At 41.1% G+C, this 257,969-nt stretch overlaps 11 protein-coding genes across 21 annotated transcripts; 5 read left to right on the forward strand and 6 right to left on the reverse strand.

The window, feature by feature from the left end:
- Nucleotides 1-1,239: 1,239 nt before the first annotated feature.
- Nucleotides 1,240-18,356, forward strand: snrkb (SNF related kinase b). Its single transcript, XM_086028044.1, has 5 exons — nucleotides 1,240-1,404; nucleotides 3,078-3,395; nucleotides 4,545-4,939; nucleotides 12,783-12,924; nucleotides 16,186-18,356. Exons 2-5 carry the CDS (start codon nucleotides 3,175-3,177, stop codon nucleotides 17,174-17,176), a joined length of 1,749 nt encoding a protein of 582 aa, XP_085884170.1. The 5' UTR covers nucleotides 1,240-1,404; nucleotides 3,078-3,174; the 3' UTR covers nucleotides 17,177-18,356.
- Nucleotides 18,357-18,400: 44 nt separating this feature from the next.
- ano10b (anoctamin 10b) lies at nucleotides 18,401-36,151 on the reverse strand. Of its 2 annotated transcripts, none has more exons than XM_086028043.1 (16): nucleotides 36,010-36,151; nucleotides 35,839-35,916; nucleotides 33,126-33,373; nucleotides 31,487-31,660; nucleotides 30,576-30,713; nucleotides 28,501-28,617; nucleotides 26,181-26,297; nucleotides 24,581-24,919; nucleotides 24,249-24,431; nucleotides 24,053-24,108; nucleotides 23,886-23,960; nucleotides 23,618-23,782; nucleotides 23,127-23,318; nucleotides 22,924-22,992; nucleotides 21,954-22,070; nucleotides 18,401-20,662 (listed from the first exon to the last, which is right to left on the reverse strand). In XM_086028043.1, exons 3-16 carry the CDS (start codon nucleotides 33,364-33,366, stop codon nucleotides 20,639-20,641), a joined length of 2,007 nt encoding a protein of 668 aa, XP_085884169.1. In that variant the 5' UTR covers nucleotides 33,367-33,373; nucleotides 35,839-35,916; nucleotides 36,010-36,151; the 3' UTR covers nucleotides 18,401-20,638. The 2 variants fall into 2 exon arrangements, with proteins under 2 accessions (XP_085884169.1, XP_085884168.1); XM_086028042.1 differs by having other exon boundaries at nucleotides 22,924-23,061.
- A 3,604-nt stretch (nucleotides 36,152-39,755) lies between these two features.
- Nucleotides 39,756-81,549, reverse strand: fa2h (fatty acid 2-hydroxylase). Of its 2 annotated transcripts, XR_015086502.1 has the most exons (8): nucleotides 81,107-81,549; nucleotides 54,953-55,072; nucleotides 48,983-49,125; nucleotides 48,269-48,369; nucleotides 46,993-47,165; nucleotides 45,687-45,939; nucleotides 42,145-44,062; nucleotides 39,756-40,526 (listed from the first exon to the last, which is right to left on the reverse strand). XR_015086502.1 is itself a non-coding variant. In XM_086028595.1 (7 exons), exons 1-7 carry the CDS (start codon nucleotides 81,392-81,394, stop codon nucleotides 43,995-43,997), a joined length of 1,146 nt encoding a protein of 381 aa, XP_085884721.1. In that variant the 5' UTR covers nucleotides 81,395-81,549; the 3' UTR covers nucleotides 39,756-43,994. The 2 variants fall into 2 exon arrangements, 1 of the variants encoding a protein (XP_085884721.1); XM_086028595.1 differs by having other exon boundaries at nucleotides 39,756-44,062.
- A 9,206-nt stretch (nucleotides 81,550-90,755) lies between these two features.
- On the forward strand, nucleotides 90,756-95,797 carry LOC147148313 (uncharacterized). 3 transcript variants are annotated; one of them, XM_086028749.1, is made up of 3 exons: nucleotides 90,756-90,860; nucleotides 92,417-92,650; nucleotides 95,300-95,797. In XM_086028749.1, the coding sequence occupies exons 1-3, from the start codon at nucleotides 90,843-90,845 to the stop codon at nucleotides 95,426-95,428; spliced, it is 381 nt and encodes a 126-aa protein (XP_085884875.1). In that variant the 5' UTR covers nucleotides 90,756-90,842; the 3' UTR covers nucleotides 95,429-95,797. The 3 variants fall into 3 exon arrangements, with proteins under 3 accessions (XP_085884875.1, XP_085884876.1, XP_085884877.1); XM_086028750.1 differs by having other exon boundaries at nucleotides 92,417-92,634; XM_086028751.1 differs by having other exon boundaries at nucleotides 92,417-92,605.
- Nucleotides 95,798-105,270: 9,473 nt separating this feature from the next.
- csnk2a2b (casein kinase 2, alpha prime polypeptide b) lies at nucleotides 105,271-124,567 on the reverse strand. The gene is made up of 11 exons (XM_086028818.1): nucleotides 123,548-124,567; nucleotides 122,645-122,756; nucleotides 121,305-121,406; nucleotides 118,292-118,342; nucleotides 118,154-118,213; nucleotides 117,966-118,049; nucleotides 107,765-107,875; nucleotides 106,566-106,667; nucleotides 106,393-106,493; nucleotides 105,515-105,663; nucleotides 105,271-105,351 (listed from the first exon to the last, which is right to left on the reverse strand). The coding sequence occupies exons 1-11, from the start codon at nucleotides 123,649-123,651 to the stop codon at nucleotides 105,278-105,280; spliced, it is 1,050 nt and encodes a 349-aa protein (XP_085884944.1). The 5' UTR covers nucleotides 123,652-124,567; the 3' UTR covers nucleotides 105,271-105,277.
- Nucleotides 124,568-132,938: 8,371 nt separating this feature from the next.
- On the reverse strand, nucleotides 132,939-138,730 carry znf319b (zinc finger protein 319b). 3 transcript variants are annotated; one of them, XM_086029475.1, is made up of 3 exons: nucleotides 138,339-138,730; nucleotides 137,152-137,250; nucleotides 132,939-137,039 (listed from the first exon to the last, which is right to left on the reverse strand). In XM_086029475.1, exons 1-3 carry the CDS (start codon nucleotides 138,353-138,355, stop codon nucleotides 135,173-135,175), a joined length of 1,983 nt encoding a protein of 660 aa, XP_085885601.1. In that variant the 5' UTR covers nucleotides 138,356-138,730; the 3' UTR covers nucleotides 132,939-135,172. The 3 variants fall into 3 exon arrangements, with proteins under 3 accessions (XP_085885601.1, XP_085885603.1, XP_085885602.1); XM_086029477.1 differs by having other exon boundaries at nucleotides 138,294-138,730; XM_086029476.1 differs by having other exon boundaries at nucleotides 137,121-137,250; nucleotides 138,294-138,728.
- A 1,646-nt stretch (nucleotides 138,731-140,376) lies between these two features.
- Nucleotides 140,377-145,508, forward strand: usb1 (U6 snRNA biogenesis 1). The gene is made up of 7 exons (XM_086029031.1): nucleotides 140,377-140,743; nucleotides 140,949-141,088; nucleotides 141,770-141,953; nucleotides 143,997-144,050; nucleotides 144,207-144,312; nucleotides 144,393-144,473; nucleotides 144,560-145,508. The coding sequence occupies exons 1-7, from the start codon at nucleotides 140,568-140,570 to the stop codon at nucleotides 144,665-144,667; spliced, it is 849 nt and encodes a 282-aa protein (XP_085885157.1). The 5' UTR covers nucleotides 140,377-140,567; the 3' UTR covers nucleotides 144,668-145,508.
- A 582-nt stretch (nucleotides 145,509-146,090) lies between these two features.
- On the forward strand, nucleotides 146,091-161,543 carry bbs2 (Bardet-Biedl syndrome 2). 2 transcript variants are annotated; one of them, XM_086029029.1, is made up of 18 exons: nucleotides 146,091-146,195; nucleotides 146,716-146,849; nucleotides 147,102-147,329; nucleotides 147,598-147,723; nucleotides 147,939-148,001; nucleotides 148,136-148,213; nucleotides 149,958-150,062; nucleotides 150,227-150,313; nucleotides 150,396-150,531; nucleotides 151,886-152,025; nucleotides 153,628-153,748; nucleotides 154,456-154,627; nucleotides 155,931-156,060; nucleotides 156,630-156,749; nucleotides 157,233-157,370; nucleotides 157,475-157,587; nucleotides 158,529-158,677; nucleotides 159,790-161,543. In XM_086029029.1, exons 2-18 carry the CDS (start codon nucleotides 146,733-146,735, stop codon nucleotides 159,894-159,896), a joined length of 2,130 nt encoding a protein of 709 aa, XP_085885155.1. In that variant the 5' UTR covers nucleotides 146,091-146,195; nucleotides 146,716-146,732; the 3' UTR covers nucleotides 159,897-161,543. The 2 variants fall into 2 exon arrangements, with proteins under 2 accessions (XP_085885155.1, XP_085885156.1); XM_086029030.1 differs by having other exon boundaries at nucleotides 146,192-146,330.
- Nucleotides 161,544-165,064: 3,521 nt separating this feature from the next.
- b3gnt9 (UDP-GlcNAc:betaGal beta-1,3-N-acetylglucosaminyltransferase 9) lies at nucleotides 165,065-176,175 on the forward strand. Of its 3 annotated transcripts, none has more exons than XM_086028719.1 (8): nucleotides 165,065-165,198; nucleotides 169,528-169,799; nucleotides 169,891-170,010; nucleotides 170,309-170,650; nucleotides 174,213-174,439; nucleotides 174,523-174,778; nucleotides 175,649-175,810; nucleotides 175,891-176,175. In XM_086028719.1, exons 2-8 carry the CDS (start codon nucleotides 169,701-169,703, stop codon nucleotides 175,948-175,950), a joined length of 1,266 nt encoding a protein of 421 aa, XP_085884845.1. In that variant the 5' UTR covers nucleotides 165,065-165,198; nucleotides 169,528-169,700; the 3' UTR covers nucleotides 175,951-176,175. The 3 variants fall into 3 exon arrangements, with proteins under 3 accessions (XP_085884845.1, XP_085884842.1, XP_085884843.1); XM_086028717.1 differs by adding an exon at nucleotides 167,868-167,948 and having other exon boundaries at nucleotides 165,133-165,198; nucleotides 175,649-176,175; XM_086028716.1 differs by having other exon boundaries at nucleotides 175,649-176,175.
- A 2,310-nt stretch (nucleotides 176,176-178,485) lies between these two features.
- Nucleotides 178,486-197,054, reverse strand: phaf1 (phagosome assembly factor 1). The gene is made up of 16 exons (XM_086028720.1): nucleotides 196,134-197,054; nucleotides 195,715-195,797; nucleotides 193,731-193,814; nucleotides 193,052-193,095; nucleotides 191,747-191,826; nucleotides 191,519-191,613; nucleotides 187,818-187,882; nucleotides 187,625-187,737; nucleotides 187,224-187,357; nucleotides 187,020-187,103; nucleotides 185,739-185,821; nucleotides 185,557-185,600; nucleotides 185,426-185,475; nucleotides 184,950-185,008; nucleotides 184,717-184,789; nucleotides 178,486-182,105 (listed from the first exon to the last, which is right to left on the reverse strand). Exons 1-16 carry the CDS (start codon nucleotides 196,195-196,197, stop codon nucleotides 182,007-182,009), a joined length of 1,254 nt encoding a protein of 417 aa, XP_085884846.1. The 5' UTR covers nucleotides 196,198-197,054; the 3' UTR covers nucleotides 178,486-182,006.
- A 2,151-nt stretch (nucleotides 197,055-199,205) lies between these two features.
- On the reverse strand, nucleotides 199,206-229,206 carry cbfb (core-binding factor subunit beta). 2 transcript variants are annotated; one of them, XM_086029299.1, is made up of 7 exons: nucleotides 228,735-229,206; nucleotides 228,217-228,303; nucleotides 224,201-224,317; nucleotides 206,419-206,535; nucleotides 206,154-206,249; nucleotides 204,924-204,985; nucleotides 199,206-200,756 (listed from the first exon to the last, which is right to left on the reverse strand). In XM_086029299.1, the coding sequence occupies exons 1-6, from the start codon at nucleotides 228,810-228,812 to the stop codon at nucleotides 204,956-204,958; spliced, it is 525 nt and encodes a 174-aa protein (XP_085885425.1). In that variant the 5' UTR covers nucleotides 228,813-229,206; the 3' UTR covers nucleotides 199,206-200,756; nucleotides 204,924-204,955. The 2 variants fall into 2 exon arrangements, with proteins under 2 accessions (XP_085885425.1, XP_085885424.1); XM_086029298.1 differs by having other exon boundaries at nucleotides 199,206-200,761; nucleotides 228,735-229,201.
- Between the last annotated feature and the right edge of the window lie 28,763 nt (nucleotides 229,207-257,969).

A 257,969-nucleotide genomic window follows, 5' to 3' on the forward strand; every position in this document is an offset into this window, starting at 1 on the left:
CTGGGCACTTGACCCTTTTTTGCCGGTCTGTCCTCTGTTCGCAACCTGGGTACGCTTCCGTCCTCGTCCCTCTGTCCTTATTCATAAAAATTATCATCCGACCCCGTCCGTCCTCGTCCTTAAAGCGGTTGTGTCCTTACGTCTGTCCCCAACCACCCAAAAAAAAGCGTCGGTGCGTGACGCCGCGGGAGGGATGCTAACGGCAGAGGTTTGCTTAAAACTCATTAGCTGGCTAATTTACTATTCAAATCCGCTGACCTTATGGGTACCCACTTCTGGGTTAACGGTTTGACGAACCACTTGCCAGCACACGTATGTGTTTAAGACGACGAAGTGAGCGAGTCGAGAGTTGTAATGTAACTGCTTTATTTAACAGCGGTCATTGTTTATATGTCAATGCAGTGGATGTGAGAGAGGTCAGTCTCTGAACGTATGGCCAGAGACTCCTGGTCCAGGGAACGCTTCCATTAGTCAGCCCCTTAGGGTTGTTGATTGGCTTGTTGGTTTCCCCTCCATCAGTTTTGGTGCTGCTACATGTGTTCACAACAAATCTGTTGAAGGCGGCGTGATTCAATTTAAGTCAATGTAGTTAGGCGGCGCGAAATGATGCGTTTGGAGTGGTTGGAGTGAAGCACATAAAATCCGCCCATTAGTCGCGGATAAAACAGATCAACTTTTTTTCCCTCTTCGCCTCACGGCAGCCAGTCAGCATCGGTTAGTGCTACGTCACACACAGCATCCTGTGCACTTGGCGGATCGTTGAAAAAGCCCCTGCGCAGCTGGCTAACTAGTGGCGCGTTTGAAGTGTTCGGCGGCAATTTTTGTCGTTCGCTCATTTTTTAGGTTGAGATGAACTTTGGTCGTGAGAGCCGATTAGTGGGCCGGACTAAAATCCACGTCCTAGTCTGTCCCTTTTTTAAAACTTGTTTGCCCCCTGTCCTCCGTCCCAAAAATGGGAGTCCGTCCGGGACGGACCGTTCCACCCCCAGCACGGACTGCCCAGCTCTCCGTAATAGCGTTTAATTGGGAACTTGTTTGCTGGCCAAAAGTGTCACTTATACCAGTGGGGGGTACAGCTGTTCTATTAGTGTACGGATTTTTTACTGCGGACAAAGAGAGTATTACATCAAATAAGTGCTCAAAAGGTTATAGATTTTTTTCTGTCTCCCTTTCACTCTCTCTCTCTCTCTCTCTCTCTCTCTCTCACTCTCTCTCTCTCTCTCTCACTCTCTCTCTCGCGGCCTCACATTGGCTCTCCATTCCAGTGAGGAGGGGAGTGTGGGTGCCTGCCGAGGCAACATGGAGCTGAGGGAATGAAGCGGAGGAACCCTCGTCGACGACGGTGTTCATTTTTAAGTTCGGCGGTGACAGCAAGTCGGACCAACGCAGATGTTAGCGCCCACGGTAAGTTTGACGGCGTCGTTCAAGAAATTCCGCCGTGGCGTTCTTTGCTAGTGCCGCGTTCGTTGGTCAGGCGGAAGGGGAGCCACTGAGCCAGCCAGCAGGATGGCGGATGTGACAAGTCGGGACTGCAGTTGTGGGCCGGCCAAGTAAACGAACAGCTGGCCGCGGCACCACAGTTGGCAGCTCCCTCGGCGACACCGCGACCAGACACAATTAATACTGCGCCGATTAACGCGACGAGGCCTCCATTTAGCCTGTTGGCAGCTCTGACCACATGTAAACAAGAGTGAGGCAGCCGGGTTGTGATGCGCTAGTGATGAGGAGGATGGAGAGCGACGATGAGAGGTTTGCGTGTGAAAGAAAATAGCGCTTAACAGAAGAATGACGGATGGTGATGTCAGATGGACTCGTTACCCTTGGGAAGATCAGATGATGACATCATCCGCGTAAACGCCACATTCGGACGTTCTTGGTCAAACTAACATGGGAGCGCGCGCGCGCGCACGCACACACACACACACGCACACACTCAGGCAGGCATACATTAAGGTTTCCTCTTTCAATATTGATCAGGAGTGCCATTTGTGCAGGGTGAGTGTAATTTGAGAAAGCCCAACATTGTTCCTTCGCTCCACATGAGACAATGGAAAATGTTGGACTATAGTCTATAGCAAGACATGTTTACTACAAGGACTGAACGATTTTGAAAACTAATCAAATTGCTATACCCCCCGCCTACCAATTTTCACATTATGATTTAATATGTGATCATTTTTTCTAAAGGTCCTCTCCCCATGCATTTTTGAACAAACAAGCAATACATTAATTTATGTTAGAATAAGCAATAGCAGATTTATTATCCATAAATGTTTGGGTGAAATGCATATAGTATTTACCTATCTCAGTTAGAGTAAATACTACGATCTTACTAAACATTTTGACTTGTATTCTTTTAAGCGTTCATCACGACAACTTCACAAAATTCTACCAAACAAGTGTGGCATAACTCAAATTACACCAATAATGCAAACAAGTCTGTGGCTTTATCACTTCAACTTTACGTATGTTTCATGTAAACATGTGAATTGCATTTCACTAAACTTAGCTAGCTATACTGCACATTCAATATATATGAAGATTGTACTGCACTGCGATGTCGATTTGAAATTGATTAGTTGTTCAACCCTATTTACTTTTCACTATTGTACTTCATGCCAACTCTTTAAATTGTGTTCAGTGAACATTATTTTTCGCATCTGTTTTATTTTGGGATAAGTGTCAGCCTGTCAGTAATCTATTTTTTTGATATATTGACAAAAATGTTGTGGCAAACCACAAAACTACAATTAGCCTGTCTTAATGTCTGGTATGCATTGTCTCTAAATAATGTACTGTATACACTGAACCACACAGACAGCACATAGCTCTACATCAGGGGTCAGCAACTCCAGTCCTCGGGGGCCCCTATCATGTTTTCGATGTTTCCCTCCAACACACCTGATTCAAATCATCAGGATCACTATCAGGCTTCTGCAGTGCTTGCTGATGATCTGATAATTTGAACCAGGTGTGTAGAGAAGGGAAACATCTTAAACATGCAGGATAGGGGCTATTGAGAATCGGAGTTGGTGAAAGTAAATGTTTTTCTTTTTTTTTCTCTCTCTCTCTGTTAGGCCACCCCCTGGCAGTAAGGAGGAGTTTTACCAAGCAGGCACCTCATCCTACAAACTCCACGCTTCTGCATCCATTTAAACCCATTTTAATGTCATCATGGAGTGTGGCGAGAACGTCCCGGCCCAAGATGAACATCTCAAATCAGACCGCTTGAATCTCAGCGGACTGTACCATGTGGGTCGGACCTTGGGAAGGGGCCACTATGCAGTGGTCAAACTGGCTCGTCATGTCAACACTGGGCAGCTGGTTGCTATCAAGATGATTGACAAGACCAAACTTGATGTCATGGCGACAAGTCACCTCTTACAGGAAGTCAGGTATAGAGGCCTTCTGCTATCTTTATATAAACGGTGGATCTCTGTTTACACGCTAGCAGCTCCCACCGGAAATTCCATCGAGCGGATCGACAAAGGAGTTAGGTACAAAGGTTAGGTGCGAGGAGGTACAAATGTTTTGGGGTAATGAGACGATCACTCGTCGATGTCGTCATTTCATGGTGACGTCCCCTAAAGATGACATCATGTCATTTAAGCGCGTCACAAATGCACCGTCTGCGTGTCAGAAGTTTTACTATCACCACAAATGTCCACTTTCTGATTTAAGTGGGATTAGATTCTATTCAAATATCAACACTGTTGATATTGCAAAGACAAGCCCAATTGGTCTGTTCCCAGGTGCATCTCAGTCGCCCCCTCCGCCCCCAGTGTGTGCAGTGCATATTTAAAAAGGACTACTAAATATGTAAAAAAAATGCAGATGCATTACCTTGAATGTGAAAAACTGAAGAACATTCAAAAAGAGTTTTAAATTTTCTTGATTTTGAGAAATAGCAGCCTACTACAGTGCAAAACTTAGAAACATGTAGTTGGTTCAGTGTCGTAACCATGAGCCAGTATAATCAAGTCTTTGTAGTATCAAGTAATGCCCTAAATAGAACAGATACTCAGCAAAATATGTGTGTATTCACACTAAAATAATCAAGAAACGACAACAAACATGGATTATAGCTATTTAATTTGAAGTCCTACGTTGTTGATGGTCCAGCTGGTACATGCCCATTTTCTTACGTCACCATCGAGGAGTTACGGGAATCCCGCAGAGGGTACAATTGAAGCTAGCCTGTGGAAGCACCTCGATACTTGGTTCTCGCACCTCGATGTGCGTTGAAGACTATGGAGAAGCTCTAATACGGTGGCGTGAGAATAACTTTCTGGTAGGGCTGTGTTTAAAAAATCGATGAATCCATTTGAATCGATTTTCCTTGTCATAGACCGATGTTTTGAGGATCTAGTAACGATGCAATGAACTCATTCACTGCCATTGACGATTGTACTTGTCTTTTCACAGTCCAGCCATTCACTCCCAGGAGTTTATTTATATATTTTCAAACGTTAGGGCAAAAGAAGGTCTGAAAATGTCTGGCAGTGAATGAGATGAGCCCGATGTGATATTTCTATTCTTTTCAGATGTATGAGGCGGGTGCAACATCCCAACGTGGTCCGCCTGTATGAGGTCATTGACACGCCCACCACCCTTTACCTGGTCATGGAGCTGGCCGAGGGGGGCGACCTGTACGACTACATCCTTCGCCACGAGACAGGCGTTGCTGAGGGCACTGCCAAACGCCATTTTGCCCAGATTGTGCGCGCCGTGGCGTACTGCCACGAGCTGCACGTGGTGCACCGAGACCTGAAGCCAGAGAATGTGGTGTTCTTTCCACAGCAGGGGGCAGTGAAACTGACGGACTTTGGCTTCAGCAACTTATTCAAGCCTGGGACCATGTTGGCCACCAGCTGCGGGTCCCTGGCATATTCTGCACCTGAGATTCTGCTGGGAGAAGAGTATGATGCTCCAGCTGTGGGTAAGACTGGTTTGAGAAGACTTTTATTATGTTTTACTGTGTTACACACGATTGTGTGCTGCTTTTAGCTCAGTGTGATGAACGCAGAAAATACAGCGGTGCCTTGAGATGAGAGTGACGCAATTTACGAGTTTTTAGAGATACAAGCTGTCCTTCCGCCAGTTTTTGCTTTGACTTGCAAGCGCAGGCTTGAGACACGACGACCGTATGGTGGTAGTGACTCAACTCACTTCACAATTAGCAGCACCGTGGCCTCTACAATGAGTGAACATTGTTCAAAAAAGAGTCTTATTGCCACTCTGAGTTGAGTTTTGTCAAACTAAACATGAAACTGATAATTACACCTTGTGCATTTAAAGCCTTTCAGTCTGCTAGCTTAATGCTAATGCTGAATATCACCAGCTTGAACACAAACGGTGCAGCAATGCATGTAGACAGACAATCAGTGATATTTTCTTTAACCTGTTCATTGAATGTCTAATATTAGTGCTGCACTGATGAGCTGAGAGAAGTTTACACTTCTGAATGAACAGTATGTCGGTCTTCGACTGAATCACAGAATCGCCCCGCACAATGGTGCGATTGGAACTGTCTAAGTGTGCTATAGTTCTTTTGTATTTTGAGAGCTATTATTCATTTTCACTGTATTTTTTACAAAGAATTAAAAGATCACTGAGATTGCCTGCTGAGCTTTGAGTAGAATTTTGGCACTACTGTTTGAATGTGGTATGATATTTGCTCCAGGAAATTAGATAATGATGCGTTGGTCGAGAACCAGGATGGCTTTCAGTTTCTTTTTTTGTTCATGTTCACATGAGCTTGTCACACCTCCTCTCTGTCACTGCGTCTGTGCGAGTGTTTTTAAGAGCTCTCTTGACCCTCCGTCTGTGCGTTCCTTCTCAATGCCTAATGTCCTAATCGGCAGTCCTCGTACTATTTGTCCTTTCACATTCATCTGCTTGTGTGGTTTGTGTGTAACATGTATGTTGTGAGTGTGTGTGCGTGGGTGTGTGCGTGTGTCTGTCTGCAAAGGATTAGCGTGTGTATCTGGGTCAGTCTAAGCAAGCCAGCCAACTGGGCACCTTCTGCAGTGGAGCCAAACACTGCAGTAAGTCGAAGTGTGTGCCTGCTCTGTATTTTTCATTGGCGCGAACACTTTGTGATATTGTTCGCACTTTTTGGAGACAGGAAATGGATGGCCTTGCTATTGTTTGGTGTCATGTCCTCTGAAGCGATTTAAGCAGGGTTTGGGTTCATGGATGAATGCGCATTACAACATATACGTTGACTCCGAGATATGTACTATCGTAGAACATGCAAGAAATATGTTTGCTTCAGATAAGGCGGTACTGTTTACTGCCAAGATGGACTACACTCATTTGCAGATCAAGCTTGTTGCAGTTAAAAAAATGCTGAAACCACAATTGAAAAAAACGTGTTTTTTAAGGAACTAAAATAAAAACGATATATTTCTTTAAAATATATATAATATATATTTTTATATTAATATAAAAATGTAAAAAATAAAAAATGAAAAGAAAACTAACTGAAACTACATTTTACCTTCGTTATTATCTGTCAGTTAATTTTACTCAGCTTTTGAGGTTTGTTATTTGGGTTTGACTGTACAGCCATAAAAAAGTAAAACTAATAAAAACCATAAACCTAAACAAAGCATTTAAAAACGAAGTCACGAAAAAACGATGGTGACTGAAGTACATGACATTCTATAGCTTACACTGCGCATCTCACAACTAATGTTTTATTGACGCGATTTAAGTTGACCGTTTTGGGCAAGCGACGCTATTCAAAATGTCACGGTAAATTTAAGGGGTGGACTTTGTGAACATGATGGAATTTTGGACCTTAATGAGCATATTTGTGGATATTTTAGATTTAACCTGCCAGCTAATCAAAGAAGGGGTTCCAATAGCAGCAGACAAAATGAAAGGATCGATTGTTGCCGTGAACGTCCGTGCGACGACAACGATGATGGCGATAAATGTTGGCCTTCGTGGATTGAAGCTGATATTCCGGGCAGGTGTATTATATTCCTTGAAACCTGTAGCAACCGTTAATATTCCAAAAGTTGCGCGTCATTGAGTTTGTTTTAGTTCAGTAGTTCGTTTAGTTTATTTCAGTAATCGAACATCCAAAGGAGTGATTTTCGCAAGCAGATGCTACTTGCAGTGAACGTACATCTATCTGTACGTTCAATTGCTAAGTCCTCGGGGCGAGCCACAATGGTGAATATGTCAACACCTTTTTCAAAATTAATACCTTAATGCTAATCCCAAGATACGCTAAAAAGAAAGTTGTATCGGTGATATCCTCTGAGGTGGACTGTTGAAGCTGTCCTCAAGCACATATGAAAAGGACTTCTGTTTAATTCAGAGCATATCGTTCACTGTCGAATTAAATCCTGTCATGTGCTTTGTGTTGAAATATCTTGTGCGCTTGTGCTAGCGGAGGGTTGAGTGGGTAGCATGGCTGTCCCACAGCAAAACGGGTCCGATTTTGTTCATTGATTGACATGTGATCAGTCCAATGTGTACCCTACCTTGGACTTTGAGCATATAATCACTATAGAAAGCAAGCGATGGTGATGAGGAAAAGACACAACTTAGTGAACAGGGTCTTCTGTCATTGACAAAGATAAACACTGCTGCAAGTTACATAATATTGGCCCATGACTGTGTGTACTGTCCACAGTAAGTGTAGCCTAAAAAGGATGTGCTGCACTTGATGCCTTTGTGTTTTTGTTCATTTGCATTTTTGTGTTGTCATTGTTATGAGATTGAGGCCGTTAGTAATATGAGCACTAAATCTGCCAGCAAAAGCAAAGTGATACATATGCCGCTTTTCCATTACCCCAAACGGCTCCACACCGACCACCACTTGACTATACACCACACGGCCTCCGTTGCTTTTCCTTTACAACAGGTGCGCGGTGAAATAGGGGCGGGATCAACTGAACAGTGCAAGCTTCCGCTGCACTATTTATACTCGCGGCGTGTCATAATAACATCGCAGTCTTGGACACTTTTTGGAAGAGATTCAAAATACCAATTGCCGTTGCATGATGTGGCGACGTCGCCACAGTACAGCTCATCAAATGCTCAGAAGCTCTCACATAAAAATTCCAGACCGCGAGACAGCAAGCCACAAAAGTACAAGGGCCCTATTTTCGTTCCAGGCGCAGTCGGCGGTAGAATTGGGTGCAACGGGGCGTTTGCGCCTCTGTGCGCCATTGTGCAATGGAAGTTAGTGTTTTCCCGGCCAATCCTTGCCGAATCCCTAATTTGCATCAAAATCAGGGCGTTACGGAGCGCACGCCCAAGTACGCCGCGCTTGACTTGCGGAAGTAGAAATTAGACTCTCTGGAGTTTGTGCATGACAAACTGCCTTGCCCCTTCCAATCATGCGTCCGTGTGTTTTAGAACCACCTGCGAGACGGTTCTGAACAGCAGTGGTTCCATCCGATCCGAAAGTCTAAGGCTAGGTTCACACTGCAGGTCTCAATGCTCAATTTTTGGAAAAAGTCTGATTTTTTTTTTGTGTAAGCGTTCATATTACATTATAAATGCGACCTCAGTCTTGTCTCCTGTATGAACACATGCGTCGTCAAAGGTGGGCATTCGTCAGTGCTTTAGTCCGTCTGTGAGTTCTAGTCAGTACAGCCCAAAAGCAATCAAAACGCAATTTACTAATCGCAAAAGCTGCGAGACATGCAAAATGTTTATTGCTCATCGTTTCACGTCATTGAATCAAAGAGGTGCCGCTGCCATCGCTTGTAATGCTTGCTGCAGGTTTTTGAAATGTTACATCATTTAAGCAGGTATAATTTGCCTAAACTTTAGCATGTGTGACGTTACAGACTGGAGTTGACAAAGTTTTATTTTTTTATATCGGCTATATTGTATTTATCGAAGTAGAGAAGCTCAGCGTTTAGGAAGCCTGTGCACTTGTTTACATACCATGTTTCATGCAACATGAACATGTTGAAGTGGAAAAGCCACAGATTTGTTTGCTTGAGTCTTAAAATCTGCACTTTAGGTTGTTTGGTTTCTTACTGATTTACAGCATAATACTTTATACATAAAATGTTTACGACACACTTTTGCGGCAGAATTATGTTGTCATGGTGAATACCCTACAAGACTACCAGTACATTTCAAAGTATTTAGTAAGTTTAAACATGTAATTCTCGTAGAGAAACCAAAAATTCCCCGGCACTATTTTCGTCCTTATTTGCTTTCGGTTGTCTAGTGGCCAAGGGGACCAGTACCCATCAGTTGTTTGCTTTAGCTTCATCTGGCCGGTCTGACATAACTCGTTTTGCTGCTCTCGGGCATGTGGTAACGTGGAATCACACATGGGAAACCGCCGTAAACGATGCTTTTTAAAACAGGGCAGATAAGAAATCTTCGGTCTGTTTTTAGACCAAGCAATGTGCTGCGCCACTGTTTGTATTAACAAGGTCCGACCCAACACTGCTTTGGGAAAGCAGTTGCCCTAGCTAACTTCTAGCTATAAAGCGTCATCAAGTGTCATCAAGTTAACTCGAGGTCAGAGATGGGAAATTCAGGTCCAGAAAGTAAAAACTCTGCCACAGTTAGGCTTGAGCCACAGGTGCATCTAATCAGCTGAGCTCGTTTACCTGCTGGGCTGTAGCAGGGTTTTTACTTTCTGGACCTGGATTTCCCATCCCTGCTCAAGGTGCAGAATTTGCAACTTGGTGTGGAAGCTCTGCCTCAGACAGATGTGCTTGAAAGTTGAAAGACAGAGGCTTTTATTTGGCACCGTCTATCACTGCCAACTTGAAGTATGCGTCGTATTACGCAACTCATATTGCTTTTCCCTGCTGCAGTGACACACCAGCAGTTATTAGCGAGTACTGTCAACTGTATATTCAATTGTGAATGGCCAATATTCATTAGTTACGCTACACTAAATCCATGGCATAAAATACTGCAAAAGTAGTGTATTATGCGGTAAACGTGATTTGTAGATAATTAAACCAATGGACACTGAAAGCCAGTCCAATATGAGTCTGGATCGCTAGCTGTAATATTGAAAATAAGTATCCTATCAATGTATTCGTATTCTTGAGTGGTCAGTGGGCCACAAATGGCGGCTTTAGTATGTATGTGTGATATTTCCTAGTGAGCTGTGAAAAGGACAGTACTCAGTGGCTTCTCTACCCTGTTGCGTAAGTGTTCTCTAAACAGAGACGAGCGTGACTGTGTACATTGTGCGCCGATGACTGAGCATGCTTGTTTGGACTGTAATGGGAGACAATGGCTGTATGGCTTTTACGCATGGGAGTGTTGTGGATGCGGGTGTGTGGACACTGAAAGAATCACAGTGTCAAACTGCCGCCGTCAAAGCTCCAAACTGACATTTTACTAGGAGCGCAGTGGCCCCTAACATGAAATTTTAGGGGTGCAAGTTGAAGATTTAAGGGCACACACTGCAAATTGACTTGTAAAGTGAATGCCCTGATTACAAATCGCACCTGGTTAAAAACAGCTGCATTAGGCCATAAAAACACATTTGTACATACTGTACATACTGGCCACTTCCTATTAATAGCCACGGGTCTCCATGTCATAACATGGGGTATTTGCAAAAACTGAGGTCTCACGGATGGATTTAAAAAAAAAAGTTTCATTTACCTTGACACCGGTAGAGGATTCCCCCATCACCCGTTCACAAACAATGCTGAATGCAGCGAGTAGCGTCCCAGAACCTCTCAGTCTCTGTTGTTGTCACATGAGGCCAATTCGCTGACGAGCTACATCAGGCAGCAGTGCACATAAGTCTTTGGCAGTGCAGCCTTTGGGAAGCCGTTTGTTACGTGTTGGGGAGACGCTGGCATGTTGGGAGTCGACAGTCAAACAAACAACAGAGACGGGGGTCGCACTGCAGATGTGGCTGTATTTATGGCACTCGTTCCCAATGCTCATTAAACTCAAAATGCTTATTTTCATCCTATGTATCATATATTCGCTCCGACACAGCTCCGTACTGCTACGCACACACAACACTTCTGTAATTGTCTCTCACAGCCCGTGTGAGCACTACAACTGCAAATAGCTGATGAATATTCCGTGTCATGGCAGACGCAGACAGTTTCTTTGGTCTACTCTGACGTTTTCTGTAATTTCATTAGTCAGATGTGACGAGACTATAGGTAAATCTATTGACGGCTCAAAGCTTGTCAGTAAAAAAATCATAAATACGATGCGTCACATTTAGAGCCGCGGGATTCAAATCTTGGGGAAAAAGGAGCGGCTTATAGTCTGGAAAATACGGAACTAGCGCCAGCTACTGCCGAGGAGGACTTAATGTCAGATTTATTGATTTTTTTGCCTCAAGTATCAGTGGCTGGTATTGGCAGCGTCCGCGAGAACCCGATACCTTAAAATAAGATCCGAGTTTTTATGATGTATTGCTCGACGTTCTTGTCAGCCATCATGAATTGGATAGCGCTTGAAATCATTCTGCTCTTCGTTCTTGAAGACACCTGAAGACCTAAAGTGTGTTTATAAAACAACCCAATTGTTGATTCCTTTTTTTTCATCTACACTAGAATGTATTGTAACGATTAATCGAATAATTGATTTGAACCGAGACGAATCGATCTTGGACATCTCGGCACTCACAAGCCCTATTCAGCAACACTAAACAAAAGACAACGCACTAACATAGAATATACTAATTTAGAGTCCTAAAAATGATGTCATTGTTATTTTTTCCATTCCAGATGAATACCACATTTTGAAGGCAAATCGAATCGTATCGGGGCTTCAGTGAATCGTTACGTCCCGACTAGAATACATCGTGTTGTTTGTGTTGCAGTGCATGTTCCTTGATGGCTCATTGTGTAGACTAGAAGACAGAAAAGGTTGTGAGAGACACCCATATAGAGCGTCATCATTTGCATCCCTTTTGCAAATTTCCAAATTCTGAAATGAAACATTTTATTTCTCATATGCCCCAAAGGAGAAAATCATTCCCTGTTCTTGTCTGATCTGTAGCATCAAATCCAACCATGATTTTATAAGCCTTTCAGAAGCTGAGCCTTTGCTCAGGAAATGACACGCTCGACTACTTCCCTGCATTTTACGGTTCAAATATAGTAACCTTGAAAGGGCAATGTCATGACAGCTCACATTAGATCACTGCTTTTTAAAGAAATTCTGCCCTTTTTTTTCCTTCCATCACCTACATATAGTCTATCAGGCTTGACGTGTGCAATGAGCTCTTATTTGCAGAAAGGACAGAAACAAAGCGCAAAAGAAAGATCATTCTCAAAATAGCGCGTGACGACGGGCACACTCCTCTATGTGTGTGTGCGCGCGTGTGTGTGTGTGTTTGTAAGTCAGTCCCAGTGTTCTTGTCCGCCTGTTGATTTGTGTGTGCAACAAGGAAGTGGAAGGGAAGGAAAGGGAGGGAGACCACAGGAGGAAATATATAGACTGTCCACACCAGGAAGCACGGGCGTCTGGCTGTGTGCGTGTGCGTGCATGTGCGCATATTTGTCTGTGAATGCGTGTCAAAAGTCAAAAGCACCAAAAAGCTTAAACACGGACGTCACATTCACCTTCCTCATTTTTCCGACTACATTCATAGGAGTAAGCTGCGTATGTCTTGACTTTGCTTTTAAATATCTTCTCAACACACATAGAAAATATGTATTTTTTTAAAATTGTGTGAAGCACATTGAGTTGCCTTGTGTATGAAATGCGCCATATAAATAAAGCTGCCTCGCCTTTCCTTTCCTTGCCTTGCCTCGTGCGTGACAGCCCGCTCATTGATTGGGTTTTGTGTGTTGCAGATATCTGGTCTCTTGGCGTGATCTTGTACATGTTAGTGTGTGGGGTTCCTCCCTTCCAGGAGGCCAACGACAGCGAGACTCTGGTCATGATTCTGGATTGTCGTTACTCCATCCCCGACCGCGTCTCGGGCCACTGCAGGCAGTAAGTACGCGTACACGACAGTCGCGTACGTCGGTCGCATGTCATCTTTCGGCACCGCCAAAGGAAAATGACCCCGTGCCGCGCGACACCATCACGTCCTCATCTTTGCACTCCACGTAGTCAATGTGGAACAGAAAGCTTGCCGAGGTTTTACTGAATAGATGCGAGTCACCCTGTGTTAAATAGCTAGTGACCGTAAAAGCATCTCATTAGTTTCAGCGAATAATTTTAATGCTCTGACTGGGCTGCACACAGACATGCTTCATTAAACTCTCAGCAATCGCGTGCCTTGAATAGGCAGCAACACCAGTTTGACTTTTCCAATGACACATTACAATTATTACAGTAGTTAGCAGTCGTAGTTGTTGACTGACAAATGTATTTGTTGATAACCTCTTCACGTACGTGGCCTCAGTTAACAACGCTGTGTTTTTTTCCCAAATCATTTTTCCTGTAATAGTCATTAGACCAATGCGTAGAAGGTGATGTCACTTTCTAGTTACCGGTAACTACGTGCATTTGTGAACAGAAAGAATTGTATTGGTGGCTGAATGTTGAGACGCATTCATTTCTGATTGCAAATCATGAGAAAAACATAAGAACCTAGTTAGATTATTCAGTTCACGATATCCAAATGTCACGATACGATGATTATCCCGATATTGTGGAGATGTTGGCGATACATAAAAAGCTCACGATACTAAAAGACTATAATTGCTCACGATATTGTCAAAAAAAAAAAAAAAAAAGCTGTGGTCCTAATTCTACATAGAATTCAAATAGTAGAGTTAACATCAACCTCAATGTATATAAATGACCTGCAATGACCGAAGACCTAATATTGAGGCACTTACTTGCTAATGCACGCACACAATGTGAATCGGGTCAATTTTTGGAGGAACTCAAATGTGTTATGTTGCCCTTCATCTGGCGATTAGTGTGGGTCTTAAACATAGGTCGCATCAAATTAAACCGCACGAATAAACTCATCACCAGAGGGTGCTGGAACTGCACAAATGGAAAACAATTTGGGCTTGTAAACAGATTTTCTGCTATTACAATCACGACACGACGACGACGATATTGTGGCAGTTTTAATATGGCGATATCACGATATTGCCGATATTGTGACATCCCTAGTTTCTTCGTATACCTTGTAGGAGACCTCCTACAAGGACATGGACATTTCTATACTGTAAGTTTGCGTCAACATTTTTAAACATAAAAGACGTGTGCTCAACAAAGTGAAGGCTGTGAGAAGAATTTATACGCTGCTAAAATGGCTCCAATAACATTTTATCATTTGTGGTGTTTTCGGGGTGAAAAATGAAAATGTCCCTTACAGTACATTATAGTCATTATACAGCACTGATGTAAGCTTCTTTTCATTTATTTTCCAGTTGAGCAAGCAGAAATGTTGTGAGCCCAGTGGCTGCATGTTTGACCACAAACACACATCTGATCCAACACAATCCGCGCTCACATGGTCACATGACGGAGGGTCTGAGTAGAACAGAACAACCTTCGGGATATTCGGAACAGATCTCATGAGCTTGCGTGGGGCTGCCGACAAATGTGGATGACTTTCATTTGCGTTCACGGCTCATGGACACAATGTTCTATAGATGGAATGCATTTTTAAATTAGATTTACTGTAAAAAAAAAAAAAAAAAGTATTTTTTACAGCTAAATGTATTAGTTTGGTTCAAATTCTTTTCATGATTGTGCAATGACAAGGGCAGCCCCCCAAACTTTTTGGGCATACCCTCACTCATGTTGATAATTCCTCCAAAACTAGCATGTAACACAACTGACCATCATAAGAAAGTCATTTGATTTTGTTGCCTTAATTTGAATTGAATTTGAAGGCACAGTCTTCTTTTGTCTTTTTAATTCAAATTAAATATAAAAATACACAATGTTGCCATGAAAATAAGCAAGTAAAATGTATGAATTAAAAAGAGGTTTAACATGAAAAATATACAAATTCCAAATAAATAACGGACATATATATTTTTTTTAATATAATAAATGTTTTTTTTATTGATTTATTTTTATTGTATACACCTTATGTAACGCTCACCAAACAACATTTAGTACAAAAAACAGGAGCTCCTTTGAATAAGACCCCTTTAGACAGGAATTGAAACTTTAAATATCAGGGACCAAACACTTAAGAATATTCTTACAAGCATATATAGCATTTTATTGACGGGCTTATGAAATGACTACAAATATTTGCTTATCATCTTGGAAATGAATTATGAAATGTTCCCATGTACCACATGCAATGTGCTCATGTGTCCTGGTTGGGAAACACTGGAGCACGGAACGGAACTGGTTTTAATGGAAACCACAATTTCCATTCCAATGTATGCTTTAAAAAGAAGAAAAGCAGATGTTTGGCAGGAAAAAAAAAAGATAAATTAATCGGCATATCAATTTAAATTTACATATATAGTAAATAGAATAACTTTTTAAACTCCCTTAACGCTTACAACAACAAAGACGAATTGCAGGCAGAACAGCTGACTGTTTTACAGTGTCCTTAGCATTGAACTTGACAAAAGAAGACTTTTCAAGTACAAAAACATGCAAAAAGCATTAACAGAAGAGTTTATCTTACGCTTTAGGCTATACATGTATGCAATATATAAGCAACAATATGAGTGAGGTTTCTGGCAAAACTATTTGATGCAGGACGCCTTTTAACATGAAATCAAATTTCTTCCACTTCATTATTTCCTTTGTCATAGAGTGCCAACTTTAAAATAAAAACTAGAGACGCCTATCTCGGATGTCAAAATAGTTCACCTTTTTACATGTGCTATGTACACAGACAGAGTGACGGAAACGGGAGCCGATTTTTTTTTCTTCCCGTCAAGAAATGTGTGCGTCAACGGCAGGTTTTCAAATATACTTTGAATTCTTTATATGTGCGTATATGTAGATAAATGCACAAATAAATATGTATCGGTGTACCTTGCATAACTGCATGAGCCCATAGTGTACATTTTTGGTCCTGATACTGTGCATGCGCCTTGCGCCTATTGAATTCAAAGGAACTCTGAGCTCTATCCAGATGACAGACAGCACAAGGACATCTTTCCGCGTCACTCAAACACTGACCAGCATTTTCATGACGAAACAAGAATATATCGCCGATGAATCGATAAGGGCCCCGTAAAAAAGCACTTTCGATGAAGGCCGCAGCCGATTGACTTTTTTCACTGCGTTGTCTGATTGCGTCTTCTTTGTCAGTCTGATCTCCAGGATGCTCCAGAAGGATCCTTCGGTCCGAGCGTCGCTGCAGGAGATTGAGGCTCACCGCTGGTTGCAGGGGCTGGACAATGTGCTGCTCAGCCCGGAGGCCCCTCCCCATTGGCTCTCGGGGGCCCTCTCCTCTACCTCGCCGCTCTCCCGAATGGTCGAGTCCGGCGACCTGCTCGCCGCCAAGCCGCAGTCCTTACCGGCGCCGCGGCAGGTCAACCTTAGCTACTCGCTTCACCCGCCGCCGCCCGAGGAACCTCGCGTCGCCAAGAACCTCCCGGCTCTGCTGCAGATCTGCGAGGAAGAGGAGGAGGAAGAAGAAGAGGAGAGCAACCTTGCCAAAGAGTGTGAAGGGTTGTTGTCTTTGTCTGTGACTGGAGCACAGAAGGACACTGAGGTCGCGCCGGGAGGTGCGGGCGATCAAGAGGAAAGGGAGGAAGAGCGCGTGGAGGAGAAAGTGGAGGAAGAGGAGCATGGAGCGGACATGGAGATAGAGCACACGCAAAGCGCGTGCGTGATTTCCTACCAACCGCTCGGTCACCTCGACAATGTGGTGAGCCACGCACCGGAGCCCCCCGCCTCATGTGAGGCTGAGGCCGCTTTGAGGGTGCCGTGCTGCCAGGGGTGGAGCGACAAAGCCCCCCACCAAGAGACGGAACCAAACAACAACTTCAACAAAGCCGCCACGGCCGCAACACCCAAGAAACAAAAGACAAGCCGCGGAGGCAAGAAGGAGCAGAGGACGGACACGGGCGCCAGGGACGACGGGTCCCAAAGGCGCGATGCGACGGCGTCCTGGGACGAAGCCGCCAGCGCCGCCGCCGCCCGGGTGGAGCCCGCGGGCAAACGCCACAGCCTGAAGCTGCGTGAGCGCCTCTTCCAGCTGCCCCTGTGTGAGAAGGCGCTGGCCTTCAACATCCCCACAAACAACAAAGCCAAGATTCTCCCGCTGGCTCAGTACAACTGTTGCCATGTGCTCTAAATGACACGCACACACGCACACTCGCACGCACGCGCGCACGCGCGCACTCCCTGCTGTCTGACTGAGCGTGGCTACAGGAGACACACTTGAACAGCAGAGCAAACGTTAAGCTCCAGTTTTGTCAACAGCGGCGGCGACTTGAGTGCAGGACATGAGCAGCCGGTCTGCGGCTTTGCGAGTGCAGCAAGCACACTGAAGCCACGCCGAGGAAGACGCCAAGACCGCCGTCCTCGCGAGCTGCCTACAATGAAGGCTTCACAGGAAAAAAAAAAAAAAAAAAAAAAAAGCACTTGTATCCTCTTCCCATTGCACAACCCGCTTCTCTGGTTACAAACCTCTTCGTATAAGCTGAGAGACTGTTACAATATGTTACCATATATGCTATACGCTGTAATATGCCTCAAACTGAGATGATTGTATCATTCTCCGTCCTCTTATCGTTCCATCCGTTGATCACTCGCCCCACTGGCTTTTCGTTGTCACGACTTCGATGCGACCGCCACTTCGGAGTGGCCGGGATGCGCGCGTTTGCCGCTCATCGTCATGGGAACCATGTGACCTGCCGTGCATGCTGTTACTGTTCTTTCTCACCACATACCTCCATATTGTGTCTTGGCGTTCGCAGGACACTGCAGCTGTTGTCTCGTTCCCTTGATTGCACACAGTACAGTACTTGATAGCTTGCTACTGTACAACTAGGAATATGAAATATGTCTTACATATTGGTAGAGGAGTCACTCCATGTATATTTGGTGTATTTTCACATCCACTCATGTCTTATTTGAGGCGAAGATGATAAATGTAGATACATTTTGTACAGCGACAAGGGCCAAAGCTGTAGAATATAAGCTACTGTACAGTACATATATCGTTTCCCTGTAGCCTGCAGAGCAGCTGATTTGTGTTCATTTCTACAGTTCAATGCCTAAATTGGGTATCCAACCTGAGTTCATACCGATAGAAAAAGTCCGCAATCTGATTATCGCTCATTTCTCAGCTGCACTATAAGCGTAAAATTTGTACCAAGAACAGATGAAATATAGAAGCGTTTATTCGTGTACAGTTGCAGCTTGCCCCGACCGGTGTGTTCTGTCTACTGCTTTGAATTAGAGGACCTAGTCTCTCTGGAGCCATGTACGTATTTTTCTGTATTTATTTATTAAAATGGATTAAATCAACATATCCGGTGTGCTCAGTGTCGTTTGTGAGGAAGAAAAAGCAGCCTTCTTAATTTGCGTCTTTATTGTGATACAGCCTGTGGACACACACTGCGGTCAGACAGCCTGGCCAAATTGCTCATCGTCATCTCAAATTAACACATGCAGATTAGGAACACATCATGGAGTCGATGCCTACCGGTGGCTGGATGTGGAATAACTTCTTTCTAGTGGCGTAAACTGAGCGAGGCGCCATAAGCAATGTTGTTCCATCGGCCAGTATTGAAGAGTGAACAGCACAATGTCGCACTGGTAATACTCAGTTAAGCAGTCATTAGAGGCACAGTACCGAATAATAAATGAATTTTACTGCACATTTTACAAAAAAAGATCACAATAAAATAAAATAGCGCATATAATAGAGCACAAGTGGTCTTTTGGTTTTCCCTCATTGCTCTCAACGCTTAACGTTCATCCCCAGAATGTTCTTTTGTTTGTTGTTTTTATACGTGACACCGCAAACTATTGGCAACATCATGATCAACTTTTGGTTAAGGATGAGCGGATCATTGCCAGAATATATTCCGATCCAGAATTTTCCAGTTTAAGTAGCGATCCTCAAGCTAAAGTATTAATATTTTCAATTAATTCATATAGGTAATATATTTAGTAGTCTATCATTTGAAATGTTGTATTGTCATCCAATCAGAATTTTCGCAAATTGCCAAAGACAAAGAGCTTTGCAGAAGCAGACTGCTGATTCAGGTCCCGCCCACCACAACTTTGTCAACGCATTTGATTGGATGATGAACGATCAAGGTGAAGATCCACGTCGTAGGCACTGCTTGGAGTGCACGCCACTGTTGACAAGTTGTCATGGAAGCTGGAACAAAATACTTACTTGAATGAATCGGTTTGAATTCAACATCACTGGTATCGCCCATCCCTACGTTTGGTAATATTTGTGGGCACCTGAGCATTTTAGCAGTCCCTATTTTTTGTCTCCTTAGGGAGAGCTCAACATCAGTACCAAAACACAGAAAACACATTCTGTTGTTGTTGTTATAACCAAAGCAAACAATGAGAAGTAATTTCTAGTACTGTCCTAAATAGAAATTGAGGTTACAATAAATAGAGCAGATTAGTAAGTAACTGCTTACTGTTCACTTTGATACTTATTTACCATATTGTCAATGACTGTAGTAGTTTATCTATTAGTCACTTTGAACAAGAACGGAACCAAAATCTTGTCAAGAATACTGTCCAGTGTCAGCATGTTAATAAATATTTTTGCCTCTCCCTGACTTTTAACCACCTCCCGCAAACCCTTGTACTGTAAATCTCTTCTTAAAGGCAGCTCCTGTACAACAAACAATATATACATTCAGTTTGCACGTAGTGTTACAAAATGACATATAACGAACATTCTAAATGTTTAAATTGCACTTTTTTTTTCAGCGTACATTTGATAGGAAAGCGCATCTCAGAGCGTGTACTGTACGTTGTGGAAGCACCATGTGTCTTAATAGCAAGCTTGGTGGGATTAAAACTGCCACTTGGAACTTTGGAGACAAAAGCTACTGCTGTAACCAACACGGCGTGGAAAATTACCAGACTTGCCTTTCTTTCATCTAGCCTCAGGCACGCGAATATTGGTTTTGAGTCATTTTTAACTCTCACTCTCTCTCTCTCCCTCTCTCTGTGTAATTAATAAAAAGTACTGTATCATTAAAAATTACAAACACATAACAAAAGATTTAAATTTGTGAATTTTCTTTCCTAGATCAACAAATTGTACCTATTCTGTTGAATGCCCATATTGCATTTTATCAATTGAGCATGTCCTCTTTCTGTGCCTGCAATACAATGCAAGCTAAAAGGTCAGTTATAAAGGCTCAATAGTATATTAATGAACTTTTAGAATTGGCCCTTTTAGCCTTTATTTTTCATTTCAGTCTCTTCAATTTATTACTGCCAGCCACATTTAAACTCTGAAGTTTCAGATTAAAAAAAAAATATATATATATATATATATATATATATATATATATATATATATATATATATATATTATTCACATTGAATAGCTTTTTCTTCATCTAAGAATGGGGTAAGACATTTTACTGTTGTCATTTTGAATTAGAATTTCTTTTTTAATGGAATAAAATTAACAGCATGTGACTTGTCTCCAAAGTATAAAATGGCACCTTTAAAAGTACGTATGACGAGTATACGGGCACAACATCGCACTATTAAAGCTCAGGGATTGTCTGGTTGATCCATTGCCTCACATTTTGAAACAGATTCAGGACCCCTCAGAAGGCAGGTTCTGGAAGAGAAAGCAAGAAGACATTTTACAAGCTAAACCTCAAAAAGCTAAACATTCGAGACCATTAACAAGATGGATTTTGTCATTATAAAGCACCATGATAACATTTAAAATAACACAAATAAGAAGTGGTTGAAATGAAGACGTTCAGCTTGAATTTAGGAGGTTTCACGAAAAATATGGCATAAAAATATGGATTTTATTTTCCGTGTCTCAGTCACATCATCAACAAATTTCATGGCATAACACTAGCAACAGCTAATTTTCCCACTTGGCTGTCCTGTAAGGCAGCGAGTGGCCCCACATCTGGTCTTCGGAGAGCTTCTTTGAACAGTAAAAAGCCAAATGATGAGACAGAAGAAGACCCCCATGTAACTACATCCACGAAGGCATTGCTTGATTAGAGATCTTGGCATACCTGCCCTTTCATGAGTCTTCTTGATTTGAATGATGTAGGTGTTTTTTTTTCTTTTCTTCATCAAGTAGGCCTACCAAACTGTCGATTTGACCACACTTGGGGTTTTAAGTCTAACTCGTTATTGATTTATGTTGGGGCCTTCATAGTAACAACAACCTCCTTCACTCGCACTGAGATGTTCTTGGGTTTCATATCGCTAGCTCGAATCACACAGCTGCCAAATATGAAGTTCAGATCTTCCTTAGACAACCTTACTTATGCCATTCTTAATATTCAATTTAAAAAAAACACACAACGAAACCCATTTTTAAAAAAAATTAATAATAATTTACTAACTATCTAACAGTATATATTTTTTCATGAATCTCACTGGGTGGGCAGTCTGTCAATCCCACCCATGGCTCCGCCCCTGCTTAAGTTAGAAGCACAACCACAATAGGGTACACAATGTACCTGTGAGTAAAATACAAGAAATGGTGTCTTGCATGTTAATGCGAATGCATGAATAATGCTTCCATTGTCAGCGCTTTAAGTGTCTTGCAGAAAAGCACCACATAAAATCGACGCATTATTATTATTAAATAGTAGATCATAACACAGTTATCCTACTGTCATGTACTGTAATCCCAAATACAGTGGTGTACTATCAAAATAAATAAAAGTAGACGCCTTGTAAACTTACCACCACCCACTGTTATCCTATGGTTAAATACTGTAATTCAAACTACAGTACTATATAGTGTTAAAAGAAATGACAGTACTGCTGCCAGTATTTGACTGTTGACAGTGTGATCGTTGATATGAAGTCCAGACTTTTGCTACCTGCATCATTTGTCTTGCAGCAACAAGGGAATGGAGCGCAATTGTGCTGACCTGCTGTCGTAAAGCCTGCATGGACGTGTACTGCATGTGGGCTCTCTTTTTCCTGATCCAGTCCGGTTCATCTGGGATCAGGGCCGCCACAATCACCTTGACTATGATGAGAACATGCTGCGAAAACATTCCAAAACATCCGTTGAACATGCACTCGAAAAAAAAAAAGCAATCGTGGCATAGTTTATTTGGAAGTTGATTCATCGATTTGATACACAATTTTAAAAATGTATTTGTGTATGTTCCTTAAAGTGGAAGTCAACGCAAACATTTTCTTTTTTCAAGAATATATTCCCAGCAGGCCCACTAGTTGAAACAGGGCATTCTGATAAATATTGCATTTGTGGAATAAGTGTTAATCCACTCGTTTTTAGCCATCTCCGGGGGCGGCCATTTTGTCTTCTGCGACCGAAAATGACATCACAACTGCTCACAGCGACCAATCACGGCTGACCTGTTTTCTGAATCTGAGCCGTGATTGGTCGCTGTGAGCGGTTGTGATGTCATTTTCAGTCGACAGAAGAAAAAATGGCCGCCCCCGGAGATGGCTAAAAACGAGTGGATTAACACTTATTCCACAAACGCATTTATCAGAATGCCCTGTTTCAACTAGTGGGATTGCATAGAACATATTCTTGAAAAGAAAATGTGAAGTTGACTTCACCTTTAAGTATTTTAAACACAATAGATTTATAAAAGCTGAATAGATAAATCGACCATTATTTATTCTAAATATACTGGGTTTATTCGTTCAATTCTTAAGTGTTTCATGTGTATTTGACTGGCAAAATATACAACACATGAATTTCATTGGCCATTTATGTTAAGTTTTAAGTAATTGAAATGGATGGCAATTTTACATGCAATTGAAATGCAATTAACGAAGTATCATCCTAAATCTTAGCCCTAAAAATGTTTGTGAGTGTGCGCAGGTAAGCCATGCGTCTGTGTGTATGAGGAGCCCTTATACCTCGGCCAAAATGGCCACCAGCGCAATGTCGGTGCTGCTCATCTGGCCTTCCTGATGCATCCTTTGCAACTGTGGCGACAGTGTCAGCAGCCAGCAGTTAGACACCACCGACACGAAACTCAGGATCTCAAATGCAATCTGGAGGACGAGACAATGACACCGGTTGTCTAGTCACAATTGCGCATGTTGCCCTATCAGCTGACCTGCCATACGCCCATGTTGGCCACGGGGGCGGAGAAGGGCTTGCGGAAGAGTTTGCAGATCTTGTAGGCGTCGGAGCGGATCTCCGTTACGTTGTTGATGAGTAGCAGCACGGCGGTCAGAGGGTACACGCACGAGAAAAGACTCAGATAGCCAAACTGCACCAGCAGTTCAATGTACTCCGCAAACAGGCCCTGGCGGAAAACAGGAAGTTGTCAAAGACTCCTCGCCCTCTTTCCTGCGCATGAGTCCACCTTATGCCTTCGCAGCCACAAGACAAATTCTCCAAACCTGACGGATAACTTCACTGACCAATCAAGTATGTTAGTTATCACATCATTTTTTTTTTTTTTTACTCGGTTCAATTTCACACACTCAACCATTTGTCAAAAGTGAAATGTTCATTGTACATTATTGCCCCCTTTCCGTAGTTTGTGCCGCACCATTGTCAAAATGCCACCAAGATCATTTCTTATTTAAAAAGTGCACTTACAGGGAACACGGGCAGGGTGATTTGATTCCTAAATTTGTCCTCCTCGGGGTCATCTTCACTCTCCGTCCTGTGGGGGGCGCTAACGAAGCGGTCCACGAGGAAGGGGACCACCACTTCGGTCACCTGGTTCACCAACTGGGTGACGATCAGCAAAGACGCCAGGCGCTACGCATCGACAGAAACGATTCCTTTTTGTTCCAATTTTTCAGGAAGGCTTTCCATTTGTTGCGCACATGTGGCTGGGAGTAATGCGGAGATCAGCTGTCACCTTACGAAGCAACGGCACATCCTGCTTGACGAATGCAATGTGGAAGAGGACTGCAAAGTAGTTGAAGAATGTGAACTGATGACAGAGGAAAAAAAAAAAAAAAACAGCTGAGTCATGAGACACTTGGATGATGTAATAAAAGTCCACGAGAAAGGGTGGAAACTCACCACCAACACTTTGGCTGTCAGGTGGTTCTGGAAGGCAGACTCTTCTCTGTGGTTCTCTGAAAGGAAAACATGTTTTTTCGGTTCAATAAGCCAGCGGCGATTGAACAATTTGCCATCGACTTATCCTTTGAATAATGGTCATAGAGGGCGAGAATAAGTTGTGAAATGCAGTTCCAAAGTCCTGTTGCTCACTCACCAAATTCAGTCAGAGACTGGGCCACTGTTTTGTAAACAGTAGCCAGCGCATTTGTGTAGACAATGTGAAGCACGGAGGGTGCGTAGAGCAACGTCTGAGACACCATTGAGCCCCATTCCTCGTGGAGCCACATCACTTGGTTCTCCCCCCAGTAGAAACACAGCATACCGAGGACCACCATCCCTGCACGAACTTCAGTCATTAACGTTTGCTACACATTCTCTTCTGAATTGTGCTCGGATCTGTAAGGCGCTGACAAACGTGAAAGAATAACTCATTGAGGAAGCGTTTGGAAAACGTTCAACCCGCTCAGGCGTCAAGTCGAGTCATACCCAGAAACGCTCCGACCGCCGGGATGGAGACCAGGGCCATCCGCAGATCCCTCTGCCATTCAGGAAACAGTGGCTCCATGCGACCGGTGACGGGGTTCATCCCCAGATGGCCGTGGAAGCCGGGCCGAGGCTCGGCAAAGCGCTCGGCGAGGTGAAGGGTCCCCCAGCGGTAGGACGTGGACGAGCTGCGACGCTTCCACAGCTCCATGAACACGGTGGACCAGAGCATGCTGAACACCGCCTGGATCATGTGACCACTTATGGCCAGCCCGCCGTCGTCCTCGTGGACCTCGGCCTGTGAGCCGGCCACTGCCTCGACCGCTTCTTTCTGAACCTCCCCTGGGAACGACGCGAAACACTTCCAAAGTCAGAAACACACTTAGACCAGATCCAGGAAAAGTATGATGCATACTTTGTAAAGTAAAAAAGTCTCTAGAGCGGCCACTCACATGATTTCAAAGTCAAATTTAAAATGTGTGGGGCTTTTAACTTCGAAAGTTGTGATTTTTGAGGCATATTCTTCCATGCGTTTAAGTCAGAGAAGGCACGCTACAGCGCACTTTTTGGGGGGGGGGTCCTCCGATCAACTTTAGTGTGTCACTTACTCACCTTCATGAAACGTACGCACTCTCGCAAATCTAGCAGTAAGCGTGTTCTCCAAGAGACTTCAGCAGCTTTCCTTTTGCGCGTAGTAAGGACTAGTGCCTCTTGAAGGTTACGCATCATATTGCATTTATGATTCTATAACGATTCAATTACCTGCTTCCGTGCTCCGCCGATGACGGCCGCGTGACCGAGCGGCTGCTGGCTTATGCTGACGGCTTGTCTGAAAGCGCAGCTCACAAAAAATTTCTAATGGTGGGAATTTGTGAGTTACGTTTTGAGTCATTTGTTATTTTAAAAAAAATCGTTAAAATGTGGTCTCTGGAATTCACGTCTCAAGACAACTTCGCAAGCCAGGACCTGCAGGCATCGGTCACCACCAACATAGCCGAGAGGCGATTACTACTGGTTCCGGCCAGGACCAGGAATTTTTAGTCAAGTGCCCGCCTCTGTTAATTAAACGGCATGGAAAAATATTCGACCCCGCTCTCAGCATGTTTCAGTGCAGTTCTACATCACTGCAAACGACATCCACGATAAAAAGCATCTTGAATGAATACATCTCTTACAGTGTCAATCAAAACTGAAGCTTTTAATGATTCATATTTTCTGAAAATATTATCATTTTACGCCGCTTCAAATCAGCAGGTGATAAAAGTGTCTGTTGATAAAGTGCTTGCATTAAAGTTGCCTTTGTGCAATTGCTCATGTTGTGGTGTTGTCTATAAATGACAACAAATGTCATTTATAAATGTAAGAATAATGTTGTTTGGCGTTCATCATTTTAAAAACAAGACTACAAAATTGCGATTGAAATGAAATCGTTTTGAGAAAATGCAGCATTTATTTACAATTGTGTCTCCTTCATTTTAAAGTCACTTTAACATTTATTTAATGTTTGTAACAGTATGCCTTTATTTGAAAACAGCATAAACACTATTGTGAGTCCATCCCAACACTTTGAAGAATGACAAACAAAAATGTTGCACATACTTACTGGAGAAGTACGTGATGGAAAGGCCCAGAATAGCCGGTGGCAACAGAGACCAGGTGTAGAAATCAAGGAAGCTGAAGTAGAATCCCACTGTGCTTCCAAAATACGCATTGACCGAATCTGATGGTGAAGTATAGAGAAAAAAAGATATGGAATAAATATGGACACAGGCATAGCAGAAATTATTGGAACAGCAATTTCAATCCCGGTGTTTTTGTTGTATACTGAAGACATTTGGGTTTCCGATTAAAAGATGAATACATCTTTTATTATGGTATTTACATCTAGATGTGTTAAGCAACTCGGGACGGAGCACCTTTTGGATGAAGCCACCAACTTTTCAAGTGAGCAAAAAGTACTGGAATGGACATTATTCAATTAACTTAAAGTGAATAACATTTAATATTTACCCTTTACTGCGGCCTCTTTTAGTTCTTTAGTCTGTTTTGACTTTCAGTCTCCTCTTCAGGCTCTCGGGGCAAAGTGCGAGCTGGGGGCCACATCCAAGACCACTGACCATGAAGTCAAAGTACAATGCGGTGCTATTATTTTGAAAGTTCTGCATTTTATACGTGCACACGTGTGGAACCTAGAATAAGCGAAGTAACAAGCAAGAGCTATGGCTTGTGTCTGAAGTGTTGCTGCCAACTTAGCGAGTAGTTAGGTGAGTTTTGCTAGCGACTTTTCCACCTCCTCTAGCAATGTTTTTTTCCCAAAAAAGAGATTAGCTAAAACTAATGCTAGCAAATTTCTCATTTCCTGCATGGAGGAGGGAAAAGTGTCAAGAAGATTTGGCTTGATAATACTGTACAAGTATAAGTCTACAGTATCATATACTGTATGTATCACTGTATCATTATACATCACTGTTAACAATAAACTTTGAGCTTGATTACATAGTTGGGAGTCCTGACAAGAATGACTAATACGAGTTGGCGGTTGGGGCACAAAATGATTGTTATCATTTTTACAGCATGACCGCTTACAATTGAAAATTAGAATAATTTCCTAATTTACAGCAATGCATACTTTGTCTACACGCATAGCAATTTATTGAAACAAGACAATATGCTTTTTCTAAACACAAAATAATATAAACAAAATAATACATACAAAGTTGAGGTTACCATGTTGGCGTTTTATGTGTCCCCTTTGCAAAATGAATTTCCTGCTCTTTCGAGTTGAGGTCTGGTGATTGACTTGGCCAGTCTAAGACCTTCCACCTTGCCCCTTTTTGATTTGTTGGCATTGTGTTTTGGCTCATTGTCCAGTTGCATGATGAATGCACACAATGCTTCTCCCCATTACCGGTAGTAAGAATGCGTTTTTTTTGTTTCTTGCCAGACAAAATGGTTTTGTCGACTTCGGAGTTCATTCTGCTACGGCCACCGTGAGTTATATCATCAAAAAAATGAGTGAGCCCATTTCACGAGGATCCACGCGAGCCCAAGCCATGTTACCTCCGCCGTGCTTCACAGATGATCTTGAGTGTTTTGGATTACAAGCACATCTTTCTTTCGCCATACTTTGGCCATTTCATCACTTTGGTAGACATTCATCAATCCAGAAAGCTCTGTTCCAAAACGTTTGTGGCTTATCTCTGTTCTTTTTTACAAAATCCAATCTGGCCTTCCGATTCTTTTTGCTTATGAGTGCTTTGCATCTTGCGGTATGGCGTGTACTGTATATTTCTTCTTTCGGATACTTTTGAAGGGGAATGTATGAAATCAATCAAGCCATTTCAAACACAAATTCGGTCTATATCGGTCTTGTTAAGTTGTGTTGACGCTCATCGGTCACAATATTAAGTCTTCATATAAAATATAATGAGGACCAATGCTGCAGGGCTGCGCTGCAACTGTTTTTGACATTCCGTCGCTGTCATTCAATTTTATTATTTGAACACACAGATCAAAGTATGATGCAGTGCAGTCTTACATCGCTGCAATGTGAAACCAAACCACAATTATATACATCTGACAACATCAATCAAAGCAGAATTTTTTTTGTTTTTTTTCTAAAAGCTGAATTTTGGTACATCGGATTTTCTGCCACTTATCCAGACTTGGGGTGGCAGTGATTGGCTGAGCAGAGTGGGGCCAACTACCTCAAATCATTCCTCTTGAAAAGAAGAAGGCGCAATAACTTCTACACAACGTGGAAGAAAACTTTCAGCCACTTATATCGCTACCTTACGATCATTGCAAGGATGCACGTGGGACTAAAAAGATCTTCTGTTAAACATTGGTGCAAAATACCACCAAAAACGGGTCATGTTGCTATAGATTGCACGCATGTGTGTCAGTCGTGCGCATGCACCTACCCAGCGGTTGTGACAGCTGGTTCCCAGCGTACCAGGATTTACTGAGCTCTTTCAGTTTGGCCTTGTTATGAAGAGGGAAGGTGTCCACAATCACGCCAGCGGAGGTCATCTTCTGCACTGCAAAATCACTCAGGATTAGACATTTCATCAAAACAGCACTTGGAGTGAAGGTCCTGAACCATGCAGTAACCAAGCCACTACCATGACATCCAGTATACAGTAACATACAGTTACACACTGACAGAGAAGCTGAGGGAAGCATTTTCATGATTGAGCGAGAGAAGCGAAGAAGAGCTGAGATCAGCAACTCGCACACATGCGTTGTACAGCTGGATATTGGCTGGAATTTAATCGGAAAAAAACAATAACATACCTGTCGTTACAGTTTTAAAAAAAAAAAAATGTATGGCTTTTTTTTGCAGTTGGGGATCACATGGTTTTATCAAATACGATAAAGTTGTTAAAAAAAAAAAAAAAAGGTCATTGGTATTCCAGCCAATCCCAGCACATTCAAAATCATAAAAATATAGAGTTAAATGACAATTACAGCAATTGTGTTGATGTTCTGGTACAGCTCTTGTAAGGGGCATCATGGTGTGCTGGTTGGCTTACTTTGTTAATGGTAAGTACAGGCAAAAGGAAAAGGAAAGTAGGCAATTATATAATAAAGTATATGTCTTTTAAGTTGGATATATATATTTTAAAGCTTTATACAAATTACCAATACAAATATGAGGTGCAGGTATTATTTTTGTCCACTTGGGATCGCCATCATTACATTTTTCTGTGACTTTGAAAATGTGTTGCTTTAATATGTTGGGCCTGGCCTGTTGAGTGTCGGAGTCGTCGAATGAATTGTCTGCGTAGGCTCCGGAGAGTTCATTGGCTAACCAGTAGCCAGTCTGCGCGTTGCTGTGCGAGTGACCGGCGTAGAGTGTGGCCATCAGCAGCTCGTCAATACATGTTCTCGTTATACGCCATTGTTTTCTTTTCGTTTGTTCAGTAAAGTGATTGAAAGTGCAGTAGTGCACCGGCGGCTGTGTCTATCCTTGCCCACCTGTGAAGGGATTCGGTTTAACTAGTGGTGGTATATGCTATATTAACTCTTTCAATGTCAGCCTTAAAAAAAAAAAAAAAAAAAAAAAAGAGTAAGAGACTAGAGAGAATCTACTGAGTGGCAGCCAATTTAGAGCATTCTGACTGATCTTTCAAGGCTCTCCCAATATTCTGTATGGACCGGTAAACACAGAAATGACCAAATGAAAGATAAGACCCTCTTCTTTCCTCACAAAAATGTTTTCTACCTTATTCCATTTTTTTAATCAGTAGTAGAACATGGCTTGGTTTCACCCAAATCATCTATGTGTATTTTGGACAAAAAAAAAAAAAAAAATGCTTAAAACAGCTTTTTGTGAAAAGATGTGTTTTAAGCACAACAGACTTTTATGGTAATCATTTTCCCTTTAGTGACGCCTCAAATATCTGAATAATCCCTAAAATAGCAACAACAACAATGAAGATGTACTTTTGATGGCAATATATTGTATTTACAAATATTCACCAGTGTAACAATTTTACATTTGACAAACTATTTGCACGCTAGTATTCAGTAATAGCGTGTGTGTGCGCGTGGGGGTGCGTGTGTGTGTGTGTGTTGAATGCATATTACATCATTACTTCTACTTCAAAATAATAATCTCCATTTTTTTCTCCCTTTTGTGACACTATATGTAGTATATTTAACGTGGCAATCACTTTGATCAATCACAAGCTACTTGTAGCAAATTTCCAGGGGCCCGACATGTTCACAAGCATCAAGCACTTTGGTGATCTCATCCAAAAGAGAAAAGCTACGCTACCATCTGCTGGCCATTGTTACTACTAGGGGGGAAACAAGGTTGGCAGGATTCTCACTTTTACCTCTGAAGTCAGAACTGAAAAATTTAAAAATACAACAAGAATCAATGTACGGCGAGGGATGGCGGAACATGAAGCAGTTGATGTGTTTGAAAAAAGTCAAACAAATGCTGTTTATTGTCGACCGTGATTTCTATTCTATCTCCTGTCGGACTCACAGATGTTGTCTCGGTGCTGTAGGGTGAGCTCGTCAGCCAGACCGGGTATCCTCACATCCCTCCGCGCACGCAGACAATCCAGCTCGTACTTGACGATGTATTGTCTTTCAGCCAGCGTCAGGAAGAGCTCCATGTTGTCTGTCAAACAGGGTTGGAAAAAGGCCTTCTTAGACAAAACGCAGAAAAACCTCCAACGGTGACGTATCCCATAACGCTGAAAAAAACATGTCCAGAAATACTTGAACACCAAATGAAAACAAGCCAACCAAAAAAAAACTGAAGCACACCTGTCAGCCATTTGACATTGAATTAAAAGACTCCAGATGCTTCAAAGTGGAATTAAAGATTAAGAATAAATTGGTTTACTTCAGATTCATTTACATTTGTGTGTCTTAACAAATTCAACAAAACAAATTGAATTTTGTGTTTGCCTTTTAAATTTTCTTTCTGACAACCATAATGTACCACAGACGTTTGCAACTCATTAAATATAATCAACCCGTTCATGCAAAGTGGTCACGACAGTGGACAGCTATTTAAAAGTTGCTTTGAATAACGTTTAATAACATTGAATCATAATTAATGCATGAAAGGGTTACAAATATTTTTTTTAATTTAGATTAATTTATATAGGCGAAAGCAACTTTTAAATAGCTGTCCACTGTAGTGACCACTATGCATGAAAGGGTTAAAGCAATTACCCAAGTGAAATGCGTTTCTGTTGTATTTTTACATCATTTATTTTTTGTACTTTATTTTTACTAAAATTCAGTTGTTCCAGGTTGAAACAGTTTTTCCAATCATAGCAATTACTCACAATATTAATTATTTTCTTACTGTTATCAATTATTCTATGACTAGGCGTCACTTTTTATCTCTTCATTCCTCTATGCGTCATTCTTCTGTTTTACCCGAGTGTCTAAAGTTGTCTCTGTCGTCGTAGGAGAAGGTCTCCATTTCCCCGCTGTTATAGGTCTTACACAGACCCAACTCCTCGGCGGCTTGCAGCAATGTGCACCGCGGAGCGGAGACCATGATGATGTCACCAGTGGCATCTTCACCTGGGTGGGCCAGCAATGCTGCACCTGAGAGAGTGGAGGTGAGTTAGACACATTCATTTTGAAATCGACGCCCAAAAGGGGAAAGAACAAGAACAAGAGGAAACATGATTGGCTTTTTCTCTAACATGGAGCTAACGTTGCGCCTCTGAAAACAAAATCCAGCTTCTCTTATGAGAAATGTGGATTTAATTTAACATGTTGATGTGACATCCAACTGAGTATCTGTTTGTTTGCTTTGTTCATCCACACACAACGGATTTGCAGAGCTAGGCATAACGCCTATTTTTTCCGGCTCTGTAATCGTTTATCGTCTTTGGCACAGCTGGGCATCGCCTAACCGTCACAAAGTTCCCGTCTGCATATTTAGCCGACACGCGTGGTCCCAGTTGGTCCGAGTCAGCCAAACGGCGTCGAGAAGGGACTTAACCTGTACCACGTCACCGCACTGCTGCCACGCAGCCAAGTAAAGATAAAATAAAACAATGTTGTATACCTTTTGGTCCCACAGACGCAATGACATGTGCCCCATATTGTTTTTATTTCACCGATCACTATGCTGTGTGTGTGATTGTTGTTTTTATTTGATATTTTTGCTTTATTTGGCGGCGTGTCTGCTTGACGTGTGACGTGTACATAAAGTTATCGACGCCGATTGGCTGTCGCCGACGAGGGACGGACTGGGACCACGTGGGTTGGCTAAATATGTACACGGGAACTTCGTGACGGTTATGTGATGCCCAGCTCTGGTCTTTGGCCGCGGTGCGGCTTCCATTTCCCATTGGCCGCGGTGAGGCTTTTTAACAGCTTCTGGGTCCTAAAAGGAGAGGTATTTCGTCCGGCCGTGGTGAGGATTCCATGGCACGGTGAGTGTGAGGTAACGATCAATCACGGCTCACCTGTTTTCTAAAGCTGAACCATTATTGGTCGTTATCTAAGCAACTGTGATATCATTCATATTCACACACATCATATACACACACATAATTTATTGCGATTATTCGTATTTATATACTGTATGTATATATATATATATATATATATATATATATATATATGTGTGTGTGTTCCAGCTTCTTTGCTACATGTATATATATATATATATATACATATATATACATACAGTATATAAATGCGAATAATCGCAATAAATTATGGAAAATTTTGCGATTAATTAATCAAGTTTAAAAAATTTGATCACTCGACAGCACCCCTTCAAGATGCTGGCCACCTCTGCTAAAATCGGCCACATCCTTGGTTAACAGATGATTCAATTCTACCCCTGAAATGAAATTATTAATAGATATAATATTCCCAAATGAGTATTTGGTTCAGTTTTTTTGTGTTCTCTGAAAAATCTGAAACTGAAAAATGAAAAGGCCATTATTTCAGGAAGGCGACCCTATGTAGGTCATCAAGAGTTTCATATTATGGTGTAATTGAATGTATTTGTTTGTGTGTCCAAATTCATTGAGTGCATGGAGTACCTCACCTCCGTCTTTCTGAGGAGTTCCAATCAGTCTGATGAGCCACCTTTTGGTCTCAGGACGGACCTTTTCGCCAAGTTTCACCAGAACCAGGGGCTCAACCCGCTCTGACACACAACAAGGGCAGCTAACCTTTGTCCATCCCGGCCCCGTTGTCGCACTACCCGGGGCCTTGTCAATTGCCGACTTCTCGGGGTGCTCCTCTGGGATGCTTCCTCCACCTTCGTCAAATCCTGCCTTACTCATGATGCCACTGAGAACAACAATGTGCAGACACAAGCAACAGCAGTCTTGAAACATATGTTGATTTGACAGATTGCTTCTCTCACAAAATTGCCAGACGTACAAATCAAATTTTGAAAGAAGCAACGATTTTGGTATTTTCCTATTTATTTATTATCAGAGAAGAGAGCGTGAGAGAGAGAATGAGATTCTATTATTGTACATCTTAAAGTATTGAGTATTGTGCACTTCAGCCTCCTCGTTGATGTGGAATTAATGTCATACATGGAATTGTGGTACTTTAAGTTTTCAAGTTCAAGCTCTCAGTTTGTGCATTCTGTTGAAGAAAATGGCGGAGTGGGAGAAGCTGAAGCTTATGCCTAGATATCTGACTTTCGCCAACCACACACTGTGTTCTGGAATCGGAATCCAGACAAAGAGCCTGTGGTTCTCGTGGTTCTCTCGATTGCATCTTTCGGGCGAGACGGAAGAATTGAAAGTGGGAAAGAAAATTACTTTTGGACATTGTGTTGGTGTTTTTATCGTGACTTTAAGGCAGGCTGCACATTAAAAGAAACTGACTGTGGATATGACTTTCTGGTTGGTCATAGTCTTATGACTGACAAATAAATGTCTGTTGTTTTAACTACTTACTCGTGGTAGAAGGATTCAGGAACACTACGGCAGTCATTTGGTGATTTGTTGGTTGATGGTGGTTTGAAATAGTGCGACTACTATCACCCTTGTAACATTAGCATAAAAATAGTTGATTTTTATCAAGTCAAGCTTACAGAGAATTAGAATAAAATGTATTTTTATTTGTCATCATGAGAATGTAGATTGAATGAAAATAAGAATCTCCATTGTTTTTGAATAAAGTGAAAACGTAACAAAAGCGGGGTCTGAATTCCTTCCACCAATTCAAAATTCCAAATTATGCTTATTATATATTTCTCTGATTTTCATAAATGATCGAAAATGACAGTGAGCATAATATTCAAACCGTCAACCATGAGAGTATTGTAAAATGTTGTTGAACAAGCCTCGCAGTGATATATTTTTTTAAATAGCACACTTAAAATGCCAATTCCATCTGATTTTGTGTGACAGATGCACCAGCCAAGCGCAGGGCACATATAGACAAACAATATTTCACATTCACATCTGAGGACATTTACAGTCTTCAATTCACCTAAAATTCGTGTTTTTGGATTGGAAATCACTCAAACCCAGCAACTCACAGTAAGGCAAATGTGCTGACCAATCACCCAGTGTGCCGCCCTTCATTTTATATTTTAGCAGAGGAACTTGAATTTTGAACATGTGAGGTTTGGTGGAGTTACTGCTTGAATTTTTTTCAGGATATTAGAATAGCCTCTAAAGTTGCTGTTTGGATGTGAACTGCCTCCCACCCCAATAAATCTTTGCTATAAGGATGCTCCAAACGGTTCTCAATAGGGTTGCGGTCAGGGGAGGATGTGGGGCAGCACCATGAGCCCCAAGGTCCATGGTTGGCCAAGTAAAGCCCAAAACTTGTCAAAATAAAAATAAAACATCCAAATAACAAAATAAATATGAGTAAGAAAGATAAAGGAAACGCTCATAGGTAGGTTGGCACACAGAGTAATAGGGTGGCCATAATATGATCCCCCACTCTCATGATGATGCAGTGCAGTTCTACACCACTGCAAAGTACAACCAAAATAATACACGTGTCATTAAACATATTAATACCTGTGTAATTTACTGTAGTGCTTGTCCTCATGACAGGGGCCTACATTTAGCCTTTTTGGGCGGTGTACGTTATAGTCGCCCTGCCAGAACCGGTACTGGCCCTGAATATTCATGCTAACATATATGCTAACATAAGGGACATTGGCCATTTAGCTATTCATTGAAGGGAATAGCACGATTAACACTCAATTCATCGATCACAAATGTCATACATTAATGCATCGTCCCTGTACAGCCAAAGAAAACGAAACCATCACATCGTTGATACAATATTTTGTCTCAACTCCAGTGCTTATGGTTTATTGATGAGTTTATTTAGCTCCATGAAAAGGGCTACATTACAGAACATCTCAGTGTGATGCAGTGCAGATGTGAACAACTGCAGTCATGAACAGAAACCCAAATTTGGGTATTATCTCTCGCATTAACAACAGGGTCTTTGATATTGTATTGGAGCTCATTTGATTATACAAGTGGACCAAATTAACTGTCCTGTGAGTGTATTACATGATAATAACACAACACAACACAACTTTGGGATTTTATTGTGAGGCTGCATGTGCAGCACTATACAGTTATAGACAGGAAGTTGCTTTGTAGACGTATCAAACTAATGCAGCGACATAGTGACAGGCCCAAAAAGGAGCGTCACAAGCGATTGCGGTAGCCGTGCATTCAGCTTGAGCTATGATTATGTGGACAGCCAGGAGGAAGAGAAAGTGACGTGAAGTGACGAAGAGGAGGAATTGAGAAATACAACACCTGGCAGGGCCTGGGTGATGATGAGCGTCTGGTCTCCAGTCTTCCAGCAGGCCACCAGCAGGCCCACCACACCCCCTCCTATTTAGGAACATGAAGTAAGCTTCATCTAGTCAGCTTTGTTGAAAAACAAAAACAGCAGAAATAACACCCGATGACTCTGCACACACTTACTCAGCCCGCAGAGTCCTCGCAGCTTTCTTGGCTCTGTGTATGTGTGCGTTTGTATGTGTGTGTGAGAGCGCTTGTATGATAAGAATGCAGAGGAACTTCCCTAGACTGCAGGGTGTGGAGGCTTGTTTGGTTTATATTCAGGCTCCTCCCGCAAGGCCCACTCGCACGCCTTACTGCTGCTGCTGCTGCTGCTGCTGTTGCAACTCTGGGTCCTACTGCTCCACCGCTTTGAATGTGTGAGATTCTTCAGTCTCTCTCGCTCTATACAATATATAATATAAAGCCGTCTAGCAGGCAGTCCAAAATTGCGGTGTAGGTCTCTTGCGTACTCACATAAATTTACATTGTCACCCCCTTTTTTTTTTTAACAAGTTTAATTATTATGATGTCTGTATTAATAGTTATACCCAAATGCGCGGCATCTACTGCCAGTTAGCCAGTCTGTTCCTACAGCCTAAAATCATCGTAGATGTAAAATCAACATACAAAACTGGTTGAGAAGGATAAGCGGGATGGATGGGGTTGACTTTATACTGTAGGGTTAGGGTTGGATAGCAAATTGCATCACACATTCCACCACTTTTGAGGCATATAGTTGACGTGGAGTTGCGAGTGCGCATTGCGACATTTTGTTGCACCCGACACTTTTGATGATTGGCAAATTGCCATTGTAAGGCTGCTATGGCATTATTTTTCAAACCAACAGTAAATTATATCCTCAGTGTTATTTTCAACAACAAACTCGCATTGGCGAGCGCGGGAAACAAGAAATTAAAATATCAGTGTTTCCCAAACAGGGATATGCGTACCCCAAGGGATTTGTGAACACAATGCAAGGGGTACGTGGAATAATTGATTAGCCAGATCCATAACAAGTCAAAATTGCTGCGTGTCAACTCAAGCGCCCATTAATGCTCAGATTACAATGAAATGCTTTAGTAAGTCTGAATATTATTTTTGTTCAGTGTTTTCTCCCTGATATTTAAAGATTACATGCCTGTTCAAAGAGGATTAATTGAAAGGAGCTCCAGTTTTTTTGTGTGGTAAAGGAGTTATATATAACAAAGGTAACTTTATTTATTTAGAGTTGTTATTTTTTCCAATGTATATTATTTATTTTCAAGGCAGCACATTTATTTTTTAATTTGATTTAAAAAGAAGACAATGCCTAAGACTAGTTAAGTGCTGAAATCAAGGAAACAAAAGAGAATTATTTTCATTAAATAATCAGATGTGTTACATTCTACTTGAGAGTGTACTCATGGTATGACAAAAGGTTTCTGGGGAGTACAAAAGGCCAAAAAGGTTGGGAACCACTGCCCTAGGAAAGTTAGTCTCCATTTCAACCCAAAATGTGTCACTGTGGGCAATGACAAATGTCCAGTTCCAGTGTGAAATAATACGGATCAAACTGTGGTTACGAATTTCACTAAATGTGTTTCCTTCCTGTTTCCTGTTCGGCTTGTTGTGAGTTTGCCTTTGGCAGCAGCTTCTTCTTCTTCCACAAAATATAGCTAATTAGATCTGTCCTGTCTGTCCTGCGAAGTCAGGGATCAGCCACGATCGGCTCCAGCTCACCTACAAGCCTACTAAGATCAAAGATAGATGGACGATATACGGTTATGTAACATTTTCTCACTGGACTTTCGAAATATTGTTCTTAAACTTGGCACATAGCCTTAGAGGAGAACATACTGTGGGCCTACACCTCTATTTTCTACCTCAGCCTTTGGTGCATTTTGTACATTGGCCTTTAATTAACAGACTTAATCCACCTCTTCAAGATGTATCCTGCTGTTTTAATATTTCTACGGGTAACTATAGGCATGATGATATGTTACCCTAAGCACCATGGCAAACAAATTTCTTACGAAATATGAGTTATTTTGGTGACTATTTTTCTAATCCGGTTCACCAAAAGCCCGCCTCTCCCCATTGTGGCTGCCACGCCTCTTTCATGATGTCATCCTATAGCTGACAGATTTTTTTGCCTCTCGGGGCTAAAGGGGGCTTGACCGATACAGAGGGGTTGCTGAGAAAATCATTTAGGAATATATTTTAGAATGAGAGGCTTAACGGGGGCTTCACAGATTTGTGTCGGAGCGATAATAACCCCTGGTACAGTGATATCGGTCTTCTTGTGCGTCATTACGGAATTCAATTACAAACAGAAAGTTGAGCTTACCACAAAAAAAATCATACTGACGAGGATACTTTGTCCATTTTAGTTGTACTTTTATTTTATTGGTAACATCCATACATCCATTCTCCGAACTGCTTATCCTCACGACAGTCGCGGACGTGCTGGCGCCTGACCCAGCTGTCTTTGGGCGGTGAACATTCTAAATCACAGGTGTCAAACTCCGGTCCTCGAGGGCTGCTGCCTTGCCTGTTTTCCAGCTCTCCCTGCTACAGTACACCTGATTCAAATGATCAGGATCATTACTCAGGCTCCTGCAGAGCTTGCTGAAGAACCGATCGTTTCAATCAGGTGTATTGCAGCAGAGAGAGATGAAAAACAGACAGGATAGCGGCCTTTGAGGACCAGTTTGACACCTGTGGTCTAAATCAGTGTTTTTCAAACCGTGTGTGTGCCGCGAGATATTGTCAGGTGTGCCATGGGAAATTATCTCATTTGTGTGCCTGTGCGGTCTGACGCCCGGCAGCGTAATCATGTCTTTACTACATTTTAGTACTCTTCCATACCAGCAGGTGGCAGCAGCAGCAGCAGGTAGCCAATTGTCTTTGTTTAGAGACAAGCGAATTAGTGATCAAACAGGCCCATGTTTCACACTGAGTAAGTATCAATATGAAACATTATGAAATACTTTTTTCTTTGTGTTTATTTAATTCCTATTCAAGACGTTATAGTATAATTCATTCTTCAATGTTAAAAAAAAATGCTTATATAAACAATATAACACTTATTTTCTTAATTTTTTTTTTTTTTCTGCACAATTTTAGCTGCTGGTGTGCCACGGGATTTTTTCAATGAAATAAATGTGCCTTGACTCAAAAAAGTTTGAAAAACACTGCTCTAAATTGTCCCTCAGTGTAGCTGTGAGCATGAATGGTTGCTTTTCTATGTGTGCCCTTTGATTGGCTGGCAACCAGTTCGGGCTGTACCCTTATTTGTAAAATTGTTAGCGCTGACGTTAGCCATAATAGACTGTGAATCAGTTCTTGGTGTAAATTAGATACTGTGAATGGTACATACAATTCCAAAAAAAGTTTTCACGGGAAACTTTAGCCGCTGCATAGCTTCATTCTATTTCATTAATTCCTTGATTGATTTATTTATTTTACTTTTATTGTACATTGGACAACTTTAGAGGTGGCATCTCAGTTTGAAAGGAATCATAAGCTTCATATTGATAGAAACTATCCATCCATGCATTCTCTGTCGTGCTTATCCTCACCAGCCCATCCCAGCAAACCTCGGGCAAAAGGCAGTGTACACCCTGGATTGGTCACCAGCCTATCAGAGGGCATATATAGACAACCACTGACATTCAAATTCACTCCTACGGATATGTTAGGGTCTTTACTTACCTACTAAGTATGTTTATGGAAGGGCAGGATGAAACTGGAGTACCCACAGAAAACCCACGTAGGTACGCAGAGAACATGCAAACTACACACAGGAAGGCCGCAGCCCAGATCTGAGCCCACATCAGAACTTTTAAGGCAGATGTGCTAACCAGTGTGCCACTATAGACAATATAAAAAAAACTGAAATACTAACATCAGAAATGTAGACATTTATTTACAAATACATTTGCATGGAAATTTAAAATTGCAAAATAAAACGTATGAGATGTTAAACAAATAAGGGAAATATGCACAATTTTGTAAATATTTAGTACAGTATGCATTGCCAGAATCAAGCTGGCCATCTGTTGTTTTCATGTTGATCAAATAAATATAAAGCTTTGTGTATATACTTTATTCCAACAAGCATGATCTGCACAACCTCCATTGGTACACTCATCATCATCGCCACTGTCAAAATGGTTTACATGTTAACATCTTTGGGTTTGAAATTCATCAAGGCTTTCTTCATGCATTGTACATTCATGAATATGATCAAATTTGTATAACAGTACCAATACATGATATGAAGAAAATATAATGTCGCCATCAACTGTGCAATCACAGGTGGATGTTTCAGTGACACAGCCGCCTCATTATTACAGACTAGTTGCTGCAGTGAATAGGTTTTGAGTACAAAAGCTGTTAGTCCGCAATTATTGACATTTTTCAAAGCATGAATATAATGTGCAGGTTATTTTCCATCCTGTGCATATATTACGTAAAATGTGAGTCACTCTGCAAACTAGTGGAATTCCTTGAAGTATATTTTCTCCAAAGAAATCCAAATACAGTATCTGAAGTGTCAATGGTTTGTTCTGCATTGATTATCAACGGTGCCCAGAAAGGACGCTTGAGGCTCCGCCAGCTATCGCAACTTCCTGCTACCCAGTCAGATGGTGGATCCATCGTCATCCTCCTGGGAGCTGTGGAGTCATCGCAAGCAGTCGCTCAATGCACAGTTTGTTCTCAAATGACCAAATTCAACATGTAAAAAAGATGCAAACAGACAGCTTTGACCCCAAAGTCCCCACAGCCGGAAGACTGACAAGCTGACCTCATTCCTTCACGTCACTCTTGCTCTGGCACGTATGCTGACATCATCCATCGTTTTCTAAATTTGTGACAAACTGATGCTCTCTAAAGGATGATGTCAAGTTCTAAGAATTTGCTGTACAAAGCATCTTATAAAACTTTTTTTTTTTACATTGTTGTAGCATCATTATTGACAAAAGAAAATGGAGGGAAATTAACAGACTTACAAAAATACAGTGCATATCCATTGACGTTTCCAACATTTCGAGCCAACATTATCAATCAACTCTGTACTCAAGAGAATAATTTTACTTGCATTTCATCCAAACAGATGGACAAATCTTAACATTGGGAGAAAATCCCAGCTACACATACTTTGTTTGTATGCTGCCTTTCGCCGCCTGTATTCCACATTCACACACTTTCTGTCACTTCCTTACTCCCTTTCCCCGCTCTGAGGGACCCGCAGCATCATTTTAGGCAAACGTGTATTGAAAATGAGAAGAACAATGAGGGCACATGATTCTTTGTTGTAGTTGTGGTTATTTAGGATCAAACGAACTCCGCCTCATAGTAGTCAACAATAGGGCCCGCGCACGGCGCGTCATTGCTAACGTCGCTACTCTAGTAGCCTCCATGGTGGGAGAGCACTGGAAGCGACGTGACGACTGTTGTTACACGCAAGACGAACTCGCTGTGTTTCTCGGCTGATTTAGATGGCCAAAATATGTAAACACGGTGAACCGTTGCTGTGTTCGGGGGTGCAGCAATGCCACCCACGATCGCAAAGGAAGAAAATGTAACAACGCACAGAATTTTTATAGGTTTCCCACTTGGCGGAAGACCGAGGGAACCCTCGTTTCGAACATGTCAAAACGACGTCGGACTCGTCGGCTTGGTTACCGGCTGTAAGATGAAAACATTTCACCATAAACAACCTTCCGTCATGGGCGAGAGTATGCGCCGTACATTTTCATAGCGGTAAGTTTAAAATAAAGTTTAGAACTCTCTTGGTTTCTCTTTTTTAATCACATACGTGCATGCACTCGGTGAGTGAGGTCAAAGGAAAGAAGAAATGATCAACGATCACATACACTGTTAAAAAGGAAATACGTTCGTTTGTGCATCTTAAGTGGACGGTTCACAAGCAAACGCACAGCACATAGTCTAGTCTGAATGACGGTGTTGTTATTGTTCACCGTCTTCATCCTCGACATGTCCTGCACCTCCCTCTTATTAAATTGCACATGAGAGGCTAAAGATTTCTAACGTTTAAATTGCTCCGAAGTGTAGGCACACACAATACAGACAAGGTACGCGAAAATATCCGGCGCACACAAAGGAGGAAGTAAAGTAGGTCCGGTTTGTAGCTCCACTCAGTTTTGGGAATTCTGTAGGAATCCAAACCATTTCTAATGTCTATGTTTGAAAGATATTGGTCTCTGGCTTCACTGTCGAATTTAACATGCTTTTGAACCGACAAAAACACAGCCTTTAACTTACACTCACATGATGTCGCGATGACGCGGTGCAAGGGCCCTGTAGATGTGTGAGTAGTGATGGGGGAAGGGGGGGATTTGACCGGTTGTGTCGAACCCCAAAAATTTGGTCGAAATAAAAATCCATGCCTCGAAACTGCTTTTAATATTTTTTAAATCTTTAAGTCCATTTTTTTAATTTAAAAATTAAAAGAAAAAAATTAAATCCATATTTGAGGATTGCTGAATAAATATTTGCCCACTTTTGTGTTTCCCCAGACATTTGTAGCTGCGGATGCTCTCTTCTGGCAACATATGTTCATGGAGATTTAGATGCCAAGAGTTTGTGGTTTCTTTGGACTGAAAAGGGAGAAAAATATGGTTTTATGTATTACTGCAAAGAAGATTGGAGAATTAAACACGGCAATGTGACCTGCAAGACGAACAGCCGGCGGCTGCTTTGACAGCTGCTCGATGCTGCTAAAGGTAACAACAACACAGCTTTAAATTGGTGTTTTGACGTTTATTAACACTGAACAAACTTAATCTTCGTCACAGTACGCCGCATCACTACTTTACAGGGGCCAAGCATCTTCCACAGAATTGTCGTGGCCGCTCGGTGTGTTTTACAGCCACTCCAGGTAACTTAGCTTAGCATAGCTTCCTGCCTGTGTCTCATCACAGGGTGCTGAGTCTTGATGAGTGTGGGTGTAAAGTGATGTGATTATTGTGGGAAATGTGAACGAAAAATAAACAAAGCGCATACGAGCGCGACAGTCGCTGCTGCATCTTTTATTGTCCTGCATTTGATTTATTTATCCATCCATCCATTCATTTTCCAAACCGCTTCTCCTCACAAGGGTCGCGGGCGTGCTGGAGCCTATCCCAGCTGTCATTGGGCAGTAGGCGGGGGACACCCTGAATTGGTTGCCAGCCAATCGCAGGGCACACAGAGACAAACAAACATACACACTCACAAGCACACTTAGGGGCAATTTAGAGTGATCAATGAACCTACCAGTGAATGTTTTTTGGAATGTGGGAGGAAACCGGAGTACTCGGAGAAGCAGGCACGGGGAGAACATGCAAACTTCACACAGGAAGGCTGGGGCCAGAATCGAACCCACGACCACTGAACTGTGAGGCGGATGTGGTAACCAGTCGTGCCGTGCCGACTTTATTTTTTTTATGTTATTTATTTTTCCTCGCATCCACTGCGGGCCATCGGAGCAGAGCCACTTGACCCGGCGAGACAGTACAACAGCAGTCAATGGCTTATACGAAAATGCATAGGAAAATATTGTTTACTTTTAGTTGAATAGTGTTAGTTTACATCAATCTTGGCAAACTTGAGCGCTATTTCTTGATGCGTGCTCATCACTGTCAAATATTTTACCAAAGAAAAAAAAAAAAGTCAGTATGTGTGTGCGCGGGAGTGGCCCTGGGGGTTATTTTTTTGGGGGGGTTATTGATTACTCAAGTAATCGATGGAGCAATCAATTTTTTTGTGACAGCCCAATGTGTCAGAGTAATCCTGTGTTTGAATTGCGTTTCAATCACCTCCCAAATGCATCTCATGGCGCTCTAACTCACAAGTGATCAGACAGGTGATATCAATGTGGTTAAAAGAGCAGCAATGGCGGGTGATTTGGTTTGGGCGGAGCGATGCCATGTAATAGTGAGGTAAAGCACACACCAACACGCACACAAAGGAGGAATGCGGTGCTGACAGGAACGGGAATACAAGATGAAATATTGAGAGTGTGGAAGGATTAGCTGCATAGGCAAAACTGTATCCTCCATTTTGGCTGAACTGGGCTGTCTGGTTTGTTTAAGACATAACAGGAGGGTGCTTGATCAGTACTTTGGCCCCCTTGAGGATTAGAATTTCTCATCAGGGATGACTGTGTTGAAGGGGTGGTCCCAGAATGCCGTGCTGATTCCAAAACCTGGAGAGACAGACATTTGGATTAAAGTCCTCAAGGGTTTTACATCAAGTATCACTTGAAAAAATTTAAATAGCTCTGCAAGTAACACAATTATCCACAAAATTCAGCAGCATTCTAGGCTTATGTAGTCATCAAAAACATGAGACAGGTTTTATTCTTAAATTTCATTTATAATATTGTAAATCAGTGTAACATTATGTACTCATTGAACAATGACACTACACTTAAATGTAGATAAATAATAGAGCCCGAAAGCAATTAGAAACTGGCAAATCTGCTGATAAGATAGATCCCAACTTTCTTAAATTATCAGTTCAGTTTATTAGAGAACCCCAGGCATATCTTTTTAATTCCTCCCTATCAAATAATGGCATTCCTTCTGTGTGGAAAACTGCATACATTCTTCCATTATTAAAAGGAGGTGATATCCTCCATAATTATAGGCCAATAAGCAATCTGCAAAAGTCCTAGAAAATAGTTGCTGAACAGCTTGAAAACTTTCTTGAAGTTTGTGGCCTTTTATCAAGTTATCAATCTGTCTTTTGAAAGGGACATCGTACAATAACTGCTGCTAAGAAGGTAGTTATTGACATTGATGAGGCTATGGACTGTTAAAAAAAATATTGTACGGCACTTTTTATTTACTGTCAAAGGCCTTCGATACTCTCGATCATGGTCCCTTGCTCAGGGGACTCGATCACATTGATCTTTCTGATGCTGCTGTTGGCTGGTTAGCTGCAAATTCATTGTCAGGGGGAATGCAATGTGTACATTTTGCTGAGTTGCCTTTTTCCTTTCTTCATATTTATAAAGGGATGCCTCAGGGATCTGTTGTAGGACCACTGTTGTCTATATCAGTGATCTGTCAAAATGTGTCAAATGCCTGTTTTTATTTTTATGCAGATGACAGTCATTTATGTTCCAGTACAGCAATCGAACAAGTTTTTTTTTTTTTTTTTTTTTTTTAACTTTTTACAGTCTGCCTTTGAAGTTGTGCAGTCGCATTTAACTAAACTTAAACAAGTTTTAAATGCAGACAAATCCAAGTTAATGTTTTGTTCTCAAATGTTACCCTCAATTCTCCCTAAGATTGAAACTCCGGAAAGAGCAGCAATTCAAATAGCCACTACTTATAAGTAAGTACTGAGCTATTGTTATTGACCAAAATCTGTCTTTTAAGCCACATTTTGAGGGCCTTGTTTGAAAATTGAAGCTTAAATTGTGGTTCTTCTACAAGAACAAATCTTGTTTTTCTCTTATAACAAACAGACGTCTTAGTATTATTATTATTTTGTACCTATTTTGGATTATGGTTATCTGCTTTTTACGAATGCACCAGCACAACACCTGAAAAAATTGAATAATGTGTAACCATTGTTCTCTGTGCTTTATTACTGATTGTGGAAATTGTGTTGATCGTTATAATAAAAAATATTCAAAAGTAAACATCTTAAATATTAAATGCAAATGTAACTTAAATGTAAACTACAACTGAAGTGTATTTGGTCATTGATTCTTTTGGGTACCACTAAAGAGAGCCTGCATACCACATTTTAGAGAAGCAATGTGATAAGAGCATAAATTAAACTAAAAGCAGGCAGAAGTGGAGTTGTGTGTTGCTCACCTGCTCTCTGGTGCTCAAAGTGATGTTTGACGTGGTAGGCCTTCAAACTGTACATGTAAGAGCCTTTCTTGGGCGACCCATAGTGAAGGTAGTAGTGGATCATATCATACACGACATAGCCGCACAGTCCCCCGACAAACATGGACATGCCCACAATTTCCGGCAGCAGGTTATTGAGGATTGTGTAGAAAGTTCCAACCACCAAGGAAGCCAAACCGGGTGGAAAGACCAGCCGAGAGCCGTCGAATGGAGACTGCGGGGACAGGACAAGGATAATTAAAGATGCAGACGCAAGGTGAAAAAGTCGCTGGCCCTCTAACTTTGCCAGCTGGAAGCAACGCAGAGGCCACATTTAGAGGATATCGTTCACACTACTTTCAACTAACAGCTTTACTGTCACTGGCATGTACCCAAATGTGCAGTTGTGCAAACGTTGGACTTTTGAAAGTGACTATCGTCACTGTGTGTCAATGAACCAATAAACCAATGGAGACAAATTCAGCTTACTCTTACCCTTTTTACACTCTTGCTGAATATTTAACATTTGACATCCCAACCACAAATTCGGGTAAAACATTCATAATGGAGGATCGAAGACTAGTGATCTGATTATGAATTATAACAAACGTGACCATGCAGTTGCGGACACGCTGCATGGGTCTGACAACTAGAGTAGGAGCGCTTTTGCGTTTTACTTATTTTTAATTTTTTTGCGACACTAGTACCGGTACTTGGCGCAGCACCAGTTTGGTCATGTGACATTTGTCAGCAAGTGTCAAATTGGCTATCCGCTGAGATGGATAAAAATGGGTGCATTTTGCTGCTTAAAGTGGAAGTCAACGCAAACATTTTTTTTTCAAGAATATGTTCTATGCAAGCCCACTAGTTGAAACAGGGCATTGTGATTACGTTTGTGGAATAAGTGTTTAATCCACTCGTTTTTAGCCATCTCTTGGGACGGCTATTTTGTCTTCTGGCGACTGAAAATGACATCACAACTGTTCACAACGACCAATCACGGCTCAGATTCAGAAAACAGGTCAGCCGTGATTGGTCGTTGTGAGCAGTTGTGATGTCATTTTCAGTCGACAGAAGACAAAATTCTGCTTAATTTATATTCTACAAATACAAAATTAATCAGAATGCCGTGTTTCAACTAGTGGGCCTGCTGGGAACATATTCTTGAAAAAGAATATGTTCCACCAACATAACAGAATACCGGCTTTACACTAGTGGGAACACATAAGAACATTTTGCACTTGACTTCCCTCTAAAGTAGTGTTTTGATGCCTCAGATTGCTTGTACCTTGTGATGCTGTCCATGCAGGAGAAAGTGTAGTGTGATGAGGTAGTAGTTATGAGCTGGTGGTTTCATGTGAAAGACAAAGCGATGGATGCAGTATTCGATGAATGACCACAAGAACCAGCCCATCACAAAGAGCAGTGGGAAAGTGTACTTATGGACCATAAGAGAGAAGTCTGTGAACACACACGCACACACACACATAAAAACAATGAACTTGTACAGTATGAGATAAGCTAGTATGTCAGTGAATGTAAGGCTCAAAATAAGGTGTTTTGCAGCTTGCGAGGAAAAATTGGCATTTTGCGCCTTATCAAAACGCATTGAAAAGCAAAACTGAGAATCAAACGCCGAGGTAACCATCAAAAGAAAGTAGAAGAAGAACCACCATGACCATCCCAAACAGCTTCGCTGGGCTCACGTCACCTAGCGCGGGTAGTTGGTCATGTCAGGGAAGCTCTGTAGTACTCACACAGAAGCTAACTAGTAACAGCTTCAACTGGCTACTAGTGCGGCTAAACACGCAGAGTCGCTCCTAAGTCGGTTATCATCGCCTGCGTGGCAGCGAATAAGCAGCATTTATGACAAGTGTCCTAATCACAAAAGGATGACGAGAAAGGATGGCATGGTAAATAGTAAGCTAACCTAAAATTGACACGGCTAGCACTTTTAACGCCCCAGTGAAGTTCTTGTTTGATTGATGGCATTTTTCACAGGTGTCTGTCTGGCTGGAACCGTGGTAAAGTGGAGAACATCCAGCAGCAAAATAGCAGGAAAATTAATAAGTGTCTGGATTCTGGAGAGAAAAATCATACAGGCTAAATCGAATCATCTTTTGTTACGGTGTACGTCAGGATGAGTGGCCTTAAGGTTCAAAGTATATTAATACAGTATGAAATATTTATAATTCATCAGTAATTTTATTTGTTTGTTTTCTTAATAGACTTCTGAGTTTTGATTTTGACTTTTGAGGTCCGCGCAATAAACGTTATTAAAATTACATTAGAGCAGAGCTTTTTAAAAAAAAAAAAAAAAAAAACAATTTAGCTTTATGGTAGTTTGCTACCATACACAATGTGAATTTAAGAAATAATAATGTTAATAATAATTGATTCTATTAAAAAAAAAACAGTTATTTGTTCATTGTACTGTCATATTTATATTGTAAAAAAAAAAAAAAAAAAGCTCTGCAAAATCAGTAAGTTGTTCCTGAAATGAAGTAACTGATTCGCAAAACTGAAAAATCATTTCGAGCCTGTGTACCGTGTGTGTGCGTTACCTGAGGTGATGGGTATTCTGGTGGTACCCTTTGCCAGGGTGGTGTAGCAAGACCAACTAAGATAACACACAAGAGGAAGCCACACCACTGGCACCCAGTACCTGTAACGAGAAAGTGTGATGTTAAGGTATAATCTGAGTGATTTTCTTAATAAAAATAAAAATGAAAAAAAAAAATAAAAAGTTAAAGTTAATTAGTAGCTGTTGTTAACATATTCTCCAACGTGCAGGCTCATTTCAGAGAAATTGTCTTATTTGGGTGATAGATGTTTTGGTCCAACTATCCATTTTGTGTACCACTAAAACTCCTCAGGGTCATATGAGCCCGAGTCCTATCCTTGCTGACTCGGAGCAAAGGGTGTGGTATAGTTTACATTCTGGACTGGTCGCCGGTCAATTGCAGAGCACGGACAAACAAACAACCATTCATGCTCACATTTGCAGCTATGAGCAATTTAGAATCTTCACTTAACCTAACCTGCACATTTTTGTGTTGTTTTTTGTCTTTTCTCTTTTTATGGGAGGAAGCAGAAGACAACCCACGCAAGCATTGGTGAGAACAGATTCCAACCCAGAACATTCAACTGCAAAGCAAACATGCTAGTCTGATGCTCCACAATGTGGAGAATGGAAACCATATGGAGACCTGAACATCCAATTGTGACTAATTGTCATTACAAAAGAATTATGCAAAAGTAGGAGTTGCCAGTCTTACCAGGAAGTCTTTGTGCTGGCCTCAAGGAAAGGATTTCCAAACAGTCTGATGGGCCTGTCGACTGGCTGGTGAACCCAGGCATCATATTTCTCTCCTAAGTGGCCAACCTGCCACGCCAGGGGCTTCCTCCAGTCCACCAAATCCTGACCATGACAAGATGGAGTTATTTTACTTAGCCACCAGTAGGTGGCATCAGAGCATCAGCAATTGTTGCAGGACAATCCCCTGCGACTTTGTGTGTGAAGTAAGAAGTGCGTTTTCCAAACTTGTTTCATTGTACTGTAACTGATTTGCTGCTTTCGGAAGAGGATTAGGCCCGGGGGGGGCGGGGAGGGGGGTAATAATGTTGGTAAGATTCTCACTTTTATTTCAGAATTCTGACTTTATTCTCAGAATTCTGACTTTAAAGTCAGAATTCTCATTTTAAAGTCAGAATTGAATTCTGAGAATAAAGTCAGAATTTTTAGATAAAAAAAACTCAACTTGCCACCCTATTCCCCACGCCCCCAACATCCCGCCCCTCCCCCCACCACCACCCCAACTGGCTCGAATCCTTTTCCGGTAGCTGCTGGCAATAATTGACTATTTTTATTGAGCTCTTTACTCACTCCACAGTCACATATTGGACACAGCAGATAGTTAAGGCAACGTTCTGCCAAATCTCATCTGTGGTAGTTTTGAAACACCGACGTAAATGTTTCAGGTTACGTGATTGAGTGAGCTATGAACACGTGTACACAAAAACCATGACTGATTTCAAAATGACGTGAAAGGTGGTTTGCAGGTCAAAGGAAACATGGGTTATTGGTAACATGATGTCCATAGGGGGGAAAGACGATCAGCCAATGGCTGTTTGATTCAAATCGTCATAATATTACAGTTTGAATGAAAAAACACAATTTAGACAGAAAGACCAGACTCCTCTAGTTAATACCCCGTGGCAGCTAATACAGGTGCCCAGTCTTTTATCTTCTGTGGGCTGCTTTTACACAGTAAAAGTGCAGCAGAGCTAGTCATGTTGAATAACATTTATTTTTGAATAGACACATTTGATAGTCAGCAAAAAATAGTGCATTACTGTGCAGTGTTTGCCTGCAACAACACAGGTGGACTCAACACTGTTAACTGGCACCAATTTGGAATCAGGGTGAGAAGATTTGTCAAGGAAGAGACAGGGACTGAGGCTTTCACGAAACAGCAGAGCGGTTGCATTGCATGATTTTTTTCCCATAATGCCACGGGATATGCACAGGAGCAAGTCAATAACGTGTGGCGTTATGGGAAATGCAAATGCTGAAAAAAATGCACTTTTTTTAAACTTGTGCATGTACAAGTCAACACCCCATCGCATTATGGGAAATGTTTTAAGCATATAGCCAATGTTGGACGTATTCGTACTTGCAAATACATTTGAACAAGTTTGCCAGTTAAAAGTGTTTAGTCCACATTGGCAGTTCCACACTTCCGTACGGGGCAGTGAGGGATAGCGAGGTCTTTCTATCAAAGGTGATTCAGCTGTGGGAAGTTTATTTCATGCTACTGTAATGTTTGGTCAATTTCAGGATACCTTTGTTGTGACGTTGAACCTCCGGAAGTCATCGGGTAAAAAGTCATACGCTGTGACTTATCGCGTACAACACATGGACTATATATTACCCCAGTCAATGTGTAATTCAAATGGGCAACAACCTTTAGGGTAGATTTGATGTTTACCACAACAGCTGCTACCACGACCATTGAAGTGGAGCAGTGTGTGGATAAATGACTGCTTTGGCAATGTATAAACCATGTCTGACAATGTCCAGAGCGATCAACTAATTGATTTCCTTCTGCCGGGCTCCTTTTCTCTCTTGCATAAGAATGTCAAAATGATTCCGCTCATATTTAGAATTTTCCCTTCCATCTTGCACACAGAGCAACATTTGCTGCTGCGTGTCTCAATTTCCAGAGCTGGGTAGTCCGTCCCTGGGCTGGACCGGTTGGACCCTGTGGCCCGGACGGATGCCCAATTTTGGGGCGGAGGAGTGGGGGGTAACAAATTTAAAAAAATGGCTGGACTAATAAGCATGGCTGGAAGTGGATTTTAGTCCGGCCCACTAATCGGCCCTCATGCATGTGACGTGCATAATAGAACTGCTTTATCTGTTAACAAATTGCAGTAATTTCATTTAGAACATCGTATTCCTGAAAATTTGACCTTTAGTCCATGTGGTCTAGGTTTTATCGCCTTTTCAAAATGTGCACCAAAATGTCCACCTCATACACCCCTTAATGCAGTGTTCAAAATTGTCCATAAAACACACACATTTCTCCCTTGCTGCAGAATGTTCTCTGGTGGTGCTTTTCCCAGAAAACAAGCAAGCTCAAAAATCCCATATGGGGAAAAAAGAAGAAACCTTGAGAGGGGACCGCAAAAGGGGAGGACGATAGTTGCAATGGATGCAGAACCGTCAATATTTAACAATAATGTGGTGTGAGACAATGTTAAGTAGAACAGCATGAGAGTCCATTTAATATGATGAGGCAGAAAGAAGCATTGGGAGAAGAAATGGGTCCTCCTCAAAACCCCGCCCGCTTGGTCAACACGGAATTCTCCACAGCAACACCTCCGTGGAGGTGCTTTCATATAATGTTTGCTTTGCAGTGACGTGCTTCACCCAAAAGCTCAACTTTGGTCTCATATGCTCGCTGGACATTGTCAATGAACAATTTTGGCTTCTCCAGGTCAGTGTTGGCAAACTCTAGCCTGGCTTTTTTGTGTCTCAGGAGTGAGGTCATCTTGGGTCTCCTACCATGGCTTCCCTTTTCATTCAAATGGTGATGGATAGTGCGCACCGACACTCTTGTACCGGTGTCTGCAGGCTAGCTCGAATTCGTTTGGAAGCATCTCTAGGTTCTTCCCATTTCTTTCCCGTCATTCGCCAGCAAATTGGGAGTAGGCATTCCATCGATGGAATGCCCACCTCTTCTACTACTACTCTACCCGTGGTCTGCTTATTTGAACATTTTGAAATAAACAATAAGAGGCCATCCTGCAAAGCGTATCAAAGAATGGAAATAAAAGGATGGTGATGCAAGGCAAGCCAAATATTCATGCCTAATGACCTGACGAACTGGTTTTCTTTACGTCACATTCTAAATGTGAGTGTTTTATACGAGCGGAAGTGCTTTTGTAAGAGTACGGGTAGGATGTTTATTTCGTTTTCACTAGGTTAAGACTAGGTTACCTTGCTTCATTCAGCTCACTGTCATGCTAAACGAGCATGAGCTTGCTATGCTGTACCTGTATATTCCACATTGAATAGCATTTGGTTCTCAAGGCAAGAAATGTCCGCTCGGATAAGAATGTCTTACAGGATGCAGGCCAATGTCACTGTTTCAGATTTAATGGTTTTGGGGAGGGAAAAAAAACATAAGCAGGGAGTGTTGACCCCCCCGACCATTATAGCCACCACTGGTATATATTTATCCTGAATGACAGAAATGCCAGAAATGTCACATGCATTGGTTCATAAGAACAATGATAACTATGCTGGGTTTCTTGTCTAATATTGACAAGAGTACAAGACAAAAAGAAACTGCCTGGTTCAAATACATTCATCTCCTGAAAAGTTTACGGTTAAATGCAATGAAAGCACAGCAGATCTTCTTTTGAAAAGACATGTAACACTAACTATTAGTATTATGACACTGACAGCACAGTGGACCCCCTCGCTATTGGTATAATTGACACCCATTGAAACGCATTGGGCAAGCACTGGTCCGTGACCTGGTACCGGTCCGCGGGTCATAGAGAGACAGACCCAATATATATATATTTTTTTTTTCATGGAGCATGCTATACATCAGACCCCCAAATACACTCTCTTGAATACCTTCCAAAGGACAATGTAAAAAGTGCTCTGTGATTACATGATCAAGAATTGTGACATTGCTGTGACTAGCTGTGATCAGATGCAGCGATCAGTCCAGCTTTTCCTTCTCTACTTTGGTTTGCAAGTTGAAGACATACACGGAAAGTAAAACAAACAAGACGTAAACAATGATGGAGCGCACAGTTGAATACGCAGCTGTTGAACAGGCATGACTTGGCCTTATCATCCCGAGATGAAAGTATTTCGACAAGATCGTTCCTCACCGTTGCTTGTGCATAGGTATCTCCAAAGCGACCTTGAGTAAATTGAGCAGTTGTACACGGTAAGTCCTCAAAAACAGGCAACACGAATTATTTGAATTTACTAGAATTATTTCAACAAGTAGCACCCAAATTCAATGCAATGCAAGAGCAGTTTGCACAGGCTGTGTATGAGAAGCAGTTTAGCCGCTAAAAACTAGCTGTACATCTACCGGAGCAAAACAGCAATCAATTGTGCCATCTTTTTGGGATGCCGATTTTTTCTCTTTTTAATTCTACCTTTTAGTTTTGTGTGTTCAAAGTACTGTTGGATAAATTGTTGAAAATTGTTGTCAGTCAGCAGCATCACGTATACACCAGGCTGTCACACATCACACAAGAAACGGGTTACACCCACATCAAGGGTGATCAAAATGTACTGAAGAACAGTACACACTAACCTACATATTTGCATTCATGATCTTAACAGATGTAGTATTAAAAGAATATTTGTAACCGTCAGAGATGGGCACTTCACCCTTTTTTGTCGGTCCATCGTCCGCCCACGGCCTGGGCACCCATCCGTCTTCGTCGCTCCGTCCTTATTCATAAAAACCCCGTCCATCCTCGTCCTTTTAAAGCGCTTCCGTCCCTAGTCAGTTATAACGCAATAAGTTTTTAATTTTTATTGTGTTATTTTGCAATAATTATTTTATTGCAAATGCAAGGTTATTTTAGGAGGAAACGAAAGACTTTCACTTACGGGTCATATGGCAGTGCTGACAGAGATTTTTACGTTCAAGAGATGTCCCAGTCCCAGACGAGGGCATACTTTGCATGCAAAGTATGTAAATGTTAACAGTTAGTTAACAAAACAAAATAGCTATCAACCTTTTTCCTACGGCCAATAAATACCTTCTCCCTGATTACGCAGACAAAACAGGCCAGGCGTGTTTCTGTCAGTCAGTGAAATGGGGTCCTGTGGCAAAACCCATGTTATTACATGTGTTAAACGACTAGAGGCAGACTATGCCTGTGCAATGTTACTGCAGGGAACGCCCATGAAAAGTGTTGTGCAGGCAATTAAAGGCGGCTCCGTGGTATCGCAGAAGAGAAAAGTGGTCTTGCTCCAACACACCACGTCAGACGGTACTTGACGAATAGAGGGACGGACGAGAACCCAATTCCGTCCTTGCTTAGTCTGTCCTTTTTAAAAGACTTCTCATCCTCCGTACGCCCGTCCGCAAGATGGGCGTCCGTCAGGGACGGACGGACAGACCGTTCCGTTCCTGGGACAGAATGCCCATCTCTGGTAACGGTTCAGCATGCACAAAGAACTCTAAATCTCCTGCCAGCATGAAGAAGCTGGTACTCTGGGTAAAGAATGTGAGTTTGATCAGCCACATACTGTGAAAAGTGGACAACTGCATTGCCTTCCACTCTTTGGCAGAAAATACACGCATGACATTTTGGTTTGTAGGTGTGTCGTGACATGTTTTTTTAAAATGTCAAATAATATGTGCCCTGGTTGTATAAAGGTTGGGAAACACTAAGGTAGAGAGACACAGTCCCACAGACTCCAGAGTGTACAAAAAAGAAACGAGGACAGTTATGGAAAAAGGCAAGGTGAATGACCTGATGACCATTTACCCTTTGTCCACCTAAATGCACTCCGTCACGGGCCACTTTGTACCACTTCGTTGGAACGTCGGTTGGAAGTGAATATAGTTTGTGTTGCCACAGTAAGATATTAATGAGACTTTTGTGCTCATTTTTATGAGAGCTTTCCATCATGTCAGGAGTTATTCATTAATGGGACATAATGAGGATCTAAAAACAAAAAATAGTTTTCTTACGTTTTCGAGGTCCACAGAGCTGCAGAGATTGTATGGCGCGTGCTGGTCGTCATCTTTCTCTGTTGCTACAGCTGTTTTCTCTTCTGTCCGTTTACTGGAGTTAATCCTCTCCCTCAAATTCTGGAGAAAATAAAGGAATAGAACAAACTATGATTAACAGAAAGTAAATGGTAAATGGGTTGTCACTTGTATAGCGCTTTTTTTTACCTTTGGTACTCAAAGCGCTTCTTCACACTGTACCTCAACTACCTACTGATGACGCAGCATCAAGAGGGTGTTTTTGATTAAGTGTTGTCTGGATGTTCACATGACAGTCCAGCATTGACACTTGCAAATGCTAACACTGGTGCCCGCCCTCAGTTCAACCCACTAACTTTGATTGCCTGACAGACCGAGTTATTCTGCTGAAAAATGACATTCTGAAATAAAAAGGCCATTGTGGAAAGGACATTGTGAAATAAAAATTGACTTTGTAAAAAACGTTGAATATTTTATAAAATCTTGGAAAATAAATAAAAAGTCATCATTTTAAAACGTATGACATTGCTAGAATAAACTATTAAATATTTAATTATCATGAAATGACAATTACACTAAAGGATGACAAAACACATTGCATAATAATATTACCTTATTTTACATTTTGAATGGCCACATCATAAATCTGTCTGTTAATTATGAAAATGGTGTTTATTTCAAAAAGATTTTTATTTATTTAATTAAAACTTTTGAGCTTCCATATTTTTTACACAAATTTGCTTTAAAACATAAACTATTACCCCTGTGAAACCTTTATGTATTTGAGCTAACATGTTGGGGATTACATTTTTAAAAAGTTTATCTCAAGTTCGCATGGTCCACCAGGTGAAATTTAGGTCAAATCTAAAATCTCTGCTAAAACCTCTTTAAAAATATATTTTTTAACAAAATCTAGAATATTTTGGACAGAAGAAATGTGTATCAAGTTTAAATTAAGAAAAATGTTAACAATGATCTTCTGCTTTAATTCTGTTTAATTCTTTTTCATCACAGTGTGCTATTTTTTTAGTCAAAGTGAGAACCAGCCCATGGGTTACTCGTGTTGTCCTTTGGGCTAACTTGTACCAGCTGGCACATTTTTGTTTTTCTTTTCGGCATCTGTGTTTGCAGTAGAGGTGGGCGATAAATATCGCTATCGATATCATCGTCAATCTTGCCTACACGATGTGTAATTTTACATTATCGAGTATTAATACTGCCTCGAAGCGAGTCAGCCGACGGCCGCAAAGTTGTAGGAAATGTTGAAAAATCAGTGTGCATTGACAGCAGAGGAGGAGGAAGTGATAATCATTCGCCGAATCAGCGGGCAGGGCCCGGTCACGGGACTCTGTTCGCACTACAGTGGAGCTGTCTCCTCCTCATTTCATGGAGGAGTGTCTAGCGGGGATTTATAGCGAGGCGCGAGTCCACGTTGCTCGTAGTCTGTAAATGGTTTGGAGTTGACAAGACTGACGTCGGTGGGAAAAATATTGTTAAATGTGCCAAAACAGTCACCGTGAAGTACAATTCTGTTGCACCACGAGCCATATGGATTACAAGGAAAACTTGGAAAAAAAAGGTTAAAAACACACACCCAGAAAACAGTTGCCGAGTTGAACCAACAAATATAAACGCACGCACGCACCCACTCACGCACACACACACTCAGTACTTAAGCGACCAAGACAAACGTGACTTCCTGGATGATCGGTTAACATTCAGTTTACACGCTTTTATTCCGCATCATTCATAACTAGCCTGTATTCCGGAGGCATGTTGTTGCACAAACTACGGCGGTTTATTAGTGTGACGCCAGCATACACCCAAACATGAATAAAGTCACAAGTCTACACATCACAGCGATGAATGAGTGGGGAAATGCACTTTTCTGTAAATTGCAGTTTTGTTATTCAACTTTATTCTGAATACGTTGGCCAATGTATGAGAAATGGGTGTTGTCATGACGACGTCTTTTCTCTCGCTGGGTGACACTTCGTCACACGTCACATCTCAAATAAATGTTTTTCTCATTCTGATTGCTGTAGTAGATCGCAGTGGTACACCAGTACTTACCGCAGCTCAAAATGTCACATCATTATGGAATAACAGCACAGACATTTAAATGACATAAATATTCACAAAAAATCAATGTAAGTCTATACATAATTTTTTGTTTTTTATTGTTAAATATTGTCGTAGAATATCGTTATGTTTTGCAGAAGCTGTATTTAGTAATTTAAAAGATGTTGTCCACAAACGCTGTCTATCAACAATTGGTCTGTGAAGCAAGTGCAGATTTAAAATATTTTTTGTAGAATATCGTCAAATTATCGTTATCGAGTTTTTTGAAAAAATATCAAGATGTTTTTTTTTTTGCCCATATCGCCCACCCCTACCCAGATAGCAAAAGATGTTAAATCAATGTTGAATTAGGGTTAAGAAGGTTGATTTTTGGTTTTAGTTGAAGACTGATGTTTAATCAATGTTGGTTCAACAATATTTTGTCAGCATTGAAGTTTGTGATTCAAAGATGCTGTTGAATCTACATTGTATTTTGGTTGAATTAAAACATTTGAAAGGTCAATGTTTAATTAATGTTGAATCTCTGTTATCTACGTTTGCCCTTCTCTATATTTCTACTTCAGCAGAGGGAGGTGGGAAGGGGGCATATTCTGAGGGAGACAGGCCTTTTTCAACCGCAAAAAGTGTGTGTACTATATCTCTCTCACACTCTCACTCGCTCTCGCTCTTCATATATATATTTTTAACCACTTTTTTCTGACTGATTTTTTTTTGATGCCCTGAGAACACTGGTATCGGTCCTGATTCATCAAACGTTTTCATTTCTTAGCCATTTCCGCGCAGTATTTTGATCTCTTCTAATACATTTTTGAATATTAAACATGTTTTCTGTCATATGTTTTACATACATCTGGGAAAAGGGAAAAGCTAACATTTTGTAGTGGACTAAGCCAATGTATTTGTTGCAGTGGGGTGGCATGGCTCAGTGGTAGAGTGGTCGTTTCCCAACCCGGAGGTTGTGGGTTCAATCCCCGGCCATGGTGACCATGACGAAGTATCCTTGAGCAAGCTACAGAGCCCCCCAGGTGATCCTGATGCTGCGTCATCAGTAGGTAGATGAGGTAGAGTGTAAAGCGCTTTGAGAACCCAAGGTAGAAAAGTGCTATATAAGTGACAGCCCATTTACAGTATTTTCAATTCCTTATTTAGATGATGGTTGAATCAACATTGATGTTGTGTGATATATGGTTGAAAAGCAAACGTTGACCCAACCTTTTATCAACCTTGCGCTTTCTGTATAATTTCTACTTTAGGTTTCAACGCAGATTCAACACTTAAGCCGAACCATATTTCAACATTGATTCACCCATATTTTGCTATCTGGGTAGTTTGCAGTATCTCGTCTTTCTCCCTTCCCTCCTTCTGCTCCGTTATGTGGTGGGAAGGAGGAAAAAAAAAGCTAATTGGAGGCAATTAACTTCAAATAGGTGGCTCTTTCATCAACCCTGCAAGTAATCTAACTTTGACAGTATTAACCGTTATTGAAGCCTTGGCTTTTTAAAACCACTTACCTGTAGACTGTCAAACCGGTAATGGGCCCATGCCAAGTGAGCAATTGATATTGACATCATTGTTGACGAATTTCTATTACAGAAAACAGTCTTTTGCAGAGCTGCTAAACATTGCAGATAGTCTGTATTTTGTTAGGGATATCACTGAACTCTAAGTCATTCCATCTTCAAAGCGGAAGTCAACCCAAGCATATTTTTTTCAAGAATATGTTCCCAGCAGGCCCACTAGTTGAAACACAGCATTCTGATTAATTTTGCGTTTGTGGAATACAAGTTAAGCAGCAAAATGCACTTGTTTTTAGCCATCTCTGGGGGCGGCCATTTTGTTTTCTGTCGACTGAAAATGACATCACTACTGCTTACAACGACCAATCACAGCTGACCTGTTCTCTGAATCTGAGCCGTGATTGGTCGTTGTGAGCAGTTGTGATGTCATTTTCAGTCGACAGAAGACAAAATTAATCCATACTGTCTCAATCGAAGATGTAAAAATAAAGTGTCAGTGCAAGAGAAGCACTATTTTTAATTTTAAAAAATCGAGTGGTAATTACCATCGTTGTTACAAATACATCGATATCGTCATTTTCTACAAACATATATGACGTTAGACTGGTTCCACTGGTTCAGTCCACAAGCGATTCGTCTATATCACTGCAGCTATTAATTTCAGAGCTCCCGCGATCATCTGCGTGTCCGCCATTATAGTCAAAAAAAGTCGGGAGAACGTATACGGTACATCATTTTTTTTTATCTTAACCAATGAAATGCATCAGAATATACACGTGATGGTGTCGTGAGCCTGCGGAGGATGTTCCGGAATAATCATCGATTGCCAGAGCTCTGAAATAAGTAACGGCAGTGATCTACACTACGCGCTTGTGTACTTTAATTACCACTTGATTTTTTAAATTAAAAATGGTGCCTCTCTTGTACTGATACTTTATTTTGACATCTTTGATTGAAACAGTAAATAATAAATTCGTGCCTCTGTGAAGGCCACGTCTAAGCTCTCAAATTCCTTTGGAATGATGTTTCTATCCGCTACAGGGGCTGAGATATTAATTATTTTGTAGGTGTTAAATTTCTGGGAGAACATCAGGTTTAAGAGGGGAATTCCAAAGGCGTCCTTAGGTTTTGGGGAGCTGTTGAGCCACGCAAGTGCCACAAACGCATCAGAACTGAAACTCGGTTTTAAGTTATTTCCATAAACACTGCGCCACACGACATCGTGTTTTGTGAGCATGTATTTCTTAACGGCTACATTCCCTTCACATTCCTTCTAATTTGTTTTTGTAAAGTGAACTACTACAAAAAATTGCAAAAAAGCCTAGCTGGGTATTATTCCCTGCAGTGTGAACGAAGTTTCCTTTGTCATTGTGCTAATGGTCTAATGGACAACAAAAGACACAAAGGAAGCATTTACCGTCTGACTGAATGTCTTTTTAATTTAGAACTTTTTATATTCTGATTTATCCACTGACTTGACGGATTTATCTGCACAAACCCAAACTAGAGTGATTTGCTTACCATGAGCTTCCATTCATGTATGCATATCACATGATAAGCATGGGTTTCTGTGGCCTAACAATCTATACAAACAACATTCCTCCTGCAAAGTACACTCAGATTAGGTTTGGAGATAAAGCACAAACTAAGTCAATCTAACTGAAGCATCACAGCTTCTATTTGTTGAAAATTCGTCAATAATTTCACACTGGCCAATATCCTAAATTACAACATGATTTACTGCTGGCTCTACAAGTAAAGATTCATTATGTTCATCCTAATATATTCATTGTACTGTATATAGTCGGTATATTTTGAATTCCCAAGTTTCCGATGACATACATGGGTGTCTTTAGTCCTAACGTGAGGACGGCCCACCGAGGGGCCCTCCGTCAACTGTCCAAACCAAATGGCTGATGCACGTCGTCAGCTGAGTACATGTGTGAACATGTTATACATCTTTTAAAAGCTGAGTTTCTGGAGATTACTTAGAGCATTTTTCCTCTGTACTATGTACAGGCTAAAATGAGTGTTCCTCATACTTTTTATGTAGATGTATGTTGGTGTCTATATCCTTTTGTAAATACACATGTTACTGCGTATATTTATATAGGTTTGATCCTGAATGTTTGCCGTTAATGTTATACATTAAAGATGTCCCTGTGTGACCTATATCTTTGCTGCTGTAACACTGAAAATTTCCCCACTGTGGGATCAATAAAGGCTTCTTATCTTATCTTATCTTATTTGAATGGTGCCCAACATTTTACAATGCAATCATATCTGCAGACTGAGTGATAGTGTTAGACAATCGTAGATCTAAAAACAAAATGACGACTCACCATGATAACATCATAAATGGACACGGAAATGTCCAACTACATCAAAGATGGTCCCATTACGTCGACAAGGGTCCAGTCAAAGTATTCCGGTAAAATAGTGAGTCCATGCCAAGCTTTACATCCATAAAGCCACGTTATCTGTTACCAATTTCCATCAAATATCACTATTTTTGATGCATTTGTGATCGTAGCTTTACTTAGCATGAGCGCATTAGCTACTTACACATCTCAAACGAAAGGTCTAATCCTTGGCCTTTGATTGACACCTCACTTTAGCCAATCTACAAGGGTTTTCCCTTCAAAGAGACCTACAGAAGCCAATGAACGGCTGTGCGTAAAAAAGTCACTCCCATTATATATCCTTAAGTAGCTTTGGCTAATCACAGCGGAACTGACTGGTGACTGACGCATTGGATAGCCAACAAAATTCCCCAAACAACAATATGGGGTGTGTCATACAAATCCTCTTTGAATGAAAAAAAAACAACAAAAAAAAACACTGCGTAACGCCTTCTTTTTGTGCGTCGCTCTCCTGCGTTCAGTGCGTAAAAAGACTCTGCGTTATTGCGAAAGCCTACTTTGCTTTTGTTGTTTTTTGCGTAGAAACATGATAAAACAACAGCAAAAAAAGAACTACACCGTAGAAGACGCCAGGGGACTGTGTCTGCGTCGTGCAAGCGACGACTCTTTTGCACTCTTTTATTCAATACACAACCGTTTTTTTTTTATTCAAAACATTTGCCTTTTTTTCTGTTTTCAAACATCCATAGTTCAGTCACAGGAGCAATTACACACATTCTGATTGTTTGGGAGGAAAATTCAAAATGTTATCTTCAAAAAGAGACCAAAACTATGCTGATAATCTAAATGGTTCAAGAACAGCTACAAATTTACTTTGGGTGCACCTTTTTTCGACGTTTTCGGCAAAAGGTGCCCTCATGTTTCAAACAAGTTTTGTTTTCTGGGAACTGGGGATAAAACTCCAATCCCTGTTTAACGTGGGGATCTTGTCAGAGCCACTTCCAGTCAGACTTTTACTGAATTTCATTATGCTGTGAATCAGCGACAACAGGTGCTGTGAATCTCTTGAGAACCCATAGCAATATGTGTGTTGCAATGTGACAAGGGACTGCCTTCTTCAGGATATACAGTAGTATCCCGCTGCTAGTTTCACAGTTGTGTCAAGACAGAGCATGAATCGAACGCATGTTGCAAAATGACAACGAAAAATGAGTGGAGTAAGTAACAGAATAATCTTATTTGAGATTAAGCAAAATGTGCAAAAATCCCAGACGTGTTCGCTGGAAGGGCATCTATAGCATCCACTGCGGTGACAGCAATGCTCTCATACAGGGATGGGCAACACTCCAAGTGGCCCTCCATTTAATTTTGGAAAGAAAAAAGTGAACTGTTACTGAGTTCACCATTCCCTCAAGCCCTAAGGCTGATGTGCAGCAGAGAAGAAGAGCATGTATTTAAAAATGAGTACACTTGTGTCCTCCAAAAAATGGATACGTTCAACACTTAAAAGTAGGGGTGGAACGGTTCACAAAATCCACGGATCGGTTTGATTCGATTCAGTGAGGAACAACCGTCATATTAGGCTCCATCATAGCATTTGAGATATTTTTATTCAAGATACGCTGAAAGCCTGCAGATTCATTTGGGTGGAAAGAGATGTATAAATTACTGTAACATTTGTGAAGAATTATTTCTCACCATTGTAGAAAGCCAATGGAAAACTATCATTCATTATTTTGGTTTGTAAACCATGAACAAATGCTGCCATTATTCATGTATACCTCTAACCGAAATCCAGTTGTAATGTAAAATGAGCAATATTGAGACACACTCAATGTTCTCTTTCAATCCCATCTCATTCCTATAAAAGCTACAAAATAATGTGTCACATCAATTCATGAATGGCGGAACACACAAGTGTTGTTGCATGTGTGCTGCGACCAGCAGCGAGACATTGCTCCCATAACCCAAAATGCTCAAAACCAGCATATGTCACATATTACTACACACTTAGAAAAGAGTGAAGACAAGCAGTTGTTGTATGAATGTGTTTTACAACTAGGTGTGAGTTGGGATCAAGAGAATTACTTAAGTCTTACTTTTCAAAATGTCCCCAATGGCATTGCCTCGCCCATTTTCATGAGGTGTGATGATGTGTACCAGCAGCAAGCAAAAATCATTATTTCCATGACTCATCATCATATTAAAATGACGCTTCACAATAATATAAAAACACCAGTCTGTGTTTTTGAACTTGATATCGAATTTCATTATTGAATGACATTGGTCATATTTTCATTTTCGAACAGTCCCGCATTAAACTTTGTTCTCTCATTAATTAGCATTGGCTTTGCATGTTGTTAGGACCACTACACACAAGTATCATTGAACAATTTGACTGATTTCATTTTTCTGTTGCACTCATACTTGCCACACCAATAAGTAATTTATTAAAGGGGCACCTTCAAGGTGGTGGTGCAGTTGTGATTAGGGTTGTCACAGTACTAAAATTTCAAACTCGATATCGATACCCAGTAAAATACTCGATACTCAATACCATTTTCAATACCACGGTGATAAAAAAAAGACAAATACTTTAAAATGCATAAAAAAATATTTCTATTAACATGAACAAGACTGACTGGTTTGGCCCTCCTGCCGCCGCCACACTGGCCATACATACTTTGCAACAGTAAAACGTGGAACTGCAAGCGGGGTCGCAGTGAGGACTCTCCTGACTTAATAATTTACAAGATTAAGTGATCTTTATTGTTAGTACATTTTTTATTCTGGTGTAATTTCTTAGAATATCACCCGCATAGTTCACTTTTGTTTATTTTTTCTAAAGAATATACCGTTTACTTGTCATCTTTTCAAAATAAATTTTTTTTTAAAAAATCTGGTTTTTTTTGTACAGAAAATATACCGAACCGAAGTTTCCAAGAAACCGAACCAAACTGAAATGTGATTTAGCGTACCGTTACACCCCTAATATTTACCAATGTTGTCAATTTAGGGCCGCTGTGGCATAAGCCTTGATTAGTTGGTCTAATATGTATACTTTGTTATGTAAAATCAGTTGTGCAGATATTCATTTTGTGATTTTGGATCAGTACTTGGTACACTGTTTCCTTTTTCAGTACTCATTGATTGAATGAATCCATCAAAATTCTCTCCTCCTCTGCCCTCGGTGGCCCACTGCAGTGTCAGTGCTGTGATGGTACGAGGCCTCATCACCACCCTCTTCTCCAATAACTAGCTCCTTTGTTTTCTTTTATATTTCTACTCCTTCTCGGACACAGAAACCCAGTGTTGTTTCTGCCTCCACCCCGATAAGTCCTTCTCATTGACCTTGTTCTAGTCAGTAACATTATCATCCAAGATTATTCATTGCTTTTTTTCCCTTAACTTTTAAGCATAAATCTACTGTATGTTGCAAAGTAAACCAGTATGCAGTGTTCAGTTGTTAGTCACTTATTAACCAAACATTACACACACACGCACACGCACACGCGCACACAGGAATGCAGTAAAGGTTAACATAAAAATCTAAAGTAAAACCTTGGATAGGTAAGGACAAAGTAAGAAACATAATACAATGATTGCCATCATTCCTAATATGTCAATGGGCCATGTGTGGGGCTTCACTTGTTGCCTCACAACTGAAGTGTGCATAAGGACTGCTTGGATGCCAACCAACAATTACTTACTGAACTCCCTCCACCTGTTTGCCCAATGACTAATATTTGGCTCCAAAGCCGAACTGGACATGCATTGTCACCTGAATATGACGTAAAGTGACCTTTTAAAAATGTCTGATGAAATGAGAGTAAGTGCAGTGACTGTTCTGCCTTTTGTTAGAAATGAAAGAAAGTTGTTTCTTCCAAATGATCTGTTATCATATCATTTGAAATTTTAGGTCTCAAAAGTACTAATGAATCGGTTACGTGGTATAGGATTCTGTGAGTGCTCAAGAGTGGATTACTTGTACTGGGATATTCGTATCGTATCATATTCGTACAACATCATATAGCGCTCAGCATATATGAGTACACACCCCTTGAAAAATCTAAAGATTTATTCAATTTATCTCAATGAACATAAGAACAATTTCCCAAATTTTGACAAAATGTTTTTTATACAAAATATTTTTTTGTACAGTATGTGTATATTAGGGGTGTAACGGTACGCTAAATCACATTTAGGTTCGGTATATTTTCGGTATGAATAAAACTGATTTTTTTTTTTTGAATATGTTTATTTTGAAAAGATGACAAGTAAATGGTAAATTTTTTTAGAAAAAATAAATAAAAGCGAACCATTTGGGTCACATTCTAAGAAATTACACCAGAATAAGAAATACACTAACAATAAAGATCTCTTAGTTTTGTAAATTATTAAGACACTGAAATCTTTAGACACTCATCAGCAGTATTGGAGTTAAAGACAAGTTGTCATTACAGTACATGTATACACTTTTTGTGATAAAAAAAATACATACAATAACAGTTCCAATTATTGCTTACTATATTAAAACTCTTTTTATAGTGAAAAAAATACAGTAACTTTAAAAAGTCTTTATGAAATTGTATACACTTTTTAGGCATTGAAATCTTTGAATGTTCAACAGCATATTGTGACGAATTGGGTTATCTGTGTTGTGGTCGGATTTGTGTGTTGCTGAATTGTGATGTTTCCGAGGTTCATGAATGCATCGTACGGCAAGCGAGTGGAGCAGCGGAGAAAGAAGAGCGCGAACAGTTGTACTTGGATTAATAAAAACGTTATAATTAAACTACATCTGACGGCGTGTTCCTGGAAGACGCTACAATATGATAAATCTCGCTATTTAAGTTTGACGTTTTGGGCTAAAAAGACTGCTTGCTTCCTCGTCTAAGAAACATTCACAGTCGGATGATGCCGTGCATGTTAGACGTGCTACTTGCTGCCCATCTCATTAACCAATGTCGGCACACAGCCTTCGGACGTAACCACGCACCTTTCCCCATGGGGAAAGCCAGAATGTTCCCAAACAGGAGACCACGTGTACGCAGGGACCTTCGAGCTCTGGCTCTTTTCTGGCTCTCTCTTTTGTGACACCACTCTCGTCTCCCGCATGCAACAGTCAGCGTCCGTGCGTAAGCTCGAGCTAATAAGTGGACCGAACCGAACATGCCATACCAAAATGTATTAATACACCCACGTGTACCGTTACACCCCTAATATATATATACATATATATCTATATATAATATCAACAATCAGAACTAGACTTAATGTACAGGATTTATTATCATAAAAATTAGCCACTGTAGACAAACCCCAATGGCCACCTGAGATCCAACTGAAAAGAGGAGCACTCACTCTCTTTCTCACACACACAGACACACACCACCAAAGACAGCAGCCACGCACATACTAACAAAACAGCTCGACTCATTGGTCACATTATGAAATGCGCCGAGTACGATAACAAGTATAAAGATGCTGTATACAAAATAATGACTCAAACTTAACATATCATATCTTGAATATTCGGGGCCAGTACTGTTGGGGCCGACATGGATCAGTGGTAGAGTGGTCGTCTCCCAAATTAGAGGTTGTGGGTTTGATCCCAGGCCGTTGTGACTAGGGATGTGCGCGACTAGTCGTTTAACCGTTTAACCGTCTAAGATTTATTAATTAATTATTAATTATTTATTGTATTTTACTCGTCGGTTAAACGCGGCATTAAGTATCACGCATCTTGTTTCACACGCCTCTGCCTCTGTAAACATGCTGAGCACCAAGAGAGAGAATTGCTCCCCCCCCCCCCCACCCCCCCTAATAAATCCTATTTTTTTGTGTAAGCGTTCAAACTACATTAAAAATGTGACCTCTGTATTGTCTGCTGTATGAACACCTGCGTCGTCAAAGTGGTCCGCCTGCGCAGAAGAAGAGACGACGTCACACCCGACGTTGTGTTTGCGGAAGTAAATGTGGTCCAGCGTGTCGGGGCATTCAAGCGATTAGGTAGCAGGTAGAAATAAATACAGTATTTGGGGGAAATTATGAGGCGAGGCTTTATTATCTCATATCATGGAGACTTCACTAACGATGACGTCACGTCATAATCGTGCGTAAATAATCAATCTATCTGAACCGTGGCTGAATTACTACGATCGCCATAAATGTCCACTTTATGCTTCACGTTACAAGTGGGATTAAATTAAAGTAAAATATAAAGTCAATAGTGTTACTCAAAACAATTTTGCAGATTCGATCCCCCCTTCCCTCCGTCTGCGCGGAGCGCAATTTGGGCTCGTCAATGTCGTATACAGTACATGCGACCTGGCCGTTCAGACGGCGAACGCATTGGAAAAGATCGGATACGTATCCGATCTAGGACCACATATGAAACCGACCCAGGTCGCATTTGAAAAGATCGGAATTGAGCGGTTCAGAATGTCATAAAAAATGTGATACAGGTCGCATATGGGCAAAAAAATCCAAAAAAAATCACATTTGCCTGCGGTGTGAACCTAGCCTAACATGGTGCTTGCAAATGAGACCCTGCTGGAATGGGAGTCGGTACCATTACTCATTACATTATTCATAATAAATGCCATGTATTGCATTGGAAAATGTATCAGAAATGTATTTCTCTTTCAATTGTTCATCTTTATTCAGTCAGTTGTTTTTACATCAATAGAATTTTAATTAACAAAACTGTCCTGAATGTTTGGGCTAAAATAGCTAAAAATACACACAACATTTGCATTTTAAACTTTGAATTCAATATGTATTAAAATTCAAGTTTTCTTCCTTATAGATTAGTCGACTAGTCGCAAATAAAATTTCGGCAAATAAAGTCGGCGGGCAAATTAGTCAAAATTCCCATCCCTAGTTGTGACCTTGTCAAAGTATCCTTGAGCAAGATAGTGAACCCCCAGTTGCTCCCAATGCTGCTTTATCAGTAGGTAAATGAAGTACAGTGTGAAGCATGCTGCCTGCTCCAAATTCAGACAAATTCAATTCAACTGCAAATGCGGCTGTCGTTACCCACAACATAAGCAGAGTGTGACATTTGCTGATAATACTTATGCCGCGAGTCTGAACATTTATGTAACATTTTTAGTATTTCAGCTGTACAACTTGTACTTTTTGCACAATCAAATTTGAAATGAAAACATTGTAGCTTCTGCAAGTATTTATCAGTAATACAGTGAAAACTGAGGTTCAATTTGAATGTTTGCTTTGCAAATCAATTTACAGCCCTACCATGAATTGAATTGAATTTTGAATTTATAAAACTGTATTTGAATTATAATAGATAATATGAATGAAAGCATCTCACTCATTAATCTGCACACATGAAATTTACGGTATAATTTGATGGACATCAAATAGGGCAGTCATAGAGTAAATGTCATTGTTCAAATATCAGTCATCACTGATATTCTTTCAACGCCCAGCGCACACCTGTTTGCTTGCTTGATTTACTCCTCTGAGCGACTGACCAGATACCTTGTGCTACAGAATAAACAGTGAAAGCACAACATTTTAATACCTTACAATGCAGATATCGATTTGGATGGTTGCGCGGAGACGTTGGTGTTTGGATTAAGTCTGTTTTTTTTAAATGAACTGTGTCACAGTTACCCAAATGTAGGCGGACAAAGAGCATGTGGTTTAGTTTGCACGTGAGTGGAAGATAAAAGCGCTTATGTCACATACCTAAAAGAACCAATCGGACCTGAATGACCAGTATTCCAGATTCAAAGTCTGGCTGCGTGTGTTTGCATGTGAACACACACAAGAATCAGAGGCTGTCTGTAGCTAGCCAACTTGAGCACACAGTGTCAAGTTACCAGACACTAACAAGTGAGCCAGTAGCGTCAAGCGCATCATTTTACTGTCATTTCGCCCAACTGCTTTACACCAAATAAGTTGCTGATTTCATTAAGAAGGAAGATTGAACAAGACGGCAGAAGTTACAGAAAAATAAAATGATTCCAATTGTAAAACAATCTGCTTGTTAGATTTGTCAATTTAGAAAGTATGAATATTTTGAAGAATGGTATCAAATATAAGGTCATGTCTTGTGCCAACAACCCAGCAAAAATATGTGATGCAAGCTGCAGTCAAAAACAATGTTCAGCAGTGACGGGAAAAGGATCGAATCGTGGCATCTTTCTGTGAATAAATACATACAGAAACCTAAATGTTTTTTTCTGACTTCACCCAGCTTTCAGCCGCTCTCCTTTGATCAGGTGTTAACTGTGGCGAGGAGTAACGCCACCTGAGGCCTTCACCTGAGCGCTAAGTGTCATGTCGGCAGTCTCTATGGTAGCAAAGGAAAACAATGCCTTGGGTAATGTATCACCATGGAGCAAACTCAGAGCTGATTTTCAGACTTGCAAGAGACAATTCACACTGTTGGCAAAAATATGAATGTGATATATGAAGACATGATCCTTCTTTCCCTATCGGCGTAACCCAGACGAGGGGTAGCAACAGCCAATCATCCTCTTCCATCTCACCCTCTCTGCAACTTCTGCTGCAACTACTATCCAATGTGCAGTGATTTTGGTAAATACTGAAATGTGATCTACAATTCTAGTGGCAAATAATAAATTTATGTTGGGCTGATGATTGACACTAGTTGTAAATGCTTCAACTTAGGGCTGGGCCGGTAATTCGATATCGATATGTATCGCGATTGACACGATCGATACCAATAGAAAATGCCTTCGATAAAACGTTCAATAGAAAAAAGAAAAACAAACCCGATCGCAGCATGGTGCGTGATGTAGGCAGCGCGCTTCCGCCTCCAAACATGAAGAAGAAGCGGCCGTGCGCTACGCCCGCGTCCAGCGAGCGAGCGCCGTAACTTTGCTCAAATAAATGACCACTTGACTCAGTACAACTCTTACAATTAAATTATATTATGCATGAAAATCCTATTAAAAACCCGTGGATGGAGCCACGGTGTACAAGTAGAGGAGTTCTTGTCTTTGACATGCTAGCAGTAGTTAGCCTTATCCGACACCGGCAACGCACTCAAGGTAAAATCGAGCAAGTAAAATATGAATGGACTATGGCAGTAATGAGTCCGCTAAAAAGATAAAGTAGTCCTAAGACAATAGGTCAACGATGATATATGCACTGCAAGAGAGTATTCGTTCACAACATTGGATGAACATTGAATGAAAGTTACCGGTAACATATGTGTGTCAACAACTGCTTTGGGGTAGACCTCAGTGCAAATATGCATTTACAATGCACTGATGGAGGACAAACTGCACATTACACCACATAACGATGTACAAAAAACAGTTGACTGTTATTTAAAGGTAAGGTTTAAAACACAATCAATAATTATCAATATTGACTGAAATATTAAATATTTAGATTGTGACAGTTTTCAAACATTTCTCAGCCCCTCTAAGCACATTATCTTTAAAATGGAGTTTATTTAATCTTTATATCGACAGGTTTATTTCCCGTTTTCATAGTTACATTGACCTCTTATTAAACGTTAAGTATTATGATAAAATAAAATAACCTAAATGTATTTTTCTTCGGGTCATTATTTTCAATAGTTTAAAAAAAAGACAAAAAATTCAATATATATCGATATCGACCAATATGAAACACTTATATCGTGATCTACTTTTCAGTCATATCGCCCAGCCCTACCTCAACTCGGATATTACCGCACCCAGTAATTTCCCTTGTCAATGCTTTGTGGCGGAGGACAATTGCATCATTGACCAGAAATCTACGCAGATGGAAGTCTGCATTCCATTCCCTCACTTGCTTACCCGCCAACATTCCATCCACTTAATAAATTAACAACACCCACCATCACCAACCCAATGCTCGGCCCTGTGCTCGAATGGTGCAAATGTATTACATTATTTCATATGTTTGCTGAGCTTGTTGCCCGTTCGTGTGACATTTACATATGTAGCAAAAATAAATCTCTTTTGTGCTGTACTTAAATAATTTGGATCACATACTTGCGGAGCGCTCCATACTGTTGCATTTGTTCAGTCAACCACACAGTCAGCCATTTTTTATTCTGGTCGTTTCACAATGTCTGCACTGTCTTACTGCAGTGACTGCAGAAATGTTTTGAATGTCAAAGGGCACATAGTAATGACAGATTGAATTACGGTGAAAAGTTTACATTCATTCGTGAATTTTTTCTTTGTTTTCTGGTGTTTTTTAGCGCTGTTTGCGCTACGTTGATACAAACAGCCATAGGCAAGAAAAACATGGGTAGTTTTTCTCACTATTTGGGGACTTGGTCAGGCTGGGGAAATCCATATTTATGATTAAATCAACTTCTTCATTCCTGTGGTGAGTGACATGAATGTCAAGTGTTTCATTGACAGTTTAAAGGAACAGGCGGAAATGACATCCATTTGAGTCACAACGCCCGTGCGTCGCCATTCACAACGGGTTCTCCAAATGGCGGAGCAAACTCTGTCCGCTCATTCATGTAAACGGGTTCTTCCGAATGCTTCAGATATCGGAATTTGTACCTTAGCCCAAATATTGACTGCATGTAAACGCAGTCACTGAGCTTAGGTTTGAAAGCTTGACTTTCGACTCTTGAACATACTTCTTTCTTTCTTGTGGCCAACTAGCTCCAACTTAGTCTTGACCATTAAAAAAAGCCTTTGGCTTTTCCACGTGTGCAACAAATATCAGCCAGTTGAATATCTCAATTTCGAAGCTCGGACTTCTTACTTTATTGGCAAGCTCTCAGTCTATGGCAATGTAAAACTTGCCTCAAAGTGAAATGTGCCGCTGAAATTCCCAGTTCACGGCAGAGCCATGATGGTCCCTGGGTTGTTCTTAAACACGCTAAACTAAAAAACACAAAGGACTGCCTCAGTATTCTTCAAATGTGCCCACATTTAAAAAAACGTAGGTGTTACACAAACAATGGTTAAAATGAAACACTAAAAGCCCAAAAGTAAAATGACATTCACGCCCATGATGTTAATACAAACTTCTCGCCGCTCAATTTCCTAAATGATAAGCACACAATATACAGATAAGACAAAAATGAAGTTAATTACAGATGAACGAATGTGTGAAGGAATGTTGAGAATTGTATTTCAACATCATCTCCTCATGAACTACATGCTATGACTCACTTGATTCCTTCAATTCAAATTGACATACCACTAGTTTTTGCTTTTGGTGTGACTACAACCCAACACAAGGATCAGGGAAACAAGCACGTGTCGACCATGAAAAATGCATAGCAACGCAAAGACATAATGCGATATAAGTGTAATCTTCTTATACTGTATGAACGCATGGGGTGGGGGGAAGGCATGTTCCCCAGGGTCACACATGCCCCGACTGGCATCGCACCGTGCACCCCCAAAGAGACGCCCGCCTATATACTTGAAAAAGACTGACCTAAGCTATTGTGTGCATTTATGAAGTTTGATGCTATACGGTTAATTGTACTTGATGCAATAAATGTCTGAAGTTGTGAGTCCCGCCCACTGTGATAGTCTTTAGTAACAATGGCTGGAGATTATATGTGTAAATCTGAAGACATCATTTTGAACTGTTTGGAACTTCCTTCTTCCTTCCAAGCAGAGCAGAGTTTCTTAACATAGGAGCTTTCGGCAGTTGGCACTGACATAGAAATGAGCACTACTGAATTATTGAACAACTGAAGCAGATTTAGTTCATTAAGGCATTAAAATATCTGAAAATTTAAATCACTATTTTACTGTTACATTAAGAATTTCTAATGACTTCATGCTATTTTTTTTCTTAGCATGAGAGAAAACAAAAAGAGTCTTGCTTGATAGCAGTGTCTAAATGACAGCATTATTCAAAAAAGACGCATTAAATTCCCAATATTTCGCTGAATGACGTGATGTAATTCATCCATCAATACACAAGTTCAATATGGGCTGATCTCAGGGGTCACTGTGCTCCTTGAAACTGACAGATAGGGCAAAAAGTGTGCTGGACACTGTTGAAATAACACACTTGTTCAAATCATCTTTAAATTATACATTATTATCAATAATTAGTTATATTCATTTACGTGGAGAGGACACTGATCATGGTCATGATTTCTGGCATTAATGATCAAAAATGTCGTAAGAGGTAAGAAAGATAAATATCAATACACAACACTTTTTTTCTACAAATCATTCCAAGTGTTTTTCAAACAACCATGTCCCATCACAGGTGAGCTATTTTTAGAACAGGCCTGCTGGCTACTCATGTGGTCCTTGGGGGCTACCTGGTGACTGTGCAGACCTGTTAAGGACCCCTGCATGTAGCTATGAGCATTAGATCACTAGCAGTCACACCTTTAACTAGAACTGACAGAATCACTGCCATTTCATTAACATTTGGAAGCGAGGCAAACAAATTTAGTACATTTTCTCCCCCCACCCCTCGTTTCGTGGCGACTTCAAGTAGGGAGCCGTTTGTGACTATATGAAGAAGGGCCAAAGCCATCCCAACAGCTCAAAGTCATATTGTGTATTCAAAATTGGGTATTGCTCTTTGTTAATTGTACGAGGATAGCAAACATTTACTGAGTACAGAAAAGGAATCGCTCCGTTGATTTAAGGTAAGCCATATGTTCTTTTATTTAGCTCACCTGCGTAGTACAGTAATTGGACGGAAGCACACGTTCTGCGACTCAAGTTGTGTCTACATTGCGACATCACTTGTTTGTACGTTCAATTACTCATTTTAATACTCAATGATGGACAACATTTGGAATAATAACGGTTGCTATGGGCTTTGAGGAATACCTGAGAACAATGTCAGTACTCACCCAGAAAGATGACATTTTAATTCAACTTCGGCGACATACTTATGCCCACAACTATACAATCAACCTTTAATTTTGTCTTTACTCGGGGAATCCCTTTTTTGATTTGGTGATAAATTTTCAGCTAAATATTATTAGGGATGCACGATAACTATCGGGCCAATAGTGGTGGGGGGGGGGGGATTACGTCACATTCAGTGATTCATTGGTCTGATTAATTCATCGATCCACTGTGACGTGTTTGGCATTTTCATTGGTCAGGTGTGACGAGACTATGGTTTTTTTGAAGGCTTAAAGCAAGTCAGTAAAAATTCATAAATTAACCGCATCACATTAAAAGCCGTAGTGTTCAAAGTTTGGGAAAAAAGTAGCGGCTTATAGTCCGTAAATGATGGTATGTATTTATTGGAAATGTTCAAATTCCTCCTTTAAATCAAGTCGAGCATAATGCAACAGATTAGGATGACCTAACTCGGATTACAGTTTTTTTTCCAGTTTGCCAACCTTTCTGTGCTCTGTTTACAGGTTCGGTTGAGTCAATACAAACTCTTGTAGGGATGCAGTGAAAACAGCCCAACCGGGTTACACGCATAATGATTTTATAATTAGAGAGTCCCTACATGTGCGGCACAGTGTCGACTGGTTAATATGTCCGCCTCACAGTTCAGAGGTTGTGGGTTCGATTCCAACCCCGGCCTTCCTGTGTGGAGTTTGCATGTTCTCCCCGTGCCTGCGTGGGTTTTCTACGGGTACTCCGGTTTCCTCCCACATTCCAAAAACATGCATGGTAGGCTGATTGATCACTCTAAATTACCCCTAGGTGTGATTTTGAGTGCGGATGTTTGTCGTCTCTGTGTGACAAGCGATTGGCTGGCAACCAGTTCGTGGTGTGCCCCGCCAAAATACACTGCAGTTCCTAAACACTTCTCCTTGATATTATTGCTGTGCTGAATGAATGAAATGGGAGACTCCTTTATTTGTGTCTGACAATAGCGTGAGTTTCAGGTAACTTCCTAATCGGCTATTGTTCCTCTTTACGTCACAAGGAAGGCGAAGTTAGTATTGAGCACAGGATTTTGTGTTGTGTCAGCCCCAACTATTTTCTGAGCAGTTAGGGGAAGGGGGAAAAAAAACACTCAACGCATCCCGCATCAAAAGGCCTGATCATCGGTGTGCACCTCGATTTAGCTACAATTATATTTTATTATATAAATTATAACTGCCACAACATTGTGTATTATGCCATTGGGTAACAAAGGAACCATTTACATGAAAAGAAAAGATGAACAATCAAATGTTTAAACTTTACCAAACTAGTTTTATTTTCATTACAAACCAAGTCTTTCTGGTTCTGAATGTAAACGATCATTGTTTATCATTAACCAGTTCCACGTTGTTGTCAGTGTAAACAGCACCCTTTTTTGATTGTAAACCTGCCCTAGGGTACATGCATGCACACACCCATTGTGGAAGGTCCACTCTCAATTGTGGGAAACAAACAAGATTCAACTATGGCTCCAAAATAATTAGTGTGTTGAGATTCAACTTCGATCATGATTACAATAATAGAGACCGGTGCCTGCCCTTTCCCTTGCAGTTTTTATACTGACGTCTTCAGAGCATTTTTTGTAACTATTGGCTATTTTTACAAAACTTGTCACACAAATAAAAAAAAAAAAACGTGTCACCAAGGTGAAAAAAACATCGTAGTTCTCTTGCAAAAGAAAATAAATCTCCGACCCTTCGTAAAAATTGTATTTTGTATCAAACAGGTAAGACATCATATTATTAAGGACACAATGTGCCAACTACACACTGATGGGAAGAAAGAAAACCACATCTGACTTTTGTTTTTTCTGTGGACACGGTAGGCTATGTAAGGTTGACGTCATACTTTTGTCATAGTTCCGTAAGCACACAGGGATCCACATTCCAAGTGGTTTTATTCAACTCGATGACTTTAATTACTGTAAACATCAAAACAAATACAAAAATGTGTTTTTCCATGTCAAGACACACACACACACCAAAAAAAAAAAGATTTCACTGAGAGGTAGAAAATCAAACCTCCATGTCTTCTACTTCTGCCTCCTCTAATTCTAACTCTTCTCACTCTTTCTGATCCCTCCAATGTATGCTACACCAGCAGCCAGGGACTTAATCAAAATTTGGCCCGGGAATATTCGGCAAAGGCGGCAGCCATGAGGCAGCAAAACCTATTCGTCGAAGTGGGAGGTGGGGGGGGTAAGGGATGTTTGACCGGCCCGGAAATAGACCGGCCGTTTGGGAACCTCATTCTATTCTCAATGGCCACCGTGCCCATGCTGATGTCTTAACTTTGTCTTATTTCTAGTGCTCAGGTTGACTGCAAAATGAAATAGGTTTCTAAAACATCTCCGGGTGGGAGACCCTACCCACGCCAGGGACCGTTTTTCATGCTGCTTTCTGTCAGGAGGTTCCATAGTACCCCATGAAGGATGTGCAGATTCAGGGACAGTTTCTTGGACAGTTTCTTCCACTTGGCCATTAGACTGTAATCCCTCCTCTATGTACAGTACTGTAACAGCCACCAACCATCACCTCCCCACTCTCCTCGAGATACATGCTGGACAACAAGTTTATCATTAATGTTATAATGCTGCTAAAATGATGTTGACAGTGCTATACTATCAGTAAGTCACTAGGATCAAGTCATTCTGTTTCATTCAGTTGATAGTGTGAGCTACCGGAATTTTGTGTATAATATGTGCACTGACAATAAAGAAATTCTAAGTCAATCCTGTTTCCACTGATCCTCCTTGAGATGTTTCTGTTGCAGATGTGCAGAACGGATCATTCACAGAAACGGTTTTAGGAAGATAAAAGCTTTTCTTGTTTGTACAGGACATCTTATAATGTCATTTGAATAGCCTCAAAACGCAGAAGCATCCTGGACAAGACTCAAATTGTCATTCAGACCAGTACTGAAAGCCATTTATTCATCTACAAAGTTTAACAGGTTCAACTCAACAAAAAGTTTGTTGCATCTTTAAATCGGAAGCCAACCCAAACACATTTTTTCAAGAAAATGTTCTATGCAAGCCCACTAGTTGAAACAAGGCATTCTGATAAATATTGCATTTGGAATAAGAGTTAATCCACCCATTTTTAGCTATCTCTGGGGGCGGCCATTTTGTCACTTTTGTCGATTGAAAATGACATCACAACTGCTCAGAGCTAAGGTAATGACAAATCGCGGCTCAACTGTTTTCTGAAGCTAAGCCATGACTGGTCATTATCTGAGACCTGAGCATCTGTGATGTCATTTTCAGTCAACAGAAATGACAAAATGGCCGCCCCCTGAAATGGCTAAAAACGGGTGGATTTTGCTGCTAAACTCATATTCCACAAACACAATATTCATCAGAATGCCGTGTATCAACTAGTGGGCCTGATGGGAACATATTCTTGAAAAAAAAATGTCTATGTTGATTTCATCTTTAAAGCACGGCCCACAGGCCAAATGTGGCCCACCCACAGTCTGTAAACAAAAGTTGTAAATAAAACGGCACATACTTCAAACACTTCAGGCTTGAAGCTAATGGTATAATAGCACCTGCAATCTGATGCGATTTACAGCTGACACTGAGCAGCACGGAACGGGACTGCATCTGATAAGGAGCTGGCGTGGAAGGGGACTGCAGCCGACAAGCAGCCGGCGCGGGATGGAGACTGTACCTGGGCGCCATCGCTGGCCACCCCGTGGAGGCCCACGATAGATGAACAACCAGGTGCCCAAGTAACGGTGCGACGAGAAGGATTCATGGGAATACTTGAAATGTGAAGGGAAACAATCATGGCCAAATTCAGGTTCATCATAAAAATCGGAGTCAACAGAAACATGGGGTGGAAAACTAGGCGGGTGATGAAATTCACTGTGGAGCAACGACAAGGGGAAAACGGACATAGAGGAAGATGAAGGGTCATGAAGGGTTTGGGGGTGGTCGACAGGCTGAGTGGGGTAGACAGCAGGTAAATTAATATGGAACACACTTGAGATTAGCATGTTGTTGTGGCTCTCGACAACCGTAAGAGTTTCTTGGAAATATGATGAATCTTATCACAACAATGAAATACTTTCCTGACCCATAGCCGAAATGTATCCATAACCAAAGTGTTAATTAACCAATCAATTAAAAAAAAGACAATGGTGGTTGCAGGCAAGCTTGTTCCATGTGATGGATGTACTGTATCTGTAAGACTTCCTCTACAGTGTATCTTTCAACACTTAATCTAAATCGGCAAGAATCAAACGGGTGTGCAATAATCCTTCAAGCATTGACATCATCCTCCACAACTATTAAATGATATGGGTTCAATCTGCGTTCTAACTCTGAACTAGCTAATGAAAATAAAACTCCCTTGATTAAAGAAAAACAAAAAAAAAAAAAAACATTTACATTCATGAATGTTATGTGCTAAATGAATAGGAGGAGGTGCTTTGTCAATTGTAGAACACCTCAATTACGCAAAGCCAACCTTGGAATGTTTCAGTGACTCACTGTCATGACCAACGTTGTGCCATCAGATATACATCAGCTGATCAGCGCGGAGTTCGTCATGTTCAATGCGTCTTTGTCATCTTTAAAATCAAATTGTGAAAACCATAGACTTCCTCAGCCACATCATGCGTCTCTCAGCAAAAAGCATGAGCCACTTGGGCTAGACATTCTGCAGTTGGCCTGCAAGCCAAGGAACAGCTATACAGGTATACAAGTCAGTCGAAATTCCCATCCCTACTTTCCATCCATCCACTATGTGAGCACATCCTAACTCATTTCTGAACAGCCAAGTAACTGTCCATCCAGAATATATGAAATAAGAACAAAAACTATGAGGAAAAAAACTGGAATAAGAAATATACCGAGAGGAAATTTTCATAAAAATGTTCCCTAATGACTTCGACGATAATAACAATTTTAAAAGCAATTTCCAATTTCTCGTCACTTGTCGCCCACCCTGTTTATGCAAACTGCCTGGTGTCCTTTCTAGAACACAACCAGAGAAACAATGGATATTCTGTGAAGGGAAGGCCATACTGAGGAGCACACTATGGGTTTCTAGCTTTTTGTCCTCCTCCTCATTGGGACAAGATAAACCAGTTTTTTCCTCCACTTGGCTCTTTATCTCTTTCCCACATTGACACACACCCCTCTTGAATCATTTACATACACCGCTGCCCCCCACACATCTACGCGCCCATCCCCCAACCTACGGTATCACCTATGCGCCCCTCCCTGCTCCTCATTGATGTTATGGAACGTTTTGAACAAGATCCCTCCCTGTGCGTGTCCTTTCACCAACATCTCATCCCCTCCCCTACAATCAATAAAAGCATAAAAGCAGAGAAAAGTAGAACAGGTACACCATCTCTGATGCCACACAGAAATGCCCACTAAAGTCATGAGTGTAAAGTCAATGACAATAAAAAAAAAAAAAAAAAGCATAAAAAGGACTTTAAGGCTCAGCTATTTAAGAAGGTATTTGACTAATCTATAACAGCTTTTATCAAGCATTTCAAGTGTTATTGGGCCCTGTCATCCTGCTTGCCTCCTTTACAAGCTTGCTGTCCACAAATACTCCTGCATTGCATTTAGTGACTATTTCCCCTAAAAAGTAAATTCGTCTCAAACTGAGACAAATATTGCTGACGAAAGTATATTTTCTAACATGCAGCTTCTTGCTTATTCAAACTCACTAAGTCAGTGGACTCATGTGTGTGAAATCATTAAACACGTGTGCAATATTGATATTTGAGTGCAAGACCAAGAATTTGAATATTTATCTGTCGTTTCCCACGGAAACTCAATTTTTGTATTACTAGTACTAAAGTGTTATAGAACTAGTACTAGTACACTTTACTACTGTATTAATAATTTAACACTATTTTCAGAAATAATTCACTAACTTTGAAGTTGTCTTCCAAAAATGACTTTCTTTATGATTCTGATGGGTTAAAACTGTCATGTGGTTCGGGGTAACACAAGGTCCCTACAATTTAAGGCAAGTTAAATTCAAGCCTTTGGAAGACTTTTTAATTCCATTTGAAATTTAATTTAAGACCATCTTGCCAATAGTCCTAATGTCCCATGCTGTCCAAAGTTTATTGAGTGTGTAAACCACATGCATCTGCTCTTCAAGGTGCCAAATCGGGAATGTGCCATCTTACCACGAGAGTCATTGTGTATATTTTTTTTCAGAATGTTAATTTATTTTGAGATTTGTGACCTTTTTCAATAACAAAATCCTACTTTTGACATTTTAATTTGAGACAACTTGCAAATGAAAGCCTTGGGTTTATTTTAAGTTCATGAATTGAAAAGCTTTTTTGAATGTCTCATGCATCCGCAGGAACCCTATTAATGCTCTGTCATTGGCATGAAACTGGCAGCCTGTTACTGTACACTCACATGGACAGACTTGTAAGAGAATACAGTTGTTATTACACAAGAATGAGTGAACATTGTCTCAAGAAAGGGAACATTTGGCCTTGTATGTATGACTTTGCCCAAAAGGCCTCAGTATAGGTGATTACATTTTACTATTTGTCATCTAACATCCTGGTAGACCTTGTCACTATCGTCAAGGGGTAACATTTCTATTTGGTGAAAGTGGTGCATTTTGGAAATGGCTGGTCCAATTGGTATAAGGTAGTGATTCCTAACCAGTGTGCCATGCAGGGATGGTGCTACACCGGAGCAAGGGGTGGGCTGGAGTCCCATCAGAAAACAGTGTAGCCCCAGTTAGGACCCTAAAGTAGGTTATTTGACATTGTACAATATACTGTATTTCCATTTTTTTCTCAGCTCCCCTATTTATCAGTCAAAGCCCGTGAGAGAAAAACAATCCTGGAGCCTTTCCTAGTGCCATGGAAACTCATTTAGGTGTGTCGCTGGAAATTTCACAAAATTGGTCTGAAATTTTACTCTATCAATCTGCTGATGCAGCAACGTAATAGTGACATGCAGAATATTAAAATGCTCTTCCATCAGATAGCAATATAATTGCAGTGCATTGTCCCATTTCACCGTGGGATCCTTTTTTTTTACTAATGTCAAATATGCGCCCTGGGTCAATAAAGGTTGGGAAATACTGGTTTCGATTATACTCGATACCAGAACGTCCGTATGGAGCATGGAGGAAGCAGGTAAAAGGATGGGCAATTACGTTGCTAAACTGTAAGCGACTCGGGGGAACATGGCTGAAAATGTCCAATGCACCTGCCAGGCTTGAGTTAGGTAAAGTTACTGTGAAGTTGGTTTGTTTTTCTTACGCCAGGGATGTCAGACAGGCTCGCTCTAAGGAGACAGCTGCTGCTTACCTGAAGCTCGTCTGTGTTGTTGGCGCTGTCTCGGTCCAACTCTCCGATGTAGTATTGCTCCAACCACCGTCGGGCGTTTTCCGAGTGTCGATGCGGGGGTCCCTCCATCTCCGTGCCCACGTCTTTCCCCGACCTGCTAAGTATCAACGCTTCTCCTCCCGGGTGCATCCGCAAGAAGGCGGTCACGTCGTACACCCGCGACCCGAGGAGCACCCAACAGGAGTCCTTAGTACAGTGGCGGGTCACCTCCCTCTCCGTGACGAACCGGGGGGATGTGGAAGGAGACATGATGCCAGTGCGGATGCGGAATCCACCTGTACCGAGAAAAAAAAACTTCGGGGAGTATGGAGAGCACCAAAAAAAAGGAGAAGACCTCCAGGGCTGAGCGAAGGCCTGCTGTTTAGAGAGTTCAACTTGGCAGTTAACACCCAGACGTTCGAAGACTCAAAGTACACAGAGGGAGGACAAAGTTGAGAGGCGGGGTTTGGGAGGCGTTCAGCGGCTCAGAAAAATGTAGCTTCAATACTTAGCAGAACGGAAAATGCGCGCATTGTCTACTTATGTCCACTTCAAGATTCCAATAATGAGTAAATGTGCTCCATTTAACTTTTGGATTATTTTAATGTTGATTTCATGAAGCAGTCAAGGGAATACGTATGTCTTTACGTAATGCACATTTCATGAAAACATTTTAAAAACGGGTGATTCACGGTTGTTCTTGAATGCACCATGACATCTAACCGCACCTGTTGCTCAGGACGCAGCCAGTGAGCCACACAGCAGCTCTTCGGGTTTGACGGGATCCAAGCGCCGACTGTGGATTGATGGCGTCAGTCGACAGTCGATACTCATTGACTGTATTATAAGAGAACGAGACTTGAGCACAATGTTGTCACATGTTCAACAAATACCTGTACATTCAACTGACATAAAAACTGTCTTTTAACCAATATGCAGTATAGTAAGACAATGCTATTAGCCTAATATGGAGATGCAAATAAAAAATGTTGTACTAGTATGGATCATTGTATACTGTATTAATAAAAATCTACTAAAATTTAGATACATTTCGAAAGAATGAGATAAGCAATGGTTAAGTTGTGCAGCGTGCACCGTTAGCGTCCTTATCGATATAGAGCCAAACTATGCATTTGCGCAATTAATTATTCTATACATTTTTCGTAAACCATTTAAAGGAGCTCCTAAGGTGGCATAGAAGAAAAGAAAAAACGCCTTTGTGCAGTGTCACCCTTCAGGGGGCTCTGTAGAATTTATTGCTTGCACATCTGTCAGCTTCAACTTCAACCCAACAAGTAGATGCTGACTTCCTGTCTCTGTGGGAATTAATTTCCACCAGTACCCTGTAGAAGACTTAACAAAATTAATATACCGGTACATGGCTGTTTCCTACAAACCAACGTATATTCGTCCGGTAATTGATCCAACAGCGCCTCCCGGCGAATTTTGGTGAATATATTGTACGCAGTTAGTTAAGGGATATGAAGAAGATGAAGATGGTGAAAAAGTACGGATATTTTGATACCACTATTTTTCAGAGCGATAGGTACCAGCATGAGTAGAATACTTAACCCTTGCCTATACTCTACTCACTTATACCGATACCGAGTAACAGATACAGCTAAATCTTTTGATACTAAGGCAAGGTTCATAAGCATTAATATAAACCCTATTAACATTCATATACTTCTAGAAATTGAATCTAATTGGGATTATGAGAGGACTGACCTGAATGGATTTGAAAAGAGAAAAGCACTTTCTCAGCCGTGTGGAAATTAAGTTAACAAAAAAACAGAAACAGTTCAACAGTGTGTCATCATGTTATGTTCCACACCGCTTATCCTGTACACGGTCGCAGAGATGGGCTGGAGCCTATCCCAGCTGACTATGGGCGAAAGGCGGACTACACCCTGAACTGGTCGCCAGCCAGTCGCAGGGCACACACAGACACAGTCACAGAGTGGGAACCGATCCCACACTGCCCGCACACAACTCAGGCAAGTGTAAAACAGTTCACCAAGCAAAACCAACTGTCATCCATGGTATCGGCCGCCAATTGTATCGGCTACTATCGCGGGTTCAGACTATTTAAAAATAGGGGTGGTCCTTTATACCTGCTATGTGTACTCACCCATCCCTATGAACAAGTATTGAGCAGAGATGGTAATACTTTAGATTTGGTACTAACCCGAGGTTTAGCATTCTCAAATGGAATGGTATTACCGTATACTACTGTTATGTCTGACCATCACTTTATAAAATTTGAAGTGCGGGCTCATTACCATTGTCCTGACCACAATCAAAGCTTTAGCAGCCAAAATATTAGTTCTTCAACCACAGCTGCGCTGTCTGAGCTACTGCACCTGGCAACTGCTTTGTTTCCGAGCTATATCGGTTCAATTGACAATCTCACAAATTATTTTAATGCTGCTCTGTTAAATGCGCTTGACTTCGTAGCACCATTAACACCTAAAACTCGTCCTAAACGGCCTGCTCCGTGGTTTACTGAGGAAACCCGCTCACTTAAACAATCATGTAGGAAGCTAGAGCGCAAATGGCGTGCGACTAAACTTGAGGTCTTCTATCAGGCATGGTGTGATAGTTTACTAATATACAAAGAAGCAATCGCCTTAGCCAAAACTAATTACTTTTCCAGATTATCATCATCATCCTAAATATTTATTTGATACAGTGGCAATGCTAACGCAACAGCTGCCGACCTCCAATAGCTCCTCCCATTCAGCCCATGACTTCATGCAATTCTTTACGCAGAAGATTGAGCGCATTCGGGACGAGATTAAGGCCACCGCTCCCAAAACCCTGTTGAATTCCGCGAATACTGACGCTAACAGGGGTATTATGGCTGGTAATTGTCTGACAACCCTATCGCTCTTTAAAATAGTATCTCTTGAAAAGTTAGTTGGTTTGGCAAAACAGACAACTTGTGTGCTCGACCCGCTTCCTGGTAAACACATCAAAGATTTGTTTACAACCCTAAATATCATTAACTTATCACTCACCTCGGGCACTGTACCAGCAGCTTTTAAGAGTTATTCGACCTCTGCTTGAGCGGCCAAACCTTGATCCAGAGAACCTCAGTAATTATAGGCCGGTTTCAAATCTCCCGTTTATTGCGAAAATTCTCGAAAAGGTTGTAGCGCAACAGCTTAGTGACGATATGGCCGCTAATAATCGATTTGAAATTCTTCAGTCAGGATTTAAAGCCCATCACTCTACTGAGACGGCTCTTGTAAAAGTGACTAATGATCTTCTCTTAGCTATGGACTCTGACACCTCATCAATACTACTCTTACTTGACCTTAGTGCTGCTTTTGACACCGTCAATCACAACATACTATTAGAACGCCTCTCAGTAAGGACGCACCGTGTAATTCATGGCAATGCGACTTCTGAGTTTTGTTTTATGTGGAGTCCCGCAGGGATCCGTACTAGGAACCTTATTGTTTAGCATCTACATGCTTACGCTTGGTGATATTATACGTAAATATAACATTAGTTTTCATTGTTATGCTGACGATACCCAATTATATATGCCGCTCGAGATGACAAACCCGGGTAATTGCTGTAATTTAGAGGCGTGCCTTGCTGAGTTTAAACAATGGAGGTCTCTCAATTTTTTGCTTTTTAACTCCAATAAAGCAGAGATGTTGATTATTGGCCCTGCTCGTCATCTGCACTTATTTAAGAACACCACTCTGAGGCTCGATAAATGTATTATTAGCGAAAGTGTTTCAACAAAAAATCTTGGTGTTATATTCGACCCAACTCTGTCTTTTCAAATGCACATTAAGTACATTACTAGAACCGCATTTTTCCATCCCCGTAATATTGCTAAAAATTCTGTCGAATAGTGATGCAGAAATTTTAATCCACGCGTTTGATAGGTCTCGCCTCGATTATTGTAACGTTTTGCTCTCTGGTCTTCCCATGTCTAGTATTAAAAGTCTGCAGTTAGTCCAAAATGCCGCAGCAAGACTCTTGACAAGGACGAGAAAGTTCAATAATATTACTTCGATATTAGCCAATTTGCATTGGCTCCCAGTCCACTTAGCACCTTCCTATCTCGTCGACTTAGTGATACCATTTGTTCCGATCCGAAACCTTCGGTCACAAAATGCCGGCCTTTTAGCGATCCCGAGAGCCAAAAAGAAGTTCGCAGGCTCTAGAGCGTTTTCTATTCGGGCACCGATGCTTTGGAATGCCCTACCCACAGATATTAGAGGCACAACCTCAGTAGAAATATTTCAAACACGACTTAAGACTTATTTGTACGATTCTGCATTTAGTTGAACTGTTTGTTTTGGCCTCTTTACTGCCGCTTCTATTCTTTTTCTGCCCCCTTTTCCCAGGCTTGGGAATTAGGTGACGACCGAATTGGAGGTTGCTGTTTCGATCCAACAGCAACTGACCGCTACAAGATCGGAGGCTGACCGCATCCTCGCAGGCGCTGCTATGGAGATTTCTACATTGACCATCGGGGCCCTGCTCACTTCACCGATGTCATCTTCCTGCAGCACTTCATTTGATTAACTTCCACATCACTTTAACAAACACTGTATAGTACTATAATGTGTGTTCAATGTTGCCCACTCGGCATCCATTGCAGCGTGATTGTCCTGGAAGGGGGATTCCCCCATCTGCGGTCCCTTCTCAAGGTTGTTTTTTTTTTAGTTTTTCCTTGCCCTCCTGGGGGTTAAGATCAGGGGATGTCGTGTATATGATCTGGTGCATATGTGAAGCCCTTTGAGACTTTCCTGTGATTAAGGGCTATATAAATAAATTTGACTTCACTTGACATGACAGAGATGGGCATTAACACCTGTCGTTACCTGTCCGTCAGTGGTACCCGCGGACTCCTGTTTTGACAGGAAACACTGACTGAATAAGTACAGACAGAAGCAATTTTTGTATGTCCTCTGGACCGCCATGGTCCCAAAAATCAAAGACGAGCCCCCTCTGCAGACTAGGGGAAGTTTGGGGATTAGAAGCAGGAGTAGGAGCAGTAATAGTATCATAATTAATATATTTTGGTGTAAAGTGGTCCAAACTATTTCAAAATTAATAACATTGTGTACTGTTATCCTTCAAAACAGTTTTTTACTGACGGTCCTAAAACAGCGGTGATGAAATGTAATTTTGTGATGAAGGAAGCGCGTTAAAATAACAATGACGCAGTGACGAACCAATGGTCTGGGCCTGAAATAATGACAGACTGATGATGACGGATTTCCGGGTCCACCGACCCCGCATAAAATAAAGAAAACTTGCCACATGTGTCTTACTCGTGGAAGAAAGAGAGTTTTGATGAAATTCTGGTCTGGGGGGAAGCTGTGCACTATCAACCTTGCATATTGTATAGCAGGAAGGGCACTGCCAAGCCAACCTACCTTGGGATCTTGTAGGTCAAAGCTCTCCTCTATTCCACCAGCACCCCTTCCAATGGGGAAGCAGAGTCTAGGGCAAGGGTCAAAAACCTTTTTGAAACTGAGAGCTACATCTTGGATGATTAATGACAATGCCAAGATAGCAGTTTCATACGCACCTCTTAAGCAACAAATGTACTCAAATTATTTGCTGGTAAATAATCTCACCATTTTCTTCATGTGCGCTATGAATTGGTCATGCACTACAATGCTGACCTTCGACCTATGCAGTTCCTCAAGTGTGATTTAAAAAGAATAGCAACAAAAAATATTTGATACAGGTTAAAGTGAGTGGAGCTATTTTTTAGAACACTAACACACAATATAATATAATGTATAATATAAAATATACAATAGCATAGTAAACAAAAACAGTTAGCTATTTTTAGAAGAGCTCCACATGCTACTCGAGTGTTCCTTGGGGGCTACCTGGCGCCCGTGGAGACCATGCCGGTGACATCTGGTCTAGGGAGTCCGAGTTGGTCTCTTCTATCTCTTGGGTTGAGGTCACCCAGGTAATTAAAAAGCTCCGCTGTGTCAGGGCCCGCTGGGGGCGGATTAGAGCCACCTCTAGGCTGGGAATCAAGCCTGCATCATCATGCTTGTTGATGGCATTTTCTCTCAGGTATGTGAATGTGTAAAATGTTTGGTTGGATTGTGTTTGCTAGCCTGCTCGTAGACTCCAGCATGCTTTCCATTTCAGCGTCAAAGGTGAACTTCTATGTCATCATCCAAACAGAAAAGTCAAGCGATCATATTTCTTAGTTAGATAACAGGGAAATAGAGCATCTACCATAGCCTGACAGAATGTAACATCTTCCGCTGCCAAAATAACCACTCAATAGTTGGCCAGGCTGATTTAAAAAATATTTTCTGCTATTATTATGCTAGCCTAAGTGTAAGGCATTTCATTTCCTAAATTACCAAATTAATTCCTCACCTACCATAGTAACTATGTCTAAATTTCCACTGCGTATACATGTGAATCAATTTACCTGTTGTGTTGAAATGTATATTATGGCCGGCGTTACGTTTTCATTTGAAACAATCTTACCTTATTGGACCACTAGATAGAGCCAAATTTAATCTCATCTGTTGTACTGCCTTGTTAAAGCTTTGTTCCATCCATCCATCCATTATCTATACCGCTTCTCCTCACAAGGGTCGCGGGTAAAGCTTTGTTAGCATTCAAATTATTTTTACTGACAAAAATAACTGATTTTGAGGTAAGTTGTTTTAATGTTTTGATACTACAAATTAAGCCTCTGTCTTCTTTCGGTTTTTTTAGTTATATATACACGGGCCATTCTACTGAATTGGTTGAAATTGCTGTCCCACAATGAAAACCAAATTTTAAAAAACAATGACGTGTTCAGACCTTGGATATTTAGTAATCTTGTTATGATCTACTTTATCTCAAGACATTAATTTAGATACAATTAAACCGAATGTATAAAAAGTCATCTTTAAATGTTACTTCCTATTGGAAGGTGGCTGTTCCAATCTCTAACTCCTAAATTTCAATTTATGAAAATAAAATGTAGATGATTTTTGCCAATTTAAAAAATATTTTATTCTAATAGAGCGTTTTGGTTGCTTTTAAATGTATGGTGAAAGATTTACATTGATTTTGTAAAAAAATGTTCAAATTAGAAGTTTTTATGTACAAAAAAACCTGTCCCGACTTTTCATGTCACTACCGTAACACAAAGATTATCTGTCTGTAGGCAGGCCTTGGTTTTAGCCACATCCCCAGAAATTTCATCAGTAAGAGACATTGCCTTCCTGTTCATCAATGGCCACATGGCGAGTAATTATTTTACAGCATTATTAAGTATGTGCCCTCCAAAGTCTGAAAATCAGCATGCGGTTTTAAGGACCGTCACTACCAAATACTAAATTTCTGCAATAAAATGAGAAATTTTCATTTAAACCCATTAAGGCCTAAAGCGCCTTTCTCAACAGCTCCCTAAAACCTAAGGTCGCCTTTGGAATTACCCTTGAAAACCTGAAGTTCTCCCAGAAATGCAACGCTTACAAAACGATTAATATCTCAGCCCCTGTAGCAGGCAGAAACATAATTCCAAAAGAATTAAAGAGCTTGGACGTGGCTTTCACACAGGCAGAATTTATTATTATTCACTGTTTCAATCGAAGATGTAAAAATAATGTGTTAGTGCAAGAGAAGCACTATTTTAATTTGGAAAAAATCAAGTGGTAATAACCATCCTATATTCTGTTACAAAGACGTCAATATCGGAATTGTCTACAAACCATATCATATTACGTTTGACTGGCTCCACTGGTCGTGCACGTCACTGCCGTTACTTACTTTAATCAGAGCTCCCGGCGATCGACGGCGTCCGCCATTAGCCTATCTACGGCTCGAAAAAATTCCACGACATCCTCCACGGTCTCGCAACACCGTCACGTGTTTATTCTGATGCATTAAATTGGCTAAGAGACGGAGAATTGGATTATAAAAAGACGGTGACGTATCCGCTCCCCCGGTTTGAAAGGTAGAAAGACGCAACAGCCCTCCCGGCTCTAATGGTTGAAACGCGGTTATGCGCTCCCGGGCTTAATGGGTTAATGTAAAATGTTGTGTTTTCTATCTCTGTACACGTGTTCAAAACTGTGTGTGGTAGCTACATTGTGCCTAGCATTGTTGAGCATTGCTAACAACTATCATAAAACGTCACTATCGAAACAGTCACTACCGAAACAGTCACTACCGAAACATACAGAAAGGTTTTGGTTGTGACATAATGATTTCGGTTGTGACAATAGGATGATTATTTTTGAATAAAGGAAGTTTGACCTAATATAACATATAGATACATATGTCATACATAGATCTTTCAGATTTTAAGAATATTTATTTCATATTTTATCTTAATTTAAAGGGAGAAACACATATCACATATCATTAAGTATAGTAGACTTTCATATTAAAGTATGTATGTATTGTACACATCCGTGTATTTCAGTGTGCCAACGCTATCTGATTTTAAAATGAATATAATAGTTACACTTTTTTTAAACAAATGTTTGCAAAATGTGATTTGTCACAGGGCTATTATCTTGAAATTAGCAATAATAAAATAATAAAAATTGAAGTTTTTTTTTCAAAACAATAATCTTATATTTTTGTGTTATGTCTCATTCAGGTTTCAGGTGAAATAAGATCATGTCAGGATTTGAAAATAAAGTTTATTATAATGCATGCTACACAAAATGACCTGTGGGGTAGGGTGCGTCTTGCACCACTAAGGGAGTGTGGTCCCCAGGCTGTTCGGAAAGATGATGCCCCTTTACAAGACAGACAGTCAGATAGATAGATAGATAGATAGATAGATAGATAGATAGATAGATAGATAGATAGATAGATAGATAGATAGATAGATAGATAGATAGATAGATAGATAGATAGATAGATAGATAGATAGATATATTTTCTGCATGACCTTACCTTTGATTAAAAAAAATGCAGGTAAAGTTAAAATAAAAAGAAAAGTGGTCGTTTGTCTTTATTGGCGACCAGTCCATGGTGTACACTGCCTCTGGTCCAAAGTCAAGAGGAATCGATGCCATCCTAATTGGGACAGGCACTATATAGCAGGTATAGATGGATGGATGGAATTCATCGCAAAATGTGGACACTTTGGCACATTTTGTTATCTGTTCTTTCAAAATAAAATGATTATCTTTCTGAGTGAATGAAATAGATTGTTGTGCATTGTGTGACTCCAAAAGAAGACGTGACCAAGGAAGCACTCAGTGGGTTTGATCAATGATCTTTAGCTGGATGTGTAACACCGACAATGTGTAATGCCCCAATGCATCACTTTGTTCAGAGATGACACCAGACACTGAGTGACGCTGGCTTCCCTCAGTAACCCTCCTCTGCGTTGACCACCTCAACTGTCCTCTTTCCTCCATTCTGACATCCCATCTATCATCTGCCATCGGTGCATAATCATCTTCCCCTTACCTCTCTGCTATCCTTCTTCGCTTCATTTACCTCATTCTCCAAATTACAGCTGCTTCTAAAAACAACACCTGACCACAAAAGACCTCCCCATCACGGAGTTCGTGTCAGTGGCTGTAACCTGAACCAACCTGAAGTGTGTGTGTGGTGACGTCGGAGGTAGGCGGGCTTTGGTTTCGAAGGGTGATTGGCTGATCTTCTCTCCTGCGTTTGCGTGCGTCTATAAGGCAGCCGTCCCAAACTGATGACGGTATTTTATTTACTCAAGCCTTAACCTATCATCATGACTACTGTCGTCCATGTAAGTAGGCGTGCATATATGTGTCAATATACATACATATATATACGATCAGGATGTTATCTTTTTTTCTGTTTAGTTTTTGTAATAATCAAAACAAGTTGTTTGATCTTTTGCAGTCAAATGTAACCTTGGACTGTTTTCTCACACAGCTTTGCCGCGTATGTAATTGTCCTGTATGAATGTTTAAGCAATTGTTAGTGGGCAACATGATCAAGTGTTAGTCCTGTAAAAGAGCGGCGGGTTAGGTTTCCATTGAAGCAGGTGATTAAGTCTAGTGGCATTGACAGTATCCACACAAAAGGGAGGGCCATATTAGTGCATTTGATATACATTTTATGTAACTTGCTTTTGGAGTGGTTTACTAAGTTACCACAATATGAACATTTAAACAAAGATCATTAATTCTCAGTGTGGATTTTATACCACATTTGTTTGGCAATACTGTATGTTTTCTTTTGTGGTTCCAATTTACTCACTTATTAATTTACAATCATCAGTGGCAGGCTGTACATTTGGTACCTGATCCTTCAGTCGGGACTTCAAACACCTCTTGATAGCGCCACGATCACATCACAATTATCAATACTATGCCTAAACCTGCAGTTGTGCCCCATAGTTCATAATGAGTATTTATCTAAAAAGATGACTAAAATGTAAAACATTTTTTAAATACATCATGAGATATGCTGATTATTACATGAATTCATGGGTGCAGATTACTCAAAGAAGAAATCAATCCAAACATATTTTTTTCACGAATATTTTCCAAGCAGGCCCACTAGTTGAAACATGGCACTCACTGGTTAATATTGCGTTTGTGGAATATGAGTTAAGCAGCAAAATACACCCGTTTTTAGCCATCTCAAGGGGCGGCCATTTTGTCACTTCTGTCGAATGACATCACAACTGCTCAGGGCTCAGATATAGACCAATTTACTAATATTGGACTTAGAGTTGGTTTGAGCAGAACTACTTGTCCTGAAGGCCCTGGGCGTGTTCAACTGACATGACAGTACAGTCAGGCTGAAATCTGATTGGATAATTAAATGTAACATCCACACAGGCAGTGGCACGAAGAGAAATGCTACGAAATTAAGAGAAAAGACTGTTGGGAATGAATTAAGACAATTTCATGGAACAAATATCAGAGTTGAGGTTGTAAATGTGACTGCTTCTGATCATGTTAAGACCATGAGAGAAGACCTCGCTGGCCCCTGATGGCCCACCACTGATAATTATGAGTCAGGTGATTTGTTTTTAAGTAAATAAAATACTATGTAAATATAACCTCAATGAGTTTATATTGTTGGGGATGAGTCATATGTTCTTAAACTAGGGTGAACAAAAATGTTGATGATTATAACAAAAGTGTCATTTGTAAGTTTGTCTTATTTTATTCATTTATGAACACAGGCTTTATGTGCAAGGAGCACATTTTTTTTTTTTTTTTTTGATGCATGCGATGCAGCATCAAAAATGTATTGGATGATGTAAAAATGACAATTTTGAGAAAAATGGCCCCTTTAACCCATTGTTCTTTCCTTCTTTGCCGACAGTGTGCATCTTGCTATGCGCACAGCAGCGTTCAGCCTCTGCAAATGTTTGGCAAGGGACCCGTTCGGAACAACTATCTGTCACTCTTGACTTACCGGGGTCCTCGCTTTGCTCCCCGACCACGCCTGCCTCGCCATGCTCCAAACATGACACTGCGACAGATCTGTCACATGCTGAAGCTGATGAAACAGGTCAGGAAAAGAGAGGCTGCTGCTGCCAGGTTAGGAACACTACAAGTGAGTGAAATTAATTTGGAATGGTAACAATAATGTTACAGCCCTTATGATTTAAAATACATCTATGGTACATAAAAATATGTGCTGTAAGTAACTGAATGGGGTATAACTTATTCATGGTATGAGCAGCACAACTGATGCATGCTTGTAAAATGTGCCACATCTTCACTGCCCATTCCAGGTGTGTCAAATATACAGCCCAGGCCAGAACTGGCCATTCGGGGGATCCAATCTGGCCCGTAGGGATAAAACACATTAACTGTAATTTGTCGATAAGAGTGACTGTTGTTGCTCGTTTTGACCAATGGAGGGCGCACTGATGATTATTTACCACATTTTAAAAGAAATATTGAAATTGGCGGTTTCTCAGCCTTTGATGCTTGATATTGATGGACTTGCGTAGGCTAAAAGATGCGTCAGCTCTGTCAAGAGAAACTCAAGTAATTTACAGTTTTTTGTTTGAATTTGTCAGTGGCCTGGTCACCCGTCCGTCATCACCAGTTCATCATTACTTCAAGCCGAACCAAACTGTAATCATTCGTCATGTTATTCTAACCGCGCTTCCGTCATTACTTCTGTCAGTAAATTGAACCCGTCCAGCAGTCTGTCAAAAAACAAACAAAAACAAATAAAAAACACGTCATAGTCCAACAGATGAAAAATCCAATTTGATTAAAATGGTAAATGGAGTGCACTATGTATCACTGTATCTACATCAAACTGCCCAAAGAGCTTTAGAAAGCCTCACATACTTATATAACTTAAGCTATTGAACTGTTAAGTACAGCGGGAGCATGCTGGTAGTTGCCTGTCGCTGTTTCAACTCTAAAATGCCCCACAGTTTTCATTTAAAGTTGAATATGATTTACTACCCGCATCGCATTGTGGCCAAGGGTAGAATCCAATGCAAGTTGCTCGCACCCCTGCTCCTGTTTTTAAATGCATGCCTTCGTCTTCTTCTTCAACGTTCTCTCTTTTGGCGGGTGGCAAACAACTGTCACATCAGTGACGGACTGACAGACCTTCCGTCAGTGATGGAGTTCCCGCTTCTGCAGTACAGAGGGACAACTGCGCCCTCATTCAGAAAAGTTCCCATTCATGTTTGTATGTTGTAGTGAGTAAGTTGAGGTTTTTAAGATTTCCAGATGGATGTGGAAGTGTATGTAAATTATTTTAAACGATTGATAGATCACACCTTGTTTTGTAAAAGGTACATACAGTATGTCGATCCACTACATCCCTACACACCTCAGGGGCGGAGCTAGAACGTGGCTAATGGGTGGGCCTGAATATTTCCGTCACTGAGCACAATCCTCCTGTCCCGACACATCGTATATTCAAATAAAATGACAAACTGAATAATATGAAGTTCAGATCAGCCTTAGACAACAACAATTATGCCATTCTTAATATTCTATACAACAAAAAAACACAACGAAACACAAATTCAAAAATAATTTCATAATAAAATACAAAAAACTTTTTTTTTTTTTTTTTTTTTTTTTTCATGAATCTCATGGGTGGGCAGTCCGTCAATCTGTACACACCCAGGCCCACCCATGGCTCCGCCCCTGGTACACCTCCATGAAAACAATGGTTCATAATATTGTTGAAATTGAACTCATTTTTTAAAGAATATTTTACACATGTATTTGTAATTATTTACATCCCGAAAAACTGGAAAACCTTGGGATTGTCTTTTTTATTTTTTTAGAAGCTTGTTAAGCCATGAATATACTGGTCTAGCCCATATGAAATCAAACTGGGATGAATGTGGGCTATGCACCAAAATGAGTTTCACTCCACTGGCTATGCCAGACAAAACGGAATCTTGTATTGAGCTTGTGGTAAACAAGGGGCCCTGTTAAGTGGTCATATGGGGTCCGTAAGACTCATCATGCCAAGTGTTGGGCTCCATGCTAGAGCGACCCACACAACCCTGTTGGCTGACTTGCGACATTTCCTAGGTGAGGAATGGAACGCCATCCCACAGCAAATTTAAGAATACATTTCTAAATTGGAAATTGTCACACCTGTTGTCCTTGCTCCTGAGACTTCTATCATCCAATCCCTCAAGCAATTGTAAAATAAAGGCGGTGAACATACTCAATTGTGCTGTTCATCCCACAAATGCATGTTCCTTACAAATGGGGCATCAGTTAAAAGGAAAATGAAAGTGGTAGAATTGGTGGTATTGCCTTATCATGTCCCAACCGTACAGATAGCCAGTGGTGACTAAGCGTTACAGAAAGACAATGAGCAACGACACTTTCTTGTAGCAGTCACTCTATTTAGTTCCAAGTAATGATCTAATAGCAAAAAACAAACAACAGATACCAATTGCCTATAAGGAATTTAAATTGGAACAACTATAATACATTCTGAGTGGAAGTCACACAAGCCTAAATGCATTATGACCTTTCTCTATATGCAATAAACAACCTAGTTTTGTTGGTTCAGGCTTCACCAAACTTGACTGTGATCACACCTACTTTGTACATAAAGTATACTGTATATGTGTGTTTTGGGTTGAGGCCAAGGGAGTGTGCAGTAAATAATTGAACAGTATCGTGTCACCACAACAAACATTCAATCACACTTGCTTCTCTCATTTCTCAGCCTTTGTGTCCGGTTTCTCTTTCATTACAGGAAACAGACATGTGCAGCCCCGACACCGGTCTCCTGCGGCGCCAAGTCGGAGAGGAAATGTATCCCGAGCTGTATCAGACACAAGCGCAATGTAAAACGTGCCTGCTGATCCACAAGGGCCCTAGATGACCGCATGACCCCTCAGCAGAAACCTTTTTTTTTTAAATCCTATTGACTATCGTCCCAAAAAGACTTTATGAAAATGTCCATGCGCCGACAGCATGGTAAACTGTTCAAGTACAGCCAATTTGAAATCAACTTCCCTTACGGTACCAAGCATGCCAGTGATGTGGTAACATTAATAATAATGACCTTGTTTTGTTTGCAAACCATCATCCGATCAGATGCACTTGTGTTCGAAACATAAATGGATCTGCTGGTTTTAGGGTGAATTTATAAGCTAATGAAATGGCAATCATTTGCTGTTTTGGATGTAGTGTTGATTGTGTTTAAAAAAAAAAGTGTGTGTTAAATAAAGAACATTGATTGACAAATCAACTGCAGTCAGTGTCGCATTTTTTTCCTGTTTGTGTATAAAAATATGACCATTGGATTAGATTTCACACATCTTGACTCACGAGTTTGTTTCGTGGCCAAGCGTGTAACGCAATCTGCTTATATTAAATCAATATTTTCAATTGAAACTAATTGAAATGTCAGTAATCTGCTGCCGAACCCCCTAAAATAACACGTTTTTTTTAGATATATATAGCGGTATAGATAATGGATGGATGGATGGTAATAACGGAAAATACTACTGTATGGTAAAGTATTAATATAAAAACATTAAAAAGAGAGAGAGAGAGAGAGAGAAAGTACAGAAATAGACTGGTTTTATCAAATGTGAGCCAAAAGTAACACACACCTTTGTGTGTTGCTGAGTCTTTAAGTGATGCAGCCTAGTCACTACCTGGAATCAGTCTTTAATTTCAGTCGAGCAGCTACATTTCAGAAGCTCACTGTTTTGTCTCACAATACAGAGGTCTTTATTATTATTATTATTATTATTATTATTGTTATTATTTTAACCCTATATCCTGTTGAGGGATGTGACTTTGGGGCCTAGTCGCCAGTCAATTGCAGGGTACAAATAGAAAATGTCGGATTAAGTTGGCTGTGTTGAAACTTGTGGCCATGCTCCCCCCGTGAGGAACCTTTTCATGGCATGTATTACAAGACGCAAACCACACACAGCACACCGCATGAGCTGCGGGTGATCGGATTCTTTGATCGGCAATAAAAGGCTTTGATCGAATATGCCGATCACATCATTTTTCACGAAAATCGGCCGATCATTATCGGTGCCCGATCGATCGGAGCATCCCTAGTAATCACTAATGTGGACAGAGGAATTTCCTTTGACATGCTACCGCAATGCACTCAGATAAAATATACTGAGTCTTTACTGGCTATGCTAAACGACGTGTTCTGCTGTTGCACTTGACTCTCGACGGGTGGACTGAATGATTTGAGTCTTGTGAGCCAAAAGCAAGCAGCGTTAGCATCAGTAACATGTGGAAGACACATACTGTTCACAGCCACAAGAGAACGGCACTTTTCGGCCTCTTGGTAGCCTTATGAGCTCAGAGGCTCAATCTGTAGAAGACAGCACAAGATTCCTAAAGGCTGAAAGGATGAGGAGGAACCTCTTCTTGAGGGCTCGTCGACGACCACCCCTGGCACATGATTGTCAGCACCAGGCGGTAATGGGAGCTCAAAACTAGAGTCAATGACAACATCAGATTAGGCTGTTTAAATAGGCAGTGAATATTTCCTATTTATTTTACATGGGCGCAACACATGTACTCAGTAGTGCTGCTCATCACACAAATGCATGATGCATAAAGCGGAAGTCAACCCAAACATACTTTTTCAAGAATATGCTCCCATCAGGCCCACTAGTTGAAAAACGGCATTCTGATAAATATTGCGTTTGTGGAATAAGTGTTAATCCACTCGTTTTTAGCCATCTCTGGGGGTAGCCATTTTGTCCTCTGTCGACTGAAAATGACATCACTCACAACTGCTCACAACGACCAATCAGGGCTGACCTGTTTTCTGAATCTGAGCCGTGATTGGTCGTTGTGAGCAGTTGTGATGTCATTTTCAGTTAGCAGAAGACAAAATGGCCACCCCCGGAGATGGCTAAAAACGAGTGGATTAACACTTATTCCACAAACGCAATATTTATCAGAATGCCCTGTTTCAACTAGTGGGCTTGTGTAGTACATATTCTTGAAAAAAAAAAATGTTTGCGTTGACTTCCCCCTTTAAAAATTTGGCAAAATCTAAATGGGAAAAAATATTTGCTGGAAGCGTCATACATATAACAACAATAAAAAAGCTGAAGAAACCTTTTAAACTTTTCATTTTGTTTACATGAACTCCAATACTTTTCTTTACCATCGCAAATAATGTGTGAATTGCAAAAGAAAATTCCCCTAAATGGAAAATGGATCACAAGGGCCAGAATGACGAAATACTGCAGACAGCTTACCTGTACTTTTAGACACAGGAAAACAGACATGTGTGTGTGTTGGGTGCGCACATTTGGGAGTCAAGCTCGCTTTTGAATGTTTCATGGCTCAAAGCTGAAAAAGTAACAGAGCGTGGTTGCGCACATGCACGATGACGTGTGCCCTCCTTGTGACGTGTGTGGGTGAGTGTTGCTGAACGTGAGCGAGCAGTCACGTTGTAGAAAAAGAAGCTTCAAGTGAAGTTGATACTTTGGGCTCACGCTCACTGAAAACAGCCGCAACTGATAATTGGTGACCCATACAAAACAAACTTGTTCAACATCACAATTAAGTATGACACGGTATAAGATGATGGCACACCAGAAACACTTTGACGATAGCAAAGTATGGTAAACGCATTCCATATGATAAAAGTTGTCAGAGTTATATAGTAATTATGGTGGAAAATGTATGGGAAATGTATGGTACATTTTTGGAAACATTCCATCAGAAGGGTTCGAATTTGGGATCCATTCGGATAGACAACTTGTACAGTGTACACTTTCTGTGGGAATAAAGGATCAAGAGTGACTGTGATGACACACGAACGTGGTAACAGTGTGCAAGCTCACACGTACACATTTCAACGTTTAATAAAGGTACCGGTTGGGGATCTCAATGCTCATATGGACACGACACAGAAAAACACAAAAAAGCTGTATGTGGAGAGAGTTCATCTGTAAAGTTGACTAAGTTCGTTAATAGTTTGACCAGGGAACACAGGATGAAGAAAACTAAAGACTCAAGCGTCATTTTTTTCCCCTTAACACGTAGGGACAGTTTTAGTGCGTTCAATTAACCTACCATGCATGTTTTTGAAATCTGTGAGAAAACCAGAGTACTGTTTTATTACTTACAGTACATTATTATGTTAAAAAGATAGTAAGATATTTTGTTAAAGTCAAATCGTCATTATAACATGTGCCATCGTTGTAATGGCACAAACAGTGCAGAATGCAAAAGACGTGCAGTAAATTCAATCGAATTGTACGCTTCAACCTAACTTTGACCAACCTTCAATGTGTATCTCCATCCAACAGGAGAACAGTATCTAGGGGTATTATATTACTAACACTAAAGAAGTCAAAGTCAACCTAAACATTTTACTTTCAAGAATATGTTCAATGCGCTTCCACTAGTCTAAACACGGCATTCTGATTAACATTGCGTTTGTGGTATATGAGTTAAGCAGCAAAATCCACCTGGTTTTAGCCATCTCAGGGGGCGGCCATTTTGTCACTTCTGTCAACTGAAAACGACATCACAGATGCTCAGGGCTCTGCTGACGATCAATCATGGCTCAGATTTAGAAAACAAGTGAGCTGTGATTGATCGTTACCTGAGCCCTGAGCAACTGATGTAATTTTCAGTCAACAGAAGTGACAAAATGGCCGCCCCCTAAGACAGACAAAAATGGGTGGATTTTGCTGCTTACCTCATATTCCACAAACACAATATTAATCAGAATGCCTTGTTTGAATTAGTGGGCCTGCATGGAACATATTTTTTTATTTAAAAAAAAATGTTTGTGTTGACGGGCGGCACGGTGGTCGACTGGTTAGCACGTCCGCCTCACAGTTCAGAGGTCGTGGGTTCGATCCCGGCTCCGGCCTCCCTGTGTGGAGTTTGCATGTTCTCCCCGTGCCTGCGTGGGTTTTCTCCGGGCACTCCGGTTTCCTCCCACATTCCAAAAACATGCATGGTAAGTTGATTGGACTCTCTAAATTGCCCCTAGGTGTGATTGTGAGTGCGGATGTTTGTCTCTGTGTGCCCTGCGATTGGCTGGCAACCAGTTCAGGGTGTCCCCCGCCTACTGCCCAAAAGACAGCTGGGATAGGCTCCAGCACGCCCTGCGACCCTTGTGAGGAGAAGCGGTACAGATAATGGATGGATGGATGTTTGTGTTGACTTCCCCTTTAATTATATACAAATACATTGATTTTTTTCCGCCTTTTTTTCATCATGTTTTTGGAGGACATAAACTTACTAAATCCTCATGTCTTTTAAAGGTACTGTCACCGCTGTGAATTCACCATGTGACGGCCATGACACGCTCTTCGTCACAATTCCAGCTGGAGGCGCAGGTGAGCGATGTCTGCCGTCCTGTGGTTAACGCTGGTATTACATCTTGCAATGGCTGAGCGACAGCGAACGTTTTTATTTTCAAAAATTAATCAAGGACCATTCCAAGTGCGGCCCGTGGGCCGCCAGTTGCCAATAATTCGGGCTGTCCCGATCCAATCATCTGATTGGAAATCGGGGCCGATCACGTCATTTTCAACTGATCCGGTATCGGGTGAGAAAGATCGTTTTTATTATTTTTCTGAACATTTAAAAGGTCACAAAGCTATGAAATAAACCAAATGTGCAAATATATTGCCAAATAGAACAGTAGTGTCTTAGTTTTATATAACACAGTTGTGTGATTTTTTTCCCCGGCGCGATGTAGTTTGTGTGCCCCACACACCCACCAGACATGTCACTCTCCTCCGCTGCGGAGAGCAGCGAGTGAAACAGACAGGGCGGCGAGTTTTGTCTTCATAGATTGTTTGAAGCGAGAGGCAAGCCAAAAGGATACTCCTAAAAGAAGCCAGTCTCCTCGCAAAAAACGTCAGAGTTGAGACAGCTGAGAAGCGCGGCCGACAGGTTAGCGATTGAGACACGTCCGAAGGACGTAACTTAAAATAGAAGTTTGACGACTGTAAATTATTTAGTGACAAGCAAGCTAGTTACCCACACGGTTGCATTTAACGAGGTCATAAATCAATAGCGCCGTTTATAGATGATAGAAGTCGTATCCAACATACGGAGCTGCGAGGGCAATTCATTTTAGCCTGCACGGGTCTTTAAATAACGATGTAAATGTATTGTTTACCATTGATGGCCATGTTTTGACGAAAAACTTCGTTTTACAATTTTTTTGGTCAGGAAAATGAAAAGAGTTGTCATTTTCTATTTGATCAATAAATTTGATAACATTTATGAATAACGCCTCTTGTTAATGAGGAGAATGGCAGCGCCCCCTACCGTTCTATCCTGTTCGGTCGGTGTCACTGGAGGAACCGATTCCAAACCCTCCATCGGAAATCATTGTACTTTCATTGCTTATAACGTCCAAAAACAGTGATCAATTGGCACCAAAATGTATGTGGACATCCTTACTAATGACCACTTCAACATATCAAAAGGATTAACCTCTCCTCGGATGCGCACGTTCAAGACACCCCCGGTGTTCAATGAGGTCTTACCTCACTCTGACGCCGCTTCACTCTCGCGGCTGCAAGCGGTGTCGGACAACGCGCGCTACTGCTTGGGAGGCAACCCCGCGACATGAAGACGCAGGCTCATGATCACCTCTACACGACTGAACGTAGCATGGTCTGCTGTGTGGAGTTTGCATCTTGTAATACTGTATATGCCATGAAAAGTTACCTCGCGGAGGGGAGCATGGCCAAAGGTTTCAACACAAACAACTTAATCCAACATTTGAAGAGCAAGCAATTGGGAGACTATGGTGAGTTTAGAGGCTCACTGCATTGAATAAAGTCAAGGCGAGCAGACGGCGTATGGCATGCATGCTGCAGCTTGTTATGCATGATACGTTACTGTCACAGCGCAGTCACCATAAATAAATGGAAAAATATATAGATATTCCATGTGATCGGAATCGGTATCGATATCGGCCGATCTCACTCATGCGTGATCGGTATCGGTGTCATAAAACCTGATCGGAACATCCCTAATGCAAACTTATTATTTAAGTGCCAATGTTAAGCTCACCCAAATGTCTCTTTAAATCTAATGTGTCAAACAGAGAAATCCCTCATTCTATGGCAATGCTTATATGGTCCATTCAACCAAATTGGTGTTATTTGCACACCCAGGCAATAACATGAAAATACATTTTTATAAAGCGTGCAGCACATTGATATGCATTGTGTTTAAAGTTACCATTCAATTAGTGTAAATATCATGGCTAAAACCCACTAAGAGTTTCAGTACAAAAAACTGACATGATAAAACAAGTTCTGAGATGAAGCAATGCACATTGAGTTGTTCAATACTTTTTGTATCATCAAATTTTGTGCTTGAAAAAAAAAAAGGGAAAACATATCAAACTGAGTTTATTTTGAGTATTACAAAAAGAAAGGTGGAATGGTTCATAAAATATAAATATATATACAACAACATAACATATACACGATGTATGTATATTTCTATATTCAGAAAAATCGGATGCACACTTTTTTTTTCTTAATGAATTGCCAACGTATCGGATCGGGACTCGAATCGGCATCGGATTGGGGTAATGGCAGATCACAGATCTCAAAATCAAAAGACTCGGACTCGGACCTGAAAAAAACGTGATCGGGACAACGCTACCAATAATTGTCCTTTCATGCACATGACATTTTATCCTCATCGTTACCTACTAGAATGACACATCACCCGTTATCATCTAGGTATTAAGTTTAACATATCGTTTACCCCTGAGAACATCATAGAGCTGCTGGTGCAGGTCTTCGTTGCATTCATGTCGCCTCAGTTTAGTTACTGTAATCTGGGTCACTCCAAGCTTCCATGCAATTGCTTTCACATTTCACACCGGCTAGTTTTATCCTCAAGACGTGACCACGATATACAAAAAAAAAAATTACTCAGACAGGCAAAGTTCATCTAAATAAAAATCATTTATTTTTCATTAATATTATTATCATTCTAGCTAGAGAGAGTCCACCATGCCACTTTCAGAACTGGAGTAGTGCTAAGACATTTGTCTGTCAGGGTAAAAGATGGCAAGGAGGGCGGACAGACAGATGGGTGCATGGATGAACGGGGTTTTTTTTTGGGGGGGGGGGGGGGGGGGGTGGCTTGTACAGGGTCACAACTCCTGTCCATCTTCCATGCTGATGCAAACAAAGAGGCGGGGCGATATAAAGGAAGGATGGAGGCATGGAGAGGGAATCGGTCTTTAAAAGTAGTTTGTCCTTGTACATGAGACTGATGTGGGAGGGGTCAGGGAGTGAGCGCCTTCAAGCTCATTGGTCAGGCTGCTGGACAGGACACCAGAACAGGCCAATCACAGACTGATACAGAGGAGGAGGGTGTATGTATACCTGCTTGCATGTGTGTATGTGTGCGTGTCTGTGAGTGTGTATCTGGTCAGAGTTACTTTGATCCATTGTCACTGTACACTTGCCAAAGTTACTGTCACAACCGTGGTCAAAGTTGAGGTAACAAACATCCTTTTTTTTTTTTACTTTCTGCAGAGAAAGAGAGAGAAAACACACAAGGGAAGGAAAGAAGGGAGAGAGAACAATTAAATTATGATTTTATTTGTCCGCAGAGGTTCTATGGACCTGCGGGCTTTTGTGTGACGAGAGTTGCCCTTCACCTCGGATGCTACACTAAAATATGAAATATGAAGAAAGGTTAATGTAACTGAAGTAGTGCTACTTCTTTACCCGCAAGTACTTCTATATTTACAGCACCGCTAGAGAAGCATGGTTAAACAACATTGTACATCACACTACTTTGCAATGTACAGCAGAACCTCGATTTTATAGACCCGGAACCATCGGACTGCAGATTTAAAGGACAGAAAATGGTGTCCGGTCGACTTGAAAACACCCCTTTGTACAGTAGCTGTCCGAGTCTGTTAGTTCCAGAATTGGCTGCAATTTGCCCAAAGCGTCAGTAAAGGGCGCTGTGGTGCAATCAACAGGCAGAGATTGTGACACGCATTTCCACATTGTGCCGCTGCTGCAACAGATTTATATATGAATGGACGAACAATGCCGCTTACTCGCCGTAGTGAGAAGTGAAGCCACTTGCGGCCATTTTACGCTGCCACTCGCTATGCTTGCCTAACTTTGAACAGAACTGATTTTCATGCTGCGTTCTCACGTTATTTTCTCTCTCTACGGTGAAAATGAAACAGTGTGTGGCGTACGGGGGGACCAATATGTCTGGGAGAAGGTCTATATGCGCATTTCATCGGTAAAAATGCAATCATAAATGTTCTCTTATAAAGGTACATATATCTCTGAGTGCTACTCAAAGGTTCGTCTGCGTCATGTTGTCCGATCCATCAACGAAGAAAGGAAAGGGGACAGAATTCGCTGCGAAACGTAAACCTAACCTCTCTGTAAGTCACGATACTGAGATAATATGCTTTGAATGGTCGATGCAAACAATGACGTTCATTCTTTGAGAGGCTCTACACAGGGGTCCTAGCATAAAACACACTGATAGCAATGTTTTCAAAAATCATAGAAGTTGTCAGTAACAGTGGCAACATAAGATGGCTGCCCTCTGCCTTCAGCCGCAAGGGCCAATTTTTAGTTCATTCATATTTAAGTCTGTGCACTGTTGGCACTGGTATACAGCAGACTAGAGCAGGCTCATAGACGTGCCTACGTGGCGGCCATGTTGGCAGGGGCGATTTGCCCGTCAAAGGCTTGCATGGATATATCGATTCATATCTATGGCCGTTGTTTAACGGAGCGAGTTCTCATGTAGTACGAGTACACAAACATGCTAGCTTTGGTGCAGAATAGTTTTTTTCTTTAATGGAGGTAAAAAAAAGGAAGCACACTCACAACATGGCTCGAGAGCAACCAGCTGCTTGCCATTATTGCCCCCTGTCATGAAGCACCAGCAAGTTAAGTTTGGATAAACATGAAAACTCTCCAGTTTCAAGCTTTTTTTTATATCTAACTACTTTTGTACAGAACTGATCATTTTTTGGCCGCGAAAAGAATGACTTTAATTTAATGGACAATTGGCTGACCCCTCCCTCCAATTAGTTAGTGTACATTCCTTGAAAAGTGGTTGTACTTACTACCAGATTTTTTCAATGGTAGTTTTGAACTGGATATTTACATTTTATTGTATTCTTATTCATCTGTTATCCATGTAATTGTTTTTATACATAAAATGTTCATTTCATATTTTTTAAAAAAATTGTAATTTTAAGGAAACGTACATTATCGGGAAATCTGACCATATTGCACAGCAGAAACATCTTTTGAATTATCTTATCAAATATTGATATATTCAATGACATTGACATCAACAATGTCATATCATTTGTATTATTCCATTCCCTCACCCAGTGCGAATGGAAGGAATTGGATCAATTACCAGTATCAATAATGGAATGGTAATCGCTGAATTTCTATCGATTGCCATCAAGACCAGAGATCTCATTAGTGTTGATGTTGCAATTGCAACTGTTTTATCACGACTGAACATCATTTTAAAATTTCAACAAAAAGTACAGAATGCACGTTTTGTGATAGGAATGACATTGGCCATTTACTCTTGACTTACTGTTGACCTGACAGCCCAAAATGTAATATTGTGTCACCAAATGATTTTTTAAGTGCGTATCCATTTTCACGAAGTTTCTAATGGCTCCTTGCCAGATTCGATTCCATATTGTATACATACCTGTGTTTCATCGCGTCGTGGTGTTGCCACTGGAAACCATGTTTTCGGAGTTTGACAGAGACTGCTCCTTTACAACCGGGTCTGTTGTAAAGTACAGTGCTTAGTCTTAATGCATCCTGGAGCTCCACACTAACAAGTTATTGAATAATAATAATAAAGCACAAGCCAGTGAACAAACATTCAGGGGCACCCCCCCGTGTCTAGTCTTATCAAATCAATGCTGGAATGTGTGTGTGTTACTAACAGAAGTAGGGATGCTCCATGGCCTCTGTGGCGGTCAGTCTCTGTTGGTGGTCGTAACGAAGCAGCTTGTCCAGGAGGTCCAAAGCCTCGGGACTCACTAGGTGCTGGTTCTCGGTCTGCACAAACTGCTCCCAGCGCTTCCTGCTCTGTCTGAGATCATACGCAGTATCAAAACAATTAGCAGAACATTGTCATTACTCTAGTAGTGCCACAACATTCACAAACCTATGGGGAAGTCAAGCCAAACATATCTTTTTTCAACAATATGTTCTTTGCAAGCCCTCTGGTTGAAACAAAGCATTCTGATTAATATTGCGTTTGTGGTATATGAGAAATCTAGCCTTTTTTAGCCATCTGAGGGGGCTGCCATTTTGTCACTTGTGTCAAGGGAAAATGACATCACAGTTACTTAGGGCTCAGATAACGACCAATCACGGCTCAGCTTCAGAAAACAGGTGAGCTGTAATTGGTCGTTACCTCAGCCCTGAGCAACTGTGTTGTCATTTTCAGTCGTCACAAGTGATGAAATGGCCGCCCGCTGAAATGGCTAAAAGCATGTGCATTTTGTTGCTTAACTCATATCCCACAAACGCAATATTAATCAGAATGCCGTGTCCCAACTAATGGGCCTGCATAGAACATATTCATCGACGACTGTATGCTCCAGTACACGATAAAATTATGACGGCACACAAAAACCATACGGCATTTTTGGTTTACCGCAGTTGGATCATTTCAGTTTGTCTTCATAATGTTGACTGGAAAATTCGATATGGTTTTATTAAGGGTGTCGGACAATTAAGCTTGCACGAAGAATGTTCTCGTCCATGACAAATTTAACTACAAACTAACTCGAGTGAGAACTCAAGACTGACTTACTGTCCAAGTAGATCTTTGAAGCGTGGATCCAGTTCAATGTGGTATTTACGCAGGTAGCCGAACAGCTCATCAGTCCCCAGCACCTTGGCAATTCGCACCAGCTGCAAAACAGATCAGAGTTCAAAATTAAGCAAATAATTGACACGTCTCAAATGCCATGGTGAGAGAGCTACCTGGTCGTAGTTGTCCTGCCCGTGGAAGAAGGGCTCTTTCTGGAAGATCATACTGGCAAGCATACAACCCAAGCTCCACATGTCTAGACTGTAATCATACATCTGAAAGACAACATCACCAAACAGCACTGCCGATAATGAGAACGGACCGGGAGATTATTAATGGTACAAGCAATATAATTGATGAAATATCTATTATGCACACAAATGTGCATGTCACAATGAAAAAAAAAAAAAAGGATGATACATTTTCCCAGAAACTATAGTGATAAACGATAGTACCAGTGTTTTTTTTAATGCTCATCACGTCACATTTTCTAATGTAAAAAAAGTACCTTGGCTCAACAAAGGTTGATTTCGAAGTGATCTAATCGACTTAAAACCCAAGTTATGAAATAATTTTTATATGATGCGCAATCGCACAAAAACTGACGTGTTTGTATCAACATACGGTTTAGCTATTTCTAGCAAGCTGTAATCTCTCGATGCACCAGAGATCTTGCATTGGAGCCATACAGACTGTTCACTGGCTGGTTTCCCTGTCAGTTCTGCCATTCAAAACGGTTATCTGATGCCAGTCGTCAGTCTTTTTAACTTCCTGGCGGTTGTAGCGAATGTCCACAGAACGCATAGTTCATAAACAACCAATGACATTATGCAAAAGAGCACCGTGGACGATAGCTGTTAGCCGAACAATGCTGAGCATTAGCGCTACTTGGCTATTATCATCGATACTGTACACCGCTGCGCCTCACTAAAAACACGAGATAGAGTTGCGCGTGCACGAGACGCAAGTCCAACCGGAAAAGTTGTACTGAACCGTTTTTCAGAAGCCATTTCACTCCTGTTGTGTTGTGTTGAGAGAAAGAAGCGGGAAGGAGCAGCGCGAGTGAATGATTATGATGAATGTAAACAAAGATGCATATAGTAATTATCATGACAGGCCTATGCACAAATTAATTTTACAAAGTTAATGCTATTGTAAAAGTACTTGTTATATGCTACATTACACTATAACTCTCAGTAAAAAAATAAATAAAGAAAAAATGTAAAGAAAAATTCAAGTTTTTTTTTTTCTTCTTTGTAATTGAGAAAAGTTACAAATTGAGCAGGGGGTCATTATTTCCCCAACTGTATCTGTGTCAGAAGCATCTCTAAGGACGCCACTGCTGGGACGTGATGTGTGATGCGTGCCTTACTTGGTAATCCACCAGGAGCTCGGGTCCTTTGAAGTAACGGGACGCCACTCTGACATTGTACTCCTGGGAAGGGTGGTAGAACTCCGCCAAACCCCAGTCTATAAGCCGTAACTATGGAAACAAACCATTTGTTAAAAGTATGAATTCACAGAGAATTGAAAAATATGGAAAGTACAGTCGATAGTGGTCGGTTTGCTAGAATACTGGACTGGGAATGTAACCAAGCCTCATGAGATGGAAGTCCTTCATTTATTTTGTGGAATTTATCAACTGTGTTGTTTTGGTGATGCTCTGGTCATAAATCAGCAGTTTGTTGCCCCCTGCTGGACAGGTTGCAAAGTGTACCATTTGAAGCGCAATTTAAGTTTTTTATGAGGAACAGTATGACTACGAAACCATTCAAATGCTTTCTAAATACACGTTTCTATGAATCCTTGATAATAATGTTGAGTTTATAAATTACAACCCAGCTCTAGATTATGATAATGACAGCAGGAATTTCACGTAAGACATCAGTTACAACATAACTTTGTTACATATTATAAAAATACCCCTTTGAATACCTCATATAGCACACTGAGGAGCATTCGGGCAAAGTTTTAAGAATAAGTAAATATACTCAGTGTTTCTTTTCCCTATTCTCAAAAATCCCTTGACATCTCTGTCAGCTTCTTTGTCAGATCTCATTTATTGTGTAAAAATTCCACCATGCACTTAACGCCAGGTGAATTGTGTGGCAGTAGTCACTAACAGAGCGTGGTGGAACCGAAATTACATCTGCTGTTATTTTAAGGCTACCTCCTACACTATTCACACGTAATGTAAGAGAGGAACTGACATCCCCAACAAGAGAGAGGATATTCTCTAAAGTGAGTCAAAAAGGATGAGGGCTGAAATGAAAACTGCAACAAAATGGAGGGACAAAAAAATGCTTTTAATATGAGATCCCCTTGATATGTAAAAATAATATCTCAACATGCTTGACTGACGACCAGATCAGAGGGTACCCCGCCTTACTCAAAGACAGTTGGGAGAGGCTCAAGCTGACAACGTGACCTTAACGATGATAAGCAGTAGAGAAAATGGGTGGCTGGATGAATTTGGTCAAATTAAGTCAGGCTCACACCATCAGGAATGTTAACAAAGGTTCTGACTTTATGGTATAATTTGTGTTGTATTTGAGAGCCTTTTCTCTATTGCTGTTAGTTCTTTAACTTGGGGTGTTATTCCTGTATAATCACGTTGGCGGCCGTAAGCAACTGCCTAGCAAGCAGCAACCAATCATGAGTCGTCTTCCCGTCTCTCCACCAATCAGGGCACAGTATTCGGCAGCGCACCCATCTTTTGTTGGGACCACTCGCTCCGTCCTCCTGTCTGTACTTCTTACAGTTTCTTGCTCAAACCGTTCGTGCGTCCATGAGAATGTACGTTTATGTCGAATATGTTCTCTATTTGCTTCTTGAGTAGTAACTTTGTGCATGTATGCAACTTTCACTTCTGCTCCGTTAATGTCTAGTGGTTAGAAGTTAGTTAAATTTGTGTAATTTAGGAAAATTGCTAATACACAGTATTGTTTCCGGTTTTATAACTTCCTACTGCTGTCCAAGTGAATAAGAAGTGTTTTTCTATCTTTTTTTTGCGTTCGCATATGTAATCCTCACTACTCTAACGTGAGTGACGCATGTTCCAGCCTATTCGGCCCCATTAACCCCTTTCTTAACTGATTCTTATGGTGGTTAATTCTAATGTCTAAATTGCTTGTGTTATTGGTTTAATTAATCTTCCTTTAACCTGCATATTGAGACATGAGAGATCCACCTATCATTTGTTTACCACACACTGGTAATATTAGTATATCGCTGAGTTATGTTGTATTATACTATGATTGTGTTATTTACATACGCTTTCATACTGTAGTAATAATTTGTTTCTTTCTGTTTATAGAAACCACAAACACGAATACGAACACACGCACACGGACATATTGTCAATCACGCACAGACAAATCTACACTTATCCATTAATGTGAACCCCATCAACATAACTCTTCAATAAAGAGTGGCATGAGAGTGTGAATATCGTTTCTTTATTGTTCTGGCCGGACAACCTGAGGAGATTGAGGAATTTATAAATCAGCCCTAATACAGTCCTTCGAGGTCACAAGTTTGGGCCTCCAGCCCGACATGGTCCTTCGAGACGGATCCTTGATTTCCTCAACTCTACGATGACTAACGCTCGTCCTCGCCGTGAAGTACGACGGCCTTGCTACCTCGATGACTTCCTGGTGACTCCTCCACCACGTCATCATCCCTTTCTCACACTTCATGACCACTCCAACGTGGGAGCAGCTATCCAAACTCCATGAGCAGCTATCCAAACTCCAGCTCCAGTCATCTTTTCGCCTACAGTTAGACCTGCACCTCAGTATCTCAGCTCCGAAGCAGTCATGTCAGCTCTGCAGGAGATGAGGGAAGAAAACAATCAGCTCAGGCGAGATATGCAGAATATCTTCAACTTTCTCTCCCTGAGGTCAGCGACCCAGCCTCAACGCGTCGCGTCAAAGCATTCGGCTCAGTTTGAGGACAGTACTTCCTCATATGTGCCTCATCATCCTCCTGAGAGAGCATCCACTCCAGTTCACAATCTCAGAGCCCCAGTGGATTAACTTCCACCATGGCCTGATGCAAGGCCAATTCCTCCATCAACTGATCCTCTACCCCCTCCTCCTCCTCCAGCTGATGAACCTATGCCGCCGCCTCCGGTGTCATACCCACATTCCTATGAGCCAGGGCTGCAGAACCCTCAAGAATATGTTGAGCCATACACAGTTACTCAAGAGCCATCTTCTGTAGAGGCTACATACAGAGGACCAAAGCCTCAAATCCCTTCTTTCACCAACGATGATCCATGCCAGTTGCCCTTGACAATATCTTGCCCAGAGATGCGATTGAGCGATTTAAGTACCAAATACTGGTTGATCACATCAAATTCGAAGATTGATGAGAAGCTGTTCTCATCACTGATTCCTGCAGTAATAGTTCAACTCCCTATTCAAAGATGATGGCCTCACTGATCGAAATGTATGGGCAGCCACACAAATTAGCTTTGCAGCATATCAATGAAGTTCTGACCGAGCCTTTAATCCGAAGTGGGGACAGCCGAGGATTTCGTCTCTTCAGCCGCAAAGTCAGATCTCTGGTCGGCATGGTAGAGAAATTAGGCAACGAAGGCAGGGCTGAGTTAGAATGCGGATGACGCACATCGCGTCTTCTCTCCAAGCTGCCTCATGAGCTCAGAGCACAGTTTAAACGCCATGTCGATCCCATCTGCAACCCAATGCCAACGGTGGCTCACTTCTCTGATTGTCTTGAATATGAAGTACAGGTTCAGGATGAGGACTTCACACCTTCACACTCAAGGCACTCACGCGAGAACCGCCAGAAGGTCCAAAAGGCCAAACAGTAGAAGTACGGTGCACGTCCTGCCACAGTTCTACTTGGCTCCGACCCTGCTCCAAAGCCACCTGAGTCTTCATCGCAAGTCCGAACTCAGATGAGTACCAAACTCGATAAACCTAAGAAGTATTGCCCCTTCTGTGATAATGAGCAGCATTACTTCAATCAGTGTTCGCAGTTTAAGGAGGTCTCTACAAAAACAACGTGCATCCTGGATCAAAACTGGGAAGCGCTGCTGGAGATGTGGCAGAAATCACTTAGCTGCTCAATGTTATCTCAAAGCAAAATGTCAACAATGCAACCAGACACACCTTGACATACTCCATGAGGTCAACTCTGCCACCACGACCAAATCCAAGCACCCAGCTCCAGAGACTGTCGAGCCCGCTACCTACTATCTTGACCCAGATCTCAGAAGTAGCTGTGTTTTGCTGAAGATGGTCAAAGTTCTTCTCCACAATGGCAAGCACAGACTCGAGACGTATGCCATCCTCGACGATGGCTCTGAGCGAACAATCATACTACACAATGCTGCGCAAGCGCTACACCTCAAGGGGCTGAGTGAGAATCTGGCAATCTGAACAATCTGTCAAGACCAGAAGACTGTGTCAGGGAAGTCAGTGTCCTTCTCCATATCGTCAACCGCTCATCCTCACAAATCGTTTCGCATTCACAAAGCCTTCACTGCGGCAGAGCTTGGTCTCTCAAAGCATGCTCATCCTGTCGAGGCCCTGAAGAAGACTTATCGCTATCTTAGAGACCTCCCACTCCATTCATTGAGTCAAGACCAGCCACTCCTCATTGGTTCAGACTATCCTCATCTTCTCACTCCAGTGGAGCCCGTGCACGTAGGTCCACCAGGGGGTCCAGCAGCACTGAAGACTCGTCTTGGATGGACTCTGCAGGGTTTTGCCAAAGTCTTGCTGCACCAGTTCTACACGCCTCAGTGTCTTCTAACCAACACGTCGACTCCCTCTACCGACCTTCTCAGTCATGTGTTATGAGTCACCTTCGCGGCACCAAAAGTCGTCTTGCCAAAGATCCCGCCAAGTCTGCCTCCTACTGTCAAGAGATCAAAAAGCTGGCGGACTCGGGCTACGCCCGAAAGCTCACATCACCCGAAGAGCATAGTAGCAATTCCTGGTATATCCCACATCACATGGTCCATCATAATGGCAAGGACCGCATCGTTTTCAACTGTTCCTTCACCTTCCAAAACACTAGTCTGAATGAACATCTACTCGCAGGACCAGTCTTCGGTTCAAGTCTCCTCTGTGTCCTGCTCCGTTTCAGACAGTATCCTATTGCTGTGAGCAGCAACATTAAGGGCATGTTTCATCGGGTCCGCCTCCTCTCTGAGGACCAGCCCTTCCACCGCTTCCTTTGGAGGGACATGAATCGCAATACTAAGACCGACATCTATCAGTGGCAGGTTCTTCCTTTTGGAACTACCCTTAGTCCTTGCTGCGCAACCTTCGCCCTACAAAAGCACATCACCGATCACAGTAGTCCTGATGAAGACACTCTACAGTCAGTTGAGAGCTGTTTTTATGTGGACAATCTCCTCCAAAGCTTTCCATCTACAGCTGAAGCGAAGCAGCTCGTCACAAAGCTCCAAAACCTGCTCCAGTCTGGTTTGAACTGCGGCAGTGGGCCACCAATGTTCCCGACATTATCAGTCACCTGCCACCTGAACTCACATCAGAAAGTTGAGAACTGTGGCATTCAATGGATGATACAGATCCACCAGAACACACACTTGGGCTGCACTGGCACTACAAAACAGACACTCTCACCTATCGTGTCTGCCACATTGAGCAACCAGAACCTACAATGCGCAACATTTACAGAGTGCTAGCCAGACAATACGACCCCCTCGGGCTGCTAATTTCATACATAACTCGAGCAAAGATGTTGGTGCAGAGCCTCTGGGGAAAGAAAAGGGACTGGGACAATCCTCATCTTCCAGAGGATCTGCTCCAGCTTTGGCATGTGTGGGTGAGTGAACTACCATCACTTCATAATGTTACTATTAATCGTTATGTCCACTGAGACACCGACCTTTCAGCTGCCTCCCAGAGCATTCACGTCTTCTCAGATTCCCCAGAAAGGGCCTATGGGTGAGTTGCCTACCTGCGTACTGTTAGAACTGAGGGTGAAATCCAGGTGGCCTTCCTAGCTGCCCGTTCCCGTGTTGCTCCAGTCCGCCAGCAGTCCATTCCAAGACTGGAACTCTGCGCTGCCCATATCGGAGCCCAGCTTGGTGGCGTCCTGAAACGAGAGCTCACAGGTCCCATTGCTGAAATCACCTACTGGACCGACTCCACCACCGTGTTGTCCTGGCTGCAGTCCCCTTTCTTCCGCTACAAGGTGTTCGTCGGTACAAGAGTCGTGGACATCCAGGAGGTAACCGAGAGCAATTCATGAACTCACATCAGAAAGTCCGCTCTAGCGAGAATCCAGCTCATGATATCACTTGTGGACTGACCCTTTCACAGATCCAGAATCACAGCCGCTGAAGCTCCGGTCCTGCCTTTCTTCACAACGGCGAATCCCATTGGTCTTCCAGTCCCGACAGAGGATATAGCTGAGCTGTGCAAAGCTAAGTTCTGTGGCCTCATTACTGCTCCCCAATATTCACTTGTGCCGGACACCTGTCAGTTTGATTGTTTCCAAGAACTACTGGAAGCTACAGTTAGCGCAAGTCACGGGGCGGCCACTGATCAAAGCCAACAGCTGAATCCTTCAGACAAGCTGAACTCTTCCTTCTCTGACAGATCCAAAGTGACTGTTTTCCAGAGGAACTTTCCCTCCTCTCATCAAAAAGTCCATACCGTCCAGCAGTAGACTACTCACTCTGGCCCCAAAGTGTGACCCAGAGACTCAGCTGATCTGTGTTGGGGGCCGACTCAGACGTTGTGAATCCATCAGTTCTGATACTGTACACCATATCGTCCTGGACCCTCATCATCTCATCACAAAGCTAATCATAGCAGACTGTGACAGAAAACCCGCCCATCCAGGCTTGAGGGAGTTTCCGCTGAACTGCGTAGAAGGTTCTGGATCTTGCAGGGCAGAGAGGCTTTCCGCAAGCACCAACACCACTTTAGAGTACGGCAAGTGGCGCAGCCAACCAACTGTACCCAAAATGTCCGACCTTCCACCTTCCAGTTTAAGGTTACACCATCCCACCTTTTATTCCACTGGAATGGACTGTTTTGGACCGCTTCTCATCAAGATAGGGAGGCGCAATGAGAAGCGATGGGCCATTATATTCAAGTGCCTCACAACACATGCCATGTACCTAGATCTGCTGGCCAGCATGGACACTGATTCGTTCCTCATGAGTCTACGACGTTTAATCTCCAGACGGGGAAACCTCACGAGTTCTGTCCGATCAAGACACAAACTTCAAAGGTGGCAGCTCGGAACTCCGAGACAAATTCAATTCCCTTGTACCTGACCTGCAATCACAACTCGCTAGTCAACAAATCCACTTCCGCTTCAACCCACCAAGTGCTCCTCATTTTGGTGGCTCCTGGGAACGTGAAATCCGCTCCATCAAGTCTGCTTTACACACCATATTGGGATCCCAAACTGTCACCGAGGAGGTCCTGAGAACCACCCTTACCGAAGTGGAAGGCATCATCAATTCGAAGCCTCTCGGCTACACCTCCTCAGATGTGGCAGATGCTGATCCTATCACTCCCAACATGCTGCTGATGGGGCGGCTTGACCCATGCACCCCGTAAGTTGTGTACTCAGAGACAGAACTCCTCAGCCGCCGCAGATGGAGACATTGTCAGGTCTTAGCAGACCAGTTTTGGATCCATTTCATCAGGAATTACTTGCCATCCCTCCAGCGCCGCTCCAAGTGGCAACAGGATCAAGAGGACATCCGCGTTGATGACATCATTCTTGTCGTCGACCAGCAGCATCCGCGTGCCTATTGGCCTGTTGGTAAGGTCATGGACGTTTTCTCTGGTGCTGATGGTAAGATCCGCACTGCTCAAATACAGGTCAAAGACAAATCCTACATCAGACCTGGCAAAGCCTATTAAGCTCTCTGCACTTCCTCAAGACATTCCCGATTGACTCACTTCACCTTTGCTCTTCAAAGTTGGGGGCGGCTGTTAACAAGGTTCTGACTTTATGGTATAATTTGTGTTGTATTTGAGAATCTTTTCTCCTGTTAGTTCTTTAACTTGGGGTGTTATTCCTATATAATCACGTAGGTGGCCGAAAGCAACTGCCTAGCAACCAATCTTGAGTCATCTTCCCGTCTCTCCACCAATCAGGGCACAGTATTCGGCAGCGCACCCATGTTTAGAATCAGTGTGCAGATATCGTTTGTTGGGACCAATCGCTCCGTCCTCCTGTCTGTACTTCTCCTTACAATTTCTTGCTCAAACAGTCCATGCGTCCATGAGAATGTAAGTTTATGTCGAATATGTTGTCTATTTGCTTCTTGAGTAGTAACTTTGTGCATGTATGCAACTTTCACTTCTGCTCCGTTAATGTCTAGTGGTTAGAAGTTAGTTAAATTAGTGTAATTTAGGCTAAATTGCTAATATACAGTATTGTTTCAGGTTTTATAACTTCCTACTGCTGTCCAAGTGAATAAGAAGAGTTTTTCTATCATCTGCATTTGCATGTGTAATCCTCACTCCTCTCACGTGATGTTCGGCATGTTCCAGCCTATTTGGCCCCATTAACCCCTTTCTTAACTGATTCTTATGGTGGTTAATTCTAATGTCTAAATTGCTTGTGTTATTGGTTTAATTAATCTTCCTTTAACCTGCATATTGAGACATGAGAGATATGACTATTATTTGTTTACCACACACTGGTAATATTATTAGTATATCACTGGATTATGTTATATTATACTATGATTGTGTTATTTACATACGCTTTCATATTGTAGTAATCATTTGTTTCGTTCTGTTTATAGAAACCACGAACATGAATACGAATACACACGCACACACACGTATTGTCAATCACGCACAGACAAATCCACACCTATACATTAATATGAACCCCATCAACAAAGAGTGGCATGAGTGTGAACATTGTTTCTTTATTGTTCTATTTTTTTGGGTGCACCGGACAACCTGAGGAGATTGAGGATTTTATAAATCAGCCCTAATCCAGTCCTTCTTCGAGGTCACAAGTTTGGGCCTCCAGCCCGACACCTCCATTACAAGGTTCATACAAAAAAAATCCACTGATGGAAAAGACCTACATGGCGACATCTTTAGTAGTGCTGGGCGATATGGACCAAATTTCATCTCTCGATATTCATGCCACGTATCTCGATAACTATAAAGACTGTGCTCGCTCATTCGCTTGAATTGACCGGTTACTGCGCACCCCTCACATACATTTTCAACACAAGCTTTGCTATTTTAGCCACAGCTGCATATAAAATCAGAAATGTGATTAAGTATTGCTTTAAAACACAATTTCATTGTGTGCTGTTTGTACTGAAGTTCTATGGCTTGGCAGCACGCGGCTGTGAACGTAGCCTTAAAGTGACATACACATACTTTCAGGAGATGGAAAACTGGTGCCATTAAAATTAAATAAAAAACGTGCATACCGGTTATGTTTGCAGTTGTAGGCTAAAATCAGGCTCAGTAGCCTTGGAGACAGGCAGGACACATATGAAGTCAATGCATGCATACATACACAGAGCAACTGCCTCTGTAGACAACATTTGGGTGTGATCAATGCCATGAATCTGATTCCTGACCAATGTTCCCTCTAATTTTCCATGTATCTGAGCCTTCACACAAAATTCCTGAGCATTCCTTGGACCGTGATGAGCAACATCGGACATGCACACGCCGGCCAAACCGGTATCACATCTGTCGAGGCAAGAGGGATAGGCTGATTTTGAATGCAAGGAAGGTCACCTCTTTAAAAAGTATGGAAGACAAGACCTCATACAAGTACAGTACATGAATACTTCTGAAGATTTGAAGGCGACATGCGGATATGGCAGTCAGACAGGCCACTCCAACATGAGCTAAAAACATTGATGAGTGAGCTCACTATTAAAAGCTGAGGATTAAATCGTTGACAATGAAGGCCAAGAAGTCGACCAGGAAATGTGGAATGAGTTTATAGCGGGTACAGTGTTGAGAAACCTCAGAGAGTCTCGGAGGAATGTCCCCGCCCTTTTGCCTTTCACCGTTGATATGCAGAAAGTGCACGAGTATTGCAAACAAAAGCATGATAAGAACTTCAAATTCCTTGCTCAAAGCACTTCGACCACAGCCTGGATGGAGCTGGAGCTGCGGCCATGCCTTTATCTGCATTTTTAGCCAGAGACACCACTGATCCCCACAGATGTGGGTTAAGCACTCTCCAAAGTAGAGAGAAAAAAAATATTGCGGCCACTTCTTACGGATTATCACCACGGGAAAGGGTGGCAGTCCCGTCCCAATTCTCCTGACACCCAAAATTATGTGTGCAAGGATCTGTCCTTGTTGAACAGAGAGCCATGTGCTGTTCTTCAAGACAGCAAATACCATTTTGCACGGCCAGGAGCCATTACACATGCCTTTTTGTGTGCCCATAAAAAAAAAGTTTTGTAGTGGCAGGGGGTAAAACCCCGGGAAAAGCGTCTGAGGCTTCGTGACGACCACAGACAACAAAGATGCACCCCAAAGCAGCATTGAAACATTGGGAGGGGATGTGTGTGCGTGTGTGTGAGTGATTAATAGAACACTGCCTACCTTTCTCAACTGGTGGTCGATCATCACATTGTGGGGCTTGACGTCACGGTGCATGATTCCCATGCTGTGACAGTAGTCCAGGGCCTGGCCATGGAACATTAATAAACACACTGATGTTGAAAACATCAAATTCATGAATATACTAAATGTCATTAAAAAAATAAAAATTAAAAAAAAAAGTTTCCCACCTTCAGTAGTTCAAACATATAAAATCGGATATCATAGTCAGTCAACTTCTGGTACAACTCCTGCGGTGGTGAGAAACAAATTTGTCATTTGAAAATATTACAACACTGGGCAACAGTCGAACAGACAGTCATTTTTACCTTGAAGTCTGTGTTGTTGATGCATTCAAAGACGAGTGCTGGAGTTCTGGACTGTGATGACATGACAAGCATTAAAGAGATCAGAACTCGTTCATTTAATTCCAAACTACTATACAGAGAGTGGCGAGAAAACCGGTGAATGAAAGACACCAAGAGATGTTTGTCCATCATCAACTCGGAGTTACTTCTCAGGAACATTGAGATCATGGAACACGTTTGCAAGGTGAAATGAAGACATCTGATCTGAATTTGTTTCATTTTGGAGATGAAGGCATTTGCCTGATAAATTCAGCTACAATTAACTAAGACACAAAACAAATTGGAGACTGATTACTAGAGATAGACCGATATGCTTTTTTCAGGGCCGATACTGATCCCGATTATTAGTAGTCAAGGAGGCCGATAACCAATATTTGGAGCCGATATTCATTTTCAGTGAAAAGGAAAATTTTGGCATCAAAATCTAAAGAAAAATGACTCTTAACTTTGTTGGAATGTCTTTAAGCATGTATATTGAACAATGTTTCAGGTTTGCATAATGGTGATTTTTTTTTTTTTTAAATCATTATTACAATAATTTTTTGACAGTATACATCTCTGTTATAAAATTCTAACACAAAGTGCAGGAGGGAGCACCCAGGATTGTCAGCATGTCTTAAAAAGGATAAAGAAAAACGTAAACAATAGTAGTTTTCTACAGTAAATGCAAATTTCAAAATGACAAATGTTAAACTTTCACATATCTTTGTTTTGATTTCCACAGTTTTGAAATGACTTATTATCGGCCTGCAGAGTTTTAAAAAAGGCCAATGCCGATATTCGTCAAAAAGCCAAATATCAGTGCCGATAATGGGCCTGGCCGATAATTAATAATGTAATATAATGTAATTACCATTTCGTCAAAGGAATTTATGATGAATTTCTCACACAATTGTTCATAGTCTACACTCGACAGTCAAAGATGTTTCATTTTCTCTATACAACTGACGCAATTAAAATACTCAGACCATCAACATTCTGACACTTTGTGTCAGAGAGGTCAAAGCAAGATCTTTATTACTGTGGTTGTAATTTGCAATGTTCTAGTAGTGCAATGCAATATAGCATTTTGTGAGCCGTTTCAATTTTTCGGATTCACATGTAACTACCGGTAAATGAATAAACCAAATTTAAGGTAATCAGGGTGTCAAATCTGGCTTACATAAGATAACCTTGCAGGGTAGACTAGTTTCATATACTGTACAGCATGACAAACAACACCAGGTTTCAGTCTATCTCAGATGCCAACAAAAAGAGACAATTGCGCAACCCAAGCCAGCAGTATAGGAAAGATTAAAACTAGTGTCTAGCAAACTTGAAAGCAATAGAGCCAAAGCAGCAGTTTTATCAAAACAAGATGTTTAAGATTTTGTCATTGAAAGTAGTGCAAAGGCTAATGGTTCATTTCTGGTGGCACGTTTCCAATGTTACAAGGACAATATCCAGAGACGGGCATTTTATTCAAGTTTGCTCGTCTGTCATCCGTCAGTGATACCCATCTGTCAATCGTCAGTCCGACATTTTTTTGTGATGAATCAATTGATGATTACTCCGTCAGTGCTTAGTCCGTCATTTTTAAAAGGTGTGCCATTATTCGTCAATCATCAGCAAAACGGGCATGCGTCAGTGACGGAACGCCCACCTCTGACAATATCATTGCGCTCTTTGAGGCTGAGAGGTAAACAAAGTTCAATTCCTTCCTACTTACTTCAACATTCACATTCTCATTCGCTGCTGCATCTAACCGCTGGCAGGCGTCTAATATGTTTTCAATGTTAACTTCAAGGAGGTATTTATTTAAATTTTCTGTGAACTTTATAAGAGATTCTACAGACCCTGGGAACACTATACGCCTTTTGTTTTTATTTGAAATCAATACAATATCTCTTTTTGTTGGAATTTTTACAACAAAGATGGCCACATCGGCAAACATTTATAATATTTGTTTAAAAATTCAACATTATGCGACTTGTTCAATAAACATATGCTCAAAAATGATTAAACAAAATTCAGAGTTTTTTTATTTTTTATTTGACGCCAATATTTTCATTTTTAGTGAACATGAATATCGGCTCCAAATATCGGTTATCAGCCTCTTTGACTGCTAATTATCGGTATTGGCCCTGAAAAAAACACATTTGTCCATCTCTTGTTAAAACGCAAAAGTTTTGCAATAAAAACGCAATTGTTTGGCGTTATTACTAAATCTTAAATATTCTCCTGCTGTCCCCTGGCTTGCTCCGGTCGGCATCATCATCATAATCTTCATCACATCACGACGGTCTTGTGTTGCACGCTTGGAGCTAAATGCTATCTTGGTTAAACAGTTGTATCAAATTCAACAGAATGTAAGGACGGAAGCGCTTTAATTAAAAGGACGAGGACGGATGGGGTTGGAGGACGATTATTTTTATGATTAAGAAAGGAAGGATGAGGACGGAAGGCCGCCCAGGTCGCGGACAGAGGACGGGCTGGCAAAAAAAGGGTGAAGTGCCCATCTCTGGATAATGGTGAGTACATTGACTTGTTTACAGCTGTTTAACTGCAAACCATGATAGCATTTAGCATTAGCCAAAGTAATAACACAACCACCAGTCATGAAATTGACCAGCGATGTTCAAAAGTTTTTTTTTCGTTTGTCGGAGAATCCCCTCCTCTGCTTGAAGAACCCCTCCGTGAAGTTGCACAAAGAGCGAAAGCAAGCATGACACGTGGCATTAACCAATGATGTCCGCTGGTCTGAACCTAACACCACAGAATTTTGCGCTAAATCTACCAAATACACATACGGTACAGTTAGAATAAACTATTTAACAAAAAATGCTTCACAAAAATAATGCACCTTTTAACCTGGTGTGTCTTACACATGATTATTATTATTATTATTTTTAAATAGACCCATTCATTGATATTGACCTAATATACGGTGCGCCTGTTGGTAAGTGAAATATGGTATTTTCATCAGATAACTTACCACGGGGTCTTTGACTGTGTCCACCAGACGGATGATGTTGGTCCCACCTCTCAGGTTCTCCAGGATCTTGATCTCACGCTTGATCTTCTTTTTCTTAACTGGCTGAGATGTGACATGAGATGGGGGGGGGGGGTGAAGAAATCCCATTACAAAGCTCTCCCACATGTCACTTTTGACTCCTGATGCTGAAGCTGCTGATTCAGCTCGTCTGCCGCTGGTCTGCATGCTTCAGCATCATACTGTCAGTCACTGAGACAACTCTTGCAGCAACAACGCACTTTACATTTAGGTTACATAGGTTGTACACCAGTTTATACTATTTTGCTGTCTTCTGTACGTCAAATGGCATCCCCGCTGATGTGCAATGCTGACCCGAAACATGGCTGAGCAGGGTTAGCAAAGCTCATAAATGTTGCCAAATTAGCCAATTTGTCGCTAGTTTTATGGCCATTTCCAACCCCTCTAGCAACTACAGTACTTAAAAAAAAAAGTGACAGCATGAGTAGAATCATTGCCACATTTGTGTCCCATCTGCAGAGTCAATAACGACCCAAGATATGTGCAGAGGACGATTGCCTCACTTGTCCCACTCGACATGAAAAGAGCATGAGAGAGCTGGGTGTGGCGATGCGCTTCAACAACAGATATTTCAACCAGCTGAGACATTTGACAGCTTATTTTGTCATGTTAAATTGCTCAACATGCAAAATAATCATTTATTAAGCAATGATTCAACGTATTTGGACAAAAGTTCCATTTTTCCAAAAGGAAGAACCTGATTTCAAAATATTTATTTTCATTGTTTCTGTGGAAGCTGATGCAAGTTATTGCTTGGAGGAAAACAAAACTGTTTCAAAGCAAATTTGATAACAGGAGAAATAAAGCAAATCCCAGAAAGGGGGGAAAATTAAAGAAAAACTTGTTTTGAATAATGTCAATTTCTTTTTCTATAAAAAAATTGGAAATCCGATTTTTGTGAGAAAAAAACTCCTTTCACACAAGCCTTGAGAGTTCAAACCGCATGTCATTCAATCCCATCACTCGACAAGCGACAGCCCATTTATCGGACCACAGTTCAGTGACTATCAAAGAATTGATTTTACACTCAGGTTTTTTTTTTCTTGGCTTTCTGGGTCTTCCAAAAGGACAAGCAAAAGGACAAGCCTTGGAAAGCAGTTTAAAACAAGAAAAGAGTAATAAACACATTTTTCATGAAGGAAGCAGACTGACAGATTCACGCGCTGTCCCACAACATTCCGCCCAGCTTCATCATGTGTGTCATTAGCAAAATTAACGACAGGGGGGGTTGTATTTTTCTCTTTAGGATCAAACCTGCTCACCTTGAGAATCTTGACCACCACCTTCTCATTGTTGGTGATGTTTATGGCCTCGAAGACTTCACTATACTTCCCTCTGCCCAGTTTACGTACCAGCTGATAGTCCTCTTGGTTGCTATGGGGACAGACAGAGAATCTGTGCACTGTGTGTATGTAAGGAAGAGTGAAAAAATATCTTCAGATCCGAAGTGAAAGTCCATCCATGCATCCTTTTTCTATATTGCTTGTCATCATTTGGGTCACAGGTGAGCTAAAGCCCATCTTAGATGACTTTTTAAATTTATTTTAGTCATTGGCATTGCAATACCTCGGAGGGAAATTTAACTCATACTTTGTGTTGCACACATGAAGGTATGCAAGGAGGGATTGAGAGAGAAAGAGGCTGGCAAACATGACTAGAGGTGGTGGGGACGATGCCTTGCCCCAGGGCATTTTGACAGCGAGCAGACTAGCATCTTTCCAACAACTATTGCCATATTTACATTTTTGTGCACAGCAAGATTCGAACATGTGACCCCCCGGCTCCAAGTACAGATGGCTACTGCCGCTTTGGGAGAGAAGCGGCTATACAACCTGGATTGGTTGCCAGCAATTGAACATGTCACATCTATGGACTATGTAGACTCTCTTATTTAACCTAAGGCCAGAGCAGATATTCGAACCCTGAGCTGTGAGGCAAAAGAGCTAACTAGAATGCCGTGCTGCAGTTTCAAAGAATTAATCTGGCAAAGCGGAAAGGAGGATGGTGAGAGACGGTACTATCTTGGTGTCATCACACCCTAGCAGCGAGGAGTCTAAAAATAGACACTCATCGACACTTTCCCTAACAAGCAGCCATTATGTGCGGTGTTCAGACATCACATGCATGCTATGAAAGCCAACCACGGTAAGAAGAAATGTCCTCACTTCCAGTTGGGTACGTGGGCCTCGTAGTCCCAGTAATCCCGGCTCTTCAATGTGTTGACATCGACGTACACACGGGACTTGCTACCGGCCACCGGACCCGGCATGGCGAGACCCGTGGCTCGGAAGCGGCGGGGCGTTCACGGGAGGGGAGATGGGTCTTGAAGGATCTGTAGTGGGTTCCGGTTGTAGACCAAGAAGAGGGTCGACGGTCTTGTGTGGGTGCGAGGCGGATGAGCAGACCAGCTAGCTTCCTTCTGCACCAAATGAAGTTACGAGGGAAGAGGGAACGGGTGGAGGAGCTCAAATGCCCGCCGTGCAGCTCTCCTTCACCAGATTGTCAGAAGCAACGGTCCCGATTGGGCTGAGAGTGGGAGTTGAGGTTCCGGAAAGGAGCGAGGAGGCATCGGGGTGATGAGGTAGAAAAGAAAGCGGCTCCAAAAGTGGCCACAGAGGAATGGTGTCAGTAATTTCAACACCGCTTGGTTAAAAGTGAGGGGCTACCCTGGAGCCACGGGCCCTGCATATAAAACGTTAGATGGCGGTAAAGCGATACGTTTCCTGTGCTAAATGGAGGGCAGTAACCCCTCCGTGGTTCACTCTTAGCTTTCAATTAAATGTTGATTGGCGATGTTGATCGGTAGTAGTGGGGTCGAGCTCCGGGAGAGAGGGGGTGGAGTATCGGAGATCGATGTTGTTAGCTAACGTTAGCGAGCGATGCTACTTGAGCGCGGAGATGTCTCACAGACGAGGAGCGCTCGCCGCCGTGCACCACCTGCAGCGGATCCCGCGTCATCAGCGACCGGCTGCGCGGGGAATGGGCGTCTCGAGAGACCCCCAGGACGAGACGGCGGCCGAGGAACCGTGGGTGTCTTCTGCGGCCACAGTCCTCCCCGGTCGACAGCACAGGAAAGGGGAGCGGATCGGTAGTGAAGAGACGCGAGAGCCACCCGGAAGTGAAAGCGCAGGCTGCGGGGGTGAAGACGAGGAACATAATCACCGGCCGAGCTGCTGGGGCACAGTGACCTCTTGTGACGGGGAGCGAAAGTATGCCAATTATGAATGCAAGTCAGTGTGGTTCTGCCTTGACTTACGAATTCAATTCGTCCCGTGATCGAGATCGTAAATCAATTTATTCCTATGTCAAATCCATTGAGTAGCAAGTAATAACATTGGAAATCTTGGTAAAAACATAATCAAGCAACAATGATAATTAAACTAATTATTTATAATCAACTAATTCATTAATTGAGCGAAACAATAAGTACATCTCAGCATAACAAAAACCATCACAGCAATGATTGTTAAATTGAAAATTTCAATTGAAAATAATCTGTAAATCTCCTGTTACTGAAGTCAAATAAGGGGAAAAATAGACTATTATTGCTGTACATTAGTTTTATAATAGGTGCCATGCGTTAAAAAATAAATAAATGAATAAAACGGCAAGAATGAACACGGAGTCACTTAGGCACATTCTCACGGGTGCTTTGGTCAGAAATGGAGCGCTGCAACTAAATTTTTGGACTGCACAGATTCTCCCATCGACTTAATTGTGTCATTTACGCACTTTGATGAAACGTACGCACTCTGGGTGGAGCGGCATTTAAATAAATCTAGCCTGTGCGCATATACCCACAGAAACTTAAGCACCTTTCCTCTTGCATGCTCAGGAGGCTGTAAGGACTAGCACCTCTTGAAGGTGAAACATCAAAAATGTGCACCGCTATTCGACAGCCACTGCTTGTGGCTTGGAAGTTGTCTAGAGGTGCAGATCACAACATTTGCACCAGGGGCGGAGCCAGAACGTGGCTAATGGGTGGGCCTGGAAAAATCAGGGTGGGCCTGAATATTTCTCACACTTAGCACAATCATCCTGTCCCGACCCATCGTATATTCAAATAAAATGACAAAGCGAATAATATGAGGTTCAGACCTTTCTTAGGCAACCACAATTATACCATTCTTAATATTTCATTTAAAAAAAACTAATAATTTCATAATTTACTAAAAATGTTAAAATATATATTTTTTCATGAATCTCACTGGGTGGGCAGTCTTGTCAATCTGGGTGGGCCTGTGCCCACCCAGGCCCACCCATGGCTCCGCACCTGACCTGCACTCATCCTAATGGTGGCAATGGGGAGTTAGATTTTGAATAATTTATTTTAATCTGACATATGCAGATGTTGTGTAGTCCAAAGAAGTGCCGCCTTCACATGTGGGACAGGAAGCGTTGCTATGCAACGCTTAAACAACAGTCGACTCACTCGCTTTTCTACAATATTATGAAACGGCTCCAACTATACATACAGTCATCGCGTACGTGCACAGTCCTCTGATTAAATTACTTTTAGTGTATTTATGAAATACAGAATGCAAATACACCCAATGGGCGTCTGATGTCAATTCAACATATGACATCAAAGCCATTCAATTGATGTCATCTTGATGTTGAATTGATATTAAACCAACACAAAAACAGTATTTCTTTCGCTATAATATCGATATATTCAACACCCATATCACATATCGCATGTTTTCCTAATATCATTCAGCCCTACCACTTATCCGAACTTTTAATCACCAATGAGCCATGTTGCGGTCTCAGATCTTCAGGTGAATGCCTCCTGGATGGTTGTTCCAAAGACAAGGCTTAAACTAAAAAAGGTGACATTTTCTGTCAGAGCGCCTCGACTTTAGAAGTTTGGAAGGACCTGCCTTTTTTTTTCTGTTAAGCTGTATAAGCGGGTGTTTACTAATACTCTCTTCATGTCCTGGTCATTATTTTGACAATTTAGTGTGTGTTTGTTTAAATCTTGAGGTCGAGGCAAAAAAACATCTGCGTAGAGCCATCTTCTGGTTTAATACTGCATTACAAGTGGATTTGGCTTCGTTTGCGAACATCTTTGTATCGATTTTCGGGTGAGTGATTTATTAGCATAGCATTTGAAGCATTTTACATGCCTTAGCTTGTCGTAGTATAGAAATCGTCTTAGTTTATCACTGCTGCTGTCAATCACAGACATACCACGCCCAACCCTCTCCCCCTCACAAACCCAATGCTCTCCAGGCAACGCCCCCTTTAATCACCTTTTTCAAATACAGTACTGTATTAATGAGGGGTGGAGCAAGAGTTCCAATTAAAGGATTACTCCCCAACCCTTTAATTGAGGGTGTTTTTTTTCTTCCTTCCTTCCTTTTAATTATTTAGTATCTTATTTATTTTATTTTTTCATGGACGTAATTTTATTCAGAGACTTATTTTTCTTAATGTTTCATATTCCATTCCTTCTTGGTCTTAGGGATATACTTAGTCTGTTAATGCACTTAGTAAACACGTGCTTTTAAAGATGCTATACAAATTAAGTTTATTGTATTATTATTAGGTTTGTAGTTCATGAAATTACAACCAATGACGACTGACATTTTTTCTGAAGCTGAGCCGTGATTGGTTGTTACCTGGGGTGGATTTTTCTGCTTAACTCAGATTCCACAATCACAATATTAATCAGAATATCATGTTTAGACTAGTGGGGCTGCATAGAACATACTGTATTACTGAAAATATTTTGTGGGGGTTGACTTCCCCTTCAAATGACTCAAATAAGGTTTTCCACATTATTTCTTAGTTTGATGCACTTGTCTAACATTATTGGCTCACTATAATTGTCAACTTAACGCCCATCCTATTATTATTATTTCTTAGTTGTTGTTTATTTGGGGTCTGTTTTCTTTTTCTTTTGCAAATTAAGCTCATTACATATGCACAATAGGTGCACCTACGATAAAAGGATCATTGACTAAGTAGATTTTCAACCCAGCAGTTAAAGTTAGAGGTCCAAAAGATTTTTTTAGGTAAAATAATTACAGAAATCATCAAAAGTGATTTGGAGATTTGGCTTTGATTGGGAAATTTGCATTTTGCTGGAAAACAGGCCAGGATGGACGCTCAAAGTAAGATGGGATAGGCTCCAGCTCCACCTGCAACCCTAATTAAGACAGCTTTACAGGAAGCTGGATAAATGAATGGACCGGGAAATGAAAAACCGACACTTAACCAATTTGAGTATCGCATCTAGATCCAAAGAGTAGCTGGCGTCGGGCGGAATCCTCATACCTCCCAAATCATCACTTTTTAGGAGACCCCAAAAACGGCATTAAGTTTGTTCAATCATCAACATTGCATCGTTCAAGAGAGCAATCCATTTTTAACACTTACGATTAAATATAACTTGTAAAAATAACACACATGTGGACTGACCAATAGTATAGATTTGTGAAAAAATATGAAATTTACCAAAGTGGTTTTGACCCGATGCCATATCCAAATGCATTAAATATACTGTAAATTACTGTGCGAGCCTGTGTGTGATTTAACTAGTTAGTTCTTAGGGACAGGAATGACGATGTGCAAGAAACATCGGCGTCAATGTTTTAATTAAAAGAAAAGAAAAGAAGGGCAGAAAGTTAGCCATAATAATTATAGAACAGCAGATGCTACAGTGGGTACGGAAAGTATTCAGACCCCTTGAAATGTTTCACTTTTTGTGTCATTGCAGCCATTTGCCAAAATCAAAAAAGTTCATTTTATTTCTCGTTAATGTACACTCAGCACCCAATCTTGAAAGGAAAAAATATAAATGTAGACATTTTTGCAAATTAACGAAAAAAGAAAAACGGAAATATGATATGGTCATAAGTATTCAGACCCTCTGCAATGACCTTCATATTTAACTCACCTGCTGGCCATTTCTTCTGATCCTCTTTGAGATGGTTCTGCTCCTTTATTGGAGTCCAGCTGTGTTTAATTAAACTGATTGGACTTGATTAGGAAAGGTCTATATAAGACCTTACAGCTCACAGTGCATGTCAGAGAAAATGAGAATCATGAGGTTGAAGGAATTGCCCAAGGAGATCCGAGACAGATAATGTTTTGTTGATCAACCTATTGAGGCAATCACTGCGATCAAACGTTTTATGTAACTATCAGTGAGACTTCTGCACATCCTTAGGGATCAGGATCATTATCCAGCTTCTGCAGACCTTGCTGATTATCTGATCCTTTGAATCAGATGTGTTGGAGCAGGGAGAGATGGAAAACAGGCAGGGCAGTGGACCTTGAGGAACAGGATTGAAGACCCCTGACAGAACCACAGCTTCAGATAACAGGTCAGCCGTGATTGGTCGTTACCTGAGCCCTGAGCAGTTGTGATGTCATTTTCAGTCGACAGAAGTGACAAAATGGCCGCCACCAGAGATGACTAAAAACGGGTGGATTAACTCTTATTCCACAAATGGAATATTTATCAGAATGCCTTGTTTCAAGTAGTGGGCTTGCATAGAACATATTCTTAAAAAAAATATATTTGGGTTGACTTCCCCCCTTTTACGGGCATCCAACTGTGATTGAGGGGGATCAAAGAAAAAGTTTTGTTTACAGCCCCACTGGCCAGTCACCCCGGGCATCCATTTTGCTTTGCACACCACTGGTTAAGGCCTTTAAGGTGTATTCCTCCAGCGTGACGTGCCGACAGCCGGCCGGACGCCACAGGGGGTAAGCGTCTGTCACTGCTTCTTTTTGGTCTATCAGGGCCTTTAGAGGTAATTGGCTACTGAGAGTAGAGTGTCACAGGGCCCTTTCGTGCCATACGCAAGTTTAGTGCAAAGCACTAAAGTCTAAGGCTACGGTCACACTGCAGGCAAATGCGACACCAGATCTGTTTTTTTTCAAATGCCACCTGGGCCACTTTTATATGTGGTCCTAGATCGGATACGTATCAGATTTTTTGCAATGCGACTGCAATCTGAACCACCAGGTTGCATGTATCCGGCATGACGTCACTCGGGAGCCCAAAATGTGCTCCATGTTGGCGGAGGGAGAGTGCTGGGAGTGGGGAGATCGACTCTGCAAAGTTGTTTTGAGAAACACTATTGACTTTATATTTGACTTGAATTTAATCCCACTTGAAACATTAAGTGGACATCTATGGTGATGGTAATTCAGCCACGGTTCAGATCGTTTCATTTTTTTACGCGCGGTTATGACGCGACGTCACCTTTAGTGACGTCTCCATGAAATGAAACTTTAGTACTGATGTCATTTTTACATGCAAACCTATTAAATAAGTGCCAATGTTAAGTTTACCCAAGTGTCCCTTTTAAAATCAGGGTGGTCAAAGCGCAAACATAGAGTAAAAAAATAATAAAAAGCCAACTTGGGGATCGTCCCGGACCCTCAGCTTGAAAGAGCAGAGCATTAACCGCTGAGTTGAAACTCTGAGCCGCCGGCTTGCCAAATTGCCTTAGAACCACAATGAAAGATACAACGAGGGCATCCGTTATACATTTTCATATTCGGGACCTCTCGAAGAATACGCTCCCTCTATCCCAGCAAAATGCCCCTCTAATTAATCTATTATTGATCAGCTGATCAACGTGCACCTAACATTTACGGCGACCGGGGGAATCGTGTGTGACACTGAGTGATGCTGAGTAACTGGAAGGGTCAAAGAAAGGCATACAAAGTGGTCATCCTACCTTGAAAATGTATTTGTTGATTCATGGATCAAACATCTGTTGCCAATTTTGCCGTTGATTTCTTGTTACAGAACAGGAATTTATGAAAAAAAAAAATTAACAGCTGGACATGCGCACTTAAGTTTAGAGCTCAAATAAGTTTACCTCTAAAGGTTATAGTGAATTTGCAGTGCATACAGACATTTCACCCAAAGCCTTATACCTCTAACTTTTTAGTTATGGTATTTACGTATACTAATATGAATGAAATATCATTCCACATTCTGTGAAGAGTCAAGTTGCTGTGTCGTACAAAGGAAGTTTTATATTGGTGTTGTGCACATTCTACGCAGTTCGGCATTTCTAACTACTGTACACTATTTGAGTATAATGTCTGGCATGGTAAGTATGAAGACTGACTGACATAATCTTTGATGCATTGCCATGTTTATTGTTATTTCCACCTTCTGAATGACTACCCTTCTGCATTCAATTTGGTCATTCAAACTAAACAAATGGGGATGGATGATAATCTACAATCACATTTTTAGTAGTCTTGCCACTTCACTCAACCCCAACATCTCTCTTTCCTAAGATATACTTCTAAATTGAATGATTATTAAAAATAAAACATTAAAAATCTGCACTTGTCACTCATATTTTTTTGTATGATGCCAATGTTGTATGACGGCAATGTCAGACATATACAGTACAGAGGATGGGCAATTGAAGAGGGAGAGGGATCCACTTAAATATTTAAATAGAAAATATATTTCAACATGGCACTCACTGCAAATATGGGGAAATTCGGTAAAGAGAAGAACGGGGAGAATTTGCCAGATTAGTAGAAACAGAAACCGATCGCTATAAACCAAGCAAATCTGCATGTTGGGTATTACTATCTTGACAGAACACCAGGCTCAACAGAATTTCCTGCACATAAATGCTAAGGAATTTTAAGCAACTATCCCACTGAGCGGCGAAGGTTTGCAAGTGTTTGCAAAGGTTTTTGATTTTTCGTCAGAGTTTGTTCAAAGACATTCGCCATTGCAACCTTGAACAAACGCTGATGAAAAATTTACATACCAGCCATGCACAAACCTTGACCGCTCAGGGGAAAACGGCCTTTTAGGACAATAGCTGTGTTGTATTTCAAGTTCACCCTGTGGGCTCAAAATTCGTAGACAGCGCACGTACACTCAAGTGTAAAAACTGGCACATTTTCGTTCCGGTGTAAGCCTCGCTTGCCGTGTTTGTAAATTTGACAAACTGCTCTGCGACATGATGTTCCGTTCCAGCATACAGAGAGCTTTACCTGTGGCGCGCTCCTGACAATTTGGTGAAAGAAGACAACATTTTCCAGGTCTAAATATTGATGTTTGGAGTCAAAGACGATTTTGGTAACCATGATAGAGGTGCAGGCAGACCGATTCGACGCTCTGCGGACATGTGGATGTCATTGTATTTCATTCATATGACAACAGTGTGCATCAAACCCTCTGAATCATTGGCTAGGTTCTGGCAGGTCTTAATGCTCAATTCTGATTTTTGGAAAAAATCAGATTTTTTTGTGTAAGCGTTTATAGTACATTATATTGGTCTTGTCTACTGTATGAACACATGCGTCGTCAAAGTGGCCCGCATGTGCAGAAGAAGAGACGACGTCACACCCGACGTGTTTGCGGAAGTAAATGTGGTCCAGCGTGTCGGGGCATTTATACAGTCAAGCGATTAGGTAGTAGGTAGAAATAAGTACAGTATTTGAGGGAAATTATGAGGCGAGGCTTTAATATCGATGACATCACGTCTTAACCGTGCGTAAAAAATGAATCTGAGCCGTGGCTGAATTACGACAATCGCCATAAATGTCCACTTTATGCTTCATGTTTCAAGGTGGATTAAATTAAAGTAAAATATAAAGTCAATAGTGTTACACAAAACAACTTTGCAGATTCGATCCCCTGCTGCCAGCAGTGTCCCTCTGCCTGCGCGGAGCGCATTTTGGGCTCCGGATGACGTCAATGACGGATATATGCGACCTGGCCGTTTAGACCGCGAACGCATTGGAAAAGATCTGATAAAAATCCACATACCCAGGTCGGATTCGAAAAAAATCTGAATTGAGCCGTTCAGACTGTCATAAAAAAATCAGATATGCATATCGCATATGGGCAAAAAATCCGGTCTGGGTCGCATTTGCCTGCGGTGTGAACCTAGCCATTGTCATTAAGGACTGTGTGCCTCTCACATGGATTTTAAATGGAATGAAAGGAGCTGCTTCGATTGGCTGCGAAGAAAGTCGGCTGTGTTCACACCCACAACGGTGTAAACCACCCGTTTGTAACTGCGCCATGCTGAGTGTGTCTGAGAAAATACCAAAACTTGGTGTAGCCCACCCCTTCGCACAGTTAGACCGCGCTACGTGCCAGACTTGCACTGGGCACGAATATAGAGCCCCCAATGACAAATCACAACTACATTTTTGTTTTTTTAGTGCGGGTCGATTGATATACATTGCTAATGACGTTTTCTGTCAGTATGTATTTCCTTTTTTAACCAAATAGTCTACATTCACACACTCAACAGTTATCATAAAATAATCTTCAATATACTGAATACAGTCACTACCTGCCGCGGTTCCTTAAGAGAGTGTGGGGATTAAACTGATGATGAGTCTTAGGGCCAAGGGTTAGCATGACAGTGGCCCTTGCTAATTAGTACAGTACTGTATTTTCAGTCTGCTGTATTAAAGAGGTAGGGCCCAAAATTAAGCCATCCCCCCACCCCCCACTCCATAGGGCCCCAAATCGCTAGTGGCACCCCTGACTAATTGGACTACACAGTCAGCAAAAAAACAAAAAGAAAACAAACAAAGATTTGTTAAAACATTTAACTTGGTTAAAAAGTAGCAATAATACAAAAAACATCTTTAAATACATTTTTTGAAGGACACATTTTGACAGGTTCACTCGTCACATACATCCACTATATATAGTACTGACCTCTGAAGGAAGCTTGAATAGACTGAATACTGGTACTTATTATTGAATGTCAATACAGTATTATCATTTTCAATATATGGGATCAGCGTTAGATGTGTATTTAGGAAAGAAACTACACATACGGAACTATTTCCCTAGAGGAGAAACACCCTCAACCACGACAATCTTCACACTAATCCATTTACAGGAGCGATTAGATTAGATTAGATAACTCGTAAAACAATGAATTATCTTTGCGTTTCATCTGACCTTGGTCTTTCATATGTGAGAAAACAGAAAACCACTTAACACCAGAGTTATACAAAATTGGGTAGTGGAACTATCAAGCTTAATTAACACTTTGTGGTGGCCATGAAAAGCAAAAGAATCTTTAGATGTCTGAAACGAGTGCAAAATCAAATGGCTGCCAGTGTGTATTTGTAGATATAAAAAATCAAAGAAAAAGAGAACAATGGAGGTAAGTGTAGAGAACAAAAATCGATTGATTGTATTATTTGTTAATTGGCAAATTCTTTTTTTTTTTTAACATAGGTGCTATTTATAACACACTGTGGCTGGCCAACTTGGAAGGGAGCAAGCGGCTAATATCTGGATCAACTTATAGTTGGGTCCAGAAGTATTTGGACAATGAAAGTTTTTTTTCATAATTTTGCCTTTGTACAGAACAACCACAAGATTATGACCACCTGCACAATATAATGACATCCAATACATGTATTGCGTCATTCTTAATGATTTTTACTTCTCATGTAAATAACGGAGGTAACCCGAATATTAGACACGTCATTATTACACACGTTAAATAATTTCCTCTTTACAAATGTGTATCTCGTATCGTTATTCTGTATTGTGCAAGTGGTGTGGTCATAAATGTGTGGCTCTTCAGAGAATATACCACAATGGATTTAAATGACGCAATCAAGATGTGATTTAAGTGTAGACTTTCAGATTTAAGAAGTTTCACCAAAAATATGGCATTTACCTTTTCATAATTGCAACCCTTTAATGCAGAGTACCTCCATTCTTTCTATACTTCCCAATAGAACATTTCTTAAAGAAGACCAAATTGAAGGTCATCACACCAAAAATCAAGCACAAAGTGAAGGAGGCTAGATTGGGACCTAGCAAAGCATCTCCATCTCTCACATTTCGAATTGGTTGACTTCTGGGGGCCCCAAACCTCAGGCATTCTTTGAATGCAGGTATTACAAATGATGATATTGTATTTGCTTTTACAATTAATTGCACCAATTATTGCAATACATTTGAGTGGCAGAAAATGGAGGTAATCTACATATGACGGCTTCAATCCGTGAAGTGCAAATGCCTTATTTTTGTGAAACACTTGTGAAAAGAATGGAGTGGCTTCTTTGTTGTGCTCCGCTCACAAGAGGTCTTATAAAAGTAGACTTACCCAATACCCATAATACCCGAAAGGGGATTATGGAATGCAAGCTTCCAAAGCCACCATTTTAGATTCAGGCAAGTTTAGTCTAAAAACGCTTCGTGGTGCCGGCCGCAGTGGTACGCTTAGGAAAGGTGGCGCTAGACACTGCTGTCTGTTGGTTGGTCAAACGCAGATTGTATGTGTTACAATGTCATGAATGGAACTGGAAGAAAAGTAAAGTAAAAGTTCAATTTTCGAAAATACTGTGTACAGAAGGGGATTCAAAGATATGGTTTCTTCCATTGTTAACTGAATTGGTGAATTGTACTGTCGGGTAGGTACGCAAGGACATTCCAAAATGTATGTACAGTAGCAGATGCAGCTCCAATCACCCAACTGTGCAAACACCAACATGAACAGGGCTCATCTGCTCACAACACACCATCGGAAAATCTGTGTTTTGTGCTCTATTTGCATGTGTGTCTAGCTCCACTTTTTAGGAAGCGTACCACTGAAGTTGGTATGCCATCAAAGAGTGCCAAAAACGTGATCATAGATCGCAATTTTGGTACCTGCACAATTAATGGTAAAACGCCAGGGGGGAGGAGAAAAATTTTTTTCTTAAAAATAAACTGTACCTTACTAAGCCTGAACTGTACTGCTTGGTAGAAACATGCTTGTAGGGGACAACAAGTTCACAGATCCCATTCAAGGATTGAGTTACATGCACTGGGACACAGGGTAGTCCCCTCCATCAGCTGTGTGCTGTACTGTGTGATCCTGCAAAGAGCCCAAGTCACTGAAACGCTCACCGCACCACACACACTTAAACTGTCCTTCTCTGGAGTGTGTGCTCTGGTGCTTGGTCATGTGTTCGCGTTGCTTGAAGAACTTGTTGCAATGCTCGCACTTGTACGGCTTCTCCCCCGTGTGCACGCGCACATGTCTGTTGAGGTCTGAGGAGTATTTGAAGCGCTTCTCACAGTCGGGACACTTGAGCGGCTTTTCCCGGGAGGGGTCGCAGCGATGCTGCACAAATTCAGAGGACGAGAGGAAGCGGCGGTCGCAGAGGGAGCACTTCAGCGGCTTTTCTTGGCAGTGAGAGTTTTGATGGCGCTGCAACGTGGAACTCTTCTTGTAGCCCTTGCCGCAGACGTCGCACTTGTATGGCTTGTCAGGCACCGTGTTGGGCGACTCTCCACACTTGTGCCTGAGCAGCTCCCCCGATTGGCTGAACTCCTTCTGACACGAGGCGCACTTGAACAGGTTGTCCATGCCGTGCACGTGCTGGTGGTAGAGGAGGTGCGAGGGCTGCATGAAGCCCATGTCGCACAGATTGCATTTGAAGGGCCGGTCGCTGGGGTCTTTGTGTGTGCGGCGGTGGCGCAGCAGAGCGTACTGCTGCTTGAAGCTCATCTGACACTCATCGCAGTGGAACGGCCGCTCCTCCGAGTGAGTCCGCTCGTGTTGGCGCAGGTCTGACGGCCGCTTGAAACCCTTCCCGCACGTCGCGCAGCGAAAGGGGCGAGAGCCTTGCGGGTGGCAGGGATGGTGAAGGAGCTCGGACGACTCTTTGAAGTGCAACTCACATAAGTTGCATTTGAATAAGTGCTCACCCGAATGCACATACATATGGCGCACCAGGTGCGAGCGGTGCTTGAAGCTTTTCTCGCAAACGGCACACTTGAAAGGACGCTCGTTGCTGTGCGTCCGCTGGTGGTGCTGAAGGTGCGACGATTGGCTGAAAGCCTTGTCGCACGTGTCGCATTTAAAGGGCTTCTCCCCCGTGTGCACTCTGTCGTGGCGGGTGAGTTCTGACAAGTGTTTGAAACCCTTCTGGCAAACGGAGCATTTGTACGGGCGGTCGCGGGCTGACGGGAAGGGGAGAATGGATGAGCTACTGGTGGCTGATGCCCTGAGACTGCTGGCTTGCTGGGCATTGTTTGCTGAGGAGTTGGAGGTCACGCTGCCCGAAGAGCCAGGCCGGTACGTCTTCTCGCATATTGAACACTTCATCGGATTGCTGCTGTTGTGGGATGAGTGGTGATGGGCCAGAGATGTCAGCAAGGAGAAGCCCATCTTGCACAGGCCACATACAAAAGGCTTCTGTTCCACTTGAACACACTGGTGCTCTAGTAAGTCAGTGGCCTGGTGAAAAATCTTCATGCACTGGGTGCACTGGAAGGACCTGTCCTGACTTACCATGCACTGGTGCTCGTGGGGGTTGGCGAGGTGGGAGATATCATGTCCACAGGCCCCACACTTGTGTCCTCCCTCAGTTCCCACCTGCAAGGTGGTCTGCTGGCTCTGGGTAGAGTGCTGCTGACTGTGCTGCCCACTCCCATGTTGCTGATTGTGCTGGCTGTGCTGTCCGTGCTGGGTCTGCTGCTGCTGTTGTTGCTGTTGAAGAGATGTGGACTCTTGCTGCAGGACAATTCCATACACAGTACAGCCCAGAGAATTCTCCGCTCCGGGAGGGATGGTGTGCACCACCTGAGGTTGCGGGTGAGAAACACCATGCTGCTGCCACGCCTCGGTCATGCGGGCTCGAGTGTATGGGTTCAGTTTGACAGCAGGAGTGGCCCAGCTACAGTGAGTGAACAAAACTGTGAGCTAGTCGTCATTCGAAAATGCTTCAGTGTATTACGACATAGAAAAGCAAACTCACTCCATGACTGCCAAAGACACTGAAGAACTACCTCGAGGTGATTGCTGAAGGAACGGCGTTGTAAAGCGGAGGACAGCGATGTTTGTGGACAACAGGAAGAAAATCCGGCCCCTTCACGTTTGGGTGGTATCTGTGTGGACAAGATGAAATTGAAATAGTCATATAGTAGGTTGAATCAAACAAAAAGTCAAATTGGGGATAACTAGGAATGTAACAATATTCAAACATCACAATATACAGACGCGAAATGAATATCGCAATATGTTGATTATACAATATTGTGGGGAGGTTAAAAACCTCACATTTTTTATACAGATACTGTATAAAAACTCATATGGTAAAAAATAAACCTCATGCTATTTTTTATACAGATACTGTATAAAAACTCATATTGTAAAAAATAAACAAAAAAAACCTCATGCTATTGTCCCCTCCACACACACACAATATTGTGTTTTGTACATAACTGCTGTGACTGACAAACAAATAGGCTTGGTCAGTCATTTTATTGTCATTTCTTCCTATTGGCTCAGTGACACAAAGTAACATGGTCTATGTCGTTCACCATGCTTTGCTTGACTCAAGTGAGTAAAAGTGATATTTTTTGATAGAGATGTGCTGCTTTCGATATCGTAACAAGACTGTGATGATATTGTGACAATTTTAATATCGTGATGTTACGATATCAGCGTTATCTTTGCATCCCAAAGGGCAAACTAATCTTCACCTTTGGTTTCTCTTTACTTAGGCTAGTAAACAAAGTTCTCAGCTTTATTATCGTGTTGCTTTCTGAGATCACTTGATTAATGGCAACCTCACCTCCTTAATATCCAAGTACGTTGGCATTACAAGGTAATGCGAGTATAAGATGTATACGAGGTAATGTAGAGATGAACCTCCATGAGTACAACTAAGCAAGTACCGTAAAATGAGTATCTTAGATGTGGTGCCTTGCTCTTTTCACGATTGAGACGCAAATAATTGCCCTATTGCGATAAATGATAAGCAGTATGTGGGCATCTTAGCATTAAACGTCTCTCCATAACGGCAGGGTAAACATGAAGTGGTTAGCAACATTAGCTTTAGCGACACAGTGGTACAACTAGCCAACGCCGAATCAGACGGTTTTGGACGTTACACTAAAAGCCGCCACGAACTTCAATGTTTACCTACCCGAGGCATAAAAATGGCTACTTTGGCGTGCATTAGTAACTCAACATAGCATAAGACTCCATCTTCACATCTGCAAACGGCGCTCGGATGCTCTCTTGTCGAAACGCTGTGGCTCCAGGGGGGGACGCGGTCGAATAAAAAGGGTTTGTGGCCCAATAACAGGGTGTGAAAATCCAAGTCCGTATTCTGAAATGGTCGTTAATGTCGCCGTTTCACATGTGCATTTATTTGGCTAAGAGGGCGTGTAGTCGCTCAGGGAAAATGTGTGCATTCTGTTAGCAGTCGGTAGTTAGCTTCTTTCTGAGCTCCCAGTGTTTGCTAGCTTCAGCTTCTGTCTGCCGCCCGCACACGGGAACATGAATAAAGCAGTAACGTGAACCCTTTTTCAATGATGTGGCCCCTGTGAAATATTTGTTCAGCCATGTACCCCGTAATCGGCGCAAAGCACATTTGGATGAAAAAAAAAAGACTTAAAACAAAGTGCTTTGCCATAGCGGCTGATTTAATCTTTGAAACTCCATTTGTAGTTGCACTCTAGAACTAATTGGAAAACAATAATAAGAGAGAAAGTTAAAAAAAAACACAATTCTAAATAATTATTTGTGCGCATAAATAATAATTAGCAACATAAAGTGTCCTCCTCTGGGATCATAGTACAGATCTGTTGTCAAAAAGAAATCCATCCATCCATTAGTGACGAGGGTCACTTAAATTAACTTAATTTTAAATTAAAACACAAACTAAAAACTAAAAATCTTAAAACATCAATTTAATAATTCAAAACTGAGGATCTTTGTCAATTTTTGTGTCAGGGAGACAACTAGTGTGATCAAGCTCCTTTTTGCATTGATGCTACTTTTAAAAGACATTTTAAAATCTCACGTACCCACAGAGGTACACCATACCTGTCAACCCGCGGGCTGTGCTGAATCTTACAAAAGTTGTAATTTGCCCGGGGACTTTGCTCGTGAAAGTCGGCCGAAGTTAGTCGGAATCGCTAACGGACGCCCCGGATTAGAGCCGAAATGGGCAAGATTAGATCGGTCTAGCAAAAAAACGAGTTTTTATTTTTATTTTTTTCCCATACAAAAATTGTTATACGGCGTACACAATTTGAAATGATAAAAAAACGTATAAAATACGGGGCAAACGTACAAGTTGACAGGTATGGTACACTTAACCCCATCTGAGAACGACTGCTCTAGAGCAGTGTTTTTCAAACCTTTTTGAGTCAAGGCACATTTCTTTCGTTGAAAAAATCCCGCGGCACGCCACCATCTGAAATTGTGAAAAAAAAAAAAAAAAAATCTTATTTTAACAATAGCCTGTGTGTTATATTCTTAATATAAGCATTTTTTAACATTGAAAAATGACGGTATGACTTCTTGAACAGGAATTAAATAAACACAAAGAAAAAAGTATTTTATAATGCTTCATATTGATACTTACTCAGTGTGAATTGTGAAACATATTCTGTTTTGAATACCGTTTGAACGCTGTTTGAATAAACATAATAAAACATAATTCGCTTGTCTCTAAACAAAGACAATTAGCTGCAGCTGCTACCAACTGATATGGAAGAGTACTACAATTTAGTAACTACATGATTGCGTTGCCAGGCGCTCGACCGGCACTCAAATTAGATAATTTCCCACGGCACACCTGACAATATCTCGCGGCACACCAGTGTGCCACGGCGCAGTGTTTGAAAAACACTGCTCTAGAGCACACATTAAAACAGTAAAACGGGGATATGCCGCGCGCGCTCATGAGTGACGTCGTCGCCATGTATCACTCATAATCATTATTCTTTTCCCACATATAGATTACAGTATTACAGATTACATCATCTAATACAATGGCACACAATTCGCTATGTTTAATCAAAAGACCAATATGTATCTGTTTATAATAGGAGATTCTGTGTTTATTGAGATGTATACATTTGGAGAAATTTTCAATTAAAGTCCAAACACGCTGTGAACATATTTGGAAACACATGGGCGACATGCACACACGTTGCTAAAAAGAGAATGCAAACATGCGTCCACATTGGTATCGGAACTCTTTCGGTCGAGTTATTGTTTCAAAGGTACGCTATTACTGAGAACTCAGAGCAACTGTTTACACCGGAAGTGCACTTCAAGAGTCGTTGGCTTTGGCAAGCTAATGTCGCCCATCCGGTTCAATTGGACTGACTATGATGTCAATTTCCTGAGAAACTGGAGCGTCGTTGCTTCATTTTCCCATACGAATCTTTAGGGCAGTTGTTGAATGATGTTAGTCGGCTACAGCAGCAGCTCGGATGAGGAAAGTGATGCCGCTGGTGTGGAGGCAGGCGCAGCTCCAGACGATATCAAAACGTTTTCTCGAAAATGTAAGCAGGACGGCGATGGCAATGTTTGTCCAACGAAGAAGCCCAAAATAGAGAAATCGTCTCCAGCGGCAAGGTACGTATTACGGAAAAAGCCAAGTCATGGGACAAATAATTACTTGTCAATGCTGAATTTCTAAGTTTGCTCACAATTACACATCTCAACAAAGCACTTTCTTCTAAGCCTTTTGTGGGTCATATTAATTCAACCTCAGGCGAGTGTGAGATCTCGTCATGCCATGAAGTTCCTGTTTAATAACTGGCTTGTGTCTTCTCTGCAGGCTGCCACTCCCTGGTTGCCTGCTATCAATGTTTCCAGAAGATGAGGAGCCACAGACCGGGGACAGCTCTTTGCATGATGGTCGTATCCGCTCATTCAAACACGAGAGAGGAAACTGGGCAACTTATGTTTATTTTCCATGTAAGTATTGCGCATAGCTGTACTAGCATGGGTGCTCCTATGTAATCCAGTTCCCTTCTGCATTCCGAAAGCCTGTTTGGTTAATTGAAGATTCTTAAATTGTCAATAGGTCTGAATGTGGGTGTGAATGTTTTTTTGTCTGTACACTACTGTATTTGCCTCACTTTTGATTTTTGTTTTTGTGTGTGTGCCTAATGTATCACATTTAAATGTTTCTGAACATCAAACAGTTTTCAATGTGTCATAACTACATCCTAAGTAGATAGAATGCCATTTCTCAATGATGGATTATTTATTTTTTTACAAGTATAAAGGTGGTAAAATCCAAACCCATTTGGCTCTATGTGAAAAAAGTCACTGCCTGCTAAACTTAATAACTGGTTTTGCTACCCTTGGCACCAATAACTGAAATCAAGCGTTTGGCATAAATCGTGATGACTATGAGTGTTTCGCATTCCTGTGGAGGAATTTTGGCCCAATGCTCTTCACATAATTGTTTTAACTATTGTTTAGCTATTGAAAACAAATGTGTTTTCCTGGCACTTAATTTGCCCTATGATTGACTGATTGACTCTATTTGCGATACAATAAAATGAATAAAGATTATACACTGCATGAGCAATGAATTGCCATTGTTATTGTAATTACAATTTTTGAATGTCTGTCATCTTGTGACATCAGACAAACCGGAAGAGGAGTTTGGGGAGTTAATGGAGGTGCTTCTGTCAACTGCGGCTGCTTTTGGAGTAGATTTGACCCCACAGGAGGAATTTCATCTCAGCCTGTCCCAGACGGTGATCCTGAGACACCACTGGATCCAGCCCTTCATACAGGGCCTCAAGGCAGGCCTGGCCCCTTGCAAAAGGTTTGCTTTGCTTCTTCTCTACACGTACACTCATAAGAATTTGACCACATGGCCAAAGAAATAACACTATAATAAGCATTTTTATAAAAAATTGAAGCATAATCAGAGGTGCACATAATTTTTTTCATGCGGTACTCGCATGAGTACCAGGAGATTGTCTTTGGTACTCACTAGTGGTCCACCGGCTCTCATACGTCACCGTTCGGATTGGTCACGAATTGTGAGTCACGGATCGGATCGTTTTTTTGTATGAGCAAAAAACTAACAAAAAAAACCCCTGAAAATAACTTTTTCTTTTATTTAATATCTAATCTAATATGGCCGTTTAGGATTTACGAGCACAATTTAACGCAATTTTTTAAGTGGTACAGTGTATACATTTCAAGGTCTCCTGCCAGACATTTTGCGCTGAATGTTGTCTTACAATTAATCGGCAAACGTGTTGTTATAAATTAAATGAAGACAAAGTTTTATTAAATTTTTTTTCGTAATGAAAAAGACTTGAAGTGCAATTTAAGGCACCTTTCTTAAAACATGCACAGTACATTAACTACCAGCTAATGATAACAGCTGCTAGCCACGCACGCCGGACACTTGTGCCTTATACAATGACAGCGTAATCAACCAGCGGTTTGTTCGTGTCATAAATTAGCGACTGAAAATGATTTTGAGACAGCGTTGTGTTGGTGTTAGTAGCAAGCGTTAAAACTGCCGAATACGTCGAAAACGGAAGTCAATTCACATTAGTCATCACGGCTACCGGCTACCAGCGCCGCTAATCACAGTGTCAGCCATCTTGCGACGTCACTGGCTCAGCGCAGGGCCGAAGCTAGTCATTTGGGGACCAAGATGAATAAAACCAATGTGTCTTATTCCTAGTTAGCTGGTCTAAGATCATAAATGCACAGCCATTATTATGTTGCATGTTCAAATGCAAGCTGCTCAAGTGATGTTAAAGCCTAATTATTGTTTAATCCCTCATGTTTTTTGACACAAGAAATGTTTAATTTAAGTTTAAATTGACGTTTGTTTGGAATTGCCCCATTGAAAATGTTTCTATACAATGAAATACAGTTTGCTGCTATGCAAAAAGTTCAAGAAAACTGGTGATTATGCATAAAAGAGGAAACCGACTTGTTCGTTATTAAAGGGGAAGCCAAGGCAAACATAGTTGTACAGTTGAAACAAGTCATTCTGATAAATATTGCGTTTAGGGAATAAGAGTTAATCCACCCGTTTTTACCTATCTCTGGAGGTGGCCATTTTGAAATTTCTGTCGACTGAAAATTATATGACAGTTGCTCGGGACTCAGGTAACGACCAATCACAGCTCACCTATTTTCTGCCATGTTTGGTCGTTATCTGAGCCCTGAGCATCTGTGATGTAATTTTTCAGTCGACAGAAATGACAAATGGAAAAAAATATGTTTCTGTTGACTTCTCCTTTATAGTTGAAATCAATTTAAACACATTTTTCTCAAAAATATGTTCCCAGCAGGCCCACTAGTTGAAACACGGCATTCTGATTCACATTGCATTCGAGGAATACGAGTTGAACAGCAAAGTCCACCCCTTTTTGGCTATCTCATGACTGACCTTTTTTCTGAAGCTGAGCCGTGGTCGGTCGTTACCTGAGCCCTGAGCGGTTGTGATGTCATTTTCAGTCAACAGAAGTGATAGAATGGCCGCCCCCAGAGATGGCTAAAAACGAGTGGATTAACACTTATTCCATAAACGCAATATTTATCAGAATGCCCTGTTTCAACTAGTGGGCTTGCATAGAACATATTCTTGAAAAAGATATGTTTGGGTTGACTTCCCCCCTTTAAGTAAAAATATTTTGTATCCGAATACGCGATTATCCTCTAAATTTACATTCAACCGGCCCATTATATTGTCTTATTTATCTCATTGTTTAATAAAAATCTTGTCCCAGGGATTAACCTGCAAAAAAATGACTCCTCAAAATGACTAAATTGCTCCTCAAATGTCATTGATAGGCAAAATTGCAAAATAACTCCAACTCATGTGTTCTTTTTGCAGGTTTGTGTCCTCAGCATCCAGACTCGAGGTCTATTCTAATGCTGAGAAGACAAGGTACTGTGATTGTGTTTTTAATTGACCAGATATGAATTCTCGACAGTCTATCGATGTAATATTAGTCGATATTAATATACTCTTTTCTGTGTGCGTATATGCGCATGCTCTGCCTACCTTTGTGAGTATCTGATACTAGTACTGTAACTTTGGCAGAACCTTCTTAGGGATGGCGGTTGTAACTGGGCATGCTCAGTTGTTAAATGTAGTCCGAGTGGTGGACAGCACATTGACAGACTTTCACCTGGACACATTTTATCAGGTTAGTGAGGAGCACAGTTGAATGCATGTATTTTTGTATATGCGCTAAAACATCACGGAACACCCTCGCGTTTCCTGTAGGATCCGTCATTCCATGTGAGCCTGGCCTGGTGTGTTGGGGACTTCACCGTGCAATTGAAACAATGCCTTGATGAGCTTCAGGTGCAGTGAAAGCCAAGTAACACAACGTTAACCAACACAGTGCTTTTGTTCAAAGTGTATTTTGTATCCCCCCCCCACTTTCCCAGAATGTAGTGGATAATCATGAAGAGGAACCATATCAACTGTGGTTAGACTGTGCCGAGTTGCGCTGCCGCACAGGAAACAAGACCTTCCGCTTCCCTCTGGATGCTTGAAACTGGTTGTACTGAATGGTGCAGCATATCCTGGCATATAGAGTTTCATGAGTATGCAGGTTATGAATGACACGATCAGCAGCAAATGAACGTGTCGTCACGCAGCACAAGAGGGCTCACACTTGTAGTGTACTTACTTTTTACCTTTTGATAACTTTACATTAATGGCTTCGGCATGTTTACCATACACGTTTACTGTAATTATGACTTCAGTACTGTGTCTAGACCTCCATAACACCGAGTAAGCAAATGGATGGAATCATATATCCAAACATACATAATCAGCACAATGAATTCAAATGATGCATTTTTGTTGGACCACTTCCACGAGTAACCTCACAGGCTCACTCCTTTTCCCTCCAAAATCCCTATATATGCCAGTGGGATGTTTTTCCCAAAAACCTTTTTCCAAGTTTGGGATACTTGCACATTTTTGACAAGCATGTACACGACCACACTTTCGCTGTCATACATGATGCTTTTTTGGACAAATATTTTTAAACTATATATATATTTTGTATGAAGTTTGTCACCGAATTCAGGTATATGATGATGTCATGTCTGCTATATTATGTTGAAGAAGAAATATTTTTTGAATAAAGTTGCAAATGAGTGTACTTATTATGCTTGCAAGGGACAGATACTGTGATATTAATATAATATTTTTAAGTGATTCATGAAGCATCTTGAAGCTTCATTTACCCATCACTAGCATCAATTATTTGCTATTCGCGGCCCAATTCCTATCCCATGCAAATAGCGGCGGTCCACTGGTTTTACAACTCACAATATGACATATACGACTATATACATATGAACACAATTAAAATTACTGCATGCAGCCAGTACTGTAGTTTTTTTCTCAGGAAAGAATGGCCTGTATCTATTCCATTGGTCACCAGATGGCAGCGCTGCATCTGAGGAATTGACCGACCCACAGTTAAGCCCTTATCCCACTGACTGGCGAAGATTTGAGCGTGTTTGCAAATGTTGCGTTCTCGTCAGGGTTCGTTTAAGGTCGCAAATGTTCGTCAGACGTTCACCTGTACTTTTCTTGTCGCAGGGGAACTTTGAACACAAGAAAAATCACTGAAACTGTCGGCGAACGTCTGGCGAACATGAACGCGCATCCCTTGCCAACAGTCGCAAATGTTTGCAGCTCAATGGGATGCCACGCCACCGCTGATCAGAACTAGCTTGTGCCGTGAGAACGCATTGTCATGCTCAGCTTCCACCGTACTACTGCTTTTCAAGAGCTTTTGTTGCTGTTATTCTAAATAACACTTATTGAGGAATGACCTTTATTACAGCTACAGTTATATTTTAGCTACAATTTTATATTAATAAATTATACCCGCCAGCAACCGCCGCAGGTGGTCTTGTCTAAGAAAAAGCCATTTTCCCAAAGTCTTCATGAACTTTTATTTTGAAAACCTTAAATCGGAAGTGGCTGTGGATAACTCCTCGCTCACTTTTTTTGTGCTGAATCCTGTTTGATACTGCATTTTTTGATCGAGTTTAGTGCCAGGTAGGTGTTTGCTGTGGTCCATCCCTTGTCGCCCTTAAATAAAATAAAATAAAGTCTTTTTTACTATTTCGTGTGTTCCAGCAACACTAACAGTTTGCACCGTTCTTATTAGCTCCTTATGCTAGCCCCGACTAGGTAAGGTAAACAGCGAGTTGCTTTCTTGAAATATTTATTATAGCACTTGGTATTGATACATTGCTGTGACACAACAAAGAGCAATGCAAGGTTTCTGCTAAGTATAAAAATAGCATTGTTGTTGACCAAACGACGGGAGATTATCGCCAGTCGAACGGGCTTTGGCTTGACACTTTTTGTTGCTAGGCAACAGAACTCTGCTGCCTTGGGCAAAGCTCCTAATTACATTAGTGTCGCAAAATCACGCATTATCACTTGTTAACACGCGTGGCTATTAGTTTCTATTGCGTTTATGTACTGAATTGTGTTTTTTTTTATTCTTACGAAATTTCCCCAGATGTACCCTAAATGTATGTGTGGTTGTTTTTTCTTTTCACTTGCTTAGGAGGGAGCATATGCATCATGTTGGTTCCAATATTCACTCTCAAACTGAGCCACAAGATAAACCCTCGCATGGTGACTGTAGGAACATTTGATGGCGTCCACCCGTGCTTCACTGCAGCCACACAAGCCGGAAAGGTGAAAATGATACCTTTGAAACCCCATTTGTTGCATTTTGAACAGCACAATAGAGTAGTGGTTAGCTTGTCTCTCTCACAGTCAAGATGTCCCCTGTTTGAATCTCATCTAAAGAAAATATGCATTTTCGCTTAATAGAAGGCTCTCAATTGGTCATTATCTGAGATTATACATGCTTTTTGAAACTTGGGCGTGGGTAGTTAAACTAATACTTCATCATTCTGGCCCCTAACGATTTGTTCTCCCGACAAGGTTTTTATTCACAACCCTCACACTCGTGCTCAAAAACCTGCGTCTCATCGACTGAGCCAAAGCACTCAGGATTCAGATGTGTCCCTGCTCAACATCAACCAGGCAGTCACTTGTCTGACTGCAGGTCCTCTGGGCACAAACACTGCCGGCGACACACTGTTGGTGGGATCTCAGACCAACCTGCTGGCTTATGATGTCCATGACAATACCGATATATTCTACAAAGAGGTTAGTCAAATCAAGTTGGAGGAAGATGCACTGGATCAACAGCCGCGGCCAAATAAATTGCACGCTCACTAAATGCTTCATCTGTTACAGTCTAATGAGATGCCGAAACGGTATCAAAACTGTTGCCAAGAATTAAAAGCCCTGTCCCAGTATCACGCGATTGTTTACATATATTGAGAAGATCTGCAACTAATTGGCACAAGCTATTTAATCTTGTGTCTGGTTCGTGTTTAGTTTTGTCTATTTGCGCTCGCGTGTGTGTGTTTAGGTGTCTGATGGGGCCAATACGATCGTCCTGGGGAAACTCGGGGACATTCCGAATCCTCTTGCCATCATCGGAGGGAACTGTGCCTTACAAGGCTTTGATTCTCTGGGCAATGACCTCTTCTGGACTGTAAGAACTCTCACTAATAATAATAATAATAATAATGATGATGATGATGATGATGATGAATCATCTACTTACTACCTCCAATACTATTTGTTTCACGAAATGCAGTGAGAAGATAAATGAACCTTTGATGCATTCTTATATCTACATTGTGCTTTGAAGTGATTATTTCTTTTTTTGTGGAACGCGTAGTATGCTACCGTCTATGTTTTTTCAAGGTAACAGGAGATAATGTGAGATCGCTTGTACTCTGCGACTTCACTGGGGATGGCAAAAATGAGGTAAGCCCTCGCCAAGGTGAAACACCTCCATTGTTTTTGTTTTTTTTTGCGTTTGGACTACAAGTTATTTCAATTGGATTATTAGTCACAACACTGAGGAAAGTTGCCTTTGTTGTTGTTGGAACTCGTCGCAGCTCCTGGTTGGATCTGAGGATTTCGACATCAGGGTTTTCAAAGAGGACGAGCTTGTGTCTGAGATGACTGAAAATGAGGTAAGTGGCTCACTTGAACGTGGCTTGGATTTAGAGGCAAGTCATTCAAAGGCTTCAAGATGTTCACGTGAAAACAAAGTAAAACACTGAAATTGCCACTAATGCAGTAAACAGCTAAAAATGGTGACAACAGTCCCCAACCAAGTCCTCAATTAAAATAATCAAGAGAATGATGTTTTACAATGATTGCTTTTGAGCTGCAACAATTAATCGACGTCTCATCGGCGATCAAATTAATCGAAATTTTGGATAGTTGAGTAATGCTTTTGAGACCCGGTTTAATTTGAAATTGTACAAATCCTCTGAAGCTCTGAACAGTAAATCTCACATTTCTCTAGTCCTCCATGCATCTTTATTTTGAATGACAATATGAAACATTTGCTTTTACTTTGGGGAACAAAAACGTTTTTCTGACATGTTAAGGACCAACCAGTAACTGAATGTTAATTCATTTATTTGTGCATTTTTTGCACGCTCAATTTGAAATAATGTCCCGTTTTCGAATAAAGGGGTAGAACATGAAACTTTTAAAATTCAATTAATCGACAAAATAATCAATAGATTAATTTATTATTAAAATAATTGTTATTTGCAGCCCAAGATTGATTGTTTCATACTAGGAGCTACTATACTACCAAGTCACAACTTTATCACCGCCTAATGATAGAAGATGTTAAAAGATGGTCATACTCAACGCTGATTGTCACTGACAAGGCATTAATTAAACAATAAGTTGATTGTTGGAATGTTTTGAAGGTCTGGAGTCCATAAGCTCAATTAGCAATTTACAAAACAACTATTTACTCAATGCGTGTTTGTTTTATCTTTCAAGAAGGTATCCAATGTAAATAAAGACTCACACCGGTCGATTGAATTTTCTCGTCGGTTTTCTTGACCATCTCTGAAGTTCAGGAATCATACAATGATCAGATTCACCCGAGACGGGCGAGGGCAGAAAAGGGGCGCGGTCTAACAAGCAGCCCTCACATCTAAACATAATGTGGGCTGGTCTCCTCCCTGGCTTGGCCCTGCCTATGGGGCTGATCTTCACCAGCTGGTCCAGTGCTCACATCAGGGCACGCTGACTCTGAAACCTTTAACTGATGATGCGATGTGTAATTCCCAATTTGGTTTTTGGCTAACCTGTTGGCTAATAAAAAGCCATTCATATAGATTCAGATCCTTCATGATAATCAAGCAATATGTTGTGGAGCTCGTACAGCACAGTGGTACCTCTACTTACGAACGTATCTTCATATGAAATGTCCAAGTTATGAAACGCCTCAACAGGAAAATATTAATAGGTAATGAGCATCATTTTTATTCTTTACTCTATTCTTTGTTTTTTACTTTATGCACAACTCTTATTTATTGTGCAATAATCTAATTGTAACATGTATTTGTTCCATGTTTTGATGCATTTTTATGCTTTATAAAATATTTAGGTCTGAATTTTGGGGGGGGCTTGGAACGGATTAGGGCATTTACATGGAAAACACGTCCCTACTTACAAAATTTTCCAGTTAAGACATTTCTTCCAGAACCAATGAATTTCCTAAGCAGAGGCACCACTGTACTAGACCTTCTGGAGCTAAATGAACTAACCAGGATGTTGGAATCAGAATATCAAACGTTGCAAGTGTTTTATTGTGATGTGTGAAAGACATTTTTCAACCCAACATTTCTAAGTGCCATTGAGGAAAGTCCGTCCGTAATAATGCGTACGCTCTTCTTTTGCACGTAGACGGTAACCGCACTGTGTCACATGCACAGCAGCCGCTTTGGTTACGCCCTGGCAAACGGCACCGTGGGAGTCTACGATCGCAATTCTCGCTACTGGAGGATCAAGGTAATTGAGTCAAATCTTTGACGGACGAAAGTTTGTTACCGTATCAGTACAAACATTGTGATACCCTCAGCCTCTCGGTTGCCCTTCGTACGTTCCCGATCCCTCCTCGAGCCATATTCAGTACCGGTCATGTTTTTCCTTTCTTTGTTTTTTCCTCGATGTAGTCGAAAAATCATGCAATGAGCATCCACGCCTTTGACTTGAACGCTGATGGAGTTGTGGAGCTGATCACTGGCTGGTCCAACGGGAAGGTCAGCATCTTAGCCGTCGACGTGCTGGCGCTATTAAATCGGCGACACGTTCATCGCCTCCCTCTCTCCTCGGCCGTTGCAGATCGATGCTCGAAGCGACCGCACAGGCGAAGTCATTTTCAGAGACAACTTCTCCTCCTCTGTGGCCGGAGTGGTGGAGGGAGACTACAGGTTGGACGGGAAGAAACAACTCATCTGCGCCTCGGTAGAGGGGGAAGGTTTGCCGCGTGTTCTCTGCCGAAAGCTTTTTGACAAATCACTTTCAAAGGGGAAGTCGAGCCAAACATTTCTTCACAAGAATATGTTCTATGCAAGCCCGCTCGTCGAAACAAGGCATTCTGAAAGTTAATCCACGCGTTATTAGCCATCTCTGGAGGCGGCCATTTTGTCGCTTTCCGTGGACTGAAAGTGACATCACGACTGCTCGAGTATCCACCAATCACGGCTGACCCGTTTTCTGCAGCTGAGCCGTGATTGGTGGTTACCTGAGCCCTGAGCAGTTGTGATGTCATTCTCAGTCCACAGAAGTGACAAAATGGCCGCCACCAGAGATGACTAAAAACGGGTGGATTAACTCTTATTCCACAAATGCAATATTTAGTGGGTCTGCTGGGAACATATTCTTGAGAAAAATGTTGATTTCCTCTATAAGCTTGGAAGTAGGGCTGTTCGATTAAGCGATTTTGAACCCGAAACCGAACGTTCTGGATCGAACGATGTTAAAAACGTTCAAATCGGCACGTTCGATTTTGTTATTTTCGGTGTTTCTAAGCCACCGTAGTTTCCTCTGCATTTCCGCTTCCTCCCACGAGCGCGCAGTCCGATAACAACGACGACAACATCCATGGCTGCCGGCGATTCTGCTATTTGCTCAGGCAAGTGAGCGTTTAGTTAATAAATCGGGCAAAAATAGATCTGTAGTGTAGTGTGTGCCCCGCAGGTACAATCCAACCCGCGAGCAAGTAACTCCACATGGGAAAGTCATCCCTTTTTTTTTTCTAGTCTACAACGGACCTCTGGTCCAGTCGGACTATGCATCCGTACTTAGCTTGATGTACTTAGTTTTGAACTAATCATTGATTTATGTTTAAGTAAGACCAGGGAGAAAGGTGAAAGGCTAGTCACTGGCTGGTCGGCAAAATGACTTGCTGACAGACTGTTTGGTTTACAGAATTGACAGTCTACCTTCTCTCATGTTGATGATTTCGTTTCGGATGGTATATGCACTTTCTTCTTTCATTATTGGTTTGATTAAGAACAGATTTGAAATCTATTGTGTAAGTAAAATGCTGTTAATCCCAATGAATTGTTTTGTTAAGATTAAATTGACTGGCATTTTGAGTTCAAAGAAAGAAAAATTAAGTTGAAATAAAAGACATTCAAAATACTTCATTTTTCATACATTCATACTTTACAAAGAAATCGTAATCGTAAAATCGGGTTTGAGAGAAAATAATCTGGATTTTCTTGTTAGGCAAAATGGAACAGCCCTACTTTGGAAGCAATTGCGGTGGTGCGGTGGACAGTCCCTTTAAGCTCGGCGTGTCTTATTTTTTGTCATGTATGTTGTAGTTCGCGGCTACCTGCCGGCTGGAAAAGAGCTGAAAGGCAATCTCATGGACTCAAGCGCTGAGCAGGACCTCATTCGAGAGCTCAGCCATCGCAGACAGAATCTACTGCTGGAGCTCCGCAACTATGAAGAGAATGCAAAGGTACGCATTTTCCATGCAATTTTTGTGCATTAGGAGTGCTCAAATTTTTTTCCAGATACAAGCCACCACTCGGCTATTTTGTGGATTTTTTTTTTTTTTTTTTTTCCCCCAACGCACAATACCGTCGATGAACTAACAAAACTAACATTGATGTCGCAGTAGTCATTCATAACCCGTTAAGCTATGGATATTTGAACACAAACGGTGCAGCAACTCGTGTAGACAGACACTCACGGGCATATATTCTTCAAAAAATGATATGAATGCCCAACTGACTAATTGGCCAAATGTTTGCAGATTGTTTTGACCTTTATTTACTCAAATCATTTACAGCAGGTGTACACAATTAAGGCTGCTTTCATTCGTTACTGCACATACATCGATGCAATAATCTTTTATCCTTCAAATTATACAGTGAAATTTGTGTGTAAGGTCCTTCTACGGGTCTGTCGCTCAACGCAAAGCGAATCTTCATTTTTACAAGCAACGCTGAGGTGAGCAATGCAAGTTGTGCACGGAATTGACATTGCATGTCACACAAACAAAAGTCAGGGTTGCTTAAAAAAATATGAATACAGTCAAATAAGACTAAGTGCAACATAGCTCAAACACAAATGTGTGAAATATGACACAAATTCTGCTAACACAAACGCACGTATGACAAGGGTTAAAGTCCTGGAACTTCATTAATTGAATGCATTGCGTGGTGCAATGCATTCTGCCTTCAAAATAAAATGATCATAATCGTTTTTGCACCACGCAATGCATTCTTGGAACCAAAAATGATTAGATTTTTTTTTTTTTAAACATTATACTGGATTTGCAAAATGCAGTTGTATGCAGTGCAGGTTGCGTGATTCTGCAGCATGAGAGAAATTTCTGGCATGATTCCCAACTAATGTGCTGCGCGAAATGATCAAATTTCACATAATTGGTCAGAAAATGATTTATAACAACTGATACACACAATACACAATGATGTTTGGTGCGAGCGCATAATTTGATCGACGCATTCAAAATGTGGTATGCATCTGGAATGGAAAAAAAAAAAAAAAGAAAGACGTTTTTAGCACTCTAAATGAGTATATTCTAGGTATGTTATGACTTTTGTTCGGTGTTGCTGTATAGGGCATGCGAGGGCTGAGATGTCAGAGATCGATTCATCTTGATTCAAATCGATTATTCGATTCATCTGTTTGAATCGTTTTTGATTGATTTTCGATTCATCGTTACATCCCTAATCTTTGTCCATCTATCTATACCAGCAATTGATATTGACAGACAGAACAAATAAATGGCCTTCGATTATATAGCAGAAGGTCTATAATTGTATAAATTAGATTTTTAGATAGATTTTTTCCAACTTGAAATAATGTGCCTCGGCTCAAGAAAGGTTCTAATCACTCCAGCAATTCTAAACGCCTTTCTGCTTTTCGGCTGTCTTTTTTTTTTTTTTTTACCAGTTATTGGTTCAGCAGCCTTTCTTTGTCTTCCCCAAAAAGTTCTCACTCCCATTCTAATTGGGAACAGACTTTCGAGTCTTGACGACAAACATATGACTCTTAATCGTCATGATTGAGCGCAGCTGTCCTGTTGTTTCAGGGAGTGACGGACAGCGCAGGTGGGATTCCAGCCAACACTCAGCTTCAAACAGCTCTCACAGTCCGAGCCGCAACGGACGTCCAAAAAGCCCACGTGGAGCTCAGCATCACAACACCAAATGGTATCGGCATCAACATCTAGTGGCACTTGAACTAAGAATTAGAGATAGACTGATATCGATACCGATGCCGATTATTAGTATTCAAAGAGGCCGATAACCGATATTTTGAGCCGATATTCATTCTCAGCAAAAAGTGTCAAAATCTAAAAAAACAAAACAAAAAAACCCTCTTAACTTTGTTGAAACGTATTTAAACGTGTTTAATGACCAATTTTTCTGATTTGCATAATGTTGATTTATTTTATTTGATTATTCTTATAAATGTTTGCCAATGTACGTCCTTTTGTAAAATTCTAACAAAAAGAGAGCTCAAAGGGTCATCAGCGCGTCTTCAAAAGTTAAATGAAAACTTAATCGCTCCATATAGTTTTGCACAGTAACTTAAGTCCTCCAAAATTTCAAAATGACAGCAAATGTTCAAATTTCACTTATCTTTGTTTTGATTTCAAACAAGGACAAAAAGCGCATAGTGTTCTCAGGGTCAGTCGAATCCTTAAAGTTTACACATTTTTAAACTGATTTATTATCGGCCATCAGAATTGAAAAAAAAAAAAAAAAAAAGGCTGATGCCGATATTCATCAAAACTGAAGATAGGAGCCGATAATCGGCCCGGCCGATCGGTCTATGCCTACTAAGAATGTCCGCGCGTGTTTTGTCTGACTTCTGCTGGACTACACATGCATATTCTTTCATTTCTCTTCCCCAGAAACCATCATCCGTGCGGTGCTGATCTTTGCAGAAGGCATTTTTGAGGGTGAGAGCCACGTGGTTCACCCCGGTGTCCAGAACCTGTCGGGTTGCGTTCGAGTCCCCATCGTGCCCCCTAAAGACATACCAGTCGATCTGCACGTCAAAGCCTTTGTCGGCGGGAAAAGCAGGTAGGCTGTGCTTGCAAGGGGCACGCGCAAAAGCGACTGGCCGCCGCTGTCAGACCTTTCAAGTAAATGTTGGATTTGTCCATTTTTCGGACGAAATTTCAGCAAAAATGTTGCTCTGTCATTAGCGACCTTTAGCGATGCTAACAATGCGCAAACGTTTGGGGAAAGCGTTTGCGAAAGACAGATGGCGACTATTAGCGGCCATTTGGGCAGGATTGCAAAGATGAACAATTGTTTGCCACTAGGCACGAAACGATTCACTCAAGACCCGATTCGATTTTCAGTTCCCGGATTTTCAATTCCATTTTTTTAAGTATCGCTACCATGCTTGTCTTTGTGCGCTAGTGTGGTGCTGCAGCCATCCACAAACACAATACGCAATGATGTTTGGCGCAAGCGCATAATTTGATCTGCACATTGAAAATGTGGTATGCATCTGGGATGGAAAAAAAATGTAATGATATTATTTTTATAGCACTCTAAATGAATATATTCTAATGACCTAGGTATGTATTTTGTTAGGTGTTGCTGTGCAGGGCTTGTGTCGATTATTCGATGAATCGGTTTGAATACATTTTTTATATCCATTTTCGATTAATCGTAACATCGCTATTTGCCACTGTTTGGGTACCTTTGGGACCGTTTGTGAACCCCAAGAGTAAGAGGCAAATCTACGAACCCAACGCAATGAAAAGGTGTGCAAACCTTCCCCAGCATTCCATTTTCTGCTGTCCACCTTCCAAGATGGAATGTGTCACTCGTAAAATTTAACACCAAAAGCGTTGTTACTCACAGGCTGATGCAGGCTAGCCCTTGCTTTCAAATTTGTCTTTCACAAACTGCTTGGCCGCTCTCTTTTGATGTTTGTGTCGTTAAACTCATCCAAAAAATAACAGAGCTGGCCACTGTACAAAATGTTGCTGGTTTTGCGATATTGGAGCCACGGTAACCACCGTCACGTGGTCGCTAGCAGTGGTCAACCCGAAAGAACTTTGGCGACACCTCCTATGACCGTTTACAAACGCGCTGTTAGCGGAACAGCAGATTTGCAAGAACATGTTCGTAATTTCCTTGCTTTGTGCTTTCTGAATTCTCTTGGTTTCAAACCACTGCAGTAAATCTGTACTGATTCATCATGAATTGGAAAAACGGTACAGAAAATGATCAGATTGACGTGGACTTTGGAATTTTCTTTTTTAGAATGACTATATTTGTCTTTTGCAAAAGTGAAATTAACATGACAGTTGTTTCGTGTCTCTCACCACCTAACCTGCTCTTGTTTTGTGCCCCCCCCACCCCTCAGCACCCAATTTCACGTGTTTGAAATCACTCGACAGCTGCCCCGTTTCTCCATGTATGACATCGCCGTCGACCCCTCGGCTCCTCCTCCCACCGGAAGAGTCACTTTCACCATCAATGACCGGCCGCAGCGGGTATGTCAAGAGTAGGCATCCGATAGACCGATTATCGCCCGAGTCGATTATCGCTGCCGATATTCAGCGTTTTGACGAATATCGGCATCTGTCTTTTTAAAATCAATTAAAAACTGTGTTGAAATTGAAACAACAACGATATGTGAAAGTTGAACTTGTCTGTCATATCGAAATTTTGGAGGACTTCAGTTGCTGTAGAAAACAAGATGGAACTATTTAAGTTTTCATTGAGCTTTTGAAGACATGCTGATGGGTTTTGTTAGTATTTGAAAACAGATGTATATGATCAAAAATTTATAGTAGTTATAAAAAAATTAATCAACATGCAAATCTGAAAAATTGTTCAATACACATATGCTTAAAGGCATTTCAACAAAGTTAAGAATTTTTTTTTTTTTTAATGCCAATATTTTCTTTTTTACTGACAATGAATATCGGCTCCAAATTTATCGTCCTTCTTGATCGGCCCTGAAAAAAAACAAACATATCGGTCGATCTCTAGTCAGGAGTGTTTTCTTGACAGAATCCAAGCCTGTTTTTTTTTTTTTTTAACTTATTTGTGTGTATAGGTCGCAATGTGGCTGAACCAGAACTTCCTGCTGCCCGAGGGCGTAGATAGTCCCGATGTTACTTTCAGTTCACTCCGGGGAGGGGGACTGCTGTCCATCGTTATGGCCTCTAATGGACAGGTAAACACGGACACACATAACAATGCAACTTATGAACGGAAGATGATGTATTAAGTCACGCAAAACAGAAATTCTTCGATTGTACTCGGCAACGCATTTTTACAATTTTTTTTTTTTTTTAAATCGGAGATGCAAGTTCACTTTTGTAGTTGAATGTTTTTGCGCTGATTTTGATTCCGACCTTGTTTTTTTTCTCGAGCACATCAGGTTTTCATAATAATAATATGCAATAAATGTATAATAATATTTATGAATTCAGGGTTAGGTTCAGCAACAAGTGAAATTTTTTCTGAAACGTCATAGCAAAAAGTAACAACACACAGTAAAATCCATATTGCGCAAGCTTTTACAGATCACGTTTAAAAACAACTAAACGGAAATATCTTAAAAACCTGATAGGCTAGAAAAAAATCAAATCAAATCTGCGTATAAAGCCATCTCCGATTGAAGTTTTCAGTTGACCTTTGTTATTTATCCAATCAGATTACTCTGCAAACGGATGATATCGACCTGGCGGGAGATCTGGTCCAATCACTGGCCTCTTTCCTGGCAATCGAGGAACTGTCGGCCGAGGCAGACTTCCCAACTTACTTTGAGGACCTTCAGACCACACTCACTGAGGTTTGGATTTAGTCTCCACATATTTGAAAATACAAATAGCCTAAAGTGCTGTCTTGTTGATGTCATGTAATGAATGAAAAGACATTTGCAAACGTGCCCACTAGGTGGATGAGTTCCACGCAGTCCATCAGAAATTAACAGCAGAAATGGCTGACCACTCCAACTTCATCAAGAGCATGCTGGTGCAAGCAGAGGATGCTCGCTTGATGGGTGACATGTGAGTTTCCGATATGCTTCAATTCAAGTGGCCACTTTGCAAAATGTGCAATGAAATGCATTTCATTGTGTTGCTTTTTCTCTCTCTGCTTTAGGATTCTACCAAACGCAATTTAAATGTCAAACGGTTATCCTTCAAACGTAAACATTTATTATTAAAACTACAATATGTGCCGGTAGTCATTTTACCTTACTTCAAAAGCCTTCTTTTTTCTTACTCCAAACTAAGACTCACATGTACCTATTTAATATTACATTATCATCAGTATGTACAGCTCTGACAGTTGACTTTCCATTCTAGTGAAGAGTTGAACATGTCAGCGTACACTCCTTTATCTGCAGTATTTGGCTGCAGCAATGGATGTGGCTGTAAACTGGTACCATTGTCTTGTTGAATCATCTCTGAGTAGGGATGTAACGATTAATCGAAAATGGATTCAAAGGTTATTTAACTCGATTAATCGAATAATCGAGACGAATTGAACTCGGGCTTCTCAGCACTCACAAGCCCTATACAGCAACACCAAACAAGACATAACATACCTAGGTCATTAGAATATACTCATTGAGAGTGCTAAAAAATGACGTCTTTAAAAAAAAAAAAAAAAAAAAATGCCATTCCAGATGCATACCACATTTTGAACGTATAGATCAAATTATGCGCAAACATCATTGCGTATTGCGTTTGTGGATGGCTGCAGCACCACACTAGCGCACAGAGACAAGCATGATAGCGATTTTTTTTAACAATCGAATCGAATTGAAAATCGGGAACTGAAAATCGATATCGAATCGGAGCTTGAGTGAACCGCTACGTCCGTATCTCTGAAGTGCCGCAATCTGAATCCTGAAAGCATGACTGTATGCTAAGAGAGTTATGCCGTTGAGCATCATCAAGTCAGATTGTTGATCCATTTGTCACTGTCGCTTTGTCTTCTGCAGGACTTCAATGAAAAAGCGTTACAGAGAGCTATACGACCTAAACAGAGACCTGGTCAGCGAGTACAAGATTCGCTCTAATAATCACAATGCACTGCTGGCCTGCCTCAAGTCTGTCAACCAGGCAATTCAGCGAGCCGGTCGACTCCGAGGTAGGCTGTTTTGGCTTGGAGTCTGGATGTGTGCTGTACAATTAATGAGCCTTCAGATAAAAACAAAATGTAATTCCAAAAAAAAAAAAATCTTCAAAAAATACTGATCAACATTCAGTTTACATGAACAGCGGGGAGAAACGAAAAAATTGGATACTCTAAATTGTGCGTTGGTGTGAATGCGAGCGTGACTGGTTGTTCATCTATATGTGCCCTGCGATTGACTGGTGACCAGTAGAGCTGCACGATATTGGAAAAACATACCATATGCGACATGGACGTTGACTAGAACGATGTCGATATTATTGCGATATTTATCATGAATCTAAAGAAATTACATTTTTATTAGATGTAGACCGATATGCTTTTTTCAGGGCCGACACCGATTATTAGTAGTCAAGAAGGCCGATAACCGATATTTGGAGCCGATATTTAATTTCTGTAGAAAGGAAAATATTGGCTTTAAAATCTAAAGAAAAATTAACTCTTAACTTTGTTGCAACGCCTTTAATTAAGCATGTTTATTGAACAATGTTTCATTTTTGCATCATGTTGATTTAAAAAAAAAAATCATGATTACAACACATTTTTGACAGTATACATCTCTGTTATAACATTCTAACAAAAAGTTCAGGGAGCACCTAGGGTTGTCATCATGTCTTAAAAAGGATACATGAAAACTTAAACAATAGCTCCATGTAGTTTCCTACGGTAAATGAACATTTCTGGATTTCTAAATGACAGAAATGTTCAACTTTCACATACCTTTGTTTTGATTTCCACAGTTTTAAACTGATTTATTATCGGCCAGCGGAGTTTTAAAAAAGGCCGATATTCGTCAAAAAGACAAATATCGGTGACTATAATCGGCCCGGCCAATAATCGCGCCTATCCCTAATTTTTATTATCTAATAAAAGAAATACATCTTTTCATGCAGCAAATTAAGCAAGCTCAATGTATTCTTAGGTAAAAAAATCGGCATTTTTTTTTCCGATATATCGTGCAGTCCTAGCGACCAGTTCAGGGTGCCAAACCGTGAGTATGCGGGGGTTGGACTGCATGCCAAATATCCTCTTCTTATTTCTTTCGTCCATCCGTGCTTGTCTTTCAGTGGGTAAACCCAAGAATCAAGTCATCTCAGCGTGTCGGGACGCCATCAAAAGCAATAATGTCAGCGCGCTCTTCAGGGTCATGAGAGCTGGTGTGTCTGCCTCTTGAAAGTGATGCGAGAGGCAAAGAGACGATTGCTACTCTAAAAACATTGACTTCATCCTTCGCCAGCACAATGATGACAAGACAAAGGATTGTAGGGTTTCCTGGCATGGCAATTCTGCACAATCGAACAAACGATCCTCAGACTTGACCAAGTGCTGGATTTGATTGCGGGGAGCCATTCACGTCAGTCAAGTGCGGTGTGTAGCTAATGTAGCTGCTTTTTGATATGAGACAGCAGCTAGAACATAAAACGGTGGAAAACAGTTCAGTGTAGGAGTCAGTCAACACAGTTGTGTCAACCCAAACATATTTTTTTTCAAGAATACCTTCTATGCAGGCCCACTAGTTGAAACAAGGCATTCTGGATAATATTGCGTTTGTGGAATAAGAGTTAATCCACTTGTTTTTAGCCAGTGCTGGGGGCGGCCATTTTGTCGCTTCCGTCGACTGAAAATGACATCACAACTACTCAGGGCTCTGGCAGTTTTCTGTTTTCTGAAGCTGAGCCGTGATTGGTCGTTATCTGATCCCCCTGAGCAACTGTGATGTCATTTTCAGTTGACAGCAAGTGACAAAATGGCCGCCCCCTGAGATGGCTAAAACCGGGTGGATTTTGCTGCGTAACTCATATTTCATATTAATCACATTGCCTTGTTTCAACTAGTGGGCCTGCTGGGAACATATTCTTGAAAAAAAATATGTTTGGCCTGACCCCACTTTAAGCAGCAAAATCCGCCCGTTTTTAGCCAGCGCCGGGGGCGGCCATTTTGTCACTTGCTGTCGACTGAGAATAACGTCACAGTTGCTCAGGGTAACAAGCAATCGTGGCTCAACTTGAGGAAACAGGTAAGCCGTGATAGTTTGTTAGTTGATTGTTCGACTTGTGGGCCTGCAAGGAACACATTATTGCAAAGAACATTTTTGGGTTGACTTCCGCTTTAGAGGTGCATTGCAGCATTGCCACCTGTCATTGGATTCAAGTACATTCAAATAACAAAATGTTTGTGAAGAGATCTATTCATTTGTCTTCCCAAATATTCAAAATATTGTATTCAAAAGGTGACATTGCAGAAAATAATCATAAAGGATTGAACTTTCAAAGCGGCCAGTCAGACTGTACAGTAGATAGCGGGCATATTTACACTGTTATTGGGGATTGCTATGATATCCTGTCATGCATTAAACAGCATTGTCATCCTCAATTCCTAGCTTTTTTTTTTTTTTTTGTTATTCCGATTTTATGACAACATGTGTCAGTTCACATACAACTTTGAGGGGGATTTCTAGTCGAAATGAGCAGTTGAAATGGGTTTTCTAAGTCATTAGTGAGTTAAGACGAAGGCCCTGTGGTGTATGCCAGGTCACGTTTGGAAAATAAATGTGTAATCATGGTTCAATGTCCTGCGTGTACTACCACAAAAAAAAGCAAGCTCTGACTGTTTTGCTGACTCAGTAACATTTTAAGACAAGGGGGAAACCCATTTGGAGCAATGTTGTAGTTGTGTATTTGAGCGCCATGTTTGTAGCCAAAGAAAACATAAATGACGTCAGTGTCACACATGTTGCACACCAATGATGTGTTTACTTTTACTTTTAAATATAGGTTTGTCATTGTCCTTTTGTGAAAGATTAAATTCACCAATGTTTTAAGTTTTGTCTAACTGTTCCATGACTTTGGCGGGGCGTAGAAAGGGAAAGATTTGTCTTTCCGAGGACCTGGCTCACGCAGCGCTTTCTTCCACTGCTGGCTAGGTTTGGACGTAGGGATTAGTGCGCGTGAGCAAAGCAATGTGTCCGCTAAAAAAGACAGCAAAATCTCCAGCATTCTCCTCCCTCACTGGCTTTCCCTCTTTTGTTTAATCAACATCTGTGAATCACATGTGGCATGGCACAGCTGCACTGGACCAGACACACTTCCTGGTGTCTACATTCTGTCTACCATTTAGGTATCATCAACAAAGAAGGTAAACAAGCATTAATAGTCCAGTTGAGGGCAATTACGTGATTGATGTTACATTCACATAGAACTACAGTGGAGGGAAAATGGCTATACATCCCATTCAAATGCCAGAAATAACATTTGGGCTGTGTCTGTATCGTTTTTTTTACTCGCACTAAGCAACTTTGAGGAAGATGGGCTCAACCCTGGCACTAAGCAAAAAAAAAAAAAAATACAAATGTCCTGAATTGCTTTACGGCATACTAACTTCCTCCTTTCGCTATAAGGACGGAAATTGATTCGAACGTCTACGCGCTATTACTGGTCTCATGGTAGAAGCCCCAAAACAAACAAAAGTATTGTTTGAACAAAATTTGATTCATGAGCTCATCGCTATTCATCTTTCACACAGCCACTGGAAATAGAAATGCAATTCAGTCCGACTTGCATGCCAGCGAGAGCTGAGGATTTCACGACACTATGCGCTGGCGCGCGTGGGAAATGTGGTTGACTCTTGTCAAAACACTACCGCTTTTGTCCACATGGCGTCGCCATAATCAACAAAAACTGACATATGACATAGTGTTGCTTTAACCTAATACTTTGTTGCAGCACCTTTGCTTTTATTAGAGCGCTCAGGAGTTTATCAGTGTGGCACGTCTTGATGGCAATATTTGGCAAAACTGCTCCAAATCTGTTCGATTGCGAATACAACTCCTGTGCACATCCGTCTTCAGGTCCATCAGATTCACATACCTGTCAAGTTGTAATGTGTAAAATTATATACAGAAATGTCCGTTCCGTTTCCCCCATCCCTCCCGCTGAGTGATAAATACCGTGTAATATTATATACAAAAAATGTACGAGCAAATTACAACTTTTGTGAGATTTTCAGCACAGCCCGAGGTTGACTAGTATGGATTCAGATCTTGACTCTGACTGGGCAATTCCAAATCCTTAATCTGCTGGTGAAGCCACTCTTCGTTGATTTAGATGTGTTTTCGGTCATTGTCCTGCTGATATATTAAGTTCTCATTCATCTTCAGCTTGTTTGCAGAAGCCTGAAGGTTTTGCAGTAACTAAAACTGACTCTTATTTGGAACTGTTTGTCATTTCTTCACCTTGACTAAGGCCCCAGTTCCATCTGAGGAAAAACAGACCCCAAGTATGATGGGAAGGGAAATTTAGCCTCTTGGCAGCCTCCTTGACCATTTTCTCATATTTTCATTCATTTTGGAGGGAGGTCCAGTTCTTAGTAATGTCACCTTTGTGGTGTATTTTCACCACTTGACTTGTGCTGCAAGATCTGACTACAAACATTTCATTATCAATAATCAACATTATCTCTGTTCTCCCTTCTCTAAAAGTTTTTTTTCAATTGAGTTGAACAGCTTAAATGTCACATGGTGGTAAAATTTTGAAATGAATGCACTTGAACAGGGGTGTGTAGACTTTTTATATCCACTGCATATGCACACACACGCACACTGAAACGCAAAGAAAGTGCATCAGTGAGAGAGACATGCTAACGAGCTAGCTAGCTATTAGACCGAAGACGGGCGAACATACTCTGCTTGTCAAAATTGTATTCAATAGGTTGAGGAAGTGTGCCCCAGCTTTTGCTAGCTGTGCCAAGAAAAGCTGGCATCACAGGGAAAACTACATTCCAGAAATCTGTAAAGTTCATCCTTTAGCAGGCCATCCATTAGTCAAATGTCAGGAGATATAATGTGGATTCTGACCTGGTCATATAACTCTGGACCAGGACTGGGCAATTAATTTTGCAAAGGGGCCACATCAGAGCCGAGTCAACATGCTAACCTCAACTTTGTTTAGTATTTTTTAATGTATTTAGAAAAGTGGATTGTCTTGTTTCAATAAATTGCTACGTGTGTCGATCTGATGTGTATTGTTATGATTATGAAATCAAATTATAAGCAGTCAATTAAATTACACCTTTACATTAAAAAAAATAGGACTCATAGGTACAGATAAGTGGAAAGTATAATATTATGGACTGTGATGTATAATGATACGGTGCTGACTAATAATACACCCAATATGTACGCTCTATCTATCTGCAGACAATATTATCGGGCCATATTCTCTTGGCCCGCTTCCCTCCACCATGCTGGAAATAAGAATGTTGCTAACATTAGGACCACTTGAGTGTCTTTTTGGGAAAAATTGTTAGGAAAGGCGTCGGAAATGTCACTAAATATAGCGAAAAAATAGCTACAGTAAGTTTGCAGCACGGTAAACACAATTTGTGGCTCTTGCTTGCGAACTAGCTTGCGCTAGCGTCCACATGTGTGCACATGAAATAATAGCACGACTTTCAAACTAAACGCACCTCATATTTATGTTTTACTTTGAATTTCAGGCCACTTCGAGGGCCGGTCAGAGTCTGTGGGTGGGCCGGATGTGGCCCCCGAGCTGTGCTTTTCCCATATCGGCTCTGGACCAACTGTAGACCGTCACGAGCATGTTATAGGGCGAAAAGGGTTTTGCTCAACCAATATGTGCTTTGTGAGAAAGCGCTATTGGTTGTGTTACTTGTGCTGTGTGTTTGGGGGTACTCCAGGAACACAACTGCTGACCCTCAAATAGAGACTTGGATACATAGAGGACACCGGATGGATATTCTACCATACTCTTTGTGTTGCATCTAAAACATGCATATAAACCAAAGCTACGTTCTTTGTACCAAACTTGATTTTGTCACAGAAGCAGAACTCTTTAATGTGCCCTCAGTCGAGTCTCCTGAGTACACCAAAGAATGCAGTCATAAAATATCATCACTGCTGCTCCTTGTAAGCAGTTTCTCATCTTCACTTTTTCCCAGTACCATGGTGGGTCGAAAGTTCTTCTGTTATAAATAATTCCATATGGTATGTTCAGAACAAACCCAATGACATTCTGGATATGAATGTGTCATTTTGCTCCGCAGTCCACAATTGTTTTCTTCATTTGACCACCCCAACCCCCATTCTGCTGTGTCGGCTTCAGTCTTAAGGGCTGTTCCTTCAAATTTCAGCCACGTGGTTAGGTTAGAGAAGATGCTGCCTTCATGTCCTCCCCTTTAGATTCTCCTCTCGGCCACCGAATCCCAAAACGTCATTTTTCCAAGTTTATCTGGTATAAAGCAAATGCAACAGATATCAATTTCCAGCTGTACAACCATACTTAGTTTATATATTGTATTTCACAGTTCAAAATGACATTTTAGTTAGGGGAATGCTAGCTGCCTTGGTCAGTCTGTAAAATGCATATTTCCCACGGCACTTAAAGGCAACATGAGCGCCAGCGTTGAGACGCAGTACGTGCAGATGTTTCCAGTTTGTCCTTCCTTCTCCGTCCTCTTTGGTAAGTTTGAATGAACTTCTTTTATACGCCACACGTACATGCAATTTACAATAACTGTTTTAAATAAAAGAAAGACGTTGTTGACATTGTAAATCAGCTGGAATATTTACATGTGCGTGTTGTTTTCTGTCACGTTCACTTATACTCCGAGACAATTAGACGTAACATATTAAGACAGTCTTTAGCATTTAGGAGCGTTACTCCAACACAATCAATGTTTTTACTGACACATTGTTTGCTTAATTAGACGGCACCCGAATCCAAATGCTGCATTCACTTATATAACAACAGAGACACGCCCCCCTCATTTGTACACGCTTTGAAGATGCGCATTAACCGTTGCTTAAAGATAGAATAAGAAAAATCATGGTTAAAAAAACCAAATACTTATACTTCAGTTTTACTATTAGTTAATGACACATCCAATGTCTCCAAAATGCTGATACTCTAAACCAGGGGTCAGCCTGTAACACTGATCCTCGTGGGCCATATCCTGCATGTTTTAGACGTTTTCCGTCCTCCAGCAGACTTGACTCAAATGATCAGCTCTTCTGCAGAAGCCCGATGACGATCCTGATCATTTGAATCAGGTGTACTGGAGGAGGAAGACATCTAAAACATGACAAACACAATATTCTCTCTCGCCTGTTGATGCAATGATAGCTGTAGTTCCTAATAATTTTAATACCTCTCAGACAGTGTCAATCAAAATAGAGCATTGTTGTCTGTGAAATGCAGAAGTGTGTGGGTCGGAAGTATTTTACTTGATTTATTAAATAGCAGAACACTACACTAAAAAATACACAATAGAAATATGGGGTTCCATTTGTGCCAAAAATTGTTATGTGTCGATGATAAGTGTCTATGATAGACGTCCATGATACCTGTCTATATGTGTCGATGATACGTGTCTAATTATGTGTAGCTGATAAGTGTCTATAGACGACCATGATACGTGTCTATGTTAGATGTCTATGTAAAGTGTCGATGTTAGACGCCGATGAGAAATGTCGTTAGTGTTTAATAAAATTAATAATATGTATGCATGCGGTCCTGTTCGCTCATTCCCACCACCGTTGCGAAACGCCGCTTTGTTTAACAGCTAGGATCAACTTTTTCGTGTGTCTTATTTTCAGCCTGTATAAATTTATTATTATTTTTTTTTTCTGGTAACCTGCTGGGGCTGTGCCTTCCGTAGGGCTTTTGGGGAGAGGTTTTGGTCCGATTAGCAAAGTACAGAAAAGCGCCAAATAAATCTGACTTAATGATATATAATAATGAAGGTCTTCGCCTTCACATTATAATAATATAATTATTATTGTTATTAATAGTAATAATAATAATAATTAATTTGTTTTCCTGTCCTTCGCGCCATGGCCGCATTGAGTTCAATGCCTTTGGTATTACTGACATCTAGGTGTAGAAACAAACAGCGCACAGCACATAGATAGACTCGGGCTAAAAAAAAAATAATAATAAGAAGAAGAAATTAATAGAGGCCTAAAATAAGACATACCCAAAAGTTGATCCCGGCTGTGAATAAAGCGGCGTTGTGTCGCAACGGTGGTGGGAATGAGCTAACGGGATCGCTTGCATACTTTTATACATATTATCTTATTTATAATGATTTCATTAAACACTGACGACATTTCTCATCGACGTCTAACATCGACACTTTACATGGACGTCTAACATAGACACTTATCAACATATCTAACATATATGAGCCATTCTACCGAATTGGTTGAAATTGCTGTCCCACAATGAAAATCAAATTTTAAAAAACAATAAAGGGTTCAGACCTTGCATATTTATTCATATCTTGTTATGATCTATTTTACCACAAGGCATTAATTGAGATACTATTAAACTGAATGTATAAAAAGTCATCTTTTCTATGTGCCTTCCTATTTGGAGGTGGCAGTCACAATCTCTAACTCCTGAATTTCAATTCACGAAAAGAAAATGTAGAATATTTTTTGCCAATTTACAAAATACTTAACTTTAATAGAACATTTCGGTTGCTTTTAAATGTATTGTGAAAGATTTACATAGTTTTTGTAGTTTTTTTCAAATTAGAAGTTTTTATATAAAAAACCTGTCCCAACTTTTCATGTCACTACCGAAACGCAAATAGTATTTGTCTGTAGGCAGGGCTTGGTTTTAGCCACATTCCCAGAAATTTCACCAGTAAGAGACATTACCTTCATGTTCATCACTGGCCACATGGCGAGTAATTAGTTGACAGCATTATTAAGTTATGTGCCCTCCAAAGTCTGAAATTCAGCATGTGGTTTTTAGGACCGTCACTGCCGAACACCTCATTTCGGCAAGAAAATGAGCACTTTTGATTTTAATGCTAAATGTACTGTTTTCTATCTCTGTACACATGCTCAAAGCTGTCTGTGGTAGCCACATTGTGCCAAGCATTGTTGAGTATTGTCAACAACTATCATAAAATGTCACTCACGAAACGGTCACTACCGAAACCTTTCGGTAGTGACATAATGGTTTCGGTAGTGACAATATGTTTCTTTTGAATAAAGTAAGTTTTACACAATGATACATAGATACTAGGGATGGGACGAGATCTCGCGGGATTAGAACGCCAGGAGATTTCTCGTCCCTGCACAGCACGAGATCTATTTTCTTTTGACGGTGTTTTGCAGTCACCGAATGTGAACTTCCGAAGCCAAATCACGAAGTCGCTGTTGTGACCGACAACGCTCGCAACATGGATGTGGCGATAGGTAAGGCTGGCTTTGAGCCACACATTAAGTGCTTATCGTGCAGGCAATGAACGCAACGCTAGTGCGGCTGGTCCAAAGTTGGCCGCGTATCATGTTTGTTTGGACGTGTCAAGCGTATAATTTATTTTTTTCACCGATGCTCAACAGCAGCAGCTGCAGCACTTTTGACGTCTGAATAAAGACAGCTCGAGCTGCCCGCGCACAAACTAATATGGACGTAATCACGCGCTAGAACAACTCTTTGGACATGATGGCTCGCGATCTAGAGCAGCGGGGTGCCGTATCTGAGGAGCCCAGAACTACGACAAGTTGCAGAAATCTTGACACAGATGCAGTGACATTCCTCTTGTTGAAGATCGACTGAGAAACAAGTTGAACTCTACAATACAATACAATTTTAGCGCATTTCATAACAGCTAGAGCTGTAACAAAGCACTTTAAAAACAATACAATAAACCCCCAAAAAACAATAAGGGGCAGTGATACATCTATTAATAAATATATCAATAAATATTAACAAATATAAATAAAAATATGAATAAAGCCAATTAATTAACATAAAACACTATATACAATTGAGTTACTGCCCCAGGAGCACAGTTGGATTTTGTCAAAGTATTCAGTAAGAGGAAAGATCTCAGCTTTAGCTGTTATTGCAGCAATATTTGAGAGCATGTAACGAAAGTGACTCCTGTTTGCATTTGCACTTTAGAGCTAGATGATTAATTTTCTTGCAATCTCTTTGATAAAAAAACATTTTGAAAACTGAAAAAATTACATCAGGTATTTTTTTAAATTCTAAAATTAGCAAAAATCTCGTCTCGTTCTCGCGGACTCAATCTCGTGAGACATCTTGTCTCGTGGGATTTTTGTCTCGTCCCATCCCTAATAGATACATATGTCATACATAGATCTTTCGGATTTTAACAATATTCTATTTTATATTTTATCTTAATTTGAAGGGAAAAACACCAAAATGCCAAAAAGCCTAGCAAAGACAGAGTTCAATGTTCAAAAATAGCATATCAATTTAGATTTATTTCGGAAAAATGAATATTAAATTCTGTTAAAAATTTAGATTAATTTTGATGTGAAAACCACGTATACTCATTTATAAAAATACTTTGTAGAGGGGGAATGGAAAAAAATATGAATCGGTGAGCAGAATTATTTTTATTCTTCTGTAATTGTATGTTTCGGTAGTGACACATTTTAGGGACAGTCAAGATATTTGGAAAACTAGAAAATACTATTTGAAAATTGACTGTACTTTTACTATATTTGTGCCCCTTAGGTATGATGCAACATGAATACAATAAAGGTTTTTCTGAAATAAAATACAAATTTCACACATTTTCCAACTCTGAATTTGAACCAATTCAGTAGAATGGCCCATATATAGACACTTATCATCCACACATAACATAGACACGTATCATCGACATAACATAGACACATCATGGACGCCGAACAAACACTTATCATCGACACACAACATATTTTTGGCACAAATGCTGTGGGGTGAATGGAACCCCATCGTCATGATCCATTTCTTGTGACTTTATTCCGTTTGTGTCAGGATGCTTGTGCTGGCTTCGGAGAAGAGGGCAATGGAGGGAAATGCTTGCCTTTTAGACTCTCACAGAATACGGAAAACATACATTTTGCTGAACGAATGGTGAAGTCCCCCAAGCGGAGATGAGGATCTCTTACTACTTCACGCCCTGTTGAATACGCGACTGAAGCCAGAAAATGGGGATGCTGAGGAGGAGGGGCTGCTACGTAAAAGGAGATGTGATGTGCACCATGATGCTACTGCTGCTCTTCTCCCTGTTGCTCTACGTGCGGCAGGTACACACAAATGGAGTCAAATGGCACAACAAACTAACCTGCGCAACAGCGCCCATTCTTATGAGTCCTAACCGAGGCTATGATGTTCCAGTTCCTTTTGTCCTCTGGGTGGGACAAGCCAGCATGGAGGCTGGAAATCCTTCGTCCCACCAGCTCCAGTCGGACCCTGCTGGAAAGCAACGGAGCCAGAGTGGCCAAGGAGCCCCCGCCGGTAAGATGCAAGGGTTCAGGAAGAGTCCAAGTACAGTTTTGTGTTGGAAACTCGTAACTATCTACAATAGAACTACAATTGACAGTGTGCTCCGGGAGACAGTTTGTGTTTTGATTTATCTGAATTTCTGATTACAATTTGAATGTTACGTTTGTTTATCAACTTCTTTTGTTGGCTTGCTCAAAAACAAATCATTAATAATAAAAATAAAATAAAAGAAATGTTGGAAATAATTCCATCTGTACTGGTTGAGAGAAGTAAGACACATGAAATGTCCATTGTCACGATCTGTCCAAAGGGGCAGTATGCGGCCAGACCCTCTGAGCCTCAGCTGCCGCCCTGCGAACACAAGTCCAAACGCCCTCAGCCCAAGTCCAAAACTCAATCCAAATCCAAAGGAAAGTCCAAGTCTCGGCAGAAGGGCGCCACACCCACCAAGACGACTGGCGCGCCTCTGCCGACATTGCCGCTGTTTGACTTTGCGGGCTACCTGCGAGAAAAGGACAACCGCAACTTCCGGCTGCTAATAGATCAACCACAGAAATGTCAGCTGGGAGGGTCCGAACGAGCTGGAGAAAGCCGTGAGCTCTACATGCTCATTGCTGTGAAATCTGTCGCTGCGGATTTTGATAAGCGGCAGGTAAACTATATTAGGATTATTATTATTATTTTTTTCCCTCATCCAGTGATTGTTCACATACCGGACAGAACTTACCATTGCTACACCTCTCATCTTTAGGTTCAATGAACAGATGCAGCAGGGCTGTTTTTAGCCAAAGAACTAAAATGCCACACATCCTTCATCCCATCCAGCTGATCTGGACATCTCCTTTTCTCTTTTCTTTGAGTCCAACCTCTTGTAAAACTCATCATTCACTTTCTATTTGACCTTTGCCGCGTCCTCTCCTTGTAATCCTGTCTGCTCTTTTTACTTCTCTTACCAACCCATCCCTTCTTCGCCACCCTCTTTTTCGGTTCACAAACGCACAAAACACGATATACTCACAGCCAACAATTCACAAACAAACTGTGTGTTTTGCACATACAAAGAAACATTTCTTCAATTACAAAAAATATACATCCTTCAAGGACAATTGAAAATCTTTCAAATACAAAAACAACATGTTTCAAGTACAAAAAAACAGATCAACCCTCGAGTAAAAAGGGCTAAAGTGTCATCTCTGGTCATTTTTGCCCCTCCGATCTTTATTCAAGTCTGCCAACAGGAGAACTCACGTTACCCTCGGATACCGATTAAGTTTCTCACATTTTCACCAGCAATGACTACAAATTCACTTGTTGGCTGCCCATTCTGAGAAACCTAACCGGTATCTGAGTTTGTGGGTAACATAAATTCCCCTGTTGGTGGATTACCAGAGATGGGCACTTAATCCTTTTTCGCTGGTCGGTCCTCCCTCCGTGACCCGGGTACCTCATCCCTCCGTCCTTATAAAAAGAATCGTCCTCCGACCCCGTCCGTCCTCATCCTTTTGAAGCACTAACGTCCTTACTTTCTGTCAGTACGCCCGCCCCCCCCGCTACCACTCGCCCCGCCGCCCTCCCCCCAAAAAACATCCGTGCACTCATAAACATTATTTAAATTAGCCAGCTAATTAGCCATTAGCTGGCGAATTTCCTATGCACACCCACTTACCGGCTGGGAGTATCGCGAATGGATTGAATTGAATTGTTTACAGCTGTTTAACCAAGATAGCATTTAGCTACCAACCCTGCCATGTCTTTCACTAGACCGCAGATGATGATTATGATTATGATTAATATTTAAGATTGCTTTACAGTATAGCGCAGTACTATTGTGTTTGATTGCCAAACTTTTGCATTATAACTAGGGCTGTCAAAGTTAAAGCGTTAACTATGGAGATTAATTTAAGTCTTATAACGCATTAAAAAAATATATACTCTGTTAACTAATTTTTATTTTGTTTCCTGTGGCACCTTCCCTCTGTTCACTTTGTAGCCAAACTTAGAGGAGAGTCACTGTCACAAAGATGGACATTTACGCAGTTTAAATTTAAAAAGTTGCTCGATGGCTCCCTGGAGAAATCCAAAATAATTTGGGAGCTTCGCAAAGCCAAATTCAAATACCATATTAGTTGCACGTCTTTGCTGTATCGTTCAACAGTTGTATTTTACAGGAAAATAATCTTAGTCAAGGATCAAAGAAAGCTATTAGAACAGTCTTTGAGTCAAAATATACTTTTAATTTTGTTTTCCGTATTAATTCCAAAATTTTACTCAAGTAAATATCTGTTCCAAGCTTTGTAAAAAAATGTAGTTGGAAAATACCATTAATCGCGATCGATTATGGAAAATTTTAATCGCTTGATAGCACTGGTTATAACGCATTAGCTAGCGACACGATCATCTTCACCTTCAACCCCTTCTTTGCACACGCTTTCTTTAGAATCACCCCCACTCCATTACTCTTCCTGTCCAGACCGTTTCCATTGACAACCGTTTATGCCCTCCTCTAATGCTTCTAGCCCCGCTGCCCTTCCATCTAGCCTCCTGTATGCAAAAAAGTGTCTACCCTTCTCCTCGGCGTCATATCAGCCAGCTTTACTTTGTCATTGTGCCTCCATTTAACATTCAAACTCTCAGTCCAACACTCCTAACCTTCCTCTATACTGCCTGTCTCCTAACCCAGTGATTCTCAACCAGTGTGCCGTAGCATATTAGTGTGCCCTAAGAGATCATCAGGTGTGCCGCTGGAAATGATTTATTTTTTAATTATTATCAAATTTAAAAAATCTGTTGTGTGAATTTATTTACGCCAACCACGTATAATAACAGGCAAAACAATCAAATGTTCTTCCACTAGATCGGTGTTTTTCAAACTTTTTTGAGTCAAGGCACATTTATTTCATTGAAAAAATCCCGCGACACACCACCAGCTGAAATTATGAAAAAAAAGCTTCTTTTAACAATTTAAGTGTTATATTGTTTATAGTGCTGTCAAACGATACATTTTTTAAAACTAATTAATCGCAAAAATTTCCATAATTAATCACGATTAATCGTATTTTTCATTTACAATTTTTTACAAAGCTTGTAACCGTTATGTAATTGAGTAAAATCTTGGAATTAATTTGGAAAAAAATCTAAAGTAGATCTCAATTCAAAGACTGTCCTGATAGCCCTCTTTGACCCTTGAATACGATTCTTTTCCTGTAAAATACAACAGTTGTACGAAACACCAAAGACGTACAACTACGTAATACGGTATTTGAATTTGGCTGTGCAAAGTGTGCAAATGATTTTGGATTTCTCCAATGAGCCGTCAAGCAACTAAAAGTATGTAGAAGTCCGTCTTTGCGACAGTGACTCTCCTTGTAAGTTTGGCAGCACAGTGAGCAGAGGTCAGCAGCTACGGGAAGTAAATAAAACTGAGTTAATTGAGTTAATTTTTTGTAGTGCGTTATGACATTTAAATTAATCTCCAAAGTTAATGGTTTAATCTTGACAGCCCTAATTATAACGTCTTGAATAGGAATGAAATAAACACAAAGAATAAAGTATTTTATAATGTTTCATATTGATACTTACTCAGTGTGAAACAAGGGCCTGTTTGGATAAACATGCGTCACTAATTCGCTTGTCTCTAAACAAAGACAATTAGCTACCTGCTACTGCTACTGCGGCTACCTGCTGGTATGGAAGAGTACTACAATGTAGCAACCACATGATTACGCACAGGCACAAAAATTACGTAATTTCCCACAGCCCGCCTGGCAATATCTCACAGTTTGGCTCACAGTTTGAAAAACACTGCACTAGATGACAAAAGGTACATCATGACCTTGTATAGCCACTTTTAGGGAATCGTTTTGCAAAGTGGTGTGTCGTGAGATTTTTTCCGATGTGGAATATGTGCTTTATCTCATTAAAGGTTGCGAAACACTGTCCTAACCAACCTACCTCCTCTTCTTCATGTACGGACAACAGGAGCCTTATTGGCGGTCATTGTTAACCGGGTTCTACTTCAACCCAGTAGAAGACAATTGTAATTCGTATTTTTGACTTGGACAGTGTTTTATCTTGGATGCCATGCCTGGTGCATTTGAAGCCGAGTGGCTTGTTTACAACCCGAATAGGATATGCGTTAGAAAATGGGTGGATAGATGGGTTACTTTGTTGTTTTCAAACAAAACTGAAGTTTTCTCCACTTTCAATGACCTCAGGTGGTGCGTAGGACGTGGGGTAAAGAAGGCGCGTCTATCCGCACCGTCTTCCTGTTGGGGGTCCCCAAGAATCGCACTGCCTTGCCGCTGTGGGATCAGCTGCTGACCTACGAGAGTCAAAGCTTTGAGGATATTCTATTGTGGGACTTTGAAGATACCTTCTTCAACTTGACTTTAAAGGAAACACACTTTCTAGAATGGGTCAACCACACCTGTCCTCACGTCAAGTCAGTGTTGGATCCAGCCACCCGAAGCAATTTCTCGTCTAGATTTTCTTGTCATTCTCTTGTCTCTCGTCATTGTCGTCCAGGTTCATCTTCAAGGGGGATGCTGATGTTTATGTGAACGTAGACAACATTCTGGAGATGCTCCAAGGCCAAAAGTCAGATGAGGATCTTTTTATTGGGGATATAATCGTCAACGCCAAACCCATTCGGCGCCGCACTTCCAAGTACTATGTGCCGGAGTTTGTGTATGGGAGTGCTTTGTACCCATCTTATGCCGGGGGAGGGGGCTTCGTCATGTCGGGGTATACAGCACGGAGACTCAGCGCCTCCTGTCAACAGGTATATGACGATAACTACGAAGTCAAATCCGGAGCTGGGCATTCTGCCTATGTGACGGACGCCCATTTGGTCGGCGATAAACGATAGTCGTGAAACCCAAAAAATTGTCGGACTATAATCGGACTAAGCATAGTCGGGGGCCCATTTTTTCCGTCTATGTAATTATCGTCTGTTGTCTATTTTCGCGGCGGTGCTTCCGTTTCCAGTTGGCCGCGGCTGTGTGCCAGATATTGTCAGGTGTGCCGTGGGAAATCATCTAATTTGTGTGCCTGCATGTCTTTACTACACTGTAGAACTCTTCCATACCAGCAGGTGGCAGCAGCAGCAGGTAGCTAATTGTCTTTGTTTAGGGACAAGCGAATTAGTGACGCATGTTTATCCAAACAGGCCCATATTTCACACTGAGTATCAATATGAAACATTATAAAATACTTTTTTCTTTGTGTTTATTTAATTCCTATTCAAGACGTTACAATATAACATCATTCTTCAATGTTAAAAAAGGCTTATATAAACAAAATAACACTTATATTGTTAAAATAAGCTTCTTTTTTTTTCACAATTTCAGCTGCGGGATTTTTTCAATGAAATAAATGTGCCTTGACTGAAAAAGGTTTGAATAACACTGCTCTAAGGTCCATAAAGGTCTCCTTTTAGGACCTTTGAGGACCGCGGCCAATGGGAAACGGATGCCTCGCCCCGAAGTCCTATATAGGCGATTACTATTTGGTCCGGCCAGACAAAATGTCGGATATATGCCGGCTGTAGGTGGAAGGCGATAAACGGACCGCAAATTTTTTGTAAAATGCCCAGCTCTCGCCGAATCATCTTTTTTGACTTTTGTTTCACATTCATGTTTCCAAATTCCAGGTGGAGCTGTTCCCCATCGATGACGTGTTCCTGGGAATGTGCCTCCAGCTGATCGGAATCAAGCCATCGCGTCACCAAGGTTTTCGGACCTTTGGCATTCCCCGTCCATCAGCAGCACCTCACCTCCAGACGTTCGACCCGTGTTTTTACCGAGAGCTCATGGTGGTTCACAGCCTCAGCGTGCCCCAGATATGGCTCATGTGGAAGTTGTTGCATGACCCCACACTAAACTGTCACAACAGGTCCAGACCGACATCCGGACCCTTCAGGTGGAGGACAGGAGATTCAAGAGGGGAGGGTGAGACAGACTATGATGAGAAGGGAGTGTTTGTCACACATGATTAATAACATCTTAGTAGTATATAATAAGACAAGTTTCGTGGCCATCTTGAAAGGCCCGAGATGCGAAGCACAGATGAGTCACATGACACCTCATCCAACTTGTCAGAATGGCCAAATGAATTCAAAAGAGACAAACATGCTTTACTTTTTTTCCAGTTGAGGCGGCAATAAAGAAAGATTCTGGCTTTTAGTGTTCAATGTGACATAATTTTTCACAAATGACTGACAACTTTTTTTAATGACAGAGTTGATGTAAAAAGGTCTTCAATGTCCTATGTGCAAGGGATTGAAAAAATTGGGAAATTAATTATGATTTTATTCATTCATGCATTTCATCGCAGGTTGCTGTGGCTGAGTGGATGTGATGTGATGGACTAGAAATCCATTGGGGTCCCCCTGCGCGGTTTTGAATCCTGCCGACAACGGAAAGTCTTCTGATCTTTGGGCTGTGTCTTGTTGCTAGCATTAATGCTGGATTCAAAAAGTTCCATTGCAAGTTCTCGTGCTAAATGCGATGGACTTGAGGGCTGTTGGCGTCCACCTGTCTAGGTTTGTTTGTTTTCCGGAGCTTGATTGCATGGCTTTTCCCACTTTAGTTAGCCAATTTATTATTTCTTGAGCATTCCATGGCAGGTTGTCGTGGCTGAGTGGTTAAGGCGATCGACTAGAAATCAATTGGGGTCTCCCCTGGGCAGGTTATTATCCTGCTTAACACGGAAAGTTTCCTGACCTTTGGTCTGTGTCGTGTTGCTAGCATTGATGCTGGATTCAAACGGTTACATTGTAGGATGTTTGGGCTGAGAGATTAAGGAGATGGATTTGAGTGCTGTTACCGTCTCCCAGTATGGGTTAGTTGGTTTTCCGGAATTTACCTACATGGACTTTCCCGCTTTCGTTAGCTGATTTATTAATGCTAACATTAGCATCAAAAAGCTTGTTTCAGGTTGTCGTGGACAAGTGGTTATGGAAATTAACTAGAAATCCGTTTGGGTCATCCCTGCGAAGGTTCAAATCATGCCGACAAAAGAAAGTTTCCTGATCTGTGGTCTGTGTCATCTCTCAAGCATTATTGCTAATGCTGATATCAACAGGTTACGTTGTTGGTTGTCGTGACTAAGAAAATGGCCACGCCCTCTTCCGTTCTCTCCATGTTTGGGTGGGAGTCACGAGGAGAACCGATCACGGTTTGTCCATTGGAAATCATTGTACATATAGCTCACTTATAACGTCCAAAAACGGCGATCAGTTGGCTCCAAAATGTATGTGGACATCCCTACCCATGATCACTTCAGCATATCACATGGGTCAGCCTCTCCATGTCTGATTTGTATGAGAATGAGGAAATGTGGAAGTGAGCAGATAAAGCAGGTGGAGCAGGGAGGCTTGGGGGACGCACACACTCGCACAATGCTTCTTTACAGTCCTCAGTGAGGATGTATGGGACATAAAGCACCAGTCGGGATATTTACAGAGAGGGAATGAAGGAATAACCCTAATCCTGCTCCCACCCCGGACGCTGGCGACGAACATCAAGAGACACGTGCGTCTTGGCAACGAATCTTGGTGGGTTATGTTATTTAACTTGATACAGCCAGTTTTCATCTGCATCACCACACACCAGCTGCCTGGGCGACGTGCCTGATTTTCATACATATGACAAATGCCCATGCAATATGTGAGGCACATATACAGTACGTCTCCTGTTATTTGCACTAGTACATGCACTGTCATTTCACAATTATTTTTCAGATCACACATTCCTCTATCCTGTACAAGCCAAGTCGCTTGCTTATTTCAGTGGTTATTCCCAGGACTCTCACAGGACAAATCGGAACATTTGATGCATGTATGAAGTAAAGTAATTGAAGATTGAAGTTCACCAAGATGCACAAAATAACTTGAATATGATATTGGGATGAGTTTTCATGTCATTTTTATCACTTACTAACCCGACATGTAATAAGTACTGTACTGTATTACAAAATCAAATGTTATCCCTCCACTTGAATTTTTTTTTTTTTTCTTATGCTTCCCTTCTTCTTTCAGGAGGAATAGGCACGTCGCCTATAGCCGGCTGGTGAGATGGCGTTGGCGATTCCTGGGGAGCTCAATTTGGGTACCCCTTCCATCCTGCGCTGTGACCAAGATCAAGGAGGCCTTTCCATCATGGGTTTCAGGAGCCAAAAAACATTGTTTCCTCATGTCTTCTATATTTAGTGTGTTTCTTATAGAGTAAGATAGTTGTCAAAAAGGCATATTCATGATTAACGATTTGTATCCGTAATGGTAATAATTTGTGAGTGCGAATCAAAATGGTGAGGGTTTGACTTCTTTTCTTGTGAGTATGAATAAAAACTGTGAGTGCATTGTTTTGTGAATACAACTCCACGCACGAATTGCCAGTGGGTGACCAACGATGCTGGCCTGAGCTCACCAAGACTATTTACAACATTATTTCTCCATTGGGACACCTTTTAGTTATTATATACACTGTATAGACTGTAAGACAAACTTTTTAATGAGTGTTTGGTTATTGGTCTAATAATGGCCACCACTCAAAAGAGGTAAAAAGAAAAAGTACAAAACATCAAGGTATCGTAGAAAAAAAATGCAATAAATCTGAACAGGCAAAATTTGAAATTGACAGAACACATCAGCAACAGCATGAAATATGCTGTTATGATAAAAATAAAAACGCACTCACTCAACTGACGCAATTCTTCATTAACATTCTATATACAAGGAGATTTTTCTTAATTTACATAGGATATAACGAATAGTCAAAAACAGGCTCAGTGGGAGATGAGGCACAATGTTCAGCAGTCTCTTTTTCTTTTCTGCTTTCTTTTTTACACTTTTTACACAAGAGCAAGTTGCCAATAAGCGTTTGAATACAACTCTTCTTAGACAATTACAATACACCCAACACTAGAAGTGGAAATATCAGAACAGGAAAGAAGATCACTAAGCAGATAATGTTCCTCTGCATGATGTTTTTCCTCGCAGTCAAAATGTTGCAGTAAACCAAGCAAACCAAGACTCCACTTCTGATAATAACCAAAAACTATTTTCGCAACTCTCCTTTGCAGTCCAAATGTGAAGGATTTAGCTTCCCTGCCAGAAAAGAAATGATGACTCTTTTATGAATATACAGCTCAAACAACCCCAACAGCAGCAGTCTACACAGAAACAATGCAGTAGTTTCCATGCTAAATAATAATACATCCTTAGAACCTCTTATTGAAAAATTAAGTGATGAAAAGGAAAATGTCATTGAAAAAAAAAAACATGTTGAAACATGTACCAGGATATTATTTCCTGATGGCCATTACAAAAGGAAATAGGCTCAATATACAACTACACTGGGTCCTTTTCAAAATGAGATGCTCATCTAGTTTTCTATGCAGCCTATGTTACAATGTGAGCATGAGAGGTCAGCCAACCTGTTGAATTGGCTGCAACACACAAGAAATGTTTGGAATTCTAATTATATATATTTTTATATCAAAAACATTTCAAAATGTTGGTCTTACAAAATTGACTAAAAAAAAAATGTATGAGGGTCACACTATAAATAAAAAAATGACAATGCCACAAGAATTACAGTATACCACAGAACCACATGAATTTCAACCATACTTAGAACTATGAAGGGGAATTTGACAAAAATAATGTCCTAGAAAAAAAACAGTAAAATGTCCATAATTCAGAGCGAGAAAGAAAAATCACTTGTACCAAAAAGTGTACTTTTGAGGGTTAAAGAGCTAATCTTACGCTATTACGATTTTAAAACAAACAGAGGTGGGCATGTCAGTCCGTCACTGGTCCTTCCGTCATTATTTCAGGCAGGCCCAGTCCATCCGTCATTGTCGGTGAAAGCCAATCGACATCGAGAAGGTCCAGTACTTATTACGTCACACGCAGGTGCAGCACAAATAGACTCGAGTTTAAAAAACAACAGTGTTTGTATACCATTCGGCCCCACAGATTGCAAGGACATTGTCCCGTAATGTTTTTATTCCACCGCTCACCACACCTTGTGAATGTGTCAGTTTTTTTTTTTTTTTTTTTTGCGTGTGTGTGATGTGACGAAGTAAGTACGTTCTTGACACCGATTTGGCTGTCGTCGCCGTCAACTGACTGGGCCTGCCTGAAATATTGACGGAAGGGCAACTGACGTGCCCACCTCTGAAAACAAACAAACAAACAAACAAACAAACACATTCGTGGAAGAGAGTAGCTACGGGTGTCAGAGTTGCACTAATGGGTCTGTTAAAACTTCCACATCCACTTTGTTCACGTCGACAGGATTTTTTTTAAATCATAGTTTGCAGTTAACAAACTCCCGTAGTTAGTGGTGGCTCTTCTACCACCTTGATGTGTAGGAATGCATGGAAAACCATTTATGCATTGACTCAATATCCACGTTGAGGTACATGTACCACAGAAGTACGCTTTGCCCTCACAAGTAGAATATCAAATGAATGCAGCTTTTCCGATGCCAAGGTTCTCCTACTAGTGAGGACAATGGAAAGTCGTTTGTACAGCTATCCATCTTAAGGCCATACTATTAGGCCAAAAGTGGCACAAAGTAGTGGACAAAACATTCGGAGTTAAACATTAGTTCTACGAGTGTGCTGAATTGTCCTACTTGTGAGGACGAAGAGCGTACTTGCACATGGATGGACCTCAAAAAATAATAATAATCCTCAAACAGCTTACCATAGGAATGAATGTAACGCTACGGAACAAGCCACCTCCATGACAGGTTAAAAAGTTACAGTGATGTCAGCAAACCAGAACAATATGACCCTGAAATGTCTTTGGCGTTTGCATTTGGCAGCTAAACGAACAAGAGGATGATGCAGACGCTGCTGAGGGATGAAAAGTCATGCATCGCTGGGTTCGAGAGTAAACACACACATGGTAAAAAGAGGGAGGACAAAGTAACAGAAGGCATGTTGACACACACAACACACCTTAGGGCATTCTATTCTCTAAGCTTAGTCATTTAATAATAATGAAAAAAACCAAAAACATTCCTTTGTCAACTTGCTTACTCCGAACATAATCAAGTACTGAGGTGCATTTTGCGTGCAAAGTGGTAGTCGAAAAAATAGAAATAGCGACGGGAAGTGAGACATGGCACAGGGCGGTCGGGGGAATGCATTGTTCAACGCTTCTAACATGCGGGACCAAAAGTTAAGAAAAAAGGTTGCCAATTTGTGCTTCTACTCTTATCCAACCCGTCCGCCGACTTCATGCAGTGTTTGTGTGCACGTTTACTAGAGTTGAATGCAACAAACTATAGGCACGTAAACCGACCTTTTGTGTGCTTCAGCAAGCTAACTCATGCAGGTAATCATTTATGGATGTCTGGATTCTTTGGGGGTGACCGGGCAATCATGTTTGAACACTTCTGTTTTAAGAGGCGTGGCTTTGCCACTGGAAGTTTGGTTGCTTGGAATGAGCCAGCCGCGCCGCCTTTCCATGTATCAGTCATCTGCAGCATTTTCCAGGATCTGTTGCAGTCTTCTGTTTTTTATTGTGTCGGGGGCGGGGGGACGGGTGGTAGCAGCGTGGTGGATTGATGATGAGGATGATTCCGAAGATCAAGCCAAAGTTGATCTTGTGTTTGACTACGACCAGAGGAGATTTTCTTTTTGGAGGCCTTCGCAAGGCCACAGCGGCAGGATAGCTTCACACCAGCTGTCAGCTGCATGTCACTTTCTGGACTTCCGTCCTACCGGTTCCACCCAAATGCAGATTTCATCACCACGTCTCTACGCGATGTTCTCGCTAGGGCAAAAGCTCCTATAAATCTCAATTCTCCAACACAGACCATGTCACCAAGTCTTGAGTGTGATTCTTGCAAGCCAGCAGGAAAACAAAAGCATTTGTGGCCGCTTCTGAATTGAATGTAGGAATGGCCGCGTTGTGTTTTTTGGCTTGCTTAATTTCAACTCTGCACACGCTGAGACCGGGCACGAATGAGATGCGGCGTCTGGTTACTTGTTCAGTGGGAGCTGCTGCTACCGGCCTCGGGTTGGGCTCGACTGGTGGTCCGTGGAGCACCGTAGAGCGTCACTGATGCTATGTGGTTATTCTGCATCACCTTGGAAAAAAAAAAACAACAACAATGAGATGAAAACAAACATGATGGCTAAACGTGTTATCTGGTTCATTTGTGGTTAATTGACCAAAATGCTATACTGCCCTTCCCCACTGCCCGTAAAAGCTTGCATTTTTCCGCCTTTATTCCGTTTCACAATGCCTATCTGGATATTTGGTGCATCTGAGGCATAATGGTAGAGCCGACATTTTATTGCCTGTGCTAGTCGGACAGCAGAAGCAGGACTGTGCTGCGTTCCAAGCGGCTGTTCAAAAAGTTGGGGCTGCTCCACGCATTCAGATAATTACTTGAATGGCAATGTCAGCATCTCCGAGTGCCTTAAACATCCCAGCGCTTCACTCGGTTGCACTTCTTCCGTGTCAATTTAATCTGCCTTCAGTAAGTGCTGGCTAATGTAAATTGAACTATTAGCATTGGGACTGCTTCTTTCACCAGAAAGATTTCAGATTGGTCCTCAGTGGGCCAGAGCGCTGGCCTTCGATGACACCGGCATTTTTGGGGTCTCTGATTGGTTGGGTACAGCAAAAATGACTTTCCAGTATTTTGACTTGGAAAAAACACATCTGTAGCAGAGCTTTATCCCTAATAAGTTCAATCATATTATTGTAGCCATTATACCATTTTTCGGTTTCAACATTAACCCCGCCCTTATCCATTTCCTTTCTATTATGCGAGGTTGGGTCGCGGGGGCAGCATCTTAAGCAGGGATGCACATGCTTCCCTCTCCCCAGCCTCTTCGTCCAGAAAACGTCATTTTCTTTTTTTAAACCAATTCTCAGTCTCTTAGCCAATGAAATGCATCAGAATATACACGTGACGGTGTCGTGAGCCCTCTGAGGATTTTTTGGAGCAAGTAATGCGGGGTGCAGACGGACGCGGGAGCTCCGAAATAAGTCATGGGACTGATATAGACGTGTGGATATTGAACCAGTGGAACCAGTCAAAGGTGATATTTGCTTAAGATAAACATTTGTAGACAATGACGAGACATCTTTGTAAAAGAATAGAGGATGGTAATTACCACTCGATTTTTTTTTTTGTTAAAAATTGTGCTTCTCACACTTCATTTTTACACTTTTGGTTGAAACTGTAAATAATAATAAACGAGCCTGTGTGGAAACCTCAGGTCTGTCAAATTCTTTTGGAATGATGTTTGTATCAGCTACGCTGAGAGCTGAAGATCACGGCTTGATGAGGCCAACAGAACCACATCGTCCGCAAAAAGCAGCGACGTGAAACTCAGGTCACCAAACCGGACCCGTGTCTAGAAATTTCGTCCATAAAGGCTATGAACAGAAAATTTTCATATATATATATTTCTCCTTTTTGATTTCGGCCATGAATTTTCATTTAGGTGTGTCCCTGATAAAGAGTATTTCAGGAATCACAAGAGAGTATTTTTACACAGGTCTTGACCACGACCATCAATAAAGATTTTGGTCAACTTAAGTCAAGCAGAAATAATGAAACTGGATGCCGTAGCATATCATTAGATTTCGTTGTTGGTTTTTATAAGACGGTCCCCTCCAAAAGTCTTGTGGAACAGCATGGTTAATTCCTTTGTTTTTATAGTTTGGCTTTCAGATCAAACGAATATGAGACAAAAGTTGAGAATTCCAGCTTTTATTTCATGGTAGTTACATCTAGATGTGTTTAACAACACAGGGCAGAAGAGGACATTTTGTTTGAAGCCACCCTTTTTTCAAGTGAGCAAAAGTATTGGAACAGACATTACTAAATGTCTTAAAGTGAAAAACATTTAATATTTGGGTGCATAACCCTTACAATAAATGCACCAAGACTGAAACCAAGTGACTTCACCAGATTGTTGCATTCTTCATTTAAAATGATTTTCCAAGCCGTTACTGCAGCCTCTTTCGGTTCTTATTTGCTTCTGGGAGTTTCTCTCTTCAGTCTCCTCTCCAGGAGGTGAAAAGTTGAGTTAAGGTCCGGTGATTGACTTTGCCAGTCTAAGACTTTCCAAACAACATGCAGAGAAGTGTCTTACTGCCAGACAACAGGTGATGTTTTTGAAAAAGAATATGCAAGCCCTTTGGCAAAATTGTTTATTGTTTCATACAGTTGCTCTTTAAACGGAACAATCACAGCAGCAGGTTAATTTAATGTGAACATATACACGTTTAAAACTTGTGTAAGTTGTGTATATTTTTTTTGTTCCACAAAAAGAGAATGTAGAATATTGGTCAAATCGCCTTATCATATTGTATCGTTCCAAAAAAAGCGACATAATGCTTTGTGTGGAATCGTTAAGCATTATATCGATATGTATCATGAAACACTTACCTCCATTTTTTTCCATTTTCTTATTTTTACATGAATCATGTTTCCGCGTTACAGACATCGCATTCAAGTGAAAATTGAAAACGTTTCCAAAATTGGAGATGTGTGTTTTCACAGGACAGCGACGATATATTAAAAGCTGGAATTCAGAATTTTTGACTCATATTCATCTTTTAATCTGAAACCAAAATGTTTTCAGTATACAACAAAGGAACTTACCTTGCCGTTCCAATACTTTTTGGAGGGGACTTTACATTCACTCATCCTCAAAGTATATCCAAAGTATTCTGACCTCAAAGATCATCCTCTGCAGTCCAAAGCAAAATGTAGAGCCGAAGGGGTTGGTATTGTTAGCGGATGAGGACCTGTTAACCAGAGTTTGCTTTGTTATGGTGACACACAATACAATAACGATGCACATGGAGTAAATATTTAGATGATATATTTGACAGAAATGTCCCTTTTAGATGTGTCTGGGACACGAATTAAAGTGGAATCGAACAGTGAAAGCAGCCATTTGATTACCTATGAAGCACAACGGGTTTTTCCATTGGGTGGCCCAGCAGTTCCTGAATCTGATCCCACTAGCAATGAAACAAAGTGATGAAAAACACAACACTAGCTTACCTTGTGTTAAGTTTACAAGCCCAAATGCAAGGAGAAAGAGGAAATAACAAAGCTATTATGTCACAGAAAACCACTAAAAACCAGGAAAGGAATGTGAAGGACTGCTTGGGAAACTTCTGGAATTTTTGATGAATTTCAGCTGTAAATGGACTTCCTTAGTTTTTTCAAGCTTGTGATTTGATATACTGTAGCTAAAATCAACAAAAACAAATAACACATTAAAGCATTTTTGCATTGATATAGGATGGAAGTACGTGATTAGGTGATTTGATCGCTGATACAGCGACTATAACGGAGACAGTTGAGCCTAACTTAGAGTATCTCCTTTCAAACGGATCACGGAAAACAGTTTACAAGTTGCGTAAATGACAAACCTTGCTGTAAGTAGTCAATATGCAGTCATCTGTCTTCGAGTCGGCTCCTCCTAAGACACAAAAGAAATTGGTAAAGAGGGTAACGAATGAAATACTTATCTATGGTGTCGTTAGAGCATCCGGTGACTAACCTTTTGTTATGACGAGTGAAATTTTAAAGTCACACCGATGATATCTACAGTGCAAAAGGACAGAACAGAATGACAGATTATATATGAAAATGTACTTTTGCACCTAATAATAACAATAATGATCCAAACAAATTCCAAAGGTCAAACACAAAGAAATACAAAAAATGTAGCAAGATATTTACATATTGAAGTTATAATGCCCTGGGAAGTTGGTATGGAGGACGAACTTCTTAACCAAATGAGTTGTTGAATCAAAAAGGACATCCTGCACAAAAAAGCAAACATGTCAAATCCAAATTGAGCATGTACATTATTTGGGCACAGACAAGGCATGGTTCTCTCAAAGCCACTCATAAATGAAGGCTGTTATTTCAAAAATGGGGTTATGCAACTTATACATGTCATGCGACCTCCTTTGAACAATATAATCTTATTGTACGCGACTGTTCAATGTAACAAAGTTAAGACACACTTTTGATTGGCATCAGGTGCAAGAGCGATACGTGTGCACACTCCTTCGATGGATTAAGGCGGGTTCTTCTTTGGGTCAGCGGACAGGGCATCAAACGGGGGAACCAGAATCAAATCAAATGTGAAAGATTCCCGGAGAATAGGAAAGTTAGTCCCGGTTCCAATCGATTCTCGAGATTTGATGCCCAACCCTACTCACTGGTGATCAGATCCGGGAGGTTACAATAATAGCAGAAGAAAAAGGCTTTCTTTGCTACTGTATGATTGTGTTTGTGTTATTATTAGCATGAATTAGTTGGAAGCTACTACAACATTTAACAGCTATGACCAACCAAATGAGACATCCTCTTCCTTAAAGGGAAAGTCAACGCAAGCATATTTTTTTCCAAGAATATTTTTTTCCAAGAATATTTTCTATGCAAGCCCACTAGTTGAAACAAGGCATTCTGATAAATATTGCGTTTGTGGAATAAGAGTTAATTCACATGTTTTTAGCCATCTCAGGGGCGGCCATTTTGTCACTTCTGTCGAGTGAAAATGACATCACAGTTGCTCAGGGCTCAGGTAACGAGCAATCACAGCTGAACTGCTTTCTGAAGCTGAGCCGTGATTGGTCGTTACCTGAGCCCTGAGCAGTTATGATGCAACTTTCAATCGACAGAAGGGACAAAATGGCTGCCCCCCGAGATGGCTAAAAAGGGGTGGATTTTGCTGCTGAGCTCATATTCCACAAATACAATATTAATCAGAATGCCGCGTTTCAACTAGTGGGCCTGCTGGGAAGATGTTAATGAAAAAAAATGTGTTTGGGTTGATTTCCCTTTTAATGGACAATTCAAAATAAGCAATGAAAACACAGCATCAAGCTAAGTTGTACTTAAAAAAACTGAACAGCAAAAGAAACCATCATTCTTGGGACATATACCAATTGTGTAAAATATGGCGACAAAAGCAATGCAAACTTCTTCAAGCACAGGTGCATCTTGACGTACCACTCCAAGGGTGAAGTAATTAAAGAAGTAGTCGTTACATTTGGAAGGAACTTGTTTGTGAGGCGATGGAGAGTGGATCTTCATCTGAAATAAACCAGAACACATGCAGAGAAGAGTGACTCATCCTCACTGCATCTAAAACGGTTTTCTTTCAACATGACGCAACACATATTGAGGAAGGGAGCGGAAGAAGAGTTGTGACACCTTGTCCTCAGACTTGTAGAACACTTTATGTGGTGATCCGAGAGCACCCAGAACCTCCTGGCAGGAGTCTCCAAAGTAGATGTTTCTTTCTAAGGACCTGACTTTGGCATCACCCATGACCCCGGGACCGCAACCTGCACACTCATCGGAAACAAAATTACAAGTGAATGAACAAATACTGGACAGTCAAACAGCTTTCAGTTGCTGTGTGCACATCTGTCTGTGTTAAGATTGAACAGAGAGTGTAATTTGCTATTTAAGCTCTTTTTTTATATCGCTACCAATATCATTATTCATTCTGTTCTGGCTGAATAAAACACACTGACTGAATAAATGATTCAAGTTTGGCTTTTAACTTCTTTCAAATAATTTTGGAATAGGTAAATAGGGAAACTTGTTACCTGCAGTAAGTAGGCGGAACTTAAGTCCCACTGGTCCTGTAGCCTCTCTCAGGACATCCACACACTCTGCATAGACGTTACCGAGGAAACAGGCCAATGGCATCGCTGGTGCTCTGAGTACAAGACAAAAGTGCCTATCAATTTGAATGTTTTGACGCATTAAAGTCAAGTTCATTGGGGGCGTGTAATGTACTTAGTTTCTTGCAGGTTGTTGCCAGTGTAGATGTGCATCCTCTTGACCATGGCCCCATGTGGGATCTGCAGGGAGACCAAACCCATGGCAAAGTTAGGCAGGCGGCTGTCAAGGCAAAACAACTGGGAGTAATGGCGTGTATGGAACTGCACAAAAGACATACCTCCGCGTGAATACATAATCCTGTACCAACCAACTCAAGCCTATGACAAAAATAACGCAGCCACTGCAGGAAGATACGCTTGCAAGAATGATCAGAGATTTCAGTAGTAACTGACGTACACAACCGCATGCCTTTGAGGGGAAAACTCCTTAGCTGATTGGCGAAACTGCATTTATAAAGCAACTATGTTCTCTAGTAAGCGAGAAAGCTTAATCTGAAAAGATCTGAACAACTTTCACTCAGAGTCAGAAATGGGTTTACTCTGAGCTGACCCAATGCTAAATTGGTACTGGCCTTCCAAATTTTGAAGGCCACATTTAATTAGAAACAGAAGCACAGGGTGGAGCACAATGATGAGAGAAACAAAACTATTTTACTCCCACTTCAAAAATTTACTTGGAATTGTTATTTTGAAACTCATTTTATATCTGCAACCAATTGAGACATACAGCTAACATACAGATATGTTGGCACAGTTTTAGCAAAAATGGCGGAACCCCAAAACATCTGTCATAAAACCTGACTATAGAAGGTGTGAGGTCATCACTAATAAGACACTTTAGAATGGGCACAGCAACAAATAACACTGTGTGAAATTTGCGGAGCTGGGCAGTCCGGCCCGGCCAGATGCCCATTTTTGGGGCGGAGGGGTGGGGGGGTGACAAATTTTAAAAAATGGCTGGACTACGCAAGTGGATTTTAGTCCGGCCCACTAATCGGCCCTCATGCGTGTGACGTGCTCGCGAGGCGGCCAAATTTCATCTCAGCCTACTCGGTGAAAGGCTTCTTTTTAGGCTTCTTTCAAAACAACTTGTGTCCGGGAGTTTATCCAAGTATAGCACATCATGCACTTTCCTACTTCCGGAAATACGCCGTAGCAAAACTGCTGTGTAGTGGTTTGCTGGCATGCTTTTATTTTGAAGGCCCGGGAAGTGTGAAGGAGGGGGAGTGTGGAAAATAAGTAACTTGTTGAATGCTTGCAGACTTGACGTCTGTTGGACCCAAATAATTATACAATACGACAAAACCAACCCCAGGGCTCGCAATGGAAGTTAGTACACGCAGCTGGGTAAGTACGTGAGTAAGTGGCATTTTGAAGCATGTCCACAGCGGGTTTGAATAGTAAGTTAGCCAGCTAATTTTCTTAAAATAAACCTCTTCCCTTAGCATCTTTCCTGCGGGGGCATCATGTACGTGTTTTTTTTTGGGGGGGGGGTTGTTCGAACGGGGCGGGGGCCGACAAAGTTTATGAATATGGCCGGGCGGGGGCGGCCGGAAGGGTACCCAGGTCAAGGATGGCCGGATGGGCAAAAAGGGGTCAAGTGCCCAGCTCTGGAAATTTGTATTATATTCCAAAATGTTATGATAATTGGCAGAGCTGGGCAGTCCCTTTCGGGGTTTTAAAAAAGTGCTGGACTGAGCAAGGCCGGAGATGGATTTTAGTCCGGTTCACTAATCAGCCCTCGTGCGTGTGACGTGCTCGCGAAGTGCCCAAAAGTTAATCTCAACCTATTCGGCGAAATGGGCAAATGTCAAAAATTGCCTCCGAACGCGTCAAATGCGCCACTATCAACTGCGCGTACTTATTTGCATTTGGAATGTTCGGTCTGCAAAAAGCTTTAAAAACAAACAAACAAACAAAAAAACACGTTCGGTCTGCACAAAGAGGAGAAGAAAAGGAAGGAGACGAAGAAGGAGGAGGAGTAGACCATGGGTGTCCAAACTCGGTCCTCAAGCGCTGGTGTCCTGCCTGTTTTCCATCAATTCCTGCTGCAACGCACCTGGTGATCATTATCAAGCTTCTTCAGAGCTTGATAATGAGCTGCTCATTTAAATCAGGCGTGTTGCAGCAAGGCGAGCTGGAAAACGGGCAGGAAATCGGAGCTGGACACCCCTGGAGTAGACGAAGAAGAAGGAGGAGGAGATGAAGAAGAAGGAAGAGAAGGACACAAACAAACAGAGAGAACAGAGGGGAAGCTCAGGAAAAATGGAATCATTTTTCAATAAATGGAGATGGAGCGCGAGTTCTGCAAGTGGTGGTGATAAGGACGAGAGACTCAGTAGCTCGAGCAGCGTCTGCTCCAGCACACCGGCGAGTGACGTCATTAGTATGTCGAGGTGGAGGAGACTGACGCTGGGATTGGGGACCAGAGAGAAGCCATTAGGGTGCTAAAGGGCTACCTGGGGTACTGCCAAAAGTAAGATAATACATTTTTAATAATATTCAAGTCAGCTACAGTTTTTTTCGCCGTTACTCATGATGCTCTAGCAGGTAAAAATGATAATTGGTTGATTTATTAGTTTAAATGTTATCATATGTAATTCAGTTTTCTACTGAATGTTCAAAGAAGTCATACCAATCTCGAACCACGAAGGACATTATAATACCTAGCATATTATCACCACATGGCAATGTATTGGCTGAATGTAGTGCTTTTTTAAAATGTATTTCTGCTCCCAGGAAGAAAACATTTTGCACTCCCCAACTCTCTGCCGTGACTATAAATACTAAATAGTATCATTTGTCTATAAAATTCTTATAAGTAAACCTCTGCTTTATTAACATTAAAGTAAACAAAAAAGAAAAAAGAAAGATAGATCATCTTACAACAAAGAATAACTTTATTAACATGTTTTTTTTACCCTGTCACAAAAAAGTTGTGAAGTGCTTCAATTTGCATGAAGTAAAAAAAATAAATGAAGAAATGGGAGCGCCATTGGCTGCAGTTGATATGCGGCTATACTTTTTTGCATATCTACGACATGCATCTGATTTTTTTTCCTGCAGTGTGAACAGTACAATTCCAATTTTTTCAAGTCCTACCTGGGCCTCTTTTGCATGCGGATATAAATCGGACATGTGTGTGATGCGTCTGCAGTATGAACGCTCATATGTACACATCCGACCTATTATTCGTCAAAAGCCAAATATGCGCTCCGTGCAGACGAGGGAGAGCGCTTGGAAGAATACTGACAATCGTACGTCCGTCCGTAAAATATTTTACAGTAACAGTGTTGACTTAATATTGGACTTAAAAATTTGATGTCACCTTGAAACTGAATGTTTGAGAGGACGTTTGTGGTGACAGTAGTAGTTCATCCAAGCAGACGGTTCATTGGTTACGTGCAGTAATGACGTAATGTCACCTTTAGAAGACCATTAAATGAGGACATCGAGAGTGTTGCCTCATACTCCCCAAATATTTCAACCGTCCTCCCACCTTGCTGTTCTGTCGATATGATATGATAAGATATAAGATGAGATAAGATATAAGATAAGATATAGTAAGATAAACACTGGGCCACGTGACATCATTCTTTTTTTGGTGTATGTCACTTGACGTCGTGCTTTGTGCGCATGCGTGTCACATCACAGATGCAGATTCACATGAGAAGTCGCATTTATTCTTGTCATGTGAACGAGTACATCCAAAAAAAAAATGGATTTAACAAACAATTCAAATTGGGCATCACGTCCTGCAGTGTGAACGTAGCCTTAAAGTTGCCCCCACATGCACGCCAATCGTAACATTCTCACCTCATATTTTGGAGCCTCATTCCAAGAGTCGAGTTGGAAGGAGAATGACAGTCCTCGGAAGTTGAGATGGAACAACTGCTCAGCTGCATTGTAAACTGGCCACAAATGGGAAAGGGGGAAGCAAAATCAGTACATAAAAGACCAAAGAATAAAAAGCACATTGGGATATTTATGTATCTTCATTTTTCTATTGTGTCTAAATGAGAAATGTTTGTAAGAAAAGTGTACCTCCAGGGTGTGTCGCTCCAAACGACTGGTCTATTTGTTCTATAGTGGGTGCAATGGCTTGAGAATTGAAATGGACTCCACTTGAAAAACACATACAGGGTGTAGAGACATGTTAACAAGCATCTGCTATAAAACATTACTTTGGAAGTTCATGCAGCATATTCATTTCACTTGATATATATGAAGTGTTTTAAAAAGCCATTAAAAGGTAGGGCTGACTCCATTACGGGTTGAATAATTGCAGCTGTGTGTTTTTTCTGGCTACGAATTGAATGTCCTCTCCGCTGCAACAGAAAATGAACAATGAATGGTCCGTACAAGTGATGTTAATACAGTTGTTGGGGCAGCAATGGCGAGTGGAAGGTGGTTGGCTTAAAATCTGCTATGGGACAAACACCGCCAAACAAAAATACGTGAGAGATGCAATTTTACTTAGCAAGCACTGCTATGGTGCCCTTTGTTAGGGGCCTCTGACTTTTATGACACACGTTATTAAAAAATGCACCAAACTTTATTTTTCTGTTCCTAAAAGTTTGCTTCAGTTTCTTTTTTATATAATCAAAAATACAATCGTATTGCAAGGTGTCATCTGCCACCTGCTAACTCATACAAAAATAATAAAAACACAACAGGAACTGCTTAAAATGAGGAAAAAAAAGAGAGGGAAACAAAAGCTATATACCAGATGACCTGCAGCTGTTGCCTGTGTGTCAGTGAGCGGCTGACTTTCTCACTCCTGTCATCATCCTTACTGCCTTTCCTGATGAACAACCACCTTCAAGTGCACTCACATGGTGCAGGAGAACCGGCTAATAACCTGATTAGCAAACACAGAATGTTAAGAAGAGATCGGTGTGCGACGCATCACCTCCGCCCTTTAAGTTAAGCCTTTAGTGTTTTACAATATGTCTCAATACTACCATGGTTATTGTTTTATTTGTTACACTTGTATGACACTACACAGTAAATAAAGCTTTTATTACCGCATTTGGCCCTGGAATATATTATTTCTATTACCACCGTTTTCCTTTGGGAAGACCTTCTTTTGATATAAACAAACTAGAGTACAGCCAGCACCCCGCATTTGATAGTGTTCCACCTCATGTATCTTGAGCCAGCACCCAAACTGCGCATGGCAGTATTTTATAAGCAATACTCACATTCTGGAAATTCCAGCCATGAGTTGTCTATGGGAACCATATTGTGTAAGTATTTTAGAGGATGATGCTATAATTGAGTGTGAAATTGAATTTCATCCACAGGGACACTGTTTCAATTAAGGGTATAATTTTGATTTCCACTTACCAGTATTTCAATTTCACTTTGCTTAGGTCATACACTTCAATCACCTGTCAACAAACACACCAATTAATAGTCAACAAGAATACAATGCTTTCTTTAGTTGAAGTTATGAAGTTAGTTCATAATTGATTAAAACAATAAAGATAACAGTAATAGGCAGTTGTGTTATGAGACCTGTTTTACAAAAAAATATGCCAGAATTCCCTTAAAGTCAACCCAAACATATTTTTTTCAAGAATATGGTCTTTGCAAGCCCACTACTTGAAATAAGGCATTCAGATTCAAATATCGCTTTTGTGGAATAAAAGTTAATCCACCCGTTTTTAGCCATCTCTGGGGGCGGCCATTCTATCACTTCTGTCGAGTGAAAATGTCATCACAACTGCTCACTGGGACACTGTGATGTCATTTTCAGTCGACAAAAGTGACAAAATGGCCGCCCCCTGAGATGGCTAAAAGCAGGTGGATTTTGCTGCTTAACTCATATTCCACAAACGCCATATTCATCAGAATGCAGTATTTCTTCTAGTGGGCCTGCACAGAACATATTCTGGAAAAAAAATATGTGTGGGTTGACTTCCACTTTAAGTATCAATAATATTCTAGTGCATTCTGTAAGATCATTTCTTTGTGCAACGTTGTGCAGGTGGCAGTACAAAAATACTGTACGTAAAGATTTCACCTTGAGTCTCTGGTTTGTGGCATCAAACAGCAGCTTAATACCATCCTGAGTCAGGTTCTGTATGAGGTCATGGCTGAGTGGTGTCTGTTGAGGAGATAAACAAGCTCATTAACTAACATTAAGATGGGCGGACTGTGGATATGTCCTCATGCACATGATGAGGAAGGCCGTTATTGGAATCTGGCCTTTCCGAACATTTACAAGCACCAAAGAACTGTTTTCAACAGACAAAAAGACAATCACTCTAAAATGTGTTTTTTGCTTGTATTATTATTAACCGCTGCATACTTTGCAAGATTTCATTCTAAATGGTGACTTCCTAAAGAACTCTTCTCTGGTTCTTTGACTTCCTAAAGTTGTTGGGGTGGAGAACTATGATTATCTGTGACCACCATAGAACCAGAAGCGGAACTTTATTGTAACCTAGTGGTAGCGTAATGTCCTCTGTCCAACCACTTTGTAAAACACTGCTAAGATCACAATAATAACAATACAGCGGTGCCTTGAGATACGAGTGCCTTGACTTTGAAGTGTTTCGAGATGCAAGCCAATACTTGGCCGGTTTGGGTTTTATTTTAGATACAAGTGTGCTTCACACAGCCACCACTGGTTGTCAGAGGCAAAAGTTGAAATTCACATTAGTAGCGATGAGCTCTACTAATTTGTCAGGTCTGTAAGTAGTAAGTCTTGTGAAAATGAGTGACAACAGGACATGGAGATAAAGCGAGGGTAGTCAGTTGAAGAGGAATTATGTTGTATATAGTGTGTGTTTTGCATAACGTTAATACATTAACACAAAGCCAACATTAGTAAGGTTAAAATCACAGTAACTGATCTTTACAGATTTTTTCGAAGAGCACCGCGCCAGCGATCTGCAGTGGCTGAACAAATTCACCTGGTTCACACGTGCAAAGGAAGGCATGCTCTCTAAAATATGGCTGATACTTTATGCCAGCACAGAACCTTGAAGCTGCAATCGCCCCTTACTCACCCTGTCCAGACTGTAAATGTGGAGATGCAATTCTCGGCACGTAAAATATATGATTGGGGGCTGTCAGGTTCACACCAAGTGAGAAAGAACAACAACTATCAAGGCAATGTTTCGATTTGACAAACAAAATGTCTTCATATATGTTTGGATTTTATTTGTACTCAATTGAATACATTTTACATCAATGGATTTACATTTTTAAACACTTAAAAACAATCGGGGATTTTTTTGTTTTTGTTTACATTTTTAAACATTAGTAATTTTGTATAGTACTGTATTGTTTGTTGTTTATTATTTAAGCCTTAAGGCAGTATAAAAACTCCACCCCCCCAACCACTAGAACGATGGAAGCCGAGTGATTTGATTAGGTATTGTAATATAAATGACCAGATGGACCATTGATTGTAAGTAAAACAGGAAAGTGATTTTACCCCCATCATTCTTCTTGAAATACAATATGCCGGCTTTTGTTTGTTTGTCTGAGCCAGTGGGGACTGAGGCATACACGTGGAATGGCAAATTGTCAGAATATTATCACTGCTATCTCTGCCTTAATTTGGGGCAGGAAAACCCCTGAATACAATGCATACTCTAGTTCAGGGGTCTTAAGCCTGGTCCTTGTGAGCGCCTACCCATCCTGTTTTATGTGTTTTCCTGTTCCAGTACACCTAATTCAAATGATCAGCTCATCAGAAAGCTTTGCACAAGCCTAATAACGATCCTGATCATTTGAATCAGGTGTGTTGGAATACAGTAACATATAAATAGGGGCTCACGACGACTGGACTTGGAGACCCCAGCTCTAGTTGTATAAAAAACAATAAAACTATTACAATAAAACAATCAAATGGAAACCAGGAAGCATGGTGGTAACTGAGCAAATTTCAAAATTTTCTATGTTGGTACGGCCGTAAACAGTGGACCCCATTATTATTTTAAGCATTTTTTTTGTGGCTGTAAATGAATGAAACTCAGACATTGTGGCTGTCTCACCTGTTCACTGTAAAGCACCTGGACATTTTTGATGATGCGGCAGTGTTTCTGGAGAATAGAGATGGCCTGGGCCAATGGCATGCCTGGACAAAACAACAGCAAAATGACAGAGCATCTCAAAAGTTGAAGGTTGCAGGTTTGACTTGCACTTCCTGTACAACAATGTTAAAGCATCCTTCAGTATTGAGCAACATACAGAACCCACAATTTCCATCGATGTGGCAAGCTATTCATTAACGTTTGTGGTAACACAGGCCACTATTATTGTGGTCCAGTATGGAAAACATTTTAAGTACTGTGTATTTAATGTAAAAATACATTAAAATTAAAAACTATGAGCAGCATTTCTAAGGATTTAGGCCAAACTCTTGTTTTATTTTCACTCAAATATGCACCTAAAGCTATTGTCAAATACCTACCTAAGGCAAATTCCCATTGCTCATTTCCAAGTGATCGCTCAGGCACCACTTCCAGATCCAGCATTGGCAAGTAGTAGGGGTGGGCTCACCTTAAGACAATGGGACCCTCACCCTCTCTTTGCCTGTCTCGACCCTGAATACTATTTTAATGCATGACTCCCAAAGAAAACAAGCCACCAAATACACGCGTGTGCGTCAGCGTGAAACGTTCCAGTAATAAGTGACCACTTTCGTGTACGACATATGAAACTAAGATTAAAAGGGTGCGAATAAATTGAAATCAAATATATAAAATAAGGATCACAAGGTCAAAAAGAGTCTTACAAGTAACAATTTTAAGTTAGCTGCACTCGACACGAACAAGGTGAGCTGTCAGTCGAAATATTGCTTAAATTATCAGCTGAAGCCAAGGTGATCGGTCACTACAGTATGTGCAAGTTACGAAAGCACCGAGCAGAACAACAACACTGTGTTGCGCTATTCGCTAACATTAGCCGACGCAGCTAGCTGCGCTTATTGCGTTGAGAATTAAGTACAAACAGGAATAATAACGTATATAACGGAAATGCCCTGAAAGAGCTCACAGGAAATAAATAATGCAGGTCACGCGGCCATGGCATCAATACACAAATCAGGTTAAGTGGCTGTTTGTCTTTCTTTCTTTCTCCCTTCCACTAGCACCGAGGGTTCCAGTTTGGGAGCTAGCTCTTGTGCCGCGAGGATGCCAAATTCCAATTCCTCACGTCCCCCGTTTTAGTCATGTGTTCGTGAGTCTTTAAGCGTCCGCCGTATTTTCTCCTCGGGCTTAATGTGTCGTCGGTAGTGTATCAGAATAACGGCAACTTCGGGAATCAACAAGAAGCAGCAGGATCAGCTGATTGTTCAACTTCCTGTGTTTGGCGCATGTTCTGGGTGGGACGTAATGACGTCATAACAAACCGAGCACCAAGGAATCTTACAGTCAACATAGAAGTAGAAAACAAATGGGGAAAAAAGGGAAATTGCTTCTTCATAAACAAAACAATGCATTTACTAAGAAATTAGTTGCATCAATATTATTTGGAGTCAAGTCAGCATAAAACTGCAGCTGTGGAAAAGGTACATACACTGTACTCAAGTAGACTACAGGCAGCCTACTAGTGTTTAAAAAAGGTTATTCAAAGAACTGTTTCAACTTCTGTACTTAGAGGGACCGTCCGGCCGGGATGGACCATTTTTCACTCAAAAACTCTATGTATTTTGATAAGGAAAACATATTATTGCATTTCAAATGCATCAATTTATTTTTGAGGAATCAGCAAATAACTGCTTTCAAACCCCGCCTTTTTATATTACATATTAATATTAATATGTTATATTAATATGGCCACGCCCCCTCCATCTCGGACATGATTTGTCAATTAAAAATCATTGCACTTGCAAGGCACATACATCGCCATAATGTTTAAAATGGCCATCAATTGGCACCAAAATGTATGTGGACAGCGCAAGTTAAGCCCACTTCAACCTCTGAAAATATCAAAATGATTAGCTCTCCATGGCTCACGAGAGAATGAGAAAGTGGGCAGCTTTTCTTTCACGCCAGATTTGCTTTCTTTGAGATATGAACATAATGCGTTCCGAGAGGCATTGTCTAAACTGAAATGTTCTTAGGTCGTTATTAAAAGATTTCAATCTTTAAGGGTGAGCTTTACATAGGTCTACTTTTTTCCCCCAAATCCACCTTCAGGGGATACCCGTTACCGCGTATCCGAAAATGACGCACCTTAGAAGGGCCCGTCCCCTCGCTGGAGCTAACCCTGCTCCAAATTTTTTAAAGTCCATGCATCATCCAACCATTTCTGCACCTCATATCCAAGGGTCGCAGGCGTGCTGGATTTTTCAAGTTTGAACATTTTCCAAGCCAACTTGCAGGGGCTGTTGTGCAGCTGCCTATCCGAAATTGAAGCATTGGCTGTATCAGCTGCCAAACTCTAAGTGTTGTCCTAAAAGCGGCATTGTGGAGTAAGAAAACTTTGGGCGCTAAACGTCTGAAAACTACGTGCAAAATTCAGATGCAAATTCCTACTCTTGTCCACTTCAACCTGTAAAAATATAAAAACAACTGCGCAATATTTTCAGTTTCGAGGAGGTGATGTTTTTTTCCTCACATTTGGAATTCACATTTAATGTCAATAAAATCCAAAATATAGTGGAAATCTCTTTTATATTTTCACAGGTTGAAGTGGATTTGAGTAGAGCTGTGCATACGCATTTAGTTGACTATCAGTCATCGTTTGCAGACACTAGGTGGCAACAGAACGTCAAAAAGCAAGCCAGGAAACAATATGACAATGCTTCCCTCCTTCAATGACTAGTCAGGCTAAGATGTGAAAAAAGCAGCCCCCGCACTTTAAAAAAAATTGGCATAAAAACTTTTGACGAAAATCGTCAAGACGAAAAAAACTAAACAACAACAACTTAAATCTCTCTCTCTCTGTCTCTCTCTATATATAACCCATTTTGATAACTGGGGACATGACTCATTTGTTACAAATCCTTCTTGTGACTGACAAATCAAACAATTCTCTTAAATAAGGTCATGAACGTGGAAGCTCTTGTGTCCTTGAAGCTGTTGCCATCATTGTTAACGGTCAACTGGAAAACTTACACAAGTGCAGTGCAAAATGCAAACTCCACACAGGATGGCTGAGATTTGGACCCTGAGCCTCAAAACTGTGAGGAAGACATGTTAACAGCTACGACATTATGCTGCCCAAAATGCTTACTGTGTTTTCTTTAATGGGCTTCCATAGAGGGGAGAGTACAGATCCTGGTGAAGAAAATGCGAAAAAGTTTGTTTTATTTTACAGGGTCAGCAGTAGGCAGAGCTACAACAGCATTCAACAGTATGCAGACCTCTATGCAGGTCAGCTTTTTCATTTACGGTAATTTGAATTTCTTTACAAAGAGACCAAACATGTACAAACATATTTGTAAATTAAAGGGTTAGTTGTTGGGGTGTTCTCATTGAAGGAGTCTCACTGGACAAATACATTGATTTTGGATAAACAAAATACACCAAAAAACATGTTTGATATTTTAAAAACATTTATGTGACCTAATACCAGAACTTTGGTTCCACATTCAAAGCACAGAATAAAACACATGAAACAAAGAAATGCAGAGGAAAATCTAAGGAACAAAAATATTTAGCTGTTTTATAAATTCCAAATTCCAACCTGTTCGACACAAAACACTACTGTTGTAGGAACTAAACAAAGATACAAGATGAAGAAACTGAATATCTATGAAAAGGAGCAAGGTTCTAAAAAGTAAACATCATGACTTTTACACACACACACACAAAATAAACATGATAATTAAACAGATTTCACTACGCTCGTGCCGTAACAGGAAATTGTTTTCTTTGACTGCATTCACACTTTTACAATCCTTAATGAGTAATAACTGGGGGACTGGCCAATGGATATATTTAAAGTATAAAAATAAGGATGTTACTTTCAAACTATCAATCAATGTGTGTCTTATTTTGGTGTGTCAATCATCATGTGAGTTTGAGTCACCCAATTATTCCTCATTTGGACCCTGTAAAGAGAGTGCCCAATTTGCAGCCAACAAAATAGGTAGCCCTCTGTTTAGTTCCATGCAAACAAAATCCATGTGAACTTGACTGATTGGATCACATAGTGCAAAACACACCTTGACGACATGATATAAATCCCCCCCCGCCGATAATTTCCCTTAATTGGTTGTTGCTACATTACACCTGACTTGATATACATATTCAGATGGTTATCTCACCAATGTGGTCATTTGCGAAACAGTTAAAACTACCAATAAGAAAACAATATTCATCTTTTGGCATCACTCTCTCACATCAACCTCTCTTTCATTCCAGCAAGGTGAACTTTGGTCTCAGAGAACAGCAGGTTTTTTTGTTGTTGCTGACGTACTACGTTAAAGTGGAAGTCAACCCAAACATGTATCTTTTTAAAGAATATGTTCTATGCAGGCCCACTAGTTGAAACACAGCATTCTGATTAATATTGCGTTTGTGCGATATTTCTGCTCAACTCATATTGCACAAACGCAATATTAATCAGAATGCCTTGTTTCAACTAGTTGGCCTCCACAGAACATATTGTGGAAAAATTATATGTTTGGGTTGACTTCTTCTTTAAGGGATCATCACTGCTGATTCATTTTCGATTTGAGGATCCTTCTGTTTGCCTCTGTCATCTTCTCTCACGTTTATTCTTGATCATAAACATATTTTCGGTATGTGTAATAAGCTATTAAAACCAGAGGCAAGATTTTGCATGACTTGATCTTCAACACTTTTTTACTCTGACATTTATCACAAAATGCGATCAAACTCAGGTGTGTTATTATTCATTTTGTCTACATGGTTAACTTTAAATTCAATGCCTAGATAAAATAACTGTTTCGTAAAAAAAGAAAACGCTGTAATATAATTTCATTTTAGCTAATTGTATTGAAAGAATATCAGCCTGAGTCTCCTGCTCTTCATTTTCCCTCCACTTGACGTCTTCCTCAGCACATCTTGTGTCCGCATCAGCACTGGCCATGTTGAAGCCGGCACTGGGATCCTGCTGTCGTCTGGACTGGGGAGAGAGATGGAAGGATAACAGATATCAGAGGAAATATTCGACAAAGTAGGTGAGTGTGATGAGTGGATGATGATTTGACAGGTTAGGACCAAAAGCAGGATGTGAAGTATGTCGAGGGAGGCGATGTATTAAGTACAAGATTTCAAATATCAATATATATCACACAAACTCAAAGTTTGTTTTTGCATTTATCTTGAGAAAAACATGCGGAGCTACTATGCATATAGTTTATTTACTCAATATATTTTATATCTACAAATAAAAATATTAATTAGTGCTCGTAACACGTTTCTATCAAAGTGTTTAACAGAGACACTAAATAAATTTATTGATCAACACGACTCAGCCTTTAAACTTAAAACCTAACAATTAGTTTTAAGCATAATGGGAAATGTTATGCCCGTCACAAAGCATGAATCCACTTTATGGACTATTCAATTGCACACAATTTAAAGGTTTGAAAATGTAATTGTGACGAGAAATCCCATAATGTAATGTCTACAATTTAAACACATTGCATGGCTGCGCAATTGGTAAAAAAATGAAGCAGTACCGGTCAGCACCACTAGAGGTTACCAGAGAGCTTTTTAAAGGCACTTCTGTGCTGTTGACAAGTTTGTATCTCTGATAGACTTAGCAGCAGGATGTCTGGCACTGATAAAAACACAGGCGCACAAGCATAAGCGCACACACACACACACACACACACACACGCACACACACACACACACACACACACACACACACACGCTCGCATGCTGTCATTAGGTCATCAGCAGTGATTGGCATAACTTTCAAAGTATTTGATGACAACGAGCGTGGGGCACGGCCTGCCCATGCTGTAAAAATACTTGTGGTTATGTGTTTACACTTGTGATAGCTGAGAGAATTGGAGAGGGAGGGGGACGAGAAGGTGAGAACCTGGGCACAAGTTGAGAAGCAGGTAGCAGAGCAAAATGCAGACAGAGATAGTACACGGGGGTCACAAGTTCAACTGGAATGCCATTTGTGACTCGCCATAATAGCAAAATATCACACAGTCGCATGCTTAAGCTAATACAGTATGTCATGACACACTTTTACCCCCCGCCAGCCTGACTGACTTGACGATCAGTCGGTACAAGAAAAGCACTTGTCAGAAATAGAGGCACGGTGGAGTCCATTTCATTCTGTCTGTCTTATCTTAAACCAACCACAAAAAAACAAAAAAACACACACACACAAAAAAGCGCAATACAGGCTTTATTTGCCAGAATCAGAATCACTCCTCTCTGCACTTGCCATGTGTGGATGAAGCACTTCAGACTGGACTGACCATCTCATCCTTATTAGGTCCAAAATAATGGCCGCGCTATCAGTTTTGTCTTCTCTAAATGACGGAGTTGTTTGTGATACAAATACTTTTTTGCTGTTTATGCTGTTTCACTGTGTGGTGTTTCTCTTTGCAGGAGGGAGCACTCTAATCATAAGGGCAGGAGAGCTTTCTTTATTGATCCACACACAAATTGAAGCCTGCTAGTCCAGTGTTGGCCGCTTAACCACAACTCAATACTAGAGGAGTGTGCTTGTGCATGTGTGTGAGAGAGAGAGAGTGTGTGTAGTTGTGCAGCAGCTTTGCTGTGTCTGCAAGTTTGTGCATGCGTCCAATTGAACAATACAGTATGAATGTGAGACGAAGCAGGGGGCTGATGTCGATCAATACTAATGACATATTAATGCTTTCTGGCCCAGATTATCATTTCCCACCAAATACTTTCTGCAATGTGTGTGTGTGCGCACACGCATGCGTTTATCAATCCATTGCATCCATCCATCATTTTTACAGATAACTTTTGACCTTGAATAAGTGGCAAAGCCCTGCTTTTGGATGCCTTTGAATGAATTAAATTGTGTTTTAGTGAATTGTTGCCTACAGCTGCCAGTTTAGGGAAGTTAATTAATTATTCAACAATAATTACAAAAAAAATAAACCACAAAATATTTTGCGTCATATGTATTAACTGTGTGCATTGTAATGTAGAAGTCTAGGGTACCGTAAGCCAGTGAGATTCTTCCAAAATGAATATACCGTAATATATCCTTTATCCATCCATTGATTTGCTCTAGTTTTCTCACCCAGTTCAGGCTCGCGGTAAGCTTGATTGATTGACACTGATTCATTTATGAATTTATTTAAACTTGAATTAATCTTACAGTAAATAAGTTAGGCAACTTTTACATGTGTCTAATTTTGCATTGAGTGGATGTGGGAATTAAGCAACTGTTACCAAACAAAAAACGGTGGTCCCCGGAAATTGGTTTCGTTAGTTTTTAAATCAAACAAACATGCACAAATGAAAATGTTACATCCATGATGCTTCTCCAAAAATAACCAGTTACTTAGAACATTTTGAAAATGATGGGAACGTAATACAGCCTAGCACAGGTCACACCCACTAATTTCAGAGTCCAAATGCGCATCAAAACAATTTTGCTGGCAGATATAAGGCCTGTCTATGTCTTATTCAGGGTAAGAAATGGCAATTCTATTGATTCAGTGAGAGATCAGTAGGAGTTTTCTTCTTCACTGTGCCCCAGGGATGAAATTTGAGATCAGTTAGATGGTGAGTGTCCTTCAAAAAAAAAATGCCTGACTTTCTCTCTTTGTACTTTGCTCATCTGATCTCTGTCTGCTGAGTGCCTTCCTTTCTGTCCTTTTTAGTTTCTGTAGGAACACGAGAAGCCACTTTGGTTGGGTCTTGATGAGTCCGAGTACACATTTTAACGTGTCTTAATGATTGTGTATTTGTGCCCTGCGATTGACTGGTGACTAGTGTACTGTACGCCGCTTAAAGTCAGCTGGGGAAGACTCCAGGTCTAAGGTGACCCTAACAGTCCAAGTGCTACAGAAAACGGATGGATGGAGGCAGGCATGTGCACAGATAGACCCCCTAAAGGTGCTCTAGAACCAGCCCTTTAGCCTGAGACCATTTTTTCTTCATTCATCAATATTTGAAAAACTAAAAAAATAATACCCTCTCTGTCATCAGTTACCCCCCCAGTGCTTTAAGATTACACAGGTATTTATGTGAGTTCTTGTGAGAATTGCGGCCCTCGCTGTGCCACGCCTTTGCCATTTGAGCTTACGGTATTTACAGTAATTGGTACATCTCTGCAGCTTCAGTTCACTTTCTTTGCAAATAGTCAAAGATATTAGAACAGAAGAGAAAACATGGAATGCCTGAAAGCACTGTTTTTGGGAGCACATGCCATATAGCTGTTGATGGAAGAACTTAAGTGATTTTGGTCATTATCAAAATAACCATAGGACATGGCAAGATATCACCTCTTAAATTAAACCCTTATGAATTATTTTTGTTCTTATATTTGCAAAAAAAAAAGTATTTTAACAAGGCATTTAAGAAGAACAAGAACCTGAAAAAACAAGGTTGGTCTTATTTTCTTTTTTCATGATTGTAGGCTTATCAACTGTGTTATTTGTGTGAACAGAAATGAATGCTTAAAGCGAAAGTCAAGCCAAACATATTTTTTTAAGAATATGTTCAATGCAGGCCCACTAGTTGAAACACAGCATTCTGATTAATATTGCAAGTGTGGAATATGAGTTAAGCAACAAAATCCACCCATTTCTAGCCATCTCTGGGGGCGGCCATTTTGTCACTGAAAATAACATCTCACACCCTCAGTGCTCAGATAACGACCAATCACGGCTCAGCTTCAGAAAACAGCTGAGCTGTGATTGGTCGTTACCTGAGCCCCCAGATGGGCTTGAGCACCTGCCGCCCCAAAATGTCTGTGCAGTGTGTGCACATGCCCGCATATCCCTTGTAGTAGCTACAGTCTCGAATCTAGTATGCTATTAAACAAATACATTATAAGCAAATAGAGCATGATGTGGTTATTGTGTGGTAGAGTGGCCTTTCGCACAGCCACAGATATATTACATCAATTAAAATGCACACACATTGACAGGCATACATCGTGTCAAGCGCACAAAGAGCCATTCCACAAAAACAATCATAAAAACACAGCAAAAAGTAATGGAGAAGGACACACACATGCACACGCACTTATGCACACCCACACCCACACACACACAAACAGGGTGGTTTAGTGCATGACAGTGTGATAAATGTGAGAAATGAAGAACACAGACCCTGTTGTTTTCTGCTGGATGTCTGTCTGTCGTCAGTCCCAGATTTTAGAAACCACAGGGTCCTAAAAAAAACAACAATTCAGGGTTCATTTGTAGGACATCAACTTTCCGTTGATTTCACCAAAGTCTTGATAGTGAAGTGAGTTTGCATGGAGTAAATACAAATGTTTCTCATGGGTACAGCTGCAGGATGGAGGAATATTTGACATACCAACAAAACTTACGGCAACGCAAACCCAAAATACATTCTATCTTTGAAAAGGCACAAAGTGAAGTAACCTCTGCTTTCCCTTTTGAGGCTTTTGTGACCCCTTTTGAGACAAAAAACACAATCAGCCAGTGATAATCAACTATGTAACTGTAATTTAGTCATTTAGGGGCCCAAGGCAAACCCAGTCATAGGGCCCTCCACATTCGTGTACAGTACTGACAAAAGTTTATTTACATCTCAACACAAGGTCTTTGTCTTGACTACATCCTCCTCGGATGACACAGACAGGAGTGCTACTGCTTGGAATGAGCGTCTGGCTCTTGCTGTTGTCGTTTACTCACCTTCAGCGTCACAGTGAATAAGCTTGATACCTTTGAGAGTTACTGGTGAAAAGTGTTCGTGCTTTAAAAATGAATTGTGCAGTGTTAAATTCTACACGATCAGCAAATTTTAAGACTTTGGATTGGAGACACAACTGGTTTATGTGGTGAAGAAATTCGACATTAAGGATGATTCTCATTGCTTTTTTTTTGGCAATATGTACAAGTGTTTCCCCAGACTTGTGAACATCCAACCATCCATTATTTGAAACGTCCTCACAGAAGGGTTACAGGGGTGCTGGAGTCACCTGAACTGGTTGCCTGCCAATCGCAAGACTAGTGTACAGTAATTTAAATATGGTAACAGTAACTAACAGTACAGAATGTGGAGTGATTTTGCCAGGACAGAAATGCTTCTTGAAAGTTTGGATTGTATATGTTGTATGTGAGGTTTTCAGCAAATGTTGTTATCAATCATTACCCCAAGGAAAATGATTTAATTTACTCGCTCTATATGTACTATTACTTATTATCACAATTGATGTTTTTATTTGATTCCTCGATTTAACATTTCCAAATGCCATTAATGTTGCCTTCCTTATTTCCCAAATGTACAACTTGCAGAAAGAAATGCACACAAATTCTGTTAAAGTTACACCGTCCAAGCATTTCTGAATGTTATATCTCTCACTTTCTCACCTCTAGGTCCTCTCTGTGTGATCGCTCTCGCTCTTCAAAGTCTCTGGTTCTGCGTCGAGCCTCCTCAAATGCAGCCTGAGCCAAAGCGTCCTCATGCTACACACGCGCAAGCAGAACGTCAGACTACTGTAAAGGCTCCAGGGACTGAGCAAGTTTCAAACCAGTTATTTGATAGGAAACACAAGTGAGATACAGTAGCAAGGAATAATGTGTTGCATGTGAGTTTAGCTTTTATGCTATTTTAGTATAATATGTGCTATGCTACCTGTGCCCTCTCATCATCATATTCCAGGAATCCCATCCCATCCAGCCTCTGTAGGTCAATCCAGCCTCTCCAAATCACACACACTCCGTTCAAGATCATTGGAGCCTTTAAATGGACCTGAGGAAACATAGAAGCAAAACATCTCATACATCTTTCACTATTATATCAATATAACAACAAAATAGGACATGTAGATCACACTGAACATGATATGGGTTATGTACCATTGCCCCAAAAAATAATGTCAACATTTTCCAAATGCCAGAGATGGACTGAGTGAGCCAGTCATGTATAAGTGCAACATATGGGGCTGTATTTAATTTTCCAGGCATAAAAACTGGTGCACCTCATTTCCGTGCCGGCGCAAACCTCGTTTAGCATGTTTGCAAATTTGACGGACCACGCTGCACCGGGCTGACTGAGGGGATTTTCTTTTATCCGCGTCCGGTATACCTGACAATTTGGTGGCTGAAAGGTAGACTGAACATTAACCCTGATGAAAGCAGGTCTAAGTAGTGGCACAGGTTGCGTAACATGACTTTGATCTAATAGATATGACAACAGAGTGCAAGAAACTCTCTGAATAACTGTATAAATCAATTCTTTACATACATTATTATTATTCTAATCATTATTTTATTTTTAAGATCACCACCCTGACAGCGGCACAGCTGTTGGGTGGGGGCGGGGGTGTCGCATAGGACACAAATTATTGGGGTAGTTGGCGGTCTCCAAGTGCCCACTTCATAGTGGTGATCTCTGCTCACTCTGGCCAACTTTACATCATCCACCCGTGGAGGTCTGCTTGCAGTTCTTTATAAATGTACTTAGCACATGTTGATATCCTGCATGGACTCCAGCGGGTCAGTTTCTGCTTCCACCATGTATGCACCTCTCCTGTGCTGAATTTAAAAGGAATGGAAGGAGTAGCTTCCATTGGCCGGGAAGCAAGTTGGATGTGTTCAAGCCAACTATGGCGCAAATGCCCGACCCTAAATGCACGCATCAGCGAAAATATCAGAAGAAAGGAAACTCCACCCATGCGCAGTTAGACCACGCTTTGCGCTAGACTTGCGCTGGGCACGAAAATAGGGCACACAGGAAAATAGTGTTTGCACTGGACTTGATATCGACAGTCTGTTAGAGAAAAGAAAAAAAATACAGAACACATTATTTTCTATTTTGGTATGTTTTCAAGGTCAATGTTATTACGAGTAACCTTTTCACATAGTGGTTTCTATGACTTTGTGGTGTTTTTCTAAGGAATACCAGGAATACTGATTTCAACCTCAAAGCATTTAAAGCCTTATTGTACATATAGGGCACAGTCAAAGTGAAAATTATCCCCCCCCCAATCTTTTTCCTAAATTACCTTTTCATTCAAGTTGAAGCTTGAGCGTTACTTTATGTATATTTTTTCTATCTTGTTTGATTTCTGGATGTCCGAATGCCTGAATGTCAAAATATTCAGGGCAAGTAAATACAGCACAAATTTCAAAGATGAACAAAATCAACACCATTTGCTCAGATTTCGAAACAATACTTACTGTAGAATTTAATGGAAAGAGAATCAGAAAAAGAATGTAATTTAAAAGGGACATATTATGTAACATTGACTTTTTAATTGCTCATGTACAGTACAAATAATTGAAGTACTTCACTCTGGAGTACTTCACCACCCAGTATGTGTGATGTTAAAACAAGTAAAGCTTTTTTCATCTGATTATTTCTTAAAACATGTCTGAGCAAAAGTATTTTTTTCAGTTAATAAGCGCTCTCGGTGTGAGAGCTTCTCCCCATGTGATTTGGCAGCTAGGTGGGGAGAAGATTTGCCACTTTCAAGTGGTGGTTGGAGTCCACGCACTGTTGTGTGTGAAAGCCAAAACGCAAACAGAGCAACATTGAGTTGTTGGATGCATAGCTGATTAGGTTCGCTAACAGCACAGTATGTAGCTCGTGTTTGTGCATTTGTGATTGGCATTGTTGACGAGTTATGCAAATAAATGCACAAAAATGCACAAGTTGTAGTGTAGCATATTAAGCATTTATTTTTGACTACTTCACTCCGTTTTCTGTGGCGTACATTGCGATCGAAGGAAACAAGAATTTGGGAATTAATCACCAAAATCAAAACACTTCTTCCATAACATATGTACAGTACATGCTGTTATTTTTTTAGACATTGGGCAGCTCCAAACTCCAGTATTTTACTCAAGGTATTTTTAGAGGAGCTCATACAGGGACCTTTTGTACCACAGCTACTCACACTGGACAGAGGATGTAGGGGGACCGCACCCCGGCAGGCTGCGGATTTATCTGTTTATTCCAGTTAGTTGTGCGTGTTTGTGCAAGGTGAGTTGGGAAAAAAGTGTTGTAGAAAGTGAGAGATGGCTTCCACCTCATTGGAGCAGAATTGTACTTTAAAAAGATACTTCATTTTGCTTGACAAGGAAAATATGTGTGTGTGCGTGTGTGTGGGTGTGTGTGCATGTGTGCGTGTGTGTGTGTGTGTGTGTGTACTAGCAAATGGATGTGGGGGTTGACATGGTTCTCAGAGGAAGTCTGTGGTTGGACCGTTTCTGCATATTTTCCCCTCATACAGACACACAGTACAAACACCGCACACACATGCACAGATACTCAGAAAAGGGAAAGGGAATACAGCAAAATGTAGCGTAAAATTCAGCCACCTCCTCAACAAATGGAAGAGCTCGGTTATTTGGTTACTCCTGAACGCATTGGTTTGATCAGGCGAAGGTCAGTGTACTGTACAGGACGTGATATGCTGTTACTAGCATGCTACCCAGTGCTCAGGAATACCAGGTCTTCATTTTAAAATGATTTATTTAAAGCGGAAGTCATGAAAAACACATTATTTTCCAGAATATGTACTATGCAGGCCCACTGGTTGAAATATGGCATTGTGATTAATATTGCATTTGTGGAATATGAGTTAAGCAGCAAAATGCATCCACTTTTAGCCATCTCTGGGGGCGGCCATTTTGTCACTTCTGTCAACTGAAGATGACATCGAAGTTGCTCAGGGCTCAGATAACGACCAATCACGGCTCACCTGTTTCCTGGAGCTGAACCATGATTGGACGTTACCTGAGCCCTGAGCAGTTGTGACAGCTGCAACGCCACCACAGGCTGCCGGGAACAACTTCAAAATAAAAGTGTAAGAAGACATTGACATACATGTAATCTTTGGTAAACTACGGAATAATTTGAAGTTGTCCTTCTCACCATGTGCCACCGTCATGACTAGCATGAACTAGTGTTGCTGCAGCTGACCTGATTGTCTACACAACAAATAAACTGCTATTTGAGCCAGAAGAAATTCCAGGGGACTCAAACTACTTGAATACTCGTCATACGTGACGAATATGTCTGTGTTGGCATACAAGAGCCCCGCACATATTTCAAATTGAATCTCCAAGTTTTTTTTACCCTTTTTTGCCGGTCCATTCTCCGTCCGCGACCGTGGCACCCTTCCGGCCGCATCCCTCAGTCCTTATTCATAAAAATTATCGTCCTCTGACCCCGTTTGTCCTCGTCTTTTTAAAGCGGTTGCTAGCGGCAGAGGTTTGTTTAAAGCTCATTAGCTGGCTAATTTACTATTCAAATCCGCTTACCTTATGGGCACCCACTTCTGGGTTAACGGTTTGACGAGCCGCTTGCCAGCACACGTTATATGTGTGTAAGGAGACGAAGTGAGCGAGTCGAGAGTTGTAATGTAACTGTTTTATTGAACAGCGGTCATTGTTTATTATAGCCGGGTTTACATGGAGACTTTTTTGTCATTCGGAATGATTTCATTCCGAATGTTTGCATTAGCTTTAGCACAACTGAAGCTACGCACTCCTCCAGCAGCGGACAGTCAAGCGACATGCTGGCATCACTTGCCGGTGTGCTGGCTCTGACGCTGCTCTTGCTACTGAGTCTCATCACTTGTCGTACCAGTAGAAGTCGCACTGTATCTCGTGTTGAAAAATCTCTTGCGCAGTTGGGTAACTGGTTTGAAGTGTTCGGAGGCAATTTTTGTCGTTTATTCATTTCGCAGAGGAGGTTGTGATGAATTTTGACCGCCTCGCGACCACGTCACGCATGACGGACAATTAGCGGGCTGGACTAAAATCCACCTCCGCCCTTGCTTAGTCTGTCCCTTTCTTAAAACTTGTTGCCTCCTGTCCTCCGTCCCCAAAACGGGCATCAGTTCGAGATGGAGTGACAGGCTGTTCCGCCCCCGGGACGGACTGCCCAGCTCTGTGTATTTGTTAATAACAAAAGCAGAGGACACTGCGGTAGATAGGTACAAGGGACAGCATAAAATAAAAATATTTTGTCACTTTATATGTCAGAAAACTGCAATCATTCATAACCAAAATGTACAATATGTGAGTATCCCTACTTATGCCCACATCAACATCTAAAAATATCACAACGATCGCCCCATTATGCGTTTAGATCATGTCCAAAGTCCGGCCTGGGGGCCGAATGTGGCGTAGTGTTAACCGCAGTTCAAAATTCACGTTAAAAAACAAAAAACGTTTTATATTTGACCACCAGATGGCAGCAGACCTGCGGCTGCCCTCTCAGGTGCTTTCGGAAATACAAGGTTCCGAGCGCGCTCTGCCTCTCCGAACACACCACTCTCAAAGTCGTGTTAGGTGTCAAAGTGAACCCATTGCTGCTTGACCCTTTCCAGCCCATTTCTAAAATCGAGACTGTAGTGAAGGAAAAGAAAGCTGACAGAGAGGGCCGTTGCTTCCAGGGCAAGTGGAAATCGGCCCATTTTTTTACTGAAATACAAAACAAGTGTGTCTGCCGAGTTCGCTACGTGATTTTGGCTGTTTTCAAGGAAGTCAATAGTCAATAGTCAAGAGTTACTACCAGACAAAACATGCAAACTACGACTGGGTGACTGGTAACAAATGCAGTGAACAATTTAAGCAATTGGAAGCTGAATGGTGGGCCCCACACACATTTTCACCTCACCAAATCTGGCCCTCTGAAAACATTTTGGACAACCCTGGTTTGGACTGTCCCTGGCACAATCACAGTATTGCAAGTGAGGAGGGACATATTACATTTGGGTCAAAAACTAAAGAGCTAGTTGAACTCATTTCATAAAAGGAACCATGGGAGCAACAAACCCTTTGGACATCTAAAGTGAAGATAGATAATCTTTTCCTTTTTTTTCTTTTTATTTCTGCTGAAATGGGTATGCGATGTTAGCGCATCACCCACATTGAATGTGACCATAGCATTAGCCATAAAATCGGCAAATAATAGTCATAAAATGTTGTTAGAATGACATAATACAATCAAAAGCAAAGTTTCACAATTAATCCAACAAGTTCCGGCTTGATGATACAGCTCCAAGGAGCAAGTGAACAAGGCATCTTCACAAATGGCTTCACTTTGCCAAATCCAACATGGCTGCGCCATTGACATCCTCAAGATGGCATCTATGTATATGTACTCTAAATGTTGTCTATGGTAAAACTTGACAGGGATAGAGATTATGGTAGCATCAAATGGAGAAAAGTAAATTCTATCGATAGAGTATTCCAATTAAATGCATTTCATGCGCCCTCCATAAGTCTGAGGTCTTGGGACGGGACTGGTGTGTGTTTGTTTGCGCGACTGCGTGCGTGAGACAGTGAGCACTGGCGGACAGCGTGTGACACAGATGTAGAGTGAAAAGTTGGCACGTCATCTCTCGTTCAGTCGCATGCGAGCCATCCAGTCAGCATCTAACAACTGCCCATAGGAGACGAAATAACGCCCACGAGCCGTGATAACACAATAGGCATCTTTGTTTCCCAATTCTGCCAAAAGGAGTGACACAGAATGTACTCCCAACACATTTACACATTTTCATCACACAACCTTGTCGATAATCTTTGCGTTTATTCTGTATTGTGCCCTTGACTCATAGTTAAAGTTGTGTTCCATCAATGTAAATAAATTCTTGTGTCAAGTGAGTCACACACGCCAGGACATTGAAGAAAGTGACCCAAGTACTTTTCTCATTACTCATTCCTGATTCACACACACGCTGCTACCCTTTCAGTCAGCTACATGAACATGACACCAACACTGGGCTGATGTCACGTCATTTCCGATGTTTGGGGGAATAATTACACTGGTCATGAGGATCTGCTACTGGGGCCGTTCTCTATATTCTATAAACTAAAGTTTTAAATTCAAAGTTAAGATCCAAGTCAACCCAAGCACATTTTTTTCAAGAATATGTTCCCAGCAGGCCCACTAGTGGAAACACGGCATTCTGATTAATTTTGCGTTTGTGGAATACAAGTTAAGTAGAAAAACGCACTTGTTTTTAGCCATCTCTGGAGGGGCAGCCATTTTGTCTTCTGTCGACTGAAAATGACATCACAACTGCTGACAGCGACCAATCACGGCTGACCTGTTTTCTGAATCTGAGCCGTGATTGGTCACTGTGAGCAGTTGTGATGTCATTTTCAGTCGACAGAAGACAAAATGGCTGCCCCGAGAGATGGCTAAAAACGAGTGGATTAACACTTATTCCACAAACGCAATATTTATCAGAATGCTCTGTTTCAACTAGTGGGCTTGCATATAACATATTCTTGAAAAAAATATGTTTGCGTTGACTTCCGCTTTAAGTTCCATGGACTGTGCAAGTTGAAAAGATGTTTAAATTTATGAGTACTGCATGGACTTTTTTCCTCGTCTGGCATGGCACAATTAATTTCTCGGGGTAAAAACAAATTGAGGGGTGCTAGGTTAACTTTTCTGTGTTTGTGTGCGTATTTGTTAAGGTTTGTGTGTGTGCCAGGGGTGACAGCAGCAGGTGGAGAAAAATATGTTAGTGGCAAACAGTTCCAAACCACCGAGCGAGCATTACAGGTCTTTTGTATGCCACACGCACCCACACAGACACAGTGAGGTCTGAAATAGAATACACACATTGTACATAGACTAATACACACACGCATGCACACGCATGCACACGCACGCACAGCGTTCCACATTCTCTTGCTTTTATGAAAGTCAATAAGAGGAATTGGCCGGGACAAAAGAGACACCCACTCAGGATGAAAACTTGTGTTTTCATTTGAGAGCAATAATCATTACAGATGAATTATTTTTTGTTATGGATATATGAATGTAAAATGGAGACAGATGAAATCTTTGAACCCTCGTGTTAAACTTTTGTTACGTTTCAGAAATCTCATGATCAACCTCCTAAACACACACTACCTCAAACACTCTTCTCCTCAGTTTGTCAATCCCGACATGTTTCTTGCTCTGAATTAAAACACTGAAAACATTTCCCATATGTTTACCATTGCATGATAATGTTATAATGGTTCACCAGTTCTTTTGCAATTGTGAGCCTGCATACATTTGGGTTCCTCTTTGAATGAACCAACAGTTGCTTGTTCCTATTGCTTTCACGGACATGGAAATGTCATGCAAATGCTCAGAGACTGTGAGTTATCATTCATCAGTCACTGAAGTTTGGATTGTGAAGTGACCTGACTAAGATGGGTCATTCATTTTTCATTTTTTAACATGACATACAGTATGCTGTCTTTTGACAAGAAAAAAAAAGGTTTGCTAAAAATCTGAACACAAACTGAAGTTGTTTTACCTGTTTGGTTTCTATCCATGTGCTGCGCCTGATAACTAGTGCTTACAACGTATGTGAAAGTTAGAGACGGGTAACACATAATTTAGACCTGTGGTTCTCAACCTTTTTCATTAATGTACCCACTGTGAAATATTTTTTTCAGCCAAGTACCCCCTCGCCAGTAAAAAAAAAAAAAAAAAAAAAAAAAAGACTTAAACCAGAGTGCTGTACCATCATTGTCCGACTTATTGAACTTTGTAACTCCATTTGTAGTCAGATCTCTAGAACTATACAACAACAACAACAACAAAGAAAGAGAGAAATTTAATTGTACTGTAAAACATAATTAAGGGCTCTAGCATAATTTACTTCCTTATTCAGCCTCTGTAAATGTCTCATCCTTAGTATGTTTTTTTTAAACAGTTGCAAGCTTTGTTGATCTTGCAGATTTCCCCCTCTTGTGTATATACCGGTTGGGCCATTAATTGAATAAATAAAATAAATACATTGAAATTTAACCATGATTTCAAGTTTGAATAATCAATTATTATTGATTTATCAATTATCATAAAAACCGTAACAATTGAACATAATTGATTTGTGCCAAACAACATGCTGTGTGAATGCAAGTTCCTGCGTTCCTGAAATTTAGCATTTGCAATAAAGCTGTAGCTTGTTATAAATGTATCTGCTTCACATCAGAGCTCATTCACACTTGACCAAACCAAGTGCATGACCGGCAATCACACAAACCAAACCTGACAAGTGGAAAAATAAAGAAATGCCCTTGTTGTGAATTGCAACAATCCAAAATGTGAATTACAAAGTGGTACTTTCTTCCTTGGCCAATGTTGTACCCCTTCAAAATGTTTTGTTAAAATCAGGTAAGGAGGAAGTCAACCCAAACTTTTTAGTTATTTTTTATTATTATTTTTTTACTATACATATTCTGGATAAGTTCTCTGCGGGTCCACTAGTTGAAATACGGCATTCTGATGAATATTGTGGTTGTGGAATTTGAGAAATCCTCCAGTTTTTATTCATCTCAGGGGGGCGCCATCTTGCCACCTCTGTCGACTAAAAATGACATCACAGTTGCTCAGGACTCAGGTAACGACAAATCACAGCTCACCTGTTGTCTGAAGCTGAACCATGATTGGTCGTTAACAGAGCCCCGACTTCGATGTCGTCTTCAGTCGACAGAAATGACAAAATGGGATGAACATAAACGGGTGGATTTCTCATATTCCACAAACGCAATATTAATCAGAATGCCGTGTTTAGACTAGTGGGCCTGCATAGAACATATTCTTGAAAAAAATATGTTTGGGTTGACTTCCACTTTAAGTACTGTAGCTATGACTTATGCTGGTACCACACAAACTTACACAACTTGATATCATTCTCTCTCAGCATAAGGAAATTCTGTTAAAGCGGAAGTCAACCCAAACATATTTTTTTCAAGAATATGTTCCCTGCAGGCCCACTAGTTGAAACACAGCATTCTGATTAATTTTGCATTTGTGAAATATGAGTTACACAGCAAAATGCACTCGTTTTAAGCCATCTCTGGGGGCGGCCATTTTGTCTTCTGTTGACTGAAAATGACATCACAACCACTCACAGCGACCAATCACGGCTCAGATTCAGAAAACAGGTCAGCCGTGATTGGTCGTTGTGAGCAGTTGTGATGTCATTTTCACTCGACAGATTGCAAAATGGCCGCCACCAGAGATGGCTAAAAACGAGTGGATTAACACTTATTCCACAAACACAATATTTATCAGAATGCCCTGTTTCAACTAATTGCATAGAACATATTCTTGAAAAAAATATGTTTGGCTTGACTTCCGCTTTAAATATGAATATACGGTGTCTGTATTATTGTGTTGTGCTCCAATTTTCAGGTCAAACTTTTTTTTTCTTCAAATTATAGACATACCAACCTAATGACAATAATGTCTGACTGCACTGGCAAGCCAGGTAAACCGTCTTGCATATTTCACGTCTCCCACAGTTACTGGAAGCGAAGCACACACAACAGAGGAATGCAGCTGACACACACATGCTGGATGTCACACCACGCTGACCTCTCACTGCATTGAAACTTGTGTCACTGTCACTTGTTTGTGAATCTCTCTTACAACATACATCATTTCTCTACCTTTACGTGCAGAGCGAGACGGGCCAACGTCGTCACATGGGGAGGATGTTAACAGAGGATGTGGGCTGAGTGTGGAGTGGTGCATTGTGGGATTGGGTGTGGCCATTGCTCTGAAGCCTAAGGCAGGAAATATGAAACCTGGATGGCATGTGAGCATGTGCATGTGTTTTGTGGTACACTAGCATTCGCTAACAGGGAGACCCCGAGAGCAGCAGCAACAGAGGGAAGCAATTAGTGGGGTGGGGGTGGGGGGGACTTTGATGATGTCACTGACTGATGAAGAACCCTTGGCACAGCTTCTGTTCAAAACACTTCTTATCTGACACCAAGGCCTTTAATTTAGTGATTCATTTTAAGCAGCAACGCCTTCTCCTGTCATATGTCAATGTTTGTGTGTGATGGTGTCAGAGAGGTTAATAGCATGGACAAAAAACACATGCTTCTCGATACGGGTTCACACTAAGAAAATGACCTTTAGATTTATAATCTGAACTGATATTTACTTAAGAAAATATGGCAAAGAGAATGAACTCAAATAAGAAAGCATTTTTCTGTTTGCAGAAAGAATGGACTTAAAAGTCAAAACTTTATTGTTTAGTGCTATTTACCAAAAGGGAGAGAATATGTTTTATTTTGTTAACTGGCACACTAAAAACAGTTGGGTTTAGAATAACACAATTTTGGGTCCAAAATGGACCGATCTACTACTTGGGTCAACTTGACCCAACTGTCTACCTTTCTGTAAATGGGTAGTTTTGTACAAAACAACACAAGGTAGTGGGTCAAATTGACCCAAATAGAGAATCGGTCCATTTTGACCCAAAATTGTGTTATTTTTAACCCAGCTCTTTTTAGAGTGCATTCAGAGATAACACCAATACAATTTTAAATGAAGGATTCTTTAAATTTATGTGTGGCTTGATTGGTAATAATTCATTAGTTCAGCTTGTAAATACGCGTAAGAGCTGTAAGAGCTGAAAAATACACCTCTATATTGATATATTTCACTTTCAACACACAGGTAGGTACGTCTATGATGGGTCCAACGAGACGTGGTGTGTAATTTACTGCTGGACAATAGACAGTGAAAGAAAAAGAATGAAAAACAATGCAGTATTGCATAAAAAAAAATTGCTAGGGGTTAACCAGAAACATCCAACAAGATGCACACTGGCATGTTATTCCTCACATTTTTACAAAAAGTGTACTTACGCAAGTTTTGTCGAGTGCACAACTGCACAAGAACAAGCAGTCACGCACACGTGTGCAGTGAACATTTCAGAGAAGAGGAGTCGTTTAAAATTTGAGATGGGACAAGCCACATAGGTGACATTAAAAAACAATGTCTGTACTGAGCATTTTTAACAATTGAGGGAGATGAGCTTAATTGCCCAGGGGAGAATCTGTGCATCCTCCTCGGCATTATGTCCATAATGCCAGCGGAGTCCGCGATCAGAAATTAAGGTGCTGAGACACCGGACTAAAGCAGCACTCTGTTCATGGTAAGATAAGGAGCAGAAAGGGCATTCTGCCTATGTGACGGACGGACGACCATTTTTTAGGTGGAACCTTAAAAAAAATAAACGGATTAAGCATAGTCAGAAGCCCATTTTTCCCGTGTACGTCATCGTCTATTTTCGCGGTGATGCTTCAATGGCCGCGACGATTTCCATTTCCCGTTGGCCGCGGCCGAGGCTTCTGGGTTCTAAAAAGAGGCTCATTTAGTCCGGCCACGCTGAGTCTTTATTTCAAATATGGCTCAGGGGGCTGGGGGGGAGTGAAAGTTGGTCCAAGTTTGTTGACGGAAACACAAACGAAAGCCCGTGTAACCCATTAAGGCCTAAAGCGCCTGGCTCAACAGCTCCCCAAAACCTAAGGTCGTCTTTGGAATTACCCTCGAGAACCTGACGTTTACCCAGAAATTCAACACCTACAAAATAATGAATATATCAGCCTCTGTAGCAGATAGAAACATCAGAAAGGAGGACATACTGTATTAAAATTCAGCACCAGCCATGCGTGTGTAGATGTCAAATGAGCACCATGTCTTCTATATTTCCCGATTGACTTGCTCCCCAAAGTGTATTTTGTGCTATCAAAAGACCATCCGGCGCCGATCTCACTCTGTAGACTTATTTCATAGTATTGGCTGGAAACGATAGGGCTTCATTATTTCAGGATTAATGCCATTGAATAGATGCATTCCATTCGGCAAAGTTGTGTGTATATCATTGTGCAGTCTACTCTTAACGTTTACACACATGACATTTATCTAGTGACGTGTTTAATGAACATGGCAGCTAACTACAGTAGATTATTTTTAAAAATCAATTTTAAACGTATTAAATGTACATGAAAAATAATCAAGTTATCAAGTTAATTATAGACAAAATATCAACTTGCTGCACGGTGCACATATGAGAAATATTATTTTACATAACGAACTCTTGCCGAACGTCAGCTGTGATAGGCTCCAAATTCACCCACAGACTATATTGGCAAAATATATAACATGGAAATTTCACAGGTTTTCAGTAGTGTCGAATAGTAAGTAGAGTTGGTCTGGAAACTATAATAGCATTGAAGAGTGTGCCTACTGATAGGGATGATCAAAAACAAGATTGCTTTCTGTTGGCTTCTGTTGGATTATGTGCTCCAGACATAGCTGAACTCTGTTCAACATCCCTATCATGCAGTTCAAAAACCAATCACAGAAAAGCAGCCTTTCTTTTTTCAACACTGTTTCAAAAACAACCTCCACATGTGAGAGCTGCACTTGTCCTAAATTTTGAAAGCTATTCTATCCGTAGGCAAGAATGAGACCTCCTATCAATTTTACTAACATACTGAAAGCATCCACTAAAGTCAAAAGAGATTTATAAAAAGTTGTATGGACGTAGAAGACTACACTATATCCCTCTAGGCCTCCTCCACTTGTTTTTGAAGAAGTATCGACAACAGAATTGTTGAAAACAATAATAAGGTCAGTTCAAATTAAACCATTAACTGTCTTCGATGTGACATGAAATGGATGAAATGAACTGTTATAACCTCATTCGGAGAAACTGGAGACTATTCTAAGAGACTTCAAAGAAGAAGCAGGGTACACACTGGACTGGTCGCCTGTCACATAGACAAACAAACATTCAAAGTCACATTCACATCTCTGGACAATTCAGAGTCTCCACTTTCCATAACATGCAAGCGTAGGCGATTTGGGACGAGAACTCTCTTCACAGAGATATTCCAATGGATATTTGAAACTGGATCTCCTGACTGTGAGACAAATCTGCCAACCAACATTTCAACCTCGCTGCCATTACAAACACGAGATATTAAACAATGTACTGAATGCAAACCTTATTTTCATTTAAATGGGTTATCATGTGTTACAATTAACTTCTACAGAGAGGCCAATGCTTGCTAGCTTCTTAGTTGCCTACACTAAAATTAACTTTGTCCCCAGCTGGCTCCCATTAGGGCTTAACGGACGCCATGATTCTGTTTCTCGGTCTCTCTGACACGCACACGCGCTTGCATACGCGCACAGGCACACACACTATCCAAGTAACCTGGATGTGCTACTGCTGCTTTGGTTTGGCATCGTCAGTGTTTGGATATTAAGGCGGGAGAGAGGGTGGAGAGGGCGCAGCTCTGGAGAGGCTGACAAGCACTGTGGATGTTCAGAGAAACTTTCATAAGACTAACACATACAGGAATAACATGGAAATAAATGTAATAATAATAACATGGAAATAAATATATATACGTATAGTAGAGGGTTGAACAATACGCGTATCGTATGCTCAGTGATCACGGTTCACCCTGCCACGGTTTTGCCTTTAGCCACAGGTGCTTCTACTCAACCGGAAGCTAAACGAGCTCAGTTGATTAGAAACACCTGTGGCTAAAGCCAAACTGTGGCAGGGGTTTTACTTTTTGGACCTGCATTGCCCACCTCTGCCCAAGAGTTCATTGTGGAATTAGCCAAAATTGCTGACTGTGGTAATTCTGAATGTTCTCTTCACTGCACGTACACCTTCACATTAAGTGCTCTAAGCATAAAAAAAATAAACAGTCACAAGGGTTAATTACAACGGCAGCAAAGCATGCTGGGAATGCTGACATCTCTAATGGCTCGTTGTGAAACTCCAATGACACAAAAACTGCTAATCCTATAGAAAAGGCCAAAAAGTGATTTATTCTTTAAGAGGAAAAATTAGAACAAATGTTTGATCTCCGTCTGCTGAATGCGGCCTTTTTTTTTTTTTGGACAATAACGAGTGAAAATAGTAAATTTTGCTGGATTACGTTGGCTTGTTTAATATGGATCGATGTGAGATGCTTCTTTGCAAAAAGACCCCCCTCACGTGTGTTGTGAGGTAAGTCTCCATTTCACTTTAATATGCACTTTAGACGCAGTTATTTGGATCATTGTTTTATTTGCTGCATCACTCTTGGCTTTAAAACTGAAAGAAGGCGTTTTGTGAAGGTGTTGGGGTGAAATGAAGATGTATTGTATTGGGCAGGTGTGTTTGCTGGTGTGACCTTTCAAAGGCACAATGAGCGCGGACTTTGAAGCACTCGAATGTCGCCGGCTTGGTTTTTGTCCTCTTTTGATCAAGTAAAGCGTCCAATTACCGATTGAATGTATTTCGTAGGTAGTAATATGTGGACGTGAGTGTGCAATAAGGTATTATATAACTTGAACGAAGCGGTGCCTTGGAGCTCAAACATGCGGTGTTTTTGGGGGGTTAAGTCACAAAGTGTCTGCCTCTCCCAATACTTTCTTTTCTGTGGAAACCGGGTCGAAATGGCACTTTGACTGTTAAATGTTGCCGGCCCCTTTGCTATAGCTTAAAAACAAATTGCCACAAACTAACATTGTAAATATAACCTATAAAATATTATAAGCAGAGCTGGGCATTAGACTAAAAATTCGATTCTATTCGATTGCATAGACGGGGAAAAAATGGACTTCCGACTATGCTTAGTCCGACTATTATTTTAAGTTTCCCATCTATCGTCTATAGGGGGAATGCCTAGCTATGATTATTTCTTTCTTGAAGAAACGTTGAGAAAAGCTTTTTGCATGCTCTAGTCTTTTCCATGTGTGTTGTATGTGATTTGAATAATTGCAAGCTGATGTCTGAGATAACTACCTAAAAAGTAGACTATTGCGGCTGAAATGAATGTCTGCCTTTTAAAAATAATCTTTTTTTAACAGAGCATTACCTTTAGAAAACCTCGTGTCTCCATACATCATAAATGACTCCTACATAAACAACTCCGACCTTATATTATACTTGCAAATTACTTTAAAACTAATAAAATATCTGAACTGTATATCATGTTTATTTTGATGGTCAAGTATTATGAATGTGTACTTGACTTTGCTTTTGCAAAACAACTGTGCAACTGCAACTGCTTTATGGTGATATTCCTGGCCTCATTAAAACTTCATAGATCTGTGAGCACAGTTGAGGTAACAAAGAAGACGCTACCAACTTCCTAACGCACACACACACACACACACACACACGCTCGCGCACACAATAATCTACATGTAGTAACCTTCCCTCTCTCATTGTCTCTCACACACCCAATTACACACTGCAACAGTCATCAACACAACACTCAGTCGCAAACCATCAGTGCACTAGTGTTAAATAATTGAGATTAGTCCGTCAGCTCTGGGGCAAGGAGGTCCATCGATTCCACAGACTGCATTTTTAATGAGCTGCCAGCCAGCATGCATTTCAGCTGGCCAGTGTCCATGGAGGGGCCTTCTGACACACACATGCACACACTCACACACGAGCTGTACGTTTCCGCGAGGTGCCAAGGGAGACAATTAACAATCACAGCAGTAGCGTTGCACTACTCTCTGCACTCTCACAAGGTTATTTAACTTTGACTCCAATTTCGACTGAACTCTATCACCCTCATGAATGGGAGCTCAGCAGTGATGCCACCTCTGTGACTTCTATTAATTGATCGTCACATCGATTGCAGGTAACGGTGGAACCGAGTCAAACGGGATTACGTTGTACTCAGTGTTGTCCAGCTTTCAACCTGACACACTAATCTATTTGGAAACTGTGATGGGCTGACTTGAATGTGGGACATACTTGTGGGACATTGCTCTGAAGGAGAGGCTTTGTCACATAGGACAGTAACTTTTAAATGATTATTAACTAGGGGTGGAACAAAAAATGGTGTGAACCGGAAAACCGTTTTTTGATTTGAAAGGTGCGAGTGCATCGAATCGAATCGTTCCACTTGAAATTTATCGAGATACGTATCAAATCGTCTTTTATTGGAGAGATATATCTTAGAATGAATTGGCACATTTACAGTACTGAGAAATTTATTCAAATGTGTGTAAAATAACAACAAAAAAAAGGAAGAATCGTTTCGCACCTAACATATCGAAAACCGTATCGAATTGCCTTTTGTGGAGAGATGCCCACTCCTATTATCAACACATGTCCAAGAATATGCACATATGGCTAACGTGCCTCCAGCAAAAGCGTTCAAATGCTGTGCTGTGAGAAGACACGAATGACTGTGACCAACGGGTAACAGGTTCAATTCCCTCTGGTTACGGAACGCATGCCTGTTGCTGAGACGCCATTCAGCATGGCACCAAACTCAAATTGCTTCCTGGTTCTGGATCGTCACCACTCCAGTTTGATACCAGTACTGTGTTTACTACTGGTTAATTGCTGAAATGTGCGCATAGGGGTCACTTTTCAACCAGTTATTGGATACCGGGAGAATAGTAAAACACTCTCAGAAGGACACACTCTCACAGGAGCTGCTGTCGGCCACATCTCACACTCAGACACTCACACGGAGATTAAATGACATCAAACGTCACCCCGCCCTACATACAGTATTTTCTAAACATTCTATGCTTGCTATTTGTTAACCTTTTTGTTTAAATACAGTGCTGTGAAAACGTTTTTGCCCTCTTCTTGAATTCTTTTTTTTTTCTTGCATAGTTTCCCTGTGCTTTAAGATAATCAAAGAAATGTAATTATCAACATCGTCCAGATACATTTTTTAAGGAGATGTATAGTCTACTTATCAAATCTATCTGGATTCAGATGATTATATTTCGTTCAACCACTTACTAAAATAATTGAGTAAATTCAACATTCCATTTTTTTCAGTGTATGCCACTTTCGAATTTTTTTTTTTTTTTAGCCATTAGTTGACTTGGTGGCTTGTTTTCAGTGTCAGTGTCCTGCTGCAGAATTTCAAGTGCGCTTCAGGTTCAGCTCTTAAACAGATGGCTGAACATTCTCCCTCAGAATTTTCTGGTCAAGAGCAAAATCCATCAATCACAGCAAGTCATCCAGGTCCTGAAGTAGCAAGGAAGACCCAGACCATCACACTATCGCAGGGGTCTCCAAATCCGTGGCCCTCCAGGACCAGATTTGGACACCCCTGCATTACGGCCACCATGTTGGTCGGATGTTTTATTGCTGAAATGCTGCGTTACATTTACGCCCAAACTGCATTATTTTATGTTTACTCTGGTTGTCTTTGTCTGTTATTTACATCTGCTTGATCTTAAACGTTAAATTGGGGAAAGTATGCTAAAAAAGCAATTTGAGAAGGAGAAAAACTTTATCATGGCATTATACATTTACATTGTGATTTAATAAGTAGTTCTTTTTCACCGTTGTGCCATTACAGTGTATGAGGGAGATGAAAGTACAGTATAAAGACAAATATTTGCATGTGTTTTACGTTGCAGAGTTTCACAGGTGTGTCTGTAATGTATTCACACGCAAAAACAGGGGCTCACTCTACATGACAAAAAAAGAAATAAATCTTACACTGAGTAATAAATATTTTGTACGGTTCAATAGACATTTTTTTTTTCATAACAATTTGGCATTCATTTCACACCACTACTTCCATTTATGTGATAAACAAATGAGAGAGTGTGCTTCTGTTTGTTTGTATAAAAGCCCTACCTTTCCTGTCTCTCTCTCAAAGTCAACATACTCCCTCGTAGGGACCTGCCTCTGATCTCCATGCAGGTTGGCTGGAAAGAACTGGAGGGAGAGGTTGGTGCCTGTCGCTACAAAGGCCTGTGGAACGGGAGAATGAACGGACTCGTATTAGACACTTTGAACATTACGACAGTCCGAAAAGTTTTTGAAAGTCTGTAAAGGAAAATACACTTTATCACTTGGGCAGTATTGCCGCATGATTTCACGGATGGATCGGTAGATACGGTTCGGAACATGCCTTCCAAAATGTTAAGAGAGTCAATTTCCTCAATAGTCAAGGAGAATCAAATCAGACCTCTCACCTTAAATAGCAACAATGTGCGTGGATTTTTTTTTCTTTCTTAAATTAAAAAGCATATCCCAGATTGTTGAATTCTGTTGTTGGATTCCTTGAGGCAAATTGTCTAAGCTTTTAAGGTGGACTTCACTAAAGTCATTATTTTCCATTTTCTGATATTAAAATGAATTAAACAAATTTGAGTATTTAACCTCTGTGAAATGGCTTCAAGCTCTGGATGGGGAGCACACTTACACGTACTTTCTTGCACACACGCTGAAAAACAAACGAGATGAAAAATTGATTGAATGCACTGCTCTGTCAGAGAGCAACGATTTGTACAGGCAGGACATTAAGTAAGAAATTTCCATTTTTATGCATCTGTGTGTGCGTGTCTGTTGTGTGTCTGAGACGGATCAATACTAAGGACATTTAGGCTGGATCTGAGATGGATGCGTATGAATTATGTACTGTGTCATATTTCAGAGGAGGGGGAGCGAAAGTCTGAGCGCAAGAGTAAAGCCATAGGGTGAATATGGAATGAAAACATTGCAAATAAAAGAATAAAGGATGCCATGATCCTGTGTTTGTGTCCCTCTCATGCACCGGCACACACACACACACACACCCACGCACACACCCCCACGCACACAGACACACACTTAGAGAATCTACAAACACACAAGTCCTAATTTCTGCCCTATTTGACGTATTGGATTACAACCATCTGACAGTAATTTGCTGCCTACTACTGCTAGAGAGAAAAGGAGGGAAGGAGAGGCTGCGTGAGAGGAAAGTGAGGGAGGGAAAGATAGACAAAGAAGGAGGGTTTGGAAGGAGGAACGTGGAGAAAGATGAAGAAGAAAAAAGGAGGGAACATGGGCAACGTCAGGAAGAAGGGCGAAGGAGAAGTTCAATAAAAAGGAGAAGGGAAATGGAATTGAGATGGCAAGACCAGAGCCCAGCGCAGCATGAAAACCAAGAGTTGTATCAAAACAATTTTCCAGTGTGTCTACTGCAAAAACATCAACTTTATCTGGACACCGAGGTGAAGCTCTGGCTATTGAATTGAAATGCTGTACAGTATGTATTGATTCTTCTCCATTCTAATGTCTTTTTAGGACAAATATGAGAACTACTGTACATTTGTGCTATACAAATTGTGCAAACTATTTAATTGGTATGACAATGCATTGTATACGGTATCTAACAAAAGACCTTTTGTCATGCGCAGGGGAAATAAAACGACTTGTCTTAAGTGTTAGTGTGCGCTAACTTGAATTGATCATGACACTGGTGATGTGTTTCCTGTTGTCTATAAAAAGAAGCCTTGGAGTCAGGCCGAGGTGTCTTTGTGTCTGCTAGTTGTTTGCACTGCCCGTGAAACTAGCAGGAGGTCTTTAGATATAGATACAGTAAATCAGCGACATGATGTCACGGCTGCCATGGACCTATTACAACTGTAGCCGTCAAGTGAAGGAGCTTATAAATACAGTGAGGACAGACAGTCAGACGCATCCATGGACCGGGAAAGACGGTAAACCTAGACGGGCTCCCTCACTCCCTGCTGAGATGGTGACATGTAAAAATACAGAGGGAATGAAATACATGTCTTTTTGCCAACCTTCACAATATTTTTGGAGAATAAAATTGGACATCGCTTTATACTGATTTGGCTCAATACGTCTGGAGGCATAATTCAATGACTGTGTGTGTTATAAAGTGAGAAATGTATAAAGGCCACTTTTGGATGTTTTAAGATGAAGCATTGTTGGTCTTTGCAGACACAGAACCCAAATTTTACAGCCAGTTTCCTTTTGTGAAATCAACACTTACAGATGGAACGGTGATACAGTTTGAAACTGTTAGAGTTACCATTTAAATAATCATCCTGACTTCTTTATTTAGAGCCTCTGGGAGTGGTAGATGTCTTTTGGGCTCCTTCCAGCAAACACGCGAAGAAAGAAGAAGATGCAACCCGTAGAACAAGAAGGCGAAGAAGAAGAAGACATGCATGTTCCGACGTTGCTAAAACTGGCTGAAGGAACAGGCTGTGATATTTTTTTTCACCTTTAAAGAGAATTACGGAAGACGTTTTTGTGAAGATTGACTTTTTTCATTCAGATGTCTTGTGTTTCTGCTCTGCAGCCACAGTGCTCAAATTCGACTCGGGTGATCAGCTACGCTACAGTATAAAGTTTTTATAAGAATGCGGATGGATTTAATTGCCTTTTTTTAAAAAATAATTTAGGCCAAAAGGTTGGTCATGTCATCCATTCGTTCATCGAATGCTTGTCCTCATTAGGGTTGCAGGTGAGTTGGCGCTCACACCAGCTGGCAAGGCGAGAGGCGGGGTACACACTGGACTGGTCACCAGTCAAACACCCTTGGTCATGTCATTCAAAACATAAACAAATACAACTATGTCAATAAGGAATCGTTACTAACTTACTTACTTACTACTATAAACCAACAAAAGAAGAGAACATTTTTTTGGTTGACTTAACACTCTGTACTTCCTGGCTCTAGTTTTGACTCTGGAGAGTCTGGAGAGTCAAAACATTCAAAATGCTACTGCCCGCCCCCACAACCCCACCTCTCCATAAACATTAAAACAACTACACACATTACTCAGGGGTGTCACTGCACATGTGCGCATTTTTTTTTTTAATCATTGTTGTAATTTAAATACATCATTGTCTGTATTTTAACTGAATTTCATGTGGTCTTGTATGTATGAAAATTCATGTTGGTTGCTGTTGTTAACAATTTTGAACAGGCAAAAAGGCCGTAGGGTTGCTGATTTTGTTGTTGTTATATTCAAATTAACTATACAGTATTTGCAATGCTTAAGGTTTATGTATCTGTAATTTTTCACACCGGGATAATACTGATAAACGTGATCATTTTGGTCACTTTAATTGTGACATGAAGTTGTCAAACCATGACTATGTTTGGATACGAAAGCAGCACACACACACTCCCAAAATCATTCTCAACATGGTGCTTTTGAACTGTGCTGCTCATGTACTTCAGCACAACACACATTAACCAGCAACTGATTTGAGTCAGCTCTTCAACAAGATAAAATCTCAATAGGACATTTTGTATTGTTGGTTTGTTGATAGGTATATTTATGACATAAAGAGATGAATTCGCAATAAACATGCAGAGTGTTCACTTTTAAACCTAAAATGTAGGGTTCATATCATCACGTGCAAAACTGATACAAAATGAATTAAATGAATTTTCAAATGGGAGAAATACAATTAATTCCAGGTCAGGAAAAAACATCTGAAGCGCTAGAAGAGAATTTGACATTTTTGTACATCAAACCACTGCTTCTTTTCACTTTTGTGCACTTGCGTGTTTACTGAGACCTGACAGAATATTTATAATGAGCAATCTTACAACCCAAATTGTAACCCAGACAGTGTGATGCAACCATCTGTCCGGGTGATAATGTGTTGGTGTCTGGGTGTGCTTTTGCACAAAGCTGACACACTCATGATTGCTGGCTTAAATACTATAGCAGGAAGTATCTGTCAACGCTGGTGACATGATTGACAACTTGTTTACTTCCTGGTGCAACATTCCGCATTTTCTCTCGGAATATGTATATTTTTTAAATTTACCGCTGCATTCCATTAATGAAAAAGAAAAAAACAAAGAGCTGTGTGTTGAGTTTAGTGCTACTTACTACTTCTGACCGTCCATCTCTGCAGGCGTTCTGGAAGCGGGCTTGTCTCTCCTCATGAGGTCTGTCCCTGAAGCCAGTGTATTTAATCTGAAAAGAAACATCGGAGTCTTGAGAAGCCCGGCGACGACGTACACATCTAGTACGCAGGAAGACGCTCTTAGATAGGCAAAGCCAACACTAACCTGCTCTTTCGAGATAAGACACGGGAATTTTGATTTAAAACTACCGTGCTTTAGTTCTAACAGAACAAAATAAATAAAAGACCACCTCCCAAAAAATGTCTGAAAGCATCTTTCATTTAACGTTAAAATGAATACAGTTGTGTTAAAACGTGTCCATGTAGACACTTTTTCAAGAGTGTCAAATCGTGCAAACGTATTTATGGGTTTTTTTCAACTTCAGGCCGTAATTAACTATTTGTACAGTATCTAACCGAATACAAATGAATTTAGAAGCACGCAGGCATCCTGCAGTTGTGTGTGTGTGTGTGTGTGTTTATTTCCGCCGTGCACGCTCACCTCACACTCCCTGCTCAACTTGCGGAAAAACTCCTCATTCTCAAACTTGCTCCTCTGGTCCGGAACTACCCGCGGCATCTTTCCCACAGTGGATTCCTCACTTTATTTCCCGCTTTTACCCCCTCACCATCAACTAAAAACGATCCCGCGCAGCCAAACTTTTTTTTTTTTTTTTTGGTTTTGTTTCTTCGAGTCTGTCAACTCACTTCCCTTCCGTGTGTGAGTCGGCTTGCGTCTTCCTCGTGTGGAGAAATGTGTAATGCGGCTTTCCAAGCGCGTGACCAATTATTTTTTTGCTGCCCCTATTGCGTCCTTCGCGCTGCCTCCTAGTGCGCCTTATTAAGTGACCCACGTAGACGGGAAAAAAAAAAGCTCAAGATCAATTTGACCGCGTCTCTCTCTCTCTCTCTCTCTCTCTCTCTCGCTCTGTCTCTGTTTCTCTTTCTCTCGCTCTGTCTTTGTCTATGTCTCTCTCTCTCTCTCTCTCTCTCTCTCTCTCTCTCTGCCAATGTCTCTTTACCAATCTCTCTACCCCGAGCGTCTTCTTTCTCTACCTGCAACTTTGAAATGCTCCTCCCTCTGCAGATCCGTGGGCTGGACCAAACTTCAAACTTTAAAGGCACCATTTCTTTCATTAGCGATAGATGATATGCTAGAAGCCACCTATTTAATAATGAATGTACCGTGGATCACGTGACGCCATACTATACTATATTACTATACCAGCATAAAGGCATGGTCAGAGCACGCTTGTGTATATATATATATATATATATATATATATATATATATATATATATATATATATATATATATATATATATATATATATATATATATATATATATATATATATATACATATATATATATATATATATATATATATTTATATATATATATATATATATTTTTTTTTTTTGTTATGTTCATCAAAACGTGTAAAAATTCAAATCTGTCCACAACGAATGATTACAAAAATAGGAAATCGTCAAAAGAAGACAGCATCTTTTTCGTTTCAGTCGCTTTTCAAATTTCCGCATGGCCGTGAAGGCACCCAACGCAGTCTACTTCCTGGCTCCGCGGAGTCGCTCTTGCTCTTGTGACTGAACACCCAAAATACCAGCCGCCCCCACACCCCACCACCCCCATTCACAATAATAATACAACTGCACACGTTACTTGGCGGCCCACTGCGCATGCGTGCGGTGCCAAACCGCAAACTTTATGCGATCCATATGTGAGAGGCGATCGAAGGAGGGACACTATTTAAAGGCTCCACAAAGCAGAGTGGAACAGACGTTTTTTCAGTGTCAAAACATGAATTCAAAATTCAACCTTACAATGGGTCAACACTGCACGAAATCTGTGTTTCATGTGCAAATGTTCATAACACGCTGTTCTAATGATGATTCAGTGACTGTACTGTATTGTTATTTTTGAGTTTTAAAAATTGTGAGCCAAGCGGAAGTACTTTGACTGTTTTTAACTGCATCCCAAGGACGGTGCTACACTGGTGATACACTTCTAAATTATTTTCTCAGACGCCTCACATATGGGTCAAGCCCCCTTAGCAACCATGCAGGAAAGAAAAAATCCTTTTTTCAATCTATGAAAGTAGACAAAAGTGATTGATACAGATCACTGTAAAAGCCGTGCCATTTGCACCCCTCGGAAATAAAATGTACAAATGCACGGTAGAATTAACTGTAAAATACATATTTTTTTCTGTTAAGTGTCCTGCACAATGTTCTGAATGCCTACTTAATAAATATAATTTAGGAGATTAATTTATACTACCTTGAACACTGGAAAAATAGCATTTCCCAAATTTTAGCAGCTCCTAATTTTAGACTTTGCCATTAAATATAAAATTGAAAACTTGTGTTGCACATGATCAAACTATATTATAAGTAGAAAAACGTTTAAATTCACACTATAGTGTCCTTGGGTTTTCACACAATCCTGTTACCACCTCTGAAAAATTTGGAATTTCTCACAAATCACAAGGTCATCTGAAAAGCCAAAAGTAAGTCCCAGTCCTTTTACCAAAATTATTATTATTATTATTATTATTATTATTATTATTATTATTATTTTAAATGTCATTTGTGTATTGAAGAAATGTACTTTTTGTTGAATTACTGCAATGAGCTTGATGATAACCAGATCTGGGCATTGTCGCTCCGTCCTCGAGTTTCCGTCCTGCATATTTAATCGACCCACGTGGTCCCAGTTGGTTGGAGTCATCCATCAAGAACGGACATAACCGATACCACGTCACACGCAGGTGCCGCACTCCTGACACGCAGCCGAGTAAGGAAAAAACACAAAATAAAAGTGTTGTGTATCTTGCGGGGTGCCCCATATTCTTTTTATTTTGCCAATCACCACATTGTGCACGTGTGTGTCAGTTGTTTTTGTTTGATATTTTTTCTTTGTTTGGCGCTTTGTCTGCTCTTGCGTCACCTGCATGTGACATGAAAATGACGTTCTCGACGCCGATTGGCTTTCACCGAAGAGGGCGGGCCGGGACCACGTGGGTAGATTAAATATGTGGACGGAGGGACGATGCACAGATCTGGTGCTACGTGCGATTAGCATAAATAGCAAGTGGCTTAATTGAATGTGCTGATTCTGTGCTAAAGATTATGGGACATGAAAAAAAGTTACCCTAAAAACTTTTTTAAGAAGGATTACAAGTACAAATTGTGAGATTCCAATGATTACTTTGTTAAAAATGTAATGAAAAGGCCTAAAAAAAATGCAGAAAACCCAATATTTTCGTGAGCTGGGTCCGCCCACTGTCCGTTTGACCAGTACGTACGTGACATCACTGGCCCAACGGCGGCGTTTTCAGACTCCAATAATGGTGATGGCAAGCTATCGTTAAGTATCGGTTGCTCATTTTTAAGAAGCACACTTCACAGCCAGCAAGTCAGAGACGTGGCTTGATGACGTCATATCCGCCTTCTTCACGATTCCGCCCGCCTGGAAAATTTTTAAAGCCTAATGCTAAATCCATAAAATTTTCGGTTAATGTGTATCATTTGAGAAACCGTTCATTGCGACATGGATATTTTATTGTTTAATACAAGATATTACAATTTGTAAAAATCCTATACAATACACTAAAAAACTCACTCCTGTTACTTTAAGTTCAGTTACTCAAATGATAAGTTTCAGTACAACAAAACAGTGGCATAAAAAAGATACATTTGCCAGAGATGGGCTAATACACATTTCGAGTAGTTATGTGTATTGTCAGATCTACAGTTGGAAAAAAAAGACAAAAATTCAAGTTTATTTTGAGAGAGTCACAACAAGCCAACGGCACCAGTTAGGTGTAATGGTCCATAAACACATTGGGCTCTATTTTCGTGCCCATTGCAAGGCACGGTGTAAATCTGCGCAGGTACGGCCTCGACTAAGTTTTGATATTTTTGCAGACTCACGCAAGGTGGTGCAGCATGGCACTTTAAAAAGGGCATTTTGCGCCATTGTGGGCATGAACACAGTTTCACCACCAATCGAAGCATTCCCTTTAAATTCGGAGCACAAGAGGCACACAGTCCTTGATATGGAAGAAGGAAAAATAGATTTTGCTGGTGTCCATGCAGCAGGTTCCTCCATCCCTCTGCTGCGGTCAGTGGGAATGATTTATAGCATGAAAATCAAGATGCACCCGTTTTCATTCTTCAGTGCACCTGTGCTGTCCACAAATATCGAATTCATTAAGAAAATAACAGGTTTAATTGCAGGTATGTAGTTTGTAGTGTGGACTGAAAGACCTTCAGCGCATTCCTTCTAGCTGCACAAAAATAGAATAGAAAAGTAAAAAGTCAACTGAGCTAAGCTTTTGAACCTTAGCACAGCAATTACTATTCTTACCAGAGATATTAAAGTAACACTGAACTCAAAAATTTCAAAATGACATAAAAGTCTTATCCATCCATCCATCCATTATCGATACCGCTTATCCTCACAAGGGTCCCGGGGTGTGCTGGAGCCTATCTCAGCTGTCTTCGGACAGTAGAAGGGGGACACCCTGAATTGGTTGCCAGCCAATCGCAGGGCACACAGAGACAAACATCCGCACTCACAATCACACCTAGGGGCAATTTAGAGAGTCCAATCAACTTACCATGCATGTATTTTTTGGAATTTGGGAGGAAACCGGAGTACCCGGAGAAAACCCACGCAGGCACGGGGAGAACATGCAAACTCCACACAGGGAGGCCGGAGCCGGGATTGAACCCACGACCTCTGAACTGTGAGGCGGACGTGCTAAACAGTCGCCCACCGTACCGCCTAAAAGTCTATCCAAAGTCTATTTTGCATACCTTTTAGACACCCTCAACTGGTTGCCAATAACCTTTTTTCATGTTTGTTTACCAAATTAAGAGTAGTAGTTTTTCTTAGTCTAAACTCATTTGAAAGTCTTGAAACTTCTGCAGGCACTGAATTTAACATTTCAACCCATACATACGGTACAAGAAAGTGTATCAAAGTGAGTTGATTCCAGTCAACTGTGTGAATATGAGACCAGACTGCATGCGCATCAGAATTGTTCACTATGGCAACCGCAGATTGTCTGACTAATTGATGAACCTTTTACTGCATCACCAGACAGAGTTGTTAAATCACTCATGCACTGTTTGGCCTGCAGCAAACATGGGCACAAATGGCCACTTTGAGGAAGTAAAGTAGTTGGCTTTGTCTGTCAGCGTGATCAAGTGATTGAAAGAAGATTTACTGGGAATCAATGACATGAGTGCCATAAAAAAAGCAGTCTTTGTTTTCATACAACTATTTGAAGCATATGCTCCAGCCTGAGGCCTGAATCCCCTGAAAAGTTAGCTGCTCGTCCTGTACAGATGTGCTACAAGTAGGCCAATCCCCATGGCTTAAAAAATGGAAGATTGCATTTTATCCAAAGTATTCTTGCATTGCTGTGCAATAAATAATGTGATCATGTCAAACACCCACGGGTGTGTTATTTCTCAAATCAGAATACTTCCGTCAAGCCTGAGGAAAACTGGTGAAATTAATTGTTCATTGTAACTTAATGTTTTCCACTTTTTTTTGCTTCAATGACATTATTACTTTTGGATAAGTTTGGCTTTTTATTATTTTTATTTTATTTTTTGAAACAATCAACATTGTAGCCGGTGTACTGCAGTTACTGTTTATACCTTGGCTGCCGTGTGAACTCTAAACAACAATTGGCCGCAGAAACTTGTTGGTGCACAAACTATAAAGTAATATAGCCTCTTGGCCTAGTGAAAATGGTGTGAAAGGGTCTATAGATAGAACCCAGTTCAGTTTGTTTTTTTATTGACTACAGTGCTTTAATCCACCTCTGGTTATACACTTTTCTATAAAAACAAAATCACACATTATTATCATAGAGAAAAACAAACAAACAAAAAACAAACAAATAAATAAATACATACATACATAAATAAATATCTGAAATGGTAAGGTGCAGTCCTTTGCCATGGCCAATCGTTTATCAGCAGTGTCTCTCAAGGGCCGGACTTGGGCACCCTTATTGTAGATCCACAGGAAAGGAGACGGTTCCCAGGTCAGCTCTGAGACATTGTTCCACAAGGTTGTCCAAGTTCACCCCAAGGTCTCCAAGGGTTGGACATGCCTGGAACGCCTAACCAGGGAGGAGTCACCTCAGCTGGTCCCTCTCGGTGTGGAGGAGCCCTTTTGGCTCAGCGTAACGACCAACAAAAAGCAACACGCAGCAATCCGACCACAATGGCAAATTGCCTCCAATGATTTGCGCTCAGCAGATACAATAAAAGGACAGATTGCCTCTAACAGCTGGTGAAGTTATGACTGTCTAAAGTAGGGTGTCAGATGGCATCACGAGAGTCAGAAGCTTGAGCCGGAGGAGGGTTCAATGAGACTAATTGTGACTTTAAAAAAATACATGTATTTTCAGGTTTGACATGTTTTTTTGGGGGGGGAGGGGGCTTTTTATAGGATATGAGTCATAGGCTACATGGACGGGCATAACCAATAAATACTTCAAAATACATGTACAATAAAATTTGCATTTGTGTTCATTTTACATATTGTGCATATGAAAAAACAGAAACAATGACTGAAAATGAAACCACAATTGCTCATAACAACCAATCTGAGCCATGATTGGTCGTTGTGAGCAGTTGTGATGTCATTTTCAGTCAATAGAAGACAAAATGGCCGCCCCCAGAGATGGCTAAAAAAAAACGAGTGCATTTTGCTGCTTCACTTATATTCCACAAACGCAAAATTAATCAGAATGCCGTGTTTCAACTAGTGGGCCTGCTGGGAACATATTCTTGAAAAAAATATGTTTGGGTTGACTTTAAATAGACTTAGAAACTTGGTGGGCATCTCTGGTACTGCTTTTAACTGGTTTTATTCCTATCTCACAGACAGATGTTTGTAAGTATGGATACATGTTTCTCCAAAACCCATGAAATTAAATCTGGGGATCCCCAAGGTTCAATTTTAGGCCCAATACCTTTTAATCTTTATATGCTTCCCCTTGGGAAGTCATTAGGAGAAACGGCGTCTGCTTCCACAGCTAACCTAATGACACACAGCTGTACATTGCCATGTCTCCTGATGACATAGGGCCTATTTTTACCCTTTTAAATTGCATTGGGAGTCATTTTTCAAGTTCAGTTTTATTCCTCATATTAAAAATTTAACTAAGATCGTTTTATTTCAGCCAGAGTCTGCCTGTTTCGCGGAAGTGCTCATGCATGCTTTTATTTCCTGTCATTTAGATTATCGTAAGGCCCTGCTCTAGGCCTCTCCAAAAAGAATATTTCCACCTTACAATTACTCCAGAATTCAGACGCACGGGTGCTGACGAGCTGACTACACCAGTTGTAAAATAGCTGCATTGGCTCCCCGTGTTTTTCAGGATTGATTTTTAAGGTGCTTTTATTAATTTTTAAATGGCTTAAAGGGGAAGTCACCCCGAACATCGAATATGTTCGATGTAGTCCCACTTGTCTAAACACGGCATTCTGATTAATTTGTGGAATATGAGAAATCCACCTGTTTTTAGCTAGCACAAGGGGCGGCCATTTTGTCACTTCTGTCGACTGAAGATGACATCACGGTTGCTCACGGCTCGGATAACGACAGATTATGGCTCAGCTTCAGAAAACAGGTCAGCCGTGATTGGTCGTTATCTGAGCCCTGAGCAACATCGATATCAGTCGACACCCCCTGAGATGGCTAAAAGTGGGTGCATTTTGCTGCTTAACTCATATTCCACAAACGCAATATTAATCAGAATGCCATATTTCTTCTAGTGGGCCTGCATAGTTTATATTGTGTAAAAAAATCAGTTTGGATTGACTTCCACTTTAACAGTCTCGGGCCATCTTAGTTATCTGACCTGCTTTTATCATATCAATAGTGGCGGATCCTGAGGGTGGGAACCAAAACACACGGTGAGGCTGGATTCAGCCATTTTGGTCCACAGCTATGAAAAATACTGCCAGAGGACATCAGGTCCGCAGCGATTGTCGATATTGTTGATATCAAGACATACCTTTTTAGTTCGGCTTTTAAATAATTTCTCTTATTCTTTTGATTTAGGACTATTTTTATCTAACCTTACAGTTTTTTTATTTTTTAGCTTCTTTTATCGTTTTGTCTTTTAGCTTTGTTGTTTTCTGTTGTTTTTCGCTTTTAGCTCCAATGTTTCCTTATGGGGGGCCTCCGCTCTGGGAAGTGTGGCTGGCCTTCTCATGGTGGGGTTGGGGGTGGGGGTGGGGGGGGGGGGGGGGGGGCGGTCTTCCTGGAGGCTCCTAAGGGATCGGGGGCCTCTGCACCATGTGTAGGGCCCACTCTGGTTAACCTGGGCCGGGGCTCTGTGCGATGGTGGCGCTCCCTGCGGCCATGGGCTGTCATTCCTCTCAGCGTGGATGAACTCCCCTTGGGTCCTCTTTCCTCATATGGTTCCTCTGTGCCTTGCCATGTCTTGTCTTTTTTTTAAAATAGTTCATCAGGTTGTGTGTTTTGTGTGTTTGTGCAAGCACAGGCGTGCTTGTGGATATGTCTATGCGTATGTTGGGAGGGAGGGCAGTGGCGGGTCTTCTTTTTATGTTGTTTTTTGGATGTTTTTATTGCACAGCACTTTGAGTTGCATTTTAAAGTATGAAAAGTGCTATATAAATAAAGTTGTATTGAGTGATTGAAAATATTCAACCGAGCCTCGTCAAATCACTGATAAATTCACTTCCACAATTGAATTGAATTGAATTGAAATTACCTTCACAACCCATATCACTAAAGTCATCCTATTATGTTTTCTTCATCTTTGTAGCATAGCCAAGATAAAATCAATACTAACCAAACCTGGCCTTGAACAAGTGATTAATGCCCATATTTTCTCCAGGTTAGATAATTATAACTCACTGCTGTTAAAAATCACTGTCTCGCCTCCAGCAAGTGCAGAATGCAGCAACTTGGCTGCTCACGAATTCCAATAGGTGGCACCACATCACCCCACTGTTAAGATCACTTCATTGGCTTACTTATGGTCTGTTTTAGAATTTATTTGAAAGTTCAACTGATTACTTTTAACCACCTATGAGCCAGCCCTCTCGCAGTTCTCTCCGTGCCTGCGTGGGGTTTCTCCGGGTTCTCCGGTTTCCTCCCGCATTCCAAAAACATGAATGGTAGGTTAATTGATCACTCTGAATTGCCCCAAAGTGTGATTGTGAGTGTGCATGTTTGTTTGTCTCTGTGTGCCCTGCGATTGGCAACCAATTCAGGATGTACTCTGCCGAATTCCCATAGACAGCTGGGGGCGTGTCGCCCGTGACCCTTGTGAGGATAGTGTGGTATAGATATATAGATATAATGGATGGATGGCTAGTTTTATATTTAATTCTCTCTTGGTCTCATTTGGGTTGTCGGAATCCTGTATTGCATCAGGTTTAAAAAAAAAATAATAATAATAATAAAAAAAGAACATTTAATGAATTAATTAATTTGTGTGTTTGTGTTTTATTGTTACGGTAGTATGTATGCATGTGTATGTATGTATGTACTGCATCCTTATGAGTGCTAATACTTTGGTTACCATGAAATGAATTACATTGTGCTAAGTGCTAAGTAGTTCTGTGGCCGGTGTATTTTTCTTTGGCTTTGCAACACATGGGTGTGCTCTGTGTCTGAAGTTGCCATGCTGTACATAATTTATTTTACAAGTGACATTGTTTCCTTGGCTTTGGCCTTTGAACATTAAACACAAAATCTGTGCTGTTTTGTTTCTCTTCATTGTTATTCAAGGACACATACAGCAATATTTGGCCTTTGTTTTCTGGTGAGGATTGTGCTGCGGTCCGGGAAATGGCCTAATAAATATTTAAAATGCATCAATAACACAGAACAGCTAATGATGCTACAGTGGCATGGCGCTGACTTGGGATAATGTGTGTGTACAGACAGGGGATGGCATTCTTGAATGACTTCTTTGAGGTAGGAGCGTGTGTTCTCATTTTGTTATGCTGCCTGGGTGTCGTCTGCTCTGATACTCGGTGTTTGCAAGGCTCTTCACTGTCTGTAACTCTGTCAATTGAAGAGAGACTGAAAACTGCCACCTGAGTTGTCTGTACAACTATTTCATGCTCTTGCACTAAAGCGGCAAGTAAATAATTAATGAGCCCAAAATATTTCACAGACATTGCCAGTGCAGTACTTTCACCATACTGCTTGTCTCCCACTTAAATGACAACTTTTCTAATTTCCTTCTGAGTTGATGAAATGGCAAACTCAGAAATTGTTTCTATTCAACTGATAAAAAGGACGACATGCATGCAAAACGGACCCAAAGCGTTGTTATGTTATGTTATGTTTTGAGAAAAAGGCTGCACAAGTAGTCATTTAGAGACTGGATCTCTTTACTTCGAAGACATCCATCACTTACTGTTGACATCATCCACACACAAAAACAAGGACACATCAGTATAGAACAGGCAGGGGAGCCGTCTGGATGTGTGTGTATGTTTATTCTTGGTGTCAGACGGTGGGATCCCGTGGCTGACAGACAAATTTGGAATGGCGCATGGTCTAATAATTTAGTGTATCAGTTACAATGTTTGGTCAGCCAGTCTGTCTGTATATTTGGCTGGGTGTCCGCTTTTTATTCAAGTCTGGAATTGAAATCACCCCCCACCCCCTCCACACACACACACACGCACACGAGCACCCCCACGCACGCACACACACACACACACACACACACACACACACACACACACACACACGTACACACAAACACTGAAATAACAACAACAGTAGCTGATATGTTTAGATTTTTTAATTGTGACAGCTAGAAAAAAAATCATAAACGACATCCAATCACGTCATCCAATCTGCAAAGTTATGCAACACTTAGAATTAGACATACTGAAACTACTGTGCATTTCCCACCCAGATTATGCACACATTCAAGGATATTATGCTAATTGAATTTGAAAACTACCAGTATGCCATCTGTCTTCACTCCCTACCCCATGCTCTAATTCACTACAAATTTTCAAACATTGAGTAATGATAACGTTCGTTGCTATGCTCATTATAACAGAGCTGAATTGGGTTCCTTTGCGTCTTCTCGCCTCATTCAATTACAGACGCAGATTGAGTTTAAAGTTAACTTGAACGCCCTCATGTGGCAGTATAAAAATGACACCATTATAAACCAATATTTCTCATGGTTTCAATTACGAAAATTCTGCACACCTAAATAAACCATGTGTCAAAATATTCGAAAATATTTTCATAATATTTAAGTAATATGAAAAAAAAAATCAAGCAGTCATTTTTACTACTTTACTACTCCTTTTGATGGTCATGGGTGAGCTGTATCCGATCCCAGCTAACTGTGCTGTACACCAAAAGAAAAAATAAATAAAAGTGAAAGTAAAACTAAATATAAAAAAATAATTGAAATAAGTAAAATAAAATATAAATATTTACATCTATTTGACTATTTATTTTTAAATACTTTTTAAATTTTTGTATTTATTACTTAACTTTTATTTTGTATTATATATTTTGTTGTTCTTATTTCTCTCTCTCTCTCTCTCTATATATATATATATATATATATATATGTATATATATATATATATATATATATATATATATATATATATATATATATAAATATAAATATAAATATATACACACAATATATATACATACATACATGTCCAAAATAAAAAAATAAATTATCGATACCGCTTATCCTCACAAGGGTCGCAGGGCGTGCTGAAGCCTATCCCAGCTGTCTTCGGGCAGTAGGCGGGGGACACCCTGAATTGGTTGTCAGCAACCATCCGCACTCACAATCACACCTAGGGGCAATTTAGAGTGTCCAATCGACCTACCATGCATGTTTTGGGAATGTGGGAGGAAACCGGAGTACCTGGAGAAAACCCACGCAGGCACGGGGAGAACATGCAAACTCCACACAGGGAGGGCGGAGCCGGGCTCAAACCCACGACCTCTGAACTGTGAGGCGAACGTGCTAACCAGTCGACCACCGTGCCGCCTAAAAGTGAAAATAACATTTGAAAATATAATTTAAAAAAATATAAGGAAAACAACAACAACAACAACAACAACAAATATATACAATATAAAATAAAAGTAAAAATAAAGGCAAAAATATTTTTTTAGAAAAAAAGCAAAATAAATGCGATTCAAATACAAAAATAAATATATAAATACAGGTAAATGTCATCCATCCATTGATTTATTCATATTTTATTTTATTTATTTTTTTATATTTGGTTTTGTTTTCATTTTTATACATTTTTGATTCTGGCAGTTTTGGTGCTCTATAATGCTGGGCTGGTCATCAGTCAATCACAGTGTACAATGCACAGACAATCATTCATAATCACAAGAGTTTGAACATCTCCAGTCAATCTGGTGACCTGTGGTTGTGTTGGCCGCTAAATCCTGATTCCCATTTTCCAAGACTGCTGTTTTTTTAGGTCGTCCTGGCAAGTAAAGGAAGCTGGCTGTGTTGTATGTAGCAGACTTAAGATGGACGCTGGTACTCATGAAGTCGAACACTCAGGCAGGAGTCAGGACAAACACATTTTTATTCTGTGTTGTAGCAAGGGAAAGCATTTCACGTTAGCGCATGTTACAGAGCAATTGCTCCCCCGTCCAAAAGCTATCTCTGCTTTTTTTTTGTACCAAATGTGCATCTTATACAAAAAATTATATACCAAAAACAGTAAAACAAAAAAAAAAATTCTAATAATATGAAATACACAGTGCTGTTGTAATTCAAGAAAAAACACTGGGGAAATATATAGAATTTCAAACTAAATCATAGTCACTGTAACACATTTTTGACATTTTGTTTCACATTTTGAACCCACCCAAAAAATATCTTCCATACAGTAATGCCTCGTTTATTGCTTGTTAATAACCGCGTTAAAGTTTGAATCTTTATCCTAAAATTGGCTTACCTTAACTAGAATCCTTCGTGCATTTTAGCTAAAGGTACAATCCTGGTGTATTAATGCACTTTTAAATCCTGATTGTTGTACAAAGCTCATTACTTCTGCTCTTGGTGGGCTGCTACTTCTTCTTCTTGTCATCGTCTTCTTCGTTGCCTCCTTCTTCTTTGTCGTCGTCTTCTTGTACTTTTAAGACGACGAAGAAGATGCTCTGTCACCACCAGCAGTAACATAGCAACATTGGCTTTGCACAACAACATCAACAAGGACCTTTGGATAAAATGCAACGTGTGATTCTAGTTAAAGGGACACTTGGATGATCTTAACATTGGCACTTGTATAATATGTTTGCATGTAAAAATGACATCAGTACTAAAGTGCCCCCCCAAAAGACTGTAGTGATTTATGGTCTTTTTTTGTCGTTAGATTTACAACAAATGTTCCCGCCTCTTTTTGGGGCGTGGCTTATGTAATGGTTTCGGTCTCAGCTGTCACGTCACGGGAGGGAGCTAAGCGTGGTAATATTACTCGCTTTGTCAGTTCTGTTGTCTAAAACGGCAACACAGCTGCCAGCAAGCGTCAATGTTCAGCAAACAAAAAGTTCCAGCGAGGAGGCTGACTGCACAGCCAAGTGTGGCCGCATTGGAACGTACCGTTTCGGCAGTTACGTTCCACGTCGTGTTGTCGGTCGAAAAACTGTGGCCATTCCTCATCTAAATAAATGTGCACGTCCACTCATTCCCACTTCAGTCTCTGTAAATTTCCTGACTGGTGTTAAATGCCTCGCTCGTCCTAACCGTGATCAGCAAAGAAGCATGGTTTGTTTTTTTTAAAGCATAAATCTATGTAGCTCATGCTCACTTCCACATTTCCTCATTCTCATAAATCAGCCAAGGAGAGGTGAATCCTTTTGACATGTTGAAGTGGTCATTAGTAAGGATGCCCACATACATTTTGGTGCCAATTGATCACCGTTTTTGGACGTTATAAGTAATGAAAGTACAATGATTTCCAATGGAGAATTTGGAATCGGTTCCTCCAGTGACTCCGACCGAACAAGGATAGAACGGTAGGGGGCGCGGCCATTTCCTCATTAACAAGAGGCGTTATTCATGGAGTCACTTATTGCCTAATTTCGCCCAAATGTATTGATAAAATAGAAAATGACAACTCTTTCCATTTTCCTGATCAAAAAATCTATAAAATGAACTTGTTAGTGAAAACATGGCCATCCCGGCCCTACCATCCCTTTATGCTAAGCTGTTTTAAGACAAACTTGAACAAACACTTGAACATTTTATTTGCCGATGTTTTGTCGTCCTTTTGCTTGTCGGGGGCTGAGCGCTCTCCGCTCACAACTTCTGAACACATCTGTTCACTATTCGCTTATCCGGCTTTACTCTGACTAACTAAACGGCACATTTGAATAACGTTATGACTTTTCGAACAGAACGTTGTTCAAAAATGCGTTTGTTTCTTAGTGTGGACGAGACACAACAAGGAAAATCCCGGGTGAGGCTGATGATGCGCAACCAACCAGCTAACAGGATAAATCCTCCCGTGCTCTCGTCGATCTCGGGCCAGGAACTAATCATGCTCCTTGTACTGCCCCTGGGTATAAACAAAGCCTCAGAGTTAACTATCTCTCTGAAACAACAAATCTTTCCGCAATATGGCTACCGATATAGGCTGTATTATTTCATTTTGTATTTTTGGATGAGTCCTTTTTTGAAAACCCGCGATGCACTAAGGCCGCAAAACTCGAACCGCGAAGTAGTGAGGGATTACTGTATTTTATTTATTTTTTTACCAAGCTGTGTGTGTGTCTGTGCCACTGAGTCCTAAAACATTTGTATGTATGCCCCGATCATTTCACTCTCAGATCATTGAACCGACCAACTGAGAAAAAGGAAAACTACTTGAGAAAAACTATACAGCCATGGAAAATATTCTCTTAAGTGCTCCAGCAATCCTCATCTGGAGCATTATTCCACTCAAATGAACTAATTAAAGCTTTAAGATGTTGGTGCTATGCTTCACAGTTTATTACGGGAGAGCAAAGTTTTTCCCCAAACAAAACATGTTTACACACTCCCACCCTCTGTTTTCTGTTTTAAGGGAAAGCTGTTTTTGAAGCCAAAGGCAGTTGCTGTAGCAACCACAGACCAGTATAAAAATTATGTCAACATTTTGGTCGGGCTATGATTCCGAGATAATGCTGTATGCCCACTCACACGCAATTATACTTATTGTGAGTGTGCGTGCGCGTGTGTGCCTTTGTGTGTTATATGACTACACTACATCATAAAATGTTCAATTTTATAAACAAACTAAAGCGCAGTGTCTGAGAATTCTGAGCTGCCTGGTATCCTAGCAACAGAAGGGCTGGTGCTCGAGTGTTATAAATATCCATCGTTCTGCGTGTGTGGGGGTGTGTGTGCGTGGGTATGCGTGAGCGTTAGTAGCTGCACAGACAGTATTGCTTAAGTCTTTCAGCTGCCTGGTTAATAAAGTGCCACCGGCGTCGCCCTTCGGCCAGTAGGCTACGGGGACCAATAAGAGGGGGGTGAATCACATTAAAATGGATGCGAAATTAAATGCAATCTATTTTATCAATAATAATTTGGTGTATGCCTTTTTACAATTTTTTTTATAATTGAAATTTACAATACAATTATTTTTTTCCAGGTTTTGTTTCAGTTTCTGGGCTCCAGAGGGGGCATGCGAGGTCACTACATTGACACGCACAGTAACAAAATGCGACAAAACGTGCATGTTGTATCTGCACTGATTTTGTGCTAGTTTTTGCATGTGATCCAGGGCACATACACAAAAAAAGGGGGCGTGGTGGTGCTGTGTCCATTTTCCACCACTAGATAGAGCACCTCGCCCATAGGAAAAGGCAGAGACGGCCAACCAGAAAAAGAGTTCAGGGAGGGCAGAAGCCTGAAAGAAAACCCTAAGGGTAACATCCATCCATCCATCCATCCGGTTTCTGAATGGATTCCTACTACCGTTAGTAATTATTTATGGCAGCAGTGGAGGATGGACAGCGCGTCTGACTCACAGCCAAAAGGATCTGCGTTTGAATCTTGACTGGGGCACTCCTGCGTGGACTTTGCATATTCTGCATGTGCTTGTGTTGCACCCATTAAATATACATATTAGGTTAGTTGAAGACAAAATAGTTGATTGGTGTGAATATGAGTGTGAATAATTGTCTCTCGGTATGTGCCCTGTGACTGACTGACAACCATTCCAGGGTTCTTGTCTACAGTCTGCTGGGCTAGGCTTCAGCTCACGAGCAACTCTAAACACCATAAGTGCACAGTAAATTTCGTAGGGTACATTTTACTCAAAAAAGCCTAAACAAGGTAAAATTTACACTTGGAAGAGAATAATATTCAGAGTAAATTTTACACATAAAAACATTTGGAGAGTTATCCATCCATCATCTATACCACTTATCCTCAGAAGGGTCGCGGGCGTGCTGGAGCCTATCCCAGCTCTCTCCGGGCAGTAGGCGGGGGCACCCTGAACTGGTTGCTAGCCAATCGCAGGGCACACAGCCACAAACAACATCTGCACTCACAATCACACCTAGGGGCAATTGGAGTGTTAACCTACCAAGCATGTTTTTGGAATGTGGGAGGAAATCGGAGTACCTGGAGAAAACCCACGCAGGCACAGGGAGAACATGCAAACTCCACACAGGAAGACCGGGACCGGATTCGAACCCACGACCTCTGCACTGTGAGGCCGACGTGCTAACCAGTTGATCACCTGCAGCCCTGGAGATTTATGTACTTGAAAAAAAATCTGAAAGTTTTTCACTCAGAAAGTCAAAGTCAATTTTACAAGGAGAGGTTTTGAGTCAATTTTACTTGCATTGTATTTGTTTATTTAAGAAAAGTCACACAAGACTTAAGGAACATACCAACAAACTTCAGGTTGGGAAAAGATGGCCACCCTACCACCTGAGCCATTGCGCTCCCAACATGACTTTTATAAATCACTGATGACTTGTACCTCCAAAAGGAGACAGAATTTGGGGCGGGGGGCATCTCCTTTGGGAGACACTAGTAATTCACTAACTCACAGTAGGTGTGACATGGCTCATGTGGTGGAGTGGCCATTTCCTAACGGATGGATCATGATCATCCACATCATCATCAACATCATCATAAGTGCAATAATTGAATGGAGTGACAAAGCTATAGAAATCTGTATGTGTTTTGAGCCCAGTGAACCGGCCTTTTCCTTGCAGCAAGTGTTACAAGACTCTTATTTCACTGTCTTTGTGTATGAGTGAATTCTGTCGGACACAACCGCCCCAACTCTGCCTCCTATAGCTCCACATCATCTACTATTCTGTCTGTCGGGCCCAGGCTTCTTTCACATCTGTGGGCTACACTTCATGTCAGCAGGACACTGGAGAAAAACAGTTTTGGTTCAACTCTCATCTCAGGTTTTTCTTGTGATTGTAAGATCCCCACGCGTTTGTGTGGGTAAAATCAGTTGAAAGCCACCATTTTCATTTATCTTGGGTTCACTGATAGTAAATTTGTCTGTAGATGTAAATATGAGTGTGATTGATTGGTGATCTGTATAGTGCGCACGGCAACTTACTTTTCACTCTGGTACATGGTGGAATTGGGGCGAGCATGTTTGCCTCACAATTCTGAGCTTCAGGATTCAAATCTCACCTCTTGCCGGTACTCTGGTTTCCACCCACACTCCCAAAACATGAATGATAGGTGAAGACCTAAATTGTCCAAAGGTTTGGCATTTTGAACACCAAAGCTCTCTTGAATGTGCCCTGTAATTGGTTCATGACAAGTCCAGGGTGCATCACGCCTCGTCCAAATTTAGCTGAGATAGACTCCAGTAGCTTGCTACCCTAATAAGGACAAGCTGTAGAGAAAAGGAACAGATTGAAGATGTTGTGCATACATTATACTGATCCAATGCATTTGCGAAAGTTCATCGGAAATACAAAAGAAAAAGTAGAGCTGAAAATCCTCAGGACAAGGCAGCAAAATAGAGACGGACAGATGTGTGACTATATTATTGCTGTGGACTGACAATAGACTGGAATGAAAGTTTGAAGACAGAAGACTGAGTCCTGTAGTTGAGAAATGAAACAAGATATGAAGCTGCTTGATAACTGTGATTAAATTTATGTAAATGGTACAAATGAATAATCTGCGAGAAACTGGAAAAACGTCATGTTAAACTAGTGTATCACTGTCTCAGCAACTAAATGACACTAGTACTTATTTAACTTGAAATGCTGCACTAGTTATTGCATTTTGGATATAATGATGTGCAAACCCCAATTCCAGTGACGTTGGAATGTGTAAAATAAAAACTGAATACAATGATTTGCAAATACTTTTCAACCTATATTCGAATGAATACACTAAAAAGGCAAGAGATTATTCAAATGGGTAAACTACTTTAGGAACTGAGAACACTAATTGTTGAATCTTGTACACCGGAAATTTTCTGGTGTTAATTCAACACCATAGGGTGTTCATTTTTACATAAGCAAAGCATATAAATGCATCCACACTACTTTGTGTTAAAGTAACATTTACAAAGTGCTAAGTGTTCAACATCCAATAGTGGGTTACAGCAACAAAATGTAATGTTGACAATGCAGAAATGACACTACTGAGTATTTGATTAACACTAATGAGTGTTCATGCTAACACTATACAGCATGGGGAAAAATACCCCATGCCTCACTACCTTATAAAAAACACATTACAAAATGTATATTCAAAACCATTTTCATTTATTAAATCCATTTCAGTCAGCTCATACAAAACAGCACCAGCTATTGCAAAATAACGCAATGTTATTTTAGGAGGGGAACGAAAGGCTTCCACTTACGGGTCGTAGCTTTCAGTGTACGGTGGCGCTGGCATGAGCATGAATGATGATTTGGTGAAATTTTTACACTTTAACCTTTTCAAGCACAGTGGTCACTACAGTGGACAGCTATTTAAAAGTTGCCTTTGCCTGTATTAATTAATCTAAAAAAAATCTTTATATTATAAATCATATCATCAAATCATAATTCATGCATGAAAGGGATAGAGATGTCCCAGACAAGGACATACTTCGCATGCAAAGGGACAAGATAGGTATTAAATGTTAACAGTTAACAAAACAAAATTGCTATCCACCTTTTTCCTACGCCCCATACATACCTTATCCCGAATTACGCACGCAAACCAGGCTCGGCGTGTTTCTGTCAGTCGTCAGTGAAATGGGCATCCTGTGGTGTTATCCATGGTATTACATGTGTCGAACCACAAGAGGGCAGAATTTGCCTGTGAGTACTATATTTGTAGAACTTTTCCTCAGTTTGTTTATACTGTTTGTTTAGTGATGCAAATATTTACATTTATAAAGAATAAGTTTACATATATGTATATATATCGGACAGTCACTGCAATGATTAATGCTGTATTACTAGAGTTAAGGTCGATTGTGATTCGCTGTGATTCCCAGAACTGTGCATGCAGGGTGGGTGGAGCTATATATGTGCATCTGGGTTTAGTTGCTAGTTGTTGAACGTCAGGACTGCGGCGCCTCGACGGTTTACGACCTACTGCTACTGCTGCTGCTACTGCTATCCTAATGCTATCGAACAGCTATTCTATCTGCAATCCATACTCCTTTTGACAAGTGCTACCGCAAACGCAGTGTGTGAATATTTGTGTGCGTGTGATGTGCAATAAACAGAGCAAAGGATAGTTGAGTTGCGTGTCTGTCCTGACGACCCCTTCCAGAGGGAGTTAATTAATCTGAAAAGTTTAGTTTAATTAAAACTGGACAATGTTACTGCAGGGAACGAACATGAAAAAGCAAAAAAAGGACTCTACAGTGTTGTGGCAGGCAGTTAATAAAGGTCGGCTCCGTGGTAACGCAGAAGAGAACAGTGGTCCTTCTTTTTAAAAGAACCCAACACAACAAGTCCATTGGTTATGCCGACATCAGATTAAACGAATGTAGCCCGATTTTAGGCTGACAGACGTGTCGCAGACAAACGTAGTGTCTCGTAGCCAGTTTTGAGTTGTCTTGACGTATCGTAGCTCGTGTAGTGTGGCATATTTAGCGATTGGTCATTTGGCGTCTGGGATGCTTCACGATCGCCCTGAGTCTGGCATGTCAGAATTTTTGTTAGTCTTGCCGCATAGTATGACATGTCCTACGTCATCCTTTGATTGGTTCTTCGGCATTGACCAATAGGAAGACAGTCTCCACCTACTTATGACGAGAGACTGGACGTAGTGCGCACATAAAAACAATCACAATGGCGAAAAAAGGAATGGACAGTATGGGGAAATCTTGGAAAGTATACGTAGCATTTCAACTCATGCTACGTTTACTAACTGCAAAGACAGTAGCTGATTAGCAAACGTGGTGTGTGTCATTAAACAAACTTGTTACTTAAATTCTTTTTGGATAAGAGACAGTCCATACTGCCCTTTCACCACCACCGAGTAACCTGTCCATGGTCGTTTTTCTTTTTTGCCTTTTCTGATCAGAGAACAAACCCACATGCACATTATGCCTCCGTCGACATGACTACACATCTGCTTGTCCCGCCTCCCTGACAGAATCTTGACGGAAGCACGCAACAATTGGGCGGGGCCTAGTCGGTGACGGACTTGTAGTGTGACACCTCGCACGGTCCAAAACACAGAACGATATTATCTGGTAGTCTGACAGCGCGACCATCGTGAATGACTAAAAGGTTGTGTAGTCTGAGAAGGCCATTAGGGATGATTACTGGGACGTTCCTGTGGCGTTTCGCTAAACGCTTACAATAAGATCTCGGCAAGAATGATGTTCGACTCTCGTCAGCAGTGCACACACGGCAACGATTTATTTTCTTTTTGTACTCTCCAGTCACTTCTGCGTAAAGCATCATGGTCAAAGTAGTCTGAACTATTCACTACTCATGACACCTCCCCTCTTAAATCAAATATCCCCAATATTTGTCTTTTTTTTTTTTTCTTTCAATAAACATTGAACAAGCATGTATCAAAGTCTCTGTTCTTAGAACCACATCCATAGTTAACTATGAGTGTGGGTATTCTTCTTCCGGACTACACACACTTTAACTTCGAACTCGTTTTAACTAATGGAAAATGGGTAGACTGCCATAACCCCAAAGGAGAGCAACAGGGATTATTCTGCCCTGTGTGTCTTCCATCTCCATTTAACTATCATACCGGCTGTTAAACTTCACAACTCTCCCACTCCTGGTGACTACAGGACTGCTAGGGCCTGCTGCTGGATTACTGTCCACAGTCTCCAAATCTGGCTCGAACGGTACCGGTTCTGGTGGAAGAGCTGATGGCTCTGCAAGAGTCTCTTTGTTGACTTGCTGGATGTTCCTGCGGCTCCTTCTCAGAGTGTCGCCTCTATCTGTTTGCAGGGTAAAGGACCGTGGCATCTTCTGCTCTTGCTGCACAACTGCCTTCGTTGCCCACGTTTTCTCTCCGTCGATCTTGAGACGAACCTGATCTCCACTGGCGAGAGGAGGGAGTGGCTTTGCTGAGTATTTGCGGTTGTAAAACCTCTCATAGGACTGCTTGGCTCGCTCGTCAATCCTCCTGACTCTCTCCAGGTCTGGCCAGACTGGTTTTAGGTTTTCCTTGAGGTTCGACAAACGCAGGTTCCTGCCTTGTATGAGCTTAGCAGGGCTCTCTTGTGTAGGCCCTGTTGGCGTTGATCGGTAGCACATGAGTGCAAGATGAGGGTCTTCCTGTTTAAGAATGCTTTTAGCTGTCTTTACTAAACGTTCTGCCATGCCGTTACTTTGGGGGAAATGTGGGCTGGACGTGATATGTTGGAAATCATACCTTTCAGCGAAGTTCTTGAATAGTTCCGCAGTGAACTGCGGGCCATTGTCCATCCGGACTTCTTCAGGAATGCCAAACGGGCTGAAGGTGCTTTTCATCTTTCCAATCACAGTTTCACTGTTTGTCTGTGGTAGATTGAGGATCTCCAGCCACCTCGAATAGTTGTCAATTATGACGAGGTAGTGTCAACCTTTGCACTCACAGAGATCAGCTGCTATTTTCTGCCAGGGCAAGTCTGGAAGTGGCGTTGTGATTAAGGGTTCCCGGTTCTGATTGGGTCGGTTGATGTTGCAATGTTGGCAGGACTGTATGAGTTCGTTCACATTGCTGGCTATACCCGGCCACCAAATAGCATTGTTGTAGCGCTGCCTACACTTTGTTAGTCCCTGGTGACCGTGGTGAATCTTTTGAATCATATCGTCGCAGGCTGGAGCCGTATAGACAGGTCAGGTAGGTAGCGACCTACATAGTTCACCATCCCGAGGAGCCAGCGTAGTCCTGGGATGTTCACAGGGGCACTCATGTTCGTGATGGCAGCAACTCTCGCTGGGTTTGGTCCGGTGCCATCTTTGCTCACAACTTGTCCCAAGAAGTCCAATGTTGATTGAGATAGCTTGCACTTTTCTTTATTGAGCTTTACACCGGACTTTTCAATGGTCTCCATCACCTTTCTGAGTCTCATGTCATGTTGTTGTTTGGTCTCTCCGCTGACCAATATGTCATCCATATAACATATCACGCCCTTATGCCCTTGTAGTAATTCAGACATTTTCCTCTGAAATATTTCAGGTGCCGAAGTGATGCCGAATGGCATCCTCCTAAAGCAGTATCTTCCCAGAGGCGTGATAAAAGTCGTCAGCAGAGCAGACTCTCTCCCTAAGGGGATCTGCCAGAACCCGCTTGTTGCGTCTAGGCTTGAGAAGATTGTACTCCCCGCTAGCTTGGGGAGGAGGTCATTGATTGTGGGCAGAATGAACCTTTCTCGTTCCACACTTTCATTGAGCTTCTTCAAGTCGATGCATATTCAGATTTTTTTGTTGTCCCTTTTGACGACCGGGACCATCGGGGCGCACCATTGCGTTGGTTGAGTCACTTTTATGATAATCCCCATGGACTCCAAGCGTCTTAGTTCTTCCTCTACTCTGGGAAGCAGTGGGACTGGAACACGTCGAGGTGTGGCCACACTGTGTGGCTTTGCTCCCTCTTTGAGCTTAATCCTCACAGGATCTCCCTTTAATGCTCCTAGCTCACCATACACTTTGTTGATTTCGTTGAGTCTTTTGATTAGTCCCAACTTGGTGGCCACTGCACGACCAAGCAGATTCTCTCCACACGATTTTACTACAATTACTCTGAAGTGACAATCTCTCGGCTTGTTCTGGATCTCAGCTTGAGTTTTGGCGATAAACTGCCCCCTGGTGGCTACCATGCCACCTGGACTTCCTAGAGAAGTTTTCACTGGATTGAGCCGGAGCTTTTTAGCTAGGCTATTATAGGTAGCCTCTGTGACGACTGATGTATCAGCTCCCGCGTCTATCTTAAATGTCACTGGTGTGTTGCCTATGCACAATGTGGTGTGCCATGGTGGCTTGTCTTCGGTTATCACCTCATTCACATTTGCTTTGTTTTCAGTGAGTGATCCCAGGAATACAGACTCCTCTTCATCACTATTATTGTTATCTGTATTTTCTGTTATCTCCCGCACACTCTTTGTGTAACAAACAACTGCAAAATGTCCATATTTCTTGCACTCGTTATATTTCCTCCCTTTAGCTGGGCATTCCTCAGTCTCACTGTGTTCCCTGTTACATTTTCCACTCTTTCCATCTGTGGTTTTATCTTTTCTCTGCCTGTATGAATTAGCTGAGCCTTTATTACAGTTTCTCTTTCCTTTGTGTTGGAAGGACTTTACTTCATCTACGTTATCTGACAAGCCATGTTGTTGGTTTTGTCCTTTAATCAGCTCAGAGTGTCTCGCCATCTCTATTGCACTACGCAGGGTCAAATCTTCTTTCATTTGCAGCTTTTGAGACAGTTGTTTATCACGAATTCCCATGACCAACCTATCTCTCATTTGCTCCTCCTTTAGGGCGCCAAAGTCACAATTTTCAGCTAGCTCATAGAGTTGTCTGATAAACACTTCCACATTTTCACCAGGCTGCTGCACTCTGGAGTGGAATTTAGCTCTTTCATATATAATGTTCCGTTTTGGGACGAAATGGGCGTCAAACTATGCAAGCACTGGTTCATATTTTTCTGCATCTGCTGCGGTGGCGAACGTGAAAGACTTGAATATGTGCTCAGCCTCTGCTCCCATCGAGTAAATCAGCGCACTGACCTGCACCGACTTTCCTCCTCCATTAGTTTAGTAGCGACTCTGGAAAATATCTGTCTCCAATCGGCCACGCTGCCGGGTTTGTGAAATCCAGCGCGTCCGGAGGGGAAAACTTCGCCATGGCGATGCACAAAAGGTCGTCTTACTCACTTCTCTTCACACTTCACCAAAAGTGTTGTCCTTCTGACACCATGTGGCGTTTCGCTAAACGCTTACAATAAGATCTCGGCAAGAATGATGTTTGACTCTCGTCAGCAGTGCAAACACGGCAACTATTTATTTTCTTTTTGTATTCACCAGTCACTTCCGCGTAAGGCATGTATACATACACATGTACGCATGCTCACACACGTAAAGCATCATGGTCAATGTAGTCTGAACTATTCACTACTCATGACACTTCCGCTCAGTTTCTGGGATGGAATGCCCATCTCTGTCTGAAACTCAACATAAGGGTAAAAAAGCTTACACGTCAGAAGACTGCAATCACTCATCACTAAAATGTTTGGGATCATCTTTACTAATGTCCAGAGCAACGTCTGAAAATATCACGATATGACCTTTTGTTTTCTTTGGATGAAGCGTTTTCCACATGAAGCGACGACATAAGCATCTGTAGTGAGTGCCTCCACAGAACAAGTGAGAGTAAAGACTAAAGGTTGTATACAAGTTGTATAAAGAAGAGATATATTGCCCCATCTTCTGATCAAATTGGTGATCGAGAATCTTTTTTGTTGTCACAAAGTACTAAAACTGAAAAGGTTTTTGGTTGAATTTACTCAATTTTATTCCATCAAATGGTAGCGTGAAATAAAATCATCTGGATCTGGGTATATTTTTTAAGTAGATGTATAGTCTAACTAGATGTATAGTGGGGCTGGAGTTAACATGAGCAAACCCTATAGGCCGTATCTCACTGCAGCAAAGGTTTGCAAGTGTGCGCGCACCTAGCGAATGTTGTTTTCCATTAGGGTTCGTTCAAGGTCGCAAACAGTTGCAAAGATGTTTGCCCCAAATTTTAAACACTTTTTCTTGTCGCAAATACATTTTGTTGAAAATTTGATGGCGACGAGAAAAACTGTTTGCAAGGTCAAGGCCACAAATGCCAGATATTTGCCAGATGTTCGCCTGTATTATCCGTGGGAATTTTGAACATTTTCGAAAATTTCCTTGCGGCAAGAAAAAACCCTAATACTCTTGCCGAACATCTGGCGAATGTTTGCAACCTTGAACAAACCCTTTTGCCAACAGTCGCAAATGTTTGCCCCTCAGTGGGATAGAGGTTGAAGGTAGCGAATGTTGCGTTCTCAGCAGTGTTAGTTCAAAGCCGCAAATGTTTGCCAAATGTTCTCCAGACGTTCGCCTGTACTATTCTTGTGTGACAGGAAAAAAACATTAAAATGTTTGGCGAACGCTGGTGACCTTGAACAAACCCGACGAACCCTAAACACATATTCGCTTCCTTTGGCAACACTCGCAAACGTTTGTCCCTCAGTGATATACGGGCTTTAGACAGAACTGGAAAGGACTAAGTCTGGTTCCTCAAGGTCAGGTGTATTGCAGCAGTGAGAGATGGAAAGAAAACAGGCAGGACAGCGGACCTCGAGGAACAGGATTGAAGACCCCTGGACTAAGTGATACAAGAGGACTACTACGCCATCACTGACTTACGTTATCGCAAAGATTTTCCCAAATCACTGGCAAGATAATGATTCTCCTGCTGTCCCTGCAGCAGGTTTGGGCTGCCTGTAAATGCCTGCTGTAAATCGACCTGTGGAGAACAGCGAGCGCTCATTAAAATGCAATTAATGAGCAGCAGTGTTTCATTAACGGGACGTGGCATGATACTCAATCTGATTTCAGACATGGTGTCAAATTGGCACTGCCAATATTAATTGCTATTTTGAAGGGTTTTGGTCCACACATGGTTGTGCTACTGATCTATCACACATTATACAAAGGAGCAGAGCTGGGTATGGCCGAACTGCCACCGCGTTCCATCCTGCATATTTAATCGACCACATGGTCCTGGTCCATCCCTCGTCGGCGGCAGCCAATCGGTGTCGAAAACGTAATCTTGACGACACAAGCAGGCGCCGCACGAGCAGACAGGCAGCCAAACAAAGAAAAGATATCAAACAAAAACAACAGACACACACACAGCACAACGTGGCGATCGGTGAAATAAAACCAATATGGGGCGCATGTCATTTCGTCTGTGGGACTGCAAGGTACACAACACTGTTTTATTTTTTCCTTACTCGGCCGTGTGTCAGGAGTGCGGCACCTGCGTGCAACGTGGTACAGGTTAAGTCTGTTCTCAACGTCGTTTGGCTGACTTGGGTGGATTAAATATGCAGACGGGAAATAGGCGATGCCCAGCTCTGCAAAGGAGTATAAGTATATAACACCTATGCATAGGAAGTAGCAAGTAATATGTCCTTCTCATTCAATAGCATGGGAAAACGTTCCAAACTTTCCAATTAAAGGGATTTGTTGGGTTACCCGAAACATACTATAAAACTAAACCTGATGTGCAAGGAAGTATAATGAACATAATAGGCTTTATTTTTGTGACAAGTGGAAATCCCACATGACGCATGGTGAAACTTGATGCCGAGGCAGATTAGACCCAGTGTTGGTAATTTTGCAGATGAGCTCAATTTAGTCGATCTGATGGAGGTCCACGCCACTGCGGGAGTGGTCACAGCCAACCTAAATCATGTACCGGTACAAACAAAAGAGTTACTCTCATTTCTTCTAAATGTGATGCACTGGTGGTGCACTACAGTCTCGACATGGACAGTGCACACCTGCGCTATGAAGTGGCTAATTGGAGACCAGCCCCCCAAAGTCGTGCCACCCTGTGGGATGATTTGAAAAATATAATGACGATGATGATAATAATGCATGCAATGAATAGATTTCAATGACTCAGAGGGTTTGATGCCCAATTCAGATATTTATGAATGAAGTGCAGTATGTCTGACAGTCGCCACATCCGTGGAGCGTGCTATCCGTCTGCCTGCGACCTGATCAAATTCACTAACATCACATTAGGCCAGCTGTCTTGGCAGGCACTTACATGTGGTCTGAGCAAGTGTCCCTTTAGGTCGACTTTTTGCCGCCAAATTGTCACTCTGTTGGCACATCTCCAGTGACACTCCCTCTGCTGCGCTGGCATGCCTAGCTCTATGAAAATAGTGCCCTGAATGTACATTTCCCTGCAAATACGGCCGTCCATTTAAGGCTCCACTCACACGAGAAGGTTCAAGTGGCACAATCTGAATGACATGTTGCCTCCACGAGCAAGAATGCTATTATTGTTGTATACTGCGCTTTGCTTTTCTCCCCCCAAACTCCAATTGTAGTCCCACAAGAAGCCGCTTGCTTGCCTGTTCAATCTTCCGGTTTTCATGGGGATGAAATCCGTTCTTGCCTTTGGCCCAACAGTACATGGGGCAGGGAGTCCAACTGTTGCTCACCTGCATGAGACATGGCTCCCTTCACCAACAGGCTAATTTCGTCAAGGCAAAGAAATAGGATGTGTAAATGTTTAGTATAATTCTTGATTATTGGTGTATTTTAATACATTTTAATTTGTGCAAAAAGAAGCAGATTTCTCATAATTGAACTCATCAGTGGATGAGTTTGGCATGGACAGACACGAGTCCTGACCTCAACCAGATCAGACACCTTTGGGAACAAGTTGCAGCTGCAAAGGGGCTCAATACTTTCTTCCCATTTTAACTCTTGTATATAGTATACGACCAGTTGTCCCAAGACGTTTGTGCACAGCGTACTGTGAGATGACAACAGCCAAGCATTGAGGGAGTTTTATACAGAAAAGACAAATCAGTGAGTTTTTTTTTTTTGGTAGTCATGAAAACAGTGGCTTTTAATGTAAACACTACATTCGATTGGTTTTTCCATCACGGACATCCCACATGAAATAACAACCATTCACTAAAGAGGAGGGAGAGAGAGAGAGGAAAAAGCTGCACAGAAAAAAAGCATTCACCGATCTGAGAACAGAAAGTATAAAAAAAAACAAAAAAACAAATGACAGTATCAAGACCAGAATGCCAAAAGAAAAACAAAACAGATATATTATGTCATTATACACATTTGCTTTTTCTTTTCAAAACTTTCAATCAAGAGGACAAGAAAGAGAGGGCTACATAGATAGGTTGATGAAGGCTAACATATAGACATGGCTAGGTAAGAAATTTAGATATTCACGTATTTTGTGTGAGTGTAAGTGTGTGTGTGCGGTGTGAGAACTGTGCTTTTCTTCGTAGACCTGAAAGGTGTGTGTCAAACTAATTGTTAACAGGAGGAGGGAAAAGAGGATGTTAACACAGCGACATGCAGCATCACTAACAAGCGGACGCAGCAAGAAATGTGTGCTCCCCCTAAACAATAGCAAAAAAATTTCTGAAATAATAAAAAATAGAGATTGTTATAATATAATTTAATCGTTTTGAGTTGGGCTAAAATTAGGACATGTGTTCTAATGCAGGGAAACAGGCAAAACAGTAACAAGAGAGAAGGATATGGGGCACAGTTCAAAGCATTACAACACATTTTCTTTTGAGAACACTGCGGCTCCAAATCGGATTGCTGTCTAGCTGGAACCAATTGCAAAACATATTTTATTTTACAAAAGGGAGATAGATAGATAGATAGATAGATAGATAGATAGATAGATAGATAGATAGAGAGATAGAGAGAGAGAGAGATAGATAGATAGATAGATAGATAGATAGATAGATAGATAGATAGATAGATAGATAGATAGATAGAGAAAAAAAAAGTTATGTAGCTACAAAGCACAGGAAATATAGTAGAATATTACAGGATCATCGTGACCATTATGTAATACCCATCTTCATTTCTGCGGTTCCATTTTTGTCACGTTTTTTTTTTTTTTTTTTAATCCTGATGTGTGTGTTATTTTTTTTAACAGTTTGACATTAATGTTACTGCAAGGATTCCAAAAATCTACGATTGTGTCTTTCCAACAGCGTCCTACATAACCAGTCAATTTTCAAAATCTTAACTGTCACACTTGATTATACAGCAGTTGGTTGCATCCAAGAGCAAACCATCTTGCTCCTTCTTCGCAGGGCATTGAATCGATCGCAGCTGGACTGTTCTGGTTGTCTCACAAGACATTTTGTCTCTCATCGAAACGGGCTTCATTAGTTCCTACACATCGAGCAGATAAGACAGCTTTAGCCTGAGTGTTGGTGTGGAAGCCAAACGTGGCTACGACAGATGTCTTCTAGGACAACCTGAACAGTCCGGTTGCCTTGACAATGAAACGACCTGGATGAATAAGAATATTCACAGCTATCTCTGTTGTTAAATTGCTGCTCTTATCTTGCCATTGGGTTTATTTTTATAAAGATTTTTTTCAAAGTGCTTTTATTTCTTTTTCCATTTTTAATTTTTTTTTTTTTAAATATGAACAATACAGTATGTATGTGGATCTTTGTTTTTCT

This window comes from Filicampus tigris, chromosome 4, assembly GCF_054856515.1.
Source record: "Filicampus tigris isolate MCC_2025a chromosome 4, RoL_Ftig_1.0, whole genome shotgun sequence".
Lineage (NCBI taxonomy): Eukaryota > Metazoa > Chordata > Actinopteri > Syngnathiformes > Syngnathidae > Filicampus > Filicampus tigris.

Excerpts from the sequence above, each read along its gene's own strand:
- snrkb (XM_086028044.1), top strand. The coding sequence starts at position 3,175 with ATGGAGTGTGGCGAGAACGTCCCGGCCCAAGATGAACATCTCAAATCA. Across the intron at positions 4,940-12,782 it reads GTATGATGCTCCAGCTGTGG|ATATCTGGTCTCTTGGCGTG; the intron begins GTAAGACTGGTT and ends TGTGTGTTGCAG. Across the intron at positions 12,925-16,185 it reads GTCTCGGGCCACTGCAGGCA|TCTGATCTCCAGGATGCTCC; the intron begins GTAAGTACGCGT and ends CTTCTTTGTCAG.
- ano10b (XM_086028042.1), bottom strand. The coding sequence starts at position 33,366 with ATGAGTAAGGCAGGATTTGACGAAGGTGGAGGAAGCATCCCAGAGGAG. Across the intron at positions 24,920-26,180 it reads TTCCATCACGTACTTCTCCA|GGGAGGTTCAGAAAGAAGCG; the intron begins GTAAGTATGTGC and ends CGTCGTTCCCAG. Across the intron at positions 23,319-23,617 it reads TCACCCTGCCCGTGTTCCCT|GGCCTGTTTGCGGAGTACAT; the intron begins GTAAGTGCACTT and ends GTTTTCCGCCAG.
- fa2h (XM_086028595.1), bottom strand. The coding sequence starts at position 81,394 with ATGTCTCCTTCCACATCCCCCCGGTTCGTCACGGAGAGGGAGGTGACC. Across the intron at positions 49,126-54,952 it reads GCTCTGTGGACCTCGAAAAC|GATTTGGTGGACTGGAGGAA; the intron begins GTAAGAAAACTA and ends TGTCATGGTCAG. Across the intron at positions 45,940-46,992 it reads TGCATGGACAGCATCACAAG|TCTCCATTCGACGGCTCTCG; the intron begins GTACAAGCAATC and ends CTGTCCCCGCAG.
- LOC147148313 (XM_086028749.1), top strand. Across the intron at positions 92,651-95,299 it reads CCAGGTTAGGAACACTACAA|GAAACAGACATGTGCAGCCC; the intron begins GTGAGTGAAATT and ends CTTTCATTACAG.
- csnk2a2b (XM_086028818.1), bottom strand. The coding sequence starts at position 123,651 with ATGCCGGGTCCGGTGGCCGGTAGCAAGTCCCGTGTGTACGTCGATGTC. Across the intron at positions 118,343-121,304 it reads ACACAGTCAAAGACCCCGTG|TCCAGAACTCCAGCACTCGT; the intron begins GTAAGTTATCTG and ends ATGTCATCACAG. Across the intron at positions 107,876-117,965 it reads TCGACCACCAGTTGAGAAAG|TTACGGCTTATAGACTGGGG; the intron begins GTAGGCAGTGTT and ends TTGTTTCCATAG.
- znf319b (XM_086029475.1), bottom strand. Across the intron at positions 137,040-137,151 it reads CCTTCAGCAATCACCTCGAG|CTGGGCCACTCCTGCTGTCA; the intron begins GTAGTTCTTCAG and ends CACTCACTGTAG.
- usb1 (XM_086029031.1), top strand. The coding sequence starts at position 140,568 with ATGATGTTAGTCGGCTACAGCAGCAGCTCGGATGAGGAAAGTGATGCC. Across the intron at positions 140,744-140,948 it reads AAATCGTCTCCAGCGGCAAG|GCTGCCACTCCCTGGTTGCC; the intron begins GTACGTATTACG and ends TCTTCTCTGCAG. Across the intron at positions 144,051-144,206 it reads TCTAATGCTGAGAAGACAAG|AACCTTCTTAGGGATGGCGG; the intron begins GTACTGTGATTG and ends TAACTTTGGCAG.
- bbs2 (XM_086029029.1), top strand. The coding sequence starts at position 146,733 with ATGTTGGTTCCAATATTCACTCTCAAACTGAGCCACAAGATAAACCCT. Across the intron at positions 146,850-147,101 it reads CAGCCACACAAGCCGGAAAG|GTTTTTATTCACAACCCTCA; the intron begins GTGAAAATGATA and ends TCTCCCGACAAG. Across the intron at positions 150,314-150,395 it reads CTGGCTGGTCCAACGGGAAG|ATCGATGCTCGAAGCGACCG; the intron begins GTCAGCATCTTA and ends CGGCCGTTGCAG.
- b3gnt9 (XM_086028716.1), top strand. The coding sequence starts at position 169,701 with ATGGGGATGCTGAGGAGGAGGGGCTGCTACGTAAAAGGAGATGTGATG. Across the intron at positions 170,651-174,212 it reads CGGATTTTGATAAGCGGCAG|GTGGTGCGTAGGACGTGGGG; the intron begins GTAAACTATATT and ends CAATGACCTCAG. Across the intron at positions 174,440-174,522 it reads CACACCTGTCCTCACGTCAA|GTTCATCTTCAAGGGGGATG; the intron begins GTCAGTGTTGGA and ends ATTGTCGTCCAG.
- phaf1 (XM_086028720.1), bottom strand. The coding sequence starts at position 196,197 with ATGCTGGATCTGGAAGTGGTGCCTGAGCGATCACTTGGAAATGAGCAA. Across the intron at positions 191,614-191,746 it reads TGGAGCGACACACCCTGGAG|TTTACAATGCAGCTGAGCAG; the intron begins GTACACTTTTCT and ends ATTTGTGGCCAG. Across the intron at positions 187,738-187,817 it reads AACAACCTGCAAGAAACTAA|AGCACCAGCGATGCCATTGG; the intron begins GTACATTACACG and ends TCTTGTACTCAG.
- cbfb (XM_086029299.1), bottom strand. The coding sequence starts at position 228,812 with ATGCCGCGGGTAGTTCCGGACCAGAGGAGCAAGTTTGAGAATGAGGAG. Across the intron at positions 206,536-224,200 it reads TTGAGAGAGAGACAGGAAAG|GTCCATTTAAAGGCTCCAAT; the intron begins GTAGGGCTTTTA and ends ATGTTTCCTCAG. Across the intron at positions 204,986-206,153 it reads CACACAGAGAGGACCTAGAG|GACCCTGTGGTTTCTAAAAT; the intron begins GTGAGAAAGTGA and ends TGTTTTTTTTAG.